The following is a 243,793-nucleotide window of genomic DNA, read 5'->3' on the forward strand; positions in this document are numbered from 1 at the left end:
CAGATCAACCCATCTATCCATCCGTCCGTCTATCGTCTACTGATCTACTTACTGTCTATCATCTATTTATCATCTATCTGTAGTGTGTTATCCGTCTATCTATCATCTGTCTGTCGTTGTCCAGTCGCTAAGTCGTGTCCGAGTCTTTGCAACGACAGGCTTCCCTGTCCTTCACTATCTCCTGGAGCTTACTCAAACTCATGTCCATCGAGTCGGTGATGGGACATCCTCTGTCGCCCCCATCTCCTCCCACCTTCCATCTTCCCCAGCATCAGGGTTTTTTCTAATGAGTCGACTCTGCATCAGGGGGGCAAAGTACTGGAGCTTCAGCTTCAGCATCAGTCGTTCCAGAGAATATTCAAGGTTGATTTTCTTTAGGATGGACTGGTTGGATCTCCTTGCTGTCCAAGGGACTCTCAAGAGTCTTCTCCAACACCGCAGTTCAAAAGCATCCATTCTTTGCCTCACAGCCTTCTTTATGGTCCAACCCTCACATCTGTGCATGACTACTGGAAAAACCAGGGCCTAGACTATATGGACCTTTGTCCACAAAGTGATGTTTCTGCTGTTTAGTACGCTGTCTAGGCTTGTCATCATCCGTCTCTCTACCATCTGTAGTCTGTCTGTCTGCCTGTCTGTCTATCACCTACCATCAGCGGGCAGGCTCACCAGCTCTGGCAGCCCACTACCTCCTCACCTTTGCTGACTGATCGGAATCAGTCCTCCTCACTCTGGAATGCTGAACCTCAGACTCAGTCCTCAGACCTCTCCACCGTTTCCTCCCTCCCTCGGGGATCTCACTCGTTCTCGCGTCTGTATACACCACATGCACGCCGGCGAATGGTCCCCACCCCTGACCTCACCCCAGCTCCAGACTCAAGGACCCCTCTGGGGACTCCACGCCCGGGGACAGGCTGGACTGGCAGGGCCCGGCAGACATCCCGGCGACGTGGGTGATGACGTCCCTGCCCAATGCGGGGGATGGAGCTGCCACCAGCCTGCAAGGGAGGAGCAGGGTGGAAGGCAGGAGAGAGGCAGCTGCCATGTGGGGCCCTTACGGTGCCCTGAGGAGAACTGAGGCTGAAGTCAGGATGTAGCTCTGCAGGAGTGGGACAGGGGCCTCGAGGGCGGGGAGAGGGTTTAGGTGTGTGACAGAGGACATGGATGTTTGTCTAGAGGGCTCAGCGTAAGATTTAAAAAGTGACAGTGATGTAGACAGTGATGTATTTTAAAATACCTTTTTTTTTTTTTTTTCCTTTTTTGGCTGTGCCACCTGGCTCGTGAGATCATAGTTCCCCGACCAGAGATCAAAGCTGCACCGCCTGCAGTGGAAGGGCAGAGTCCTCACCACTGGACTGTCAGGGAACTCCTGACATAGGTTGTTTTTAACAGCCGCAAAGTACAAGCTACCCAAATGCCCATCAGTAAGTTAACAAAACCAGTATGGTGGTGGGACAGGCCTGGTGGGCCAGCGGCTGAGACCCTGCCTTCCAGGGCCAGGGTTTGATCCCTGGTCAGTGAGCTAGGCTCTGGTATGCCTCATGGCCAAAAACACCAAACCATAAAACAGAAACAATGTTGCAACTAATTCAACAAAAGACTTAAAAAAAAAAAAAAAAGGAAGTGCTCCACATCAAAAACAATCTTTAAAAAACAAAAGGCCACACACACACAAAAGCATTATTGTGTATCACAAGATGAAATGGTACAGAGCAGGAACCTATTGGCTGGAGCTACAGCAGTGATCTTGTGACCATGAGGAAAGAGAAACAGAATTTATTAGCCCAAGCATGATTCAGCCACTGAACACTTTGGATTTCTCATTATGTGAAAAGAATAAGTCCCTATCTGCTTACGTTGCTGAGATGTTTTTTGTGTCAGAACACAATCCAGGTTGTACCCCAGGCTGTCATTGGCTTAGCCCCCATCACGGTCTTCCTAAAACAAGCATGACTGTGCCCCTCTTTGGCTGGAGATGCCCACCTGGGAGATGGCATTTTCCTCTATCAGACGAGCAAGGATGAACAAGGAGCAGAAGGTTCCACGTCTGTGGAAGAGGTGCGCGGACAGGGCTGAGTGTCTGCCGCTGGAGGGCCATCCACGGGCGCCACGCCTGGGAGAGACGGGCAGTGGCTTTCACAAGTAAAGATGCTCACCAGCCTCTTGCCAGCCCCTCAGGGTGGACACAGCCCAGCTCCCCACACCTGGCCCCAGTCAGGGCTGCATTCCTGTGACTGGGGAGGCCGGGCCTGCGGGTGGTGGGGCCCGGTCCAGCCACGGCCAGTGCTGCCGTGACCGCTGCCGTGGCTTCCACTCAGCTGGACGGGCTGCCTGACGGTGGTGGAGCTCAGGCCCACCTCGCCCGCCCGCCCGCCCGCCCGCCGCGCCCGGCGGCAGGAAGCATTCCCAGAGCACCTGTTTCCTGAGGACCCCGCCGGGGGCTCCCAGGCACCATCTGGGCGCTGCCCCACATGCTGTTTGCATTAGGAGTTTAGAAAAACAATTCGGCGTGGACTAATCACTCTCTAATTTTTTTAGGCGCATCCCAAAGTCTCACCCCTACCCCCACCCTCTTTCCTTGCCAGCGCTTCTGGGAGTCCCTGGGCTTCCATGCACACCCAGCACACTCACACACACTCACCCCAACTTCATATACACACCCACTCACTACCCACCTCCACATCCGCTCACTCACATGCACACACAACACACTCACACACTGATACCCCAACTTCATATACACACTCACACACCACCCACTCACACATGCGCTCACTCGCATATGCACATGTGCAATGCACTCATAGTTTACACTCACACACACACACATACACAGAAGCCTCCCCCTTGCACACTTCTGGAAAAAGACTTCTTGAGAGCAGACCCTTAGGGGTGGCAGGGGTGGTCAGCAGAGGGCGTTGGTCCTCAGGACCCAGCGTGCAGAGTGGGTTAGGAGCCAGGCCCTGAGGCAGACGCTGGGCTGAACCCCAGTTCTGCAGTCGTCCCCCTCTGGCCAAGCTGCCCGCCTGTCCAGGCCTCGGGCCCGCCTCTGGTAAGCGGAGCAGCGGCCCTGGCACCTCTGTGCAGGCCACGTGTGGAGGGTAGTGCTGGGAGCAAAGCAGCGTGTGCGTTTCGTTTAAAAACATTCCCACAAATCAAAGTAACATCAAAACTCGTGCTGAAATCTGGATTTTCCTGCAGACTTTTCTGATTGCATAATTCTGAATCAGTCCCTGAAGCCGAATGTTTGTCCCCTCGCGGGGCCTGAGGCCTTCCATGCTGCAGAGGACGCTGAAGTACCGCAGAGGACGCCGAAGGACCGCAGAGGGTGCCGAAGCGCACAGGTTAAGTTGCTTTTCTGACGGTGTCGCCTGCCGGGTTTGTTCCGTGCCGTGCCCGGCAGGCTGGCGTGGGGGGCGGTCACGGCCGGGACGGGGTGGGGGGACTTCGTGAGGACAGGGAGCAGGATGCATGGACTTTGTTGCAGGTGCTGGGCGTGCCTGCAGGAAACAGGGGGGCCTTGCAGAGCCCACTGGCGCGGCTACACACCTGTCCAGCTGGACGGGGCCCAGGCTCCAGGCGGCTCCAGGGCAGGGGGCCCAGGAGTGGTGGTGAAGCCTTGGTGTGTGTGGGGGGGAGCGTGCCTGGTAGTGGGCGGGCGGGCACCGAGGGGCAGTGCCCAGCCCCCTGCCCTGGAGGGCTTCCTGGGGCGGAGCTCCTGCTGCCTGGGCCTCAGGGCCCTAAGCAGGGCTGCCGTCTGAGAACAAAGCGTCCTGCAGGAATTCCGGCCGGTTCCTGGAGCCTGGCGCCCTGCCATGCCCTGTCCCCACCCCCCTCGCCCCCACCCCCTCCCCACCTCGCGGGCCGGTTCCCAGTTCGGGGCGTGGAGGTCGCCATCAGCACGTAAGACAGGGCACCTGGGCCGGCCCCAGGCTTCCACAGCTGCTCCAATGCACACTCACCTCTTCCCTTCCGGCCTCAGAAGTGCTGGCCTCGGACCCGGGCGAGGGCGGGGGAGGGGAGCTTCCTGGCCTGGCGGACCGAGACTCCCAGACTGTTGCAGCCAGAAGGTTTCCTTCCTGAAAAGGCACAGCAGCCCCTGCTTTCCGTCCCTCTTGCTTCTCTCCGGAGAGAGCTGCCCCCCGCCCCCCGCTCGGCCCCCAGCTGCAGGCCTAGCCCCCCTGGACGACTGGCCCGAGGCGCGGGGGTTCGCGGGGTTCGCAGTAGCCCACGGGCCAGCATGTGGTCCCGGGGGCAGGCGGCAGGACCTGTCCTCTCGCCAGTAGGCAGCCGCCACCTGCAGTTTCTCTGGGGCAGGTGCCGTGACTGCAAACAGCCGCATGGTGACTCAGAGCCCGGAGCTTCCTAAGACCGCCTGGCCCGGGTTTCTCAGTGGCCTGTGCTGGTCTCTCTCCCTCCCTCCCCCTCATCAGTCCGTCCATCATCAAATCCTGCTGGCTCACCTTCCCCAGAAGTAGCTTTGTTTGGGGAAAGCCTTCCCTCCCCGCCCCTCCCCTCTGACCTCAGCTCCCGCCCAGGCCGCTGTGGCCCCTCCTGCTCCTCACACCCACAGCAGTGGGTTCAGACGTGGACATGACCCAAAGTTGACCAGACAGCCCGGTTTCCTGATGAAAGGGCTGGAACCGCAGCAGCCACCTCTCCACCGGGAGGAAAGTGTTGCCGTCACAGGAGGTGAGGCAAGCAGGGGAGTGGGGAGAAGGCCTCTGAGCGGGACAGCAGGGACGGCATTTGGAGCCACTTCACCTGGGCCTGACCCACCGCTGGGTTTTCCAGGTACTTACACGTCAACGGTGCTCGTTTTAAATAAGCTGGCTCAGGTTCTGTCACTGTCAGTTGCCACAGGGAAGTCCTGCTTCATCTAGAAACTGACCTGGAACCCTCAGAGGTTTCCTCCCTCTCCCCTCTTCTCACCCCTCCCTCCCTGTCATCTGAGAGGCCCTGTCCTGGCTCCCGTCTTTGAGCCAGGTCTCCTCCCCGGTTGTTTGTTTGGCCCTGGTGGCAGGGGTGCATGGCGTCTGCCCTCGTGGGGAACCAGAGCTTAGCGGGCCTGAGTTTTAGCACATTATTCACTCGCTTGTGACATCAGTGGCCCGAGGCTCGTCAGCGAAACTGGCAAGTAGGGGCTACATCTGCATCGTCAGGGGTCCTGGTTGTCAGGGTTTTCAGGCCCTCCCCCGCCCTCCTCGGGACGCCTCTCCCCACTCCTCCTGCCGCGTGCTCCTTGGATGGTCCTTCCTGAACGTCCTCCCAGGGCTGTGTCCTCATCCTTCAGTTCTCAGCTCAGTTGTCAGAAGACCCACGGCCCCCACGGCCTCCCCGACCCCACACTGCCTCTGGCTGGCGGACCTTGGCCTGGTTTCAGGGCCAGCAGCCTGCCCACCACGGCTCTGCTCTCCCAGCATCCTCTTGTCCATCAGGCAGGGGCATCCTCCTGGCTCACCTTTCCCAAATACAGCTTTGTTTGGGGAAAGCCTTCCCTGCCCGCCCCTCCCCTCTGACCTCAGCTCCCGCCCAGGCCACAGTGGCCCCTCCCACTCCTCACACCCACAGCAGTGGGTTCAGACGTGGACATGACCCAAAGTTGACCAGACAGCCCGGTTTCCTGATGAAAGGGCTGGAACCGCAGCAGCCACCTCTCCACCGGGAGGAGAGTGTTGCCGTCACAGGAGGTGAAGCAAGCAGGGAAGTGGGGAGAAGGCCGCTGAGCGGGACAGCAGGGATACAGCGGCACCTGCTGTATCTGATCCGTCCGCCTGGATCGCAGGCAGCAGAGAACAGCATCCCTGGATGTGTCGGCTGGGTAGCCTCGCTCCCGGGGGCTCAGACACCAGCGGAGCCAGGCCCTCCCCTTCCCCGACGGGTCCTCTCTGCGCAGGTCTCGGCAGGGGGACGCACGGCCCTCCCCTCCCTGCAGCCCGGGCCCTGCCCTCCCAGGCCCACAGCCTCGCCCAGCGCTGCCCACCTGGGGCCCCACCTTGCCCGCGTGGACCCCCTGGGCTGACTGCTGTGTGGGGGAGGGGTGGGGCCCCAATCCGACTGCAGGGTGGGGCTCCTGAGGCGCTCACCAACCGCTGGCCGAGTGGACGGGTGGACGCGGGGCTGAGCCCCAGGCGTCCGGAGGAGATGGATGATGGAGGCTGGAGGCCGGTCCCTGTGCCTGGGTGGGTGTGCAGGGCCCCGGGCCAGGAGACCAGGGGCCCGGGTCACACTGGGCTGTGGGCGGGCTGGACTGTCGTGACGAGCCCTGAGCGGTGTCCCTTTGGTGTTTGGAAGAAGACATGGGCTTGTGTGTGGACTCGCATGTTGGGGGCACATGGGGGCCATGGCCAGCTGCCCCCAGGTCTGTTCTGCGATTCCTCAGTCACAGGACCTGCAGAGAAGGTGACCGCGTGCTAAGGGACGTCCCTGCAGGTGGGCATGGCGCCCGGCAGGCTGGGGGCATCTCCTGTCCCCTTCCCAGGTCCTGCTGCGGGATGCTGGCTGTGGGGGTGTCCGGCTCAGGCAGAGAGAGCCGGGTCTCTGATGTGTGGACCTGCCTTGTGGGTCCCGAGGCCCCTGCCCACACGGCAGGGGGTTCTCTGCCCGAGGGTCCCTGCGGCCTGACCCCAGCCCTGACCGTGGGCCCCTCACCACGTCCCCCCGGGCGAGAGGTGCGGCTCCCGGGGCGGGGCGGCCGTGGGGCGTCGGGGGCCCAGGTGCGTCGGGCGCTGCCCTCTCCTCCTGTCTGTCAACCCCCTCAGCCCGAGGCCTGCAGAGGAGCCACCTCCTGCCCGCCTCCCCCACCCCTGCATGTGCCAGGAAGTGCCGCGGATTCCCCGGCTCTGACGGGCAGGGCAGCTGCCCTGCGTGGGGAGGTCCGAGGCTGCTGGCCCGGCCTGTCCAGGCTGCCCTTCCAGAAACTTCCAGCCCCTTCCTGCCTGGCGTCCTGCCCGAGGCCTTCCTGGAAGCCGGGCCCACCCCGCCCCCCAGCCCAGGCCGCCGGTCTTCCCACGTGTGAATCAGCCGAGCTGTCCCAGCATCACTTTCCTCCTGCTGCGAAGTTCTCACTGGTGGGTGCCTAGGCCCAGCCCGGGCGCCGCCCGCATCAGCCTGGGTCCTCTGTGGAAGGACCTCTGTGACGGGGCATGGACAGCAGACCAGGCAGACACGAGGTGACAGAATTAAGAACCATCATCGCTTGCTGTGGGGTTTACAACGTTTACGGATGTAGTGTGTTTAATATAAAAGACCCTGGTGCTGGGGAAGATTGAAGACAAAAGGAGAAGAGGGAGGCAGAGGATAAGATGGCTGGATGGCATCACCGACTCAGTGGACATGAATTTGGAAGCCTGGCGTGCTGCGGCCCATGGGACATGACTTAGCATCTGAACAACAGCAACGAGTTTAATGTAATACTGTAAAAAGGAAGAAAACGGAGCGTTATATGACTAGTGTTTCTATACATCACGAATTAAGTTAGTATAAATATGAAGCTGTTGGTAAGCCTTAGAGCAGCCTACTAGGGAAATACCTCCAAACAATGTAGTGAACAACCATTAAAGAAATTCAAACGCCACCTTCACTTAACGCAGACGAGAGCAGTGAAGGAGGAGCAGAGGAACAAAAGAACAGGTTACACACTGAAAAGACAGAAGTAAGAAAACAAAAGCCACAGAGACAGACAGCGAAGCCAAAAGCGGGGTCTTTAAAAAAAATTCAAGAAACCCGGTAAACTTTCAGCTCGATTGAGACAAAGTGGGAAAAGATTAAAATGACTAGAATCAGGAAGGACAGAGACATTACTACTGACCTTACAGAAATAAGAAGGATTATAAAGGCACCCTGTAAGCAGCAGTGTGATAATAAACTAGGTAACTCAGATGAAATGAACAAATTCCTAGAAAGACACAAAATACCAAAACTGACTCAAGACTGAATAGACAATTTGACTAGGCCTTTGTGATTTGTGAAGAGATTGAATTATAATAGGTCTTTAAAAATTACCCACAAAGAGAGGCAGCCCAGGGCCAGGTGGCTTCACTGGTGATTTCTACCAAACATTTAAAGAATGATCAATATTAACACCAGTTCCTCACAAAATCTTCCAAAAATAGAAGAGAACGGACCACTTCCCAACTCATTCTGTGAGGCCAGCCATCACCCTGAGGCCAAAAGTGGACAAAGACCTCACGTGGAACGGGAACTGCAGACCTGTGTCTCAAACGAATGGGGATGCAGAAATCCTAGGTGAAACGGTGGCAGCCTGAATCCAGCAACGTGTGCGAAAGAATCATACACATGGCCGAGCTGGATTCGCCCAAATCTGGTTTAACATCTGAAAATCAATCAGTGGAATGCGCCGTATCAATAGAGTGAAGGACAGCACACACGTAGTCATCCCAGTAGACGCAGAGAGAGTGATAAAACGTAACACCCTTCCATGGTAAAAAAAAAAAAAAAAAAAGACAGCACTGAAAAAAGCTGGAATGGAAGGGAGCTTCTCGAGCTGATAAAGGGCATCTTTAAAACCACATCACTAACATTATACCTAATAGTGACACATCAGATGCTTTCCCTTCAACTACGGGAACGAGACAAGAATGTTCACCCCTGCCACTTCAATTCAGCGTTTGTTCCAGAGGGTCGATCCAGGGCAGTTGGACAACTGAATGAAATAACGCGCATCCCCATCGGCAAGGAAGAAGTAGAAATTATCTCTATTCACAGAAGAAATGATGCTGCATGTAGAAAATCCTGAGGAGACCACGCAAAGACTATGAGCTCTAACAAACAAATTCGGCAAACTTGCAGGATACAAGATTAATACACAAAAATCAGTTGTACTTTTATACACTTAGAAAGGGTAATCTGAGAATGAAATTGAGCAAACAGTTCAATCAGCAACAGCACTAAAGAATAAAAGACTCAGCAATACATTTAACAATGCGTGGTTTTACTCTGAAAACTGTGATACGTTGATGAAAGAAACTAAAGTCCAAATAAATGGGAAGACACTCCATATTCATGGATCGGAAGACTTAATATTGTTTTCCTGGTGGCTCAGCTGGTAAAGAATCTGCCTGCAATGCAAGAGAACTGGGTTTGATTCCTGGGTTGGGAAGATCCGCTGGAGGACGGCATGGCAACCCACTCCAGTATTCTGCCTGGAGAATCCCACGGACAGAGGAGCCTGGCGGGCTACAGTCCATGGGGTCGCAAAGAGTCAGATGCGCCTGAGCAACTGAGGACCGCACAATAGTTTTGTTTGCGTGATAGTTATTGTTTGCGTGATAGTACTCGCTAAACTGATCTGCAGATTCTACGTAATCCATGTCAGGATCACAGATGGCTGTTCCGTAAAAACCGAAAACCTAATTCTACGTTTCATATGGAATCGCAGGGGACAAAGAATAGCCAACACAATCCTGAAGGAGAATATCAAAGTCGGAGGACTTGCACCTTTTTGCTTTCAAAATGTTGAGTGAAAAAAGTCAGGAGCAGAATAATATGCAAAGTATAGTAACATTTACTTACTCTAGTGAGTGTGCATACATTGAAGTTTCGCACACATCACAATTTAACTCAGGGCTTCGGTCACAGCCGGCCTTTCTAAGAAGAGGGAACGGGCGCGGGAGAATGTCCAGGGCTGTGTTCCCACCTGGACTCAGTTTCAGCGCCTCTAGAAGGTGCTGAGCCTCGGTGTGAGGTCCGTCTGAGGGTGTAAGGTGGTCGGCTGGTGGAGAGCTCTGAACGGACACGCGTTGATGGGGGGCTGAGGTCTGTCTCGCTGTGACGCCCCCGCAGGCCTCAGCTTTGTCACCTGTGCCCCTGAATGCCACCTGCTCTCCCCGAGCCGGACCCTTCTCCAGGCCGACCCCACTTCAGCTTCTTACAGGAGGGGTCCCCAGCCCCCTCCCCATTCCAGCTGTCCCCTCCAGCGCCCCTCTCTTAAGGCCGGACCTCCTCTCTGGGGGTTCTGGGAGACTGGGGGGGTCCATCTCCTGGAGCTTGTGAAGGACAGAGGGACCCTGGAGCTTGTGGAGAAGGACAGAGGGACCCTAGACCCCCCCGGGGAGGAGATGCCAGCGTCGAGGGGTCCTGTGGTCACGTGCTCCCACTTCAGGGCAGACCCGTCACGGGCCCTGCCACCCGCAGTCTGGGCCACTCCGGCCCTAAGCCTGTGGCCAGGGTGGCACCGCCGGGCTCCTCGCCTCCCAGGAGCTCAGCGAGGTGGTTTCCGTAAGTTGGCAGCGATTGCATAACTCCTTCACCAACTGCCGTGCCGGATATATTTTGCAACCCAGCCTGCTGTGCCACACGTGTCGGCTGGCGCTGCCAGGGCCCCGCAGAGCCCGGAGGAAGTCTGAGAGTGAAGTGCGCTGACAGCACCGCCCGGGACCCGCTCCCGGCCATCCTCGGGGACGCTCCCAGGGTCCCACCGTCCTCCGGCCAGAAAGCGGAGCCGTCAAGCCCGCGGAGCAGCCCCAGGAGGCGTGGATCTCCGAAGAGCTGCTGTCATCTGCCAGGAGCCCTTCTTGGTGTTCACGGCAAGATCGGCCCCAAAGGCGCACTGGAGGGAGACCCGCACACATCGGCCTGCGGGCAGACCCCGCAGGTGCTGCTGGGCATCCTTCGGAGGAGGGCGCAGTGGGCGTCCGCTGGTGACGGAGGAGCAGAGCGAAGGCCACCAGCCTGGAGACGCGCCCGTCTGCCCGAGCTCCTGGGGCGTCGATGCTCCAGGGACTGGCGGGTAATCCCGGCCCCGCCGGGGAGCTCCCACTTCCTGAAGAGGTTCTCGGCAGAGTCAGCAGGCCCAGCGGACACGGTGACGGGCCTCGGGGTCCACACTCGCCCCCAGCCTGCCTGCCGGGAGTCCTGCCATTGGCTCCCAGCCACCTCCATCACTGCAGCTCACAGGAGCCTGTGTCTCTCAAGGTTAGGCCCTGTCTTGGGGGCAGCCAGAATCCAATGACTATCTAGTGTGAGTCTAGAGGCGTGTACCCCCCTGCTCCCTCTTGGACCAAGGCCACCCAATCACCAGGGCTCCCCGAGGGTTGGCAGAGCCTCGTGGTGACTGCATTGCAGCCCAGCTTCTCCCTGTCCACTAGGGCAAACAATAAACCAAAATAAAACAAATCTACAAAACCTCATATGCGGAGATGAGAGGTGAATTAGCAAAGTGGAGATTCTCAGCACGGTCATGAACCAGAAGTCCTGCGGTGTTCAGGCCTCAGTCATCCTCAGATTGCCCGACACCTTCAGTACACACCAAGTCAAAGTCTTATGGCCTTGATTAAAAGAAAAATTGACAGCGGATTTTTTAAATTTATGTGGAAAGGCAGAGGACCTAGAAGAGCCAAAATAATTTTGCAAAAAAGAAACAGTAGAGCTGGAAGATTTATGCAGTCTCCTCTTGAGACTTTTTATAAAGGTATAGCAATGAATACAGTGTGATATTGGTATTAGGATAAACCTGTAGATCAATGAAGAAGAAAAAAGAGTCCAAAAATAGATCCCACATATATACGGTCAACTGAGTTTTTTAAACAAATTTTTATTGGAGTATAATTGATTTACAATGTTGTATTAGTTTCAGATGTATGCAAAGTGAATCAGTGACACATATACATATGTCCACTCTTTTTTAGATTCTGTTCCCGTGTAGGCCATTACAGAGAATTAAGTAGAGTTCCCTGTGCTATATAGGAGGTTGTTTTCCGTTATCCACTGTGTATAGTAGTGTGTATATGTCAACCCCAATCCCCCGATTTATCCCTCCCCTGGCCAGTTGATTTTTTACAGAGGCACCAAAGTAATTCGATGGAGGAAAATATTGCTTTTTAAACATGGTGGCTGAACAATTAAATGTCTTTATGGGAAAAAAAGAATTCCAGCTCTTACCTTGCTCCTTACTCAAAAAGAACCCAAAGGGATCACAGCTCTAAACCTAAGACCTTTTTAGGTCACATACTTAGTGCACCTTCTGTGTTAGGTTTTTCAAAGTTCTTACTGGTTTTTGGATTACAAAACAGATATGTCTTTTTATTACAGTTCAAACAATGTCTCTCACAGAGAGCCTTGAGGAGTGCACGTACAATTATCATATAGGGTTTTAAAATAACCTAGCGGGATTATACCTGTTGTTGTATAACTTGGTTTTCCCCCACTTGAAATAAACTGTGGACGGCGTTCCCTATCTGCACATGCATATCTAAACTCATCCATTGAAAAAGCTGCATAACCAGCCGAATAATATTTGTTGTCAAATATTATTGACAACAATATTATATTATATTAATTATATTATCGTTGTTGCTCAGTCGCTCAGTCGTGTCCGACTCTTTGCGACCCCACGGACTGCAGCACGCCAGGCCTCCCTGTCCTTCACCATCTCCTGGAGCTTGCTCAGACTCATGTCCATGTTTATATCAAAATATATCTAACCAGTCCATATTTATGAACGCTAAAGGTGTTTTCAAGATTTTTTTCTTTACAAATGAGGTTGGTCCATTTATCTTCTCATATGCTATTAATAGTATTTCTGTGTGATCTGTTACTAAGAGTGTGTGATCTGTCACTACGTGTATGTACGCTTTACACTTAGGTGGCTTCCGGCTAATTGGTTGTGCATACAGGCTTTATCAATCTATATTCCATCAACAGTGGAGAACAGGATTCCTGTTCCTATGGGTTCAGGCTCGCAGTCAAGGGTGTTATCACTCTTGTTGCTTGTGTGAGTTTTCGTGTGCGTGGCCAGTCGGCTAAATGACCGATGGTATCTCATTGTTCTTTTTAATTTTCGCTTATTTGGTTGCAAAGGAGGGCATGCTTTCTTTTCATATGTTTATTGACCGTGATGTTTCTTCTTAGGTGAATGGCCTATTTCTCTGTTATTTGCCTTTTCCTTATTGATTTTTAGGAGCACTTTGCATGTTGCAGATACAGCTGGTACTTCATTATATGCATTGCAAATACTAATACTCAGTCTGTTGGTGATCTTTTAAGTTTGTTTATAGCACCTTTAGCTATACAGAAGTTGGCACTTTTTACGTAGTCCAATGGATCAATTTTTAAAATTAATTAAATTTGTTTTGGTTACACTGGGTCTTCATTGCTGCACACAGGCTTTCTGTGCTTTAAGGGGGGCAGGGGCCACCGTTGCCGCGTGGGCTCAGCAGTGCGGTGGCTTCTTGCTGCAAAGCACGGGCCCTAGGCACACGGGCTCCCTCGCTGTGGTGCCAGGGCCTAGCTGCCCTGCGGCGTGTGGGCCCTTTGCAGACCAGGCATCGAGCCTGTGTCCTCTGCATGGGCAGGCAGAGTCTTAACCACTGGACCAGCAGGGACGCTCAAGCCTTTTTCTTTCTATTTTCTGCTTTCTGTGTGATGCTTAGAAAACCCCTTGCTACCTCCGAGTTACAAACAAAGTTGTGGTATGTAGTGAACTCCTGTGATTCAACTCTATTGGTGATGTTTGAATGCTTCAGCCAGTTGTGGGTTACGTAGGTATCTTTACACTCTTCAGGCACTTCTGTGTACCTGAAATATTTCACAGTCTGTTTTTATCAAGAAATAAAGGGAGGAGAATGAAGGTAGGAGTAGGGGACGACAGAGGATGAGACGGTTGGATGGCATCACCAATTCAATAAGTTTGGGTAAACTCTGGGAGTTGGTGATGGACAGGGAGGCCTGGCGAGCTGCAGTCCATGGGGTCGTGAAGAGTCGGACACGACTGAGCGACTGAACTGAACTGAGAGGGAGGAGAAAACCAAATACATTTTTGATGGGGTTGCACCACCAGAAAAAACTCCAAGCCTGGCAAAAATAAACTCACAAACACAAACAAAACAAGACTATGTGACATTGTCTGTAAGCCTAAGCAATCTTTAGCGTCTGAAATCAGCACCGTCAGGAATCGGCTACCACTGAGCAGATGAAAAACCCCAGTGTCCACCGCAGACATGGCCATGGAGTGGGGGGTGGGCAGGGAGCCCAGGAGACTCAGAGAAAAGTTTCAAGCATGCTACGACGTGGCTGGACCTCGACGACATCGTGCGAAGTGAAAGAAGAGAACAGAGTGGGGTGTGTGCGTCCACGCACCTCAAACACCCACAGCGGAGACAGAAAGCACACTATTGGTTGCCACGGGCCGCTGGGGACAGAGACAGGAGAGGGACTGCTGATGCAGAAAGGGTTTGGGGGTGATGCAAATTGTCTAAACTTAGACTGTGGTCATGGTTGCACAACTCTGTCAATACACTAAAAACCACTTACCACTACCTTTTCCATGTTTCAGTGCCTATCAGGGCCTCGTTCCTTTTTTACGGCCAAGTAATATTCCACTGTGTGGCTGGACCACTGTTTAGCCGTTCATCAGCTGACGGGCCTGTCTCCACTTTGGGGCCGTCATAACCATGCGTGTACAACAAGCCTGTGTGTGGACACGTTTTTCTATGTCTTGGGCGTATGCCTGGGAGTTGTGTTGCTCTAGTGGCGTGGAGAACACAGTGATCCTGCCTCACGTTTCCCAGTGTTCTTGCTCGCAAGCCTGGAGATGTGCTGTGGGTCGTGCCCCCTGCTATGGCCATGCCCTCTCGTCTCGCCAGGGTTGGAAGGCCCGACCATGAGAAGTTGCAGCCGTGTTCTCCCGTACCCTTGCCTGGGCACGGGAGCTGCGGCTGGCTGCACTGCAGTCAGCGTGCCCAGAGCACAGTCCCATCGGCAGGGCCGCTTCTCACTCCCCTGCCTCTCTCTGCCTCTCAGTCTCTATCTCCCTCGCTCCAGAGAGCCTGCAGCACCCATGTGCTCTCTGGCTATTACCCACAGCTGGCCTGGTCCTCACCAGGAGGTGGTCCAGGAGAGCACTCAGAGACGGTGACCTTCGGGCAGAGGCCCGGAGTATGTGAAGAAGCCATGTGGCTCTCTGAGCAAAGGCAACATCAAGTGCAAATGTCCCGGGGTCGACGTGTGCCAGGTCGGCCTGAGGAACAGCCAGGAATCCCTGCAGGCTGGATGTAAGCAAGCAAACGCATGAGATCAAAGGGTCAGCAAGGGGTTAGGTCAGCTGGCGTGGGCGCCTGGGGGCGAGGAGGAGCAGGCTCACATATTTCCCAGGGTCTCTCTGCCGTGGTGGTCTGACGGGACGGTGGGGAAGCCTTCCGTCCAGAAGCCTAGTGCAGGAATCCAGGAAAGATGTCCGCAGCTTGGACCAGGGCCGTAGCTGTGTTGACGCTGGGGAAAGGTCAGAGTTTGGAATACCCGACTGAAGGCGGGCGCACAAGGAGGAGGGGGGCACCTTGGCTCTAGGGACCACTGCTCCGACCCTCCTCCAGCCCCTCCTCCCCACAGAGAGACATCCAAAATGCAACCTGAGCCCAGCCGCCAAAGTTTTCCGTCTTGATAGTCAATACATTTATTGCCACGTGCATCAGAGAATACTAGCCCACCGAACCCATTACCTTGTCAGTAATATAAAATTATCTCTTAGTAACAACCTCCTGTACAAAGGCACCCACTGATTTAAAGAAAGTGATGAATGAAACAGCACAGGAGGTGAAGCGCTGAGGCAAACATTCCTGCAGAAGGCCGTGGACAAGACCGGGCCTTGGGGAGGCCCCGGACACACCTGGGCCCTGCCGGCCCCGCGGGCGGCTGCCTGCCTGTCCAGGTGCCCCTGAGGTCGCCCAGCCTCCGGCCTTTGCATTTCCTCCGTCCAGGTCTCACGTGTCGCCTCCGAGATTTTTTTGTTTTTTGCAAGATTGCTAGTTATTTATTTTTCACGTTTACATTTTTAATCCATCTGGAATCTGTTTGGCTATATCTAAGCGGGGTCCAGTTTTCTCCTCTGCCAGATGGACGTTCACTTGTGCCAACGCCACTTATTTCACAACCTGCCCTCTTCCCACCGAGCCGAACTACCACCTTGTCGTATATTACGTCCTCATGTACGCGGGAGTCTATTTTTGGATTCTCTGTTGTTTTCCACTGTCTGTTCCTCTGCCAGAGCCATATTGATTTGATTACAGTGACTCTATACTATGTTCTTATTTCCGGGAAGGCAAAAACCCCATGTTACTCTTTTTTCAGTTTTCCTCAGTTACTCCGGGGCATTCATTCTGCCACATAACCTTTGAGGTTGTTTTATCCAGGTTTTTTTTTTTTTTTTTTCCAATCACATGGTATTCCAGTCTGAATTTTGTTAAATTTGTGCCAAAAATATGGGAGAAGTGACATCTTTATGGTATTAAGTTTTCCCATCCAAGAACACGGCCGGGCGTGCTCTCCTCCAGATCTTATGATGATATCTTCCAGAAGATTTAATCCCATTTCTGTCTCTATACTTCTACTTCATATGCTTTATGTCCACAAACAATATACAGTTCTGTTTTGTGTTTAAAATTCTGCCAGTTCCTCCTCTGACCAAAGCTTTGTGCCAGGCACACAAGGTCACCGCTGTGTGGCATTCCAGCCAAGGATGTGACACTCTTGGCTGGTCCAGCTCCCCTGAGATGGGCCTTTAACTCATGTCCAGAGTTTCTGTTGGTTTTTTTTTTTTTTTTTTACAAATAGTGTCCCATGAATATCCTTGCCTACATCTCTTCTATTGATGTGTGAGGGTTTCTGAAATGCCTCGATGAGGAAATGCTAAGTCACATGCATTCCTGTCTTCAACTTTACCAGACACAGCCAAAGGACTCTGCAAACTACTTGGACCAACTCGCCTTTCGGCCAAGAGAGCCAGAGAGTTCTTCTCTCCTGCGCTGTAGCCAGTGATGGGGTTCCCTCCAACTTCTCTTCTTGGCAGACTTCTGTTCCTCTCTATCTTTATTTTTCTAATCAAAATATTTTGTTTTTTAACCTTTATTTTTTTGTATAGGATATGTGTATACCCATGTGTATCTCAATCTCCATCTGTCTGTCATCTGTGTAATTTTAAACAGTGATCAAAGCTTCCACAGTAAGATCCTCCTCTTCTCCCTACCCCCCACCACCCAAACGTATATCAAGGTCCTTCTCTTCTCCCTCCCCCCCGCCACCCAAACGTATATCCTTTCGTAGGTGCAGCCACTGTTAACTGGTTCTTTTGTTTTCCATCCAGAGAAATTCTGTAAATATGTAAGCAAATCTGTATGGATCCTCTCGTCTTATCCCCGTTTGTAATCACACCACAGGTAGGCTTCTGCAGTGTGCTATTCTCTCCTGGGATCACTCGATATCCATATAGAGAGCTGCTTCTTTCTTCTTTCTGCCTCCTTTCTTTCCTCCCTCCCTCCCTCCTTTCTTTCTCAGCGTAACAGTCCACTGTTTGGCTGTGTGACAGTACTTTTAAGAGTCTTTTCCAGGAGAGCATCTTGAGTTTCCAATCGTTTCGTAACATACAAGGCTGCTGTGGATTCCCTTACAGAGTGCACAAGTCTGGGAGCGTATCTCTCAGAAAAGTCCCATAAATGGAACTCTTGGCTCCAAGCATAAACGTATTTGTAAACGTGATAGTGTCACATTTCCCATCCCGCCCTGACGGTGCACCAGTGGACAGTCCTGCCAGCTCGTCCCCCGCCCCCAAGGAACACAATACGCAATCGTGTGTTTTGATACTTGCTAATACTGATAGGTATCAAGTGGTGTCTCAAACTGGTTTTTAACTTTTTTTAAGCATCTTTATCATGCTATGATTTACGCCACATAAAGCTAACTTAGTTGTATGTTTCAGTGAGTTTTTAGTAAGATAATGGAGTTACAGCCATCACACAGTCTAATTTTAGAACATGTCTCTCATCCTGAATCTTTCACATATTTTAAATTTTCTTTTCTCTGACTGAGATTAAGCATGTTTTCATTAAGATCCCTTTCTATTTCATTTTCTTTGAATTTTCTTTTTATACCTTTGCCCATTTTTTAATTGTACTTTTGTTTTTCTTATTGATTTGCAGACACTCTTTACATATAATGCTCCCAGACTAGAACAAGTGCCTTTCCTCAAGCAGACACCAGGGATTCCAATTTCCCTAGACTGGGACGAGTGGAATCTCTTGATGTGCCTGTACCTTCACCACAGAGTGACCATACCTGATCTTATTCCACCCACCCCCCCCCCCAACACCTCAGCACAGGACCTGGCCCAGAGTATGTCTCTGCAAAAAAGCCTAGGTTTGGTATTTGTAAATGTGTGGTCTTTCCCCCTCACGGTTCCTCTCACAATTTGTGACAGTGTGCTCATAGGTGTCAAGTCTGCTCGCTCTCCGAGGCAACCCTAGACAGGTACCATAGCCATTTTGTTCAACACTGTGTACCCAGGATTCAGAACACTGTTGCCTAGCACTTTAAAGTGCCCACTGGATTTGTTAATTAACAAACACTAAGTAGCTTACAGAATCGAGGGAGAAAGACCCTGGAAATACCACCAAAGCGTGCAGAGAAGGAACGCAAAAGCAGCGTGGCCATAGTCCCCCTTATTTCTATGAAGGACATGTCCCCGACCCAGAGGCCTGCAGTGGGGCCCGGGGCTGGTGAGCCCACCTCCGCCATGCCGGATGTGGGCCTGGGAGACAGGTTTTCAAGCGAAGCTGGAAACGGATCCCTTCACGTGAACTCGTCCATTTCCAAATATCGGCATGAGTGGGTTGTTGCATGCGACTTGCTCCGGAGGAATTCTCGTAACAACGCCAGGGCCTGACCTGAGGCTTGGAGCAGGAGAGCAGCTTGCTAAAGGCCACCCAGCCAGGCGGGGTGGCGCAGGCTGGGGACTCCGGCCCCAGAGCCTGAGCTGCTCCAGGAGGAATGGGCACTGCTGAGGAGCCCCTGATGAGGGAGATGGGCAGGCCGAGCTCCACCTGGAAGCCCGCTGGGGCCGTGGCCTCCTGTTGGCCGCTCACAGCAATTCATCATCGCACCTGCTGACAAGGCTGGGGCGATTATCTTGTATTATGAGTGAAGTCTCCCGGGGCCCAGGCGGGGGGACAGGCCGGGCTCCCTGAGGACCGGGCTCCGGCCCCCGCCCTCGCAAACACACTGCGGGGGTCTTCAAGCCCCCACCCCCAGACTTGGAGGCCACAGCAGGGCAGTGGAGCCAAGCAGCCCGGGGACCGTGGGTGGTGGGCAGGGTGTAAGAGTGGAGCAGAGATGCTGGGGCCGGCCCACCTGCCCGCATTCCCTGGACCCCCAAGGATTCCAGGGCTGAGCTGCTGCTGGGAACAAGCCAGCCCTCCACCCCCGGGAGCCAGCAGAGTCACAGACCCGGCGAGTTTACACTGCGCCCAGTCCGCACTGCGAGAGAAACACCCAGTACAGACGGAGAACAGAGGGCCAGGCAGGGCGACACCGGGCAGAGAGCCCGGACGGGAATGTTCCGGCCCCAGAGCGCGCGGAGACGGTCCCTGTGGCCGTAGCAGGAGACGGGGACACCGGGTCTGAGGGTCAGTGAGGCCTGTTAGGTAGGTTCTCGAGGGTCCTTCTGACAAGTGATCTTGCTGCCAAATAGGCTGCGTGGCGTTGACAGGAGCCCGCGTCTGTAATTTCCTGCCGATCCATCCATCCTTTCGACAGACACTTGGGGGACATGTCCCGAGGACCGGCGGGCCTGGGGACGCATTGGTGGCGGACGGGGACCCCGGCCCGCCGCTCCCGCGCGGGGCCGCCAGGGGGCGCGCCGCGCCCGCGCGCCGGGGGTCGCGGGCCCGGCCGGGGGGCGGGGCGGGGGCGGGGCGGCGCCGCAGGTGGGGTGACTTTGGGTTTGACCTGCCTGGCGACGAGCTAATCCCGGCGTGTGACAGGCTCGGGGAGACAGGGAAAATGGCTGCGGCGCTATCTGCGTCGCCATGGGGACCATCGCGTGCGCGTGCGTGTGTCCATGTCGGTGCGCGCACGCCCGGAAAGCACGGCCTTTGTAGGCGGCGCGGGGACCTCTGGCGGCGGGGCTCCGGTCTCTCTCGCCGCAGGTCCCGAGCGATGGGGCTCGGGGGACCCGGGCAGGCGCGCCCCGGGGCGGTCAGGGACCCCTGGGTGTTGCCGAACTCCTCATTTGGGTCACAGGCAGCTCATGGCACCTGGCACACGCCGCCTCTGGCTGGAGGGGGGCCGGCTGGTGTGTGCGGGGGGTGGGGGGCGCACCCACAGGCAGGCCGGGGGACGGCCCCTCCCTGCCCCCTCCCCAGGACACACAGCAGATGCACGAGGCCGCAACCATCCTCGTGCACACCTGGGCACAGTCACGCGTGGAGGCACGCGCCTAGGAGCACGTGGACCCGAGGGCCTGTGGCACACCCACGCCCGGATACACACCTCCTGGCCTGGTGGCAGGCGACACCTCCTCCCGTGTGCACTCCTAGACGGCCTTACGGAGGGCAGGCGCGTGGAGAGCCCCCCAACCACGCCTCTGCACGCGCAGGCTGGTACAACCACTCCTCGCACGTGTCTGCTCACGCTGGGGCACACGCATGCCCGCACGCTCACGCAGCACCCCTTTCTCACGCAGCCTCACCTGGACCACCCCCGCACTTGGCTTGAGCACACACCCCCGCTTCTTCATCTCACACTTGTTCGACGTGCCCGCAGGTACGCCAACACCCCTGCTTGTTCGGTGCCCACCCACTGGCACACCGCCCTGCTCATCTGCACACGCTGGGCACACCCGGGGACACACACTCGGGTGCCCTCGGCAGGCAGGCAGGCAGGCAGGCCGGCGGCCCGCGCACCGGGCGCCCGAATGCCCCCCGCGGACGGCTATCTGCCTGCCCATCAACGCGCGGATCTGCGGTGGTAAATGATGCATTCGATGGCGGGCGCATTTGTTGTGCGCGCTCTGAAAGGGCTCCGATAATCTGGAAGGCAGAGATAAGGAACACCATTTATTCCGCGGCACTTTGGAAACAATTCCCTAACCCTGTACAGCCCCATTCTCGGGCAGCCTCCGGGAGCCGGGCAGATAACGATTGGCTATTCATTATCTTCGCCGGGAACAAAGATTAGCCGGCCGAGATGAAAAATTACCCCCGGACAGCGGCACAGCCCCGCGCGGACCCCCCTGCCCGCGCCTTGGGGCCCCGCCCGCCTACCCGCGGGCTCCCCGCTCACGCCCTCCGGGCCGGCGGGCCTGGGCACTCAAGGGTGCTCGGAAGTGCGGTGGGGGGGTGGGGGGGTGGGTGTGCGGCTGGCGGTCCGTCCTGTCTGCCACCCGCCCAGTCTGTCTTTCAGCGCCCCTCTCTCCCCTCCTTCCCCGGGGGGCCCTTTCTCCGCTCTCACTCCCCGCCGAGGTCTAGGAGCCCCTCGGGTGCCCTCCTCTCTGTATCTCTCGTCTCTCTGACCGCGTCTCTTTCTCGGGTTAACACTTTCACTGCTTTCCTGCCCATCTCTCCAACCCTTTCTGCCACTTTTTTTTTTCTTTCTGCTACTTTTTGGTTCTTTCTGTCCCTGAGGGTCCCCCAACCCTCCACCAGGCCCTCAGTTGCTGCTGCTTTTTACAGCCTGTCCTGGGGTCTGCCTGCTTTGTCCCCTTCACCAGTCTCTCTGGGCCTTTCTAGCACAGACTCTGCGTGTCTCTCCATCCACCCTAGGGAGGCTCCAGCCCTGCCGGGAAGGGAGGTGGTAAAGGGTGGAGACGGGGAATTCCCCCTCCCAGGGAGCAGGGCAGACTAGAAAAGGCCCTGTGGACACCGCGCCTGCTGGGTTTGTGGGGGTGCGCTCCTGTGCCCCCTCCCCGTCCCCCCTCAAGGAGGCCACCTCATTAGAGCGGTTATTCAGCATGGCGCTGGCTTTGGCAGATAAGCCTTATCAGCTCATCTCCCCCTCCCACAGACAGACAGCGAGTGCCCTCGCAAATGGCACCCTGGTTCCGCTGGCGGCCTGCCCTGCTGGTCAGGGAAGGTGCGCCGGCAGGCGATCTGGGAAGACACACGCAGTGTTGCCCAGAGACACACTCCTCCACAGCCCGCGGACACAGAGCAGCACTGGGAGGAGTCACACACGGCTCCCAGACAGACCCACGCACACGGATGCCCACAGCCCAATTCACTGACACGGGGACCCAGAGACCTACCGCCCCACTCCTGTGTGTGTCCACAGGGACAGGCAGCAGCGTGTACACAGACTCTTGGAAACACCCACTCCCTATCACAAGCTCCACGGTCACACTGATCTCACAGATGCACAGGGGCACACGTCCAACCCCAGCGCTGCTCCCGCCCTCCCGAGTGCACGGCGGGTCGCCTCTGGAACAGCCACACGCAACACACAAACTCGCAGGGACCCACAGCACAGAGACTATACACAAAGTATCCAGGACCCACAAGAGGAAGCGGACAGACTCATAGTCTCAGCTCTGCAGACTTCCCTTCCACAGTGCTCACAAATGCCCACAGATACGCACGGGCACTCAGCCCAGAGGACTCACAGCCACCACCAGCTTCCGAGAAAGCCCCCCACGCAGCGATGCCCGCTGCCTCGGCAGCTCGGACACACCTCGCACCTGGGCAAGCACTTCCCAGGCTTTTGGAGGCAAAGCACTTTGTCTCTGGGCCGGAGGTCGCCAAGGGCACTTTCACTCTCCCTGGGCAGCTGGGATGGGGCTCTAGCTACTGTGCTGAATCTCTTGGTAGGAACTTCAGAAGTTCAAGAACTGGCCTTCCTAGCTCCCAACCCCAGGAGTTTCTTGGGGTGAAGACTCCCCACTCCTCCACCCAGCCTCCCAAGAACAGCTCTCTGCCCCCACCGCCCGCTCACTCCAGGGCTCTCCTGGGAAGGGCCAGGCGGTGCCTCAAACTCCACTTCTAAAATCCTCTGGCGTGCTCTGGAGTTGGGGTGGGGTAGAGGTGGGCCGGGGCGTGGGCTTTGTTTACACCCAGCCTCATCATCCTGGGAGTGAATGTCAGGTGTGCGTCAAGCCACATTTGAGTGTGTGCACGTCGGTGTGACCCAAACCTCCTGCCTGAGGATGTCCATCCGCACCGAGTGTGCTAATGCGTGTGCACGACGTACGTGTGGCCGTGTGACCGGAGGTGGGTCGGGGGAAGAGCAGGCATCTGTGTGCGTGCGTGTGTGAGCGCGTGTGCCCATGTCTCTGGCGGTCCCGGGGGAGAGTCTCGGAAGACAGACCGCACGCCTTTCTGAGCACATCCCGGCGTGTGCACCCCTGCCAGGGCGGGAGTGGGCTGGAGTGGAGGCGACTGGGAGAGGCGCCCTGAGTGCCCACCGCCCCCCGGCCGCTGCGGCTGGACCAAGGAGGCTGGGCGCCGAGCCCCGGGCACCCTCCTGCCTGTCCCCCGCGGCGCTCCCGCCTCCCCCCCACCCCCAAAGTGCTGTCGAAATAAAAGCAGACCGCGGCGGCGGGGGGCAGGGAGGGCCAGCGCTGCCGGGCTCACCGCTCACGTCTCCTCCTGGCTGCCGTCGCCCTGTCATCCACCCCGCAAACAAAAGCCGCCCGCCGCACACCATGAGGCCGCTCTCCGCGCCGCCCAGGCCCCGCTGGTGACTCGGCCTGCCCGCGCGGCGCCCTGGGCGCCCTGCTCTGCCCCAGCCCCGGCCGCCCGGGGGCGCCGCCCACCTCATCTCGCTTGGTAAGTCGACCCTCCGCCTGGCCAGGGCCCTGCCAGCCCCAGGCTCGGCCCACCTGGCATCCTAGTCGCGCGGTCCGCCTGGCCCGGTGCCCCCCAACATGTGGCCTTCAGGGCTTGCCCTAGCTATCCGAGCGCCTGGAACCCCAGGTCATAGGGGCCAAAACCGGAGAGAGCGTTTGGGCAGTTGTGGCCAGCAGGCCTTCCCATTTCTCGAACGGAGCCGTAGGCCCCGAGTCGCGGTTACTCAGAGAGACGCAGAGAGCACCGTCCCGCCCCAGCTCCGGGGCTGGGCCCTTTGTGTTGGCCGCCCCCCACCTCCAGGCCGCGGCAGCGATGCGCCTGAGCCGGGCAGCCGATCGTGGGCTGCACCTGCCGGCTGGTCCCGTGCGCCGGCTTTGCGCGGCTTAACCCGGCGCGCTCTTGCGTGTGCCCCCGCGCGCCGCGCCCCGCGGCCCTTTATCTTGTGTGGCTGGGGTGCGGCTGGGGAGAACCTGGGGTCTGGAAGTCTCCCCCCTCACCCCATGCCGGAGTCGGAATCCTTTTAGTGGAATTTCAATAAGAATGGGGCCGCCGCCGGCTCGGGGATCTCCCTCCTGGGAGGCGTGAGGCGTAGAGGCGGGGGTCTGGGTTTGTCTACACCCAGGGCATTTAGAGTCGTTCCGCAGAGGTCAGGCTTGAACTCCAGGTTGCCCCAACCACGAGGGGAGAGGTCTGGCATTCAGGGCCCCCGGATGCTGCGGCCGCTCCTTTCCCGGAAAACACGGAAGGAAATTCGTTGTTTTGGAAAAAGCCAGGTCTCCGGGGGTTGGGGACATCTGGCCGAGAGCTCTGGTCTACGCAGGCTCTTCGCGCTGGGATTCGTTCATGAGTAGTCAGCATCCAAGAAGCAGGAAGGGCCAGCGGCAGCCCGGGCGTCTGGGGCGCGTTTCCCAGCTAGGTTGACAAATTGCAGACAAATTGCATCTAACGAAACGGATTTACCCGTTGTCCTACTGCCGGGCTGCAGGGCCGCCAGGCCTCTGAGCAAACCGTGGCCGTTCGCGGAGGAGGGGGAATCGCGCTTGATTGCCTGCAGGTCTCAGCAGGGCCCCACGCTGTCGGGCTTGGAGGTGCCGGGTAGAACCTCCCAAGATCACCCAGGAGCCTGGGCCCAGGGTGCCGACACACGTAGGACGTTGGGCCCTGGTCTTTATGATTCACAAAGGCCCAGAACATAGAGGGAGTGGGAGAATCAGCAGGGAGGCGGGAGAGAGGGTGAGTTGGAGTTTAGGGCTGGAAGTGAACCTGAAGGAGCAGGGGCAGCTGTTGGTTCCTGGTCCCCTCTCGGGGGTGCCCCTCTGGAGGATGGCTGAGGCCCGATCTCAGGCCTTGCCTTGGAGACTTCTGAACCCCTCTGGCCAGAGCAGTCCCCTCTTCCTCTTCAGGAGCCCTCAAGTCACACTGCCAGAGTGGAGCTGGAGGGTGCTGCTGGGGGGGGGGGGGCAAATTAAATATCCCTATGGAAGGCAGCTGCTAAGCAAATGGATTTCTTTAAAATGCCCTGCACTGCTGGCCAATTAGATGCCCATGGGAAAAGGTGAGAAGAATTCGGTTACAAAGAAAGGGCGAACTTACGGTCCCAGAGGGGAGCAAAGTTGAAACAAAGGGCGGGGAAGAGGGCTGTCCGGGATGGGGGAGCCCTGGGCAGCTGGGCGCGGGGCTGAGGCTCCGGATGTCTGCACCCCCAGCTCCCTGCGAAAGCACCCAGGCGCCTCCGAGCCACGCTCCACCGGAGAGTCTCCAGTCATTTGAAAAAGGTCGTTAGAAAACTCAGTTTTCGCGGGTGCCCTTCCCCGGTCCTTTGGAGAGTCTTGTTCCCAAGTAAGGGAAGGGACAGCTTCAGTAAGAGCAAAGGGCAGCGACCCGCATTCGCAACAATCCTTGCGAGTGAACAAAAAAAAAAAAAAAAAAAAAAGAGAAAGAAGAAAAAAAAAAAAAGGAACACGTGCCTCTAAAGAGGGTGTCTGGAGACCCCCAAAGTCCAAGGCCCTAAGTTGACATAAATCCGCTCTCAGCAGCCCCGGATCCCCACTCCAGCCCAGGCCATCCTAGGAGCTGGGAGCTGCCCTCAGCCTCCCTGGAGGTTTGTTCCCGCAGCAGCCATCCGGTGGTCTCACTGCTCAGTGGGGGACGCCCCTGGTTAGCACCCATTGGTCTGTCCAGCGGACACACTCACGGGGACCCCCCCATTACTGGCCGGCTGGGGGCCGAGCTGCCTGGTGCCCTGTTTCCTCTCCCTGCGGGTTCGTTCCTGCGGGAGAAGGCATTAGTCCCGGGTCCAACGCAGGGGCTCAGTTACCGTGGAGGCCTCGGCCCAGCCGGCCGCCTGCCCGCCTGCCTTCTCCGGGAAGGCGACCCTCCGTTCCCGGGAGACCAGACTGGGTCCCCCTTTCCCTTTTTTCTTCTAGGCCGGGATTGCGGGAAGGGGGGGCTGGGGTGGCTCTCCGGAGGCCCCCGGCTCGAGCATTGCTTAACTGCGCTGCTAAGCTCCTCTTCGCAGCGATTTTCTGAGCCGCCGAGCGGAGTAATTAAATCCCCCCGTTCGGGCCTCGAGCTGCGCTGGGCCGGCGAGCAGCGCGGGCTGCGGCTCGAGCAGCCACCCACCGGGCAGGTCATTCCATCCCTGCGGTGGCCGGGACGCTGCCCCGGAGGGGCTTCAGTCTGCCCCGGAGGAGCTTGCAGCCGAGCTCGCGGTTATGAAACTGCAGACCCACCCAGCCCCGGAGATCATTTGAACCGCGCTTTGAGGGGGAAAAGGCGATTACCTGCTCTCCTGAAGGCTCGGAACGACCGTCTCCCCGCGAGCCGACGCTGGGATCGCGGCTGGCGGTAAGCTTCCGCTCGGCTCCGGCGTTCACCACCTCGCGGCCGGCCTGCGAGTCCCGGGCCTCCCGCGCTCGGTCCCAGAGTTTGAACTCCATGGGGCGGCCTTGCCGGACACCGGGGATTGTCCCCGGTGCCGCGTTGTCTTTGAGAAGCCCCTGCCGGGCTCTGAGGAGGCACGACAGGCTGGACGCTTCGCGGCGATCGCGTTTTACGCGTTGATGAATCGTAAGCTACAGGCAGGGAGGAGAAACAGACGTACAGAGAGACCGCGGGTCCGGGCCAGGCCGCGCGCGTTTCGGGCGCGCGAGCCGGGAGGCGCCGAGGCCACTCACCTGCGCCGGCCGGCAGCCGAGGCTCGGCGCTCAGGGCCTCGAGCTCTCGCTCCCGGCCCCGGTGCGCCATACGCGGCGAGCGCCGGCCTCCTCTCCTGCGGAGCGGAGTTCCGAGAAGCCCGGCCCCGCGCTCCCCGGAGCAGGAGGCGCGGCGGGCGGCCAGGGCAGACGTGTCTCCAAGGGCCAGAGACGCTCGGGTTCCCTCGGCCCAGGGCTCTGCACCCCTGTCCCCCCGCTCCTTTACCTACGCCAGGGCCTCGGGCAGAAGGAGACCGCGGGACGCCGAGGCAGGGGGAGGCCCCCATGGCGCTGCCGAAGCTGGCCTTGGAGGGGGTGACGGGGGCATGCCGGCGGAGCCCGGCCTGGCCTGGTGCCCCCCGAGCCGAGGGGACCGAGGGCTTTCCTCCCTCCTCAGATTATTAAAAAGTTCATTTCCTGGCGAATCGGGTGACGTCAGGGGCCCGGCGTCGCGGTGGCGGGGCTGCCCGGCCGGAGAAGCCGCCTCCAGTTACCCAATTACCGACTGTCAATCCCACCGCCCCTCCCCCCGCCTCCCGGGGGTGGCCGGGACCCCGGCCCTCCCCCCTGCCGCGGGCCCACCTAGCATCCCTCTGGGCTTCTACCCCCGAGGTCCGTGGGCCCAGCGAGGGGAGAGGGGCTGGAGGACGTCGGTGACTCCCCGTTACCCCCGCACCTGTTCCAGGCCCCCTCCCCAATTTCCCTTTCCCGACCCCCTCCCTGGGCGCCTCGGTCTCCTGTCTGTACAATGGGAGCGAGCAGAGACAGCGGCACGCGGGGCCGGGTTCACCCGCGGCTGCATCTCCGGACTGGACGTTTGTGGAAAGCAGTTCCAGGTGGCTGAGGTCTTAGTTCTCAGACCACCGTCTCCTTCTGCCCAGGGGCCGCCTTAGGGACCCCCCCACCCCACCCCCCAGGAAGAAAAATGCCTCCTCCGGCCCCGAGGCGTCTCCTTCGAGCCGGCGCCGGCGCCAGTCCGGGTCTGCACGGCCTCGCCCCAGGCAGTTCGGCCCGTCGGTCTGCGAAGACCACGCCCGGGAAGGGGGCGCCCCCTCCCCCTCCCCGGAGCCCCAGCCAGGCCACCTCCACCGGGTCCAGCGGTCCTAAGAGGCCTCTTGCCCGAGGCCCAGGGGCCCGCCCACGGGGGGCCCTGGAGTTCCTGCCCCTCGCTGCTCCTGACCCGCAGCTGTCCTCCGACCCCCTGGCCCCCGGTCTGGCCAGAGCCCCCGCTGGAGGACGGGACGGCCTGGGGAGGTAGGTGGACCACCGCGGCCACGTTCAGTGGTAAAGGAGGCGGGGTCCGAGAGTGGACGGACTGGGGTCCCCGGGAGAGGACACCCGAACACCCAAAGGGTGCGCCCAGGCTCCCGGGGAGGGAGTCCGGTTGGAGGGTAGTTACTGGGAGCAGGGCCCGGAGGGTAGGGGGACCACGCGGGCCCGGAGAAGGGGGCGCAGCAGCAGCCGGCCGCGGGGCGCGGGTCCTGGGGCGGGGGGGGACGTCGGCAGCAGGGGCCGCCGGGAGGGGGCGGGCGGGCGCGGGGGGCGGCCCGCGGGCGCGTCCGGAGTCCGCGGCCCGGGGGCCGCGGGCCGGCCAATGGGGGGCGGAGGCTGGGCGGCGCGCGGCGCTGATTGGCTGGCGCGCGCTTCTTAGGCGCGCGCGGCCCCCGCTTCATGTCTGTGCCGGAGCTGCGAGCTGGCGCCAGCGCGGCCGGACGATGCGGAGCGGCCGGAGCCGGGCGGGCCCGAGGCCGAGGCGCGCGCTGACCCTCGCTCGCGCCCCGTGAACCCCTCCGGCCCGCCGGACGCGCCGTCCCCGAGCCCGCGCCCCTCCCGCGCCGCTGCGTCTGTAAGTTCGGGCTCCGAGGGCTGGCGGGGCGGGGGTGGGGGGCCTGGGGCGCGCCTGGCTCCGAGAGGTCACGACGGGGGCCGGGCCGCGGGTGACCGCTGTGCGGAGCCTCGGTGAGAAGTTCGGCTTGTGTCGCCGGGGAGCGCGCGGGGGGCTGGCGCTTGGTCCGTGGGGCTGCGTGTCTGTGTGTGTGTCTGGGGGGGCGAGGTCAGCGCCAAGAGTAGTTTTGTGAGTGTCACCAGCATCGTGCGGCCCGCGGGGCCCCCCGGGCGCCGGGCTTTAACTTTTTAGTCTGCGTTTACACGTTTGTGCACAGGGATGGAGCGGGGCGGCATGGTGCGGGGCGGGGCGGGGCGGGGGTGACTGAAGTGCGGCTCTCTACGTGCGGTGGGGTCACTGGTCCCGCGGTTTTGTCCCCGCGCGTGACCCCGTGCGCAGAAGCGTGTGGCTCTGGGTACCCGGGTCACCGCGTGAGCGTGCGTGGCTGAGCCGGCTCCCCCCGCCCCTCCTTTCGTTTTGAGCTCTGGGCTTTCCTCCCACCCGGGACTGCTCCGCGGCCGAGCTCGGCTGGGGCGCAGCGGCGCGCGGGACGCCTCACGGCGGAGCTTGAGGGCTGTCCGGCCGCGGCGGCCCCCCTCACGCCCCCTCCGCCTCCGCGCAGACCCCGCGCCTCCGCCGCCGGCCATGGAGGTGGCTCCCGAGCAGCCGCGCTGGATGGCGCACCCCGCCGTGCTGAACGCGCAGCACCCCGACACGCACCACCCGGGCCTGGCGCACAACTACATGGAGCCGGCGCAGCTGCTGCCGCCCGACGAGGTGGACGTCTTCTTCAACCACCTCGACTCGCAGGGCAACCCCTACTACGCCAACCCGGCCCACGCGCGAGCGCGCGTCTCCTACAGCCCGGCGCACGGTGAGCCCCGGGTCCGAGGGTGACCGGGAGCCCGGACGCCCAGCGGCCGGCGTGGGACGCGGGGAGGCCCGCTGCCTGTTTCCTGGATGTGGGGTCCGATAAAGCGGGGCGGGAAAGGAGGGGGCAGCGGCCTCTTCTGGAGGCTCCGGGCCCCTGGGGCTTCTGCCCGTTTTCAGTTGGCCTAAGGGGGGGAAGGGGCCCTCCAGGCTCATCCAGGGGTCCTTCTGTGCCGCTTGTCCTTCAGCTGGGGACTGACGCTCCTGATGAATTGCCAGTTGGGGTGTTATGTTTCTGGTTGTCTTTGGGGAGGGGTCGCGGTTGTGGGGCATCCAGGCTACCCCCACCGGCTCACCCTGACGCCCCCTCCGCCCGCAGCCCGCCTGACCGGAGGCCAGATGTGCCGCCCGCACTTGCTGCACAGCCCGGGGCTGCCTTGGCTGGACGGGGGCAAGGCAGCGCTCTCCGCGGCTGCCGCACACCACCACAATCCCTGGACCGTGAGCCCATTCTCCAAGACGCCCCTGCACCCCTCGGCCGCCGGAGGACCCGGGGGCCCCCTGTCCGTGTACCCAGGGGCCGGGGCTGGGGGCGGGGGCGGCGGCAGCTCTGTGGCCTCCCTGACCCCCACCGCAGCCCACTCTGGCGCCCACCTCTTCGGCTTCCCGCCCACGCCCCCCAAGGAAGTGTCTCCGGACCCCAGCACCACTGGGGCTGCGTCGCCGGCCTCCTCCTCCGCAGGGGGTAGCGCCGCCCCCCGGGGGGACGACAAGGACGGCGTCAAGTACCAGGTGCCGCTGGGAGAGAGCATGAAGATGGAAGGCGGCAGCCCCCTGCGCCCGGGCCTGGCCGCCATGGGCACCCAGCCTGCCACTCACCACCCCATCCCCACCTACCCCTCCTACGTGCCAGCCGCCGCCCACGACTACAGCAGCGGGCTCTTCCACCCCGGAGGCTTCCTGGGTGGCCCGGCCTCCAGCTTCACCCCGAAGCAACGGAGTAAGGCCCGCACGTGCTCAGGTGAGGGGAGGACCCGGGGCCTCCCGGGAGTGGGGAGGGCTCGCGCTTCGGTGGGAGGGGGCTGAGACGCGGGCGAGGGGCCCCCGAGCAATGGGTGAGTCCCCAGAACGGGGAGAAGGTGCCTGCCGACATTGCCCTTTTCTTAGGTGCTCCCGGTGGCCCTAGAGTTTGCTTTCTGTCCGCATTCCTTACCCTCCCCTCCGAGGTGGGCCACTGCCCACCCGGAGGTCCCCCATCCCTTCCCTGAGCCTAAAGCGAACCTCTCGCGACGGTGTGAGAGGGAACGCCAGGTGCAGGGAGTGTGGCGTGGCGGCTCGGACACGTCCGTGTGTCCGTGAGCGTCGGTGCTGCGCTGGGTGCCCTCCGCCCTCCTCGGGGCTCCAGACCCTTAAGGAATCTAGATCTGCAACTTGATCAGGCCGGTCTTGGGATCTCATGGCTCCCAATCTCCTGGGGAGAGTCCCCCCCTGAGGCCAAATTCCCGGGACCGGCCAGCTCCCTGCCCCCTGGCGTGTCCTTCCCTCTCCCTCCCCAGGGCTGGGGGGGTCGGGGGCTGCCTCTGCCCGGGGCCATGGGGACTGGCTGGAGCCGGCCGGGCAGCAGACGCCGAGGCTGCTGCCGCCCTCACCTCCTTCCAGCCCCTTCAAGACCACTTGTAGATTGTTCGCTCCAGAGTCCAGAAGCCACACATTCCTGCCCGTTTGGGCTGACGATGTAAACGATGTGGGGAGAGACGTGCAGGGTCACCTCGCACTGAGGCCGCCGCCCGTGTCTGCTGGGGTCCTACCCTGGGGGGCCCTGGTCTGCTCTGGCCAGCTCGCTGGCCTTTTAAGTAGTCCTTTCTCTCAAATTGGTTTTATGTTCTATTCGAATTCCAGATGGTCTTTTCACAACAACAAAACAAAATACCACCCCCAGCAGCCGCCCCGCGAGGTCGCTCAGTCCCCTCAGCCCAAAAACGAAAGGGCTGAGTATTTACTTCGTTTGAAAGAGCAGCAACTTCCATCCCAGTCCAGGGCCTCGGTGGAAGGCAAGGGAGGCTGGGGAGAGAGAAGGAAGTGACCGAGAACAGGGCTGGACAGCAGAATCTGAGGGCCCGCGACAGGGACCCGGAGAGGCAGCCGCAGCTGGGGAGAGACGGCGGGTCGGAGGGGAGAGGGCCTCGAGGGGGCCCAGCCTCCGGCCGGCCCGAGCCGACGCCCCGAGCAGAACCCCCGGGGCCCGCTGCCCTCCCCTCTGAACCCCGCCTCCTGGTCCCTCTCCAGCCCGGCTGGAGCTCAGCGTCCGCCGCCCCCGGAGCAGCCTGGCCCGTGTGACCCTGTGTTCCCCGTCCCCTTGCAGAAGGCCGGGAGTGTGTCAACTGCGGGGCCACGGCCACCCCTCTGTGGCGACGAGACGGCACGGGCCACTACCTGTGCAACGCCTGCGGCCTCTACCACAAGATGAACGGGCAGAACCGGCCGCTCATCAAGCCCAAGCGGAGGCTGGTGAGCAGCGTGGGGCCTGGGGTGGGGGCGCACGGGCCAGAGTGCCGCCGGGCGAGCCCAGTTAATTACGCAAAAACAAGCCTGCAAATGCAGGTGCTGGAAATCTTTTATCATGAGAATCACTTGCCTGGCAGTTGGGGCAGTCCGGCTTTTTAGGCTAGATTCTTTTCAGGCCCGATTTCCCTTGGGCAGCCCACCTGGTACCTTCAGGGATTCCCCCCCAACACCACCACCAGAGCTGAGCATCCAGGGGCCCAGGTCCCGTCCCCTGGCCTCTGTTAAACTTTTAAAAATAGGGCCGTGAAGTCATGTTCCCTGTAGCCTGGGGCTGCTCTCCCTGGCTTCCCAACACACAGTCTCCTCGTGCTTATTTAAATAAAACACACACACCAACCACCAAAAAAAAACCTGCCCTTTATTATTTTTCCATGGAGTCACCTATACTGTGTATTTTCATTTGAGTGATTTAAAAAAAATGCCCTTTCGGATCTCCTGCCGGAGTTTCCTATCCGGACATCTGCAGCACAAAGATAAGGAAACTTCGCGTATCTGTTTCCGGACTCCGCGAGTTTTCAGTCTCTCTCCTCGGCTCAGTCCTGCCTCTCGCTGGGCTGTTTTGAAATTTCTAATACCCTCCACTCTGCAAATAATGCGTAAAATGCTAAGAATAATAAATATATTTTTTCAGGGCAAAATGATTTACGAGGGAGGCTTAAATCGCTTGCCGATTTGGGGGCCCCTGTTTTTTTTTTCCTGGAGCGAGGGCGGGGTGAGGGCCGGCCGGGCGGAGGATGCGAGGCCAGCCCCTGAGTCAGAATTCCAGCTCCGGCTGCTTACTCACCCTCACCCCTCCCTGCCCGGGGCTGCAGGCTGGCCCCTCTGGACCAGGCTGGGGCCTGGGGTCACGCCTGCCCCTGCTGGCCTGGGCTCCCCGCCCCCAGCCTGCCTGCCCGCAGTTCCCTGAGACGTGCTGCTGCTGTGGGGCTGGAGAGGGTGTCTGCTTTCTGGGGTGAAGCTCCTCTCAGCCCGCCTCTGGGGTGGGGGGCGCCTGCCGCTGTCCTCTCCCCCAGGAGCCCGAGGCTCCGGGTCAGGCTGCACTCCCCGAGGGGCTGGGGGCAGGCGGGACCCTGGGGGCTGGGGGACAGGGCTCTGGACACGCAGATCGGCGTTGTCCAGTAAGTTGTGACCGAGGGACGTCTTCTGGGTGTGCACCATCCAGTGTGGTCGCCTCCAGCGGTGCTGTGATTAGGGATCCCCTGAAATGTGGCTGAGACTGAAGAAGCTCTATTTGTAACTTGGTTAAACTGTAGTTGAGTTGAATTTAAATGGCCACGTGTCCAGTGGCTACCGCGCTGGGCTGTGTGCAGCTCGACTCCCGAGCGTTTCCCGTCCCTGCCCTGGGCAGCTGCGGGGCCCTGTCCTCTGGCCCTGGGGCTTTGGACGTGTCCAGGACTGTGGATTTTGTGGGAATGCAGCCCCAGCTCAGGGTGCCCAGCGGGACGGGCAGCCGTCTAGAGGGGCTCCCTCTCTGAGCCTCGGTTCCCGTCTGCAGCATTCGTTCGGGAGCTGAGGGAGTGGCTACTTTCCCCTTGCAGCTCTTGCAGCCCCTTTGGTTCCGAGAGCGCTTTATTCTGCAGTTTTGTGACGGTTTAGGTTTCTGATTCTGAGATGCAGAGACTCCTGTGAGATTTGGGCTTCTGGGCTCAGTGGGTTGGGGAAGGGAGCCGGGGTGGCGTGAGGGTCAGGAGGGAGGTCGCGGGGGGCCGTGGGAGCCCCGCTTGCTGACCCCGCCCCGCCCCGCCCCTCCCAGTCGGCCGCCAGGAGAGCGGGCACCTGTTGCGCAAATTGTCAGACGACCACCACCACCTTATGGCGCCGGAACGCCAACGGGGACCCCGTGTGCAACGCCTGCGGCCTCTACTACAAGCTGCACAACGTGAGTCCCCGCCCGCCCCGCCCCTCCCCGGGGACCGCGGGCTTTGTGCGGCCTGGGCCGCCCGCCCCAGCGTGGCTTGGCTTGGGAAGCGAGCGCCAGAAGGGCTTCCCACGAGGGGGGCGAGCTTGCTGGAGGACGCCCCCCGTGGTCGGCCATCTCTGCTCGGAAGCAAAGCCTGCAGTGGGTGGGCGCCTTTCTTGGCAGGGAGGGCGGGAAGACCCTGGAGGGCAGTGGGCCTTGGGCAGGGGCCCCCCTGGGCCAGGCTGGGGGTATGGTCTGGCTGGGAGGGGAGCTCTGGCCTCTGAAAGCTCTGTGTGGCCCCCTAGGTGAACAGGCCGCTGACCATGAAGAAGGAAGGCATTCAGACCCGGAACCGGAAGATGTCCAGCAAGTCCAAGAAGAGCAAGAAGGGGTCTGAGTGCTTCGAGGAGCTGTCCCGGTGCGTGCAGGACAAGGCCTCCCCATTCAGCGCCGCCGCCCTCGCGGGACACATGGCGCCCGTGGGCCACCTGCCGCCCTTCAGCCACTCCGGACACATCCTGCCCACCCCGACGCCCATCCACCCCTCCTCCAGCCTGTCCTTCGGCCACCCCCACCCGTCTAGCATGGTGACCGCCATGGGCTAGGGACCACCCCCATGGACTGACGGATGGACGCCACGGACGCGCTCCCAGGGCGTGGGGGGACCTGGTGCCCAGCCGGCCGGCCCACCCCAAGACCGCAGCCCCGCCCGCCCAGCTGGACACGCACGGCCGTCACTGTGAAGCTGCTCCCGGGCATGGAGGCGCCCAGGCGGGGTTTCTGCCGAGGACGACTGTGAGCGTGAAGGACGACTCTGAAGAGACACGAGCGGCCGAGGGACACTCGGGGGCCGCGGAGAAGCGGGAGTAGGCGGAGGAATTTATCTGGCTCTGGTTTCTCACAAGGATGGCGAGATTTGGTTCTCGGGGCCAAGTGCCACGTGGCCAGCCCGCCTGCCTGGCTCTGGGGGCCAGGTCTCTGGGGGGACCCGGGCCCCCTCCACAAGCGCCGAACCCAGCTGGGCTGAGCCTCTCCCAGGGGGCCGCGCGGGTCTCCGAGGGCAGAGACAATCACGGGCGGCCCTGTGTGGATTCCCAGGCCAGGGCTGGGTCACAGGAAGGAAGCGCTTTCTTGAGAGGGGAAACGTCTCCCACATCGCTCCCTGGTCCTGAGGCTGGAGCCAGCCTGACTCGAGCGCCCTCCACAGCCCTGAGCCTCCGCCGCCGCCTCGGCCGGGGGGACCCTGTACATACGTCCTTTTTTCTGCTAGCCCCTGAACCCCCCCTCTTCTCCAACACCGACGCAAAAGAGAAACATAAAAAAAAGAAAGCCTGCATAAGCTTAACTCGCTGACGAGTTGTTTTATTTTTAAACTCTTCGGGTCCAGTCAATTGTACATGGCCACGAGTGCCCTTGCTGTGGAAAGGAAGAAAACCTACAAACCCAGGCTGTGGCTGGAGAGACGCTCAGAGCGCACCGTCCTCGGACGGGGAGCCGGGGGCCGGGGCTGCTCCAGGCCTCCGGGGGCTGACCCGGCAGGTGGGTCTGTCCCTGCACCCAGGCGAGGCCCGCGGGCTGCCGGGTCCCTCTGCGCCACGCTGTGGGTGTCTGGACCCTTCCCAAGGTACAGCTGTACATAGCCGTGTCCGAGCGGAGAGCCTGCGCGGGTGCGGCGGCTGGCCGGGGCCGGCCCAGGAAGACGACTGTGCTGGTGTAGGCCAAGTGCAATAGGGGGCACCACAGCCGGAAGTAACTTATTTTGTACTAGTATCCGCATAAGAAGAAGAATCGGCAGTATTTTCTGGTTTTATGTTTTATTTGGCTCGTTTTATTTTGGATTAGTGAACTAAGTTATTGTTAATTATGTACAACATTTATATATTGTCTGTAAAAATTGTATGCTATCTTCCTATTCCTTCAAAGTGAATACTGTTAAGAACAATAAAATACTTTTTGTGAATGCCTCTGGCCTGTCTCGTGGGCTCGCGGGGCTCCTGAGTCCCGCCTGGGTGTGGAGGTTGTTAGGAGCGCACTGGTCCTACAGCCCCGGGATTCAGACGGAGGGGCTCCTGGAACACGGGGTCCTGCACCTCCCCTGAACTTCCTCACCACCTAACCCTGGGGTCTCGGCGGGTGCGGGGAGGCTCAGGAAGGCTGTGGGTTCTGCACCCTTTAGCCACGTGCCGGCCCTTTTCCTAAGGGCTCAACGGGGCTCAGGAAAAGCCCGGGGGACGGGTGCCCCGCCATCCTCTCGAGCTCCTGTGTCTGAGCTACCTGCTCACCAGTGTCCGCGTGTTTGTGGTCACCGGTGAACCTGACCACGGTGTCTTTGATCGGTGATGTCACTGAGCGCTGTTCTCTAATCAATGATGCTGGTCACTGGAGATAGTCATCACGACTGACATTCCTGATCAATGACACATCTGATCACCAGAGCCTGTGACCAGAGACATCTGATCACTAACAGCTGATCACCAGTGTTCATCGAGGCTTCTGCTCGGGGACGTGCCTGGTCACTGACGGCTCACCAGTGTCCCCAGGGGCTGGCCCTGCTCGCCGGTCACATCTCTGACCACCTCTCACCAGCCATGCCGCACCCTCCTCAGCAGTATCTCCACGCGGGGTGTCTGGCTGCCGACGCCCCCGCTCCTGACCACTGCTGTGCCCTGCACTGCGGTCCCGGGTCATGCAGGGTGGTCACCCGTGTCACCGGTCAGGGCTGTCCTGCTCAGGGACGGGTCTGATCACTCACACACGGTCAGCGTGTGCAGGCCCATGCCGCCCCAGCACCAGCGTCTCTCAGCAATGGCTGTGGTCACTTGTCTCCAGTGGCCTCGGGACCACTGCCCCTGGTCACGGAGGGGCCTCCCCGCCATCAAATCCTCCAGTGAGGGTCATCGCGTTCACCACGGGTGACTGCCAAGTCTTCTCTTCCAAGTCCCCGATGACCAGTGTCCCTCCTACCCCCATCATCAGTAGCAGCGACCGCCAACTTTGCAGGTCCCCGGGAACACCTCAGTCTCTAACCATCAGGGCCGTGATCCCCGGAAGATCACACGCCTCTGGGTGGTCGCGGTCACTAACTCGAATCCACTCTTGGTCACTGACGAAATGACCCTGACGCCCCATCACCTGCTCACCCCCCACGGCCCTGATCTGTGACTCATGGGATCTGCAGCCAAGGCTCCTTCCCGCCAGCAGGATCTCTGATCTCCCCGAGGTCACGTCCCTCTTTACAAGTCCCTCCGCTCACCGTCCACGACCTGACCCCCACCATCTCTGCTCCCCAGGCCCCCGGCGACACGTCTCTGAAGGCCAGCCGCCTGCTCCCAGGCAGCCCTCACGTCCCCTGCCCAGGAGGCTCCTCTTTCACCCTCCTCAGCCCACACCTCAGGCTGGAGGGCGCGGGCTTGGGTGCCTGCTGGGGCTCTCAGATGACCCCCGAGTCAGGACAGAGGAGGGGAGTGCCTGCCTGGGGCCATGACTCAGGCCGCCCCTGCTGTGCCCTCTGCCCGCACCCTCGGTGGGGCAGGAACAGCCCGCTGTGTCGTCCGGGCTGGCTCTCAGCAGCTCCCCTCCCGGCCGGCCGTGGTGCTCGGCCTCCCCTCCTGGGGTCTTGCTGGCCTGCGCCCCGGCTCCCGACTGCCAGAGAGGGTGTCTCACTTGGACGGGGCATCGAGTGCGCACTCACGCCTGGCCCTGCTGTGGTCTGGGGGCTACGCGGCCCACAAGACCAGCAAGTGTCTCTGCTCCCGAGCAGAGGATGCTCCAGGCTGTAAGCAGCAGGGCGACCCCGCCTGGCCTGTGGCCAACGGGCCCTCTGACCAGAGTCCAGGGCCACCACCTGGAGCCCGGAGACTAACCTGCTCCCGGAAGCCAGAGCCCGAAGCACGGGGCACAGAGCCTGACCCCCGACCCAAAAGTTAGCATGTATCTGCGGGAACTCAGCCTGAGGCCCTGAGCCCAGACCTCAGAATCGGGCGTCAGAGCAGAGCCCAGAACCCCGGGGCCTGCTGTGGGCCCCGAGCCTCAAGCAGAGCTTGCAGCTCAGAACCAGAGCCCAGTCCCAACCCAGACCCAGAATCCACAGCCCAGGATGACCCCTGGAAGAGGCCTCCCTGTCCCCAACGCTTCTCTAGTGCTCCCGCCCCCCCCCCCCTTCTGCCGCCAGAGTCCCTGCAGGGGCCCGGGCCACGGCTGCGAAGGTTCTGCGAGCCGGCTAGACGCTGGGCCGCTGGCGGGTGCTTTTCAGACACCCGTGAACCAGACCCGGTCACTGATCCCGCACACGGGAACCAGCCCCGTTGGTTCTTGGTGTGGGGGTGGGCCCGAGACACGCAAGGCTCCTTGCTGGGGGGACCTGTTGCTGGGATGACGGGCTCGCAGGGCAGGGGGCTCTGACCGAGCTGGGTGGGGGGTGGCGGTGGGGGGGGCGCGGTGCTGAGGGGGACGATGGCCCCCGAAGCGGAGGGGGGGTCCTCATGCTGGACCCGGGAGCCCAGCTTCCAGCCCAGGCCTCGGGCTCCCGCTCCCGCACTGCTGTTCCCGCCCCCAGCGACGTCTCCCACAGCCCAGGGTCACTGTGCTGGAAGCAGTTTCGATTCTGTGGCCGCGGAGCTCCCAGGCAGGGCGGGCGTGCTGGCGGGCGCTCCAGGCGCCGGGGCCTTTATGACTCTGCGGGTGGCGCCGGGCGCCGGGGGTGGGGGGCAGGCAGCCGGGTCCTTCCTCCTGCGGGGCCCCTTCTTCCCATTTGTGGGAGGAAGGACCCAACCCCTCCTTGTAACTCTTACAGTCCAGCTTGGACCCCAAGCGCCCTCCCCGCTCCTGGTGACCCTCCGCCAGGAACAGGGCAGGGAGCCAGCGTCCCAGGCCCCAGGGTCCCAGACGGACCCCACCCTGGGGGAACGAGGCGTGGGCGGGAGGCCTGCGTCCAGCTCACCTGGGAGGAAGGGAAGGTGAGCCACGGGACCGTCCCGGAGGGGGCGGCGCGTCCCGAGCTGCAGCGCCAGCCGGCACATCAGAAGGCAGCCCGGCTTGTTTTGCTTTTAGGCAAAATGATGAAATGATTCCGAACTTTATCTGGAAAAACTAACAAGACCAGCAGAACAAGTCAGAAAATTAGGGAAAAACAGCGCAGTGTGTGTGCGTGGCTTTCCACTATTAAACAGATCCTCTGATCTCGGTCGTTCAAACCTCGTGGCTGGGTGGACAGAATAAGCCGATCAACGGCTCAGACTCGGGTAAGCCCGAAAGACACCCAATTATTGACAAGATAACAGGTGATGAACAAGGTATCCTGCATCGATGCAGGGTGCAGGGCTGTTCGGTCCCAGGGGTCTGAACACCCAGCCAGCAGCACCTCCACGGGTGAAGGCCTGCTCAGGTCTGGGACCAACAGCCTGGGGGCCGGACCAGCCGGCGGACAAGTTTTGTTCAGGCTGCATGATGTTTGACAAAAACATGACTGGGTTGCAAATACTTCTGAGTTAGGAGATTCAGGGAGTTCCCTGGCGGTCCAGTGGTTCGGGTTCCAGGCTTTCACTGCCTTGGCTTGGGTTCAATCCCTGGTCGTGATACTGGGATCCTGGAAGCCATCTGGCACACCCAAGGAAAAAAAAAAATTGGAGATTTACTTAAAAAGAGGCGGAAGAGCTGGCGCTGAGGGGCTGAGGGTGTGCACAGCCGTCTCTGCACTGCTCCCCTCAAGAAGCCTGGTCCGTCCCCACCGGGCCCCTCCCGCCCAGGCCTGTCTGGGTCTCGGGGACATGGGGCTTGAGTCCCAGCGTCCCATGGAGTCTATGCCACGTCCTGACTTCTCAAGGAGTCGTTCTCAAAACCATTCACTGCAACCTACCCAGCTGGGTCACCCAGGTTGGTTCTCCGACAGAAAGATTGGCCAGGGAACCCTGCAAAGCTCTAGGTGAAGTCTGGCCTTGGAAGGAATCAAAGAGAAAGAAGGGCCCATTTTAAGGAAATGTGCTAAGATTGCAAACCTTCTGGGGCTGGGAAGGAGTGGGGATAACGCCTGGGGTCATGCCGAGCGTCTGAAATGAGCCCTGGGATCACATTCCGGCTCCAAGGCTAGAACGCGGAGTAATCTTCCAAATACCTTTAGCAAGAAGCTCGGACACAGGGTATCATTACTTATAAAACTGAGAGGCTGGATGCAACCTACATGCTCAGAAGAGGGCATGGTGAGCATTTCCTCACTGAAGAAGTAAAAGCAGGAACTCAAGCAGGTATTACTGGCACCCACGCTCACAGCAGCTTTATTCACGGCAGCCCAAAGGCAGAGGCAACTCAAGTGTCCGCTGACGGATGAGCGGATAAAGGAAATGTGGTCCATCCACACAGTGGAGTATCACTCAGCCTCAGGGAGGAAGGGAACTGACGCCCGCTACGACACAGATGATGAACCGTGAGGGCTTCGTGCTCAGTGGAACGAGTCAGTGACAAAAAGACACATCCTGGCTGATTCCACGTGTCTGAGGTCCCGAGAGCTCCCAGATGCACACGGACAGAAGGGAGAGGCTGGTTACCAGGCTGGGGCACGGGGGGCGGACGGTGGGTTACCGGGGATAGTTTCGGTTCGGGCAGATGCAGAGGTCCTGGAGATGATGGTGGTCAGAGCTGCACATGAATGGGGAAGCCCTTACGGCCAGTGGCTGGACACGTTACAACAGTAACCTTTATGTTATGCATATTTTACCACAATAAAAAAAAGGAGGCAGGTGAGGGAGCCACAGGACACCACTAGAAAGCCTTGAAAATGCCTCCTGAAGGGGATGCTCCAAAGCCGCATGCTCAGCACGGAGACAACAGTCGCTGCAACATCTGGGGAAGCAATCGTCCCCAAATGCTAACAGATGGTGACGTCTCTGTGATAGACGATTTCTCCTTCTCCCCATTTTCCAAGTATTCTGTAATGAGGTTTAATAGCTTTAATGATAAACAGAATCATTTAAGAATAACCATTGCAAAATGGGAGATAAAAACTTTGCAATTAGGCTGATATGCAAGAACTCAAAACAAAAAAATGCAACACGTAATAAAAAGACAGCTCCCTGTCACACCCCGTCCCTGGCCCCCGAAAAAAAAAAAAACAGGCAAAGGAGAGACCAAAGGGTCCTTCCCAACAGACGTGTAAGTAAACCCCCGGCAATCGTCTGGACGGGAGCTCAACCCCAGAGAGAATCAAGTCCATGCAGATTTTGCATGGAGGCACCACTTTTAACCTCTCCTCTCAGGAAGATGGAAAAGGCTGGCAGACTGTAGGGATGGCTGCTGGCACGTGCCATTTGTGGGAATGTTGACTGGAATTCCACGTGCTCCCTGGCCCAGCAAGCTTGCCTCAGGAGCACTTCACAGAAACACTAGAAATAAAAAGTTCAACTGCAGGGTTTTTGTGGGGGAGAAAAGGAAAATGCAGAACTATATGTAATGCATGACTTTTCTGTTTTAAAAAAGTATTTGTGTGGATATAGAAAGAAATCTGGGAAGACATACCTCGTGAGTAATAGCTGTTACTTCTGGGAAGTGTGAGAGGCCACGGGTGGGGAGATGGTACTTTTCCCTTTATAAATCTGTGTTGTTACTGCAAGCTGCCGCTTGTGTTGTGCAGAAAATGAAGAATCATCAGAGCTTTTCTTTGCTCTGCCTTGCTTCTGGTCAGTCTCTCTCTCAGGGGTTCTCCCCCAAGATCTGCCTGGAGAACTCCTCTTCACCCCTCAAAACCCCAGCCAAAGATCCTAGAGGATCTTACCAGAGGCCTTACCTGACTTCTCCCTCCCCTCAGCCCTTCAGGGTCCCCAGTCCCTGAGCAATGCCTGCTGCCTGGTGGGGCAGACAACACTGCCTCTCCCTTGCTGTGGAGCCTTCAGCAGTGACTGAGCCCCTCTGAATCCTCACCCTCCTCAGTAAAGGCAGACCACACCTTGCAGGGCTGCTGAAAGGGCAATATAAGGAAGGCGAAGGGTCCTCCGCCCTTGGAAAGCCCACCCGAGCAGGAGATGGCCTTCTGGGGCTGTTTCTGCTCAGGGGGCTTCGGATGGAGCCCCACGGCTTGTCTCCACCCCTGGAAGGCCACGTGCTTGGCGACCGCTTTGATTTTGCTTCCTCAGGGCACCCACGGCTGGTGTGGAGGGGAGTGCTAAGGGGTCGGCCCTGGCCGTTCAGCCGGTGCTTTCTGCATGTCCCCCCGGCCTGCCCCCAGCAGGGCGGGCTGCCCCCGGATGATCCTCCTGTGTGGCTGGGGACACTGGGGACTGCTCCCCGGGAGGGGCAGGCAGGGTGGCTCCCACTGGCATGCAGGCTGGAGCTGGGGCTCCTCCCTGGAGAGGGGACTTGGGGGGCCCAGCCCAGCTGCTTCCTTCCAGCCATCTGGCCCCCTAGCCCCTCACCCCAGCCCTGACTGCAGGGCTCCCGGGGGGACCCTGGGGAGATGCCGGCTTCTTCCTTCTCCCCACCCCTCCCTCCAGGTGTGGCTGTGCTGATCTGGGGGAGGCCGTGATCCAGGCACGGGGCGGATGCTGCGGGAGGCCCCCATCCTCAGGAGCAGATGCGGGGAGAGGCCCCCGTCCTCAGGAGCAGGCAGGCAGATGTACAGACGCACATCAGCCCACGCCACCCCCGCGCACTGCCCGGCTCCGCCCACATGCACGTGCAGCACCCTGGCCGCCTCCTTCACCCCCTGCCCCCTGCTCGGGCCCTGCCCCGTCTCTTCTGCCACGGGGATCGCGTGCGACCTTTTCATTTCAATGGTGAATACCCAGAGAGCCAACCACACAACACCTCCAACCCACTCGGGGATCCCTGCCTGGAGAATCCAGTGCACAGAGGAGCCTGGCAGGCTACTGTCCATGGGGTCGCAAACAGGCAGACACGACTGAGGTGACCGAGCACGCACCCCACCCGGCACTGGTTTTCCATCCAGTGTAAGAAATCACCGCCAACTCAGAAGCTCAAAGGCACATGCCTGTCTGTCCCACCGTCTGTGGATCAGGAGCCCGGGGCGGGGCGGCTCAGGGCTTCACGTGGCTGTAGACAGGTGACGCCAGGGCCGGCTCCTCCGCAGAGGCGGGACCGTGGAGACGTCCGATCGGCTGCCAAGCTCCTCGCCTTCCCTGCAGAGGCTCCTTCTAAGTCGGCAACAGACAGGACTCTGACGGACGGACCCTCTGGACGGAGCTTATACGCAGCCCCAGAGTCCCAGAACGACACCCCCTTAAGTCAGAGCCCCTTCTCGGGGGAGTGGGAGCAGCCTAGAACTGCAATTACTGAGCCAAGGGACTCCCCCGCCCCAGACACCCCGCGCCTGTGGGCTAAGGCCAAGGAGTTCCCAAACTTGTCCCAAGTTAACATCCCACCACCGGTTCTGGGAACTTCACGTCCGCGCCACCACATAGTACATTTTGCACACTGCATTTATGCTCTGTTGCTGGGCATGAAACAGTCTCTCGCTGTGGAGAGATCTCTCTGGAACCTGCAACTGATCAAGTCCCTCCCCGACTCCTGATTCAAACCTTCCCCAGGGCTCCCCAGCCCAGGACACACTCACACCCTCAGGCCTGGCACCTGGGCCCTGCGGTCCAGGTCTCTGCAGCCTCTTACCCTCAGGCCTGGCAACTCCTTGAGGTTTTGAGGTTCTGACTTTATTAATTTATTAGGAAGTAAATAGCCAAACAGTTCACCTGTATGCTTTTAAATATCCATATGAATGAAATGGATGCCTCTGGTCCATCAGTTCAGTTCAGTTGCTCAGTCGTGTCCAACTCTTTGTGACTCTGGACTGCAGCACGCCAGGACTCCCTGTCCATCGCTAACTCCCAGAGCTTACTCAAATGCCTGTCCATTGAGTCGGTGATGCCATCCAACCATCTCATCTTCTGGCATCCCCTTCTCCTCCTGCCTTCAATCTTTCCCAGCATCAGAATCTTTTCCACCAAGTCAGTTTTTCGCATCAGGTAGCCAAAGTATTGCAGCTGTAGCTTCAGCATCAGTCCTTCCAGTGAACACTCAGGACTGATCTCCTTTAAGATGGACTGGTTGGATCTCCTTGCAGTCCAAGGGATTCCCAAGAGTCTTCTCCAACACCACAGTTCAAAAGCATCAATTCTTCTGCGCTCAGCTTTCTTTGTACTCCAACTCTCACATCCATACGTGATCACTGGAAAAACCACAGCTTTGACTAGATGGACCTTTGTCAGCAAAGTAACATATCTGCTTTTTAATATGCTGTCTAGGTTGGTCATAACTTTCCTTGCAAGGAGTAAGCGTCTTTTAACTTCATGGCTGCAGTCACCATCTGCAGTGATTTTGGAGCCCAAAAAATAAAGTGTGACACTGTTTCCACTGTTTCCCGATCTATTTCCCATGAGGTGATGGGACCAGATGCCATGATCTTAGTTTTCTGAATGTTGAGTTTCAAGCCAACTTTTTCACTCTCCTCTTTCACTTTCATCAAGAGGCTCTTCAGTTCTTCTTCACTTTCTGCCATAAGGGTGGTGTCATCTGCATATCTGAGGTTATTGATATTTCTCCTGGCAATCTTAATTCCAGCTTGTGCTTCTTCCAGCCCAGCGTTTCTCATGATGTGCTCTGCATATAAGTTAAATAAGCAGGGTGACAATATACAGCCTTGGCATACTCCTTTCCCAATTTGGAACCAGTCCGTCATTTCATGTCCAGTTCTAACTGTTGCTTCCTGACCTGCATACAGATTTCTCAGGAGGCAGGTCAGGTGGTCTGGTATTCCCATCTCTTTCAGAATTTTCCACAGTTTGTTGTGATCCACACAGTCAAAGGGTTGGCCCCTCTTCAAAGCTGGTCGTGTCTTTGTCTTCCCCAGAGCCTCGGGCAGGCTGTGTAGGGTGGGGGAGAGGGAGGTGACTTGGCTGAATCAACACCTTAGGGGATATCGTGCCTGATCCCCAGGCACAGCAGTGCTTCCGGTCTCATGGGGGGGCTTGTGCGTGCTTATGTACGTGTGTGTGTTCCCGTGCACACGTGTGCATGGCACCTGGGGCCTGGCCTGAGCATGCGTGTGCAGGGTGTGCACCCTGTTGACTGCCCCGTCAGGAGGAGAAGCTGTCTTTCTGTTTTTTCTTCATGGCACCTCTCACTACCCGACACATGAAACCTTCACTTGTTACGTTTCTCATATCTTCCACACTAGAGTCACCTCCACAAAGACAAGACTCCATCAAGTGCATTCACTGGCATATACACCTACAGCACCCAGAGACACCTACACCCCACAGGTGTGATGGGAGCTCAAGAAATGTGTGAGATGGATGGTGGATGAGTGGGTGGGTGGATGGATGGATGGGTGGGTGGATGAGTGAATGAGTGGACTGATGGATGGATGGGTGGATGGGTGGGTGAGTAGGTAGATAAATGAATGGGAGGATGGATGGGAAGATGGATGGATAAATGGGTAGATGAGTGAATAGGTAGATGGATAAGTAGATGGATGGGTGGGTGGGTGGATGGATGGGTGGGTGGGTGGATGGATAGGTGGGTAGGTAGGTGGATGGATGGATAGATGGATAAGTGGGCAGGTGGACAGATGGGTGGATGAATGAATGGGAGGATGGAGGAGTAGATGGATGGATGGGTGGATGGATTTGTGGGTGGGAGGATGGATAACTGGGTAAGTGATGGATAGATGGAGGGATGGATTGATTGATGGATGGATGGGTAGGTGGGTGGGCAGGTGAGAGGGTAGATGGATGGATGATGGATGTGAGGATGGATAAGTTGGTGGGTGATGGATAGATGGAGGGACGGGTGGGAGGATGGGTGGATAGCAGGATGGATGGATAAGTGGGTGGGTGGGAGGATGGGTGGATAGGAGGATGGATGGATAAGTGGGTGGGTGGGAGGATGGGTGGATAGCAGGATGGATGGATAAGTGGGTGGGTGGGAGGATGGGTGGATAGCAGGATGGATGGATAAGTGGGTGGGTGCGAGGATGGGTGGATAGGAGGATGGATGGATAAGTGGGTGGGTGCGAGGATGGGTGGATAGGAGGATGGATGGATAAGTGGGTGGGTGGGAGGATGGGTGGATAGCAGGATGGATGGATAAGTGGGTGGGTGGGAGGATGGGTGGATAGCAGGATGGATGGATAAGTGGGTGGGTGCGAGGATGGGTGGATAGGAGGATGGATGGATAAGTGGGTGGGTGCGAGGATGGGTGGATAGGAGGATGGATGGATAAGTGGGTGGCTGGGAGGATGGGTGGATAGGAGGATGGATGGTGGGTAGGTGGGTGGATGCAGAGAAGGATGAGTAGATGAGTGGGTGGGTGGGTGAATAGTATGAATGTGGGCACGTGCATGCAGGCTTCAGGTTTCTTTGTTCTATGCTTTTCCCAAAAAGACCTAGGAAATCGCACAACTTGGAAGCTGCAGAGGCCCGTGGGTACTGGGGGAGCTTCTGGGGGTTGGATTCTCCTAGATGCCTGGAACCAGCTGTGGAAACTGGGATCAGAGCCCTTCCCAGGGCTGCTGCAGGCAGGGATGGGGAGGGGAGGGCAGCTGCCCTGGAGGCTGGCACACGTTGGAACTTGGGGGGTGGTCCCACATGTGACTCCTTCTCTCAGGCTGTAACCGCCCACTGGAGGCTGGAGCTGAGCCTTGGGACCACGCGGCCCACCCCAGGGGTGTAACCTGGGTGGGGATGAGGGTGAGGATGCAGAGACCCGGTGGGCACGTGTCAGTGGCAGGACGCTCCCCTGGAGGTCCAGGGGAAGGCTGGCAGGCCCGAGCCTCATCTGTGCGGAGGCTGTCCTGGGGTGTCTGGGGGGACAGGCCGCCCACCCTCGCCTGCCTGGTGGCCCCGCTCCCAGCCCACCAGCCTGTACGTCCCTCCACCACTTGCCCAGTACTCCTCGGACCGCCCGTCCACCCCCCGCCTTCACCCATCTGTCCTATCCTTCCGTCCATCCACCCTGACCTTACCCACACTTCCGTCGTCAACCTACGGCGGCCGGCTCCTCCGCCGTCCGAAGCCATCCTTGCAGCAACCTGATGGGGAAGATGCTATTTCTGCCCCGTTTGACGGAGGAGACCGAGGCAGAGAGGTGCAGTGACTGCCCTGAGAACGCGCAGTGAGCAGACGGCACCACCGTCTGAGCCGACGGGCCAAGCGCTCAGCTTCCCCGTCCGTCCGTGCGTCCACTCCTGCCGCTGTCCGTCACTCAGTCCCTGCCCTCACCGGTCCGCGCCCACCCAGCGGCCCATCCGGCGCTGTGGCCCATCCATCCTGGAGGTAATGTACTTAGCGCCCCGGGGCCGGAGGGGAGACAAGGCCTGAGCCGCCCATCTGGCCGGGCAGGGGGTGGGGGGGCCGCCCCAGGCCGGGCGGGGCTGCGCGGGGCTGGAGGGAATTAACCGAGTGACTGCCAGGATCATCTAATTAGGGACGCTAGTGATAAGCAGATAGGATCGGGGGTGATTAGAATCCTTTTAAAAAGCCACTCCATTAATTACGGAGACAGAGAGGGGCCTCTGGCTGCTGAGAATACCAACTGGCTGCCTGGTCGCCCCCCCGCAGTGCGCCCTGGGGCCGCTGTGTGACCTTGGGTGCGCCCGGCCCTCTCTGGGTGTCCCGGGCAGGGGTTGGACTCTGCCGACCAGCGGCTGGTCACCCAAGGGCCTCTTTCTCGCCCTGGGCCGGGGCATAGGGTGGGCCTGAGACCAGGGAGGCCAGGGGCTCCCCAGAGCAGGAAGCCCTGCACGGAGAAGCCTCGCCACCCATGGGCGGTCGAGGCAGAGAGCAGGGTGGTGGACAGCTGGCCAGCGTCGGCTCAGCCTGGAGCCTCAGCGGGTCTGTGGAAGGGTCCGGGCCCGCCGCTCCCATGGTCTCTGCAGACTCTTCCGGCTCCTGTGCCTCAGAGGGCGCCAGTCCAAGCCGGCAGAAGGGGAGCCCCCTGCAGAGAAGGAAGGGACCCCTCTGCATGCAGCCTTCCTCACGGGCGCTCCCCCCGGTTCCTGGCCGCCCTCCATCCTTGGGCCTGCGGCAGCAGGGAACCAAGCCTCCCCGGCCCCGTGCCTCCTGCGGTGCGCTCTGCTCCCCATGGCCTCCACCCGTCCCCCGGCTCTGGGGGCCTCAGGCCAGCCCAGAACCAGGGGGAGAGCAGGGCAGGGAGCCCGCTGAGGGGCTCGGGCAGCATCAGCGGTCAGATGAGGTTCCTCCGCGGGAGGCCAGTGGAGGCTGAGGGAGCCCCAGGCAGGGTGGGGAGAGGGGGCCTGGGCCAGGGTCGCGTCTGAGGGATGCCCCGGGGTTTCACCACCCTGGGTCCAACGTCCGACTTCGCTGTGACCGCCCCACACTGTGCTGACCGGGCTGTTACGGGGCCTAGGCTCCCACCAAGCTCACACCCCTGTTATCATCGTCAGGGCGACAGGCCAGCACGCGCGCCTCGACGGACACCACCCTCGCATGGGGGTCGTCACCCCACCCCCCACCGCTGCCTCTGACGTCGCCCCAAGCGTCATCATCGTTACTGCGGGCGGCGGTCACCGCGGCCACCGTTACCGCGCCGTGACCACGCCCTTCTCACCGCCCACCCGCATCGCCCCCGTTTCCACGGCCTGAGCCACTGCCACGGGGCGGACGGCTACTGACCGTGTAACAGGCATGAAGACATGGCACCCGAGCTCACAGCCACCGGCCGACCTGGGGCAGAGAGACCAGAGAAGCAAGTCGCTCATGATCACGGTCTGCGGCTCCAAAGCAGCAGCTCTTGAGGGTCACGGGCAGCTGCTCAAGCCCCGGGACAATCTGGGGAGCGCGCCCTGAGCACCTCAGCCCGCTGCCCTGAAGCACGGCCTCCGGGAGGGTCACCCAAAGCTGCCGCAAACCTCCGGGCTGCCGGCTGCCTGCTCCTGCCTCCTTCTCCTCCACACCTCGGGCCCCTGCAGACTCCAGCCGTAACGGGCTCTCCAGGGTGTGATGGAGGCCATGGAGCAGCGCGGCGGTCCCTGCGTGAGTGCGGCCGGCGGGATTGCGGTCTGCAAGGGCTGTTGCTGTCGCCCTTGGTGCTCCTGCTCAGCGCTGCTCCCCGCCGCGTGCCCCCATCCCCATCAGCACCCCGACTATTCCTGCCACAAGTCGCCACCACCATCACCGCCCCCAGCAGGAGCGAGGCCGGCCTCCCCCGCCAGGACCACGTCGGTCTCATCTACAGCAGCGCACTGCCCTCCGCCCTCTGCCCGACCGCGCCTCTCAGGGTGCTGTTGGAGACGCGCGGCCCCTCCTGAAGGACCGCCACTCCCCACTCCGCTGAAAACGGCCTTGCCTGCGTGCTGTGGGCAAGAGTGACATTCGTGATGTCCCAGACACTGTGGGAGGGTCCCCAGTGTCTGCCAGCTCTCGGAGTCGCCTCCCCCCACCCCGAGACCCCTCGGTCTGGGCTCCAGGACGAGACCGTGTGTCTTGCAGCCCCAGCAGCTATCCCAGGGGTGCTGACGAGTAAAGCGGGCTTCCGCCACCAGGAGCCTCCTGTGGGCACGTCCGCTCAGCGCCCGCAGACAAGCCTGCTGAGAACAGGTTCCCACTGCAGCCACAGAGCCCGGGCGACCCACCTACGGAACGGCCTGCACCCGCGTCCGGGCGTGTGGGTGGGTGGGCTGGGGACGCGGGGTGAGCCGTCCTCTGGGCCAGGGGTGTGAGGAGACAGTGCTTCTCACTCCGGGGTCCCCACGTCTGCTTTCGGCGCCCCCCAGCATTTGGGGTTGGTTAGAACATGCTGACCCCATGAGGTGTTGGAGCCCAGCACCCATGAGCATCAAGGGCAAAGGAGCCATGGGGGGGGGAACAGGAAGGGGTGCCGACCAGAAACGGGCGCGGGGAGACGCTGCCCAATAGGTCTTGGTGGGCCCGCCGACTCCCTGGGGGGGGGGGGGGGGTGCCTCCGTCTTACCTGGAGGGGGCGAGGGGCATGGAAACCTGGGTGTTAACGTGCTTGTTAATGCTGCTTCTGGACACGCCCAGCATCAGAACAAGAACAAAAACCAGAGGAACGGCCCCCGGGCACCGCGGGTTCCTTACTCCCCGCAAAGCGCAGCAGACAGCACTGGGCCGGAGGCCGGCCTCCCTCAGGGTGGGCGGGGGCTGCTGCTAGCCCCGGGGCAGGCCCTGCTGTGTTCTCTGCCCCCCACACCGCGCCCCCCCCCCCCCCCATCCCGCTTTGCTCTCAGTGCGTCTGTCTCTCCCAAGGACTCCTGTCATGGATTTTGGACCTGCCCAGGCAATCCAGGGTGATCTCTAATTGTATACGGAGAGACCCTTTTCCCCAACAGTAACAGGAGCACGTTCACAGGGTCTGCGGTTGGCACAGGGGCCACTGTTCAACCCACCGCGCTCACCGCCCTACACTTCTTACCAGCCCTGCCTTTCCCACTGGCCCTGAGCGGAAAGTCCCTCCAGGGTGCCGCCCACCACAGCTCACCACAGCTCAGCACCTCCCTCTCTCACCCACCTGCTCTGTGACCTTGAGTCTGATGCCACAAATCACTGGGCCTCATTCATTCAAGGAACGTGTACTGTCAGCCAAGTGCGGTCCTAGATGCTGACACACCCCTGCCTCTGCGGGGCTCATCTCAGGATCTGCGGGGACCACGGGGCGCCAGCAGAAGGAACTCCGGCCCTGGACCCCACCCGAGCCAATCCCGCAACTCGGCGCCTCACTTGCCGACCACCCAGCCTCTGGGCTCGGTCCGCGCACCCCAGGGATCCTCACTCCCCTCCCTGACCCCCAGGGCCCACCTCCGGAGGCTGGTCCTGTCTCAGCCCCTGGGGCTCAGCCCCGCGGCTCCAAAAGCCTGAGCTCTGAGTGTGGACCCCCAGGCATGGCCTCCTGAGCAGGGCCGGCCCGTGTCCCAGGCCCCGGACTCCACCGGCTGGGCTCTGCCCCGCCCAGGCCCGGTGTCACAAAGGGCCGGGAGGCTCTGCGGGGGGCCTTGTGGCCGAGGGGGTCCCCCCAGCGGCACTGCCCTCCCCTCCCCCTGCCCCTCTAGCGGAGGCGTCCACCCGTCCCCGGCGCTGGTACTATGAAAGGGTAGTCGGCCGGGCAGAGCCGCCCCGGAGCCCCAGAGTCCAGCCAGGGCCCCGCCGAGCGACCCGCACTGCCCCTGGTGCCCCCACCCACCGGCCACCCGGGCCCCGGGCCCGCGTCTCCCCGCCGCCGCGCCCAGGCCCTCGGCATGGCTAACTACTACGAAGTGCTGGGGGTGCAGGCCAGCGCCTCCCCGGAGGACATCAAGAAGGCCTACCGCAAGCTGGCCCTGCGCTGGCACCCCGACAAGAACCCCGACAACAAGGAGGAGGCCGAGAAGAAGTTCAAGCAGGTGTCCGAGGCCTACGAGGTCCTGTCCGACTCCAAGAAGCGCTCGCTGTATGACCGCGCGGGCTGCGACGGCTGGCGGCCGGGCGGGGCCGGCTCCACGCACGGCGGCCCCTTCGGCGGCGGCTACACCTTCCGCAACCCGGAGGACATCTTCCGCGAGTTCTTCGGCGGCCTGGACCCGTTCTCCTTCGACTTCTGGGATGCGCCCTTCGGCAGCGAGCGCGGGGCCCGGGGTCACGGGCTTCGCGGGGCCTTCTCTGCCGGCTTCGGCGAGTTCCCCGCCTTCATGGAGGCCTTCTCGGCCTTTGACAGCCTGGGCCGCGGGGGCGCCGGCCGGACCACCTTCTCGTCCACGTCCTTCGGCGGCTCCGGCTCGGGCGGCTCCGGCTTCAAATCGGTGATGTCGTCCACCGAGATTGTCAACGGCCACAAGGTCACCACCAAGCGCATCGTGGAGAACGGGCAGGAGCGCGTGGAGGTGGAGGAGGACGGGCAGCTCAAGTCGGTGACCATCAACGGCAAGGAGCAGCTCAAGCGGGTGGATAGCAAGTAGGCGCCGCCCGCGCCCGCCGCTGGCGGTGCTCAATAAACATGCTAAGTGAGCTTGCGGGCGCGGTGGCTCGCTTGGGGCACCGGGGGCTGGCGGGGCGCGGCGGACGACCGGGGCCCACCTGCGAGGCCTGGGGACGTGTCAGGCGTCCGGCGCAGGTTGACCTCGCCAGGGCGCCGCGCTGGCACCTCCTGCGCCTGCGTGCGTGCGGGTCCGTGCGTGCGGGTCCGTGTCCGTGCGCGTCCGTGCCTGTGCGTGCGCGCGGGTCCGTACGCGCCGGTCCGTATGCGCCTGTCCGTGTCCGTGCCCGTGCGTGCCTGTGCGTTAGTGCCTGCGTCCGTGCGCATGTGTTGTCGGGGTCGTGGGGGTCGTGAGGGTCACGACGGCCGCCCGCCTACCCAGTCCACGGCTCGGGGCTGCTAACCACCGAGGGCGTCCGTCGCCGGCCCCGGGGGGTGCTGCCCGGCTTCAGCATGAAGATGTCAGGCCTCGCCCTCCCCACGAGATCCCAGCAGCCCGGCCGCTGTCCCCCCATCCCCGCCACAGGGCAGCACCCCAAGATCCCTAGGGGCCTGTGAGTCCCCTCGGGTGCTACAGGGCCCTGGGCAGGGGCACACAGCAGGTGACCTGCTGTCCCTCCAGGCTCAGGCCTCCTGGGTCCGGCCCCGCGGAGCCCGGGGGACGGTCCGGCAGCTGGAGGCCCCCTAACCGCGTTAGCCGAGGGGCAGCAGAGCCCCGTGGCACACAGAGAGTCGCACCGCGGCTCCCAGCCCTGCAGACGGACTGACTTCATCAAAGCCCCCACGACAGCATTAACCACCCGACCTCTGCCCCCGCCGACCTGCTAACTTCACCAATTACCACCGAGCGCGGTTGCGTCAAGTGGGCCTGCTTAGCCCTGACAGCTGCCCGGCTAATCCAATTACTGGCCAGCAGCCCACCGGCGGGCGCAGGGTCCCAGGGCTGGGTGGTCGCAAGGCACGGGCGTTCACAGACACCCCAAGGACTTCACCTCGGTGTCTTCCCCCGACTCGCAGGCCGGTCGTAGCGGTCCCTTGTTCCAGTCCCTCTGAGTGCATGGAGCCTGGCTACACATCCTCAGCCCCTCTCTGCATCCTTGTCTCTGCCCGTAGCCCCATCTGACAGACGGCGGAGCTGAAGGCCCGTGGAAGTGGGGCAGAGAGGGGCCTGGGAGGAGTGTTATGGGCTCGGCACAGCCCATGCAAAGGTCCTGAGGAAGGAGATGGTGAGGGCCCCGTTCAGAATGCAGCCCCCACACTCAGCGCCTGCACCGGGCCCACGTCCGCTCGTGGCTCACCTGGACAGTGCCCCAGCCTCCTCCCTTCATCCCGCTCTCATCCCCGCAGCCCGAAGGGTCTTGTGAAAACCTGAGAGGTTCGTGAGACACTCAAAGGAAAAGTCAAGCCCTCGGGGTGGCCGCTGAGGCCCCCACGACCTCCCTGGCCCCTGGTACACTCTGTGCTCCAGCCCCAGCGGTCTCCTTCAGCTCCTGCACACTCGTTGGGGGGACTCTTGCCTCAAGATCTCAGCGCGGGCCGTGCCATGCTGGGAACCCTCCTCCCAGGGCCCCATCTCCTCGCTGCCCCGGGGTCCCTGCTCACCCCACCGTCCCCTCCCTGCAGACCCCTTTCCTAAAGTGGGACTTTTGCACAGACCGACCCGGTTCCTGAAACACCCCTCTCTACCCAGGCTTCTCCTGCTACCACACCCTCGGGGAGACCTCACACCCCCTCTTCCACACGCCACTCCTGGGCCCCCCCGTCCCTCCAGGCCCCCGACTGTCCCCTACTGCCCGGTGGACATGACGGCATCCCAGCATTGCCCCTCGGGCACCAGGTTCAGTGATGCTGGAGCCTTTACGAGTGAGGGCAGCAAAGCCCTGGGGAGGCACGCACTGCAGCTCACAGGGCAGGTCTGCGGTCTCCGACCACGTGTAGTCTGAGGCCACCTGGGACCCTGAGGGCCTGGGGTCTCCCCCAGGGCTCTGGCTTCTCCGTAGATGGGAGCAGGCCACGTTCTCAGCCCTAGTGAGCACCCCCAGGGTTCCTCCTGTACCCCCTCCCCAAAGACTCTCACTGACCCCCAAAACAGGGATGGCCACTTGCCCCCATTTTACAGATGGGGAAATTGAGGCTCGGAGGCCAAGAGACGTGGACGAGGTCACCCATCCACACTGGAAGCCTGTCTACCCTCCTCCTGCTCCTCTCGCCCTGCGCCCAGGCCTGGGGTGGGGTGGGTGCGGACCGGGCAGCCTCCTGCCTGCCCCCCTCCCCTGGCCAGTCGATGTTATCGCAGCTGATTTAATTTCAAAGACGGATTGAGCTGTGGCGGGAGGGAGAGCAGCTAATCGCAGCCGCCATCTGCCCCGTTGTCATGGGGATGGGCTCCCAGCAATCGCGCAGGGGCTGGACCCAGATAAGGGCACTGCAGTGGGCGGGAGGGGGCTCCGTGGGCAGGCAGGGGCGGGCAGGACGGTGGGGGCAAGGGGGGACCCAGAGACCCTCGAGGGGCAGGGCCTTGGAGCCGGGGGAGAAGCTCGAGGGTGCCCAGGCGGGAGAGCCTGGGAGAGATGAGGTGGTACGGGGGGCAGCAGCGGGACTGATGCCCGCGTGGCTCGGGGTAGGCCTGGTGGGCAACAGCGGTGACAGAGACCGCCCCGTCCAGGGTCCGGCTGAGCCAAACTCCAGCCCTAGCGTGGCCCCCACTGCAGCCCTCTCTGCCACCCACCCCGGGAAGTGCCGGGGTGTGTTCAGACCTCTCCAGTCTGCCCCCTTTGCTACAAAAGGGCCACAGACCCCAGGGTCCCTCCCTGGCCAGGCAGGGGTCCAAGCTAGGTGCAGAGTAGCGGCCAGCGCCCTTGGTCTGGCCTCTAGGACAGTCGCATCATCATGACTCCTGACGTCAGGGATAGCCTCCTCCTGGGGCTGGGGGTGGGGGGCTCTGAGCACCTACTGGGCGCCCGTCCGCCGCACCGCACCCCCGCCTCCCAACCGCCCTGCGCTCTTACAGCCCAGGAAGGAGCCCCACGGCAGCTTCGTCAACAGATGCCGGCCCGCTTTCCCTGGGTCTGGGCCTTGGGCGGCGCGGGGACAAGCCGCGGGGCTCTGCTGCCTGCCCTCGTGCCGTCCCGGCGGAGACCCGGCCTCGGTCGGACCTGCCCCCACCCGCACAGTCTAGGCCCAGCCCGTCCCCTCCTCGGCCTCTGCCCCTCGGCAGGGACCCCTCCCCGGGAACCTACTGTGTTGGAGGAGCCCTGGCCCCCGCTCCCCGTGCGGACCTCCTGCAGGCCCTCCCGTGCTGTGCGTCTCTGCATCAGGACTCCAGGTCTGGATGCCCCCGGCGGCCACCAGGCAAGTCCCGAAGACCCTGGGGGGCGCCGTGGGGCCTGGGAGCCCGAGCGCCTGCCCCGGGCAGCCCTGCCTGCCAACCACACCACGCTGTCACCCCGCCCCAAAGCAGGAACCTGCACCACCAGCGACTTGGGCCTCCAGGCGCCGTGGTTATGCCTGCGGTCACCCGAGCCGCCGGTCAGGAAACCCCTGGGGTCGTGGGGTTCCGGGGTGGCAGCAGGGGTATGTACCAGCTACTTTCCGCTGCAGACGCTGGGCCGCCCCGGGCCACCCCAGACCTGCAACACGCCTGCCCGCCCCTCCCCGCCGGCATGCTTCTGGCTCAGCCGTGCCCACGCCCAATGCGTCCTTCCAGCCGTCGTCCTGCAGCCCCAGTTTCTCCTTCCTTGGGATCCCGGCAACCAGCCACTCGCAGGTTGCTGGGTCTCTCCCCCTCAACGTTCAAGAGGCCAGCTCCTCGAAGGCAGGGCTGGTTCCTGCTCCGTGTCCCGTGTACCCAGTGCGGCGGTGACCGCGGGGCCGAGCACATTCTCCCTGCGGCTGGAGGAGACAGGGAGGGTGTCCCGGGGCCCCCGCGGCTCCAGGAGGGGAGGGGCGGGCCGCCTGGGCCCCTTCCCCGCGCTGCGGGATCCTCCGTGCCCGCCCTGTCCCTGTGGCCCCAGAGCCCAGATCTCCCGTCCAGCCCCTTTCCGAAAGCAGAGCAAGGGTGTTAATTGCAAGAGACTGATTCCCATGCTTATTTTAAATTGATATTTAATTAAAAAGTTAATTGTTAATTAGGCTTATTGATTGCCTGCCAGTTGCTGGCTGGGCAAGGCTGGCTGGCAACATCACCCGGCCTGTGAGCGTCTGCGTGTCTCTATGAGCCCGGCCAGCATCAGCTCAGCCACAAATCCCGCTGCTGGGTCTCCTCCCGGAGGGCCGGCTGGCTCAGGAGCCTGGGTGCTGCCCGACCCAGGGCTACGGGCTGGCCCTGCCCGCTGTCTAACTCCATCCTGGGCTGCAGCCCGGACCCACGGAAGCTGCTCGTGCCTCGTGCCGGACGGGGATGTGATGTCTCCCCCCACCAGGCCTGCCCCGTGCCGGGCCCCTGCCAAGCGCTGGTCCCTCTGGCCTCCTGGCCGCCCACCCAGACCTCTGAGGGCCACCCAGAGTCCTTGCATCATAGACTCTGCCTCCTGTGGGCTCCACGGCTCTAAGCCCCCTGCCCTGGGCTCAGCCTCGCAAGCCTGCTCTTCCTGGGAGAGGTGAGGGAGGTGTGGGGTGAGTGCTCCCTGCAGGGGGCACGCGCCCAGGCCCAGAGGCGGCGGCTCCTGCTGAAGGGACAGCAGCTGTGGGGAGGCCTGGGTCACCTCCGAGGGCCCTGTCCGCTCTGAGATGGGACGGCGGTGCGGCAGAGGGAGCCAGGGGGTCACTGGGGGCCTGTTGAGGGTGACACACGTGACAGGCGGCCGTGAGCTCGGGTTCAGGAGAAAGGTCAGGAGCGGGGTGAGCAGTCACCCCGGTGCCCTCGCCACCACCAGAGACTCGCCGCACGCACTGAGGGAGGACGGGTTTGCACGCCCGCTACACCACGGGCAGGGCGCCGCGTCATGTCGGCTCTGACGAGCGGAGATCATTCCCGCCTGTGAGTGGACTGCAGTCTACAGGGAGCGAGGCTTTGACCGGTCATCACGGGAACTGAGACGGTGGGGTGTGGGCATGGGGGACAGACAGGACGCGGGAGACCTGGGTTCATTTGCCCCGGACGTGAAAGTGAGAAAAGGCTGCCCCAGGGCAGATGGGGGTGCAGGTGTGTGCATTGGGCAGCGTGCCCGTGTATGCCATGCGCCCGCCAGCTGCAGTGCTGTGGAGACCATCCCGCAGACCCGTCTGATGGCCCAGCTTGCCCTTGCCCAAGAGCTGCTCTGACCCAGCGTGAGGACGCCTGCAGGACCTACTGGGCACCTGTGTGCATGAGCCCTGGAGGCTGACGGACAAGCCTTGCCCGGCGGGGTGAGGGCTGCACCCACGCCCCTCTCGTCCCTGGGGGGACGGTCCTCGGCACACCCCTCAAGGTTTCTCAGCTGGCCTCCCCGGGGTCCGTAGCCCACTGACCATGGAGCAGCAGCACCTCCTCCAGCTCGCTTTCCCCCTTGCCTGGCCTGGTCCCCCACCGCAGGCTCCCCCTGTTCCCCAGGACCACTTCCCAAGGCTCCGTCCTGCACGCAAAACTCATTTCCCAGGCAGATCCGAGGGCCGCCGTGCCCAAGGCCCGTGCTGAGCTGAGGGAAGCCCTGTCCGGGGGACTAAGGGCTCCTCTGTGGCCATCCCCTCAGGGCTCCTCGCCCTGAAGTGTGGGGACCACAGCTGTTCTCCTGGGCTCTGGGGCCCCAGAAGTCTACCGGTCAGGGTCCCGGCAAGAGAGTGGTGACACCAGAACTAGCTGGGAGGATCAAATGAAGGGAATCTCGTGGGCGTGGGGACGTCAGACAGCAGGAGGTTGGCGGCCACTGAGGACAGGCCAGCCCTGGGGCTCCCAGGAGATCTGAGACACAACCAGGCCTGGGCCCGGCTGAAATGTGGGGTCCGGAATAACCTTGCACCCGGGGAACCTCAGTCCGCCTGCCTCTTGGCGCCAGAAGCTTGCCGTGTGCCTGGACAACCCTCACCTGCCGTGGGTCTGGCCTGGGCGATCTTGGGCCAGGAGCCCCTCCCCAGGGCCACTCTTACTGCAGGCAGGGAAAGGGTGCAGACAGGGCGCCTGTGTGGCCCCCCCAAGGCCGGTGCCAGAAGCTGGGACAAGACTGGCTCGGACCCCCAGCCACCCTTGAGTGGGCGGGGTCTGGGCCACCCCCTTCTTAGCCCAGACTATCGGCACCCGCCTTATCTCAGCCATCCATCAGGGCCACCTGGACCAACCGGTCCTGCCAGAAACCAGATCTGGGCACGGAGGCCCCTCCCTGGAGGTGTGTTCAGGTGAGCCCCCCCACCTTCCAGGGTCTCTCCTGCCAGCCTGAGCAGAGGGCGGGGGCCTGGGTGGAGGTGTGGGCCACCCGCCCCGGCCTCCCCCACCCTCTCCTGTGACAGGCAAGAGGGGGTCTGGGCTGGGACTGACGCCCCTCTCCCGGCCACCAGAGCTTGGGTGCAGGAGGGTGGGGCGGGGGCTGGACAGACCCCGAGGCACCTGGGGACGGGGTCTCATCTCCATTTGTCAGTCATATCAGGACCCCCGACGTGCAGGGTCTTCACCCTCCTCAGGTGGCCCTGGAGGGCGGCGTGCCGATGTTCCCGCCTCCAGACAGGACACAGAGGTCAGTGCCCAAGGTCACACGTGGCAGGAACGCCCTTTGAAGATGAAGTCCTAGGAGTAAGATCTCTGGACCAGAGCTTCCTTGGAACTACCCGCGTGATTGGGATTGACAAACTCAGGGCGGTTGGGGTGCCCTCGGGGACGCCCCTGGGAGGGGGCCCTGCCCACTGCCCGGCTGGGCTGCCCGGGAGGACCCACTCCTCTGGTGGAGGGTCCCAGACCCTGAGCATCAGGCCCACACAAGGTGGTCATTTCTGCAGCTTCTGGCGTGAATCCCAGGCCAGCATGGACTGGGGCTACGGGGCGGACGCAGTAACCCCGAGCGCCCAGGCAGCTCAGGGCCTGATCCCACCCAGGAATGTTCGGGCTCCCGGCCTGGCCTGGGGCTTGACTCCTGACACCAGGGAGTAAATAACTTTCCATTTGATCACCTCTCTCCCGGTGCCTCTGGCTCCGGTAAAGTGGGTGGGTCCCCAGGCCAAGTCCCAGCTGCCCGCCCTGGGGGTGGGGGAAGCGCTGGGGGCTGCGGTCGGAGTCATCAGCCTCCGCGGCCCCGAGGCCACGCACTCATCCCGGTCACCTGGTCACCTGCCCTCAAAGCACAGATGGAAAGACCGAGGCGGGGGCGGGGCGGGCCGCAGAGCTCAGCGAAGGCCAAGGACCATCCGCGGGAGGGACGGGGGCTGGTCTCCAAATGTGCTCCCCACCGCGCAGGGGCGACTCGGGGGTCCTCTGACAGGCCCAGAGGCGCCCAGCCCCCGGCCCGGGCTGCCCAGCACCAGGCAGATCCGGTTCCGGCGGTGGACGATCAAGCGGGACTGGGGCCGCCTGGCCGGCCGGTGCGGGGCGCGGGCGCCCGGGTCAGCTGGGGAGCGGGCGCGCGCCGCCAGCGGGCATCTGCATGACAAAGCGCGGCGCCGGTGGGAGCGGCCGGCCGCCCACCCGCCCGCGGCCGCAGCTGCCCGCTAAGCCGCCGCCCCGCGCCCGCCGCCCGCCCGGAGCTGGGGCCCGCCGAGCCGGGGCGGGGCGGCACGCGAGCCCGGCGCTCAGCTGTGTTTGCTCGGGGGGTGCTGCGCGGGGCGGGACAAAGGCCGGTCGGCCCGACCCCGCAGGTGGCGTGGGGGAGGGGAGGCCCGCGGGCCCCAGCCACCGAGGGCCCTCCAGTCCGGCGTCGCCGCCCCCGCCCCTCCACTGCTGTCTACACTCGCGCCCCCCACCCGCGCGTCCACGTCCATGCCGGGCGGGACGCTGGAGGTCATGTCCCCAGTGGGCCCCCGCTGCAGCCCGAAGCCCGGAACCAGCTCTCTCCGCTTCTCCATCCCAGCCTCCAGGGGCCTGGACCAAGCCCAGGCGTCTCTCTTCCCCCTCCCTGTGCTGGGGGGACCTTCACCGTCCTCCCAGCCCCACTGCGGCCGGGTCCGGCCCCTCACCCCCGCCTGGACCGCCTTCCCAGGCCCCCACTTCCAGCCCCAGCGGCAGCCTGGAGCCTCCTGTGGACCCCAGAGGCGACCTCACCCGTGCGCAGCTCCACACCGTCCCCCGGGCTCACCCGACTCAGGGGGAAAAGCTGAAGCCCCCACAGCCCCCAAAGGGCTCATCTCCCTCCCGCCCTGCCCCCACCCCCGACCCAAACCCGCGCTTCAGCCTCCTTCTTCCTGGAGCGGCCAGGCCCCAGGGCCATTGCACTGCCCTTTGCCCTCCTTGGGTCACTCCACCCGATACCTGTTTGCCTCTTGGTCCTATTCTCTCTCCTCGGCCTTCTGGACGCATGGCGGTCCTGCGCGGTGACCACTCACTCATTTCCTGTTCCCCATGGAGGGGCGCCAGGGCGGACCCTGTCTCTCTCGTCCACCGCTACGCCCCCCAGACCGCTGACTCGGGCACACGGAGGCGTCCAGCAGACAGGTGCCGAGTGCATGGATGCCTTCAGCACCAGCCGTCCACGGCAGACCCCTTCCAGCTGGAAGCGCTGAGACCCACAGAGAGTGGGCCGCCTGCACAGGGGGGCACAGCCGGCAAGTCTGGGAGGCAGGACTCGAATCCAGGCCCCAGCTTCCCAGGGAGGGGGCTTCCCTGGCGGCTCAGATGATAAAGAATCTGCCTGCAACAGGTTCGATCCCTGGATCAGGAAGAATCCCCTGGACAGAGGAGCCTGGCGGGCTACAGTCCAAACACTTTGCAGTTTCACTTTTCACTTCTGAGGGAGGTCTTGAACTAGAGGCCCACCGGCTGTTTTTGGCCCTCAGAACAGTTTCAGGAAAAGTACAACTGGTGGCTATATAAAAAAAGATCGAGGTTTTGGGTCAAAACCTAGACCACCAGGTTTTCTTGGCGAATCAGAACCCCTGGCCACACTGGGTGCTCAGGCCTGTGTGCCTGTTCCAGAGGGCTGCTCGCAGGCCGGGCCGGCAGACCCCCGCCCTGCCCGGGCCCCCTTCTGTGAACTTCCGTCCTCTGGGCCGCCGCCCTTGCAGCCCCTCTGCCTGGACTCCTCTCCCAGCATTCATTCCTTGGTGGGTCTCAGTCCAAATGAGCCCTCCTCAGAGAAGCCCGCCCTGATTGCTCCGGCTCACGATCATTATCTGAAATCACTCGCTCCATCTCTTTGATGTGTGCGGTCCCTTTTTCCCAGTGGAATGGCATTCCTGGGAGGGCAGGGCCCGGGTCAGGCTTGCCACGCCTGTCCAGGACAGCGCCTGCCCCGCGGGCACCAGGGACATACCTGGTGACTGACCAAATGAGTGAACGGGGGGCTGGCCTGCAGCGCCCCTGGTTCCGGGCACTTCTCGGAGCTTGGGGCTCACACCCGTGCCCCCACCCTGCCAGCAGACCTCAGCAGGAGCTGTGTGCTGGGCAGTACAAGGTCGCGGGGTCAGGCCTCAGAGTGCCTGCTCTGTGACCACCTTGGAGGCTGAGGGAGCCTCTTCCGCCTCAGCCCCAGCTCCCCGGCTCCCGTCTTCCGGGCCAGCGCCGAGGTCGCCCGCCCGCCTCGCTCCTGTTCCGGCCACGCTGCCTTCAGTACTAGAGGGGATGTGGGGGGCTGACCGGTGTGCAGGCTTGCTCGAGATCCCCCGGGTGACCTTGAGCCGCTCTCCTGGCCTCTCTGAACCAGCTCCGCTGCCCCCTGTGAACCGGGACCCCCGCCTGCCCTGCCTGAGACCCGTGCTGGCCCCTGGGTCACGCAGTGGGAACGCAGGACGAGGGTACCTCCGGCCCGAATGCAGCCTCCCCAGACCGGCGGCTCCAGGAGCCCAGCCCACGGTGGTCACTACTTCCTGTGGGCCGCGGGCTGACTGGGCATCTGTGTGCTCACTCGTGTGTGGTCTGGGGTGACTTGTGACCATGGGTGGGAGTGTGTGAGTGTGAGACGGTGGGGCGAGGTGCCTGGAGCGGCCGGGCCAGTTCTCCCTAGCCAGGGGCAGGTGGGTAGGAGCGGGCTCTCCCGCCTTGCAGGCAGCCCTGGAGGCAGGAGTCTGCTGGGCCCCGCTGACCGGGGCTGGCCGGTCCGCCTCAGCCGGAAGGGACTGGTTGGTGTCGGGGAGGAGAGCTGGACCCCAGGGCAGCCGGTTCCCAGGCCGGGCCCTGCTGGTCATGCTCCAGGTCCCAGGCCCAGCGCCCGGGAGGGAGGCTGGACCCTGGCGCCGGGTACTGCGGCCCCCGGCCCCCCTCTGACCCTTCTGCTGGGCAGGTGCCCACCCACCTCGTCCTCCCCCTCGGCCACGCCTGGCTTCCCGCCCACAGCAGGACCCCGGGCACTACTCAGCTTGCATGCAGCCCTCCACATCTGCTGGCCGGAGAAACCTGCGTGTGCGAAGATGTGACCGCTTGCTCCCTGGTGCCAGCCCCCGACGCTGTGGGCGACCCGCTTTCAGATGGGCCCCGAGGGACAGGCCCTTCACCCACCCACCTCACACCATGCAGGAACCGTTTCTGACCCTCCAGCCCCCGAATCTAAGGGATTTCCGCGGCCCCCGCCCAGGAATCCGGGCTCGGGTTGGGGTGTCCGCCATGTGCCCCCGAAGGTGCCCGCGTGGCCGCTTCCAAAGCATCGAGTCTGGACGCACAAACAGACCGCATGAGGGGGAGACACGCCCACACTCGGGGCGCTGACTGGCGGCAGCTGTGGCCTTGGGCCCAGGCCCCGGGTGCCCACCAGGAGCCCAGCCCTGGCTGGCCTGAGCGTCACCCCGATGGCCTTCGGGTGACCGACGGGCCGTCCCCCTGCGGGGCTGGCGCGGGGAGTGGCCTTGTGGCCTGGGACGCGCGTGGAAAGGTGGAAGCAGCTTGTTGCCTCCGCATGCGTGCCTGTGACTGGGCCCACCCCCCGTGTGTGAGCATGTGTGACGCGCAGCCACACTGCGGCCCCCGAATGGCCCCCGGCGGCTGTGGCCCAGGTTGCTCACCTCGGGGGCTTTTGTCTGTTTCTGAAGTGACAAGAGACGTACAAAAGGGCTTTTAATTAAATCAAAGGAGGAAGCGGGCCGGCTGGGCTGCTATTATGTTACCAAACGCGAAAATGAAAACTTATTTTTAAAGCTCTGGTATTAATTTGAGATTATTCAGATAGTTAATTAAAAGTGCAGCATGTGTTAAATATTATTTCAACAAAGATTATCATCGGGTCTCCATGTAATGCAATCCACGGGCTTGGGGAGCGCTATGCAAATGCTGTGTGGCTGGGAGGAAGGGCCCGCGGGGCTGGGCGAAGGCCACTCTGCCCGCTCCCCGCAGGGGCGGCCTCGCAGACCCACCCGCGGTGGCGGCCAGGCTCCCTGGTCCGGGCCCGGGGTGACTGGGAGACCACGACCCACTCGGGCCTTCAGGGGGCCGGGGCGCACAGCTGCGGGGGTGCAGGGTGTGCGCGAGGGTGCTGGCCGGGGTGTGGGTGTGTCTGGGCGCTGGTCTGTCCGTCTCTTGCACACGTGCCTTGGGCACAGGACGCGCGTGTTTGCACCGGGCGGGGGGCGGCCCCGAGCGTGCCTGTCCCCTCTCGGAGCCCCGGCTGTACATGGGGGTCATGGTGGGGCGTGCCTCGTGGGGAGGATCACAGGGGTCACGGGGCGTGGGGCACACGCCCGTCTGCACAGAGCACTGCCAGCCTGCTTGGAGCTTGAGCCCGAAGCAGCCACGTTTAAAGAAAGTGAAGCTGACTGTCAGGTTTTATTTAACTGGTGTGCCCCAGAGAGTGCCGGTTCAACAGGTGACCCGTGTAAACACTGCTGGCCGTGGCGGTCTGCGTTTGCTTTCCACGCTGAGCCCTGGAGGTCGGGGGTGCGGGGCCTGCAGGCACCCCGGCCAGGCCCTGTATTCAGGTGTCCCTGCCGGGCCCGCCTCCGTGCCGGCCTCGGAGGCGCGGGCCGCTCCTGCCCTCTGTCGGCCGCCGGCGGCAGCGCGGGGCCCGCGGCTCACCCCGCCCGTGGGCCTGTCCCTGCCCGCGGGCGCCTCGGTCCATTTCCCACCAGGGGCTGCAGCGCCCACGGGAGGGCAGGGGCTCAGAGAGGGCCCGCCACCCACCCTGGGTCACACAGCACAATGCCAGGGAGGGCCCAGCTCTGGCTGCCTGGCCGTGACCCCCACTGGCCCTCGGCTGTGAGCAGGGTGTCTCTGAGGTCTGCTGCAGGGCCCGGGCACAGGCGGTGCCCAGTAAATCCATCCCGGGCACGGTACCATGCCAGGACGCGCCTGCCCCAGGGCCCGGGGCCTTGCTCAGTGCCCTGGACCTCAGGCCGACGACTCTTCTGGTTTGCGAGGACCTTGCTAACGTCCCCTCCTCGTCACCCTTGGAGCCCAACAGGAGCCTATGTGTTCACGACTCCTGTCTCTCGTCTCCTCTGTACTGGGCTGGCAGCGCCCCCCGGCCACCCCCAGCCTGGCTCAGTGCCTGGGCCCCCCCGGGGAAGGAGCAAGACAGCCGCGTCGGGAGGGGACACAGAGTGCCGGTCGCTGGGAACATCAGACACCACTAACGCCACAGCCCAGTGTTCTACAACTGGCCCCTTACTCAAGAGACGTCAAACTCAGGTTCACCTGAAATTTCAGTGGCTTATTCACAGTGGCCCCACACTGGAAACCGCCTGACTCTTCCCCAGCTGGAGGACGCACACACAGTGCAGCCTGCTCAGCGGCCAACAGAACCACTGCCCAGGCTATGGACGGTGTGCGGGCCCAGAGGAGGCAGCGCGGCCACTGGCACGGGACCCCCGAGACGACGCACGACCGTAGGGGCAGAAATCTGACCGTGGCATGAGAGGTCACGGGCGCCGGCAGGATCTGGAGGGGCGACTCGACTGCAAAGGACCGAGTGCGTTTCCCCAGGCTAACAAGCTGTGTGTGTGAAAGGCGCGTTTTTCTCTGTACGCAGCCAGCAATGATTTCCAAAAAACACAGCTAGTTGCAGACTTTCAGAGTCTCGGATGCACTCAGGGCCCCCGCCTCTGGTCCCGATGGTGAGCTTTGATCCTGCAGCCTGGGAAAGGGAAGGAGGGGGTGGCCTGCTCCCCACAACGACAGGCAGGCCGGGGGTCTGCAGAGGCTCGACCGCGGAGCCTGGAGGGCCCCAGGCTGGAGACTGCCCCCACGAATCACTTCCCACGTGGCTGTTGGTGGGAGTGCATTGTGTTGTGCTGTGTGCATGTTTCACATGTTTAAACTAGTTCCCTAATAAACACGACAAATGCTGAAGTGATTTAAAACAAGAACAACATGATTCCCCCTGCAGAACCCTGCCGGCCTCTCCTGCAGCCCTGGGAGCCGACAGCCACCGCGGGCTGGCGTAGCGGGCGGCCGGGGCCCGGGCCAGGCCGTGCAGGAGTTTCTGGGTGTCCCCGTCCCCGCCCCCCATCGCCAAGGCTCCGGGCGCATTCTGTCCCGCAGCCCCCGGGGCTGGGCGCTGGCTTCCCATCAGAGAGGACCGAATGGGGTGCGGCCACTGCCGAGGACCGGCTGTGAGGCTGGGAGCACAGTGTTAACCAACTGGAGGCAGAATTTACATGCCGTGAAGCTCCCCAATGAAAGCAGACACATCAGTGGTTTTCGTGTGTTGACAACGTGGTGCAACCATCACCACGTTCTAAGCTGAGGACGTTTTGTCCCCAAAAGGGAGCCTCACCCACGAGCCGTCACTGCCCCCGGCCAGGCCCCCCGGCCCCTGGCGACCACAGCCTGCTGTCTACAACTGTGGGCTTGCCCCCTGGGAACCCTTCTGAAAATGCCACGATCTGATGTGTGACTTTGCTGCTGGCTTCTGTCACTGAGCCTGTTTCCAGGGCTCATCCTTGTGGAGGCTGTATCTATTTAATTCCACGTTTCACTTCTCCACTCATCAGAGAATCGGGTCCTCCCTACTCTTCCGCTCTCCTGACTCATACGCTTTCACGTGGACCGACGTTTTCAGCTCTTTCTGTGGACTGATGTTTTCAGCTCTCTTTGGTGCCGGCCTAGGAGTGGAATTGCTGGGTCATATGGTAACTTTTGAGATGGCTGGATGGCATCACCAACTCGATGGACATGAGTCTGAGTGAACTCCGGGAGTTGGTGATGGACAGGGAGTCCTGGCGTGATGTGATTCATGGGGTTGCAGAGAGTCGGACACGACTGAGCGACTGAACTGAACTGAACTGATGGTAACTTTATTGCTACTTTTTAAAACAGCTTCCCTGTGATGTAACACATACGGCTCAGCTCACTCCGCGCGCGTGTGATTCTGTGCTTCCGTGCAGTCACCGAGCTGGCCCCATCACCACAGTCAGCGTTAGATCCTGCCCAGCACCTGGAAGAGAACCCTGTCCCCCACGATCGCCGCCCTCTCCCTCCCACCCTCTCCTGGCCCGAGGACGCGCCCTGTCTCCACGGAGTCGCCTGCTCTGGGCAGCCCGCACGTGGGGAATCACAGAACACGGCTTCCTGAGTGTCTGGCTTTTTCTCCTCAGTGTCTGCAAGGCCCGTCCTCGTGGCATCAGCATTGTATCCCTTTGTTACCGCTATCATCACCGAGCAACGTTTCAGGTGACCGTATCTCATGGGGCAGCATTCCGGGTGGTGTGTGGGTGCACCCAGCTCGTGCTGCTTACTGATTCATCAGCTGATAAACGTCAGCGCCGCTCCCACTTTGGGGCAGTAACTTTCACTTTCTAGGAGACCCCCTGGCAGTGGCCAGGGAGCGCGTGGTGGGCACCTGCTGTGTGCACCCCCCCATCCTCACCGCTCCCCAGCAGGGCAGGTCCCACCGGACCCTCGTCTTGCTGGGGCCCACATCTGCTTGTGCCGTTGAAAGCAGGGTCTGGTGGCTGTGGGGTCTGGGAACGGGCCACGTGACCCCCGGGGCAGGCGGCCCATGGAACCTGCAGGAAGGACCGGGATGCTGACTCTCCCTGGAGAGAGGCCGGACTGGGACTCCCAGATTTGAGGCCAGGGCAGCAGCTGTCCCCGCCCTCTTGGTGCCCCTCAGAGGGGGCAGGCCATTCCAAGAGGCCCCGAGGCCCCGGGCAGCACGCAGGAGACCTCAGTCCTGTTACTGGTCAAAGGAATCAATGAAGCAAAGAACCTCAGGCAGTGGCCGATGGCAGCCGAGGCGTCTCGGGGGGATGAGGGCAGGGTGGGCTTCTCGGAGGTGCTGGCTGGGGGATGCCGCCCCGCAGGCCAGCCCTGGGGGCAGGGAGCTGCAGGTGCAGACTCGGAGCCCGTGGCGTCCCCCCGTGAGGGGCTGCTTGTCTCGGCTGGGGGCGGATCGCCCCGTGTCTGGAGGTGTGCAAGCAGAGGCTGCGGCAGTGGGCCCCGCCTGGCCCGGGGGGCCCGGGCACGCAGGTCGGGTGACGTGCCCGCTCTGGAGCACGTGGTGTCCACAGGTGGGCTGGGGAGGGGTGCTCGGGGCTCTGGGGGCAGCCGGCCCCTCGGTCCTGTGGTGATGGGGAGATAGGCGAAGGCCGGCGGGCTGCACCCGGGAGGAATGCGCCCGCCTCCCGCTCGTAAAGCTGCTCCTCCCGCTTCTCGTGTGCTGGAGGAGGTCATGCAGAGGTCACCGTCAGGAGAGTCTGGCACAAGGCGCGGAGGCCAGCTCCGGCAGCTCACACCCCGGGGCGCGGGGCCCACGGTGGACCGGCTCCAGGCTGCCCACACCCCGGGGTGCGGGGCCCTCAGCAGGCCGCCAGGCAGCACAGGGTGGGCAGGGAGCGGAGGCGAGCGCAGCAGGACTCAGAGCTGCACTTGGCTGAGAGCCCGAGGTCAGATTCTCGGTGCCCCCAGGGGTACTGCCCAGGGGACCGCAGAGACGCGGACAAGACCGCCAGCCCCTGGCCTGTGCTGGGGCCGCTCACGGGGGCCCTGGGGTCATGGGGCCCAGCTATGGGTGGGCCTCGGCCCAGGCAGACTGGGCTCACTCAGCAGTTGTGCAGGCAGGGAGCGGGCCTGGACAGGCCGGAGGGCGTGGTGTGGCCCCCTGTGCCCTGCTGGTCGGGGACAAGCCTGGGATGCCCAGCTCGGGAACCTGGGTGTGGTGTCCTTGGCGTCGGCGCCCGGGCTACCATTTTCTGCCCCTGGGCCCCAGTGGAGGGTGCAGAGCTGGAGGCCGTGGGGACCCAGCGTTTCTCTCCGGGGGGCCTGGTCTGGGTCCTGGCCTGGGTTTGGCTGGTGTGCCTGGCGCGGCTAGTGGAGGCCGGGAGGTGGGGGTGCCATGAGCAAGGGGCCCAGAGCCGGGAGCCCTCGGGGGACAGGCTGCCCCTCGGGGCCCTGATGGGAGGCTGCTCTCCCCGGGGAGGCCGCCCCCCGCCCGCCCTGCTCCGGCCCACCTGCCCGCTTAAGCCCGCCTCCAGCAGAGCCGCTCTTCTGTGTGCAGTGAGGAAGGAAATTGCAAATTAATCTTTATTTCCATCTTGGAAGAAAATCTTAATTCTCTGCATGGAAATGATCCCCGTCCTCCCAGGGAATCAATTACGGGCTGCCTCTGCAGTCAGCCCCGGCCAATCGGAGCAGGGCCCCAGGCCCCACACCCCCCACCGTCTCTGGGGCCCTCCCCGGGGTGCACTCAGCTCTCAGGGTGCCCTGGCCCTCTGCGTGTCTCTCAGAGTCCGCCCCACTGTCTCCCCTGGGGTCTATCTCTCTTTCTCTCCTGCTATTTTGCTCTGTTCGTTTCTCACTGTCTCTGTAGCTCCCCGTTCCCAGCACCCCGGGGGCCTCTGAGCTGCAGCCTCAAGGGTGGGCCTGGGTCCCGGCTCAGCCCTGCCCCCAGGGTGGCCTCGGGAGCCGCCAACGTCCACACTCGTGCCTGTGGGCACCTCAGGCTGGCCGCCCCTGTCCAGGCCTGGCCCCTGGATTCGCTGTGAGGGTTTCCAGCCGGGGGCGGGTGGGGGGCGCCCTGCCGGCCCGACAGCCTCAGTGTTTCCACCCGAGCTGTGGGCACCCCCGGGGGTTCCCCTCCCAGCGCCTCCGCCCACTGGGAGATGCTTGTCTCTTTATCAGCGGCGCCCTGTGACTCTGACAACTGTCTCTCCTTATCAGCGGCCCACCCGGCGTCCACAGGGTGGGGGTGGCCGCGGCCCGCCCTGTGTCCACCCGCGCACCCAGACCCCACTCTGCGCCGGGACTCGCCCTGAGGGGCAGAGGACCCCCGTCTGCCTCCGTTTCCCTGTGAGGAGGGGGCCCAGGAAGCGGGGTGTCTGTTCCCCAGTTGGTCCCCGGCTGGAGTCCCCCCGCACGGGCAGGTATCGGGGTGGGAGTGCCCATCACCCAAACTCCCCCGAGCCCTGAGAACCAGGAGGCGCCGCTGACCAGAAGCCCACATCTGATTAAGGCCAGTCCCTGCCCCTTGTGCAACAGTCTGCCCACCCTGCCTGCCCCCCGGGGGGGCCCCACCGCCTCCGCCGGACTCACCCTGGCCAAGTATCTCCAGCCACGTCCAGATCCCCTCCACCCGCCCCACCCGCCCTTCAGAGCACGCCCCGATTTCCCTCCTCTCCCGTTTGGCTTCGTCCCCCACCCCCCACCCCTGGGTGCCACATCTGGGAGCCGTGGGGCTGGGCTCAGCACGTCCAGGAGTCCCGCACCCCTTCTGCTGTGGGGCCCCACCTCGGGGCGGACGTCTGCCCCTGGTGCCAAGGGCAGAGGCCCTGCAGAACCCCCTGCCCCGCCTGGCTGCGGCCCCTCCTTCTGGGCTGCCCGCCCGTCCTCCAGACAGGTCCTGCCCGCACAGGCCTGGATGGGACCCTGGGCTGAAGCGGGGGTCGGCGTGCTCGGGGCCCGGCTGGAGGCCTCGGGGAAGCTGGGCCCCCAGGGCTCCGGGGAAGCCCGGGTCCTGTGTCTGGCTGGTCCACCCTCACCTCCCCCGGCCCCCCGAGGCTGCAGGGTGGGCTCAGAGGCTGCAGCGGTGGCTGGGGGGAGGGTGCCCTGCTGGGTGGTGGCTGTGGGAAGCTGGGGGCCGGGCTGAGTCTGTGGCTGCCCCCGGGGGATCAGGTGGGAGGCAGCCCGGGTGGTCGGCTGGGCTCCCGGCCGCCCTTTATCTGCAGCCCAGCTGTGGCCGCAGGAAGCGGCCGTTTCTCTCTGCCGAGCTGTCTCCCCACCAGACCTGGTGATAACGGAGCAGGGGGACGGCGTTGAGCAACACCCCGTGGGCGTACGACCTCTAACCTGCTGGCCTGGGGGGCCGGGGGCACAGGGCAGGTGCTCAGTAAGTGCGCACTGACCAGCCCCAGGCATCTTCCCAACCCTGTCCCCTCTGTCCCCTCTCTCCCCGGGGACTCGGCCTCAACCTGCACGCCCCCCACCCCCTGCCCAGCCCTGCCCCTGCTGGCCCATCACCAGCCCGCCCTGGGGGTCCGCTTCCAACCCGAGAGGCCCCTGCTCCCTGGGAGGGCCTGGGGCTTGGCGAGGGGTGCCCAGAGCTGGTGGGAAGTTGGGGGCTGGGGGCTCCTCTGAACGCTGAGCTGACACTCACTGCCTCGACGGCTGCGCCCGTCTCCCTGCCCTGCCGCAGGCCCAGGTCTGGGGTCAGCTGCCCCGGGGGGCATGGTACCCCACGCCTGGCACCCCGCTGCCTGGCTGCCTCCCAGCCGTCGAGCCCTTACCCTGGCTGGGCTGGCTGAGTGGCCCTGCTCTCTTTAATCAGGACTGCTGTTGTGGAGACTCCCAGGGGCCCAGCCAGGGCTGGGGGACATGACCTCACCCCGCCTCACACAGCCAAGGGGGACAGGCACGGCTGAGGTCGGAGCTGGGAGGCCATGGCCAGGGACAGTCCTGAGCCCCAGAAGGGAGCCTGGAAATTCCAGCCACTGTGAGGAGGCCTGGGCCCCCTTGGGGAAGCTCGGGTGTGTGCAATGGGGTGGCGAGTCCCCGCGCCCACCCCACCAGGCCCCGGGGACAAGTTGGCCTGGAAACGCTGTTGCCCTGTGCACACCAGACTTGACACCCGCCTTGTCACCCCACTCCCACGACATGACTCCCACGGGCAGGGCCCCCGGACGGGGCACCCTCCCCAGACACGGGCCCCTGGGCACGCGCCAGCCGGCAGGGGCCGGCGAGGACAGAAGCTGCCCCCTTGCCTGTCCTGGCCCCCGGGGTTTCCCGTTGAGGAGACTTTATCTGTCAAAACTGTATTAACCCAGAAGCCTGTTTCCATCAGAGTCTCGATTCCAGAGACGCTTCCAGATAAGCCTTATCGCCCGGCTGGTGCATTAGTCCCACCAGCCAGCCGGGGGCCTGCGGATCACGGCTGCCCCTCCCGCCAAGCGAGCCTGTGGCAGGACGCCTGCCCCTGGCCCGTTCCCTGCGGGCAGCTCTTTCTGAGGCCGCGGCGGAGGTGCTGGGGCAGGGTGGGGAACTCTGCGGACATCCAGACCCTGGGTGCAAAGCCCAGCTGCACTGCGCATGGGCGGCCCCCACTTCTAAACTGGACCCCTGCTTCCCAGGGCACCCGGCAGGTGGGGGCGGGTGCAGATGTCACGGGCTGCTGCAGGGCCCTCTCTTCCTGAGACACAAAAGGTCTGAGGGTGCCCGGAGCCACGGGAAGTGGGCACTGCCCGCGAGAGCACAGGGTGCCCGCCCCCAGCTGCCCGCCCACCTGCCGTGCGCCCCTTTTGAAGGCTGTGCCCGGCCGACGCAGCTGGGGCGCTCAGGTTTCGACTGATGCCAGGCCTGATAGCGTCTCCTCCCGGACCGCAGGCCACACGGGCAGGCACACTGCTCTGGAGCTGCACGCCGTGGCCGGGGGCCCCCGCCCTGTGCCTCACCGTCCCCGCCTGAGTCCACCTCCCGCCTGGGGCCGCTGCTCCCCTGGAGTGTACCGGTCTGGGGGCCGCGGGGCCTCTGCCGAAGTCACCCCTGGGGACCCCGTCCTGGGGAGATGCGTGCAGGCAGCAGTGGGGGCTGAATGGGAGCAGGGCCCGGAGTCTGGCCAGCATGGGGGAGTCGGTGACGGTCTGCGGGGGCTTCTTGACTGGGACGTGGGGGCCGGGTCTGGACCCTCCCTGCCTGCCTGGCCCTCCGCTACCATCCTGGACGCTGACCTCCCGCCTGGCACGGCCACGTGCACGGGTCCGGCAGGCCCATGGCACCCTGCCCTCCCAGGGCCCTGGCTCAGGGCTGACCAGGCCCTAGTCACTGATCACAACCTGTCCCTGGTAATACTTTTAATGCCGTGTCTGCAAATTAAAGCATGATGCGCCGATTACCAGGGTAAAAGCGAGGCCTCTGTGTCTACCCGCAGGCCAGACACGGGGTCGCTGCAGCATTTGTCCGTCCTGCAGACGTCTGTAAATGCCTGGATGCCCTGTGAAGTGTCCGCAGGGACGGCAGGGCTGCCGGGGGCAGAGGAGGCCGGGTGGGGCTCTGCGGGGCTCTGGGGGGCTCTGCGGGGGCTCTGAGGGGCTCTGGGGGGCCTCTGGGGGGCTCAGCACCTACCTGAGAGCTCCTAGTCCTGGCATGTGGGGACAGCCCCCAGCCTGCCTCCCGCCCATGGCACTGGCCTGGCCCCTGCGGCTCCCAGATACCCTACGGGTGCTCCTCCAGGACGTGCCCTCCCTGGACGTGGCTGCTCTCTCAAGGTCCAGGACACCCCGGGGCCACCCAGGCTGCCCAAGGACCTGACGCTTCGTGGACACCCTCAGCCCACTGGGTCCCTCCCGCGGCCCCAGGCCCATCAGGAGCCTTGGCAGTTCCTCTGACGTTCGCCCTGGGAGGGAGGGGGCGCCCGTGAAAGCAGAGGGACCAGCACAGCAGGTGGGCACCACGGGCGTTTATTTGCAGCTGCCAGCTGGGCAGCCTGGGACCCCCTGAGCCTTTCGACATGGCTCTTCCGGCGAGAGGCACGGGGGTGCGGGCACAGAGCCCGTCCAGGGCCTCCGGGGGGTGCCCAGAAGCAGAGGCACATCTGGCAATGCGGCCTAGCCGGGTCTGGGGGGCCGGCAGGCATTCAGGGAGACTGGACCATGCGCTTGTGGGTGTCGAAGACGTAGCGCTTAAAGGACAGGCTGAGGCCCACGGGTTGGGCGGGCTCCGGCCGCTCTGCCTCCTCCGGCTTGGCCGCCTCGCCCCGGCTGGCACGGCCCCGCTTCTTGAGGGCGGACGTCAGGATCCTCTTGGACTCGGCGCTCAGGCCACCTGCAAGGCACAGAGGGGGAGCCCGTCACTCCACTGGGTCCCCGACTCTGCAGTGACCCCGCCCCCCGATGGAGCCAGGACCCCAGCACTGGCCGGGCCCGCCCCTCCTGCGACCCCGCACCCCCTCATGCTGCTCAGGCCACCAGCCCCTCTGGCCTGGTGCTCAGCGAGGCTCCCACTGGCTCCCAGCCCACTGCCAGCACCCACCCTGCACCCACGCCCCTGGGGCAGCCCTGCGCTCGCTGGCCGTGTCCTCTCCTGCCATGAATGGCCCGCTGCCCCGGGCGCTCACGCTGACTCTCACCTGAGACCTGAGAGACACTCTCCCACCCAGGGCGCGCCCGCGGTGAGTCTGCGGGCAGCATCAGGGTTCTGCCCCAGGACCCCGATGGATTGGAGGGCGGAAGGAGGGGCCGTGGAGCTCTGGCTGGCGCCCCCTCCCTGGGTGCTGGCCGACGCTGTCCCCCGACTGCAGGCCGAGTGGGGCGGCCCTCATTGCTCCCTGGTTCCTCTAAGCACCCACGCCGGGTGCAGACCCTCTGTCTCCCCTGCTGGCTGAGCGACGGCAGAGCTCGCTTCCTGCTGGTGCCCCGCCGCCCACTGCTCTCTGTCCCCGAGGCCAGCCCTGGACCCTCACCACGCTCACGACGGCCGATGCTGTTCCTCGGCACGGACGCCCTGCCCTCCCCAGCGCCAGGGCCCCTTTCTGCAGGGCTTGTCTTTACGAGGAGCCTGCCTGGGGGCAGCAGGAGGCAGCCTCTTTGTGGGCCACGGGCAGGGGCCACCCTACCGAGAGCCCTGGGGGGGCCGGCTGAGGCTTGGGCCAGCCCCGCACCAGCGGGCACCCCAGGCCGGTCGCTCCCTCCTGAGCTCCGTGACCCTGCTGGGGGCCTGTGGGAGGAGCTGTGCCCGCCCCTCTGGGCAGCGAGGGTCCCAGCAGGCCGCGTGCCCCAGGACGGTGCTCGCTCCTGACACACAACAAGGGCCTCCATCGGCCACAGGCCCCCGGCTGGTTGTCCAGGCGGGGTCCTCCCCGCCCCCCCCGGGCACTGGCTGGCTCCCCGAGGGGCGGAGCCAGCAGGAGCGCCCACCTGCATCACACCAGGAGGACCCCTGTGCCCCATGCCCCCCGCATGCCCGTGGGGAGCGGGGTCTGAGGGGGCTGGGCTGGGGGGGGGGTGTGAACTCTGGGCCACATCTGGGGCTGAATGCAGGCTGCCGCCCCCAGCCCATCACTGGGAGCTGGGGGCGTCCACCCGAGGCCGACTGTGGGAAACGGTGCCGCGGTGGGCCAGCCCCAGGAGCAGCGGTGCCCAGCCCTGCAGCCGCGGGCACCTGGACGGGGACGACCGCAGACTCGGTCGGGGCGGCCCTACCCCTGCACAGGGGCTCCGTCCGCCTCTCCACCGCCCACCTCAGCCTGCACCCCCCGGGGGGCTGGGCGCTCAGCCGACGAGGCTCCGGGATGGGGTGGCCGAGGGGCCCGCTGCCCCGGAGAGCCAGGCTCCCGCTGGGCAGCGGATTGTGGAACCGCAGGCCCTGGGCCAGGGCACGGGGCGTGGGAAGGGCCCCGGGCCAGCCCTCCTGCAGGCGCCAGGCCGGCAGGTGCCCTCTGCCTCTGGGCTCCTCCTGCAAGGTGGGGGCTGGCACAGACCTTGGCAGACGGCACGGGCGCCCCGGCCCTCTGGTGCCACGAGGTCTGATGGCTGCAGGGGCGGGGGCTCCCGGGTCCGCGCCCGACGGGGAGACAGGCGCGGCCCAATCTGCGGGCCATCTCGCCGCGAGGGCTCTCGTTACACACGGCACAGACCTCGTGCCGACCGGAGCGGCGGGGCCGCGAGTTCACCGGACGCGGGCGAGGACGTGCTGTCTATCTGCCGTCCTGAGACACCGGCCTTGCTTCCCTCTGCTCCACTACGGGGCGGCCTGGACCCAAGGCCAGGATGCCAACCAGCAGAGATGGTCCATGGGGGCAGCTGGCTGTTGGGGTCCTGGCAATGCTCCCGGAGCCGCCTTGTTTCGCGGGGGCCTTTCCCACGGCCGAGTGGCCAGTGGCGTGGACTGAAGGCAGGTCATGGTGTCGGTGGTCACCTGGAAGCCTGCACACAGTCCTCTTGGCCTGGGGACACGGGGCGGAGACGGGGGGTGCGTCCTCAGAGCTCAGGTCTGAGAAGGGGCAGGAGCTCCCCAGTGGCCTGTCAGGGGCAAGGGTGGGGACGGGGTCTGGCCTGCGGGTTTAAGCGGGTGTGTCAGATGAAAACAGAGGGTGAGTGGGGTCCCGCCTGGGTGCACAGACCAGGGGACCACCCAGTGGGAAACGCTGCCCACGGGGCAAGGGGCCCTGACCGTGCCCCGGGCCGGCGGGGGGCAGGAGGGGGCGCCGCCAGGTTCCAGGCTCACGCAGCTCCCAAACCCGGGCTCAGGGCGTCCCTGCCCCTTCTTCCTAAGCCTGGGACCCCCCGGGTTCAGGGCGTCCCTGCCCCTTCTTCCTAAACCTGGGGACGCCCCCTGGGCTCAGGGCATCCCTGCCCCTTCTTCCTAAGCCTGGGACCCCCTGGGTTCAGGGCAACACTGCCCCTTCTCCCTCAACCTGGGACCCCCGGGGTTCAGGGCGTCCCTGCCCCTTCTTCCTAAGCCTGGGACCCCCTGGGTTCAGGGCAACCCTGCCCCTTCTCCCTCAACCTGGGACCCCCGGGGTTCAGGGCGTCCCTGCCCCTTCTTCCTAAACCTGGGGACGCCCCCTGGGCTCAGGGCATCCCTGCCCCTTCTTCCTAAGCCTGGGACCCCCCGGGTTCAGGGCAACCCTGCCCCTTCTTCCTAAACCTGGGGACCCCCTGAGTTCAGGGTGACCCTCCCCCTTATCCCTAAACCTGGGGACTCTCAGAGCCTGGCCGGCCTGCCCCACCCCCGACCAGCGGCCCCGGCGGCCTGGGGGCGGCGGGTGTGACCCTGGGGGCGACGCTGCTCCCCGCGGCCTCCCCTGGGGACACTCTCCCAGGGCCAGGCTGGCCTTTCTCACCGAGCGCCAGCCCTACACAAAGGCACAATGGGCTGGAGGCCACTGGCCGGGCTGGGCTCGGTAATCAGGGAAGAATGTGGCCGTGCTGTTTCCCAAGGCCGGGCCGTGGGTGCCGCCCCGACACGGCCATCAAAGCCGCCAAACTGCCTCCAGCTGCTGGCGTGGCTTTCATGTCAGGGGCCAGCCCGGGAGAGGAGCCTCCACGCTGGTGGGCGGCCCGCACCCTCCAGTGGGAACCGAGCCCTGCAAGGGGCTGGGGGTCACCGGCCCCCTCGGTGGCCCCCCTTGGCCAGCCCAAGTCCAGCCATTCCAGCCATTCCTGGGGTAAGCAGCTCTGGGCAGAGCTGAGACGCCGGGGCCGGGGTGGGGGGTTTTGTGGGGGTCACACCGTGGGGTGACGGGAGCTCAGAGGGACACAGGGACCTTGAGCTCAGCCGGAGCCCCACTCTGGACAGGGCGGGTGTGGCTGAGGCCGCTGACTGGGCCGGGGCTGACCTGGGCCAAGGAGTGCGGTGGAGCGTGGGAGGCGAGTGAGCTTGGTGCGGGGCGGGCGGGCAGGGCCGAGCCGCCTGAGGGCTGGCACCCCCGGCTCCCCTCCTGCCGAACCCCGACTCGGGGGGATGGAGACTCTGGACGCCTCCTCCAGGAGGCCGAGCTGCTCACGTGCGCTCCCAGCCTCCAGCGCGGCGGGCTGGGCGGAGGGGGCCTGTTTCCCTCCTTTCCCTTCCTGCTATGGACCCCGTATGTAAACAAAGATGCAATTTGCTTTAAAAAGATAAGGTGATTAAGCTTTTATCAGACGTGTGCTCCGCTGTCCCTGCGACAAAGGGAATCGGGGAGGTGGCGGCGACAGGCCCGCCCGGGAGCGGAGGCTCCCGCACTCGACGGGTCCACGAGGCCCTTTGATGGGCGGAGGCGAGGCAGTGGGCGCCCGCACCCCTATTTTGATGTCTTAATGTTGCCTAATTCCTCCTTTAATTTATATTAAGCTTCTTAGCAGCAATGATGAATTCTTCAAAAACAAAAAAGGACCCTTTGCAGAAATCTTCCCCACACTGTGTAAATTGAAATTACAATGCAGCTAAGGCTTTGGCGACCGGGGGTGTGTGGGGAGGGAAAGCAGGGTGCCGTGTGGAAGGAAGGACTTTGTTTAAAAGTGAAAAAGAAAACCATGCTGAACTAGGAAGTGACTTGGTTGTGAGCATCAGACAGAGAGTGGGTCATGGGGCGGCCTGGGCAGAGGCACCCGAGGTCGCCTGGAATAGGCAGAGCTGGTGCGGGGCTGCGTCACGCCTGGGGACCCCCCGGCACCAGCGACGGCGCCCGCCCCCCTTGGCCAGGGCAGGTGTGGCAGGGCTGTTCCCAGGCTGCAGCCCGGAGCCCCCGGCGGGCCTTGGACCCTGCCAGGGCGGTGGGCACCCCAGCGCGGGGGCGGAGCAGGCCCGGGACCGGCCTCCTGGCACAAGCCTCGAGGCTCTCAGGCCAGCTCCTTCTCTGATCTGCCCTTCGGTCGGCAGCCAGAGATCCTTCCAGAACAAAGACCCGAGCACCCCGCTCAGAAATCCTCAGCCGCTCCTCAGGCCGGCGTCCAAGTTCTCCAGCCCGGCCGTGCCAGCTGTCTCCTGCACACCTGTGCGCCCATGCCCGCGGCTTCGCCCCTGCCAGGCCCCCGCCTTGCGCCCCGTCCCGGCACAGCCCCCATTACCCCTGCCCACACACCCCCACCCCCGACACACACAGCCGTCCTGAGGCGGGCTGGTCTGCAGAGAACACGCACACACACGCACACGCCTCCAGCGGGGGACCCCGGACGCAGGCCCACTGCTGCGGACGCGCTGGTCAGATCCTGGCGGCCGCGCTGGCCTCCCCCGGCTCTGCGATGGGGGCTCCTGGGTCGGGACGAGCCAGCTGGGGGTACACACCCGCCGGCCCTGCCTCCAGGGGCCCACGCTGCTCACAGACCCTCCTGCGGGGGCCTCCTCCACCCACAGCCCCCTGAGGCTGGCGGGTGCGGGCCCGGGACCCGGTGGCCCCACCAACACGGTCCCTACTGGCGAGAAAGCTGAATCTGGACACTCCAGACTCTCACTCCCTAAACGCGTCCACTAACAGCAGTTAATCTTCAATTAAAATACCTAAGGCAGAAACTGTGATAACTGGTTTAAAAGGTAGAGCTTATTGACAATAAAAGGCTTCTTCATATTGCTTTTCTTAAAAAAAAAAAAAATTCCACGTATTAAAACTGTCATTTTTATGAGTTGGTAAAAAGCCTCGTCCGGGGTAACGAAGGCACACAAAGGCTGGCGTGGTCGGCTCCGGGCCCACATGTGGCGGCCTGATCGCGCACCGGCCCCGGCTCCAACGTGGGCGGGCAGGCGCCGCTGCTGCAGTCCCGACTGCCCCGGGGGCTCGGGGGTGACAGCCGGGTCCGTCCACACTCCCGCCCGGACAGCAGGGGCCCCGGGGCCCAGCCTCCCTGGCCGGGGCAGGCAGGTGTTGGGGGGACCAGCCCTCACCCCGGGTGCCCCAGCTTGCCCCCCAAGGCTGGTGGCACGGTCAGCACATCCCCACGGCACGGCTCTGACAGCCGTCTGCCGCATGAGCTGGGCATGGGCGGTGACCCCTGACTCTCAGCACATCCTGGCTCCCCTGCCCGCACGTCACCTGGTCACCGCATCTGGCCTGATCTCTATTCCTCTCTCCACTCCTCCGCCCTGGGTCAGCCCTTCCTCCTGGAGCCAGGACCCCCAGTCACCTCCGATCCTGCCACTCAGAAGGCGCCCGCGCCCCACCCAGCGTCCCCTCGAGCCCCATATTCTGGGCGGCAGAGCCAGAGCTCCTTCGCTGGGAACAGCCCTCCCCAGGCCGTCTCCCCGCCTCCTTCAAGTGAAGCTCAGTGCCGCCTCCGAGAAGGCTCCTACCCTGGCTGGGCGCAGTGGCCCTGTCTGTGCAGAGGCGTCTGGGGCTCCTTCCTGGGGCTCGTGTTCTCATCAGAGACAGGAAAGAAAAACGGCAGCCCGGGAGCAGACCGCCTTCACAGCATCTCTGAACTACCTGGATGACTCAGCCACTTTCAAACCCAGTGCCCTGGACATGCGAGTCTGCATTTCCAGTCGGTCTCAAAGAGCATGAGGGCCGGCCCCCACGGCCGCACTGGGCCTCGGTGCCACCCGTTTCTGTCACCAGCGCGCCCCGGGACGCACTGCGTTGGTGACCGGCAGTGCAAGGCGCTGGGACAGCCTTGGCCTGCATCCGGGCTCAGGGCCGGCCGCGCCCCCCACGCAGGGCTTGATGCAGGCACGGCACCCGGAGGGGCACAGGCTTGCCCGTGGGGCCCCCTCGCAATCAACAGCGGCGGCCAAGGGCCCGGCCGTGCTGGGTCAGCCGTGTGGCCGCAGAGGGGGTCCCCGCCCCTCTGTGCCCCGTCTCCTCACCCCGGCAGGGCAGTCACGAGGTCCACAGGAGCTCACGGGACGCGGAGCACTCAGGAGAGCACCCAACAGCAAGTGTGGTCTACACAGTGCGGAGCACGGACGGGCACACCCCATCAGCCCCACCGGGGCCCGCCGGGCACGCGTGACCGCACACAGAGCCGGGCTCGCCCTCGGCGTGCACACAGCGTGCGTGGACCCCTCTGCAGGGCACATAGCTATCGCTGCCGTGGGGAGGACGGAGCTACAGCAGAGAGCTGGGGGGCCCGTGAGGGGCAGGAAGGAGCCGGGGGCCGTGCAAACCCACCCGCGTCGGCCGGGTGGGCGGCAGGTGCCCAGCGGGACCCTGAGCCCGTCCCACCGTGGGCGCCGTGGGCCGGACCGACCGCCCTCCCACGAGGCTGGGGCGGCGGTGGGGACAGGAGTGAGCTCCTCTCCCCTCTTCTCCGCATCCAGGCTCACCCCAGCACGCTGCGAGGGTGCGCGGGGAGAGGGCAAGAGTTGAGAGGCAGGAATTCATGAGTGCAGAGAGCGGCCGTCTTTGGTGGGGTGGGGGCGGGGGCTCCCTTTGCCAAAACAATAATTAATTTTTTTTTAAAGCAGCTACAAAGCCATGATTAAGCTTAGGGCCCTAAAACAAGCCCATAAAATCGAAAAATATTTATCTGGAAGGGTGGCAAGTCCAATAAAAGTTTTATGAATGTTTTACAACTGCCCTGTCAGGAAGCTGGCCTCTCAGTCACCCCCCTTCTATGAAAAAACAACACACACACGAGTGCACTCACGGACACAGACACACTCACACGGGCACAGACTCACACTCACGGACACAGACACACTCACACGGGCACAGACTCACACTCACGGACACAGACACACACACAGGAGCAGAGACTCACACTCACGGGTACAGACTCACACTCACGGACACAGACTCTCATGGGCACACACACTCGGGCACAGACTCTCACTCACACGGGCACACACTCACACTCACGGGCACAGACTCTCACGGGCACACACACTCACGGGCACAGACTCTCACACGGGCACAGACACACTCATGGGCAGAGACTCACACGGACACACTCACACTCACAGGCACACACTCACACTCACACGCACACACGGGCACACACACTCACACGGGGCACACACTCACACACACACTCACGGGCACACACTCACACTCACACGGGCACACACACTCACACGGGCACACACACACTCACACGGGCACACACTCACACTCACGGGCACACACTCACACTCACGGGCACAGACTCTCACAGGAGCGTGGACTCACATGGGCACACACACTCACACGGGCACACACACACACTCACATGGGCACACACTCACGGGCACACTCATGGGCACACACTCACACTCACACGGGCACACACTCACACGGGCACACACACACACTCACACAGGCACACACTCACACGGGCACACTCTCACACTCACGGGCACACACTCACACTCACAGGCACACACTCACACTCGCACACACACTCACGGGCACACTCACACTCACGGGCACACTCTCACACTCACGGGCACACACACTCACGGGCACACACTCACACTCACACGGGCACACACACTCACACAGGCACACACTCACACGGGCACACACTCACACTCACACAGGCACACACTCACACTCACGGGCACACACTCACGGGCACACACACACACACAGGCACACACTCACACTCACGGGCACACTCTCACACTCACGGGCACACACACTCACGGGCACACACTCACACTCACGGGCACACACACTCACGGGCACACTCTCACACTCACGGGCACACACACGGGCACACTCTCACACTCACGGGCACACACACTCACGGGCACACACACTCACACGGGCACACACTCACACGGGCACACACACACAGGCACACACTCACACTCACGGGCACACACTCACACTCACACGGGCACACACTCACACTCACGGGCACACTCTCACAGGAGCGTGGACTCACACGGGCACACACTGGTGGACGCACAGCTCCTGCCGGCTGGGGGCTGCCAGCTGGGCCTGGGGCTGTGGGGAGAGGACCCTGAGCCTGGGTCCAGGCGGCGGTCAGGCCCGCACCCTCCTCCCGAGCCACGAGCCTGCCGGTGGCTGTAGGCTCTGCCCTTGGCAGGCAAGGCCCCGACCCCCAGTTGGCTGCGGGGAGGACGGTTCCCTCAAGGTCGGCCCAGGGCCACCAGGAGGCCAAAGGCTGCCAGACTTGTCCTTCAGGTCCGGAAAGCAGGGGGAGCCTGGTCAGGGGAAGAGACGGGAGGCCCAGCCTCGGGGCATGCAGCCAGGGTGCCCAAAGCAGCCCTGCTGGCTCTGGCGGCAGCTCCATCCTGAGCTCGTGGACGGAGGCCCGGACGACCCCCCTGCTTGGGGCTGAGCCCTTCATCACAGGCTGGGTCACATGGAGACGGCACTTCCCCCACGAGAGCCCTGCGTTCCTCCGCTCCCAGGACCCAAGGTGCTCTGACCCCCGTTACAGACGGGCAGGGGCTGTGGCAGAGATGGGGTGTAGCAAACAGCAGTCCAGTCTCTGCTTAAACGGTGGGGTGTCCCTTTGCCCCCTGCCCTGGTCTTCCCGTACAGCCTGACACAGGGCCGAGCTGGGCCTCCAAGAGGCCAGGCTGAGGACGCAGCTCCGGAGCCCACCGACCACGTCCTCTGTGAGGCGAACCCAGGAAACACCAACCTGAGCTCAGATGGGTGGTGGGCGGGTGGGTCGGTGGGGACCCCTCGGGGACGCAGCATCACGAGGGTCCCTCCTGCGAGACCCAGGCTGGAGCCACAGAAACTGCAGCAACACGCCTGTGCCAGGGACGTGGCCGCAGGAGGGGGCGCGGGGGTGCGCGGGCGGGGGGCTCCGGTCGGGCTGGGGGCAGGGCTCGAGCATCTCACTGGTTTTGGGGAAGTCTCTTCTGATCTCGCTGGTTTCAGGGGAGTCTCTTCTGATCTCGCTGGTTTCGGGGGTGTCTCTTTTCTTCTTTGTGGCCAAAGATTTTCCAGGGTTAAAAATAAACTCTTTTTTAGCACATCAAACACTGGTTAAAGGCCAAAGGGTGTGGGGATCCACTCTGCTGGGGGCCATCCGTCCGCTGTGGATGAAGAGGGAGTGGGCTGCTGCTACCACACGCTGCCCGAGTGACCCCAGAGGCCACGGACACGTCCCCGACCCCCAGGGACACAGCTCTGCATCTAGCAGCTGGGAGGAAGCATCGGGCGCTGTGGGGACCCGGAGGGGCTGGCCCTGGCCGGGGCAGGACGGGGAGAGGACAGCCCTCGGCCCCGGCTCTCGCACTGCTGGACGGCCTCCCAAGTGGCCCCGGCCTGCTGGGCACAGGAGCCCCGGCACGGCCCGCGGGGTGACCAGGGACCCGGCCGGGCGCGGGGCCAGCAGATGGTTTCTGTCCATGGGGCCATGTTTATGTTAATTGCAGATATTTTTACCGTATTGTGTTACTCCATCCATCTTTGTGAACGGTCCGTCTTGTAAAATTCTTTTAATGATGTTATTTTTTCTTGCCTATCTTCATCATCTACAATTATTTATAATATCATTGTCTTTGTTTCAAATACTGGGTATAAACATTGTTGTAACAGTTCTTCGATGGGGTTCATATAATTTTTACAATTGCTTAGAAGTGCTTCATCGGCCAAAGAGGTAGGAGGCGGGCCATTCTTCTGGGAGAAGAGGCACCCCAAGGGCTCTGTGCTCTGTGACACGTCCCCCCGGTCAGGATGCTCCGGAGAGGGGGGTGTGGGGCTGGCTCGGGACGGGCCCCTGAGCTGCCGTCCCCACAGACGGAGCCAGAGCCCCACAGGCCTGCGGGCGAGGCGCCAGGGAGGGATGGTTTGTTTCCCTTCTCGGGGTTTTTCTGGAGCCTCAGTGCTCCCTCCTCGCCTGCCTGCAGCCCTCTTTTCTCCCTGCCAGGCCGCTTTCTGGAGTCTCCTCGGCCGGCCGGGGACAGGGCCTGGTGGGAGGCTGCTGACCGCCCGGGGACCCTCCACCGCGGGGCCGCTGCCCTGATGCAGCCGGGTTTGGCCGGGTGGGGCTTGCCTGGGCCTTGGGCACAGGCTCTCCAGCCCGCCAGGACGTCGCGGGGGCTCCCCGGGGGGTGTGCAGCCTCCCTGAGCACCACCCCACACACCGCAAACCCTGGCCACCTCTGCTCAGACGCGCAGGGGCGCCCTTCTGGAGTGCGCCCACTTCCCTCCCAAGGTTCTCACCGAGCCCCTGGCCCCTGCACTGCCCAGCAGCCAGGGCCGCCTGCCCACCGTCCCTGACGACGCTGCCCTAGAGGTGGGGCTCGGGGCCCGTGGGCCCTGCACTCGGTCCAGCAAAGGGTTACTCATCCTTCCAGGCGGGAGGAGCCCGCGACCCTCACTGCCTCCCCAGCCTCTCGATGGTGGGGCCCAGGGGCGGCAGGGGCTGCCTCCCCCCTGGGAACCCTGGGAACATGCTGAGGGTGGCCCAGGTCCGGGCTCGGTGCAGGCGTCTGAGCTGGGTGGGTGGTCTCCGTGTCTTTGGCCCAGAGTCGAAGATGCACCCACCAGGCTCGTTCAGTGAACGCCGCGTGCCAGAGGAAAGCAGAGAGGACCAGAGCCTCCCATAGTCTCCCACCGCAACGTCCTCACTCGGCTCCTCCTCTCTTCTCTGCAGGACTTCCCTTTCACGCGGTCGGGCGATGCTGCTGCGTGCAACTTCGTGTTCCGAGTCCTTTCAAAGGTGACATCAGACATCAGCCACACTGTCCCCGCCTGCTCTGGCCACGGCCCCCCGCGGGGGGACCGGCTCCCCCGGGAGCCCCGGGCTCCTCCGGGGACGTGACGCTCCAGGCCGGGCACCGTCCTGCTGGCTCCTGCTCCCGGGAGGGGCCCTTCCAGGGGCCCTGGGTGCACGGGGGTGGGGGGTGGTGGCGGGGGCGGACGGGGCGACTCAGCTCACGCCACAGGCGTGAGATCTCAGGAGCGTGAGTGTTCAGGACGCTTTTCTTTCCACTTTCCCCTGAGGATCAAGTTATTTTAAAAAGTAGGAAAAAAAAAAAATAAAAAAATAAAAAGTAGGAAAGAAGAAAAAAAGTTGGGAAGAAAAAAACCCTCACAAAAGACCCATTTCACAGATGAGGAAACCGAGGCTCAGGAAGGCTAAAATCCCAGCAGGATTTCAGGGCGGGTCTGACACCGCGGGCCCTTGCTCTCTGCGGGAGCCCTGCTTCCTGCCTCCCGGGCTAGCCGGGCTGGGAACCGGCTCACACGCAGCCGGCAGTGCTTCATAAAGGCTGGCCTGGCCCCGGGGGGCGGGTGCCCCAAGGGGCTGTCCCAAGCACAGGCTCCTGAGGGTGCCCGAGGATCCACTCCAGGCAGTGTGTGCAGGTGGGACGCGGTGTCTGGGGTGGTGTGCGTGGGGAGGGCACATCTTACAGGAAAGAAAACAGTTTCATTTCAAACCCAGAGGGCCGGCGCAGCCCAGAGGCCCGTTGTGTGAAGCCTCGGGGACACGGCCACACCCGTGACCAGGACGCCAGGCCCCCCACCCCCTGGCACCAGCGTGAGTTTCCACTTTCCGCACACGGTCACCTGTGCCGCGGCGGCCTCCGCCTTCCCCCGTCCCTCTGCCTGCTTAGACCATCGTCCAGGGGGTGCTTAGAATGTGAATCCAGTCGACACCTGCCTCTGGTGCCCCCAGGCCCCCACCCCGGGCCGACCCCACGGCCAGGCTCCAGGTCCCTCGGAGGTACCACCTGGAATCCGGGGAGGGTCACCGGGTGCCGGCGATGCAGAGCTGGATGGGGGGCCCTCGTCACCGCCGGCAACGTCCCCCACCCTCACCACCTGCGCAGGGAGGGCCTCGGCCTTCCGGACGGATGCGGACCTTTGGAAGGCGCAGTTTTGTCAACGGGGGCCCTTCAACTGTGAGCACCCGGACTTTGGGGGAAGCTCCTCGGGTGTCACGGGGAGGGGCCGCCCCGCAAGCCTGTCCCGCTTCAAGGTCTCGGGGGGCAGTGTCCACGGCCCCACAGGGTGCGGCTCCCGCACTACAGCTCACCGCGGACAGGCGGCCCTGATGCCCCCGCGTCGGTCCTGAGGTTCAAGCAGGAGTCACGCGTCGCAATGGCCAAACCCAGCCCAGAGACAGGTTTCCTGCAGTTCAGACCGTTCCAGGCTTTCATCAGTAAATTCTACATAACTACATCACATGAAGTCTGACTCCCGGGCCTGATTCCCGTCGAGTAGGAGCATCTCCCTCGCACCTGCAGCCCAGCCTCTGATACCCGGCCTGGCCCTGTGGGCCGCACAGTCCCAGCTGAGGCCCAGCACGCCTGGGCCTGGGGTGGAACGGGACACCCAGAGGGCTCCCCGGCCTCCTTCCCAGCCTGCGGAGCCAGCGGGAGGCCCATCCGCCACTGCAGGCCACCATCCCGGTGCAGTGGGACACCAGGCAGCAGACACGCGCCATGACCCCACGGGGACCAGGCCCGCATAAGACCGAGCGGGAGGCAGGGATGGGGCGGCAACCCCAACCCCAGGGAGCCACGCGCCCCCCGAGCTGCCGGTCACCCCCGAACTGCTGGTCAGAGCCGCTCCATGTCCCGCGCAGGCCGGGAGACGTGCCCTGGGCACTCAGACCAGAGGCGGTGCCCACAGCCGCCGTCTCCAGGACCCGCTGGCTCTCGGGCACAGGGCGGTGGGAGCAGAGGCCACGCGGCCCCGCGGGCTGAGCCTGGCAGGGTGGCCGCTCCTGTGAGTGTCAGGAAAGAGCCACACTCACCAGGGACGTGGACCTTGAACTTGCCGCTCTGTCCGAAGGCGCTATCGATGACCCCCAGCTCGCCGGTGGACAGGTGCACCCTGAGTCCCACGAAGAGCTGGATGTTGGTCTCCTTCTTGAACAGGGAGCGGCCGATCACGCTGTGGTCGTCCAGCACCTGCACCACCCGCCCGGGGAGAGCGTCAGTGCCGGGGGAGGGCTGGCCGCCACGCACACGTGCGCTCAGCCCGCGTCACCGCTGACGATCGGCCCCCCTGCCCCACCACCCGCAGGGACACGCAGAGCTGACGGGCGCCCATAGCCATCCTGCCCGCCCGTCCTGGAGCCGACAGCTCCTCAGGAAGGCCAAGGGAGTGCAATTCACTCCCGAGCCCACCCCGCCGGCGCTCCGGCGACCTCCCAGCCCCAGGCCCCCTGCCGGCTCCATGCCACAGCCTCTGCAGAGAAGGGGGAAGGGGTGTGTGTGTGTGTGTAAGCACCAGCTCTACCGGGCCTTGGAGTGCCAGGGAGGCCCCCTCCCACCCGCTGGGCCCCGGGCACGGCCTGGACAGCACACGGAAGCGGGCCGTGCGGTCAGCGGGGACCTCCTGGGGCCCCGCGAGCCAGGCTCAGGAACATCGCACTTCTGCCCACGATGCCAAGATTTGGCCAAGGACCCGGGTGGGTTGCTCCGAAAAGCAGAAACTGCCCCATTTACCCTAAAAACCTTTCAGAAAAACACACCCTACCCTGCTAGATTCACCAGCCAGATACCAGGCATGTGCGCCCTGCCTCCCCCGGTGACGGGTGGACGGGCCACGGGCCACGCGGAGAGCCGTCAGCCTCACCCCCACGGGAACTGCTCCGTGGCCTCGCGCTCGCAGACCTGGCCCTGCCCTCCGCGTGGCAGCCGGCAAGGCTGTGTGAGGGTGTCCTGGGCCCGCGGCGCATGGACTGCACAGAGCGGCTGCTCCGACCCCAGAACCGGGGAGTCCGGGTGAGCAAGTGTCACCAGCCTCGGAAGGCGAGGGTGCCTGTTGCCTCCGCAGGCCCCCAGCTGCAGCCCGCATGGAAGGGCCTGCGTGAAGCCCTGTCCCAGCCTCACAGGGGGCCCGGTCAGCCAGCAGGGCCAGGACAACAGCCAAATGGACCCGTGGGTCTGGACCAGCCGTGCGCGTCCCCCTCCCAGGGGCCGGTCCCAAGCTCGGCCTTGCTGCTAAGGCTGCTGGCCAGAGGGGGGCCCCCAGAGCCCTGCGGGCCCACGGGCACTCGTCTGCAAGGGCTTTCCAGAGCCCAGGGACAGAGTCCGAGCGGCTTGCGGATGCGGAGCGGGGCAACAGCGGGGACAGGCGCCCGCCGGGAGCCCCGAGGGGCCAGGGCAGCCCCTGGCACCTGGAACACAGCCTCCAGCAGCCACGGGGTGTGGCCGTGGGTCCCAGCAAACCTCTGTGGCAGGAATGGCGTTCACTGACCCCTGGGGCCAGACGGTGAGGCCTCCTGCAGGTGGCGGGCAAGATCAGACACCAGCCTGTCCCACGGGGAGGCCGGCTTCCCTGTCAGTCTGCCCCGGGATGTTGGGCGGGGACCGCGCTGAGCCTCGGCACTGAGATGGCTCCGGGGAGCCGCAGCGTCCACCAAGGACCCGCCTGGCTGGTCAGCCCCGTGGCCATGGGCTGCTCCCCGAGTGCAGTGAGCCTCACACGGGGTCTACCCAGGCGCGTGCCCTCTGCCCCAGCCCCCGAGCGGGACTTGGCTGGCGGCACAAGTAATCACATCGTCACGCATGTGTGTGTCTCCGGGCCAGCTCTGCAGCGCGGCCTGGGACTTGCCCAAGTCCTGAGGCGACTGTTCTCACTCCAACCGGAGGACGGGCGCCGGGACAGGGGGCGGCCGCGGGAATGGGGCCTGGTCCGCCTCCCCAGGCCCTGCAGCCTGTGCCTGGGGTTTTGCTGAGCCTCGGGGGCTTCTTCCGGAAGGGCTACTATCAGGAGGGGGTGCTGGTGTCGGCCAGAACGGGGGAGACCTGGTAGCCAGACAACCACCCAGGGGCCAGAACCTCGGCTGGCAGAAGCTGAAGCTGGGGGCTGCAGTGGGCACAGGGGCGGGCGCTCCTCTGATGGCCCGGGGCTAGAAGGGTGAAGTGCCCGGCCCAAAGAGGACGCGCACTGGGAGGGCCCCTGGGGAGACCCCTGCCACCAGTGGGCCCTCAGAGCCACCAGGATCGGCAGCGCTCAGGTCCCCGGACGAAGGTGTCCGGGCTCGTCCATCCTTTCCAGCCTAAGGAACACGCTGCCACGACTGAGCCTTTCCCCAGGGCAGGCGGGGCAGCCAGGCCCTTCCCCGGGCTCGGCACCCCTCCTGGGGGCACAGGACATGCGTGTCCCCGGCGAGGGGGTTGTAAGGAAGACACAGGGTCTCTGGGGGCGACTGGCCCCACGTAAGCCCCCCTGGGCAAACCCAGGGCTGGAGACTGGCCCTCAGGTCACCTCACTGTCGGGCGGCTTCCAGGGGCCTCGGGGGCTCGGGTCCAGCCCGAACGCCCACTAATTGTATGCCCAGGCCCACTCCTCAAGACCAAGGCCTGCCGAGCACCCAGGGCGCTGACCAGCAGGGACAGGCCTGGTGTCCACGGCCCCAGCTCACAGGCCCTGCCTCCCTGACTGTCCCCGTCCCTGGGCGCCGGGTGGGTGAAGGGGCACCAGAGCGCCGCGCCCCAGGACGAAAAGCGGGTGGACACTTGCTGGGCGCCACGCATGGGCCGGGCTCACCTCTCAGGCCAGGCCCTCCCACGCGGGGCCTCACCAGCTTTCCACCAGCTCTGTTAGAGAGGCCACGGCTTCTGGGCTGGGGGCGGGGGCGACTGGCCCACAGCCGGGTCAGGCCAGCGCCTGCTGGGGACATCGGATCCAGAGCCAGCCATCGGATCCACTTTCCCCCGTGGCCAGCCGCCCTGACCCTCTGTCTACACAGAAAAAACCATTTTCAAAAGGGAGCCAAGAGGCGCAGGCTGTTAGACGCCACGGGGAAGGCAGGAGAGACCCAGGCGCTGGGCGGGGCTGGCACTCGCTGGCGGCCATCAGATCTCCCCGAGGGGGGCTCAGCTCAGCTGTGGCTCCACGAAGAGTCTCCATTTCCACGAGCGGCCTGGGAGCCAGGTGGGGCCAGGGGGCCGCGGGCAGCAAAGAGCCCGCGCTGGCCAGAGGCAGTCTCAGGGTGCCCGCGCCCAGGCCGGCATGCTCCCTGGGGCCCCGGCACAATTAGCAAGCCATCAGCAGCGGAGCGGGGCGAGCCGGGAGCCGCGGCAGAGCCGCCCAGACTTCAAAGCTGGCCAGCGTGCCCAGTGGCGTCTGCGCGTCCACACTTGGTTGGGCCAATGCCGCAGGCTCCTCTGCCCAGCCCGCAGGCCCTGCCCGTCCGGCGCCAGCAGGGGCCAGGCCCAGGGGGCCGGCACACCCAGGCTGACCCCGGCAGGGTGGAGAGAGAGGTGCCAGCTGGGGACCCGGGCAGCTTCACCAGGAGGGAAGTCCAAGACGGCAGACAGGGCCTGGCGCTCAGGCCGGCCCTGCCCACACGGCGGCCCCCTGCCCGCGGCCCTGAGGGCTGGGGTGCACAGCCCCCGTTTCTCCAGCAAGGAACCTGAGGGAGAGAGACTCGCCAACACCCTGCCGTGCCAACTCTCACTGAAACTGGTCTGCAGGCAGCCAGGGTGAAGACAACACCACGCCTTCCAGTGTGGGGCACTCAGGGAGGTGTGGGGGCACACAGGCGGTGGTGCGCCAAGGCCCCTGGGGGTCAGGGCTGGGGGCAAGCAGGGGACGAGGCACAGGGGTCGGAGACGAGGCCACAGGGCCTGCAGTCACGGGCTCCAGCGCCCTGCACACCCCGCCCATCGCCCGTGTCTGCACACACTCAGGGCTGCACCAGGACGGCCAAGCCTCCTCTGCCACTCGGGGGTCAGGACCACGGGGCCTGCGGAGGCCTCGGGCAGACTCCACGGGAGCCGAGTTCCCTGGTGCCGGGTCTCAGCATGCGGCTCTGAGCCTGTGGACACTGGTCGGGTCCCAGGCCACTCCTTACCCCCATCCCTGATCCCCGGAGCCGACGCCAGGGAGCCACAGGGACAGGGAGGCCCGCACGCGCATCTGCTCACGGCCCAGCGGGCGGGGGCTCCCAGGTGGGGCTGCGGGGACAGCTGATGGTGGGGGGCCGCCCAAGGAGCCGCCCGCCGGCGCTGAGCAGCTGCACCGGCCGAGCCGGAGGATGTGGCCCCAGCTCCCCGGCTGAGGGCCACAGGCGCGGGCAGGAAGGTGTGCTCACCCGCTCCACGACGCCGTGCCTCTGCTTCAGCTTGTACACCCGCAGCGCGGGCAGGGCGCTCTCCGCGTAGCTCCTGTCCTCCAGCCCGTGCAGCAGGACGCCGTGGAAGGCCAGCCGGCACGTGTTGGCATGGATGTCGGCGTCCAGCCTGGAGCCGATCACCAGGCAGAGCCGCGGGCAGGTGACGGGCTTCTCGAACTCCACCAGGGCCCACTGCTGCCGGGGGCCGTGGCCCGCCGAGGCCTGGCCCGCCTTCTCCTCGGCATCAGCTGTGGCCGGGCCCGGGCACAGGTACTGCTCCTGGAAGAGGTACTCGCGGGAGAAGTCGAAGGAGTCCAGCACGGGCTCACGGTCGAGGCTGTCGGGCGCGGGGCTGAAGAACATCACCCGGCCCATGACTGTCTCGTGGCCCACGGTGATGTGGAACTTGGCCTTGGTCTGCAGGGGCCCCCGGAAGTAGGGGATCTTCTCCACAGAGATGAGGGCCGCGTGGACCGTGTGCAGGGACTCGGGGGCGCACACCAGGCCACGCTCCAGCAGCTTGGGGTCGAACTGGGTGACGCAGATGCCGAGCCGGTCCCCCTGCATGGCCGAGCTGACGGGCGTGTGGAACATCTGCATGGACTTCACTTTCCTCACCACCTGGGCGGAGCAAGAGAGGGGGTGCTGAGTCTGCGCCTCGGGGCGGGGGGCCCAGGAGAGCGGTCCGTGTCCCAGGGCTGCCAGCAGCCACGGGCTCCCGATCATGGAGCAGGTCATGGGGTGCCCGGGCCTGGCTGTGGGCGGTGGTCACTGCAGCCTGGCTGCACCCCGGGGCCCCCCGCCACCCGCCCAGCCCGTCCTGCGCTTCCTTCCCCAGCCCTCGGTCTAGCCTTGCCCCCCTCGCCTGCCTGGCCTTGCCCGGCTGCCTCGAAAGTGCAGGACAAACACGGCTGCCCAGACCCCCATGGGCAGAGCGCTGCCCCAGCGCCTCCCGGCTACACGGCCCGCTGTGCCGCCCCGCCCACTCGGACCCGCCGCCGCCAGCCTGCGGGCTGCGCTGCTCCTGGCTCACCAGACACGGGCCCGGGGCTGCCACGTGCTGGGCGCTGTCCCAGGTGTGGGGACAGGGCCAGCTGTGTTCGCAAAGAACGCAGCATCCAGAAACAGCACTGGGGGTGCGTTCACAGCAACGCCGCCTGTGAGCATCAACAGAATAGGCACACGGCGTCCTGTGCGTCGGTACGTGTGACTGACGCCCACAGTCTGCGCGTCGCTCAGGCCCTGCTTGGAGGAAACGACGCAGCATGATGCTGGGGCCTCGGGCTGGGGGCTGGGGGCTGGTCCGGTTGCGTGGGGGCAGCAGTCAGGGAAGACCTCTGCGGAGGCCGTGTCTGAGCTGACACCCTGATCACAAGAGACAGCTGTGTGGGGGCCACAGAAAGTCCACTCAAAACCAGGGCGCCTGGAGGTGTAGAGGTGGTCGGGGGCTGCAGCCGGGGTGAGGAGTGTGGCGCAGCTGGAAGCCACCAGGGGCAATGGGTCTCACCTGTTCACAAACCGTCATACACCCACCCCAGCAGCACACTTCTGTGCCCAAGGCGGCTAAATCAGGAGCAGGCACAGAAAAGGCCCCACAGACGTGCACAGCGCCAGCAGCGTCTCCGCAGAGACCCACGTCGGGGTGACGAGACAGTCACAGGGCCTCCGCTCAGACCAGCAGGGGAACAGGAACCCAGCACCAGCACCCTCACATGGGGCAACACCGACCGCTAGGCTGCGGGCGCCCGGTCTCCGAGGTCGGGGTGTGGAACCCCCGTTTCCTCCCCGTTGTGGGGTGCTGGGCTGGCGTGAGCCACAGGAGCCCGGTCCTTCCCTGCGGAGCCTGAAACGTCAGTGTTTGTTTAAAGAGCATTAACCACCTAACCAGGAGGTCAGGGGGCAGAGAAAGTGAGAGGCACGGTGTCAAAAGCCACCGTCAAGATCAATCAGACAGAGACACGAGGCACCCGGAATGGTCCGCGCGGGCGCCGGGACGCGGCCTTCCAGGAATGCGGCGCGGGGTGACCGCGTGACCGCAGGGTGTCACCTTACACCAGCCCTGCCCGGCCGCCCCGCGGGCCCTCTCCAGCCCCGCGATGCGCTCACCGCCCTCCGCAGGGTCCCGTCCCTGCAGCATGACTGCCACACCGTGTGCGTGGGGGGACCTGAGCCTCCACGGGGGACACGCCCACAACACGCAGAAGGACCCGTGACAGCCGCAGAGACGGGAGAAGGGGGCGGCGGGGGGTGGGGTGCCATCTCCTGGGGCAGGAAGGCCCCCGGTGCGGCTCCCGGGAGGGCCAGCAAGTCTCCCTGGCAGCTGAAGCTTCCGTGGGGAGGGGAGGAGGAATACCATCAAGCCAGCCAACACTTTTTCAAACTCAAGTTCATGCCGGCTAAGCAGTTTGGCCCTTTCTGATTAATACACAAGTCTTACCATCCTCTGGGTCAGTTATTCTTCATAAAACCCTACGAGGCAGGTCAATATTTTTCCATTCAGTTTTATGGATGAGGAAACAGAGGTTTTTGATGTCTCCAAGGTCACAAGGCAAACAGGCTGAGACTTGGGCTGATCAGCTCCAGGACCTCGAGGCAGGCCTGGCGCCCAGCCTGACCCCAGACCACCCATGGGGTGGACACCTCCCCATGAACCCAGGAAGAAGGCTCTGGAGCTGGAGGCAGGGCCCAGCCCCCTCCCCTGCCCCGGCTGAGGTCAGCAGCGCCTCCTGATGGCCAGCCTGGCTGACTTCAGACCTGACCCCTCAGCTACCTCGGCGTCCCTCTCTGGCCAGCAGGGCCCCAGTGGCATGGGTCCTCCCTCCGTGGGGTCTGGGACGGACTAGTGGGACAGCAAACAGACACCCTGTCTGCCCGGCCCCACACACTCAGGGGCTCTCTCCGGCTTCTGAGCCTCTGCACCGTGGTTTCCGGCGTCTGTGGCCCTCGGCGGGAGGCTGGGCTCACAGTGACCGGGGTGCTTTCTAAGGCCACTGAACACCGGCAGAGAAGTGGCCCAAGGTGGGGTCCCAAGGCGTGCGTCTCTGCCCTGCACGGCACCAGCTTGCAGGATCGGACACCCAGCCAGCGGCGGCGAGGGCAGAGGGGAGACACGGCGTCTGCGGGACGCCTGTCGAGTGTCGAGCTGGTCCTCACCGTTCGCCCAACCACCCCCAGGTGGCTACGGCGACCACACTTCACAGAACCGGGATCGAGGCCCGGGGGAAAGGCATGTGCCGGGGCACCCGATCGACCCATCTGGAAGCCCCCTCTCCCATCACACCACACACATGAACCCCAAGAGAGTGCACGAGCACCGCGGCCCTTGACCCAGCTCTCTGGCGGTGCTGTTTCTGCAGTGGCGGACAGAGGAGCCAGACCCACCACAGCTGCAGAGGACCAGCGCGCGGGGCCCTGACACCCTCCAGAGCCAGCAGATGCCAGAGGGAAGGGGCTGAGCCGTGCCTCTGATGGGCAGAGGCTGCTGTAATGATGGCACCGGCCGTAATGAGATTGGACCCCTGTTATCCGTTTTCGCCCACTAATGAGTCTGGAAGCTCCTGGCTGTGCCCAAGGCGAGGGTCAGGGCCCTGCGACTGCATCACCACTTAATGAAATGTAAGTCGGGAGAGAAGAGACACACAAGGTCGGCACTAATAAGCTTACACCAGGATCAGTTACTGCAATTCAAAGAGGCTCAGACCGGAGGGAAAAATGAAATAAGCTTTTAAAGATCCGTCTAGGTTTGGCTCCATCAGACCTAACCAATTTGGTTTAATAAGGTTTCAATTTGGCTGCTCTTATTTCTCCCTCTCCTGTGAGCCGGGCCGGGCACAGATAAGACGTCCCCGGCCGAGTGCATTAGATGCCTCTTGCACAAAAAGCCACACTCGGGACACCGCTGGGGAGGGGGCGGCCTGGGCTGTGGGGGCAGTGGATGGGCCCCGGGGGTCGGTTCCCACCCATGTGTATTCTAGAAGAACGAACCATTCAGAAAGGCGCAGGGGCCAAGCAAGTTGCCCACCGCCTGCGCTCCCTCTCAGGACTGACCCGTCTGAGCCGCCGCCCATCCTGGGTCTCAGCATGGGGTGGAAGGCCCCGAGGCCTGTGCCCGGCCCGGCCGCCCTGGAGCAACCTCCACCAAGCCTTCCCGTGCCCCACCAGGGGCGTTCACAGCCTCGAGCACCCTGCGAGGCACACATGTGTGTGAGTGTACAGGGCTGGGCCTGCCGCTGGCCCACTCGACGACTCGTCCCCTTGCCCTGGGTGGACGTCTGTCCACGTTGGGAGATGCCTCTGCGTGCACATGCCTCCAGATTCGCCTACCAGCTCACACTGCGGCCAGCGGGCCGCATGCCCTGTCCAGTCACTCCTCCTGACTGCCGCGGTCCTTCCTCCTCTTACCCACGCCCGCACTCGTGGGCACGCTGCCGCGGGGGTCCTTCCTGCACGTCCCCGCCCCCCGTGCTCCCCAGCACCGCCTTGCACGAGACCCGTGGTGGGGCGCACGCCTGCCTCAGTCTCCCTGATTGCCCACCACTGTGGCCACTCGCCCCCAGCAGCGCCGGCAAGAGCCTCCACTCGGCACTGCGGGCTGTTTGCGCCTGCCCACCAGGATGGGCCTCCTCGGGGGTCCCTGCTGGGGAGGTGAAGCTCCTCCCCATAGCGGATGGCCAGGCCCAGCGGCCTGTCAGGCGTGCTCCCGGGGAGCTGACATCGAGGAGGTCAGGCCGGCCTCTCCCTGTCCTGGCTCGGGGCCTGGGCCCCAGCCCCGGGTGATGGCACCACCAGGAACCAGGCCTGGCAGCGCTGGCCTGGCCCCTCCCACCTGGCCTCGTCCCAGGAGGCTGGGCTGATTGCCCAGCAGTGGGCTCTGCTCCATGCAGACGTCCCCGGGGCCCTCAGCCAAAGCCAGCTGCCCCCGGGGAGGAGAAAGAGGAGACCTTCCTCTCAGGGGCCCCTGCTCAGGAACAAGACATGGCCCTTAAGAGGAGGAGGCCGTCTTCAGAAGCCTGGGGACCCACCTGCACCCCCGGACCCGAGTGCAGGCTCCGACGGAGGCTCTGCCTGCAGGCGCGTCTGTCTACTCCAGCCACGGCCCCGCCCGAGTGCCCGGCCAGGCTGCGTGCCCGGAGCTCGGTGCCCCCCGGGCCTGTGCGCACCGCCCCAGCTCAGGGCCTGCCCAGAGTCCTGGGCCCCTGAGGGCGCTGATGAGCACCGTCAGGCCCCACGGCCGTCGCTGCGCCTGCACGTCTGGCTTCGCTCTCTGGGCGCCTGCGCTGGGCAGGGGCTGTCCATGGCAGGCCGTGCCATCCTGCTGCCTGCTGGCCCTTCCCGCTGCTGTCTGTGGTGGGCACCCGGCAGTGGGGGAGGGGGTTATTGGGTTTCCTACCGCGGGGCCCAGCAGAGGCCCTGCCCCTCCACTGCGACCTCACAAACTCACCCAGGTTCTTAGCCACCCAGTCCGGCAACAATGGAAAACCGTAAAAGTGACAAGGGGCCTGCCAGGAAGCTCCATGCTCCTCCTCCCAGCCACCCTCCACGCATTTGTCATCCCATAAAAGTTTAAATTGAATTACCCCGATGTCTGATTCTCCTGTTTTCCATGCAACTGGGGCTTTAATTGTTTTTAACGACATCCTCGGGCTTTTTGGGGGGTAAGGAATCCTTGGGAGGTGAGCCAAGGGGGCCAGCTCTGACGGGGGCTCGGCCTGGAGAAGCATCCCAAGCAGGGACACGGCCACACTTGGGCCGTGGAGAACCAACCGGGAGGCCTGGGTCCCAGGCAGACGATGAGATTTCAAAGGATGAGCCCACTCGGACGAGACCAGGGGAGTCTCAGAAATGAAAGTGCAACCTCTCCCTCCTGGGCCCCTCAGGGCAAGCTGCGGGGCTCACCGTGCCCGGGAGCCTGCCAGCCCATGGGCCCCAGAGCCCAGCGGTCCCGGGGGACGGCAGAGGCGGGCACGTGCAGGACACCAGCTGCTGGGGGCACAGAATTGCTTCCAATGTCCAAGGTTCATGGAAAATTTTGTGTTCGATGCCATGATAGGTACATGTTTGTTTTAAAATAAAAATAAGGGTTGGGTTTAAATGCCCTCTTGGAAACTGCCACTGCGGGAAGCTGACCCGCTAGCCGTGCGCTGCCAGTCCCCGGCCCGGGGGGGGCAGCCACCCCGCACGCCCGGGCACGGAGAACGACATCCGGCTGCTGCGCAGGCTTCAGGGCCGCAGGTGACAAAGGTCAGGCGCACTCACCTGCTCCTGACACCAGGCCGGGCTCGGAACCCCAGCCAGAGCTGGCCAATCGGCCGCCGCGCGTGAAGGCACCTTCCCCCGCCAAGCCTGGCCTGTGAGAAGCCCTCCGTGGGGAGGACGCCGAGGACCCAGGGAGCCGCGGGGCCAAGAGGCTCAGCTTCGGGCGGCAGAGTCTCTTCCACGCCTGGGCGATCTCGCAAGGCACCGGTGAAGCCTAGGCTAAGGTCTGCCTGGAAATCTGGAGAGGGTTCTCAGACACGAAAGGTTCCCCAGTGCAGACGTCTGGCCAACACGTCCGCCTGCTGGTGGGGCTGAGACGAGCTCTGTCACGTTATCTGAGAAGCTCATGAGCTGCGGGTGAGATGGATGAAGATTAAACCTGGAAAGCAAAAACTCGGAAGGGAGAAAGCCAAGCAAGCGAGCGCCCTGGGTGGGGTGGCAAGTCGGGCGGCATGTCCCATCAAGGGGCCAGCTGGGCATCGGGGAGCACGGGCCCACGAGCAGCACAGTGCAGGTGAGGCGTGATCGCGGCGAGGCAGGTGGACCCCAGTCCCCCCACGCCCGCGGCCTCGGGGGCCCAGAACCGCTTGCCGCGGCTCCAAACCAACGGCCAGGGCCCACTCCGGCCTCCAGCCTGCAGCTTGTGGTCTGCAGATCCTCTGCTGACGCACTAGCCAACGGCCGCTCAGATGCCTGGGGACTTCGTCACCTCCCCATGCCACGGCTGACATTCAGGGAGCACCGACTGTACCCCCTGGGCAGTGTTCCAACAAGCTGGCGGACAGCAGCCCACTCAGCTCTCACACAGACCCCCATGGAGAGGGGGCAGATGGGGCCCAAGGCTTCCCGACGGCAGTGGTGGGGCCAGGACGCAGACCCTGCCGGGGAAGCTCTGGGCCGGGCCTCCCGGAAGACACGGGATCCTGTGTGTCCTGCCCACAGAAGGGGGCTGGCACAGCGCTGGGGGCAAAGCTGCTTCATGAACTTGCACTTGAGGCAAGGGCCCCAGCAGTGCAGGCTCTGCGGTCAGACCTCCCGGGTTGGCTCCCTCGAGCCAGCCCGTGACACTGGGCACCCAGGGCTTGCCGTCTCCTCTTCCTCAGGTAGAAATCGCGCCTGCCTCCCCGGGCAGTTGGGGGGATTACCCAGGGCAAGCCGTGCAGAGCCATTCATGTGGCATCAAAAGCTAGGAACCCTTTAGTAAAGATGAGCCATGAACACAATTACTGTTAATACTGTGTCATCAGCAGAAAGGAGATGTGCACCCCGGCTTCACCGGGGTTGCCGTGACGGTGAAATCGCGAGAGGACGTGAGGGCCGGGGCTCAGCCTGACGCGGGGCTCCAGGGCCAGCATCTCCTGAAGCTCAAGGACCGCGGGCTGCAAATGTCTCCGCAGAAGGCCGGACGGCCACCGGCTCGGGCTCCCAAGCCCTGCAGGCTGCATCACAGCCGCTCAGCTCTGCCGGCGTAGCGTAAAAAGCTTTCCGTCTGAGGGCAGGCGGTGGGCAGCAGCCAGATTACCCTGCCCGGCTCTGAGCTGCCTGGGAGAGGCCTGTGGCAGCCAGACACCTTGCCAAGCCCTGGCTCCACCCAATCCCCCGCGGGCGCTCCCACGCGGCTGCACCGACAGAGCTGGGAGCCCCGCGGGACAGGCCGCTTGGGAGCCCCGAGGGACAGGCCGCCATCGACCAGCCTCGCTGGGTGCTGACCTGGGAGCATTTCCCCAGCTCCAGGCACACGGCACAGGCCAGGCCCGGTCCTGCAGCCCGGGGCGGGGGGTGGGGAGATGGCTGTGGGAACAGAACGGGAGAATCGCACCACGCCCCGCGGAGCGGACAGGACGCGTGGCCGCCCCCGGCTGAGTGCGGGGCCATCACTATTCCCGCCCGTCTCCTAGGAAGCGGGGAGAGGAGAGGACTTCTAGGAGCTTAAGAGCGGGAGCTTTGCGCAAAGTCTGTTTGGGGTGGACCGGGTAACACACAGGCCAAGGCGAGTCATGTTATATCGCAAATAAAAATCGGCCCATGAATATACATAATCCCCAAGGTAATTCTCCCAGTCTCTCGACGGTAATGGAGCCACCCTCGCTCACCGAGGCATGAATATTTACCGTCTTCTGGCTTTACTGCTCTCGATCTGGGTTCAATTTTGCAAATTAAAATGAGGGCCGTGTGGATAGAGAGATTACAGGAGAGCCTCCTGAAGCCTGCTGTCCCCGGCGATGCAGCCAGCACGGGGAGTGGCCCCTTCCTGCTGGCGGACGCCATGGCCTTGAGGGTCAGGGGCCGGAGCCACGGGGCAGGGGTCGCGGACGGGTGGGGACCGGGCAGCCGGGCGGTGGGCTGACGGGACCTGAGGGCGGACACGTGTCCCCGAGGCGGGAGAGGTGTGTGGTCAGCCCAGGGGCCTCCCCGTGAGCAGCGGAGTGAGCAGGGGCTTTGAGGCAGGCAGGCCGAGGCCCAGGGCCTGGCCAGGACACGGGGCTGGGGCGTGTCACAACCCCCCAGGCCAGGCAAGAGTGAGGGGCTGTGCAGGCTCTGGCAGGGCGGGCCCTGGGGGTCTGCGGCCCACAGGCAGGCGCCAGACCTCTAGCCGGGGAGGCAAGGGTGGCCCTGGCGCTCCCATCGGGCCCTGCTGAGAGCAGGTGCGTCCTTCTGTGTCCTGGGTGAGAGGGCCGGGGGGCACGGCTGGAGCAGCAAGGGGTGAAGGGCGCGTGACAGGCGCGCAGGGAGCCGGCGGTCTGCCTGTCCCAGACCTGGTTCCCTGGAAACCGAAAGCCAGCGAGAGAGCCACTTAATGCCCCCGCGGCTCCGAAAGCCAGCTGGGACCGAAGCTGCATGGATTTGGTCCAAAACTCCTCTGCAAGGACGGCACCACCACTGCCAGGGCGCCCACTGTAAACGCGAGCCCGCGAGGCTCCTGGCCGCCCCGGCTCACGTGGTCCTGGGCAGCAGGGGTCCCCACGCACCCGGAAGGCTGGGCCAGGCGGCACACAGGCCGGACCCCCGTGTGCGGAGCCCGTGGTGTGCCCGGCCCTCTGAGGGGTACGAGGAGGCCAGACGCCAGGACATAAGCCCCCGGCCCCGCGCTTCCAGCACCGACGGTCACTCCCTCCCAGCATTGCGTGCCAGGGGCTCTCCCGGGGCGGCAAGGACGCAGGGCTTGAGGGCGGAGCCGCGGTGCCCAGCTGGCAGGGACTTGTTTGCGGGGGGCCTTGAGGAAGAGGGGCACAGGTGGGGCAGGGGGTGGGGCGTCCGTGAGCGCAGAGTCCTGCAGGGCCCAGGGGGTCGGGCAAGGCTGCAGCCTTACCCGCTGGCCAGAGGAGCTGGGGGGGAGAGGTCGGAAGACCCCCCGGGCAGTCCGCGGGGACAGAACCCGAGGGCAGGATAGACAGGGCCAGGGCCTTCCTCACCCGCAGCCCCCGGAGCACTCGAGGGGCACCGCACACCCTGGGCCCCGCCATGGTGCTCGCGGAGTGAGGGAAGGAATGGAAGGAGGCTCTGGATGCGGGAGGTGGGGCTGGAGGCAAGGCCAGGCCGCCGGGCGGGGAGCGCGGGACCTGTTGGTCTGCCGGGCTCATGCGGGCCGCCGGGGCCCGGGACCAAAGGGTTACTGGCTGTGCTCGGGAAAGCCGGAGCCCCAGCCTGACTAGACGTCGTCTATTTTCCTTTCTGCGCTCTTTGAGACCCCAGATGTGCTCTGCACATCAAAAGAGAGCAACTTATAAAGTCAAACTAAATCAAGGGCTTTTGTTCTGAGGCATCGTTGCCGAACTAATTATTCCTGTATGTTGTTTAATGAAACAGCAGTGCCATACATCAATCCAGGGAGCAGAGGATGAGCACGAGTTACAAGGAAGGTCGGGGCTGGTTATAAATTTAACGTTTCCTTAAGAAGAGATGAAACAAGCTGGCCAACTCCCTGCTGTCGAGGGTCATGCAGGGAGAATGATGGCACCGCACGCTGAGGGAGGCCGGCTGGCCGCGGAGGCTGGGGCACTGGCCGGCCCCCGTTCCTCTGCACCCAGCTCCGGGCGGCCCGGGCGCGCCTCGTCCCCCGCGCGGGGCCTCCGACCCCCGGGACCACGTGACTCTGCACACGGGCCAACGGGTCCAGAAAGCCGGGACCAGCCCTGAGGAGGCGCTCACGGAGGGCCGTGGGCGGCCAGGGCCCTGGGGCAGCCAGGGAGCCCGTCCTGGGGGACATGGCGGGGCCGTGCCTGCCTCCTCTGGACCAGACCCAGTGCGTCACAGGAACACGGCCACAGCCAGGGGCCACGGGGACCACAGGGCCTTTACTCCCGAGGGCGTGTGTGGGTGCGTGCATGCGTGGGTGTCTGCATGTGAGTGCGCGCGCGTGTGTGCGCATGCGTGTGTGTCTGTGTATGTGTATTCTTGCATGTACATGTGTCTGCATGTGTGCATGCACACATGTGCCTATGTGTACCTGTGTGCGCTCACCTATGTGCGTATGTCCTGTGTATGCCTGTGCGTGTGTACACGGGTGCACATGTGTGTGGGTGTGTGGGTACCTGTGTGTGCGTGCCTATGTGCGTGTGTCCTGTGTATGCCTGTGCGTGTGTGCTTGTGTGTATGTACACGGGTGCACAAGTGTGTGGGTGTGTGTGTACCTGTGTGTGCGTGCCTATGTGCGTGTGTCCTGTGTATGCCTGTGTGTGTGTGCTTGTGTGTATGTACACGGGTGCACATGTGTGTGGGTGTGTGTGTGCACACATACATCAAACAGATGTGCACATGCTCTTAGCACTGGTTCGTTCTGGGGAGCAGAATCTTAGGGAACTTGACTCTCAGCTTTAGGGGACAGTGTGTAAAGCTTTCACAAGCATGCACTTCCACTGCAGTTGAAAGAGGCGACACATAACGCCGCTCTCCAAAGCGGGGTCCACAGACGAGCGGCCTTGGGGCCTCCCTGGTGGTCGGTGGCTCAGAACCCGCCTTTCGATGCAGGGGTGCGAGTTTGATCCCTGGTCGGGGACTCAGACCCCACGTGCTGCAGGGCAGCAAAGTCCATGCGTGATAATAAAGACCCCACGCACCACAACTGAGACCCAGCGCAGCCACATCAACAGTCAAAAAAGAAAGAACACGACCGGCCAGACCTTGGGCCAGACTGGCGCGCCGAGGGTGCTCAGAGAGGGCTGTGCCCTTCCTGGCAGTGTGAGGCGCTGCGGAGACGGCGTGCCTCAGGCCTCACGGAAAGCGCTTCGGGAAAATTTAAGAAAGAAAACAACATAATGATAATAGTAAGAAACAGTGAAATGGCAACAAGCTAAGTGCTTTCAAAGATACAGGATAAGATCACCAGCCCAGGTGGGATGCATGAGACAAGTGCTCCGGCCTGGTGCACTGGGAAGACCCAGAGGAATCGGGTGGAGAGGGAGGTGGGAGGGGGGATTGGGATAGGGAATACGTGTAAATCTATGGCTGATTCATATCAATGTATGACAAAACCCACTGAAATGTTGTGAAGTAATTAGCCTCCAACTAATAAAAAAAAAAAAAAAAAGATACAGGATATATTGGTGAAACTGGTGCTCCATGCATCAGAAATACTGACTTATTAAGTAAAATTAAATAGAGTGATGTCCACCATATACAAATATATAGCTTATAACACAGGAAAGTGAATTAAAGGGAGTTCATATAAAAGTGATCGATAGAATTATGGTCAATTTCTCCCTATACTCTTTTCTGTATTTTTCCCACTAGGTATATACACTGCTTTTATAATCAGGAAAAATCATGTGTTCAACAGAGAAGAAGAAAAGATGTGAAGAAGTGCATCCAAGTCACAGCCCCAGTCCCGCGGCCTGGGCAGGGCAGGAGACGCCTGGGCGGGCCAGAGGCGCTGGCTGCTGGGTGACCCACAGCCTGGGCACTGGTTCTTTATGTGGCTGCGCTGGGTCTCAGATGCGAAATGTGGAATCTCTGTCACGGTGCACAGCCTTAGTTGCCCCGCAGCATGTGGGATTTTAGTTCCCCGACCCGGGATCAAACCCGCATCCCCTGCACTGGAAGGGGGGGGCCTCCAGAGGCGGATCCTCAGCCTCCCACGCCAATGCTGCGGGGGCCGCGGGCCTCTGCCCAGAGGGGAGCAGCTGCAGCGTGGCCGCCCCCGGGTCCTCCATCCTCCCGGGTCCTCCATCCTCCCGGGTCCTCCATCCTCCCGGGTCCTCCATCCATCCTCCCGGGTCCTCCATCCTCCCGGGCCCTCCATCCTCCCGGGCCCTCCATCCCCCCGGGCCCTCCATCCCCCCGGGCCCTCCATCCTCCCGGGCCCTCCATCCCCCCGGGTCCTCCATCCTCCCGGGTCCTCCATCCTCCCGGGTCCTCCATCCCCCCGGGTCCTCCATCCCCCCGGGCCCTCCATCCTCCCGGGTCCTCCATCCTCCCGGGTCCTCCATCCCCCCGGGTCCTCCATCCCCCCGGGCCCTCCATCCTCCCGGGCCCTCCATCCTCCCGGGTCCTCCATCCTCCCGGGTCCTCCATCCTCCCGGGCCCTCCATCCATCCCCCCGGGTCCTCCATCCTCCCGGGTCCTCCATCCATCCCCCCGGGCCCTCCATCCCCCCGGGTCCTCCATCCCCCCGGGTCCTCCATCCCCCCGGGTCCTCCATCCTCCCGGGTCCTCCATCCATCCTCCCGGGTCCTCCATCCTCCCGGGTCCTCCATCCTCCCGGGCCCTCCATCCTCCCAGGCCCTCCATCCTCCCGGGTCCTCCATCCTCCCAGGCACGTCCTGCCTTCTGAACCCATGAGGCACAGGCTGCGGCAGCCCGAGCTCGACTGGTGGCTGGGCCTGCCCCCAACAACCTGCCTGCCCTGAGACCTGCACGCGGCTGTCTCCTGAATGTGTCGGGACGTGGACCCCCAGGCCTGCAGCCGGTGTGAGCGCGGCCCTGCCGGGAAGGCCCAGCACAGGGGGGGGCGGGGATGCACCCACGGTCTGCTCGAGCGCCCCAGAGGCACCCGCGTGGCCGTCGTCAACCCAGCCCACAAGGGGAGGCGGCAGCGGCTCACCCGGACCCTGTGTGGCGCCTGGCCCCAAGGCCTTAGTGGGTCGCCTGCAGTGGTGCCGAGATGGGCACAGGCAGGAGCCGGGCCCCACAAGGCCACGCGATAGGACCGAACCCGAGTCCAACCAGGAGCCGCTGAGTCCCCAGGCCAGCCCGCCTTCCTGGGGAGCTGACTCTGCAGGCGTCCCCAGGAGACACGGTGAGCTGAACACCACCTCTGACTGCCCTTCACAAGAAGACACAGCTAAATGGTGAGGAGGGAAGGGAAAACACGACCGCCCAGGGCCCGGCATCCGGCCACGTCCTGTGAGCAGGAGGCTGGGAGCCGTGGTCTCTGCCCGGCTGCCACTGCACCTCGGGGAGATGAGAGGCCCACTGTGGTGAGCTCTGCCCGGGATGGGCGCCCCCTGTCTCTCAACGGCTCCTCATTAGCCGACGTTCCAGTTTTCAACAAGCAAGGACGGCCCTGTGCTTCCTGGAGGGCGCGGGCCAGCCCTTGGGAATGCTGGCATGGTCCCGGCGGGCGCTCAGCCGAACAAAGGCTCCCCTGTCCCAGCCGCAGGACACACGCGGGCAGCAGGGTCCGTCCCCCGCCTCCACGCATGGCCGTGGCGGCAGAGGGACTGGGCATCACGGCGGTGCCCAGGGCTGCGGGGGCTAAGCCAGAAGGGAGGACGCGTAGACTGCCGAGAAGCGGCCTCCCTCCCACTGTAGCAAGGCCCCTCGCAGAACCTTCCCGACACAGGCCCCCTGGCCTCCACGCTGGACGCTCTGTGCATCCGCCACGCGGCCCCTGCAGGCCGATGGCCACACACAAACCTGACGGTGGCCTGGGCACCATCTGGGGGCTGGGACCCCAAGACGGAGCAGCCGGGGTGCTTCGCACGAGAAGCGGAACCAAGCAGTTGAACTGACTCCCACATGGACCTTGCCAGGCTCCGGGCCGGTCAGAGTTTGAAGGATTTCCAAGAGCGTCTCCAACAGCTGGGGGAGGGTGGGGTAGCCGACGCAGGGGAGTGGCCGCAGCGGGGGGTGGGTCAGCGCCTCCTCAGAACCTTCTCCAGGGGCAGGGGCGGGAGGGGGCCCAGCCAAGCTCTTCAGGCCTGGGTGCTGCAGGGGCTCCATCCGCACCCCGGAGGCCTTGTGTCCTGAAGGCGGTGGGCCGTGGCTCTGAGCTAACGGCTGCCACCCGCCTCAAGAAGGCCTGGGTCCCCGCCTTTCCCAGGCTTTCTCCTCGCCAACCACCCCCAGACTTTTGCTTTGCAGGGAAGTGGCTGCACCAAGGCCGGGGAGGGGCGGGGGTGACCAGAGGGGAGCCGTGGGCATCGCGGAGGCACAACCCGCCAGAAGCCCCGCGTGCCAAACGCTGCCTGCTTCTGCAAATGGCAGGGACCAAACCCTGTAAAGACAACTACATTCCAGCAAAGGAAGGCGCATCAGTGATAGGAACTGCACGGTCAATCCTTCTCCACCACACATCACTGTTCTTTCGTGTGACTTTGGTCTGAATCCAATGTTTCATTTTTAAAATTTTTTCGAGGGCTGTCTCCTGTGCTGTAAATAATCTTTGTTTACTTATTTTCCAGTTAGTTCACGTTGCCGTGTAGCTTGTTTCCTTACCAGACATCTCGAGAAAATCAAAGCTTTTCTGAGCGGGCTTTTCCCCACAGAGAGTGCTTTCCCACGGCCGTCCCCAGGCCAGCCGCGCACAGGCCAGGGGGAGAAGGGCAAATACAGCCAACCCTGCCACCCTCTCTTGCCGCACCCGGTACACGGCTCGGGGGTCCGGGATTGCGGCCTGTGCCGAGAGGCTCGTCGGCCCATCTGAAGATGGCACGGCCCAGGGGCATCGGAGGGTGAGGGTGAGGAGGGGGGTGAGGAGGAGGGTGAGGAGGAGGAGGAGGAGGAGGGTGAGGAGGACGGTGAGGAGGAGGAGGGTGAGGAGGAGGGTGAGGAGGAGGAGGAGGGTGAGGAGGACGGTGAGGAGGACCGTGAGGGTGAGGAGGAGGGTGAGGGTGAGGAGGAGGGTGAGGGTGAGGAGGAGGGTGAGGAGGGGGGTGAGGGTGAGGAGGGGGGTGAGGAGGAGGGTGAGGAGGAGGAGGAGGAGGAGGAGGAGGGTGAGGAGGACGGTGAGGAGGAGGAGGACGGTGAGGAGGAGGGTGAGGAGGAGGAGGAGGGTGAGGAGGAGGGTGAGGAGGAAGGTGAGGAGGAGGAGGGTGAGGAGGAGGAGGGTAAGGGTGAGGAGGAGGGTGAGGGTGAGGAGGAAGGTGAGGAGGAGGACGGTGAGGAGGACGGTGAGGGTGAGGAGGAGGGTGAGGGTGAGGAGGAGGGTGAGGAGGAGGAGGGTGAGGAGGTGGAGGGTGAGGAGGATGGTGAGGAGGACGGTGAGGGTGAGGAGGAGGGTGAAGAGGAGGGTGAGGGTGAGGAGGAGGGTGAGAAGGAGGGTGAGGAGGAGGGTGAGGAGGAGGGTGGGGGTGTGGGTGCGGGTGGGGGTGTGGGTGAGGGTCGTGTGCTCCTGCAGGTGCAGATGCGCGTGCTGTCAGGCCTGCTGCGGCCACATCGAGCTGCTGCTCTGTGCTGCTTTTGTTTCCTCCGTAAACGTCTCTCTCCCTGGTCCCGGGCATCTTAAAGTCAGATGAGAGGGCTGGGAGCCAGAGCGCAGAGTGTGGCACCCAGCCTCCCAGTAGAGCTGCGTGCTCCCCTTGGGGCAAGCCTCCAGGAGTGGCAGCCCCACAGGGGGGCACTGGGCGGGCAGGACCCCTGCGCCCCGCGCCCCGGCCTCTGGTCTGCTCTGCCTGCTTGGACCTTCGCAGCCCAGTCACTGCCTGAGGGCAGGACCCACGGTCTGTTGCAGCTAAAACTCCATGTGTGAATGAATCCCCGCGGTGCTTCCTTGCACCTGATCCCCGTCTGAAAACTGGGGAAGGGGCCTCACCTACCAGGCCCCAGCGAGCTCTCAGAAGCAGCAGTCCCCTGCCCACCCCACGCCAGGAGGGTCTTGACCCTCAACTTCCTGCCCAGCCTTCCTGCCTGAATCACCTTGGGGCCACCCTGGCTCTTACCCGCAAGGACTCGCCTGCAGGCCCCGCGCTGGGAGGGGGCCTGAGATCTGGGTCTCTGGCAGGTTCTCACCCTTTCCCTACCCACGACTCACGACCACCTGCCCTGGATGGACGCGGAGCCCTGGGAAACTCACCCAGACCTTATCTTCCCCGCGAGGCCCTCACCCCCTCCATCACGGGGACGCTCACTCTCACTGAGACCTTCGGCAGCACGCGGCCAGCCGCCCCAGGTCTTCCCATGACCCCAGTCCACGGTCCAGGTGGTGAGCAGGCGCATGGGAGGCCTCAACGCCGCCCCTTCCAGCTCAAGAGGACAAAGCTGCCACCGGGGCACAGCGGGCGCTGGGAGGAGCCGCCCCACGGGCTCTGATGCCAGCGCTGTGAGACGCAGGGACATCGGCCTCCGTCTGCACGGTGGGGCTCAGAGCACCGGCCCCGGACGGCCCTTCAGAGGGTCAGTGGGTGGAGAGTCCGGCTGAGCACACGGCAGGAGCTCGGTGGGTGTGTCTGCCCCTGCTCACGCCTCCCTGTACCCCGGATGCCCAGATGGGGGCTCACACCATACCAGGGTGAACCTGGCCCCAGAAGGGCTGAGCTTCCAGCCTGAGTGGGCCGGCCGGGCCCCTGCAGCCTGAGTGGGCCGGGCCCTGGCCCTCAGGCGCCCAGAGGCAGAGCTGGGCTGGAGGCTGGCTTGCAGCCCCTTCTCCTGAGGCCAGCTCCGGGCCGAACACAAAGGCCTGAGCTCAAGGCTGAGGGCTCGGCTCCTCCAGCTGCGCTTCTCTGCCCGCAGAGACCCCCTGCTCGCTGCTGGAAGGTCCGCTCCCTGGCCCGCTCTCCTCACGCACAGCTCAACTGCCAAGAGGGACCGAGGGGTGCTCAGGGTGGTCCTGGGACCACGCCAAGCAGGCCCACGGCTGAGGGACTGAAGCGGGGCGCTCCCCCAACACGGGGTGCACCTGCAACTGTCTTCAGCATCCCCCAAACGGGGCCAGGCCTGGCCCTGCAGACAGAGGAGGCCGAGCTCAGCCATGGTGTGCCTGCAGCGGCAGGGGGTGAGGCTGGGCCGCTCCCACGCGGGTCGAGCTTGGGCCGCAGGCTCGTCGCGGAGCCCAGGGCTGGTTTGCCCTGACTGTCCCCAAGCAGACAAAGCAGCCGGTCGTCCAGCCGACCGGATGCAGGCCCTGGAGGAACAGAGCCGGGAGCGCGGACACAGTCGTCCCCCAGGACCACACTGGGTCTGCGGGGGGGCTCTGGCCCTAAGTCCTTGGACCTCCTCCCTCCAGCAGGCCCCGGAGGAGTCCCTCCTCCTCACGGCAGCCTGAGACAATCCACCACCGGGAGGGTCTGTGGCAGACCCCTCACCTCCGAGACCCTCATCGAGGAGCCAAGGCCTCCCCACACTCAGTACCAAGGTTGCGGCCCCAGGAGATGAAGGCTCGGAACTGGGTGGCCTTTTTCCCCAAGTCTCTGGCTCCATCTGCTGTTTCTGACGGTCACGAGGAGCCGGAAGCAGTGTCCAGAGGGCGGCCCTTGGGCGAGCAGCCCCCGCCCCGGCAGGGCAGCCCTCGCGCTCAGAGGACGGGCGGGGTAGGGGGGCGCTGCTGAGGAGACTGTTTGCTTGACCCCTGAGCCCGCCACGGTCTGCTTCCAATTAAGTATAAAAGTGAACCTGGTTACTAGGTTACCCTACTTGCCACAGCTTGTCCAGAAAGCCAGAAATCATTTCACACAGGCTGACCTGGGCTTCCATCGACGGTGCGATGGCAGCTACAAGCGATGAGCAGAAAGAACATGGGATGTGGAAGTGGGGAGCCCTGGGCAGGGGATAGTCACAGCCCACACACGGTCAGTCGGGCAGCTCTGGAAAACCCACCTCCCTGGACCTGCTTGGCTCGTCTGTCAAAGTCAGAGGAAGAAATGTCCTGAAAAGGATGGCGTCATGCCAGTTAGTGACATAACATGTACAGTAAATGGACCACAACGTTTTGGTTGAAGAAAGCTACCCACTTCACAGACAGGGAAACTGAGTCCAAGGAGCTCCCTGGGACTTAAATATGCATTTTCATTTTTTAAGGCCACGGTGTGTTGTGCTGCAAATAAAAATCACCTCTAAGACAAAATGACTCAGAGATGCTAGAAGTAAAAAAAAGATCAAGATTACTGCCCTAACAAAAAAGAAGCCTGAATTGGCAAATTAAAATCCAACAAGCCTGAATTCTGGGCAGAAAAAGCTGAAATGAGCCCAAGGGCCATTGGTGATTCGGGAAAGTCTTAATCCACAGGAAGAGGTGAATTGTGAAGGGTCAGGGACCACAGCGGAGCGCAAAGTGTCGGGAGCAGAGGAGAAAGGAGGAGGCCACAACGCCACCCGTCCCGGCGAGCCTCCAGCAGAGCACGCAGGGCGAGCAAGTCAGAGCGGACTGGGGCAGAAGGAGCCGTCAGCGCGCACCGACACCCACACGCGCGACACATGGTGGGCGTTTATCTCAAGCTTGGTAATAGATACGTCTTCTCTTTAAGAGCCCCTGGAACATGTACAAAATCATGTATTAGGACGTGAAGGAAAACTCAATAAACTCCAAACAGTCAGCATGACAAGGCCACATTCTCCCCCAACGATGCAACAAAAACTAAATGCACAACCAAACCAACAGGAAAAAAACCCCAACTGGGAAACAAAGATTTTCTCATTGAACAACTCTCGGGTCAAAGGAAGGCTGAAAACAGCAGTGGCAGAATATCTAGACAGTAACCCAAAACACAAAGAGGGATGCAGTGGAAACGGGGCTCAGAGGGCAGACCCGGCCCCACACTCGGCGACTACCTGGACCGAGGCCTTTGGCTTCGAAGTCAGGAAGCCAGAGCAGAAGCGCCAACTCAGGCAGGGAGGCACAGAGCAAGGACAAAAGCCCAGGTCATGCATTCAGAAAAGGGAACAACAGAGTTGGCAGACAAATGTAAAAGCTATTTCTTGAAAAATGGTAAAGCACAAACACAAAATATTAGAAAGAAATAACAGGGAGTGACAACATATAAAAAATTAAGAGGTTTTACTTGCAAGACTCAATGCAAATAAATTTAAAGATATAACTGAAATAGAAAATTTTCTAGTAAAATCTTTTACCAAAATTGTCCTTGGAAGAGATGGAAATAAAAAAAAACCAACAAAAAAGAAAAAAGTTTACAGTTATCAAAGTGCTAACCCCCCAAAAGCACAAAGTTCAGATGGTTTCAGAGACCCTCAGCTTCTAAGGAACATACAACCTATTTAAACTGCTTAAGAAGAATAAAGAATGAAAGCTTCCAAATTCTTCCCGTGAAGCTGGTATTCTGATGCTCAAACCTGAAGTGACAAAAACTGACAACTGAACTGTGCGATCACAACTATTAACACACAAGCACTGCGACGACTGTAGTGGGAAATACAGCTCGGTGGAATATTAAAATAATAAAATAATACACCTGGGGCTGTAACACTAGAGAAACTGCTGATATAACAGAGCTCACGAGCAGGTCAAAAGAGAAATCACGAATCACTCCAGAAGATGCCAAAGAGGGTTCCGACAACATTTGACATTAAAACTTGACTTAAAAAAATTAGAGGAAATGAATATCTGCTTCTTAGAGAAGGAAGAAACATGATACTAAAAGCTAGGTCTCCTCTGGATAAAACATTAGGCACATTCTGATTATAGCTATAAACAAAGGACGCCTGCCACTCGGCACGGTTCTGGGACCACTGAGCAGTGTAATAAGACAAAAGGAAGAAAGGGGAGGTCTAAGTGCTGAAAACAAAGAATGGAATTGTCCCTGTTTGCAAAGGACGTAGTTATATACCTAGAAAACTCAAGAGAATCCGTGGGAAAAAATAAAAACTACAGAGAAGTCTGTTTCAGTGAAGTGGTGCATTACTCATTAATGTTAAAAAGTCCACAGTCTTTCTGTACAAAGACAAATTAAAAATTACAACGAAAGGAAACATCCAACTGATAAGAGCAACCAAAAAGATGGAATGCTTAGGTAAGAACGGAAGAAACGTGCAGGATCTACTCGAGGAAAAGTCAGAATCACCAGGTAAATGGAAAGACACAGTGTTGTCAGACAGGAAGCCTAGAGATTATAAAGGTGTAAACTCTCTTTGAATTAGTCTACATTCAGCTCTATTTCAATTACAATATCAAAATTGCTTTTCGGCAATTGAAAAAATGATATTAAAGTTCATCTGAAAAAAAAACATGCAGTAACAGCTACAAAGATGCTGAGAAAAAAACAGACGGAAACATGGGATTGGGAAGAGGCAGAAACCAGCCTCGGCTGCTAACGCCTGTTAACACGAGGCTAAGCGAGAACCAGGAGCAGAGAGAAGAGAAACAGTCTGACTGGAGCACAGAGGATCCATCGGTGAAAACACCGCAGCACGGCAGAGCTCAGAGAAGCCTTTAAACCGACACCCGAGGCGATGTTTCACGTGGCGCTGGTACCCTGTTCCACTGCATGAAAATAAAGTCAAAGAGCGACTGCAAACGAGTGAAAGAATAAAAAAAAAAACACCTTCACGAGAAAGCGTGATTTGGCATTTTGGAGGCCGCTCTGAGAAGGCAGAGTGCGCAGCAGCATCCTGAGGGGCTGACACGTCAGACCACGTACACACGTGGAAAGGACCAGAGATGCGAGAGAGGGAGGGGGGACCAGTAATTCACGACGCAGCCGACACGGCCGATTTGCTCATGGCGGAGGGTTTACAGTCAGTAATGTGGAAGAGACAGCCCAGTGCAGAGACAGCAGAGACTACCCACAGGTAATTTACCGACAGCGAAACGCTAATGGCCAACAAACACGCAGGGATAAGCTCGTTTGTAAACTAGCGGAGCGGCACGTTGCGGGATCCTGTAAGGAAAGCGTGACTGGTGGGGACAGAGGTCTCATGAGAGACTGCAGGGATGCCACTCCACACCCCTCTGCTGAAGGCAGGTGAGGCGGTAAGCATCAAAACTAAATGAAGGATCACACCGCGGAGGACTGACCCGTGGGTATTCTCACGCAAGTCCATCGGGACATCCCAAACAGGCCGTAGTCGCAGCATCGGCTGTAACTTTTAGGAGGACAACTGTCCGTCACCAGGGGTGAGCGGCAGGTGAATAAGACGCAGGACACGCACAGACACTCTATAGCAAGCAGCTAAAAGGAGACGGGCGTGAACACCCAGGCCAACAAACACCTCCAAGGTCACAGTGATGAGCAAAAAGCAAGCATGCTTCTGAGCGTAATTATTAGCAGGATTTTACATGTATATCTGTATTTGTGTGCGGATACACACACACAGAGCTGTATGTATACCAACACTGCCTACAATTTTTTGAGAAAATTAGAAAAATCAGCAAGCCTGGGGCGGGGCTGGGGCGGGGCTGGGGCAGGCCTGGCCTGGGGTGGGTCTGGGGCAGGCCTGGCCTGGGGCGGTCCTGGGGTGGCGTGGGTGGGCCTGGAGTGGGCCTGGCCTGGGGTGGGTCTGGGGCAGGCCTGGCCTGGGGTGGGCCTGGGGTGGGCCTGAGGTGGGCCTGGAGTGGGCCTGGCCTGGGGTGGGTCTGGGGTGGCCTGGGTGGGCCTGGGGTGGGCCAGGGGTGGGTCTGGCCTGGGGTGGGGCTGGGGGCGGGTCTGGCCTGGGGTGGGTCTGGGGCAGGCCTGGCCTGGGGCGGGCCTGGGGCGGGTCTGGGGTGGGTCTGGGGCAGGCCTGGCCTGGGGCAGGCCTGGGGTGGCCTCAGTGGGCCTGGGGCGGGCCTAGCCTGGGGTGGGCCTGGGGTGGGTCTGCGGCAGGCCTGGCCTGGGTGGGCCTGACCTAGGGTGGGTCTGGGGCGGGGGTGGGCCTGCGGTGGGTCTGGGGTGGCCTGGGGTGGGTCTGGAGCAGGCCTGGGGTGGGGGGACATCCCCTCTCCAGCTGTAACCTCTGTGCTGTTTGAGGGCTGTGAGCAGGGATGTGACTGACCTTACAGAAATGCCAAGGAACATCTGAGAAATGAGACACTAGACCGTTTTCTCTTTTTCTTTTCTGTGCAAGCAGCTTTTTTTTCTCATAAGCCAAATTTTTTTTCACATAACTATTTTAGGGTGGTAATTTTTTTAACTGCATGGCTGAAATCAGAACACTGCATCGTGGGGCCACCCTCTCCTGCCGTCTGCGTCGCTGGCGTGGGGGGTTGACAAGCCATCGGTTCCTTCCCCTGCTTCGTGAACTGGCACCGCCCTGTTTTAGTACCGGCCCGCGGTTAGTGAGCGATAACAGGAGCTAAGTACTATTAAAATAGCATCTTTCTGCCACAGGAGGACCGGGGAGTCGTATCGCTCTGGGGACACCTTCCCGCCTGCCCCCGAGCCCATCCCCCATTTGGACCAGGATGATAAATGCTGCGCCAAGAAAGTTATCATTATGACCAATCCGCCAGGAAATGGAGGGAAATGATTTAATTTTGACAACTAAATGAGCTTTGACAAATGACTTAACTAACACTCTAGCCAACTTGCCCTGATAAAAATCGGGCAGTTTTTCCCCTTCGATGAGAAAATTCGTCTTCTTCACGTAGAAGCCAGCAGCCACCCAGGCTTGGGGTCAGCGGCCACTCCGCACAGTCCACCTGCCCGGGGCCCTGCTGGCCCTGAGACGACCCATCCCTGTACGTCACCCGGGGCCCCGGTTCCCCCCCAGCTTCTGTCCCTGCGGCCTCAGGAGGCTCGAGGTCGGGACGCAGGGGTGGCCTGGACCCTGGGCTCAGGCGACGGGGGGCGGGAGTGGGGAGCGCGGGGGCTGGCATCTGGCCCCGCCCCCCGCAGATGCCCGTCCCAGGCCCGGGCACACGGCCCCTGGGTCCTCGGCTGCTCCGGCTGGGCACAGCGCTGGTCACGGCATGGCCCTGATGGGGCACACCCCAGCCCAGGTCGAGCCTTCTTGGACGCTCCTGCAGCGCCCGACACCGAATAACATGATCACACAGTTCATCTCAGGGCCTTTGTATCATTACTGAAGCCCCTCAAGACTCAGAGCGCTCGACACACACAGGGAGCGTGCGGCCTCTGTGCAGGGCTGGCTCCCTGGGGCCACACGCTCACCGCTCGGGACCCTGCACCCGCTCCTGCCCCCGGGCCCCCACCCGCCCAGCTCTTGGACTCCCGCGGCCAGGGAGCACTCGGAAATCAGCAGGGCAGCCGGGAGCTCCCGCACCAGCGTTTCCAGTGGAACGGGGACAGCCACCAGCTTTGAGCCCAGCATCTGGGAGAGGCCAGGAGACCCGGGTCGGTAGCTTCACAGGCCGCGTGTCTGCTGCGCTGGTGTTTTCAACTCTTAGAGGACGCACTCTTTCCAACCACAGGAGAGTCCCCAGGACTGAGGCTTGTGGCCTGAGCACGAAGCCCCTTGAAGCCCCGCCCCCACGCTCGACTGGGCCCTTGGGAAGTGGGGGGCAGGGAGGCAGGAAGCCCTGGGATCTGCGAGGAAAGGTCGCAAAGGCTCTACATCACCCGGGGTCTCAAGCTCTCTGCGCCCACGGCTGCCCCTCCACTGCAAGCCTGGAAGGCGCTCTGCCTCTTCACACAAGGGAAGCCCTAGAAACAGGTGGAGGCCCTGTAGACGCCAAGTCCTCAGGAAGTTGTCCAATCTAACCGTAACCAAGGGACAGGAGGGCCGGAGCGGAGACCCCCACCTCCAAGTCTCAGCGAGCCTCATGGGCCAGCCCAGGTCTCCCTGACCTCCCCGCACCCCTGCCCATGACGGTGAGCGGGGGCCGCTCCGGCAGACCACGCACTCTGGTCTCCCAGCTCTGCCCAGCCTCGGGGGCCCTGGGCGAGGCCCCCGCCCTGGTGACATACAGCACGGGGGGCAGCTGGGCGGCGGCGGAGGCCACAGGTCCCCGCCCGGGGCCTGTAGGAAACACCCTACTGCAGGGTAACCGCACGAGGCTGCCGTCGGGCAGACGTGGGGGGCGCAGGGGAGGTGCGGGAAGGAGGGGGCGGCCCCACGAGCACCGGGGCTCGGCTGCACACTGGGGCCAGAGCGGGCCTCGGGGGCCAGGCCGCGAGAGGAGACGAGGTTGGCTCCGGGGGGGCCCCGTGGGGGCGGCCCCAGGCGGTCAGCTCAGACTGCCCCCTCGCCCTCTGCCCGCCGCCTCCCCACCAGGGAGGACCGGGAGGCCGGACCCTGCGGGTTATGTCCCCAGGTCCTGGGTACAGGTCAGCACATCCCAAGGTGCCCACGGCGGCCTCAGCAGAGTGATGAGGGAAGCGCTGGCCTGGGAGGGGACAGCCCCTCTGGCTCTGCCAGGACGCTGCCCCCAAAGGCCCTGGGCTAGGTCAGCCCTAGGGACCGGGGCCAGCCTACCCCCACTTTCCGCCGTCCCCACTGAGAGGCACGTGCGGGCGCTGGGGACCAGGCTGGATGCAGTGCTGGGGGCCTGCTCTGCCCCCGCCGGGTCCCACACATCCCGCAGGCTCTGTGGGCAGCAGGACTGCTGGGCTGAGGAGGGTGGAGGACTTCCTGGTGTCCACCACCCCCCGGGACCCCCACGTTGACGGGGGTGGCTCTGCTGCGTCGTGGGGCGTCTGGTCAGCGCTGTGACCTGAGAGGAATCAGCCTGGAGCCACACAACCCCTTCAAGTGTGGGTCCTTCCTGACTCCCACCCCAACCCCAGCCCCAAGGAAGAGCCAAGAAAGTCTGAAAAGAGCAGTGACTGTAGGAAGGCCATGTTGTGCAGTTGGGGATTGTTGACTTTGTAAACAAACCAATGGCAATAAATTATGCTGAACTTTTAATAAGATGCACATCATATTAGGTCTGTATTTTTGCCAAAAGAGAAAAAAACGATGGGGGAAGTAGAGAGAGAGGGAGAAAAATGCCTTGAAGTAAAGATCACAAAAGGGTTTCCTGTTATGAGATGCGGATGCATTTCCTTGACCAGAAACAGACTGATCAAAATGCCAAATCAGAAATTATGAAAACTACAAACAGGTGACAGGCTTGAACTTGCTTCCTCTGCTGCCCAGCCCCGAGGGTGGCCTGGGGGTCAGCGCAGCTCAGAGAGTGCCTGCATCCAGCGGCATCAAGGGCCAGTGCTGGGCAGGACACATCTCGGGGCGCCTGGACCCCCGAGTAGCAGCTCCTGGAACTGGCCCCCTCTGCTTCACTCGAGTCTGGACGCCCGAATGAAACACCCCCCGACCAGGCACATGCCCGCACGGGGCCACGGGCGCATACTCGGCGGCCCCACGATGCCCCCGCCCGCCCGGCCCACGGGACGTGCCCGCTGGGGGCACAGCGCAGGCCTGAAGCGCTCACAGAGGCACTCGGCCAACATGCAACAGCATGGAACGGAGGGGCCGTCTGAGTCTCTGCTCCCAACGGTGACCGCGCAGACGGAAGGCCCCGTGTCGGCCGCAGCCTCGGCTGCTCCCTGCTCCGGCGTGTCCACACATGCTGCTCTCCGGGAAGCCCTTCCCTCCTCCGCCAGGTGACACCGGAGTGGCTGCTGGTCTTTAAGGGAATGTCCTCAAGGCCCCGGGGTCCCTCCCCCGACAGACCTGCGCTTCAGAGCAGGGGCAGGTCACACTCCGGGCCGGGTGCTGCTAACGCCTCACCCACTACGTGTGGAGAAGAGAGCTGAGCCACCATCAGCTTGTTTCCAGGGCGCACGCGTGACAGAGCTGACTCGCTTTTCCCTCTAAGCTCCCCTGATGAGGGCAAACTTTCAGGAAGATGTGACTCTCCCCGCCAGCCCTCTGGATGCCAGGTCCTGTGGGTCAGCCCCGGGGGCACAGCACGGGTTCCGGGGGAGGATGCTCAGCGGGCACCTGGCCAAGGCCCCCAGCCCGGCCCCGGGGGGCCCTCCACCCGAGCACGGCCAGGGTCACTGGCACAGCCCGCCCACAGGGCCTGGGTCTGGGCAGGGAGCAGCGTGGGCATGCAGCAGCTTTCTCATGTTTCTTGCTGCTTTGAGGCAGGAAAGAAAATAAGGCAAAAAGGTAGTGTCAGGTGAGTGCATGCTCCTCGGTTCTTTGTCTCGTCACAACAAAAATTTGGAGTGACGGACATTAAAGCCCCCTGGCGGGTCACAGCTCTCGGAGGACAGACCGTGTTAATAGCTCTCAGGTCTCTAAAGGACCATGTTATAGCTCTTAAATAAATCACTGTTACAGCTCAGCGTTACAGCTCTATTTATTTAGATAATAGCAGGAAAATCCATCTTCGAGGCGTGAGGGCACGTCGACCCAAAGACGTGAAGAGAAGAGCGCCCCATCGTGCGGGAGAGAGAGAGGGAGAAGAGGGCTTTGGCTCCTCTTTTTATATGTTTCTCTGTTCCTGGGCCTGTCCTATGTAAATTGGGCCGGCCAGGAGTGTTGTTTGTTTTACCTGAGGTTCTCACTCCGGCCCTCAGACCTTCCTTTGTTCTATTTCCGCGGGCTTTTCCCTTCCAGGTCTTTTAGCCACCACCATTCTGGACTCCTTTTCCCTATTCTAACCACCTAAGAGCAGGAAAGGGTCATATGTGTTTCCGGGAAACACGACTGTTTACAAAGAAAGTCGTAAGGATTCCACAAAACAAGCACTAGATTCAGTGAGCTGACTTTAGCAAGACTGCAGGATATGGGATCAACACATAGAAACCGATCTCATTTCTTTACTCTGACAGCAAACAGCAAATTTTAAAGCACTATTTAAACAGTGTCAGATAAAATACTTGGTGATAGATTTACTAAAACACTGCAAAACTTTGCACTGAACACAAGAAAACATTGCTGAGAGAAAATAAAGACCTAAAGCAATGGAAGGGCATACCATGTTCATGGATTGGAATATTCGGTATTTATAAAATGTCAATTGTCCCCAAAGTGTTCTATGAATTCCATACAAATGACAATCAGAATTCTAGCACGTATTTTTTTTAATATAAATTAAGTTGATTTGAAATTTTATATGGATGCAAAGAACCTAGAAAGGCCAAAAAAAAAAAAAAAAATCTAAAAAGAACAAAAGAGAACAACAAGACTCACTGATTTCAAAATTCACTACCTGACTTCAGAATTCACTGTAAAGCTACAGTAATCAAGGCGGCCTAGGATTAGAATAGGAGGAGACAGAAACGGTTCAGAACGGGGTCTACACACAGACCTGCACATATGAACTGATTTTTTCCTACAATGATCCCACTGCAATGCAATGGGAAAGGAAAATCTTTTCAATAAGTGGTAATGAAAGGAACATACAAAAAAATCATAAACTTCAATCCCTTCTTCATCTCATACAAGGAAATTAATCTGGGATGGAACATAGAACAGAACATGGAGTATACAGCTAAAACTATAAAGCTTCCAGAAGGAAAATATATTGCTAACTGTGGGTGGGCACACACAAAGATTTCTTAGAGACAAAAAAAGAAGAAAGACAGGCCATGTACTTGAAAATCGATGAACGGAAGTTCTCAAAATTAAAAACCTTCGAAAGACATCAAGAAAATGAAAAGGCAAGCTACTGCCTGAGAGGAATCACCTCAATACATGTTATCTGACAAAGGACACATGTCTCAATAAACAAGAACTACAGACCCACAGAAAGATAAACAACCTATGCAGAGACGTGTGAAGGGCTGAGCAGTCATTTCAGAAGATGACCGACCAGCCGACACGCACGCAAGAGGCCAGCGTCCTGCTGGTTCTATCTCGGGGGCTCCGTGGCCACGGGCGGGGCGGCGCTGGGTGGACACAGGCCGCGGGCGCGGGCGCTCTGCGCTGTCGCTGTGCGCTGGTGAGAAAGGAAGGCAGAGCTCGGGCCTCAGTATGTCTCAGGAGACAGGGCTTCCATGGCAAAAAACCGAGGCACAGACAGTGCGCTTTCCCAGGTATCAATAATCTAAGGAAAGAACAGGGGAAGGGCTAGAGGGCACACACACTCCTGGAAAGAAGCTGGAAACGGTGCGAGGGAGGGACACACGCTTTTCATCTTAGTGGAGCTTAGATTTCTCCACCAGGAGAAAGCCATCACCTACTTTTGTAACAATTAGAAACTCAGGTTAACGGCAGACTGGAAGGAGCGTTCGCCATCTGCTCTGCCAAGCTAGCTCTCAGAGTCCACACGTCTGCGAGAACGGCGACCTTCCTGCAGCCAGGGACTGGGGTTCAGGGCCAGTGGGTGCCCATAGACACACACAGGCCCGGGGCCTGGGCTCACAGTCCGGCAAACTAGCTCAGCAGACAGGGAGGCGGACGAGGCGAGGGCGGTGGGAGCTGGGGGCGGGGCTGGTCCCTGTGGGAAGGGGCTCCACTGGGCGCACGTCGGTCTTCACCCACGTGCACGGCCAGGTGGAGACAGAGACGGACGGGCACGTGTGTGTCTGTAATTACAGACGTGTGTGCACACTCGGTCTCCCAGCTCAGGTGGGCCAGAGGCCCAGGCGCACGGACAGTCCAGACCCTGCCCCGGCCTCTTCGCCCGGTGCTCCCCGGGGAAGCAGTGGGCTCCCTGCGGAAAGGGCTGACCCCGGGGCCGGGCAGGGGGCCTGCGGCCCCAGGAATGAAGGAAGGGCTGAGAAAACACGGCATGGGGCTCGTCCGGGGGACACAGCCGGGCCGGCTGACAAGGGGGGCCGGCCGAACATCAGGGTAAGGAGGTAGGCGCTTCAGCCCAGCGTACGAGACGCGAACACACACTGAACTAGCAAGCAGTGAGAAGCGACAGAGCTCCCGTAAGAAAGAAGCCAGACAGCGCATGCACACACCTCCCCAGGAGGAGCCCCGTCCCAGCCCCTGCAGCCCCCACCTCCCTCAGGGGGCTTCCAGCGTGTGGGGGGCAGAGACAAGCCCCAGACACACCCCTCTGGGTGGGCAAGAGCCCCCGGAGCGCCACGCAAGCTGCGGGAACTCCAGGGAGAACAGCAAGAGTGCTGTCGGGCCCGCACGCGACGGGCGGGTCCAGGACCAACGCCACCCCCGCCCGCCGAGGCCCACGCACACGGGACGCAGGCGGGGGCAGGGGCACAGGCGTGTGACAGCTACCAGGGGCCTGAGGCAGAGCAGCAGACGCACTGCGGCCGAGGGCACGCCTCTGCGGGGGAGGCGGCTGCGTCAGTCCCGACGCGACACGTGCAGCTGGCTGAGCACACTCGTGGGCTCACGGGTGTGATCCAGCTCGCTCTTCAACTTAACGAACGTAAAGGTGTTTGTGAAGCTACGGGGAAGCACACAGAGGCACAGGTAAGGCCCCGAAGCCCAGCACAGACCTGGGGGCGGCGTGAAAGGGGCTGGGGAGCCTGGGTGGTGTCCACAGTGAGGGGGCGAGCGTGGAGAGGCACCTCTCTCACACACACACACACACACACACACACACACACACACACACAGCACGCCCCAAGGTTCTGCAGAAAGCAAGGCCTCCTCTTTAAACTTGTCAAATGATCTCACTCTGCCCACGGCTCCAGGGACCTGCCGTCCAGGAGGACTCCGGACACCGCTCCTGCGCTGGACGTTGGGGCACCGTGCTGTCTGCCCGGATGTCTCGAGCACCACGGCCCCCACACCACGGGCACCTTCTCCCAGCCCCACCCGCCCGCATCCAGGGTATCGCCTGCTGGGCACGGCCATCCTCTCTCCCAGCACCACCCTGGACCGAACCTCCACCATCCCTCGCTGGGACCAGACAGCTCGCCACACCCACTCTGGCCCCCCGAGTCTGACTTCTCCCCCCTCCTCCTCTGATAACACCCCTCAGGGCCCCCTGGCTCTTGGGGTTAAGGCAAATGGGAGGGTTGCCCCCTCATGAGGCGAACCCTGGAGTGCCCAGAAGGCCACCTGGACCCTCTCTCACACCTGGCCTCTGCAAGCAGCCCCGTGGCCTGCATGGTGAATCCCCTCCTGCTGGACAGGCTACCAGGGCCCCCATGGACAGTGCACCGTGGACTGTCCCCTCTCCCGGCTGGACAGGCTACCAGGGCCCCCTTCCGAGAAGCAAACAGACCACACATGTCAACGCCAACCCACCAGTGTCCCTGGTTCATCCAAACGAGCTGAGTCATCACGCACAGATGAAATTATATGCAGTATTCTAGGAAGAACTGAGATGTTCAAGGAACGAGAGGAGTATAAAGTACATTCTAGAAAGATTCCCAAACTCAGATAAAGACATAACTACTTCTGTGCTGTACAGTCAGCTTCATAACTGCACAATCTCTATCGGCATATTAAAAAGGAACAGCGCACAGGTTGTGTGTGTGGGAGAACACGCAGCCACACACCTATCAGGGCCCCATGCGTCACGCTGTCCCACGTCTGCACGCCCTTTGAGCTGGCTGAGGGTGCCGACAAAGGGGTCCAGGTGGGACTGGAGGTCACCTTCACATCCTTTTCAGAAACTTCAAATTTTTACTGATGAACATTTTTTTTTTAATCTGAAGAAAACTTTAAGACGTGAGTCTCCCTGCTCCCATCTGGGGAGGAAGGAAGCTGTCTCCAAACCCCCTGGCTGGACCTCCCTCCGCTGGTCCCAGGCTGGGGGAGGAAGCGGGTTCCTGCAGGCTGGGGGTGGGGGGTGGCCACATCACACAGCCATCATGTCGGGGACCCCAGCCCCGTCACTGGGAGACAGCAGCCGTGCCCAGGTCCAGCCTCAGACGGCACCCCGGGCCTGGGGACCACAGAACCACGCAGCGTCCCTGGAAATGAGGGCTGAGCACAGCTCGAGAGGCTCCTGGCAGCCGGAGGTGGCCTAAGGCCACGCCACGTGGAGCAGAGCGAAGTCCAGACACGGAGGGACCCTGACAGCCTGGGGTGTGCAGACCCGCTCCTCTGCTCGGGCCCGTCTCAGGCAAGCCAACCCCAGACAGCCGACCCCCCACCCCTCTGGCACAGCGCCCCTCCGAGCAGGAAGGGCTTTCTGCGCAGCCCCCCATGCACATAGTGGGCCCCGACGGCGGGAGACACATCTGCAATAGAAATTCGCGCAGGCACTGGGGCAGGAAGCAGCTCACCTAGCCAGGAGCCCTGCTCGGGCCCAGAGCTCCACCACGCTCCCCTGGCTGGGTCGCCCGAGGTCAGCGCCCAGCTTCTCCCACCTACAGCCCTGCGACTGCTAGCTCCTGGACGACGGCACTCTCCCGCCGCAGCCCCCAGGCCGGCCGTGTGCTGTGTACGTTCTAGGGCCCTGAGGGGCATGCACAGAGCCTGTGTGCGTGTGTGTGCGTGCGTGTGTACGCATGTGTGCAAGTGTGCACGCGCGTGTGCAAGCGGCCGAGCGTGGCTCAGGCGCGTGTCTGCTTCCAATTGTGCTGGAACAATTCACCTGATAAACAAAAACAGATCCAAAATAACCTTTGGCAAGCGGCATGTTTTTAAAAGAAAGAGGAGGTCCGAATGAACTGGCAAGGGTGATGCTTAAGCAAACAGACATGGTCAAGCCAAACATCCAGGCTGTACTTCAAAAATGCTCGCGGCTCCCGTGACCCGCGGCCGGCCAGGAAGGGATTGGATCGCTGGCACGCCGGGCCTGACGCAGGCACGTCGGACCTGACGCGGGCACGCCGGGCCTGGCCCGCAGAGGAGACAGGGCAGGATGCCCGGCACGGCCCCAGCATGCGCGGCCGCCTCCCTCCCCTCAGCACGGTCAGGGGTCGGGCTGCCCGCCTGTCCGCAGGCGAGGGCCGGGGGCTGAGGGAGGAGAGGAGACGGATGCGCAGGACAGACGCTGCCTCTCCGCTGAGTCTGGTTTTCCTTCCCTAAAAGCCACACAAGAAGCGCGAGTGCCAGCTTGTTATCTGAACGCCGACCACCGGGGTGAGAACATGGACGCCGCTCTGCGCCCTGATTCCGCCCTCCCCCCGAGAGGGACCCACGACGCGCAGTGCATGAACCACGTCTCAGGTCTCTTCCGACCAGTTTACGCACAAACACTTGTACGCGCACACGCTTTCCCACACGGCTGGAAGCACGCGTACATGTGTGCGACCCCTTCACCCCGTCGCTGGGCTGAGGGCCCAGCGCAGCCCGGCGGGCACCCATGCCCTCGCAGGCCTGGCAGTCCCAGCGTGGCCTCTCCACCCACACTTTCGTCACCCTGTCGGGGATGCTCACGCGTGGACACCCTGCGCCCCGTGGCTGCTGCCCTGGGAGAGGCAGGGGAACGGATGTGGTGGCCGGTCCTCCCGGAAGCAAGGTATAACAGCCCCCATGGCAACCGGGGACGCTGCCCGGGCGGAGGGTCCCAGGCCCGCGCGGAGCTGTACCTGGGGACCAGGTCCCACCCCCGCTCCGCTTCCTACCAGCCCCGAGATCCTGGGCAAGTCACCGCTCCCTGTAGACCGTGTGGCCATCTTGTTCCTGAGCAAACGTCTCCCATACGCTCGGCCCTGGTCAGTGCCCTGAAGGGTGCGTCCGGCAGTCGAGTGACCAGAGGCGCCCCAGCCACCCTGACGGGGGCGGGGGCTCCCGTGACGGGTGGGTGGGGCCCAGGGCTGAGCGTGGTCCGACCACAGCACCCGAAGGGTTAAGCGGCCCTGCTGAGCCCTTCCTGCCGCAAGGACTGTATTAGGCGGGAGATGGGCCGCGTCTGGATCGCATTAGCGGAGCTCTGCTTGGCAGCGTTCCCTGGCGGGCGGCCTCCCTCCCTGCCCGACCACTCACCGCGGCTCAAAGCAAATACCAGGGTCCACATATAAACCGGCGCGCTCCCTCCTGTCTCTTAGTCCCGTCTCGAATAAAACAAGCTCTTAAACTCCTGACCTTCCGCCCAGTCACCCTGCTTGTTTCTGGCGGCGGCGGCATCGCGGGGGCTGGGGGCACGGCAGCCCTCCCCGAGGCCGGACGCTTCGCCAACCGGCACGGGCACCAAGCAGGCCGGGGCAGCTCCGCCCGAGGCCGGCCCAGGGGCCCGTCACCCTGGAGAGAGTAAACAGCCCCGGGAGGACCCTCCCTCCTTCCCGAGGCGCCAGCGCGGGGCCTCAGACCGCACCTTGCAGAGCTGGACGGCCCCCACGCCAGGGCCAAGAGGAGGCCTGGGGGCCTCCAGGCATCAGGAAGAAAACCTCAAGAACACAGCTGTCTTTCCTCGCCAGAGGCCCCCAGGCTGCGCTGGACACGCCAACAGTGAACGAATTCGTGCATCCAAGCTTCAGCCCTGAGGCCACCCCTCCAACTGGATGCCCCCAAAGACCCCAAACTTACTGAAATCCAGCCCATGCTCCCCTCCGCTTCTGCCCCCACCCCAGACTTTCCTGGCTCCCCCTCCACAACGGCTGCACCAGTCCACCTGCTCCTCAAGTCAGAGGCCTGGGAGCCGTGTGGACGCGCCCGCCCCTGCACTTGGCCCCATCAGTCCAGCCCCGGGCTTGGGAATGCCGCCTCCCAAAGCACTCTGAGGCCCACTGCGCTGCCGCCTGCTGGACTCAGGTACCCCAACCTGCTGGGCCACACAGCAGCCCCCCCGGCCCCCTGCGGCCTGTCCCTCTGCACGCACACACCCACGCTCTCCTGCACGTTACAGGGACCACCGTCTTCAAGGCTGAATCTGCCGCACCCCCGAGGCCTGCTCCCACTACCTCCCTGCCCGTCTGACCCGTCCCATCTTTGAGCATCAGCTAAAGTGCCCCTCCCCCACTCAGGTCGTCACCTTCTCTAAGCGGCCTCTCAGCAGGGCCACTGCAGGCGTGTTCCCCGCTCAGCACCCAGCCCCACCCCCTGCCAGCCTCACACGGGAACCTGTCACCTGCTCTCTGGGAATCTGCCCTGTCACGAGCACCATAGTTCCACCCGGGTGCATGGGCAGAAGAGGGGAGGGCGCCCGGGCAGGAGAGGAGAGGGGAGGGCACACGGGCAGGAGAGGGTGCACGGGCAGGAGGAGATGGTGTGTGGGCAGGAGGGGAAGGCGTGCGGGCAGGAGGGGAGGGCGCGCGGGCAGGAGGCGAGGGTGCACGGGCAGGAGGGGAGGGCGTGCGGGCAGGAGAGGGCATGTGGGCAGGAGGGGAGGGCGCGCGGGCAGGAGGGGAAGGCGCGCAGGCAGGAGGGGAGGGCGCGCAGGCAGGAGGGGAGGGCGCGTGGGCAGGAGGGGAGGGCGCGCGGGCAGGAGGGGAGGGCGCGCGGGCAGGAGGGGAGGGCGCGCGGGCAGGCAGATGCCATCACCCACTGGACATGTCCTAACCTACACACCCCCACGCGTGTCCTCACACACAAGGGTCACTAACAGCAAGCAAAGACGTGACTGTGGCTGCTTAGTCCCCCAAGGCCGGCTTGACTCTCATTTACCACTGCCCAGAAGCATTTAAGTACTTTTGGAAAAAAAACATAATGGCCGGCATTTTTTTTTTAAACAAGAACAGGTTATACAATAAAGCATTTGAGCAAAACTTCAAACAAAAGCAGGCAAGTGCCTTTACTTTAGGGAGACATCTCACTTGCCATTTCCCTGGGATTATTACAAGTTGAAGCCTGTGCACAATTAAAGTGATGTTTATGGTGTTTTTATTATTGTTTTATTTCTTAAAAGAAAGAATGATAAATATTCAGTGTAAGTGGTACACTGGCTCTACGCACACTCAGGAAACACTCAACTTTCCTTTAATGAGGAAAATAAAACCAAGAGGGTCACGGCAGCAGCTGAGAGGACGGCAGGCAGGAGGGACCATGGCCAGGGGGGCCGCACGTCCCTGCGAGGCCGGCCCGGGTCGGGGGGCTGGGCGAGGGGCTGGCCGGCCTGGACTGCTCCCTCCCAGACAAGCCTTCCGTACCAGGCAACGGCTGGGAGGAGGCGGGCACCAAGGCAGAGGGCTTGGCTGGGGCCGCAGCCCTGGGCGCCTGGCTTACTGTCCGCACCGGGCCTCCTAGCTGGAGGGCACCGGGACGCGGCCCCGCACCGGAGAGGCCGCCGCCTGCTCCAGTCCTGCCCCCAGGCCCGGGGAGCAGCGTCTGCACAGCCCTCTGAGGTCGTCAACTGCATCAAAAGCCTCCTAGGAAACAAGCTGCTTATTTGCTCTCTGGTTTTCTCCTACTGCTCTGTTCACTGAACAGTTTCTGGAGCCTGCTCTGGGCTGGGCTCCGGGTCAGTTGCTGAGAGCATGGAGCCGGGCGGACGCGGTCTCTGCCCTGGAGGAGGTCCTCGCGGGGGGAGACACACGTGGGGGCGTGTGGCCACCCAGGGCACCGCCAGGAGCTTCCAGGAGAGACCCCTGCGGGCAGGGAGGGTGCAGGTGAGGCTTGGCCAGAGGCAGGGGTGGCGGAGGTTGGGGTGCGAGGACCGAGTCCTCCCGGAGTCCCGGTATCCCTCACCCCGGGGATCGGCTGCCCAGCGGAGGCAAGGGGAGGGGAGACGCCGCTGGGTCCTGTTTCAGACAGTGTCTCCTCTGTGGGGTCTGAGTGAGGTGAGTCCACCTGCATGCAGGCTCCATCTGGAGGAGTACGCTATCAAGATCTGAACTGCCTCTAAAAGCCTCATCACTAAACAGGTGTCCACACCCCCTGGTGACATCCATTCCTCAACACAGCGACGTGGCTCTCAGTGGACCCTCGGGCTCTGACGTGCACCCCACTTCAGGGGCCCACTAGACGTCCTGTCCCCGCACAACCAGGAGAGGACCCACATGCCCTGCGCGTGGACCCACACGGATCCATGTGACGGCAGTGCTGAACGGCAAGGCGGCCTCCCGGCGCGAGGCGCTCTCCGCCATCCCCCCGGTCGTGGACGGGGGCCCTCGGGGTCTGGGCTGTGACGGCCGGTGCAGCAGAGGGCGGAGGCCGCTGCCTGTGGCCTGACCCGGGTCCCCCTTCACTTCCTCACAGTCTGCACCTCCGACGGATCCTATGACACAGCCCTGACAGCGGTCGCCAGTGGACACGTCGCCAGCTGAGCACCCCGAGGCCGTGCCTCACTGGATGGCCCCAGCCCAGCGTGGAGAGGTCCCGGGAGCCCAGGGGGCGCGGGGGCTGGGGTTTAAGCCCCGTGGTCTTGGTTCTCCTTCATTCCCCCTCAGCCAACGGGCCCCAGCTGGGGGCGGACATGGCGGCAGGGCCGGGCCGGGGTCTGGTGGGCTGCAGGCGGTCGGGAGGCGACGGGGCTGTTTATCTGGAGGGGCCGGGCCGTGCCGCCCGGGGAGTTCAGGCGGTCAGAAGCGTCCAAGGCGATTAGTGGAGTCTGACAGGGATGTCGTGGCCTCGAGGCAGAGCCGTCTGGTTAGAAGCTGGCCCTGCAGGGCCCCAGCGCCCCGGGGACGTGATGCTGAGCGGGGGCTCCCAGGGTGGCGGGCACAGTGCCCAGAGCCGGCCTTTGGCGCTGGCCAAACGGCTTCAACTACTGGCTCCTCGGTTAAGGCCTTCCTCCAGGTCAGATGGGGTCATGCGGAGGGGCGGGAGAGTGGGGCTGGCTGTCAGTGAGCGCTGACCCACCCGCAGAGCCCCGAGGCCTGGTCACCTGACAGCAGCCCAGAGGGTGGGCCGTCTACGATGCCACGGAAGGGCCAGCCCGAGGCCCCAGCGGGCGGGAAGAGCTTCCTGACTTCAGGTCTGTCGTCTGAAATCCCCACTCACTCCTGGGGCCACGGCGGGTCACCCCGGGCTCGGCCGCAGGGACAGCGGGCGGGAAGAGCTTCCCGACTTCAGGTCTGTCGTCTGAAACCCCCACTCACTCCCGGGGCCATGGCGGGTCATCCTGGGCTCGGCCGCAGGGACAGCGGGCGGGAAGAGCTTCCCGACTTCAGGTCTGTCGTCTGAAACCCCCACTCACTCCCGGGGCCATGGCGGGTCATCCTGGGCTCGGCTGCAGGGACAGCGGGCGGGAAGAGCTTCCCGACTTCAGGTCTGTCGTCTGAAACCCCCACTCACTCCCGGGGCCATGGCGGGTCATCCTGGGCTCGGCCGCAGGGACAGTGGGCGGGAAGAGCTTCCCGACTTCAGGTCTGTCGTCTGAAACCCCCACTCACTCCCGGGGCCATGGCGGGTCACCCCGGGCTCGGCCGCAGGGACAGCGGGCGGGAAGAGCTTCCCGACTTCAGGTCTGTCGTCTGAAACCCCCACTCACTCCCGGGGCCATGGCGGGTCATCCTGGGCTCGGCCGCAGGGACAGCGGGCGGGAAGAGCTTCCCGACTTCAGGTCTGTCGTCTGAAACCCCCACTCACTCCCGGGGCCATGGCGGGTCATCCTGGGCTCGGCCGCAGGGACAGCGTGCGCGTCCTCCTGTGCCTCTGGAGGCACGCGGCCACGGCCGGGTGTCGGCCGGGCTGAGGCCCCGGGGCCCCCGATGGGACACCCCCCACCCCTCCTGGCTGCGGGCGGCCGGGTGACCAGGCGCGCCCCTGGGCTCGGGCTGCAGTGCCCCAGCCTCAGCCCCCAGCGTCACACGCCCCTCCCTGAGGCTCCCCGCGTCACCCGATGCTTGTCATCGCGTGGAGAGCCCTCCCTGCCCGGGCTGAGAGCCTCGGCTCTCTCTCCTGGAGGTCCTGGGGGCACAAGCCACACATGACCGCCCGCCCTCTGGTCCCCCAAACACCACACCAGCTCGTGTGCAAAATGCTGTCAGCCCTCCCAGTGTCCAGATCTTCACCCCGTTACAGACTTAACTCTAACGAGCCCCAAACTCCCTCTCAACATCACCAGCGCACGTCTCGCCAGCTAAGCCCCCAGCTCAGGCCTGAGTGGTCCGGGGTGCTCTGTGACAAGTTATCAGCTCTCACACGGAGAACGTGGAAGGAGCTCAGGGCTCATGGTCCCGGGCAAGTCTGAAACCCAGCAAAACAAATCCCAGTGGGCGCCCAGGCCTGCCCTGCAGATGACCCTCTGGGCCCATGGAAGCCCCATGGGCTGCATCCCTGGCCTTGGACCCAGCCGAGATGCGTCCTCGGACACGCCACTGCCCTACCCTCGCTTCCTCTGAGGACCAGAGACCTTCCCTGGGCCCGGAGCGCCTGGCGGTCTCCCAGGTTCCCACTGGCCTGTGTTCCCCACCCTGTATTCCCCACGGACGAGAGGACAGTCAGTCTATCACTGTTTCCCCCCGAGGGTAGGGATCAGGGCCGCTGGACACCGGGCCAGAAGGGAGCAGGAGCAGGGTGGTGAGGACCCCCCGCCGCCACCCTTCTCTCAGGCCTCCGCGGAGGACGCGGCGCCTGCGCTGACACCAGGAACGCGCCGTCATCCGGGTGTCCCTGGGCTGTCCTGCCCGGGGCAGCCACGGTCCTGATGGCGTGTAACGTGAAATCCCCGCGGTGAGCGCGAGGGACTCGGGGATGAGCGCCCACACACCCTTGCCGCCCTGACTCGGGGGCGTGCAGAAAGCAGAGGGGCCCTGCCTGGCGCCTCACTCAGGGCCCGCACCCCTGGGCCCAGACGCCCCCCGGGGGCCTCCTTCCCCCAGAACACCGCCAGCGAGGCTCCGGCCGCCGGGTGCTGCTCCGAGCACTGAGGCGAGCCCTGGATCCAGGACGCGGGCAGGACGGACGGAGGGAAGATGGGGCAGCGCCGGCCTGGCAGCGGGGGGCGCTCGGGGCCGGCCCCCTCCCTGCCTGCTCGAGAGTGGCCCAGGGGAAGCGGGAGCGAGGCCAGACTGACCTTGAGGGCCGGGATCTCCACGCTGTCGCCGAGGCTGACGGAGCCCGAGAGGATGGTTCCCGTCATCACGGTGCCCTGGCCTTTGATGGAGAAGCAGTGGTCCACGGACATGAGGAACGGCCCCGAGGGGTCCCTCTTTGGGATGGAGATCTGGGACGTCAGGAGCTGGAAAGACAGGCTTGTGCCACACCCCGGCAGGTGGGGAGCTGGCGGGGAGGGTGGAGACCTCCTGACTCTCTACTTTGCTCCTTTCTGACTTCGTTAGAGAGGACACTGTCAAGAACTGTCTGGTACCGAATGGTCCAGAGTCCTGGTCTTGTGGTAACGACTCCTTTGGAAAAAGACCAGAGTATGTGAGCAGGCCCAGCCCTGAGGCTTCCGACACGGACATACAGACGTCCCCCAGCAGAAACCACCGCCTCAGCGTCCCAGACCAGTGCAACCTGGAGCTGACGAAAAACTCAGCAAAGCTTCACCCAGAAACGGGTTTGCTAAGTCCGTAAAGTCGGCCCTGTACAATCACAGAAACGGAGGCCACGCACGTGGTCACGCCTGACCCAGGTCTGCAGACCTAGGAGCCATCCCCGCCGGCCGACCTAGGTCTGCATCGCAGCTCCACCTCCTGCTCACCGTGTGAGCCTGGGCCAGTCACTTAACCCCTCTGAGCCCCAGGCTCCTTCCTGCCAGAATGCGGGTCACTACTGAAGCCTCCCGAGGTTCGTTAATGATCACGTGACCGTGAATGTTCACGATCACATATGAGCAGAGCTCAGTGAGGCTCTGGGAACCTGACGACCAACCTCCCCGCCGGAAACGCTCTGACGGCACGCCGTCCCGGCCCTGGGGGTGGGGGTGTGGGCTGCGGGTTTAACCCCGTGAGGAAGGGCAGGGAGGTGCAGCCCCGCGTGGGTGCAGCTGACGTACCTCGATGAGCTCCTGGATGCCCTGCGGGGCTTCCATTTCAGGGGCGTCTGGTCCCCCAGGCTTGGCCGCGACAGGTATGACAGGTGCGCCCCGGAACCTGGAAGAGAGACAGGCCCGCCGAGGTCACGGAGCGCGTCCGGGGCCGCCTGGAGGACGGAGTGTGATGGAGGCCTCCGCGCCCTCCCGGCCAGAGGGACTGCGGGGCGACCGTCACGCTCCCCCCGGCAGACCCCGTGCGGAGGCCCGTGCTGAGCCACAAACGCCAGAGGGGGGCCCTGGGTCTAACCTCCTCGCTGAGCTCTCCTGAGGAGGCACAGTGAGGCCCAGGCCCTGTCCCTGAGGAAAGACCCCCAGGGAAGACCCCCGGGCCCCGCCCAGCCTCTGCAGGGACTCAGGGTGCGCCAGGCGCCTGCAGGCCGCCCCCAGCCTCCGGCCTCCCGAGCCCGCCTCTTTAAGCAAAGACTCCCACTGAGTAGACGCTGAGCTTTTCCACTGGAAAACAGACAAAACCCACAAACGCAGAGAAGAGAAAACACCCAGCTTGCAGTCCCACCACGGGGCTGCGCTTCTTCCAGCCTCAGCCTCCCAGCGCACTGCCAGGGAACCACTTCATGGTTTGGTTACGTCAGTCACACACTTTCATGTCCTTCTAGCTTATTTGCCATTATATTAGAAAGACTTTTCTGTTGAAAAATAACAACAATAATAACGACTCATTTGACTAAGCCAAGAATACGACAAGGATGCTCTCATTGAAACCCCAGAAACGAGGACGGAAGTGTCACCGTCTTACAGACGGAAAAGAACGGCTCAGAAGGCGAGTCAGTCTGCTCCGAATCCCGCCATCAGTGGAAGGGCCAGGCTGCAGCCGCCGCCTCCAGAGCTCAGGCTCGCGACCCAGGCCACCTCCGCCCTCAACAGCTGCACCACCATGGGGCCCGGAATGCACATGCTGTCCCCACGAATGGGACTCATCCAGAACATTTCAGATTCTTCACTGTTACAAATAAGACTGAGATACACATGCTGGTGTATATGCCTTGATTTGGGCTACATTCATGAGGTGTATGTCAAAGACTCAACAAACTGAAAACCAGTGAAATGTGGAGTAAACACACTCAGAGAGGCTCTTCATAAAATCGCTGGAAACATGATCAAAACCAGCCTTCTCAGAACCCTGCAGATCAACAGAGGCCTGCAGCTGTCTGCAGAAGGTTCAGTCAGGAGAAACGGCCGATCTCAGCGGTCCCCTGGGCGAGGGGACCGCCGCAGCTCTGTAACTGCCTTGTTCCACGCGCCCTCCTCGCCCCTGTAGGAGACTCGAACCCCCGAGTCTCGGTCAGAGTGGAAACCAGCAGCCCGGCGGCCGCTGCGAGCGGTGGCGTGTCTGCGCCCTCGGAGCCCCTCCCTGGGAAACGGCGTCATTTCTCCTATTTGGCGGCTCCTTGGGAAGCCAGCTCTCAGCCCGAAGCGGGGCGCGGGCCCAGCTCTCAGCCTGAAGCGGGGCGCAGGCCTCGGAGACCGTCCCACGAGCACACCTCGGCCCATGCTCCACCAGCCCCGGGGCCCAGGGCCGCAGAGGTGGGGAAGGCAGGCGCTGAGAATTCCAGCGATTAACCATAAAGCTTTCGGAAATTCAATTATTGTTTATCCAAACCCTTTTGGGCCGTGCACTGTAACAGAATGCATCAGTGTGTTGGGCTGGCGTCTGGCCTTGTCCCAGGCTCCCAAGGACCTGGCCTGCTGGTCTGCTGAGCACGCCGTGCATCCTGGCTGCTGGCTCCTGGGGGACAGGTGGCCCCTGCCCAGTTCAGACCTAGGCTGCTGTCTGGGCTCTAGGGGCCCAGGGGTGCTGGCCAGATACGGCAGGAAGAGCCCGGAGCACTGCCCCTCCTCCCAGCAGTGCGGGAGGCGGGAGAGGGTGCCTCCTCTTCCCAGGCACCCCCCCCCACACACACACTGCTGCGACTCCTCACGGTGTGAGCGGGGCCCAGACCGGCTGACTGCACACAGACTGACCTTCATCAGCACACAAGACCCACCTCAGATCAGCTAAAGCCACACACACGGGTGTGTGTGTGTGTGTGTGTGTGATGCACGTAAAAGGTGTACACAAAGGGAGTCTGAGCTTTAGGTTTGGAATAGCAAAAGGCAAAGTAATGGTATTAAAAAATACAAGCGATACTTATGATTCCTTACTTTGCTCACAAGTCAAGCCAGACACAAAGCCGGGGTAGCTGAAGAGTGGCGGCGAGGGAAGGCCCCAGCCCAGGGCCGAGCGCGCAGTAGGTGCTCCACATGTGAGAGCTCGTGACGCAGCCCCTGGACGTCCAGGCCCCACAGCCAAGGCTCCCTGACGGTAAACACGCCGAGGCCAGACCTAGCAGCTCGCACTCCACAGAGGAAGAAACACGGAGGCCGGGAGAGGACGCCAGGGCCGGAGACCACGCCGGCTGCGAGCGGTTGCAGCATGCACCACGTGGGGGCCGCCAGGCCCAGGGGAGGGGTGCTGTGAGCAGACAGCTTGGTTAGAACAGAAACAGGAGGGAACCAGAGTGGGTCTGGGAGAAAGAGTCCCCAGGACGCTCTCAGGCGACAGCCTCAGTGGAGAAATGAACAGAACAGCCTAGAACACAGCAGCGCCAGTGTGTGATAACAGCTACATCAGATCACGTGCGTGTGGGGGAGACGGGCAGGGGCCCGCGGGAAAAGCACGGTGATTTGATGCATTGGGAAGATACGGGTACACTGTTACCGTCTATTTTTATTTCTGTTAACACTGATAAATACTTACGCAAGAGTAAATTTGAATGCCTTCAGAGATAAAGAAATCACAAAGAAAAATAATCAAAGAGCTTGACTACATAAAAATTAGAAACTTCTGCATGTTAAAAAAAAACAGAAAGACAACAAGTGCTAAAGACTTAACTTATAGGAAATGTGACAGGCAAAGGGTTAATTAATGACATCCTTATTGATATTAAACACTCCTGAAAATCAAAAAGCAAGCATTAAAATTCCAAGAGGCAAACAGACAAAACATATAGGCACAAGTTAAATATGCAAAAATACAACAATATAGATACATAAGAAAAAATTTTCAGCCTTACCAGTAATTAAAGAATCGCATATTATTATAGCAAGAGTGAAACAACAAGAATCGCATATTAAAGAATTAAATTAAATTAAATTAAAGAATCGCATATTATTATAGCAAGAGTGAAAGTTTTCAAATCTATTTTTAAATTAGACGCTAGCGTCCACCTGTGAGAAACGTCAGAGCACCCAGAGACTCACAAAAGGTCCGGAAGGGCTCCTGCCCTTTGACCCGGGACTCTCTCAAGAGAGAAAACTCAGAGGACGGACACAGCTGAATGCTGGTCAAAGATGTTCATCAAGGATTATTTACAAGAAAGAAAACTTAAGCCATTCCCAAGTGTCAGCAACAGAGTCATGGTCACATGAAGAACTGCTCCATAAAATGTTAAGTAACAGAAGCCCAAGTCAGGAAGGTAAATACCTTAGGACCACAGCTATATGCTTAAAGGGGGAGAACTGAATTCAGCAAAGTTGCATGGTACGAGGTCAACACAGAAAAATCACTTGTGTTTCTATATACTAGCCAGAACAATCTGAAATGGAAATTAAGACAGCAATTCTGTTTATAATAGCATCTAAAAGAATGAAATACTTAGGAATAAAGCTAACCAAGGACATGAAAGGCTTGTATACCAAAACCAACAAAACTTGGATACAAGACATTTGTAAAGATCTAAACAAAGAGAAAGACATTCGTGTCAATGAACTGGAAGACTTACTCCTGTTAAGGTGTCCATTCTACCTAAAACCATCTGCAGATTCAATTCAGTCCCTATTACAATTCCAACCACCATTCTGTACTGAAATGGAAAAGGAGATCCTCAAATTCAGATGGGAATTGCAAGGAGACCCCAAAGTCAAAACAATCTTGAAAAAGAAGCAGAAAGTTGGAGGGCTTAGCTTCCTAACGCAAGCTTGCCACAGAGGGGCAGGGACGAGGCTGGGCAGCGCCGGCGAGGACAGACAGGGACCTCTGCAGCCCACACGTAAAAGGACGAAAGGGGGAGGGAACGTCGAGTGACCGCGTCCGCGGCTGGGTTCCAGCCCCGCGTTGCTCCACGAGAAATCAGGCTGAGCCCGGGAGGGTGCGATGGCCACTGTGGTGGCCAAGCGGGAAGGGCCGCCGCTCATCAGCGAGGCCGCTGTGCGGGGCAACGCGGCTGTCCTGGATTACTGCCGGACCTCGGTGTCGGCTCTGTCGGGGGCCACGGCCGGCATCCTCGGCCTCACCGGCCTCTACGGCTTCATCTTCTACCTGCTCGCCTCCATCTTGCTCTCCCTGCTTTTAATTCTCAAGGCGGAAAGGAGGTGGAACAAATATTTTAAGTCGCGAAGACCTCTCTTTATAGGGGGCCTCATCGGAGGCCTCTTCACCTACGTCCTGTTCTGGACATTTCTCTACGGCATGGTGCACGTCTACTGAAACGGGGGCAGGGATGACATTTTTTAAAAAAAACAGATCGGGAGGACTGTTGGCAGAAATTAACACCGGGTAGATTTACCTAGTTTTTAAATTGTTGGAATCGCTGCTTGTTCTGTAACGTTATAAATAATTTATATCTGAAGACGAAGAGCCTGTACAGTTCTTCAGATTAAATGAAAAAAAAAAAAAAGGACGAAAGGGAAACAGATGGTGCTGGGAGCACGGGGCTTCTGCAAAGGAATGGAGGTGCGCCTCTAATGCAGACCACAGGCAAAAGATAACCAGCGACAGGGGGAAGGCCTATACTTGAGAACTAACACAATAAAATTCTCAGACAAAAGAAAATTGGGGAAAATCTTCGTGACGTTGAATGTGGCAACAATTTCATGGATATGACACCAGAAGCACAGGCAAAAAAGAAAAAGAAAGAAAGAAACTGGATTTCATCAAAATTAAAAACTTTTGTGCATCAAGGAATCCTATCAAGAGAGTCAGAGACAGCCTACAGAGCAAAGAAAACATTTACAAGGCTGACGTGGGCTAGCCTTCAGGGTGTGTAAGGAACACCTTCAGGTCAAGGACAAACCACCTGACTGAAAAATGGGCAAAGGATCTGATGGCCATTTCTCCAAAGAAGACAGACAACAGCCAACACGCACATAGGAGTCTCCACAGCAGTCAGCAGGGAAAGGCAAATGAAGCCCACAGCGAGGCTCCGCCTCATACCTCCTAGGAGGGCTGCAAAGAAAGGATGCAGAGAGACTGGGACCCTCGCGCACCACGTGGGCAACGGCGCGGGGTCCCCCAGAAAATCCCCGAGAGAACGAGTCACCACGTGAGCCGGGCCCACTCCCAGGTTCACACCCAGAGGGACAGGGGCAGGGACCGCAAGGGAGCTTTACTCCCCGCGTTCCTAGCAGCGTCACTGCCCACAGCCAAGAGAAAACAGCCCGTGTCCATCAAGAGATGAACGGACAAGCCAAATACGGCCGAAACCCAGTAGAAGGACTGCGAGTCTGACACACGCCCCAGCGCGGATGGACCTGGAGCCCCGCGCTCAGCGAAGCAGGGCAGACAGAAGGCCACGTGCGGCCTGATTCCACTCCCGTGAGGCCCCAGGGCAGTCAGACTCCCACAGACAGAGGCAGAGCCGAGGCCAGCAGGGCCCGGGGGGCCGCAGGGAGCAGTGACCGGTCATGGGGACCACAAACAAGGGCTGCAGGCAGCGGTGACGGGCACACAGCTCTGTGAAGGCGTTCAGCGCCTCAGCAGTGCGTTTACAGATGGATAAAAGCATAAACATCGTGCTATGTATGTCTTACTACACTTTCTGAATGTGGAAGACAGGGTGGGGTGATGGGGTGTGCGGTTAGAAGACAGGAATGGGATAACCACGTCAGCAGCTGCTGCTCTGAGAAACCTTTTGGGGGCTTCACTTTCTTTTAACAACTTTCCTCTATTTTCCAAAGTTTCTTTCAGTTACTCTTTGGATAGGAAAAATAAAGCACCATGTTTTTACCACTTTCTAGGTTTTGATACATACAGAGGTTGGCTGTCCAGATTTCTCATTTCTAGACAGAAAGTTGCTTCGCGTTTGAAAAGGCTGTTACAAAGGATTTACCTGACAAGGGACCCTAAGGAAAGGAAAAGTGAAAGTGAAAGTCGCTCAGTCGTGTCTGACTCTTTGCGATCCTGTAGACTGTACAGTCCATGGAACTCTCCAGGCCAGAACACTGGAGCGGGTGGCCTTTCCCTTCTCCAGGGGATCTTCCCAACCCAGGGATCAAATCCAGGTCTGCCGCATTGCAGGCGGATTCTTTACCAGCTGAGCTGCCAGGGAAGCCCTACGGCCACTGAAGAGGACTGAAGGGAGCTCTCAGCTGCGGGGAGGTAACAGCTCAGCTCTTCCCATGAGACGGTTGCCCTGGCGGGCACACTCAACCGTCTCCACCCCCAGGCGCTGCGTGAGGAGAGCTGAGCGTCAGTGGCCCTGCAGAGGCCAGTCTCCTCTGCATGCGAGATAAAGGCTGTGACTGACCTTCACCCAATAAATTAAAATAGGAAGGGTAATTTAAAGGTGTGCATGAGACTTTTCCTTAAATTTACCTGATCTAAATGGTTGGTATTAATTGACCCTTAGTAGCATCCTAAGCACTTCCCAGAAGGTCTCATTTACAGAAAACGATGCGGACACCGTGCAGGAGTCCCCAGGACCTGGTCTCCCCTTTCTGACAAGTAAATAAAACGGCAGGGAGATCAAATAACTCACTAGAAAAAAGATATAACTTTTTATCTTCCTTTTTACAGTCTCACATCCACTTCCGCTGGGAATAACAAAGTCTGAATTCTTATGCAACACTTATCTAAATGTGTCGATTTTATCGGATTGATGAATTTTGCTAACAAAAGGCAGCGCTGGGAAATCTTTTATGACACATTTGGCCCATTCTCAGGGCTGAAGCTTTAATTTAACCAACTGGAGAATTCTGAGCGAGAGCTGCAGGTGTTAGAGCCGAAAAAAGCATCATAGAGGGGAAAGCATATCCATCTTTGTGACGGGGAGACAAAACCACCTCCACTGTGTGCGCCCCCCAGGGGGGAGGAGCAGGGGCCGGGGCTCGATGGAGTCGGGGGCCGTGGGTTCATCCTGATCAGAGGGCGCTGGCCACGAGGGGGGCCCAAGGACGCAGCAGGTGCGTGGACACCCGTGCTCCGTGGGCGTCTTCTGCTTTTGCCTCCGTGGCCGCCGAGCACCCAGGGGGCTTTCTGCCCCCCGAACCCTGAAGACCAGCAGCTGGTGCAGGACAAGGCCACCCGGTCGCCCTTTCCCGGGGCTTGCCACTGTCTCCGGGACCCTCCCGACCACAGCCTGCCTCTCCCGGTCACGCCCCTGCACAAAATTCAACGACTCCCCACTTCCCACAGGACAGAATCGTAAACCCCTTGGCATGAAATACTCCAGAGGGCCCTGTGATCCAGCCTTTGTCCATCACCCCTCCATCCACCTGTCCGTCTGTCCCTCCAACTCCGTAAACCTCTGTGACAGTCACGTCCAGCCATCACCCCAACCCACCCCCGTTCCGATAACCAGGTCTCGGCTGAGCAGGCAGTGAGCAGGGAGGACTGAGGCGTCACCCACTCGGTTGGGGGCAGCTTGGGGCCCGTTCAGGCCACATGATCCCTGGACCCTCATGGGCCAGTGCCCGGCTCTGACTGCTCCCCCAGGACACACCCAGAGCGGCGAGCCAGCAAGACACAGGCGGCCTGGGTCCCTGAACAAGACGCCGACGGAGCCACCCGGCGCTCACGTCAGGAAGCCGCCCCTCCCGGCTCCTCATCCTCCGGCACGAGCACTGCGGCCTCTACCCCGTCGGCAAACCCACTTGGTGTTCTCCAGGGTCTTCTGCATCTTCCTCGTCATCCTGTCGATCGCGGCCTGTCTCTTCCCTTCGGGCAGGAGGTCGGTCTTGTTCAGCACCACGACCAGCTTCTGGCAGGCGATCTGCCCAATCACGAGGCACTCGGCCGACTGGGTCTGCATCCCCTTGGTCACGTCGATGACCAGCATCATCAGGTCAATGATCTGGGCCCCTGGGGGAAGAGAGGACCAGGTCAGAGGTGAGCGGGGGTATGCGTGGCAACCACAGCCCCTAGCGCCGGGTGCGGGGTCACCTGGCCGGGAACGCTGGCCGCTCCTGGTTCTATAACCGGATTTCCCCGTCTCTAAATGGGCAGCACGGCAGGCTCGCTGGGGGCTCCAGGAGCCTGTGCGCACGGCGGCCTGGCGGCTGGAGGACTCGCTCCCCGGCCGCCCTTTCGCTGTGGTGTTATTCTGTCAGCCCACTGGGGGAAAACCAGAACCTCCATGCAGTCTCAAGTTGCTTCCTCCTGATGCTAGCGCGGAGGGCCTCCACCTCTAACCCGAGCGGCTTGCCTGCCGTGGCTCTGCCCTGCCTGCTGTCTGACGGCCCCCCAGCCACCAGCCTCTGTGCCGGGCCGCGGACCCCCGCCGCCCTGTGGGGTCTCTGCCCCGGCCCCTGCCCAGCCTCTCCGAGTCCTGGCAGATCCCCTGCCTCCCACACCGTCCCAGCCTTCTTTCTGCCCTGTTTTCCCAGGACACTTAGTACCTCTGCCTCTGCCTGCAGTGGGCGCTGCCTGGGGCTGGCCTGGCCTCCCCGCCCGCTGCCACCTGCGGGGGTGGGACACTGATGGATACTGTTTCCCCTTCGGATTGGATTGTTATTCTCTGTTGCCATTAAAGACACTTTAACACTGCTGAGCCAAGAGGAGGGGCTGGGGGCGCCTGCAAGGGCCCTGTTGACACTTTTCTCTTTGTGGCTGATTTAAAGAGACGCTAAGACGCTATCCTGGGCGGGGAAAGCGCACTGCAGGCCTCTCTCCTGAGTCACCTTTGGCTTTTAGGAATCTTTCCTTCCCATGCAGAAATGTTTCCTTTTTATGTGGAAATGGCCAGTCTTTCCTCTTTTCCCTTTTGTTTCTGGGCTTTGTGTGTTACCTAGCTATTTTTTACTTTTAAGATTATATGCATTTTCTCACGTGCTTTCTTCCAGTCCTTTTACAGCTTTAAATGTCTATGTTTCAGAGACTTTGCTGGCAGCCCAGCGGTTAAGAATGCACCCTGCAATGCAGGCAACATGGGTTCGGCCCCGAGTCAGGGGACTAAGATCCCACATGCTGCAGAGCCACTGAGTCTGAGCGCCAGAACCAGAGAGCCGCACGCCGCAACGGAAGATCCGCCAAGACCTCAAGGGCAACCGAGACTCGATGCGGCCAAACGTGTCTAAACATACAAGTCTCTGCTTCAAACTGACCCATCTGGAATTTATTCTGGCCTAACATGCAAGGTGGAGACCTAACTTGAGTGTTCTCTGGACGGTGACCCGTTGCCCCCGAGTCACGGTAACCCTCTCTCCTCTGCAGATCCCGACAGTGAGACTCGGGAGGAGAGGCACACTCGGGGGGCCCTGCAGCTGGGACCCTCGCCCCCGGCGGCCTGCGCCCAGCCCCGCGGGGGCCGTGTCGCGGGCCTCCGGCATTCGCTGGCTCCCAGCTCGTCCTCCTCTTGGCAGGGGTCCAGCACCTCTCTTTGTCTGCTGTCTTGTCCTCGGCTGTTTATTTTTTTCTTGTCTCCGACACGGCTGGCTTTGTTGTTCCTCCTGTTCCTCCTCTGCTGACATGGCCCTGTCGTCCTCCTGGGCTCTTCAGGGGGTGGTGAGTGAGCGGCCCCGCGCCCCCAGGGACGGTGCTCGGCCCAGGTCGTCCCGAGGACGCTGGCAGCTTGCCGCCGCGCCCTGTCCTCTCCCCGTCCTCTTGGCTTCCTCGGAGGAGCCTGGCCCACCTGCTCCTCAGGATGTTGCAGGGGCCCAGAGACCCAGGAATGCAGGCCCTGGCCAGCAGGCAGCTGGCGATGGAGGAGCGGGCGTGTGAGCGCAGACAGCTGTAGGCTTGAGCCCTAGCTCTGCTGCTCAGTGTCCTGGGCCCGGGCCTCCGCCTCCCGACTGTGAGACGGGGTCTCCTCGCGGGGATGAGCCGAGGGCCAGGGCTGGCGCGCAGCAGGCAGGCCTCACAGGCGCACGTGCGGTCAGGAGCTGGGCCACTAGCACAGACTCCAGGGCGGGGCGACCGGAAGCCGTGGGCCTGGCAGGACGGCTGCTTGGCCACGTCAGAGGCAGGCCTGGGGTGGCCACAACCGCGGACTCCCAAAGATTCTACCCGACCCATCTCGGGCCAAGTGTGGGCAGTCCGTGCGGGCTGAGCTGCGTCCTTCCCCGGGCCGCCATCCACAGCCGGCCCCGCGCAGGCCCGCTCCCAGCCCGGGCCCTGTCCCTGGGGCTGGCAGCCGCTCCGGGGCTCCTGCGGGCCTGGCGGCACGCTGGGTCTGCTGGACGCAGGGTCAGCGCGTCACTGACGGGAGCTGGTCAGGCTGCTGTGGCCCCTCGCTGGGCAGGGTGTGTGTGTGTGTGTGTGTGTGTGTGTGCGCGCGCGCGCGTGCGCAGGGGTGGCCCCCTTTGCAGGCCGGGTTCAAACCGCCCAAATCTCCTGCCCACTGGGGTACACAGTACTCCAGGCCACCGGCTGGCACTCGCCAAGGGCCCCGCGGAGGGCCTCCCGGACGCTGCTCGGAACCGTTCCACGCGGCCACAGCTCCTCTCCCCCGCCCGCTGTGGAAGGACCATCCCAGCAGCCCACATCCTAGGGTTCTGGCGCCGAGGCGCTTCCCATGGCCCCTCACGTCCCCACGCACGGAGGCGCTCGCTATGCTGGGAAACGCTCCCGATGACGCAGGACGCCGGCGTCCACTGCAGCTCTACGCTGGGTTGTAGGCACCTACCCCACTTCTTGAATATTTAACGTCACCAGTTAAAGTTTTTCCTTTGTTTTAAATTCAATATTACTTCTTATTTAGGGTGCCCATAGCTTTTTATTAAAACTCAAACTTGGGTTAACGATCTGGTTTTGCTAAAATGGTTAACATTTTATATTCAGTTTCTCCCGCTGAAAACTTTTTTTCTCCCCAAACACATTTTTCCCCCTTTTAGTCCCAGAAGGAAAATTTCATCTCACAGATAACGTGTTAAATGCTGATCTTTGTAGGTTTTTCTTTACTTTTATTTCTGAAACGATTAAGATATATAATCTATGGAATTGGAAATTGTAATTTTTAAAAGTACTGAGAAACTTCAGCCGTGTTCTAATTGCTCTGCAAACCTTTAAAGGGCTCTGCAGTCCTCACAAGCAGATGGAAAGCGCTGATAGACAGAGAAATATAGAGGGGCACTTGTGAGCGGAGAGTTTGCGACTTGTGTTTCCCACCCACTCGCTCCTTCTGGCCCTGCAGCCTCAGAGTGATTTCCTACCCTGGGTTCATGGGAATCGGAAAAGACACTGCCTGATTCATTCTGTGGAAATACTGGGGATTTAGAGAAAGACAAGACAGGCCAGTTATGTCACTTCCTGTCCCCGGATCAAAGAGTGGTGAAGAAACAGTGATCGGGGGCTGGTGCTCAGCGCGGGTGGCTCCTGGCTCTGACCCGGCTTCCAGCGGGGCCCCTCGAGCCGCTGTGACCTTGGGACCCCTCAGAAGGCCCTGGTGTCGGCCGTGCCGAGCGCCTACTGAGGAGGTGGTGTGCGGCGCCGGAGGGAGGCTGCGGACGAAGCCGAGGGTCCAGGTCCCGTCTGCACCAGCCCTTCTGGGCCTGACAGTTCCCTCTCCCATCCCGAGGGTCCCAGGAGGCACCAGAGGCGGGGGGGGCGGGCAGGGGGGTGGGCAATTCAAGCCTCCCCTCCCAGCCCCCTGCCACGCAAGGCACTCAGGCCGCTCTGCACGCCAGCAGGGAGCGGACGCTCAGCCTCAGGACCACATTCCTGGTCAACCGAGGGGAGGCTGGGGAGGCCGCCGTCTGCCTGCTCAGGCCCACAGACTGATTAAGCCCTGCCCCAGCTCAAGCCTGTGCTGAAGGCTGTGAACACAGATGAAAACGCAGGCCCTGGTCTGTGAGCCGCAGGGCGGGAGGAAGGGGCTGGGCAGAGGAGCCGGACTCACAGCAGGGACAGGAGAGACGCCATGGGGCCGGCCCGATTCTGGGGTCCAGTGGGGGCGGGTGGGGGACCATGGGGCGGCTCTGATTCTGGGGTCCAGTGGAGGTGGGGGAGAAACGCCATGGGGCTGCCCTGATTCTGGGGTCCAGGCAGGGGAGGACTGTGGGGGAGGCAGCTGGACTGGGGCTGGGTCCCCGTTCAGAAGGACAGGTCGTGTGGCTGACGGGATCTTAAGTGGAAGCATGAAAGCCTCTTTAAGAGAGTCTTTAAGGGTAGACCTTTAAGAGAATTTCTTGAGAGGCGGGGCTGGTAAAGATGGGGCGTGGAGGGAGGACCTGGGGCTGGAGGTCTGGAGAGCAGGCGACCCTGCGTCAGGGAGGGCATCCCAGTCACCCGGTGCCCCACCCACGGACACTGCTGCTAGTACTGGGGACTTCAGTGTGTTTAAAGTGAGTCTTCTTTTTGGAACTCAAATGCACTTATACTAAATACAACGTTACATGACTTCCCTGGTGGCTCAGAGGGTAAAGCATCTGCCCGCAACGCGGGAGACCAGGGTTCAATCCCTGGGTTGGGAAGACACCCTGGAGAAGGAAATGGCAACCCACTCCAGCATTCTTGCCTGGAAAATCTCAGGGATGTAGGAGCCTAGCGGGCTACAGTCCATGGGGTCGCAAAGAGTTGGACATGACTGAGCAACTTCGCTTTCACTTTAGATGGCAGTAAATGCATTAAACTTCCTGTAGGTAGAAGTTACCTGGACTTCCCTGGTAGTCCAGCGGTTAAGAGTCTGCCCTGCAACGCAGAGGATACATGTTTGATCTCTGGTCTGGGGCACCCCTGGTGGCTCAGAGGTTAAAGCGTCTGCCTGCAATGCAGGAGATCCGGGTTCAATCCCTGGGTCGGGACGATCCCCTGGAAAAAGAAATGGCAACCCACTCCAGTATTCTTGCCTGGAGAATCCCATGGATGGAGGAGCCTGGTGGGCTACGGTCCATGGGTCGCAGAGAGTCAGATGCGGCTGAGCAACTCCACTTTCTTTCTTTCCGGGAAGATCCCACGTGCAGCAGAGCAACTAAGCGCAGACGCCCAAGTACTGAAGCCCGTGTGCCTGGAGCCTGCACTTCACAGCTAGAGAGCGGCCCCTGCTCGCCGCAGCTAGAGAAAGCCCGAGCGTGCTGACAAAGACCCAGAGCCGCCACAAGGAAAAACAGCTAAAAGGGAAGATAAACGACAAAGCAAAACTCAAGGCGACGCTCTGAGCCCCAGGCCCGCTGTGCACGAGGGGGTCGGCAAGAGCGCGTGAAGGACACGCCAGACCTAGCTGCCTCTCTCCCTGCAACAGAACAAGGGCTGGATGACAGTCGGGAAAGGCGTGACCTTCAAGCTCTCTGGGCAGGGGTGTTAAGCGGGCGCCAGGCTCACACCTCCCCGCCTCCGTCTCCCCAGCCACCCTGGACGCCTGGGACAGAGCAACACATGGCTTGCGGCACCCTCCTTGGAGGGCAGCACAGCAATAGCCAGCGGTCTCCGCTTCCTCGGGGCAGAGGGATGCAGCGGGTCGGCCGGCACGCCTTCCCAGATGGAGGGGACAGAGGGAACGCAGGGGATGCAGGGGATGGAGAGGACACGGGGGACGGAGGGGACGCGGGGGACATGGGGGACAGAGGGGACACGGGGGACGCAGGGGACAGAGGCACGCCGGGGACGCGGGGGACGTAGGGGACGGAGGCACGCTGGGCTCCAGGCCCACCTCGAGCCAGCAGTCCTGGCCGCGCTCGCTTCCCTAAGCTACTGTGTTGTCGTCTACCTGGGGTAATCTTTTTAGCTGACTTTGCACAACAGTACGACTCCTGTTCAAGAGCAGCGAGAAGGAGCAGAAAATGGAATTTGAAATGTAGAAATAAAGTAATTGTGGGCCATGAGCTATAATTTGATTTCATGCTTTACAAGGAAATGAAAGAAGGCTTCCTTAAAATGTGGGGTTTCTGCTGCCCCTCCCTGCCCCCCGTAACCATTTTAGGACTTCCTCTCGCACCGAAGAGAAAATAGGATTGTGGGGCACGCTCGGCTCTCAAGTGTCACTGCCACTCAGGGGCCGGCTCGGTCTAATGTGAACTTCCCATTCTGGGTAAGAGGAAATTCTTCAATTAATAAACCGGGTGTGCGGAGGCCAGTCTTTAAGGTTTAATCAATTTCATCTGTACTTAGGATAAAAAGACTGACTATTCTACTTTTTTTTTTTCCTCGTTTTTCCTTCTTTAAAAAAAATAATAAAATGAATGTTTTATTTTAAATTCTTTGAGGTTCGTATCTCCTGTTTCAGGAAATATTGTCTATTTCATGCAGTGAGTATGAAAACTCCCCCCTCCTTTTTGACTTTTGCTAAGACTCTTTTTTAAAAAATAACTAAATTATCCCCTGCCCTCATATACTGTAACAGCTCGGGAGATGACACGAATTATACAGGATTTTGGCAGACACCTCGGAGAGGCGGGGGAGAGAGACAAATCGCCAAATATGGACGGGAGAGCTTTGTGTGGACAGACACCGGGGGTGGACGTGGGAACGTGAGCCGGCAGCGCCCTCCCCACCGGGACCTCGGGGCCGGACGGCCGCAGCCAGCAGGCTGGGCCACGTGGTCCGCGGGCACCAGACTTCAGGGTGAGCCAGGCCGGCTCCCCGCAGGACCTGCTGAGCAGCCAGCAATGAAAGGATCCCCAGGACAGACAACCCCAGGACAGACAACTCCTGAGCCTTCACTGCCTGGACCCTGGATGCACAGGGTCCGCTGGGATTCGGGGATAGGGTTGTGGCCAGGCCCCAGGTGACGAGTGTGCACCTCCGCTCCGCTCACCGGCCAAGCAGCAGGCCAGTGTCTCCATCTCCATGGTGGGGAGCAGGCCACTGGGAGCTGTGAGAGCATCGTGCGGTGTGCGCCTCACGTGGCCCTCGGCGCGCGGGGCCCCCAGACTGGGTCCTGCCTGCACTCCCACATGCCTGGGGAAATGCTACATTTAAGTCTATGATTTTCACTAAAATTTTGCAAATCCAGCACCCATCATGGGGACGAGCCTGAAAGCCTCATCACTGCAGCGTGGCTGCACGGACCACAGGTCTGCACGCGGCTCATCAGGCGCACTGACAGCCCGTCTTAGCGAGCGAAGCCGGGGGCTCAGTGTGTGGTGGGGGCTCATGCAGGGGGGCGGGGGCACCTAGGCAGACGGCCCAGGGCGGAGCTGGCCCCGCCTGGCCCAGGGCCACTCAGCCTGCCTCCTCCTCAGGGGCACCGGGGACAGTTTCTCCTGAAGACGCAGCCTGTGAGCCCAAAGCAGAAACATCCCCGGGTTTCAGGCTGTGCCTTCCCTCCCCACGGACAGGGCAAGGCCTGCGGACAAAGGTCCCTGCACGTGGGGGCACATGGGCTGGCCCTCAGCGCCACCCCCGCCGCCCGGGGAGGCCTGCTCACGGAGCCTCGCTCTCCCACGGGCTCGCCGTCACCTCGGGGCCGCGTGCAGACCTCAGAGCCCTGGGCCTGGCACAGCAGGCGCTGAACCCGAGATCCCGGCCTCGCCGACCCCAGCCCTGGACGAACGCCTGTCCCGAGATGGGGGCCGTGGGCAAATTCGAAGGCCTGCAGGGCTGGTGGGGGCCTCGACCTGGGGCGAGAGGACACCACGGTCACTCTGGGGGATGCCCCCCCCCCGACTCCGCTCCAGCCCACGTGGCCAGAGAGGAATGTGGGCCTGGAGTTGCCAGATCTTCCGATTTTTCAAAAGAAGCCAAAAATCTGGACCACTGTGCGAACTGTGCCAACTTTTAAATGTTGACAACCAATTCCGAAAACATGTTTAAACTGCATGGCCCAAACAAAACATGTTTATTGGCCAAAGTCGGCCTGCAGCTCCCAGCGGAGGGTCTCCGGAGGGGGCTGGAGGACGTGGAGCAAACGCCCACTTCTTTGGCCAGTGAATCCTGCTGAGCCCTGGGCCCTCCTGCCCCAGGACTCGGGAGGAGGGCAGGTGCCGGTGGGGGGGTTCCTCCTGGAGAAGCTGGGCAGGGCCCCCACAGTCTCCAGGTGGGCTCCCCAGGGGGTAGAGTGGGGCTTGAGGCCGTGGGCCTGTCGCCAGAGAAACCTCAGCTGAGATCTGAACTCTCGTGGGGCCCCGGGGCGGGCTCTGAAGGCCTCATCCGGGGTTACCCAGGCGCCCCCCAGCCCGAGGACCCCCCCTGCAGCCTCACGGCCGGCCGCTCTCTGGCAGGCATCCCCCCAGCGTCAGGCAAGGTTCTCCCACAGGCTCAGCGCCCTGGGACAAGGGCAGCCCAAGGGGGACTCGAGACGATGGTTCTCCCAGGAGAGCGAGGTGGAAACCTCGGTGGCCCCGGGTGGAATGTCCCTGAGGATAGATGCCGTCCTTGCCGCTGGCGTCCAGAGGGGCTGGAGGCCCTGTCCAGCCTGCGTCCTGCAGGCGGAGGCCCAGAACGGTCGTGTCCCAGCTAGGGCAGAGAGCGGTGGCAGGGGTGGGCACCCAGCCCACAGCCCTGGGTCCACAGCACGGGGCCCCCCTAGAAAGCGAGAGAGTGGGACAGTGAGAGCCCCCCGAGGGCCAGAGGGCAGGGCACTGGGGCTGGCCCCCCCCCAGCCTCCCCCACGAGCCCCAGCCCGGCCGTCAGCCCTGCATCCCGGGACCCGGGCACCCGCGCTCGCCCGGCGCCCCTCCCACCTCGGCCCTTCCCCTGGCACTGCGCGCGGGGGTTGCAGCTCAGACGCCACCACCCCGTCTGGACCAGGCGGCCCTCCCCCGGGCTCCCACGAGGCCCAGCACAGCCGCGTCCTGTGACCCCCGGTGCCCCCGCAGCCCCCCGCCACTCAGAGCCGGAGGTCAGCAAGCCCCTCTGCAGGGAACGCAGAAAACCGGGGGCGGTGAGGGCCCTGAGCAGCCTGCCGTGAGCCACGGGCAGACTCCTCCCTGGCCTGGGGCGTGATGCCCCCGGCCCGCCAGAGAGGCCCATGTGCAAAAAATGGCAAGGAGGAGGGTGCGGGCGGCCGCGTCCTGGGCAGGAAGGCATGCAGTGAGCACCAGGGCCCGGGCCTGCAGAGGCTGCGTTCCTTGGGAGAAGACCCCCGAGACCCCAGTGACGGGGAGAAGGAGCCTCGTGGGGCCACGTGGGAGATGCGCTGAGGCTCCGGGTGTGGCAGCAAGCAGCCCAGGCCGTCCCCCTCCCCCAGGGAAGGGGCCCCGGGACAGCAGGACCGCGCTCTGGGGGTTCTGAGTGGCGGTGCTCGGTGCTGTGGCCTCAGACACAGGCAGGCCCTTCCAGAGATGGGGCCCAGCCACGGAGAGCCCCAAGGCAGGGAAGGCACCACGGGCGCAGGGGCGGGGGAGGCCGGCCAGGCTGCCCCGGGCGACAAGGTCGGAGCGTGCAGGGTCGCAGAGCCTGAGAGCGTGGTCTCAGGAATCTGTTTACTGGGGAAGCAGAAGAAAAAAAGAAGGAAAGGGGGAGAAATCTACCATAAAAAGTCAGTAAAATCAGCAGAATTCCTTCATGAAAAGGGTGGAATTAGCATATGGCCTCAGCTGCCAAGTGAGGCCACTGAAGCAAGCAATGAAAATGAGTTCAAGACACAAGCAGACGTTTTTCTGGACGGAGTCAGAGGGACCGAGCGGCGGCCGCCCCCGCGCCTCTCCCCCCGCGCCTCCCTCCCAAGCTGCCTCCGGCCACACTGGGCCTCTGCGCTCTGTACGCGGCCCCCAGCGGGGCCCACCCCTGCCCTCAAGGAGCTCCCAGTGCAGTGGGGAGACACTCAGACCCACAAGGTCAATGCAGTGGAGGACATCAGAGCAAGACGCGAAGTCTGCGATGAGGGGATTCAGCGGCTGGGGGTGGGGGGGGCAGTCCTGCGAGGACGCGGCAGGGCTGCAGGGATGCGTCCCGTGTCCCCCGGACCCTGGGGACGGGGCAGACCCCTCGGAAGGACTGGAGGTGTGGACTGCTGGTTCGGGGACCAGACCCCGCTCTGCCACAACAACTCGGGACGGCTGTTCCCCTCCCCGCAGAGTGCAGTACACCCGGCCGCCCGGGACGGACACATGGGTCCTCGTGGGGACAGTCCGTCAGCCTCTCCAGCCCAAGGGCTCCCGTGCCCTCCTTCAGGGACTCCTGACGGCAGTGAGCAGCACAGGATCCCTGGGCGCCTCTTCCTCAAGGAGCAGCAACCTTCCCTCTGTGATCACGGCACACGGGCTGGCCCCTGGGCCCCGGTCCCGAGCGTCTCCCTGCCCCTGGCCCCTACACCCGCGAGTCAGAGCCCACTCTGCTGCCTCTCGCACCCAGGAGGTGAGCCTCTCAGACTCAAGCCGGGAGTGACGGGGCCGCGTGGCACCCTGGCACAGACTGGGGCGGGGAGACAGACCCCACCAGCGTCCACCAGGGCTCCGCGCAGCCAGGCCGTGTCGGGGTCGGGGCCCTGCCACCCCCGCCCCAGGGCGCAGTCTCTGAGAACAGACACAGAGAAGGCGCCACAGCCACAGAACCCAGGACGGGGCCGCCGATTACATTACTCTGCAGGACACGGACCCAGACCGGCTGAAGGAAGAGGCACGGGCCACACACACCCCCACCTCCCCATGGGCTCAGGGCACCTCGCCCGCCATCAACCTCTGTACCAGCCAGAGAGCCCTGTGGAGCCCTGGGCCCAGACTTCCACTGGGGTCTCACCACTTGGGCGTGAGTGATTCAGACCCTGGCCACAGGACTGAACTCAGTCCGCTTGCCCTTGACCTCAGAGGTCAGGCAGTCAGGCTGCTGTTTCGGCCCAAAGCTGGTCCCCAGTCACACTGCTGGTCTCTGTCTCCCCCAGTGGAGCTCAGATGCGGTCTAGGGGCCCAGCAGACCACTGAGGGATCCCAATTTCAGGGGCTCTGTCCCGGGACCCCAGGACAAGACCGGATCCCTTGCTGGACTGCAGTAAGGCTGAGTAGTGCACGCCTGCTGGTGGAGCCGTCCCCTCTGACGACAGCTCTCACGAGCAGCCGGGAACACGAGCAGGAGCCCCGCGTGCTCTGCGCCTGACGCTGTGCTCCTCAGGGGGTGGGCAGGGGTCCCCGCGTGCTCTGCGCCTGACGTTGTGCTCCTCAGGGGGTGGGCAGGGGTCCCCGCGTGCTCTGCGCCTGACGCTGTGCTCCTCAGGGGGTGGGCAGGGGTTCCCGCGTGCTCCGCGCCTGATGCTGTGCTCCTCAGGGGGTGGGCAGGGGTTCCCGCGTGCTCCGCGCCTGATGCTGTGCTCCTCAGGGGGTGGGCAGGGGTCCCCGCGTGCTCCGCGCCTGACGCTGTGCTCCTCGGGGGGTGGGCAGGGGTCCCCGCGTGCTCCGCGCCTGACGCTGTGCTCCTCAAGGGGTTAGGCAGGGTGGCCGGCAGGACCAGGGGCTGCCGAGTGAGCCGTCAGAGCCCACGTGGTTCAGAGAAAAGACTCCCAGCCCTGAACCCTGAAAGCAGGCCCTGAAAATCCAGATTCAGGGTCCTCAGCAGGGAGACACCATGTCAGATGCTCGCAGGTGGGGGCCGCCCGGGTGGCCCAGCGGTGGAGACTGAGCTCCCTGTGCGGGGGCCGGGGCTGAACCCCTGCTCAGGGAGGGGGTCCTGAGTTCGCACCTGAAGCGTTCGCCTGCCGCGACCGAGAACTGCACGGCCACATAAAACTGAGGACAGACACTCACGGGCGTCGTCCTCAGTGACAAGACTCTCAGCGGCCCCTCATCGTCTCCTCTGTTTTGAGGAACTGAGAATTTCCTCTATATGGAGAATCAGATTCTCAATACACATAAATGACTGGGGTGGGAAAAAACTTAAAAAAAAATAACCTGTGAGGAATAAAATCACATACACTATCTCCCAGGAAGCATTACCAAGCTTCGTTGGCGACAGTCTGTGGGAGGTGGAGAGGACGGGGTCTCAGGCCGGGGCGGCGGGCAGAGGCCCCGGAGGACGGTTTGTGCAGCAGACGCCACAGGCCTGGGGGGCCCGGACCCCCCACGCGGGTACCAAGGCCCGAGGTGGCGGGTCAGGCGGCTCCTGGAGGCCCGGGGCGCGGCGCTGAGTCCAGGGAGTGGCCGGCAGGGGCTGCTGCTCTGCCCAGCACGTGCTCCTTGACAGCGGCCTCCTGGCATCCTTCTGCGAGCATCTCGGCCCCCTCGGCTGACGGGAGGGAGAGGGTCCCAGCCTCCTTAGGAAGGCGGCTGCAGGGAAGGCCCCAAACCAGAAAGCACAGCGTCCTGACGCGGAGAGCCACCGGCTGGGAGCCGGGGGGAGCGGGCTCTGCCCCCTCACATGCGCTCCTGGACCCCCGAGGCCAGCCCAGCACCACGCCCAGCAGAGCGTGGGAGACGGGAAGGATGGACGGAACAGAACAGACGTGCTGAGCCTGGACGCGGGCCCTGCGCTCGGCCTGGGAGCCCGCCCATGTCCTGTCTGAAAGCAACGAGAGCAGAAATTGCTCCGAGCTACAGCTGGTGCCTGGGCCGCTTTATCAAGTGCGTGAGACACGGAGCTGATTATTTTTCTGGTAACAAGGAAAACAGAAAGGCTGACAGCACGGAACCTGTCACCAGCTGTTTCCGGAGCGGTTCTCACAGGCCCGTCTGGGCTGGGGCCAGGCGGTACACAGGTCCGCTCGGGCAGCCCGCTGCGGTGGGGCTTCGTCTTCCACTTGCCTCTGGATTTCAGGGCCCTGAGTCACGCAAAGCACAGCGTGCAGGGTGTCCTCCTGGGCCCTCAAGGCCATGGGCAGAGAGCCCCGTGAGAGGGACGTGGGCTAAGAGAAAGCGCGCGAGCACTGCGCCCCTGCCGCGGCTCTCTGCCTCTCCCGGGACGGGGCCCCGCCCCTCTCGCCCCACTGGCCAAGCTCTGCAGCCACCCCGAGCACCAGCGCCTCAGGTGAATTTTATTTTCCTCTTCCTGTGCTGTTTCCCAAAATTGGGACAAGAAAATGTACTTCACGACAACTACAAATACTTTATAACTTAAGTGACTACCTACTAAGACGTTAGTGTGAAGATACTTGGCTACGTTTTACCCGCTCTGAGTCCGTTGCAGAAGGCGCCCTCAGCCACGCCAGGGACCTGAGGGCGACGCTCAGGACGCTGCCAGCGGGAAGGTCTGCCCCCGCCCCAGGAAAAGCGTCCAGCCGCAGTGCCCAGCCCTGCAGCACAGCAGCAGCCACGGCCAGCGGGGGCCCCGGGCCTGCTCTGAGCGCGGCCCCGCCAGCAGCGGCCCCGGGACCCTGGCTCTGCAAGCGGCACACAGGGCCCCTGGTGAGCGCTCCCGCGAGGTGGGGTGAACAGGCGGGTGCCAGGGAGGAGAGGCCTGAGGGGGCAGCCTGGGGTGGGGGGGTGGGCTCCCCTGGACTGCGGCAGGTGGAAGGCCTGCGTGGACCACCCGCTGCTCCAGCGGGGGCTCAGGACACCCACCCCGAGTGCAGCCCGGGATTTGGAGCTGGTTCCCAGCCCCCGGCCTGCGGTGGCCACGACACACCCCGGTGCAAGCGGGGCCTGGTGATCGGCCAACCTTTGATGTCCCTCCAGGCCACAACTGGCCAGGTCCTCAGATTTGTTTATTTTTCCTGTATAACTTTTGCAATGTTTCAACTAAACAGACAGTTTTTATCAACAATTCCCAGAGCAAGAAAAATAGCCGAATGCTTGGTTTGTAACGGAAGCCAGTAGGTCTGCGGGGCTGCCGGCCGTGAGAACAGCTCCCGCTCTGAGGGGCTGGAGACCCACGCGGGCCCCACCTGCGGCCTACATGGCGCCCCACACCCCGGCCACCAGCCGCCCAGGGCGCCGCTCTCCTCCGGGACCCTAGTCCCGGCTCCGTCCCCCATACGTGGCAGAAACCCCGGGCCCAGCACCAGGCACAGGCTGGGCCCGGCTGGCCGTTCGGTCTGTCCTGCATCTTTGGCCAGGGGCACCGACCGGCAGGAAGCAGCTGTGCTGAGCGCCCGGGGCGGCTCCCCAACTGCAGAGAGGCAAGCCTGGATCCAGCCGTGCCTGAACCTGGCACACAAACCGTGCTGGTTCCAAGCAGCAGTTTGGGGGGAATTTCTGCCCGTTGCAAATGAAGACTACACACCAGGAGGCTTCAAGGATTCTCCTCCCCTCAGCACCCTGCCTTTGACCTTTCAGGGCATTTTCCAAGCAACCCCAGTGCCCGTTTGCACACTCGCCTCACCCGACCGGCACGGGCCGTGCAGAGCGCATCCCCCGGCCGCCACCGCCATCACGCCCTCAGGCCTGCTCCCAACGTCACACAGAGGGGAGGTCCACCTCCTCGGAGCCTGAGCCTCCCGGGAAGTCCCGTCCTAAATGCAGCAGGCCTCCCCCCTCACCCCCAGGGCCGAGTCAGCTGGACGTCAGTCCGGGAGCCCGCTGGGCGTGCGGATGCCCAGCTGCAGGGAGCGTCCGCTGCCGTCCAGGCTGCAGGGAAGGGCACGGCACAGCGGCCGCAGCTCAGGGCTGGCATGTGTGCGGACCCTCGCCACCACTGGGGCCTCGTGACCCAACACCCCGCCTCCCGCCTCAGCTCTCCACCTGCCCGGACCCCACCCCGCCGCCCCCAGGCCTCCACAACGGCGTCACCGCACAGCTGCCTCCTCCTCTGAGACCGGGGAGCCGCTCCCCACTGACCACACGCCTTCTCAATGGCACCTGACTTACAGCCCTCAGGTGACACGGAGCCCGGCAGCCCCCAGCCTCCCCCTGGAAACAGAGGGGCCTCAGGGAGCCCCGCCGCCCGATACCACCCCGCGGGCACTCTGCGGCCCCCGACGGCCGCAGGTCTCTGCTCGGTCGCGGTCCGCAGAGAAAGCAGGCTCGAAGGAGCCGTCACAGACTGGAGCAGAACTTTGCTTAGATGCCTCATTTGATGTAACTGAGGAAGCTGAAACTTTTAAATCTCATATCGTATTTCTAACCAACTTATATTAGTGATCTGTCATCGAATGATTTTTTTTAGGTCGAAATTTTTTCTTATGAAATTGTAGTATAATATTAAGGGTGGTCCAGAAATGCCAACTCAGCAGGGACCGTGAGGGGCGTGCAGGCGTGCTCCGATGCACGGCACCTCCCCTAAGCCGCGCCCTCCAGGACAGCACACACGTGTTGCACGCACACACCTCCCACCTCGCCCGCGGCTCCAGCGAGAGCAGAGAGAGTGCGGCGTGTCCACAAGCTCAGCGGTCGCGTAAGATGTGGACAGGCCGGGAAGACTCTCTTCTGCTGTTGTGACAAGTTCTGACACTACACTGCCGTGGGGTCTGGCGATGAGTTCAGCCCCTGGCAGAGGCCGCCTCCCCGTCAGCCCTTCCTCTGGGGCCTGATGAGGACGCAGACGGCGTTCGAGGCTGGTGGCTGGTCACCCACACGAGGACCTTTTGCCTGCCCTGGAGCCCAAGGGGGCCACTAACATGGGGCTGCAGATACTGCCCAGAGGAAGGACCCAGCGCCGCCGGGGTCCCCGGGCAGCCCTGCTGGGGGTGCCCAGAACGCCTCGCACGGCGTGGGCCACGACTCTGAGCCCCAGAGCGACTCCCACTCTGCATGCTCCCGAGGACGCACGGTGAGATGCGCGGGGTCATCATGTCACCCTGAAGAGGCGGACGCAGGTGCGGTCCAGGTGGTGCCCTCGGACCCCTGCCCCCAAGTGCCGCACGGCTAGGAGGCTCACGAGCAGAGCCGTGCTTAGGAGCTCTGGGCCCTGGAGTCATCAGCGCGCCTCCCACTCCAGGGAGGTCCTCCCTACAGACGGTTGTCCCAGCCATGCAGGTGGGGCCAGATCCGCGGGGCGAGACTCAGAGAAAATCAGGTCAAAGTGTAACAAAGCCTCCGGAAGAGCAAGAGTTTCAGAAAAGTGGATGCGTGTGCGTGGCCCTTTCTGGCATTAGTGAGTGTGGGAGAGCTGCAGGCCACTTAACGGTCTAATAAAACGTTCACAGGCCAAGCCTCTCGCAGACCAAGGCCGCCTGAGACCAGAGCACCATGCGCTGGGGTCTGGGGCCTTTCATCAGGCAGACTTCACTGCAGTGGCAGGAATGCGCCCCCAACAACAGTAAAAATCAACAGCAAAGGAGTGTGCAGAGGAGACGAAGCTCGCTAGGGCGCACTGTCAGCAGCTCGAGTCTGGGGTCAGCAGCGGTGAGTGCACGATCAACAGCAAACTGCCCCATGCCGGGACAGCCTCGGGCTCCTCGCCTGCGCACCTCCCCTCCACCCCGAGGGCCACGTCACGGCCCACGTCAGGGGCCGCAGACGTCCTGAGGGGCCACCCGAGCGCACAGGACAGAGAGTCCTGCCCCGCAGCGCTGCCGCGGCGGCTGAGCGAGCCCGCGTCCGGGTCATTTTCGCACAGTCAGTGTTGTGTGCTTCCCGCCCACACTCTCCCCCGGCCTCCCCGAGGCGTGGCTGGAGAGCTGTAAACACTCGGCCACCACGGAGGGCTCACTTCGGCACTCAGAGAGGGGATGTCTTCCTGTGTCCCCCGCCACGGGATCGGAGGCTGGCTCACAGTGGGCATGCAGTAAAGCCAGGATGAACAGGGGAGAGGCGACTAAGCTTTTCAATCCCAAGTCTGCAGACCCCGGTGTGTGAGCTGGTGTGCCAGGGCAGAGAAGGGAGATACGTGTGGTCCTGAGAGTTTAGACGTAGCCTTCATTTCCTTGATGGTTCAGTTCAGCTCAGTTCAGGCACCCAGTCGTGCCCGACTCTGCAACCCCATGGACTGCAGCACGCCAGGCCTCCCTGTCCATCACCAACTCCAGGAGTTTACTCAAACTCATGTCCGTCGAGTCGGTGATGCCATCCAACCATCCCATCCTCTGTCGTCCCCTTCTCCTCCTGCCCTCAATTTTGCCCAGCATCAGGGTCTTTTCAAATGAGTCAGTTCTTCACATCAGGTGGCCAAAGTATTGGAGTTTCAGCTTCAGCATCAGTCCTTCCAATGAATATTCAGCAGTGATTTCCTTTAGGATGGACTGGTTGGATTTCCTTGCAGTCCAAGGTACTCAAGAGTCTTCTCCAACACCGCAGTTCAAAAGCATCCATTCTTTGGAGCCCTGATGGTAATGCACTTAATACATTAGTTTGATAAAACCAAGACCCAGACTACTACTGCCAGGTCGGTGGCCTATCTGTGAAAACGCACTTGCTCCTTCAGTCTCTGCTTCTAAGACAGAACCTTTCTGAGAGTCCACGAGGTGCTGACAGGTGTGTTCTAGCAGAGCCAGGAGACAGTGCGGACGCCGAGCGCTGACAGCCTGGTGTGGGGTGCCCACGGGCCCTGAGAACGGCAGACGGCTTGGATGACGGGGCGCTGCACGGGAGGGCCGTCCTCTGCTAGAGCCCCGCGGCCCAGGGGCCCCACATGTGCAGCCGGGCCCAGCCGTGTCCGCATCCACCCTGCTGCCCAGGGAGCTCCTTCCTGAAGCGGAGGGCACGGCTGCCCAGTCCCGCGCCTCTGGCTGTTTCGGGAGGCCTAAGGTTATCACTGAAGATCCTTTCTTGGGACTTGCTTTTATCAGATACAATTCAAGCACAAGAACTATTCCCAGGAGGAAATGCTGAGAGGCCGTAGGAAGATGTAAACTTTATAAAGACTAAGCGAGCCCGAGGCAGATGGGGCTCCACCGACTCTGAACCCAGAGCCGCCTGGAAGCAAGTGTGCGTGAGGCCCTGGGGATGTGCGGACAAGGACGGCCACTGCCCTCCCGGCCGCAGCCCCCAGCCCAGCCCTGCTCAGGGCCGCGGGCATCGGCACTGCTGGGGAGCCACCACAGGTCCAGAAGGCCTGCACGCAGGGGCGCCGGGGCTGGACTCACACAGATACCAGGCGCTGGGAAGGGTGGGGTGGGGGGGGGAGAATAAAGGCTTAGAGATTAAAGTCACAGGCCGAGACAGGCGGCTCCGCTTTTTAATAACTGAAAACACGAGTTGGGCCTGAATGTGCTCATTGTTCGACAGAGGGGCGTCTATGCAGGCAGGACTGCCTGGCGGCAGCAAGGCCTTCCCACCAGATGAAGGTTCCCCAGGAGGGGAGGGGCCCGGGCCGCTCAGGGACAGTGGCATGGCCACGGAGGCCCGCGGGCCACGGGGAGGGGCGGGGGCACGTGGACTCAGGGGCCGATGACCAGGGCTTGCCACAAGTCCTGCTTAGGGTTGGGGAGCGCAGGCGAGTTCTGCCTTCTGAGGGAAGCCGGTGGTGAGCATCAGAGGCGTGCACACACACGTGCCCGCGGCCCTGCGGTGCCACGTCCGTGCACGAGCCCCGGGGAGTGACCAGGCCAGGACGGCCTGGGGCTCAGGCTCGTCCTGGGCACCACTGTTCAGAGCAGCAGAGCGGAACCGGGGTCCAGGGCCGCAGGGGGCGGCTGAGTGTGTGCACACCTCTGCCGTGGTGCAAAGGGGAGGCACAGCGGCTCCCACAAGCACGCAGGATGCAAGCGCGGGTGCGAGAGAGGAAGCACCCAGCACAGAGAGAGGGCCGCGTTTCAGCGGTGAGGCCGGAGCTGGGCGGCCGGTTCTTGACGCTCCGCGGGGCCTGCTGGGACTGACCGTGCCCCCAGGTCACGGGTGGGGAGCCCAGGCCGGGAGCAAGCAGGACCAGGGAGTCACTGCCGGCTTCTGAGCACACGTCTCTGAGCCAAGGCGCGTCCCTGTCCCCACGAGTTCACACAATGGGACGCCTGCGGGTGTGAAACCATGATGCTTACACAACGTGATTAATGGTGTGGGGAAAACTGCCTAGAATACAATGGCAAAGTTTTAAAAGCTGCAGAAAAAACGTACATAAAATTTATAATTTCAACCATGTCAACTGGATGATGACTTTCTTCCTCATAATTTTGCCTATTATCCAAATTTTCTAAAACAGGTCTGTATTAGTTTCACAGTCAGAAAACAATGGCTTTGTACTTGAGACTGTATAAAGGGCCTCTGTGTTCCCGGGTCAGAGCGCGCATCCCACCCGCAAGCCCAGCAACTCCCTCCTGCTTTCCATGAAAGCCCGACACGCAGCGGGGCCAGGACACCAGCACAGGGGCCTCTGTGCGCGTCCAGCGTGCAGGTCATCAGGAGGGGTCGGTCGTTTCGTCTCGCTCCGAACTTTCTCTTCACGAGCCATCTGGGCTTATGGAGCTCAGAAGACAGTCACTGTAAATGGGCTGCCTCCTTATCTTTCTCCCTGGGCACCGACCCTCACACTAGCTGGCCGAGAGGCTCAGGCATGCTTTCTGAGGCCTCCCTGCCGGCTCCAGCACAGAGCCACATGCGGGGAGGGCTGCCTACTCTCCAGTCCCCCGCAGGCAGCACGTGACCCGGGCCCAGCCAGGCCAGAGCTGCCTCCACAGGCCTGGCGTCCCTGGCCCTGCCGGGACAGTCCTGCGCCGTTCGCTGGGGAGACAGGCCGGAGCTCCCCCCCACCTGAGCCCAGTTTGGCTGTCTGGCCACCGTGGGGACGTGCTGGCCCTCACCTCACAGCAAGTCCTTGCGGCAGACCCCCAGCTCTGCCGTCTGCCCAGCCCCCAGCCCAGCCTCCAGGGCCAGAGCGAAGGTTCGGTCATCTTTGAGAACTGACGGCTTCCTGCACCGGCAGCTCCGCCGGAGAGGCACCTTCTGCCGCTGCGGAGGGAGCGCCCCCTGCCCCCCCAGACGGCAGAGCTAGCAGAGACAGTGGCTCCGGGACACTCCTTCTGCTGTCACCAAACACGGCGCTCAGCAAGACCCAGGCTCGGCTCTCTTTTCTGAGACAGCAGATGAGCAAGCCCCCGAGCGCGTGGCAGCTACTTCTGTGAAACCTGCCCCCTCCATCGCGCAGAGCTAACCATGGGCGAGCTTCCAGCCCCGCATGGTGACGGCGAGTCAGCTGTGCTTTGGTTATTTCAGAGAAGGAGAAATAATATTTTAAATGCTTTAGTAGTTAACAAATACGAGGAAGGCAGGTTTTCTTCATGTTTCCTCAATAGAAGCCACAGAATAGCCTGGCCCCGAAACCTTAAAACGCGTTTGGATTAAAGGAAGAGCCCCAGACCGCCAACAGACGCAGAGCAGAGGCCGTGCCAGGCGCCGCCCTGCCCGAGCGGCCCCGCGCGGGGCTGAGTTCAGGCACCTGTGTGGGGAGGACGGGCAGACCCATGGGGCTCATTACAGACACTCCGGGAAATAACACAGGGAAAGGAAAAACCGGGAGAAGCCCCTCCATCATGGAAACCAAGAGACCGACAGCCGCCCCGGAAGTCGGCCGCTGGACCGACATCTGACGTCTCTCTCCACGTCTGCCTGCGTCTCGGGAGCCAGGCATTCCTGAGCTGGGCAGGAGTGGCAATCCCGGCCCCACGGCTTCACGTAACGTTACATTTAACGGGAGTTTTCCTGTTTTAAATCCCTCCGTAAACACCGTTTCCAAGAAGGGCGGCGCAGAGCGCTTCGGTCACCCACTGGGCGGCTACTGTGAGAGGCGAGACCGTCTCTGAGCATACAGCTCTGGCTCATGTCGATGTTTCCTAGAAGGTGAATTACGAAATCACAAGTAGAATTTATTTAAGGCTCTAGAGAGATTTTCCACAATCAGTCCCCAGAAAGGCTGGGCCAAGCCAACTTTCTAGTAACTGCTGCCGAATGGGCCGCGGCCCTGGTGTCAGGCTCAGCCCTGAGCGGCCGTGTCCACCCTGCAGAGACAGGCGGTGAGGCTGCCGGCAGGCACAGGGGCCACCGGGGGAGGATGGGGGGGCACGGGCTGGGGGCCCCGCGGGGCTGGGGGCGGCTGCCACCCCAGCCTGCCCCGCCTGGACGGCGCCCGCCCCTGCCCACCCCCGGCCCCGCCAGTCCCGAGGAGAAACCCGCCTTGAGAGAAAGGGCCGTGCAGCAGACAAGCTCCGTTCAGACCCCAGGCAGCCCTTTAGCATGAGCTCGGCAGGGGAGTGGCGGGCGGTGGGCAGGGGGTTGGTGCCACGTGGGAACAGTTTCAGTCTGAAGTGATGAGTTCTGGAAACAGGATGGTGATGGTGGCACATGGGGACACAATGAACGCGACTGAACTTGCGCTTAAGATGGTCGTGATGGTGAAGTCCACACTGCGCGCATTTTACCGCAATTTCAAAAAAGGCCAGTTTCTGTGGCCGCCGCACATGGAAGACAAGGACACACTCAGGGGAATGCAGTCACTGAAGACGCCCGGCCCTTGCCCTCGTGATGGGGAGCCGAGAGGACTGGGCAGGGCACGGCGGGTCACCCAGCTCTGGGGTGCGGGACCCTCCCCTGGGAGCACCACGCCCCCACCCCCGTCCAGCTCCCGAAGACCCTCCCGGGGAGGCCGTCCTCCCACGGGACCGCCCCTCCTCTACACCCAGGAGAGGGGCCGACAACAGGTGGGTGAGGCTGGAGGGGCGGCTCCTGGGCGGCCCCAGCAGGGAGGGGCTGTGGGCAACCCACCCCGCTCTGCTCTGCGGGCGAAATGTACAAGGATGCTTGGAAATTGTCAATTAGATGTGATTCTGTGGAATAATAATACCAAAGGTCGGGGTGGAACGCATTAGCTATGCATTCCAAATACCTGATCTCCGGCCTGGTCTGCAAGGCAGATACTCTCCCATCCAGTACAAAGGGTCAACAACAGCACCGCGCCAAGCTTCCGCCCGGGGCCACGCAGCAGCTCGCCAGGAACCCAAGGGCCGCACCTGACCAGCATACAGCATAGCAGGTCGGGGCCCCTTTCATCTGCCCCACGACTCGGGGCCCCGCGGCGGCCGCGGCCTCGCCTCACCACACCCCAAGCTGCCCTGCTGGGGCACCCCCGGTCCTGCTGCCCGTCCCCACGCGGAAGCCGGTCACCAGCGCCCAGCGTCTGCTTCTGGCCCCAGGACCAGACAGCACATCACACACTCGAACGGGTGCAGCCAGAGAGCCAGGCGACTGCAAGTGCTGGCGAGGCTGTGGGGACTCCAGACCCCCCATGCCACTGGGAGAGAGGGGCAGCCGCTGTGGGGAACACGGGGGTCCTCAGGGAGCAGGGGCAGAGTCTGACGGCTGGGGGGGCCTCAGAGAGCAGGGGCAGAGTCTGACGGCTGGGGGGACCCTTAGAAAACAGGGGCAGAGTCTGACGGCTGGGGGGACCCTTAGAAAACAGGGGCAGAGTCTGACAGCTGGGGGGACCCTTAGAAAACAGGGGCAGAGTCTGACGGCTGGGGGGACCCTTAGAAAACAGGGGCAGAGTCTGACACAGCTGTGCCTGTCCTAGGTATAAACCCAAGAGAGCGAAAACATACGTCCACACAAACACCTGAACACAAATGCCCATGATGACTCATAACCGCGGAAAACTGAAAACCAGATGTCCCTCAGATGACGAACACACAGAACATCTCCTATTCAAACTATGGGACGTTCTCTGGCCACAGAAAGAGACGAAGCAAGACTCCTGCTGCAGGGGGACAAGCCCCAGAGCACTCTGCTCAGCGGGACAAGCGGACACAGAGGGCCACACAGACACGGGACCCCGTTTACACAGACCGGCCGGCAGGGGCGCCTCCAGAGACACAGCGTACTGGGTGAGCAGCCGCCGGAGGCAGAGGGCGGGGACGGGCCTGACGGGGACGGGCCTGATGGCGCCGGGCCGGGGCTCCTTCTGGGGGATGCACTATGCTGACGGAGGTGGTGCTGACGCTCACATGATTCTGTGAAGACCAAACGCCCCTGAATCGACACTTTACATGGCTGAACTGTACGGTACATGAATTAAATCTCAATAAAGCTGTTATAAAAACAGTTTTCAAAAATATATAGTTACCATACAAAGGAAGGCTCTACTACAAATTAAAGATGTCCACCTTGTATCATTAAGTAAAAAGAAGTTACTTATGAAGTACTTCAATTACCAGATTATGAAAACATTTTAAAAAATTACCCATAGAAAGGTAATTCTACACAAATAAAAATACACCATTCATCATGTAGTGACACAGCAGGGATGGGGCATTACTTATATCCATACTAAATGAGAAAAAATAAACAGTTGATAAGTAAAGGTTCATAAATAACTTTTATGAAAACTTATTCATAGCTTCAGTCAGCTCAGATCAGCTGACATCCAAACTCCCAAAAACACACTGAGGATTTTAGAGGCTGCGGAGTTTTAGCATCACGTGTCAGAAATGGCGGCTGCGCCTCGCACAGCTCCCAGCCGCAGTGGCTCGGCCGTCCTTCAGACCTCACGGTGCAACCAGGCATCTCGGGGGCAGCGAGACAGAGCAGACCACACACTCCTCCACGTCCCCGAGAAGCGCGGCCAGCTCCACACGGCGAATTCTGTGAGAGAGGAGGAAAGCAAGCAGCCTGCTCTCGGCACAGCCCAACACGCCGTCGCCGCCATCAACAACACGGACAAAGACCACAATTACACGGGAAGGAGCGCGCTTTAAGTCAGAGCAAAGCACAAAGGTGTGAATACACATGCACTGGCACGCGCGGGAGTGTGCTCATGTACTTCATCCAGCTGTGGAAACCTGGAAGAACACACAGGCAGCAGAGCATTACTCAGCATCAAAAAGGAAGGTGATTCTGCCAGACACTGCGGCGTGCATGAGGCCTGAGGACACAGCGCTGAGTGGGACGAGCCCGTCAGGAAGGCTGTGTCTACAGCTCCTGGAGGACTCTGCTTCCGTGAGGTCCCGAGAGGGGTCAGGGCACAAAGACGCCCAACACAGACGGCGCGGCCCGAGCAGCGACGGTGTGCACCCCCCGCCCTGTCCCTGCCCAGCCTCCAGCCCGTCCCTGCCGCGGGCAACGGGGCAGGAGGCGACTTCAGGTGGGGTCAGGAGCTCAGATTCCTCTCCAGGAGTTTTACGAACTGGCCAGGTAAGGATACAGCCAACAACCGAGGGTGGACCTGCTCGGGGCTGTGCCCCTGGGGGTGCTGACGACACATGAGGGGTGAAGTGCGGCCTCCCCGGTTTGCAGACATGGAAACAGGCGGCGGGAGATGGGGCGTCTGTCCCAGGTCACGTTCCTAGGAAGCCAAACTCCAGGAGCTCTCCTCGGTCCTCGGGGAGACACGACCGTCTCCGGGACGAACGTGCCTGCACAGAGCCCCAGCTACACCAGCAGCAGGATGCGGGGCGGACGTCAGACCTGTGGGCAGGCGGCAGGCCGGCACCGCCCAGCGGCCAAGCCCGTGGGCTCTGGGACCACGGTGTGACATCCCATGTCCACGCCACCACGATCAGAGGCCGGCCCTCCGTAGGGACCTCACTGAAGTCACTCAGAAGGATGGGGCCTGGGCTTTGTCAGGACCAGATGAGACAGGAGAGGTCAGCCCGGAGGAGTTACGGCACTGCCGACCGACAGCGGGGGGTGCGGGCTAGAGCGTCTCCCCTGTTTTCTTACAGCAGCCTCCCGGGGAGAGGCTGTGAGCCCCATTTTCACTTGTGACCCAGCTGAAGCTCAGAAAGGTTAAGCAGTAGCCTGAGGTCCCTCAGCGAGTCATAAAGCAGAGGACCCCAGAACTCAAGCCTGGGTTGGCGGGATTCCAAAGATGGTGGAGATGACAGACCACACACAGGGTAAGTAGAAAGAGAGGCCTTTTGCTGCTCCTTCCATCAGCCACTCATCCGAGACATGGCCCAGGAGGCTGGCTGGGGCAGCAGGAGGACAGGAGGGTGTGGGGGGGGTGCCACCAGGCAGGACTGCCTCAGGACTGCACCCCGGGACCCATGCGCACAGAGGCAGAGGACACCCCGATTCCACACCCTGGGACCCACGAGCTCAGAGGCAGAGGACACCCCGATTCCACACCCTGGGACCCACGTGCACAGAGGACACCCCGATTCCACACCCCAGGACCCGTGCACAGAGGACACCCCAATTCCACACCCCGGGACCCATGTGCACAGAGGACACCCTGATTCCACACCCCGAGACCCACATGCACAGAGGCAGAGGACACCCCGATTCCACACCCCGGGACCCACATGCACAGAGAACACCCCGATTCCACACCCCAGGACCCACAAGCTCAGAGGACACCCCAATTCCACACCCCGGGACCCACGAGCTCAGAGGACACCCCGATTCCAAACCCTGGGACCCATGTGCGTAGAGGCAGAGGACACCCCGATTCCACACCCCAGGACCCACATGCACAGAGGACACCCCGATTCCACACCCCAGGACCCACGAGCTCAGAGGACACCCCGATTCCATACCCCGGGACCCACGAGCTCAGAGGCAGCGGTCACCCTGATTCCGCACCCCGGGACCCACGAGCTCAGAGGCAGTGGACACCCCGATTCCACACCCCGGGACCCACGAACTCAGAGGCTGCGGTCACCCCGATTCCACACCCTGGGACCCACGAGCTCAGAGGCAGCGGTCACCCCGATTCCACACCCCGGGACCCACGAGCTCAGAGGCAGAGAACACCCCGATTCCGCACCCCAGCACCCACGAGCTCAGAGGCAGAGGACACCCCGATTCCACACCCCGGGACCCACAAGCTCAGAGGCAGCGGTCACTCCAATTCCACCCCCTGGGACCCACGAACTCACAGGCAGCAGACACCCCGATTCCACACCCCGGGACCCACGAGCTCAGAGGCAGCGGTCACCCCGATTCCACACCCCGGGACCCATGAGCTCAGAGGCAGAGAACACCCCGATTCCGCACCCCAGCACCCACGAGCTCAGAGGCAGCGGTCACTCCAATTCCACCCCCTGGGACCCACGAGCTCACAGGCAGCAGACACCCCGATTCCACACCCCGGGACCCACGAGCTCAGAGGCAGCGGTCACCCTGATTTCACACCCCGGGACCCACATGCACAGAGGACACCCCGAGACCAAACCCTGGGACCCATGTGCACAGAGGCAGAGGACACCCCGAGTCCACACCCCGGGACCCACGAGCTCAGAGGACACCCCGATTCCACACCCCGGGACCCACATGCACAGAGGACACCCCAATTCCAAACCCGGGGACCCACGTGCACAGAGGACACCCCGATTCCACACCCCGGGACCCACGCGCATAGAGGAAGAGGACACCCCGATTCCACGCGGGACAGTGAGCAGCGTCACCCCAGGGCAGTTCCCAGACACGAGGCCGGAGGACATCCTGCCCCTGAGTCTTCCAGTCCCCGTGTGCTTCCCACCGCAGATGTGAGGTGCCTAAAGGAAAACAGAACACTTTCATCAAACCTCTGGATCAGTCACTTTCCCACTACATAGTGTGGGGCACCCTCTGATTCATCTTTCCTTCATTTATTAAAAAGCAACAGCAAACACAAACTTTCCTCCCAGAAATCTTGCAGGGATCAGCGGGGACCGCATAGCGGAGCAGGGACTCAGCCGCAGCTTTGGGACCGTCAGCTGCCCTCTGCAAACTCAACCTGGGGACTGTCTTCACCGGAAAGATGAAGAAACCACAAAGGACTTGACCACGCTAGCCCTGAAGTACTCACGGTCATGTCTCACCCCTCGGACCTTCCCGAGGGTAGGGAGCCCCACACCACGAGCCGGGTCAGGCCGTGCAGGGCCAGCACACTCCTCCAAGACAGACCTGTCAGAGGTCTGTCCCACCCTTATGGCAATCCCACTAGCTGCCGCCAAGCTCCACTTCCATTTACACCACAGCTTTTGTTTGCTCACTGCGTGTTTTCCCCCTTAAATCTGAAATCAGGTGGGAGGTTTGCAGGAGGACCCCTTGGGAACCAAGGACCACGGCCGAAAGCACAGCAGAGCGCTCAGAAAGCGCCCCGTCTGCAGGCGTGTGACCGGCTGGGCGGGATGTGCCTGGGACGCGAGTCCTGGTGGAGGGCGGCAGACACACAGCGGGCTCAGAGCGCTCCGCAGGGCAAGGACGTGGGACTGCACCGACGCGCCGTATCCTTCATCCGCAGGACAAAGGGCCCAGCGCCAGGGACGGCCGCCACCCACGTGCGCCTGGAATGCGGCTTGCCTCTGCCGCGCCAAGGACACGCTGGGCCGGCCGTGAGTTCCGGGCCGTGTCCTCAAGTGCCCCGCGTGGCCGGGGCTGCACGCTGAGGGGGGCTCAGGCCCTGGGAAGGGGAGAATGACCTTCGATCGGGTCCCGATGAGGCAGACGGGCAGGCCGGGGCTTCCAGGAGAGGGGCTCCACGGAAAACACAGAACTGAAGGCCGCTGCCACCCTGGGAGCCCGTCTTCTCTTCGTTTTGCTTTAAAGCCACGGATGACTTTGAAAGACTGGAAGTACCAGTCTTTCAAAAAGAAAAGGAAGGAAGCGTCTGGCTGTACCAGGCCTCCCGCCTCCGAGAGTCAGGCTGCGACGTGGAGCGGTGACCCGCCAGCTCCCCGAGCCGCAGAGGCTGTGCCCGCAGCTCCGGCCCCGTCACAGGCCCCCCGGCCCAAACCCTCCCCGGCCGCCTGGTTCAGAGCATCTCCTGCTTGTGGGGCCAGGGGCAGGGCTGCCAGGCCATCCGCCGTGTCAGCTCCCCGGGCACATGCGCCTCCTCACCCCTCTGCAAGGCCTAACCTTCCCGCTTAAAGACAGGGGACTAGGAGGGACGCCTGAGCCCGGACGGCACAGCCTCACGTCCAGGGCTCAGTGTCCATGAGAAACGCATGTCATGCCGGCCGGGAGGGGGCTGTGAGGGGCTGCCTTGGACAGGGGACGGGGTTGATCCGGGAAGGAGCCGGGCCATTAGGCTTGAGAAACCACGGCTGAGGGCGCCGGGGCCAGGCGAGAGGATGCAGGGGCGGAATCACACTCGGCCTTACGGGACAAAGCAAGTTCACGTGCTCGGGTCACCTCAGTCTTTTTTATAACAAAGAAAATGACGTTTTCTCCCGACCTATATGAACAAAACCACAACAACAACCACCCCCCCCACTTCAGGCTTCCTCTATGCTACATATCATGCAGATAAGAGAGCAATTTTTTCCCCATTTAATGCAATTATTCCATCGTGTGCGTTTTACTGGTTAAAATCTGCAATTTGAAATCATCACTCAGATGGGAACCTCAAACAACAGGTTTTATTTGCCTCCTGAAAAGTATGGATCACGGGGAAGGAATTTTTTGCCCTGATGAGACAATAAGCTCCTGCCTTGCTGACTCAGATCGCTTGCATATTAATTTGCTTCAGACACCCCCAGTCCCTGCTGAACTCGCTAAACTGCGGGCCAAATTCAATAATCCAGCAACCTCCCACTCAATGCCTCACCAAGATAACTCTGCATGTTTAATTTAGAAGTACCGATCGCTTTTCAGTGAAGTGCTAACGCAGCCAGCCCCGCTGCTGTGGCCCAGGGCTCTGAGAGGCACCCTGCAGACCCCGGTCTGAACCCGGGATGATGAGGTGCACAGCCCACGTCTCTCCCGAGCGGCGTCTGTTCATCCAAATCACCGAACTGAGAAACACGCCCCGCTAGGTTAACCTCCCTGACGTACAGGCGAGGAGATCGAGCTTCAGATACGCAAATATTATCTGGGCCGATTGTATCTGATTAGCAAGAAATACTCAGTCCTCCGGCCAATGTGAATGCCCAGCTACTCAGCTGAACTGACCTAAGGCGTTTTTTCCTTTCTCTTCGGCAACCGTGTTCCATGTTTGACCCCTCAAATTTATTTTAAGTAGTTTTGCAAACAGCTTCCTCTGCCCCTCCTCCCCCGTGCCGCCGGCATCTCACGTTTCTCGTGCACAGAACATGTTTTGTTCACCTTGGGAAGCGGCACTTGGGGAAAGGGAGAGACCGCCTCGGTCAAGTCGGAATCAGAAATAGGCCCCATTCATCCCAGAGGCTCAAACAGGACTGAGGGCTTCCTTTCCTTTCCCTGGAACAAGTCGGTATGAACACTGGCGTCCCCCAGAACTGGGATGCACGGCTGCCTTTCCAGGCTGTGAAAGCAAGTCTCCCTCCGGCTGTGAGGTGCAGACGCCCGCAAACACAGGCACACTCCCCGCGCGGCTTCACATGCACTGGGCCCAAGGCACAGCTGCGTCTTCTCTGCGGAGACCCGTGCTGGTCCCGCAGGAGTTTTCACAGTAAAATGACAATGCCAGTAACAACAGCAAGGGTTGGGAGATTCAGTACAAGAAGGCAGAGCTATCAGTGAGAAGCAGTTTCTGGGTCTGGTAAAGAAAGGAGGTCTGGGAGCCGCATGGGAGAGGAGCGGGCGGCCAGGCTGACCTGGCTCGGGGCCTGGGCTTCTTCAATCACGGATGCTCCTCGGGAGGTTCTGGAAAGCTGCACGGTGAGTGAGCTCCACGGGAAAGCAAGGTGTGTCTCTGAACCTGAAGCCTGTGTGCCACCTCTACCAACATGCCGGCCCCCGAATGCACTGACCTCCAGACAGTCACACTTAGAGACATCGCCGTTAAGCCAGCTGAGTCTGCATACAGCCGCGGTACCACGGTTACGGCTTGGAGAACGTCCGCCCCACGGCGGGTCTGGCTGCTGCTGACTTCCTGTGACGAGTCGTCTTCAGAAGCTGAATTTTTCATGCTTCTCAGCCCCCAGAATATAAGTGACTTATGGAGACTGCTTCCAGTTTCACTTCATATGCTGAAAACATCACGGGGAAAAACTGTTTAAGAGTTTCACTTGTGGGAAAAGGAGACAGCTTTGATAATTCTCATTTGCCCGAGAGACTCTCCTTTGTAACAACCCCAGAGTCCGAGAGACTCTCCTTTGTAACAACCCCAGAGTCCAGCCCCTCGGTAACAGAGCCATCAAGGCCTGAGTCGTGCCAGGTCCCTGGGGACCCCGGCTCAGCACTGTGGGCTGGGCGCACCCTGCCTGGCCCGGGGTGTCCGGGCACACACCGACCCCTCCCGAGCCTGAAGTCTGCCCTCAAGGGCCAAGCGTCTGTGGACAGCATCTCTGGAGGCCCGGATGCTGACCACTTACACCAAGAACGTCTGTGCACGGCTCACGGGTGTGACAGCCACGAACAAGCCCTGGAGGGGCCACGTGCCCTCTCTCTCCTGGACGCTTCACCCAGCTCCTTGCAGGTCAACCTTCCTGTTTATAAACACAAACTGGAGCCTCCTTCTCGAAGACGCAGGCCTCTACACCGGAGCAGCCCCTGGGCCTCAGGCACCTGCCCCACAGAAGAGCGAACGCGCGCAGGTCTCCGAGTTCGCTGCAGCGACACTGGCTGCCCATGGGTCTCCCCACTGTCTCTAAACGGACGTGTTGTCCGCTCGGCCAGACAGACAAAGCTTCCAGAAATTTCACTCATGCAGATCTGGGGGAAATGGAAAATCAGCAAGGCCACTTAAAAACCCTCATAAAGGGTTAATGTTTGTTAGCTTGAAAACTTCAAAACACATCAATGTTATGTATTATATTTGACATAGTGGGAACCAAACATGCCCTCCAAATAAACAGTTAACTCGGGGGGAACTTGTTTTCCCAACTGAAAGAAGGGCACCCCATCCAGTCTTTGGAAAAACCGGAATTTTCTGAATTTTTCCCCAGGTTTCAAGCACATCAGGCTCTGAAGAGCCTTCTTCTGTCCTGGTACTAAAATCAGGAGTTAACGAAAAGAGCTTTCCCAGGCGCAGTCCCGTGAACTCACCCACGAGCCCCCCACGACACTGAACCGGCGTCCAGGTGCTCATTTACAGAGGAACCAGAGCGTCTCAGGGAAGCCCACGTCCACGGCCACGGAGACGGGGCCTGCTGCCGGGGGCGCAACGCTCACAGGCAGCACCGTTTCCTGAAAGCTCGTCCCGCACCAGGCTCGCTTCTTCTCGTCCTCAGGACGACTCTTTCCTATTTTGCCGACCGGACGTCCAGGCCCCAGGAAGTTGGGGAATCTGTCCAAGGTCACACAGCTAACGGCTCAAATTCAGCTTCTCAGACTCGAAACCTGAAGCTTTTTAAGCTGTTCTGCATTTCCACTTACGCTGTTGTGTGTCGTTCTGAGTTTTCCTGTCGTGTGGATGCCCAGATCCCTTTAAGGAAAGCGTGCTCCCCATCACACACTTTGGGAGTGTGTGATTCAGCAGGGACAGGCACCTCTCAGTGCACACGCAGAGAACAAGCTGGGGCCTCCGGCAGCCGGGCCTCTCCCGGCTGACAAAACCCGCTACTTCCTAACAAGCGCCCCCGCCTCTCCCTGCTCTCTGGCCCTCTTTCCGCTGGGGCCCTGCCTCCCCACAGTGCCAAGTGCCTTGCAGTTTTCCAGCCAGATTCACGTAACAAAGCGCTTGTGCTTCAAGTGTGGCAATTCAGTTTCTCCCCAATGACATCACGGCCGAAGACAAAGTAGACCTGGCCATCTTACGTTCCCACCATGTCAGACGCCATCCATCCGGCCTCTCTCTCCCACCAGACACAAGGAGACTTCTGACGAATGGTTTATTTTTACGGGAACTATCTTTTAAAAATTAAAACATCACATCACACTTGGCTGCGCTCCTAATAGCTAACGCCGCTTACTGAGCCCGCGTAGGCTGCAGCGAACTCTGTGGGTCTCAGAGCCGCGCACTGGGGTAAGGCAACAGCTTACGGGGGGAGCCTCACAGAGCCCACACGGTGACTCCTGTTTGAAGACGGGGAGACTGAGGCTCCGAGCAGCCACTGCCCCTGAGGGGTTCCCACTTGGGCCCTTGTCCCACCCGCCCGGGTTGTGCGAAGGTGTGAATGGGAGGCGGCGCTGGACTTTACGGCCCCCCGAGACAACCTCCCCCGGCGCCTACCAGCCTCCTCCTGGCCTGCGACCCCAGGCTCCCGGGACCCAGCAGTCAGCCCACAGCTTTCTGTCCACATTCATTCCCCCCCCAGCCCTGGCCGCAGGCAAGGGACGGCACCCTCCCAGGACGGGGAGCCTCCTCACGAGACCCAAGTTCAGCCCTGGGGCCAGCACCGGCCACCCCTCTGCAAACACACACAGGTGCTGACCAGAGACCGCCAAAGAGGACACAGCCCAGCATCAGCGCATCTCCAGTACAGGACGCCGTCCCAGGCCAGAACCTGAGCCCGACTCGGGGAGAAGAGGGTTCTGTTGCAGTTTGAGTAGGAAGCGGGGGAGAGGGAGAAAGAGAAAGAGAAAGAAAGTCAGCCGGTGATGCCATTGGGGGTGGGGGGCAGCTCGGCCCTGCATCCTGTGGAACGGCCAAGCAAAACAATGAATCTATTTTCCCTCCCCTTCTCTGCCTGAAAAAAATGCAAGAATTTCGCTTCCTTCTTTGAAACACAGCTCTTGCATAATTTCAGAGCTCACTCCCGCTGTCTGAAGCGCTGAGGGAAGGGGGTGCTCAACTCTCTCAAGCCCTCAGAGGGGGGCGTCCCGTGCGGACCCTCAGAGCTGGTCTGCATGCCCCCAGCGGAGAGGGCACCAGGCTGGAGCCGACCGTACCCTGGCTGCCACAGCATGCCCCATGAAAGAGCCATCATTCCTTTCCGCAGCACGCGAAGTCAGAAAAGTCAGACAGCCAGTCACACAACAAGCTAGCGCCAGAGCCAAAACCCCCTCTCAGTCCTGGTGGCCACAGGGCCCAGCCCGGCAGCCTCTGCCCTCGGGGAGGTCAGCCGCGGACCGCCCGGAGGACACGCACAGGACCCGCAGTGACCGGGCCTGCAAACCTGGACGGCCTGGGGCTGAGCCGACTGCACGAGGGGAGGAGAGGAGGCCCCCGAGCACACTCGGATGCACGAGGAGGCGGCGCTAGAAACCTGGTCCGGGACATCCGCTCTGTCCTCGGCCCTCCAGGCCCGTGAGGTCTCAGAGCAGTCACCCCCAGGGCAGCCCCCAGGCATGGGGGCAGGTCCCAGGAAATGGGGGGGGCTCGGGGGGCAGAGGCCAGAGCGGGCATCTCCTCCAGGCCGCAGGGAGACTTTCCCAGCCTGCACGCAGCCCCTCACCCACCCGAGAGGCAGCGGCAGGCCCCGCGCCCTCTCACATGCAGGCACACAGCCCTGCCCTCTGTGCCCGGGGCCACGCTTCAGCACGTCCCCTCCACCCGCGGCTGCCTCCCGGTACTGCGGGGTGTTGGCAATCAGCTCCAGAGGCAGAGGTGCGGAAGCTGCCTGTGTTTTGAAGGGCGGATCATAATTCAGGTTGGAAGCTGACACTAATCAGTTGATGTTCACCTGAAAAGACCAGATAGGCCGTGCAGGAGCATTTCAGCAGGGGCACCGATAAGGAGAGGGAAATAAAAATTACTGGTATTTACTCGGGCTGCAGCGCTCGCGGAAGGACTTCTTTTAAAAGGGAGCACTTCAGAATGGCTATTCAATCTGAATTTTCCAGATAGCCGGGGAATCTGCGCGCACAGAAAGCTCCCTATCTGTGCCATCGCATGTCTGCGGGGCGCCGCGCACGTCTCCACTGTAGGAATTCTCACTCCGTGTTGCTCCGTTATGAGCTGACGGTGACCCGAAGCACACACGGCATTCAAGAATCTGCCTGGAAATTACTGCCAAGCAACGTCCGTTCCATTCCCTGCTCGCCACCCCCGCCTCGGGCACCAAAGATGGTAACCAGCTCAGGACCCAAGGTGGAAGCAGCATTCTGTCCCCTTACAAACCAGGCTCCCTCGGGGGTTCTGGCGTTTCACAAATTGCGTTCCTGGAGAAGCATGGCATGAGGCTCTTTTGAAAGCCTCAGCTCAGGCTCCCTGCTAAGAAAAGCCGGAAGAGGGACTTCCAAGGAATACAAGCGAGAAGGCCACCCCAGGCTCCGGCAGGGCGGGCACGGTCAGATTCTGTGTCAGACGCTGCTGACCTACGGACGAGCCCGAGGGGACAGCTGTGCTCACACGTCTGCCTTGCACGCTGCATCTGCCCTGTGGACGCAGTCACCTGGGCAGACGGACGCTGTGACTAGAAAAGGTGGAAAGAGGGAACTCAAACAGGCCAAGCCTGGGAACCCCTCTCCTCCCGATGGCTCTCGGAGGCTCCATCTGGATCCCCACGTGCGGCTGCGGGCATGCAGAGGGGCTGGCGACGGAGAACGGGCAGCCACCCCTGGCTGTGCCTCTGGCCTCACGTCCCGCACCCCCAGCCCTCGGCTTCCTGTAGCGGGGCAGAGGGGCGACGTCACCACGGCCTGTCCAACCACGTGCCGGCGGTCCTGCAGCCCATGCTCTGGTGCACCCGCCGAGTGAGCAGGGTGACCGCCCGCGGCCCAGGCGTGCAGCCGGCAGGAGGGAAATGGCCGTGCCCTGGGCCGCCTGGAGCCGTGGCAGGCCACACCTGGGCTCCACCCACTTCCTCGGGGGCTTGGTTGTCCCCTCCCAGAGGCACCTGAAACCTGCACTTCCAGGCTGAGGGGAACAAGGAGGCCGTGAGACCCCGAATCTGGGGGACGGGGGTGTCAGGAGGACTGGGCACCAAGACGTGTCTTCCAGCCTTGAAAGACTCTCCAGGAAAACGCCATGGAGGAGCTGAAAATAGGCAAATCCTCGGACAAGAGCAGACGCGGTCGAGTCAGCCAGAACTGTGACCTTGGGGAGGCAGGCAGAGCACCTCTTTTTACTCCTGGAAAGTCCCTGCTTTGGCTAATACCACAAACTTGCAGAAAAAAAAGAAAACCAAGTGAAGAGGGCTGACAACTGAGCCCACATCTTCAAATGCTTTAAAAGTTAAGCCCGATAATCTTTACACTGACGCGAAAGGGGCGGCATATGCATTTGACCCCTGGCTTCAAACAGAAACCCTCCCATATGGCTTTTAATTGGAAGGCGGTTGTTTTGCTTTCTCAACACTCTTTAACCTCTGCCATTGTACGTACAAGGCTGCAAACCATATTTCCATTGATTAAAAAAAAATGAAAAATAAACGTTCAAAGAAACAATATTTTTCTTTTTAAGGAAAAATAAAAAAGACAGCAAGCAGCTCTTTTCTGGAGGGTCAGCGCTTAAAGGCGCACACGGAGGCCACCCCGGCTGCAGCTTACGGTTCATTCTGTCTCGGAAAGCCCGAGGTCGTTCTCACTCTGCTGACCTGTCACCCCACACGGATGTCTCCACCCAGGACCGCGAGCAAACACTGCCCTCTTGTGCACCGAACAGGCCCAAGTCGGCAGGGAGATGGGGACGCCTCCGCCCAGCGCCGCCTCTGCACGGCCGGGACGCGGTCGGGAAAGGGTGAGACACATGTGTTACCAGGGAGCTGGCTCCAGTGTCCCCTTCCGGGACAGACAGTGAGGTAAGAGGAAGACGGAGAGGTTCAGCTGACGAAATCAGACCCAAAATAACTGCCTCTTATCTTTCCTAGAAAAGAGTCATTCCTCGAAGAGAAACTTCACTGGTTTCCATGGCGGGTTTTCTTACCTACTTTTACAAACTTTTAGAAACGACTAACGAATCTGCAAAGCAAGTCCACAGTACTTCTTTCTACCTAGGAAATATTTGCCAGGAAAATATTCCACTTGACTCCAGGGGGAGAAATAAACATGTGGGAGGACCCCAGTTGCTGCTTTTCAGAGGAACCCCCAGAGCTCAGTCAGGGTTCTTCCTTCCGACGGGCCCCGACCTGCAGGGTGACCTGCACCCTGGAGTCCGGGCTCCGTGCCCAGAAGACCGCCCTGGCATCTCGAGAGAGCCTCATGGGATGTAAACCACCAACCCTCAGGACAGGACCCGACGGGAGTCCACAAGGAAAGCCCTGGGCTTCTCGGGCCGTCCCCAGGTCTGCTCTGAACCACAAGCCACCTGGACACCACACCCACACGCACCCTTCCGGACACAGTCAAGATGGGCCAGACCTCATGCCAAACTCATCTTGGGGGAAGGTGAGAAAGAAGGTGAAAGTCGCTCAGTCGTGTCCGTTTCGTTGCGACCCCATAGACTATACAGTCCATGGGACTCTCCAGGCCAGAATACTGGAGTGGGTAGCCTTTCCCCTCTCCAGCGGATCTTCCCAACCCAGGGATTGAAGGTAGGTCTCCTGCATTAGGACTCTTTATCAGCTGAGCCGCCAGGGACGCCCACTGGGGGAAGAAAGTGCAAAGTCTGCCCCCAGGGGACTGGGGGCACCCAGAGGAAAAGACAGGGGCACCAGCACTTTCAGCTCCTCCAGGCCCTGCCCGCAACGCACAGCGCTTGGCTCGGCAGTCCAGCCTCAACGGCCGGCCACAGTCCCGGCGTCCTGGCTGCTGTCCAGCTCACGTGAGCCAGGAGTACCCGCCGCTTCCCGTTCCCCTGGGGCCCTGCGCTCCCCTCTGGGAAGAGAAAGGGTTCCAGGGCCAGACAGAGGACTCGCGTGTGAGGCTGGTGGAGCCCTCCCTCCTGGCCTCTGTGCTCCCATCAGGACCGCAGGGCACGCGCGGCCTTGTCCTCCGACAAACCGCCACATCTGTCCAGCAGGCCAGCCCACAGCAGGCTCCTGTCGTGGACACCGGCTCTGGCAGCCGGCTAGACGCACAGGGCGGCCTCGGGACCCGCCTGCCTGCCGCTCTGCCCCCACGTGTCCTGCTTGCTCCGCCCTGCACGCTCACACGCACAGCCCTGCCCCCACGGCGGACACTGAGCTCCACTCTGTCCCATCGCCCGCGTAAACCCCGCTCCAAGCGCGGGTGTGTGGCTCAGGGTTTGCAGAAAGAATGAAGAAGTGAATGCATCAGTACGCCTTTCCTTCCTCAATGTCTGATCATAAGGAATCAGGTCCCCTGGCCAGATCTTCAGGGTGCTATGAATCCTGGGAGGAGAGAAAGAAAGCCCTGGGGGTGGGCCGGGGGCTCCAACAGCCCCCAGCCTCCTGTGAAGAGCAGCTGCCATCAGGACGGAGGTGGGCAGAGTCCATGTCAAACACCAGCGCCCCCGATGCCATGACCGAGGCTCCACACACTCCTGGGGTCTCGGAGCCCTCCTGTGGGGAGCACGGGGAGAACTCGATGGAGACCCTGGCAGGCCCTGCATCCAGCCCACGCCCTCTGGCCTGGGAAGCCCGGCCCCTCTCCCCAGGAGGGTGCAGTCACAGGCGCGCCCTGTCAGGGTGTGGGGCCCAGGCTCACGTTCAGCCTCCTGGGTTCCTGGGGACCTGGTGCACCAGGAAGGTCACCATCAGGGGGAACTCGGGCCCCAGGCTGGACCACCAGAGGCAGGAACTGCTTTTGGTCCTGCTGCCGACAAGAGCTGGCTGAGGTGGGTCACCGCGGGAAGCCACCACGCCGGCCCGCCCCAGAGGCCCCCCACCTCCACAGCTACTGAAGGACCCCACGGGGCCCACAGGCTCGCATTATGTTCATTTCCCCATCCCCGAGCTCGGGGGCAAGTTCAGAAGTCCTCGTCCTGTTGCAGATCAGGTCTGAATTAATACCCTTCCTCCAGAGAACTCCAGTAGCAAAGTGGAAACAGACGTGCCAGACAATGGCCTTTGAGAGCCCCAGCAGGGCCGGCTGGTGACAATGTGGCCCCAGGCTCTCCAAGAAACCTTAAGGTTAAAGGTTCACGGAGGCAGAAGAATTACCAAAGTACAAGTTTGTTCAAATTTCCTCCGGCAGATTTAAACAACCAGGGTCAAGCTGAAGATCGCTGGCGAAAAACCTATGAGACAACCCAGCCCCTTTGAACTGCGTGGAGAAAGGAAAATATACGGTGTGGGAGGAATCTGTGCTGTAGCTTTTAAAAATGTTCTTGAAAAGGTCACCCTGTTAACTCCGGAGCGCCGCGCTGAAGGATGCCCGAGACGGGCTCCCTAAGACAACAGGCTGCGGGCGTCGCCGTGTGCGGCAAGCTGCACAGGGTCACTGCGGCCCTGGCCCCGCGTGCCGACCCTCTGCGGGCCATGAAATTAACCGTCAGCGCGGCAGCAATCTGCTCCGAGTTAAACTACTTTGCTACGCAAAGTGGCCTGAAAATGAAATATGAGGATTGAATTTCCACTGGAAGATTAACTCGTCTGACCTCCAGGCAGGTCTGCTCCGCAGTGAACCCTGTGTGGCGGAGGGCTCCCAGCCCCGCCGGAGGCAGGGTGCGGGCCGCGGCGCAGGGGCCGGCCTGCTCGCCCGCGCGCCCGCTGGGCTGCTCTGCGCCTGCGCGGAGGCCCTGCCCGTGGTCCTGGAGTCGGATGGCGGCAGGACCCCCGCCTCCTGGCATCGGGCGCAGCGAACGCACTGACCACGGCGGGCAGAACACCGGGTCTGGGGGGTGGGCCAGCGTGGGCACGGGGAGGCTCCCAGAGACAGGGTAGAGCCAGAGAGACCCGCAAGCAGCTCGTTAAGCCTGGGGTCCTGAGAGACACAGACACAGCGGCCCCTCGGGAAGGGCCCTGTCGGCCTCTTGCCGAGTTTGGCCTTTACACCAACGGAGAGAAAATGAAAACCTTTTAGGCAGCGAAATAAAATAACCGTGTTAGCCGTTCAGAGAGGGTTCTCTGCTCGGGCGGGAAGGACAGCTTGCAGAGGGGCTGGAACCCGAGACGCTGCCGGTGGTGCTCACCTGGCGTGGGGTGGACGGAGGCCTGTCCGGGGAGCGGCCGCGCTGGGCAGAGGGGCAGGCGGGTGCGCTGCTGAGGACGCCGGTGGAGGAGCAGGAGGGGGCGGGGGTCGCGGGAGCGCGCCCCCGCCCCGCTGTGGCCAGCCGGGGCGCTGGTCACTGTGAAGGGGCCACTGGAGTCTGGCGGACAGGGAGTCTGGGGGCCTGCAGCCAGCTCCACAGGCGCCTGGAGAGCAGGTGGAGAACCGCCTGCCGTGACGTGACTTCAGCACCCTGAGTCAAACTGCAGTGTCCGTGCGGTGCGGCGACTGCACCAGCCCGGGGCAAGGACTCCGCAGTTGCCCGCAGCTCCTCACTATCCCTGCGCTGTGCTGCGAGGGGACACCCCGGCAGCCCTGAGCGTCCTGCTGGCGGTGCTGGGCATGCCCTGCACGGGCTCTCCAAACACGCCCCGTGCAGCCAGTGGGGGCCAGCCCTCCCCGCCTGGCCGATGCCGCTGGGGACCCCAGCGTCCTCCCGGCCTCCTGTGCTCTGCCCACTCGTGGACCCCAGAGGTGCTTAGGGAAAGCAGCTCCACTTACGGAAAGTCTTTTTTCTCTGGGGCAGAAGCTCTGAGGACCGCCTCCGAATGGATCGCATTTTAGAGAGCAGGGAACACCGGAGTCACACACATAGGAGGGTCTCGGGTGCCCAGGGCAGGGGGCCCTGAAATTCACCTGGACGTGACCCCAGCAGAGTAAGCGCCGCCCTGCCGCACAGCCAGGAGGCAGACAGCCTTCATCCCGACATCAGGTGACAGAGGCTGAGCCCTCCACTCAGGGAGCTTTACGCCACCGAGTGACCCCAAGTGGCAAAGGCGGGGCCCCGCGTCCAGGGGGCCCAGCAGGTCAGCGCTGGCATTTCCCAGTACTAACTCTAAAAGGGAATAGTCAGGTTTATCTGCAGGTAGCACCTGTGCGTGCCAGCAAACAGACATCCTCGGGAAGTAGGTTAGAGACAAAGGAAGCGATCGCAGTCTCCTTGAAGCCCCGAGACACAGAGGCATCGTCCTAGCCTGAGAGATACGGCAGAGGGAAACTCAGCTCCTCTCTCAACAGCAAAACTTGTTTCTTCTCCTGCCAAGAGAGGATCACCAGTCAACTAAGTCCTCCTCCCCACCAGCCTCAGCCACTTCAAAGCAGCAGGAGCCTAATCACAAGAAAATAAAGACCCAATTAACAACACACAAAACTCCAATAATCCAGGGAGAATGGAGGCACAAGCCTGCACTTTCGACAAACTGACTTACGTACAAACTGCTACTCAGGAGCCGGGCTCCCCCCAAAGCAGTGCGGGCTGAGGCCATACACACGGCCTGCAGCCGCTCCGACCGGGCCCCAGCAGCCTCGTTTCTGGGGGCGACCCCGAGTGTGGAGGGAAACCCCCGCCTTGGGGCCAGTTGGCAGGACGTGGCAAGACAATCGAGGGCCCAGAGGAGCACCCGCCTGGACGGGAGACGCTCCCGGGCGCCGTGCCCACTCCAACGCACCTCCCCGGGCCCTTTGAAAGCACCCCAGGGCCTCCCCTGACAGGAGGCGCCCCAGGCTCCGGAGATCCGGCCCCGTGGACTCTGCGCTCGGTGTACACTCGCGCGCAGCGAAGTGGTGGACTTCTGGGCTGTTACATAAAAGCTCCTGATTGTGACATGCTGGCAATGAATTTTTATAAAAAAGGAGTTTAACACAGGGGCCATCAAAACATACCTGCACAAGACCCCAGTGTGGGGTGAGACCCTCCACGGGGCGGGCAGACGGGAAGAGCCTCCTCCTGCCGGCACTAAGGACGGGGGTGGGCGGGTCCAGGAGGAGGACCCAAGGGGCCCTAAGAGCCTTTAAACTGCACTTCCAGACACCCCTGACAGCCTGAATAGTGTCGGGCACACATGGTCCTCTCAAACCATGTCCATTTAATTCAACTCACTTATTTGTTTACCTCAAATATTACTGAGAAAAGACAGCCCAGAGAAGGGGAGAAAATATTTGCCAATCAGATACCTAACAAAGGATTGGTACTCACAATACATAAAGACTCTTACAACTCAATAACGAAAGCCAGATGAGCCATCTGAAAAAAAGGGCTCAGGATCCGGATACACCGCTCTCCAGAAAAGACGAACAAACAGAACAAGAAAACATCAGGGAAATGCAGGCTTAGGTGTCAGTGAGCTATCACCTCACACCCACCAGGATGACTATGGTCCAAAAGCCAGGCAATCCCAGTGCTGGCGAGGCCGCGGAGAAACCCGATGTGCGGACGCTGCCACTGCTGAAGACCGGCAGCAGCTCGAGAAGCAGAGTTACCCTCTGACCCAGCAACTCCACTCCTACGTACAAACCCAGGAGAGTGAAAACATACGTCCACACAAACTTCTGAACACAAATGTCCACAGTGGAGTTTCTCATCATCGTCAAAAAGTGAAAACAGCCCAGACGTCCTTCAACTGATGACTGGATTTTTAGGGTTAGGGTTATAAAGGGTACTATTCAGCCATAAAAAGGAGGAAGGTGGAAGGGGAATTTAACAGGCATGGTTTTGCTTTTGTAAGAAGAAAAGAGCTCTGGAGATGGAGATTACTGAACTGCAGACTTAAAAATGGTTACGATGGTACATTTTATGTAAAATGTATCTTACCACAATTAAAAACAAAAATGGATTTTTAAAATAGGAATGAAGCATTGTGCACACTATACCATGGATGAACCCTGGAAGCAACACGTTTGGTGGAAGAAGCCAGACACAAAAGGCCACATCACGTGTCAGTCTGTTTGTACGAAACTCCAGGTCGGGCACACGGACAGACGGGAGCAGGCGAGAGGCTTCCAGGCCTGGGTCAGGGACGGGGTGGGGACCGCGGAGGCTCCGCCTGGGGCAGGGAGGGCGTGGGGACCGCGGAGGCTCCGCCTGGGGCAGGGAGCAGGTGGGGACTCGTATGGCCGTGTGGACCTTCTCACACTGACGCAGCTCAGGCTGCGGCACTGACGACACAGCTCTGGGAACAGGCTGAAGACGCTTAAATGTGCACCAGAAATGGGCAGAATTTATGGTATGTGAATTACATCTCAGAACAAATGTTTAACAAAACAGCCTTGACAGTCCACTCTGCCTGGCCCAAGAGCCACCCAGAGGCCTCCAGGCTTGCGGGAACAGCAGGTGGAAGACCTCCAGGTCCCCTTGGGTCCCCAGAGCTCCAGAGACTGTTCTCCACATCACCTCCCACAGCATGGCCTCAAAGGCCTGCTGGTCAGAGGGAGCCTCAGGCCCAGCCTGGGCCAGGACCAGCCAATGCAAGGACAAGCATGCAGGGAATAGGTCTCAGGGTTTAAATGACTGGTTGGTTCCTGGGATGCCTGCCCAAATCTTATTCCAACCTGGATGGAGTGAATCTGAGGCTAAGTGAGAAATTTAAAGCAATTAATTTTAAGTGGTCACAGCTTTACCAAAAGCTGTGGCTATGGTTTCCTCTTGACTTTGATTATAACCTTCCAGCAAAACATTTGCCTTGCCAAAGCAAGTCTGCATTATTTTCTATTCCTAGCATGACTAGAAAATATTCTTTGATTTAACATTTGATATGTTTTGTTCTCAAGGGCAAGCCCCATGAGAAGAAAAATGTACCCCAGCAGAATGAGATATGACTACCTGCTTCCATTTTTCTTCCTGGTTGGTTCCTGCTCAAATATTCTGCATTCATTTAAACTCGAGGCCACGTCTCTGACGTTACACAGCTCCCACACTGTCACCCAACCCCCAGCAAAGTCACCTGCTGGCCAGCGGCCGCTGCTGCAGGCAGAGATTGACTTGGGTCTCCCAGAGACACCGAGGGATCCAGGCTTGGAAGAAGGGGTCCTACCCGGCACACACCGAGGAGCAGGGGACGAAAGCCAATGGATTCTAGGAGGCAAAGGAGTTAGAGCTGAGGAAGTGCCTCCACTTGTATCATCGCCCTTAAACATGCCTCAGCGTTTGAGGACAAGAGTAACATGCCATAACTCAACACAACGAATTTCTAGACAGATCCATGAAAGACTAGGGGTGGAGAAAACAAGAAGTGTCTTTTTGCTTGGTTGGTTTTGCATGAGAACAACACTTGAATTCCTGGGGTGGCCGGTCCCCCTTGTGGCCCCTCTGCTTGGGCCACGCGGTCTGCTCGGTGCTAAATGCAGACGGCCAACGAGCAGAGTCAAAACCTGGGGGAAACTCATGGTCATTAGCACACGGGCCTTCTTGGGGCTCCAAAGAGAGCATCGCACACAGGCTGAAGGCATACTCCCGGAGAGAGCGGCTGACAGCATGGTGCTGCTCCATGCTGTCCCGTGAGCTCGAAGACATGGAAGAACAGAGAATGGAAGAAGCTTAAGCGTCATAAAGAATGCTCCCCGCCGGCCGGCAGAGACAGGCTCCCAGGGGCTGCCCACTGCCCTCCAAGGCTAGGAACCCCAGCCACATGCGTAAGGCTGTGACAGCTCAGTAGCTCTGGCCATGCAGGCCCAGAGCGGGGCAAGCCCGGCGGAAGCACCGCTGAAGCGGGGCACAGGGGGCCGGTGATCAGGGCGACGGTCTGGCACAGAGCGGCTGTTCATTACCCACAGGCAGAAGAGACCGGTGACACTGCGCTGTTAATCCTAGCAGCCACAGACGACTACAAATGGCCAAGCCCAGCCGCCAGCATTTGTCAGACCTCCTCCTTCCTACCAGGGCAAGAGCGAGGATGGGTCCAAGTCCCTCACCCCCACTCAAGCCCCATCACTGAATCTTGCCGAAGTTCTCACTCTGAAAGATTTATACTCTAAAACGGATCAGAGGAAAATACTGCCCAGAAACACCATCACAGGGCTAGGACGGACGGGCCCATGTCCGCTCACACTGGGAGAGCCATCGCTCCGTGGGCTGGTCAGCATGGCTCAGAATGAGCTTTGACCCTCTGCTCTCTGCCCTGCTGTCAGCCGGCAGGGGGCAGGCACCCTGCTGGTGACCTGTCACTGCCCCCGACAGCCTCGGGCTGGCACACGGCTTCATTCATTTGGAACTCACCGAGTGCCTCCCACAGGCCTGGCTCTTGTCACAGCACTGCGGACACCCTGGTGAGACCCGCACTGTTCCTGCTGGCTCCCACGGAAGACGGAGAACCTCAACAAGCGAGACCACCAAGCACATCAGACAGCACAGAGGGCTCGCGGGAAACAACGGGACGAGAACGCAGGAGGGCAGAGAGCCAGGGACACTGGGTCAGTAGGTCCGAGGGGGCCTATCTGAGGAGGTGACGCTCAAGCTGAGACTTAGGTGAGGACGAGTCAGATGGTCCAAGAGGGGGGAGCAGCAGACGCAAGACTGGCCCGTCCAACAAGGAGAAGGCCAGCGCGGCCGGAGGGCAGGAGACAGAGACGGGCGCAGGCCAGACCGTGCTCCCACGGGGGCGACGAGCAGCCCCAGGACACTCTTGAGGCTGAGAGCCGACCTGATCTGACGATCACCCATCCACTGCGTGACGGCCGAGCCGAGGGAGGAGGAGAGGGCCCGTGGTCCAGGGAGGAAGGACAAGGTCCAGGACGCAGGAGTCCGGGCACAGAAGCCAGGACTCAGCCTCCGGAGCCGTCTCGAGAAGACCAGGACGTGTGAAGCCTCTGCGTCATGAGGATAACGCGGGGATTCACAGACCCAGGTCACGGGCAGCAGAGCGGCTTCCAGCCCCTGTCCAGGGAACTCCAGTTTCCTCAGCGGAAAGATGGGCCGCACTCCCCCCACACGCCCCTCCACTCAGCATTGCTGCATAGACACAGGTTTGTAGCCACAGGCTGGCAGACACTCGAACGCATTCCCTTCTATTCAGAAGGAAAAGCCACTTTTTTCTCACTTCCCCAAGGGGAAGGCGGGCATCTGATCTACTGAAGGAAGAAGAGCAGCAGCCTGGGGCCCATCGCCTCCATGTGCTCAGGTCTTGCGTTAACACCCGTAAGAAAGTGCCTCCATTTCCTCTCCTGAAAACAGGAAACGGTCTCAGACTGCCCGCAGCATGGACCAGTCGGGAGGCGACAAGGTGGAAGTGTTTGACATTGTACAGTCGGGGACCCCTGTGCTCAATGATGCCGTCCACCAGCCAGCCAATGAGACCATCTGAACAATCTGTGCTCCTACCTGTGCCCGTGGGCCCAGGGAGTGCCGTCAGAAGGAATAGGAGGAGAAGACAGGTGGGAGATACCAGGGTCCTGGGTCCACAGTGAGAAGGAAGAGTCTCTGAGCTATACACCCTTTGTGCCACGTGCTTGCGTCAAAGCACCATTCTTCTATATGAAAGGAACATGTTTTAAAGCCCTGTCCGTGGAGTCCAGTGTACTGCAATGGGTGTGAAAAGGTAATTCCCCAGAGGTACACTAGCACCTTCCTCTGGAGGGACGGAAGGGGTAAGCATCGGCCTTCTACCTGGGCTGTGATGTTCTATTTCTAAAGGAGTAGAATGTACTCATGCACTACGTGTACTGTTAAAATTAATGAAACGGCACATCACAGGAGGGCATCTGAGAAGTACCACCAAGACCCTCTGCCCAGGCATGTCCGTTCTAGAGGCTCTCCTTACAGACACACAAGCCCACTCACCAAAGATGTCTGTTCTAGAAAACTCACTGAAGAAGCATCGTGAGCAAAAATGGCAAAGGACATAAATGTCCATCATTAAGACATTAAGAAAATGGTGGTGCCAATGCACAACGGATTTTCACGTGACGTTGAAAAACAAGGATGTATTGTGGTGTCTGTGTGCACTCGGTTCCTCAGTCGTGTCCGACCCTTTGAGACCCCATGGACTGTAGCCCACCAGGCTCCTCTGTCCGCGGGCTTCTCCAGGCAAGAACACTGGGGTGAGTGCTGCTTTACATATAGAGGCCGCAGCTTGGAGTATCCAGTGAAATAGCGCATGCGGTGTTACCACTTTGTTTAAGAAAAAAAGAAAAGAAAAGGAAGAACAAGAAGAGGAGGGGGTCGACGTATACACAGGCGCCCTGTCTGCAAGTGGAGCTCCCGGAAACGGAAACGGCGCGGGAGGGGGCGGCGGCCGACTCCGGGGACGGGCAACGGGGCACCAGCGGACAGCGAGTGGACGCCTTCCGGGCACCGTGCGGGTCTCTGAGCTTCCCCGACTTGGGCTGCGAACGAGTGGGCAAGTGTGTCACGCGCACACGTGGTAAAAAGACCTAAAACGCTCGGCGTCGCCGGGGCGGCCCCCCCCCCCCCCGCCCCCCGGGCTCCGCCGCGCTCACCGCCGATGATGGTCCGGATGAGGGACGCGTGCCCCGGGCAGTCGACCAGCGTGACCTGCAGCTGCGGCTCGGGCTCGGGCTCGGGCTCGGGTCCCGCCTCCGGCGCCGGCCGCAGGTGCGCGGGCAGCGGCACCGAGAAACACGAGAAGCCCAGGTCGAGCGTGATGCCGCGCTCGCGGCTCTGCGGCTGCTTGTCGAAGGCGGCGGTGGAGGCCGTGGTGCTGAGCGCGCGCGCCAGCGCCGTCTTGCCGCTGTCGATGTGGCCCAGGACGCCCACGTTCACGTTCACCCGCCGGCCCGCCATGCCGCCGCCGGTCCGCCCGCGAAGCCGGCCCCGCCGCCGCCCGCGCCCGGCTCGCGCGTTCCGCCGCCGAAGCTTCCGGTCCCGGTCCGCTCGCCGGGGCGCCGGGGCCGCCGAAGCGCCAGACTGGAAGCAAAAGCTGTGTGTCCGCGGACGTCCCGGGCTGGGCCCTCACGCTCTGGAAGTGCCGCCCACAGGAAAGGGGTGGCCCACGGCCAGCGGCACGGACCACACTCCCAAATGCCTGCCTGGGCCCGGCAGGTGGCTCTCAGGAGAGAGATCGGCAGAGTTTAAAGTGCCCAGAGGGGTCTTGCATGGACGGGGTGCCACCGCTCATCTTCAGCCAAGCGACACCGGTTGGGACTACCAGCCCCGCCTGTCAAGAGTGTTTCTGTATGAAATCTCAGGAACATTTGTCTGGTGAACCCGAGTCTTGGGGCTGTGGGCTGCAGCCATGACCTGGCCGGACTTACACCCAAACGCTCACTGGCGGCCGGGCTGCGGCTTTAGGCCAGGTCTTCCTATCTCCAGTCCCATCAGCAGCCGACTCACATGCAGCTCCTTCCCCAGCAGTGGGCCTCGGGGTGGGGCCTGAGTCCCTTTGGGGAGTCCAGCCCCATCTCCACAAGCGCCAAGGAGATGGCAGCTCTGGGTTGTCTGAAAGTCGGCCAGATTGACTGTATCCTGGGGGCGCGGTGAACACCCAGCAGGGAAGCAGCGAGCTCTGCCTTGGCAGGTGTGCCAGGAGGAGTGTGAGGGACACCCCGCAGGAACTGGAGAGCTGTTGTCGGCAAGAGGCAGGTCCCATCACGCCTGCCTCTCTGTCCTTTGTCTCTGTGCTGGCTTCTACCCCAGGGAAGCCACTTTGCTTCAGACCAGATGCTCTGCTGATCACCCCTGTCCCAGTGGGCTGAGGACCCTTGCACATCTTTGCTTGCCCCGAGGCGGGTACATGCAAACTGTTTCTTGAGTGGAGCCACCCCCAAACCTCTAGCCCACAAAGACACCCTCCTCTGCTGCAAACTCCTGAGTCCCAGCCTGGGTTCCAAGGCTGGGCCCAGTCCCTGGGAAATGATTGACAGGGAGCAGCCTGCAGAACTGCGATTATTTGGGATTTCTTCTCAATGTTAATGCAATGCTGGTTCCTTTCTGTTCTTTTAATGCTATTTTGTATTAAGGTAGTTCAAAGTTCTTTACAAACAGCTAGTAATTAATTCAGCTTCATTAAGGCAAATTAATCCAGGATTAATTATAAATTTGCCCAGAGGAAGTTATTATACTTTGCTCTTTGATTTGAGTTTTGGCTTTAAAGATTCTTTCAGGAGTGAAATGGAAATTTCTGTCTTCTCTGAGGCCATCCACCTTGCTGGTGACTCTGTTAACCATGTACCTTCCTCGGCATGTCCCATACTAACCTCCGATCAGGTTGTCACCAGGCCACCACTGTGCTCCATGGCACTGCCAGCGCTGAGCAGCTCTGCTAATGCCCCCTTAGCTGCAGGGCGGGAGCTTTGTCCTGGCAAGAACTGGTCCCCACAAGCTGGAATCATGCCCCGTGTGTCCCCCCGCACCCCCCACCCAGTTTCTTCCACCTGAATATGGATACAAGCTCTTTAAGGTCTACAGGGGTCAGGGTCCTCTCCCTCTTCTCCTGTAAGCCTCCTCAACTGTCCTCGGAGGCATCACACTCTTCTCCTCTGGGTTACCATGGGGGCTGACCCCACTCTAGCTCCAGGGATGGACCTGAGACTCAGGTTCCTTTCACTAGCCATGGCCACTGGTTCGGCAGTGAGCGTGTGACCCAAGTTAGCACAATCGGAGAAAAACCTGAAATCTTTTTCCAGGACAAGCAGTACAAACATATGCTCTCTGATACGGACTAAAACCTGTGGAAATCAGTCTGGGCTGTGACAGGACCCCTGCGGGGGAGGCTGGCTGTGCAGAACAGTGACCTCCAAAGATGTCCACGTCTTAGAACCTGTGACAGTGTTGGCCTGCATGGTAACAAAACCTGGCGGGTGTGACTCAGTTAAAGATCTTGAGATGAGGTTGAGGTGGGAGGCTTACTCCAGATTATCCCGTGGGCCCTGGGAGGGAGGAGGGAGAGAAGGAACCAGAGACGGTGAAATGAGAAGACGTCACTGGCCATTACTGTCTTTAAAGGTGGAAGCGGGACATGAGTCCAGGAGGTGGGCAGGCAGTGGAAGCTGGAAAACCCAGTCTGGGGGAGCTCCCCAGAGCCTTCAGAAAGGAACCTAGCCTGCCCACACCTGGATTTTAGCCCAGTGAGGCCTGTTTTGGACACTGATAGGCAGAACTGTAACAGGATCCATGTGAGTTGTCTTATGACACTGTTTGTAGGAATTGGTTACTGCAGACATAGTAAACGAACACAGACATCTAACTAGACTGTGGAGTCTATTTTCACATTTATTAAATTAGTGAATGGCTCATAATTCCCTCCCACCTGGTCAGAGGATCACAGTCTGACAGCTAAGACTTTACACCGGAAACAGCCTGACAGCCTGTCCTCTGGTCTGACCACATTCCCCTGACCTCTGACCCTGCTGCCACAAGACACCAGTGGGATGGGGGGTGCAGCCGGAGCCCTGGGGACCTACAGGCTTCAGCTGCTTCCCCAGCATTTACTGCCAGGTTCCACTGCTGCAGTGGGGCAAGTCTGCTGGCATGAAGACAGGTCCCAGCAGAGGCGGCTGGCTGACCTGACCCCAGCCTCAGGCTCCACAGCAGTTCCCAGGAGAGTCCTCAGGGGAAAGCAGAGTAAGATGACTGGAAGGCAGCACACACACAGGAGGCAGATGGCAAAGGGGCAAAGGGCCCACGCCTTTGCGGTGCAGAGCTATGATACCACTTTCTGTGCCGCTCCCAGTGCTCAAGCCCGACGCAGAGATCCCAGAGACTTCTCTTAATAACCCTCGGAGGTGCTGTGAGGGCTGTTTCACGGCAGAGGGAGCAGGGCCGCGAGAGCTGACTTGTTCAGGCCCTCTGTTCCCTGCCATCTGATCCCTGTTTCATGTCAGGTTTCTTCAACCCCAATGATATGAGCCATCTTCATCATTTAAGCAAGATCCAGGTATACATCGTTTTCTTTAAGTCTGACTTCAATAAAAATATTTCCCTATACATGGAAAAACATTATCAATTGCCACAAATAGCTGGGAAAAACAAAAATCTCAATAAAAACTGAGACTAGTAATATTAAAAAGGGAGAGTCATACTCCACCCCCTAAGATTCACTGAATCAGAATTAAAAAGGCACAGGAATTCCCTGGCCAGCCAATGGTTAGGACGTGGGCTTCTACTGCCGGAACCGGGATTTAATCCCTGGTTAGAGATCAAGGTTCAATACAACAAGCTGTGCGGCCAGAAAAATAAAAGTGTTAAAAAAAAAAAAAAAGGATTAAAAAGGCAGTAATGTTCTCACCATGTGGATCAATCTTATTTGGCTGTGTGTCTTTGCACCACCTCCAAGGTGCCAGCAAAATGATCTGTCCCTTCTGTCCCCAGAAATCAACCTGGAGATGAAATAACAAGCATACCAGTGCACTCGGCAACAATCAGAAAGGGAGGTCATTCCAAATGCTGGTAAGAATGTGGGCATATAAGACCAGAGACGAAGCCAATTAGCTTACAAGGGGGCCTCCTTCAACAGGGACTTTCTTTGGCTTTGATTGTGATTGGTTTGGATCTTGGGGGTCATGGCTCTGAAGTGCACCCCAGGCCCCGGGAATTATCTTGCTTATAATCATCGCCATAATCTTCATAGTGCATTGTATTCTGTCAAACACTTTAAATGCGTGTTCGCAGCCACTAACCACCAAGCAAACGATCTGAGACTGAAACGTCAGGAAAAGAATGAATCTCTGAGTTAAAGAATGTGAACCTGACCTCATGAGCTGTGAGCACCGCACAGAGGTTCAGCAGAAACTGCAAGGGCTCCAGAGCGGTAGCTGAGAGTAGCGCTAACGCCTTAAATTTTTATCGCATCTCTCAGGCTGAGACACTGATCAGAAGGAGGAAATTGTTAAAAAACAAGACAACAGGCCCCAAATACAGTCACTTATGCTAAGCCCAAAGTCACCAAAACTTAATTACAGTTTTAGCTCTTTCCCCTGTGAATGGTCTTGACTCCCCTGCTCATATACTGAGGGTTATTTATGGATTCTCTATTCTGTTCCATAGTCTGTGTCTGTCCTTATGCCAGTACTGCACTGTTTGATTACTGGAGGCCATTATCAAATGTCCTGTTAGTTAGGATATGCTCTGAGCACTCAGCTGAGGCTGGAGAACATGATGGGTGCGTGGCTCCACAGATTCCCTGAGTGACTGCCTCCCTCCATACTCAGCAGTCCTCTCAAGGTGTGGAGAAGGCAGCGGCAGGCTTGACCTGGACTTGTGGGTTCAAAGGTCAGATGTGAAAGAATTCAAAGCAAGGAGGGAGCAGAAGCATTGGAAACCAAGAGGCTGAGATGATCAGGCCTGGATGAAGAAGTGATGGGGTCAAGGGACTGGTGGTGAAAGAGCAAGGGTCAGGGGTTAGAGTGAGAGAGCGGGCAGGCTGGCAAGCAAGCCAAGGCCCACACAGCACAAGCTGGGATGCAGCGTCCACCCCGCACCTTGTACGTGTCACTCACAGGCCCACGGATGGAGACCTAATTCAAGCTATGTGAAGCCCCGAGGTGCGCGCTGTTCACCCTGCAAGTGCGCAAAGCTGGATCTGGGATGTGAAGGACTGCCCCAGGAGCCTCTGCCAGCGGACCTTCCCTCTGTGCGGGCTTCACTCTCAGACAGAGCCTTCCCATGAAGTGGCAAAGACGACCTGGAGATGCAGGACCGAGGCTCTTTCCTGTTATTTCCCATAAAGGTGCAGGACTGCGTGTCACTGGACTGTCCGCTCACATTTCTGAACCAATCACTATTCTGGGGACGAGGGGACACTTTGATTGGCCAGGCCAGGGTCCCGTGTCCATCCCCGAAACAAAGCTGAGGGAGGGCCAGCCCATCTAAGCCATGTGGTGCCCAGAGTGGGAAGGGTGGTTCTCTGCAGAAAATGAGAGTGAGGGGTCAGGGGGTAAGGATGCTGGGCAGGCATAATAGTCAAGTCTACTGCTATGGCCTCACCTACCTTCACGCACTTGGAGACTGGCCTGCTGCATCATCTTCTGCTGAAACAGAAGGAACTGCCTGACTCTGCGGCCAGGTCCAGTTTCTTTGCACCCTGGACCTGGGGTCTAGGCCTGGAAAGGCATTTGCTCAATTTATGATTTTGGACAAACTCCATCCTCCTTTAGGGCCTCAGTTTCCGCACCTGTAAAAAGAGAATGCTGGGTCAGATCAGATTTCTGAACCCTTCTTTAGCAGGAAAAAAATGCAACAGCTCTGGTGGAAGAGGAGGTGGGGAACAAAAGTTTCCATTCACTGACAGAAACCATTACCAAGTCTGGTAAGATCTAGTGTGTAAAGTACATGCAGCAAAACTGCATGACCCTATGTGTACCTGGGGGCCCAGAACCGGGAAGAAGACTTAGCTGTGAGCCAGACTATGTGCCAGACACTGACATTAAAATGACAAACAGCACCGACGTGGTCTACACTTTCACAATGCCTGCAGTTTAGTGGGAGAGAGTAACACTGACCCGATAGTCATGCAAATAACTGGAAACCTAGACTCAAAAGTTATGAAGGAGAAGTACAAGGAGACACGAGAGTCAGCAACTACTGCAGCAGGATTTGACTTCAGGTCTGTCTCAACCCTGATGCAAAGCTCCCCTGAGCTCTGGGCAAGTCCTTCATTTCTCTGGACCTGAGTCCAATTATCTGTGACATGGCAAAGTACCATCTGCTCCTAAGGACGTTAGCCTACCATCACGGTTCCGTGCGGGCATTACCATGCCACCTCATGGGCCTTCCTCAGCTCTCCAGCTGTTCCAGGTGGCCTGCTCTGGGCTTGCACACCACACCGGTGTACCTGCTCTGGCACCTCACCGTCGCAAGCTTCCCAGCTAAGGACTGAGCTTGTTAAGGCTGGAGACTTTGTATTTAAGTCTGCATCCCAGTGAGCTGGAGTGTCCGGCTCAGAGCAGGTGCAAACAAGTGTTTGTTGAACGGGTGGGTGTATGGTAAGCGTACACTGTTCCAGGCAGCGCTGACATTATCATGGAAACTGGACAGGACGCAGCGGCGGGATGACCGTCTAATCTGAGGGATGGGGTGAGGGTTCCACAGGCTGCCACGCCTTAAGTCCTCAGCAGGAATTCCAACTGCCGATTACTTGCTGCGCGTTTTTGAGTGAGTTGAGGGGCCTCTTTTCGCCCGCATCTTCATCCGGACTAGGAATTACACTAAATGTCACCCACAGCCAACTTAATCTAAGTAAACGGAGAGATGGAGGCGAGGGAAAGCAGAGGAGGACAGGTACCCTGAGGAAGCTGAGCACGGCCTCCCCGAAGACGCCGAGAGAAGTGGCCGTCAGAAAACTGCCCAGCGGGCGCAGGTCGAAGCTTAAGTTCTAAACCTGTCTCTTCATCTCCAATACCGAGGTCGAACTTGAGTTCCACAGAGCGGTATCGGTTCGAACGCGCTCATGGACCGGAAGGCGCGGTGAAGTGCCGGACGCGCGCCCCTAATGAGCTACAGCGCCGCCCCTCTAGTCCCTACCCAGGAAGGAAGCGCCGGCCGCGGGGGAAGCCAACCCCAGGACACCGCCGGAAGCTGGTGGGCGGGCCCTCCCCGGCAGCAGCGACGGGCGCAGCCAGGAGCCAATGGAGCGCGGAGGCGTTCCTGCCGCGGCCAATGGGACGCCGACCAAGGCGGGACCAACCGCTTGGTAACGGCCTCGTGGTAACAGGGTGCTCGCTGCTTGGGCTTTGCGGGCTCCCCGGCTCCGGTTGTCAGGATGAAGATCGAGGAGGTGAAGAGCACCACTAAGACTCAGAGAATCGCCTCCCACAGCCATGTGAAGGGGCTGGGGCTGGACGACAGCGGCCTGGCCAAGCAAGCGGCCTCGGGACTCGTGGGCCAGGAGAACGCGCGTGAGGTGTGGCGGCGGGCGGCGGGCGGCGGGGCCGGGGGCTGAGGGGCGGGGCTGAGGTGAGGAGACTGAGGCGGGGGCGCTGACGCGGGGCGTGGGGCTGAGGTGGGGATTGAGGTGGGCGTGGGGCTGAAATGGGTACTGAGGTCGGGATTGAGGCGGGGCGTGGGGCTGAGGTGAGGCCGCTGAGGTGGGGGTGGGGCTGAGGTGGGGGCGCTGAAGTGGGCCTGGGCGGGGCGGACCTGGGCCCAGACGGTGGGCGTGGCGCGGGGGTCGGCGGGGAGAAAACGGGCGAAATCCCGGCTCTCCCGGACCTTGCGTTTCGGACACAAACGTTTAAACCGCTAAACAGAAGGAGTGTTAGACTTTGGGGATGGGTTCTGGGAGGGGGGAGCTCTGCGGGCCCCAAATTGTGGTTTCTGAGAGCGCGTTGGGAGACTCTGGGATTTTAAAGTCGGAAAGTGACCAGCTTTGGCAGGTGACAGGTACCGAGTCCTTTTTGGCCATTCCAGTTAAAGCCCACATCTACTAAGTGATGATGGTGCCCGGTCCTTTCACCTACATTATTATCACAGAACTATTCAGACTTTTTTTAACTTGTTTTTTGTAGATGAAAAAATTCAGGGTGAGAGACCTGGCCACTCAGTCCACTGGCTGAGTTTATCCACTGGCCACTCAGTTTAGTAATAGTAACACTGGAATTTGTGCCTGTGTGTTTCTGACTCCTGAGACAGCGCTCTCTGTGTAGTCCCCCTCAGCCCATTGCTCGTGGGGACCTCTGCTGTGGCTCAGCAGCTACATAAGTCCAGGTTAAGACTCTTGCCCTCTAGCCTAATTGTGCTAGGAAAGGGCCAAAGAGAAGCCTTCATTTTGAACACCATCCTTCCAGAGGGGAAAATGTGACAGGATTAAGGTGACTGAAGTTTCTCTCTATCCAGCTTCTGCTGTCTGAGAGGCTGTCACTGCAGATAGTTGTTGAATGATCTCCATGTGCTAAGCAGCTCCATTTCCACTGTCTTATTGTTCCCCTCCATCCTTATACTGTCCCTCCTCTACTTTTTTATGACACTTTTCTTACATACGACAAAATTGAAAGACTTATGTACCCATGTGCCCTTTTTCTACAAGTAATATTTTACACAGTTGCTTTATCCTCTCTCTGCTCATTTATCCATGCAGCAATCTGCCTTTCATTTCAAACTCAGTTGTAGACATTAGTATACTTTACTGTAAATCCGTTAGCATTTGTGCCTCTCTGTTATGAATTCTGTTTTCAGATTAGGAAATTCTGTTTCACAGAGATTAGATTATGGGCCTGAGATTACTCAGCTGGTGATTGGTAGAGCTAGGATTTAAAGCCAAGGCAACCTGACTCCAGAATCCATGCTCTTAACTCGGATGCTGTATGCCTCCATGTGAATATGAGCTTCTCAAGGATAGAGACTGGGTGGTGTTAAATATCCAGAACCTGGCTTATTATAGGGACTCAGAATTTATGTACTGATTTATTAGTCATCCTGGCTCTGCTACCAGGTCCTGGTTTGAGTCTGGTCACTCACCAGCCTCCTTGATGTTTAATAGCCTCATCTGAAAAATGAGAGTTACAGTTTTTTAAAGGCCCTTCCAGTTTATACTTTTTAAATTTTGGAATTCACTGGAAGTATTTCACTGGAGAGAAGGAGCCTAAGTGGAAGAATATTAAAGGGAAGAGGAAGTGTGTGAATAAGAGTACATAGACAAGGCTTGAAAAGTCTTCTACCTCTTTTGAATTGCCCAAAGAGTTCCAATGCTGAGGATTATGATATCAGAGGTTACTATGGAAAGACCACAATGGCTCTTTTATGTTTTTAAAAATGTGACCTCTGAAGAATACCTTCTAGGCTGTGAAGTGTACTGTGCTTTTCCAGCTGAGCCAGAAATGGAATAGAGCACATCCATATGCTTTCCTTGAACCCGTGTGTTTGAGGGGCTGTCTTAAGTGTGAAAGCAAGGTATATTTCCGTAGTCCATGGGGGAAAGTGAGAGAAGAGATAAATGTGTTCACAGGACCTTGTCAGCAAGGTACTGCCCAGGGAGAAAAGCTGTGACCTGCCTTGAGACAAATAGAATGCACCTTGTAGAGAGTCATGCTTTAAATCAGTGTAAGAAATCTTGTGTTACGTAGTCTCAAGATACAGGTGTTCAAGGAGTATGACTTTCTCAGCCTTGCTCCAACATATTTAAATACTCTAAAATGCATTAAATCAGGGACCCATTTATAGAATTTCTGTATATGTACATACATATATGTGTCAGTATACAGTGGGCTCTTGAACAACATGGGTTTGAACTGCATGAGTCTATCACATGCAGATTTCTTTCAATATGTAAGTATTAGGACACTGGCTGCTGTCACAGATACGGAGGGCTGACTGTATAGTTATGTGCTGATTTTCGACTGTGTAGAGATTGCGCACCCCAGCTTCAAGGGTTCATGGGTCAACTATGTATACATATAGATGTATGTGGTTATATATATATATATATATATATATATACACACACACACACACACACACACACACACACACACAATGTATATACTGTACAAAATGGCTTAATACTCAGAATATTTAAAATATGCTAACAAATAATTTAATCTTGAGGATTTAAAAGGCATTTCTTGAATCTTATGATGCCGTAGATTAAACATCACATGCAGCATTTGCTTGCAGCATTCTGGGATAGTTAACTGATAGCCAACTAGTAGAATATGTCATTGATTCTTAGTACTTAGTGGGTTAATTTGAGAATCTAATGAAGACTGTGAATCCTCTCCCTGGAAGAATGCACATGTGAACATTAAACACAGTTTTATGTCCAATTTCTAGAGGGCCCCTGGAGTATATGCCACAGCTCCCATTTCCATTCTCCATATAGCAGCCATCAAGAATCTTTAAAAACAAATCTTCAGAACATGACATGTAGCCTAAGACTTTTTCACTGATTTCCCATTACAGGCAGAATAAAATCCAACTTGTCCATGGACTGGAAGGTCCTATTCTCAGTCCTGCCCCTCCTGCCTCCACAGCCTCTCTTCCTTGTCTGCTTGTTTGCTGAGCTCTGGTTCATACAGCCTTTTTGTCCCTTGGGTGTGCCACGCTCATTCCTGTATTTTGAATTGCCGGGAACACTGACTTCTGCCCTGCCTGGAGTTTCATGTATCAGATAAAATGTCGAAGAGGTCTTCCCAGATCACCCTATAGAGTGACCTCTGCCCCCAGCCACTTGCCGTTTCATTGCCCTTTTTTCTTCATGGTGATTTTGCGTTTGTCTCCCCCACTAGAACTGGAGCTCTATGGGCCTCATGGCCCCCAGCCCCTAGCGCAGCCCCTGTGGCGTCCTGGCCTCAATGAATGAGTCTGTGAACTGTGTGCGCCAGAGACTGGGCTTTTTCCTCCTGTGAAGCATTGTAATATTGATTTACTATTTCTTTCCATTGTGGTGTCTAGGCATGTGGTGTGATAGTAGAATTAATCAAAAGCAAGAAAATGGCTGGAAGAGCTGTCTTGTTGGCAGGACCTCCTGGAACTGGCAAGGTACTCATTTTCTCTCATTTAAAAAATCTGCCCAAGAGGTTGATCTTAATGTCTAAACCAAATTGAATTTGTGTCTTAACTAGTCTTTGTTTAGCTGAATTGGTTATATGTATGTTTTTAAAACTGATGTGCAATAATACAATTGAGTATCTAAAATCCATGCTTCTAAAATTCAAATTATCCTGGCTGACCTCCAGAGAAAACAGAATGAAGTCCTCAGAGGGGTCTCATTGTCTGTAATTTGTCTTTTATCTCTTTAAAGTCTCCTTTGCTTTGGAAATACATTTCTGTTGGCCTAGGGCGTCATAAAATCTTGGGAGTGACATCTTGGGAGGGAAAGAAGATCGGTCAGCAGGCAATTTTCCAAATGCTGACTTGACGCAACACTGTTCTGACTGTGAGAGATGGCAGGAGAAGGGAAAAAGATTTTTATCTTCAAGGATTTTTTATCTCCAGGGGCCTCATAGGCTCTCCAGGGCAGAAAGGAAACCATGGCAGCAGGGAAGTCTTCAGCTGAGCACTGAGCTGCAGGGCATCGCCTGCCCATAAATGCAACTGGCATTGCAGCAGAAGGTGGCGCTTGGGCTGGTATGGCTGGAGGAGTTGAGGCTTGACATTTGCTCTTGAAGCTGGGAGAGGGTTTGACTTTGCAGGAAAGAAAAGGGCCTTCTAGGCTGAGATGCCTAACAGCTTGTGGGATCTGTGAGGGGCTTGGCCGGGTGCTTGAAACACACCATCTGGGCCTGCTTGTTCTTTAAGAGCGCTGCTTGATGCTTCCCTCATAGCTTGGTTGGTAAAGAATCCACCTGCAATGCAGGAGACCCGGTTTGATTCCTGGGTTGGGAAGATCTGCTGGAGAAGGGATAGGCTACTCACTCCAGTATTCTTGGGCTTCTCTTAGGGTTCAGCTGGTAAAGAATCCGCCTGCAATGCGGGAGATCTGGATTCATTCCCTGGGTTGGGAAGATCCGCTGGAGAAGGGAAAGGCTACCCATTCCAGTATTCTGGCCTGGAGAATCCCATGGACTGTATAGTCCATGAGGTCGCAAAGAGTCGGACACAACTGAGCCACTCACTCACTCACTTGATGCAGGAGAGGAGAAGCTTGGGAGTGAGTTTGTAAAGAAAGGGGTTCCACCCTGGTGCTGAGACCCCAGGCAGGTCCCTTAGGCTTTCTGAAGCAGTAGCACCGCCCTCCCTGTTGAAGAGTTATTAAACTGGTAGTTGTAAGATGATGACTTTATCATTTTGAAGTCATATGATTGAATTGACAGTATATCTTATATTGGTGTCTTAAAGTTGAGGAAAAAGTGCTGTATTTGTGAACAGGTAAACTTTAAAGGGCTGTACACGTGAACTTCAGTTCCCTCTCTGCTCGTCACTGTGTGTATGTTAGCTGCCCACTCGTGTCCGACTCCATGTAGCACCATGGACTATAGCCCACCAGGCTCCTCTGTCCATGAGCCCAGGCAAGAATACTGGAGTGGTTGCCATTCCTTCTCCAGGTTCATCACTATATTTACCGTTTATTTGCTTACTGTCCTTTTCGTATCTTAGACCTTTGCTCTCCTTCCATTTTCTTCTTCCTAAACCACATCGTTAAGAAGTTCCTTCTAGAAGTTTATTGGTGGCAAAGTCAGGTTTGTGTTAATTGTGTTGCCCTTGTTTTGAAAGATAGTTTTGTTGGATATATCATTCAGCTGACAGATGCTTTCTCTCAGTGCTGTTTCTCTCAATGGTATTTCCTACCTTTTGGCTACTAGTGTTGCTTTTGAGAAGATTAATTTTGAGGATTTTGTCTTTTTTCTCTGGGTGTTTTTGGGATATTTTGGTTTTGGTGTTTTACTGTGGTATGTCAAAGAGTGGATTTATTTTCGTTTATCCTGCTTGATATGGATCTGAGTATGTAATATGTCTAATCAGTTCTGGGAACTAACTAGCCTTGTTTTCCTCAGATGCTGCCTTTCTCTGGTCTCTTTCCTCTCCTGAAGTCCAGTGAGGTGATGCTCCACTGCAGAGGTCCTCTGTCTGGACCACCTTTGCCCTCTGGGACCCTTTGGCCCTGTCCTGACACTTTTGATTGTTGCGCTTGGTGGGACAGAGAGTGCTCCTGGCATCTTGTGGGTGGAGGCCATGGGGCCTGCAGGGCAGAGAGCGGTCCCTACAGCGAGTTCTCCAGCCTGAAGTGCCCTGGGCCAGAGCCTCTCAGTTTGTCTTCAGAGTCTTTAACCTCTTTTATGTTTTTTGTTGCTTTGCCTCTGCTGCATTCTGGGTAGCTTCTTTAGATCTCTCTTCTAGTCTGCCTTGTAACCTGTGAGAAAGCTACTCTTCAGTACAGTCCATTGAATATTTTTCATTTTGAAAAATTTGAAATCTACAAAAGAGTAGAAAAGTTTGGTGAACCCCTCTGTACCCTACTCATAGGTAACTAATGGTAAATATTTTGTGACATTTGTGTTTTCTGTATTTTACTTCTAAACCATTTGAAGGTAAGTGCCAGGACCTTCTTTGCCATGATACTGTTATCCACCCAAGAAATGTAATGTTGCTAATAGTATTAGCTAATATTTAGTTCATATTAAAATATCTATAAGTTGTTTCAGTTTTTGGCTCTTTCATTTTTTGTGCTTCTTTTTTGTTTGTTTGTTTCATTTTGTTTTCATTTTTTATACTTCTTATTTGAATTATAATCACATATTTCACGTTGGATTCACAGTAGTTTATTTAGTCTCTTTATTAAGAACATTTACCCTTCCCTGCATTTTTTTGATTCCTTTTACAATGTTGACAGTTTTGAAAAGTCTAGGACAGTTGTTTTGTAGAATATCCTACAGCAGTTGTCTGATTGTGTCTGAAACATTCAGCACTTTGGCAGAACGCTGCATAGGTGGTATTGTGTCTGGAACCTGCATCAGAGCGGAAGGCTGACACCACGCCGTGTTCTCCTTTGAGGGGACTGGCTCCCTCTGAAACTCACAATCTTCTGGGAAGTGACACTGAGATGTTGGGAACATCCTTTTACCCGATGGCTGTAGCATTCTTCAGTGGTCTTTGCCTTATCAGCTATCACATTGGTGGTTGCAAAGTGGTGACTTTCTAAATCTCTTGTATCCTCTGTTAACACACATGTGCTGTGTTGTGTTTAGTTGCTCAGTTGTGTCCAACTGTTTGCAACCCCATGGACTCTAGCCCGCCAGACTCCTCTGTCTGTGGGGATTCTCCAGGCAAGAATACTGGAATGGGTTGCCATGCCCGCCTCATTAATACGTATATTAGCTTGCTTTTTTTTTCTCTTTTTACTTTTTTTTGTAATGAAGAAGCCTTTCCCTCCTCCTCTTATTTTAAAATTTTTCATTTCTTCAAAATCTGGCTATTTTTGATAGCCTCTTGTTTCTTGTTCATGAAACAATTTCTTATTCATTTTATATCCTGTGTCTGCTTGTGGACTTGTGTTTGATCAAATCTGAGGCTCCCCTGATCTCCTGATTAGGGCCGAGTACTTCCTGAGGGGACTTGTGAGGAGCCCTGCTTGCTCCCAGCCCAGAGCATGTGATGGGAATCTTGTGGCTTGGGTTTTCTGGCCATCAGGCCGTGTAGAGTCCAGTCCTGAAGCTGTCTGAGAGCCTACTAGGGGGACTTCCTCAGCCGGAGCTGCTCTGAGACTGACGAGCTCATCTTTGGCCTTTGGAGAGTTTCTTTGTGGTCAGCTTGTCTACTGACATGTGTTCTTTAAGGCTTCTTTGTATCCATGGTTTCTGGCGTCTATCAAACACACGCCCAGCTCTCCAGGCATGGTAGTTTTTCTCTCTGGATCTGTCTTGACTCTTTACTCACTCTGGATGTCTTGTAGCATGAAGGAGTGGCTGTGGCTCTCTCGACCAGTTTGCTGGAACCGTGGGTCCTTGGTGCTTTGGTAACATCATACCGTTTTCCTTCTAGGAGATACGAGAGGCTCTCGGCACCTATGGGTTGTCCAGTCCCTCTCCACATGTTCAAGGCATGTGGTAACTCTCCTGCGTTACTGTGAGCCCATGGGCCCCAAGGTTTAGGCGACCTAGCTGAGTGGCTGGCAGGAGTGTGGTGCTTGTTCAGAATGTGGCCATTCCCCTCTTAAGGCTGCACACTCATAATAATGGGGCTTTGTGTTTGGGTTTTAGAAAAAGGTGTTCATATGAGACTGAAAATAAAGTTGATTTTTTAATCTTTTGGCAACAATATCTTTGTGCCACTTGCTTGGGGGTGGTCATGCAGAAATAGGTCCTGGAGATTGGGGTTTGCATTCTGACCCTGATGCTTGCTGACTGACTTTGAGTGAGCTGGAAATTTCTGAGTTTCAGTTTCTAAATCCACAAAATGTGAAGTAGATGATCAAGTTCATAGGCTGGTTGGGAGGGTTCAGCGGGATCTCTTGTGCTAGCCAGTCAGTCAGTTCAGTCACTCAGTCTGCCGTAAGGGTGATGTCATCAGTATCCGACTCTTTTGACCCCATGGACTGCAGCTTGCCAGGCTTCCCTGCCCATCACCAACTCCTGGACTCAATGGACTCGCCATCCATTGAGTTGGTGATGCCATACAACCACCTCATCCTCTATTGTCCCCTTCTCCTCCTGCCTTCAATCTTTCCCAGCATCAGGGTCTTTTCCAGTGAGCCAGTTCTTCGCATCAGGTGGCCAGAGTATTGGAGCTTCAGCTTCAGAATCAGTTCTTCCAGTGAATAATCAGGACTGTTTTCCTTTAGGATTGACTGTTTTGATCTCCTCTCAGTCCAAAGGACTCTCAAGAGTCTTCTCCAGTACCACAGTTCAAAAGCATCAATTCTTCTGCGCTCAGCTTTTTTTATAGTCCAACTCTCATATCCATACATGACTACTGGAAAAACCATAGCTTTGACTATAGGGACCTTTGTTGGCAAAGTAATGTCTCTGCTTTTTAATATGCTGATGATGCTTGTCACAGCTTTTCTTCCAGGGAGCAAGTGTCTTTTAATTTCATGGCTGCAGTCACCATCTACAGTGATTTTGGAGCCCAAGAAAATAAAGTTTCTCACTGTTTCCATCGTTTCCCCATCTATTTGCCGTGAAGTGATGGGACCAGATGCCATGATCTTTGTTTTTTGAATGTTGAGTTTTAAGCCAGCTTTTTCACTCTCCTCTTTTACTTTCATCAAGAGTCACTTTAGTTCCTCTTCAGTTTCTGCCATAAGGGTGGTGTCATCTGCATATCAGAAGTTAATGATATTTCTTGCAGCAATCTTGATTCCAGCTTGGGCTTCATCCAGCCCAGCATTTCGCATGATGTACCCTTCATATATATTAAATAAGTGGGGTGACAATATACAAGCTTGACGTACTCCTTTCCCAATTTGGAACCAGTCCATTGTTCCATGTTTGGTTCTAACTGTTGCTTCTTGACCTGCATACAAATTTCTCAGGAAGCAGGTAAGGTGGTCTGGTATTCCCGTCTCTTGGAGAATTTTCCAGTTTGTTGTGATCCACACAGTCAAAGGCTTTAGCGTAGTCAGTGAAGCAGAAGTAGATGTTTTCCTGCAGCTCTCTTGCTTTTCTGTGATCCAGCGGATGTTGGCGATCTGATCTCTGGTCCCTCTGCTTTTTCTGAATCCAGCGTGAACATCTGGAGGTTCCCAGCTCCCGTCACGCAGTCTTCGTGCAAGTCACCCTGTCCTGTATGGCGGGTGCGGGTACAGTCCATGCAGTAGCCATGTCTTGTGCCATCCTCTGAGAGCCTTTAAGTGGAAGGCACTGGACCCCCTCGAGGCATTTCTTAACCACGCAGTTCTCGTGTGTCACAGGAATAGACAGGTCGTTTCTTCTGTATTTGGCTGTGGCGGGGGTCTGCACTGCATCAGGTGCGGCACTGTCTTTGAGTTCACAGCTGAGGGAGGGGGGTTGGGGCCTGTAGTGTTGGGGGACGAGAAAGAAGAGTGACTGGGAAGGTGAGCAGTTTGGATGGAAGGTGGGCCTGGCTGGCCTGCGGCTCCTCCCACAGGAGTCCTGTTTGAGCGTGCTGCTACCTTGCCGTCGTGCTCTAGAGATTTCCCCTTCATTCTCAGAACACAGGAGAGCACAGCTCTAGAAATACCAGCCTCGAGGGCACAGACTCAGACGCCTGCTCGCATGGGCGGTGGGGCTGAGGGAGCGCCCGGGAGCCGGCACGAGCCCTCGCTGGGGCGGCAGCAGCCCGGGTGTCTGCTCGGTGCGGCCGTGTGGTCACTGGGGCCCGCTGTGGCCAGAGCTGCCTGCTTCTCAGAAGAAGCTAAAACCTGTATTTTTCTGTGAAATTCCCCTACATTCAAGCTTGGGCAACAGCTAAGTTGAAAAATACACCTGAGAGTCTGCAGGCCAAAACAGGAGCGTCTGTGGGCAACCAGCCTGCTGCCAGTCACTAACCCAGGGCTCGGATTTGACAGACGAGAAAGTCAGGCGCCAGGTTGCCCGTGCGCTCAGGGCCTCGCCGAAGATTAAACCATCAGCAGTGAACAGAAGAGGAATGTTTTTCTAGAAGAGGAATTTTTACTGGGCCGGTTTTAAAACTCAGAGGTCCTTGTCATTCTTCAGCAGCAAGCTTCTTGTCTTCCTTAGCCTGTGCCCTTGGGAGCTGACCTTACCTGGGCTTTTGTGTCAGACTTGAGGAAAGCTGAAAGCAGCATTTAAGGTTCTGGCTCTTCATACTTGATGTTTGATCATATATCTGTTAAGTCTTCATCTGTTCAGCAGCTGTAGTTTTTAGCAAAAGTCTTTTTGTAGTTTATATGGGCATGTTCAAGTGTGACTTTACCAACTCATAGCCTTAGAATCCCAGGCTGGGTGTCATTCTTCACGGTTTGTGGGGCCACTCAGCATAAAGTGAGCATCCAGTCATTTGTTCCTTGATTACTGATTTCTGATGGGCTGTAGTTGATGGCTTCCTGAGTCTGTAAAGATAGAAAGCAGTATCTCAGAGACCCAGCAGAGCTGTTCTACTGCGACGTGGTCAGAACCGTGTTTTAACACTGAGGGAACAGATTTGGAAGGCTCTGCTGATTCTCATGGGAACATGATCTCTGGAACCCTGCTGCCAGACTTTGAGGCTCCACTCTGCCATTTTCTAGATTACGGTACCAAGGACGAGTTATTTAATCTGTGTCTCAGCTTCCTCATTTGTGAAATGGGGAGAGTAGTGGTGTCCAGCTCATAGGGTTAGTGGGAGGGGCCTGTGCAGCATCGGGAGCTGGACCTGTACTGGCCGAGTCTCAGTCGTGACAGCCATTGTGATGACAGGGACCATTGGAGATGCCACTCACACTAGAAATTGACTGTCCACAAGAGTCATCACATGTTTATTGTGAAACATGCAAACAGTATTAAAACTAAAAGGACTAGAATTTCAGTCCCTAGTTAATAATTTCTGTTTCTAGCATATGTTCCTGAATTATTATATTTCAAGAATGTGAAACAAGTGCGTTTCCTTTGTTTTCTTGTGTAGACAGCTCTAGCTCTGGCTATTGCTCAGGAGCTGGGGAGTAAGGTCCCTTTCTGCCCGATGGTGGGGAGTGAAGTATACTCCACGGAGATCAAGAAGACCGAAGTGCTGATGGAGAACTTCCGCAGGGCCATTGGTGAGTACCCGCCCGCGCCTGCCAAGGCTTGTCCTCACCTGCATCCTCCTGGTGAAAACGCCTCTAGGACTTGTATTTGTGGTGCTGATCTTTTTTTTTTGGCACCATTAGCGTTATCTTTGCAAACGAAACAAAACCCCAGTTTTTCTAGAAAAGTGCTTTAGCAACCAGCAAACGTGGGCCCCAGCTATGGCTTGGGGTTTCATCTGACAGAGTAGGTTCTCCTGGCAGCCTCATTGTGCTCTCAGAGCTGACAGTCCACTGAGAAGGCTCTGGACGTGAGCCAGCAGCGCTGCGTGTTGTGCTGTCAGAGCGCCCGGCCCGCACGCACGCCGTCAGTGAGCCAGGAGCTGTGTGGGGCTGCAGAACTTTGAGGCGGTGACGCTGACCTCGCAGGGCCTGGAGCTCCCATGCTGAAGGCTTGTGACGTGTCAGGCCCTTTACTGACCGTGACCTTTTACTGCCCAAGAGGAAGTTCTCTGCATTTTGCATCTGACAAAACAGAGTTTCATAAAGTTAAATAACTTGCCTGTGGTGATCTACCTAGTAAGTAGCAGCAGAACCATAGTCTGAGCCTACACCTGTCAGACCCTGGGGCCCATGCTGTGACTCCATACTTCGAGCATAAAGTGACTGCTCTTCCGAAATGTCCCTTATTCCAGCCAGCACTCCTGGGGCACTCTCCTGGCCCCATGCCTGCAGGCCTGGGTCTGGGGAAATCTTAGTCTCCCTCAGACCTGCATTTATCTCTAGGATGTACTTGTTGCATAATAGGTTATGAACACTTGTCAGAGCACCTGTCTCATTGTGTAGTACCTTTCAAGAGGGACATTTACTAGAAAGCTTAAGTTTTCTTCAGAGTTTAAGAAAGAATGAATTTGTCTAAGCCCAGAATTCTTTCCTCAAGAATCTAGCGTCTAGTTTAAGGGTATGTTGTATAGGGCTTTTGCAAATTATGCTGAGTGAAAAGAGATGCAGTTGAAGAATGGTTTTGGGTTCACGAGAATCCCTCTGGCTGGGATGGAGAGTGAAGGCAGAAGCAAGGAGCTGATGAGGGGTCTGAGCGAGAGGTGGTGGGGTGTGGACCAGCCTGGTGGAGGTAGAAAGAAATGGTTGGATTCTGGGTCCAGTTGGATGGTGGAGCGATGAAATTTCCTGAAAGATTAAACGTGGGGCTGGAAGAGAGAGGAAGTGAGGGTGATTGCCGGGTGCTGCCGTTTTCAGTGGAGGGGAAGCGTGGGAAGGAGGGTCTGTTGAATGTCCCTGTGGGTGCAGTGGACCACGTCCCTGTGTCGCCCTAGTTCCTGGCCCCCGGTGGGGGGTGGTCAGTGCTGTTTTTCTGAATGAGAGGAGGGCTGCACTTTGAAGCAGGTAGAAGGAAACAGAGGCTTCTGCATCTCAGTTCTGTGTCTGATCGATAGATGTTGTTTGGTTTACACAGTGCTTTTTAATAACTCTCGAATGAGTTGCTGGTGTTTGGAAATTGGGATATGTCCTGTAAAACGAGAAACACTTCCATTCCTGCAGAGTCACGGGGGTCCCAGCAAAGCAGGCTATGTTCTGGATTTTTTTCTAAACTGCAAAATATTCTGACTGAAAATATTTTCTTACCCTGAAACACTGGATTTTTTGTATACCTATTTTAAATTGAAATGTAACATACACATAGCAAAGTGTACAAACACCTGCATTTTAACAGGAATGAAGTAGACGCTCACGCAGCGACCGTTCAGCTCAGAGCACAGAGCGTCAGACGTGACGCGCGCTCCCAGGGCGCGGCCCCCGCCTCCGCGCGCGTCCCCGCACCTCCGGGCGCGCCCCCGCCTCCGCGCGCGTCCCCGCACCTCCGCGCGCGTCCCCGCAGAGCGTGAGGGCGTTTGGCTTCTGAGCACTCCCGGCCCCGTGCGCCGTGTGCGTGCCGGGCAGGGCGCCTTAGCTTGGCCCCATTTATAGACTTTCTCTGCACAGAACTCACTTCAGGTGCTGTGTCTTGCTTCCTTACAGCTTTCGTCTTTGTAAGGCTCAGCTCCTGTTATGACATGCTGTGTTCTCTCTGGAATAACAGTGGAAATGGCTCACAGGACCCTCTTCCTGGTTTAACTTCTGAGTACTTTTCAAGAATTTGAGGAACATGTGCCAGAGATTTTATTTAACTCAGTAGCTGATGAGATAAAAAAGTAAGATGTTACAATTGGTTCCAGTTATCTGAGTGCTTTTAAAATATATTTTTATTTATTTAGAAAATTATTTTCTGAAACTGGTAAAAGATGACAAAGCTCACCTTTACATGAATGCATATGTCTGAGTTGCTTTAAGTTAATTTAAATGCCTTAAAATTTGAAAAAAATAAAGATAAATTTTCTGAGCATCTGTCTAGTGATTTGCCCTTTTTTAAGGGGAGAGGGCAACATGATTCTTTTGATGGCAGCTAGGTGAAGAGGAATTTCTTGGTCCTGTCACAGAATAAAAAGGCAGGCCATTGACTGCCTTCAAAAAGGAACCCTATGCATCTTCCTCTGCCTTGAGTTCCTGTGAAGTGGCAGAGGGGGTGGGGAGGAAGCAGTAAGCTGACCAGAAATAAAAAGCAAGGAGTCTGTGCTGTTTCCTTGACGTGATGAAGATCCCTGTCAGGGATTTAGAAACCTGAGCCAGCAGATGAAACCTGCGTCGTTCACGATGTCGTTGCCAGAGAGCGCGCCAGCCCAGCCCCTTTCCTGGCTAACAGCCGGTCTCATTGTCCGTCCACACATCCCCTGCCTGCTTGTCAGCACAGAGCAACTTCTAAACAAATGCAGAGCTAGTGAGAGACGGGAATGCCTTTCTTCCCCACTCAGGAATCTCATGTCACCGTCGTCTGCCAGGAAATAGAAGGAAGCCTTCCATTTGAAGGAGCTTGTCTCTGTGGGATATAAGTTTTGATTTAAAAAAAAAATCAAAGTTCATTTTAAAGGTACAGAAATTTCCATGTTGTCACAATCTTCTGGTGCATTCATGTCATTTGGAAAACTTTTGTCTTCATTCTCAGGAACTAAGCATTAGGTGCAGTAGAAATGAAGTTCAGCGTCTCCTTTGGGGCTATTCTAAGACTTCTGTTTGTAGTCGGTCAGGTCGAATGAAGGAGAGTAAAACTGTTCCTTAACTCTATTATCTGAGTCTTTGTCCTGATTGGGTTTCTGGGCAAAGAAGGAAAACAGCCCAGTGATAATGGCTGGGTTTGAAAGTGGGAAGTGACTGAGAAGGTGTGACACCACAGGCCAGTGGGATCTTTCTCTGTCAGGACAGAGAAGTCTGATGCTGAGGCACCGAAGCCATCGCAGGGCTCCCCACCCTCACCAGCTGATGTCTCCACGTCATGAGCAGAGCAGAGTTCTTGGTTCATTCTGCAGATGAGTGTCTCACCTGGGGTTGTATGTTGTGACCATCTGGGGAGCTTTAAACTCATAGTGATGACAGGGCCCCGACCCCTGAAATCCGGAATGCAGTCAGGGTGGGATCAGGTGAGTCTGCAGGGTGAGCATTTCACTGGACACAGTAGAGATTTGGAGCTGTACTCTCTCAGCTTCAGCCGGCAGTGTTCTTCCTTTGCCTGGTCCTGCTGCTATTATTGACTTGAAGTGAAGTGAAAGTTGCTCAGTCATGTCCAACTCTTTGTGACCCCATGGACTATACAGTCCATGGAATTCTCCAGGTCAGAATACTGTAAGTGGGAAGCCTTTCCCTTCTCCAGGGTGACTTCCCAACCCAGGGATCGAACCCAGGTCTCCCACATTGCAGGCAGATTCTTTACCAACTGAGTCACAAGGGAAGCCCCATTATTTACTTAGACATTGCTTTTTATTTCTTTTTGATGTGACTTGGTAGTTTGGTGCATACATACAGAAGAGGGCATGGAACATCAGTGTGTATCTCAGTGGATTGTTGTAAGTTGAAAAGCCAGCTGGTGAAACCAGCACCCAACCAAGAGAGAGATGGTCGCCAGTACCCCAAAGCATCCGTATAGTGGCAGCTCTCCTTCCGTTTCTGAGATTTATCCCTGTGGTTGCGAGTAGCCACGATCGTTTCTCATTGCTCCATGATGTTCTTTTGTATGAATATGTCACAGTGCAGGTGTCTCTTCACTGTGGGCAAACGTGGGGAAACAGTGTTTGGCAAGTAAGACTGGCGTTGCATGACCATTGCTGGCTGTGTCCCTGAGTGCACACGTGCACCGCAGCCTTGAGAGTAAAAACCTTGGAGTTGAATTGGAGGGTCACAGATATTCATGTGTTCAACTTTAGGAGATAATAAACACCACATTGCTTCTACACCAGCTCACACTCCCACCGGCAGTGTCCTGCATCCTTAGCAACCCTTGATGTTGCCCGTCTTTTTAATTTTAGTGATTCTGGAGGTTGTAAAGTAGTATTTTATTTTTTTTGCTTTTATTAAAATTTTTATTTTGGAAGTGTCCAAGAAAAGTAGTCAAGTGGTATGAAGGCTCTCCATGGCCCCATCTGATTGCAGACCTGCTTTCTGACCTGTAAATACTTGTGTGTATCTCTGGAAAATAAGAACTTAAAAATGCCATTTTCACCCCTAGAAGAAATTAACAATAAATTCTTAAATATCAGCACATATTTAGCTAATGTTTAAATTTCAAGTTGTCCTGTAAGTGTCATAATGTGTTTATTTTATAGTATTATTGTGCAATTAGGATACAAATAAAGGTCTATGTGATAGGTTAGTTGGGATCGATCTTACATCTTTTAAGTCTGTGTTTCCCTTAGGTTTCCATTTTTACCTTTGGGCAAAGTATAAACTAGATAGAGATGGGGAGGTCATACTCAAGGGCTGGCAGGACGGGAGTGATGGGGCCTATAGGCCCCACATTGACTGGAAGGGGAAGGACAGGGCAAGTTTCATGGGAAACGCTGTCAGTGAGATGGCCCTGTAGTGTGGTCAGACGAAAGGGGCCCTGGAGACTCGGATCCAGTCCTCGGTTCCCTGGAGAGGGATGGCCCCTTCACCTCGCCCCTGGGGCTGCGTCTGTGCAGTGCTTCCCTCCCCAGGACTATGTGTGAGGGAGGCTGGCTCGTTGATTCTTGTAACGTGGAGGTTTTATGGCTAAAAAGACTGTTGAAAAAGTGAGGGGCGTCGAGTTTCTCACCAGGGTTTGTTCTATCATCTCTCCCAGGGCTTCGGATAAAGGAGACCAAGGAGGTATACGAAGGTGAGGTCACGGAGCTCGCCCCGTGTGAGACGGAGAACCCCATGGGGGGCTATGGCAAGACCATCAGCCACGTGATCATAGGGCTCAAGACGGCCAAGGGGACCAAGCAGCTGAAGGTGAGCGCGGGCCTGGGTGCCACTCTGCTGCGGCGCCCCCGTGTGGGCAGGGCGGGCACATGGGCGACTCGGAGAGGGCGGCTCCTCCTCGCCGCGCCGAGGAGGCTGTGTGTGAGCACCTGAGCTGTGTGCTGCCGTCCTGTGTCCCGCCGGGTGCCCGCACGCCTGGGCCCGGCCGCTGACTGCGTCCCAGTGCTGTGCTCCCAGGAGAAGCAGCGCCGAGTCGCCCAGTGAGAGCTGCAGGGCCGTGGCAGCGCCGTCTCGCGGGGCCCGGGGCGGAGTCCCGGCTGCAGTCCCTTTTGTGTGCTGGGCCCTTGAGACCGTGACGGCTTCACTGGTCGGTTCTGCATAGGCCAGGGCTCTGTCGGGAGTGTGGTGGTGGTGGTGGAGGAGGTCCTGGGTGAGCCTCCCACCCCTCGTGTAAGAGCGTGACTGAGAGTGTGACACACGGGCCAGTGGGAAGGAGTAGCTGTCGATGTTGTGAAGCGGAGCAATCTGATTGTGGCTTTGCCTTATTAATAATAAGGAATAAGCTTTTCTTCACAGCACTTCTTTATTGTATGTGTCAAGCCCTGGGCTGAGTGCATCAACAGATCTGTGTGTGTGTGTGTGTGTGTGTGTAATTTCCCTTATTTTACAGATAAAAGAGCTCTGAGGCACACGGGGAGGTTAAGCATTTCTCCTAGGATCACACAGCTAGCCAGTGGCGGGGCAGATTCTCTGAGTCCTGCCGACAATGCTGTCTGTGCTGTAACTTGCTGTGGGACCTTTAGGAGTCAGTTGAGCTCTCTGGGGCTCCATTTCCCTATCTGTAGACTGCAGTAGGTTGGCCGTGTAACGTCTCCATCTTTGCTTTCCTCTGAGATTTTATTGTTCTTTGATTCTGTAAGGTGGTTTCTTGGTCACTGCTTTATGGAGATCATAAAAATGTCACTTCTGCAAAGCGCCATTTTTCTTTGTCCTAACAGGGTTTCCATCTCAGGAGCTTGCCTCTGCAAATATCTCTCTTAAACCTCCCCCCTCATCGCTCCCATTCTGTATTAATTACATTTCCTAGCAGGATCTGCCACTTTTCCAGTAATTACATCTTCAGTCAATTCATTTGGGAAATTAACTGATACAAAAATGCTTGACGCCAAAAAAAGAAAAAAAGAACGTGTACTATCCAATGTAGGATAGATAACATAAGGTATACAGTTTAAATTTCAGTTATCCATAAAGCTGTTTTGCATAGTTTCTTTAAGAAAATAACAAGAGGATGAGTGTTTTGCTTTCAAAATGAGTACTGCCTGCCACATTGAGCATCTGTGCAAGCTGTTTGGAGAGCCGGCTCTTTCAGTGTGAAGGCTAAGCCTCTTCCTTTGTGGAGTGCCGCCCTTGTCCCAGCCCCACCCTGGGGCCTGCCACACCCCAGCCTCACTCAGGGCCGTGGTCCAGGAGGTTAGAGCCCTGGGCCCCTGTGGTTACTGTCTGTAACAACTTCATTGAGGTCTCATTTTAAGTAAAATTCACCCATTTTAAGTGCACAACTCAAGGAATTTTAGTCGGTGTACAAAGTGGTATAGCTATCATCACAGTCCAATTTTAGAACATTTTCATTACCCCAGAAAGGAACCTCATGCCTATTTGCAGTAACTTCCCATTCCCACCCCCAGGCCCTGACAACCACTAATCTACTTTGTTTCTGTATATTTGCCTTTTCTGAATACTTCATAAAAATAAAATCATACAACATGTGTTCTTTTATGTATGGCTTTTCCTACTGAGTCCTGGTAAGTTTTTATTCTAATTTTGTTTGAGAGTTGAGAGTAGCAGCTCCCCTTGAAGTTTAACAGAGAGAAACATTTCTAAATAAAGACTCCTTACAAAAGATGCTCTCCCAGAATATTGATCACCTAGGTGGCCCGAGTCTGGACGATCTGGAGAAAGGCAGCTCTCCCCAGACGTGCTGCTTTTCCTTTCTGGATGTAGAAGCGACCCAAGGAGCAGACACTGGGGTTTGAATCCACTGGCTTCAGAGAGATCCTGGTTTTATGTTTCCTTTGAATGAATCGCATCTGTAATGTGATTACGCCTGGGTGCTGTCATGTGGGTGAAGAAAGTGAAGCTCAGAGAGCCTTGTCTAAAACCACAGGCCTGCTGAAGGGCAATCGTGGAGAATAAACAGGTTCTGTCACTACCTCTGGTGCAGAAACTGCCAGCCCCGCCCGAGGTGGGGAGGGCCAGGGATTGCAGCTGGGAGAGCAGTCTCAAAAGGGGGTGTTAGGGTCTTTGGTCCCACGGACAGCATGGGCCCCACCTGGAAGTGGTTAGAGCCGTGTTTGCCAGTTTGCAGCCTCTGGAGTCAAAGGAAGGAGGAGCTTAGTGCTCTGTGCCCTTCTCCTGCCTGCTCTCTGGGACACTTGGGCTCTAAAGCCCACCTCACACGTCCTTACACACACATTCTTTCTCCGTGTGGTCACTGACTATGTCAATTCTCATATGGGAAGCTACCTTACAGTATGTCAGAATATAATGTGAATTACAGTTCTCTGGTTCACTTTTTTTTCTTTTTTTAAGCTGGACCCCAGCATTTTTGAAAGTTTGCAGAAAGAGCGAGTGGAAGCTGGAGATGTGATTTACATTGAAGCCAACAGCGGGGCCGTGAAGGTAACACCGCAGAGACCCGGGGGTGGGAAGTGGCCTTCTCTCTCCACAGAGTCCGGGGTGTGTGGGGAGGGCTGCTGGATCTGCTGCCCCTTTATGTTTACTCAAGTTTGCTTTCCCTTTATCTGCATTCTTTAACCTTCTCGTGATGAAAACAGACAGTCTGTTAGAAAAATACTAAAACCTGTTTGGAAGGGGAGAAAAGTGAGGAGGTGAAATAGTGGTAGTCATTTCCAAATTGAAATATGCGGGGTGTTTAATCTTCCTTTTATCTCTTTGGTATTTTCTTCCCAAGATATATGCATGTGGAAAGGAATGCTGCATTAGTATCTGATTTCAAGGGTCCTGTATGGAGTTCCTCACTGTTTAATGGATGAGCATAATACTTCATATCGTGCACTAAATCACCCACCTACAAAAGAGTCTGAGCAGCCCCTCCGTCTCCAGTTAGTCTACTGGATTTGCCCTTTATCGGGAATTGCATGCAGTTAAAACAAGGGGGAGATTCTGGGAGAAAGTGTCGGGTGTTCTCAGCTGGGTTTTTGGAGCCCAACGATGAGCAGATAGCGCTTTCTCTTGGCAGCAGGGGACCAGGCCACGTTTGGGGTTTGTCAGGGCAGCTGTTGGCCGCAGTTGGGACCGGGAGACGTTTATCCTGCGCTGAGTGCGTGGAGACTTGGCAGGGGGCCACACCAGGCACTCAGGTTTCTCTCTGTCTCTGTAGAGGCAGGGCAGGTGTGACACCTACGCCACAGAATTTGACCTTGAAGCTGAAGAGTACGTCCCCCTGCCCAAGGGGGACGTGCATAAGAAGAAGGAGATCATCCAGGACGTCACCTTGCATGACTTGGACGTGGCCAACGCACGACCCCAGGTACCGGCCCCTCGGGTCATGCTGGGCAGCTGGCCGCTGGAGCCTTTCATGTGGGCTGGGGGCTCCTGGATGAGCTGTCAGTCTTGCCGCTTCTTAGGGCAGACAGTCCTTTTCTGTCTGTAATGTTCAGCAATTAACATCGACAAGAGCGACGAGGGGCTCCTTTGTTCCAATTCAAATGCTCCAGTCACAGATGGCTTCCTGCGCATTGTTCCTTCTCCCAGCCCAGCCTCTGGCCTGAGCTGGCCAGCTTCTCCCTGGCTTCCCTCCAGCACTGGCTCGGGCCTGGGATGCTCTGGGTGTGAATGGCGGAGGGCAGGAGTGTTCTTTGAGCCCTTTGCAGGATTTCAGAGAGCCTCACAAAGAGGTCTTCCCCCTGCCTTGCAGAACCCCCAGTTTTATAGCTTTGAGCTGGAGCTGTTCCTGCTCCTCATGTGAGTAGAAGATGGATGCTTGTGTCCTAACTAATAAAACGTGGGGAAGCGCGGGATGACTTTCTGCCGGCTCTGGGGAATGTGCGCTTCAGGGAACTGACTCTTTCCCCGCTGGTGGTCTTTGGGTCTGGTTTCCTCTTCATCCTAAAAGAGGCTATCCCCTCTAGCAAGGGGACAGGCTTTCTAACCTGAAATCTGATCCGTGGGTGTTCTGTCCCTTGGAGCCTTGGCCAAGAAACTGCTGAAGAACCTCCGCTCTGTCTGTGCAGCGGCTGTCCCAGACCAGCCTGTGGGAGCCACTCTCGAGTCAGCTCAGGGACTGTGTTGCTCCGACACTGATTGGCTCAGCTAATGGTCACTTTGGGTCTTCGGGTTTTCTATGATTTAGGGCTCTCTGGTTTTCTCTTTGCTCCTCTGAGAAGAGGGCATAATATTTCCTACCTGGCAGGGCTGCTCTGGGGATCAGATGTCCTCAGTGGTCAGGAAACATTTGCCACCTTTGACTGCTGTGTGTTCAGGGACCACCCGTGTGCCTGGTAGGGCCTGGCAGCCCCGGCTGGCCGTGGAGAGCTGGCTTCTGCTGCCTGCACGGGGCGCTGGCAGCGGGGGAGCCTGCTGTGGGGCCACCGCCGCACCGTCAGGCTCCAGGCCCTGAGGGCTCTGGTGGCTTGGCCTGGAGAGAGGACGCGGGGCCAGAGTCGCTGCCGCCCCCCAGGGCTGGGGCAGCGGGACGGGGTCGGAGCTTCCTAGGAAGCAGGATGTGATTCCTGGCAGGTGGGCTCGAAGTGAGTCCTGGAGAGTCAGATGCCCAGGGAAGGGTTGGCAGTTCTGTGGAGTCAGGCAGGCATTCGGGACCAGGAAGAGACATGGCTGGGGCGGGGGTTTTGCTAGATTCTGGCAGGATCGGGGAGCCTCTTACAGGCCCTGTGTTGAGACGCTCCTCAAGCTTCCAGTGCAGGTGCCGGGGGTCTCTGCTTCTCAGGACCCCTGTTGAGTTGACCAGTTGATGAGGGGCCCTGGGGGTGGTGGTGCTGAGGCGTTTGCAACTGCCTTAGGAAGCGAGACTGACTCCTGAACCTTCTCTTGTGCAGGGGGGACAAGACATCCTGTCTATGATGGGCCAGCTCATGAAGCCCAAGAAGACGGAGATCACAGGTGAGACGAGGCGCGGTGCTGGGGGCCCGAGCCTGGCGGTGCGTGGGGTCCTGCCCCACCTGACGGCTGCGCTGGATCCTCACGCGCATCCCGAGAGGGAGACAGGCGGTCACGGGCGCGTCCCGCCTGCAGCACACAGCCCGCTCACCCCAGCAGCCCCTGCCTGCCTCCCCGGGTGAGGCCGTAGGCTGGCTGCCCTTTTGGTCCTGTGATTTACCTGCTCCTCTTGCTAACTGTATGCTCCTTTTTTTCTAATACCACAGATAGCTTTGTCACTTGAAAATTGTCAATGTTAAAGCTGTTTTCTTTCAAATTTCAGCCAGTGGCACAATGTGAACCCGCAGAGCAGTGTCCTTATCATAACATGGCCTTTACAGCTCCGCCTCATAGGTGTGGTGGAAGGTGCTGGGTGTGTGGGCTGCTCCCTCCTGCCAATGGTACAGGCGCTGGTTTGGAGAATGAGAACCATGACCTTGGACACTTATTCAGCTTTTGAGATTGCTCGTCCCTCTTCGAGCTCTGAGATGGGACCTCTCCTTAGACCTTGTCATTCCTCACAGGTTTTCCTCCAGAGAGGATTCTGAACGCACCCTATTCCTTCTAGGCGCTTGATTGAAAGTTAATTAACTGAAGCTTTGTCACACAGGCCACGAAAAAGGGTCATTTACTCAGTATAGCACAGGGAAATTTGCATATGAAAACTGCCATCTTCCAGGCGCTGGTGTGAGATAATAAGGCCTGGTGGGGAGTGTGACAGACCAGACCAGAGATGTGCGCCCTGGTGAAGACAAGTGTTTACAAACTTAACACAACTTCAGGGTAGCGTGCCAGTGTTCTGGGTTTTAGGTAACAGCGCTATTTTCAGATGAAACTGAAGCCTGGACTGGGGTCGTGGCCTGATGGTGGGTTCACACAGCTCACACTCAAGCCCAGCTCTAACTCGGGCTTGGATGGGATTTGGGGGGAACGAAGAGAAAGGCGATCGCCTCCCCACAGCACTGACCCTGCCTGTCACCCTCGCCTACTCCTAGACAAACTGCGGGGAGAGATCAACAAGGTGGTGAACAAGTACATTGACCAGGGCGTGGCAGAGCTGGTCCCGGGCGTGCTGTTCGTGGACGAGGTCCACATGCTGGACATCGAGTGCTTCACCTACCTGCACCGGGCGCTCGAGTCCTCCATTGCCCCCATTGTCATCTTTGCGTCCAACCGAGGCAACTGCGTCATCAGGTACCAACACTTCCCCCCAGGCTCTTTGGTGTCTGCAGGGTCACTTCACCCTGTCACGTCACCCATTGAGGTGGGGAGGAGGGCGCCGTGTTCATTCTGAGGGAGACACTCGGAGTGGCTTGATTTCACTCCAGCAGAGTCACCCTGTTCCTATGTGTGAGGGCGTGCACGTGGTAACTGGGGTTCCCGTGGGTGTGACCTGGTTATCTGGTTGGAAAGGTCAGGTGGGCCAGCCCTCAGTGACACGGCCTGTGTTGACTTCGTCCCCCGTGAGCTCCCCAAGGTGTGTGTTGTGACTTCACTTTTCAGATGAGGAAACAGGGACAGCATGGTGTGCCCCTGGCTACAGAGTGGACAAGAACCCAGGCCTCGGACAGCGAAGCCTGTCGTTTCCTTCTGGCCCAGACCTTTTCTTGGAGCCACACTGGCACCTCCCCCCAACCCCCGAGGCCCACCTTCAAGAGGGGAGCCCAGGGGCGTTCCTGGTGGTCCAGTGGTTAAAATCTACCTTGCAGTGCAAAGGACATGGGCTCTTTCCGTGGTCCAGCAAGATCCCACATGCTGCAGGACAGCTAAGCCCGTGCAGCTTGACTCCTGAGCCCTCACGCTGAAGCCCGAGTGCCCAAGGGCACATACTCTTCAAAAAGGGAAGCTGCTGCAGTGAGGATGGAGGGTAGCCCCGACTCAGCACACCTAGAGAAAGCCCACACGCAGCAACAAACACCCAACTCAGCCAGAAACCAGTGACCGTTAGAAAAGGAAGGGGGACTCGCCCCCCTCCAGTGCCTAAGTAAGCACCAGTGTGTCCACTAGTTGGCTTCTGGTCTTCTGCACCCCGTGGGTGTTGGGCCTGCTCCCAGCAGTGCTAGGGCATGACAGGGTGGTGCAGGGCCCTCTGCAAGCCTGCCGCACAGTGGTGAGGGCGGCAGGGCCCGGAGAATGCATGCTCCTGGCCCAGGGGGAGCGGGAATCTGAAGAGAGACCCCAAGACCATGAATGTCTCAGCACAGCTGCAGCCAAAGCGAGTGAGGAGCCCAGACCAACCTGAACCCTAGACCTGCCTCTGTAGAGGAGCTTTGTCTCTGCTGAGCTTATGCGGAAGCCATGCTGTTGGCTCTGGGCAGGCCCCCTACTCAAGTGACCATTCTCGCTCAGATGAGGCTTTGTGTGCACGGTGTAAGTGCGGGCGGCAGCATCTTGCAGCCTCTCTTTGAATCCCTGTAATGCTGTCTTGTTAAGAACACCGCTCGTCACCCTCACAGGTGTTTTCTGGTCTTGAAGGGAAGGCAGCTTGGACCAGGCCCAGGCCAATGAGGGCCTGGCTGCCTGGGCAGCATCTGGAAACGACACGTGGCCTGGTGAACCTGGTGTCCGGCCACACAGACCCCGTGTGTGTTTTCTGGACTTCGCTTTGGTGGGGCCTGGCTTCAGTGTGACAGCGGGCAGATGGGCCCAGCCTGGACAGATGGCGCCCCCTGCCGAGGGAGCCCCGTGGCCAGAGCCGATTCCGGCCGAGAGCTCTCAGGATCAGAGTCCTCTTCGTCTCATTCCATCTAGGGAAAAAACAGGCACGGGAGGGTGGCCCTGACCTCAGAACCCACCCAGTGGGACCTGGGGAACTTGGCCCCAGCCCCATCCACAAGGATGTGTGTTCCAGAAGCCATCTTCTCTAACACGTTGTCTGAAAGAAACTTTGTACCTAAGAGTCAGAGCTTGAACACATTTCCACAGTCTTTGGTCTTTAATTCCTCAGAAGTGCTTAGTATTTTTTAAGCAGAGGTTTTTTTTTCCTGTTTAAATTTTTAGTTTTATGAACTCAAAACTATAAGAAAAATTTTTAACACATATTGATATATTCTGCTGTGTTTTTTTCCCTAATCTTTTGTTCTTCAGACTTTTTATATTTACTGTCTCTGAAATGAAGATAATTTATTATGAGTGTTGTAGAATTGGGGATATTTTAAGATGGCAAATTGAGATCTCTTAAACTTTTCTCAGGAGAATATCTAAATAGGATTTAAAAAGAGAAACATATGACCTAAACAGAATTAAATAACTGAAAATTAAATGTAGTTTTTAAAGGTTATTTTGTTTAATGTGACAATTACAGGTATACCAAATAATAAGATTTTAATCATGATAGAATTTTATCTTAGTTCTTTATTATTATTTTTAGAAACCTTTGTTGGTGAAAAAGATTTGTTTTTTCTAATGGTATCTTAATATTTTGTGTTTGCTACTAGTCTGTTTCCTTTTTTGTTTGAAAAGGTCTTAATTATTTTTAAGTATTAGATGTAACAATTATTAATGTAGTATTTTATTCTTTTTTTTTTTTGTGGTAAAATGCATATAACATAGTTTGTTGTCTTAGTTATTTTTAAGTGCACAGCTCAGTGCTGTTAATAACATTCACAGTATTGTATATCCGTCACCACCATCTATCCGCAGAGCTGTCCGTCGCACTGACAGAAACTCTCCCCACAGCAGGAAGTCCCATTCCCGTCCCTCCGACCCGGTAACCTCTGATCTACCCTGCTTCTGTGCGTTTGCCTCTTCTGCATATTTCCTGAGGTGGAATCATACGGTGTTTGCCCTTCTGTGGCTGCCTTCTTTCACTTACCATTACATTTTCAAGGTTCATCCTGTTATAGCATGTGTCCACGACAACATTTTATACTTGCAATAATCAATATACATTTACACTTCAACTGACTGGATAGAATGTCCACAGATATTCTTTCCCTGAAGTTACATTTCTAGAATGTTTGCTTATATAGGAAACCGAGTATTCTGATACTGAAAGTTAAAGCTAGATGACCTGCCCTTTTCCTTGGTTGTGTTGATGAGTGATGACCATAGACTGCAGTTGGTCAAGTTGGGGAGGCCAGAACTGGGGACCTGCTGTGGTGGATTCCCAAAGTGGAGGCAGGAGCCCCCGGCTCAGCTCACTGGGCTTCCAGATGCAGGACCTGCTGCGGTGGCTTCCTAAAGTGGAGGCAGGAGCCCCCGGCTCGGCTCACTGGGCTTCCAGATGCGGCTGAAGCCTGGCAGGTGTCCACAGGGTCTGCCCAGCACACAGCCCATTGGGAGCTGGTGCTGTCCAACCTGGTGGGGTGGCCGTTCACTGGCTTGGCTAAGGATTTGAGAGAGACAGGCAAGGGATGTGATTGGACAGTTCCCAAAAGGAAATAAAATAACTAATGGACATAAGGGAAGGCATTCAAATGATTCATTAATAATCAAGAAAATGCAAATTCAGATGAGGTGTTAGACCTTCCTTTTCCTAGACCTTTAAGGAGCAAACTTCTAGACTGCTCAGTGCTGGCTACAGTACAGTGGGGCCAGATCGCTTTTGTGGCTTCAAAAATTAACACATTCCTTCATCCATCCGTTCATGTGTTTAGGGAGATATTCAGGGTTGTGTCAGGCTCTGTGAGAGATGCTGAGGAAATGTTCATGGCAGTATGCCTAAAATACCATTAATTATAACAGCAACAACTAGGAACTAGTTGAATGCCCAGTCGTTTGGGTCACAGGCTATTAATACTGAAACAACATGGACAAAAGCAAAACAAAAAAATTTACATACTTAGTATAGCTTAAGAAAATTTGGCAGATACCTATATGAACATTTTTAATGTGATTTCAGTTGGCTTTTTCCTCCTCCCTCAATTTCCTGTGGTGTTGATGTTTGCAAAAATAATGACGTGGTTTCTGATGCCACCTGACTCAGTTTGTGTCCTCTGCGGTCCTGCTTCTGACTCTCAGGACGAGAACTAGCTGCTTTGTTATCACCGGGGCCTCAGCCATGTTTCCACTGTCCAGAGAGGCCTGAGTGATGTGGAACTTGTCGGCCTTGCAGGGGCACGGAGGACATCACCTCTCCTCACGGCATCCCTCTCGACCTTCTGGACCGAGTCATGATCATCCGGACCATGCTGTACACCCCGCAGGAGATGAAACAGGTGGACAGCCCCGCCCCCACCCCTGCCCCCGCCCTCTTCTCCCTCCAGGTCCCTGATGCTGAGCAGGTCGGCACACGTGAGTGGCCCTGGTCCCCCACCGCCCATCACGGAGCTGCCGGCCACAGGCATGTCTCGTCCCCAGGGCGCAGCCCCAGCTCTCTATACAGAGCCGGAGCCGCAGCCGTGTGCCCGCAGACTTGGCAGCTCCGTCCCTTCTGGGCCTTCCAAGCCATCCTTTCCCCCTGTGCTGGCTGAGCCCTGAGTGGCGATTCCAGGACACAAAGCTGGCCATGCGCCACGGGGCCCAGCCATCTGCTCTGCCCACCCTGACCCCAGACGGTCTCGCTGGGGCATAGGTCTCTCACTGTGGGGTCAGCGTGTGGCCATGTCTGGGGACCTGGGGTGGCCCAGGGCTGCGCTGACATCCTGGGGACTCTGCTGGACCCTCTCCTCCCAGAGCACTCTCTTGGATGCTGTACTGAGTTGTTCAATCCCCAAGTCGTTTGTCACTTGAGGTAGGAGAGACAGTTATTACTGATGTTCTTAAAGAGCAGGGTGCTGAGACGTAGACTGGTTAGCTTGCCCAGGTTCACACGGCTCATCTGTGGCAGGACTGGGACTGGGACCCAGGCTGTCTCATCCTGAAGCCCCTTTCCTGGTGTCTCTGCCACCAGCTTCCTCCCCGTGAGAAATGTCTTATCTGAAAGGGAGTCTCTGTGGCAGTTGGTCAGCAGGCCGCTCCTTTCGGAGCTCAGAGGGCCTCTCCTGGACCCTCCCCAGCAGCCCCCCGCCTGCCTGTGGCCTGTCTGGCCTGGCCCTGCGTGTCTTGTCAGCCAGCGCCCAGGAGTGCCCATGACGTGTAGAGCCAGAGCTTTCCCTGCGTGACTGGCACGGATCAGACACCCAGGTGGTTGTAGTTGACAGCAGCAGCTGGGTGGGAGATGGGGTCCATGGCTGGAGGCCTTGTCCCCACATGATAATCTCTTGCTCTTGGATGAATGCTAGGTTGAAGCCAAGGCTTTGACTAGGAGCAGAAGCAAAAGCAGAGGAGAAATTGGTCCCTTCCTCACCCCCACTGTTGTGGCTGGGGTGGCGCCCTGCACCCCACAGCACTTCGTGGCTGAGTGGTGTCCTCCGTGGGCCTCCACCTCTGCTCACAGGACAAGTGCTCCCTCCTCTCGGGGCCATTGGGAGGCCCCAGGGTTGAGCGTGGGAACTCAGGGAGGCGTGACTGTGCTCACAGGCTCCTCACAGCAGCTTTCAGTGACCAGGGTTCCAGGCTGGCATCGCAAGATCAGCCAGCCAGCCTCTGTGGCTTCCTTTCCACCCGGAGCATGCTGCCCTACCCCCGGCACGTGCGTGCTGCCCCAGGGCCCGTGGGCTCAGCGGGGGCCGCCTCTTGCCTTCCTCTTGGGCGGGGAGTGGACGGAGCAGCCCCAGGACAAGCCTGACTGCTCCTGCTGCTCAGGGGACAGTCTCAGCGTTTCCACTGGAGCTTGGAGGGGTTTCTAAAAACAGAGTGATGTAACTTGTGTACTCTGCCACCAGTGCCGACACCCTCCTAAACCATCCCCTGCGGGTTATTAAATGATTAAAGATCTAATTTATGAACTGTCGCTGGTGAGCGGTCTGCAGCAGGAGCTCCTGGCATTGCTGTGACCTGCCCCCGGGAGAGGGAGAGCGCGGCGTCCCTGACACCCTGCAGGGCCCGCCGTCAGGCTGGGCTCTCCCCACCCGGCTCCAGGGCCCCGTGTCCACGTCTCCCCAGAGCTTCCTGAGGCCCGGGGACTCCTCGGGGCACGCCCAGCTGCTGCCGAGAAGCTCTTTTTACTTGAAAGCGCAGAGCTGGGCGGGCGTGACCGGAGGCCGTCGTTTGGCGGGAGCCATCCGCGCCTCCTTTCCCCGCCGTCCGCGTGTGCCCGTCTGGTGACTTCTCGGCTCAGCTGCACTTCCCTGCAGCGCCCAGATGGGCCCCTCATGCACACAGATGCTTTTGACTGAGATCACACCTGGCAGCCCCCTGGCTGAACCGATAACTTTGATGTGGTCAGCGCAGTGTTTGTGAAATGTTTAAATAAGTGGACGGCATTTTAGCGCTCAGGGCATTTAGTACAAAGGTCTGAATTGAGACCTTCCTGCCGGCACCTGGCCCTTGGCCCTGGCGGCGCCGCTTACTGCAGAGGGGCTGCGCTCCCGGGCACCTTGCCCCTCCCACTCCCTGCTCACATCTGCGGGACCTGCTTCCGAGCAGGGTCTTCCCTGGTGACACCTCCTAACCCTCTGGTCCCTCTGCCCTTGTGACGCTTTAGCCTGGGGCTCAGTCTTTCCCACTTTCATGGCTGTATCCCGGGTACGTTTTTATGGCTTTAATTTAAACAAGGGCTTCTCGATATCTTGTTTACGAAGCTGCCAGAGTGAAAAATTCCTGTATTATACGAGGCTCGACGTCCCCGAGTTATCTCAGCTACACAACACGCAGCATCATTACCCCGCTGCCCCTTATCACTCAGCGCTGCCGCGCGGCCAGGGTCCCAGCGCCACGCGTGCTGCCGTCCCCACCCAGCCTGCCTCCCGCCAGCCCCCGGGATCTTCAGTGCTCGTGTGTCAGCCTCTTCTTGACGGACGTGATATCGCCCAGTGAGGTTATGAGGGCTGCTGAATCTTTAAAAGTAACTTTTAAAATTTATTGAACCATCATTTGTCAGGCAGAGAAAAAGCGCCTCTCCTTGCCGACACACTTAGAGGTGGAGGAGCCCGCCCTGGGGAGGGAGGCTGAGGCTGGCTGCCCTGAGGGAGCCCCCGAGGGGCAGGGCAAGGAGGTTCTGGCTGCCTCCTCGGGGGCGTGTGGCTCTGCCCCACCCGCCCGGGTGGGCCTCTACGCTCTCAGGAGGTGACACTGTTGATCACAGTTTCTCTCCCAAAGATCATTAAGATCCGAGCCCAGACAGAAGGGATCAACATCAGTGAGGAGGCGCTGAACCACCTGGGGGAGATCGGTACCAAGACCACTCTGAGGTGAGCTGGCTGCCGGGCCCCGTCGGGATGGGGGTCCCGACCCTGCCCAGGGCCAGAACGGCCTGCTGGTGGTGTTGGGAAAGCTGAGTGGCGGGCAAGTCCTCCGTCCCTGAGATGGTCCCCCTGCCCGGCGGCCCCTGGGGTGCAGGAGGGGGACAGGACTGGACACAGGGGCGGGGCAGGCGGCCCCCTCCAGCCCGGCACCTCCATCTGGTGGGCGGCGAGGCGCGCCCACAGAGGCGGCTGTGCTGACTTCCCAGCGGCCAGGAGCCGGTTGGTGGAGGGCGCCCCTTTGTCCGGATTCCTTCCTGTGAGTCATGGCTTCCCCGTGCTCAGCCCGGCCTATTCCCCTCAGCGTCTGCTCCTCACTTCTGAGGGGCTTGCAGAGCTGCAAGCTGGCCGGGTGGCACGGTGTTTGCAGAAGCACTGGGACGTCCTCGCCTTTGGACGGCGCGTGTGCTCTCAGGGGCACGTGTTCCTTTCCCCGCCACGTGCCCTGCCCCGGCTGGACCCTGGCGTTGGCTCCCCACCGCTGTGTGCACCCCAGTTTGCAGGCCCTTTCCAGTAGCGCGGGTGCCTCCTGCTGGAGCACTTGAGGCGGTGACAGATTCAGGCAGCGGGGCTTACGGCGCGTTGGTGACTTCTGGCTCCTCTGGTGGGGCGGCGGGTCCAGACCTCTGGGAAGTGAGCACGGTCCTCGCCTGCTGCGTCTGCAGCAGCTGGGCGAGCTCCCGGGGCTCAGCAGTGCTGCCGCTGGCATGGGGAGGGCTCCTGCCCGTGGCCCCGCCTCACCCCTGCCCTGGCCACTCCAGGTACGCGGTGCAGCTGCTGACCCCGGCCAACCTGCTGGCCAAGATCAATGGGAAGGACGGCATCGAGAAGGAGCACGTGGAGGAGATCAGCGAGCTCTTCTACGACGCCAAGTCCTCGGCCAAGGTCCTGGCTGACCAGCAGGACAAGTACATGAAGTGAGGAGACCGAGGGCTTCTGCCAGGGGACTGCGGTCAGCCAGGCCCAGGCCAGCCGTGGACAGGAGGCCCAGCCACGCTGGGTTCTGTCCCCCCCGGGCGGAGAGCGGTGCTGTGAGGGCGGCGTGGAGATGTCTCCTTTAAATTATTGTGACTCCTCTCCTGAAGGAGCTCTGTCGCTGGTGTGCTTTCTAATACATCCTGACAGGTTATTTCCATGATATCTGACTCCCTTGATTTTTAAAAAGGAACCTTTGTGCTTTGGAGCAGTGGAGAGGTAGAGGACTGTGAAGACGGCCCAGGGGTCCCTGGCCGTCAGCATCTTGTCGTGTGGCGTGTGGCGTGTGCGCTGAGCCCGTGGCGCACGTCGTGGGATGTGTGCACGTGTCCTCAGCGGTCCACTGTCCTCTGTCCACCCCAGGAGCCATCCAGCGCCCACGTCACATCCCATCGTCACACCTGTGGTTTCGTCTCTGATGACCCAGACAGTTTGAGGAGTGCTGGTCAGGTCCTCTGTCACATCACCCTTAGTGGGGCTGGTTTGGTGTTTTTCTCATAATTAAACTGGGATTGAGGGTCACTAGGAGAAAGAGCAGTGGGCCGTTTCCAACACGTCTCGTCAGGCGTGCCCGCTGGCGGGGCTCCTCGCTGCCCTGCTGACCTGGGTCACTGGCCAGGCTTGTGTCGTCGCGTTTCTCCGTCTGCCTTCCTCACCGTCCCCCTTGGAAGGCGTCCTTAAGCACAGCCCTCCCAGGGGGTGGCACCTTTACTTCACCTCCTGGAGGCTGAGTGTCTTTGCCCTGGAGATCATCTGTTGCCTTTTGTGTCAGGATGGACTTCTGGATTTTTTACTTTTATTATTTAACTTATTTGGCTGCATTGGGTCTTGGTTGCGGCATGGAGTTCCCCAACCAGGGCTTGAACGTGGCCTCCCAGTATTGGAGCATTGAGACTCAGCCACTGGACCACCAGGAAGGGCCCTGGATTTTTTTATATTCTTGGGTCTTATAACCCAGCACGACGTTCTTTTGTGGCTCAAGTTGTTCAGCTTTGACCACTGGGATCCCTCTCAGTTGGACCCTGTGTCCCCGAGCCGTGCCCCCGTCACGGGGACGACGTCTTTTGTCAGGCGCTGGGAGGGAGGGCCTGCGGAGCCTGGGCAGACACCGCCTGGGTGTCGGTGCCCGGAAGGAGAAACACGGCGCTCTCTGCGCGGCCAGCCCTTGTCCCCGCGCCCACTGCTCCGCGGAGGCAGCGCTCAGCACAGGAGCAGCGCCCTCGGGCAGGCTCTCTGGGTGGTTTCGTGTGCGCGAGAGGGGACCCGCCGAGATGTGAGTCCTGAGCACCACGGTCAGCCTGCACGCACCCTGTCCCCAGAGCCTGAGCGGGAATCCAGGCAGGAGGGCGGAGTGCCGGGGTCCGCGCACGCCCGCTGCCAGCATGGGTCTTGTGTGGGCCCTGCTGCTCCCCAGCATGGGGGTCCTGAGGTGGGGGTGTGAGGGCAGTGGGCAGGGAGGGGTGGTGGGGTGCTTCCTGAGGCCAGGGCCGTGCGCGCTGGCCTGACCTGGCTGCCCCTCCCCCCTGCGTCTGCGCCCGTGTCCCTGGTCTCCCAGCTGCAGCTGCGCTGGACCCACAGAAGCGTGAACTGAAGAGGAAGACGCAGCGAGAGCTCGCCCTGCTGGGCCGCGGGGCTGGGCGCCTCTCCCGCGTGCTCGCAGCAGCCCCCCGGGGTTGGACTGGGGGGTCCCTTGCCCAGCTAGTGACGATTCGTCAGGTGGTCAGAGGCGTGCCCCTCAGCGTGCCGGGCTGTTGGGGGTGGGCCCTCGAGCCCTGGGGAGGACGGGCGTGTGTGTTCACAGCCCCCTGTTCTCACTCCCCAGGTCTCCTGGGCTTGGTGGTGCCCAGAGAGATGGCCTGCTCGTCCATCGGCACTCACAGTGAGGGAGATGGGTCTGGACAGGTCGGAAGGCTGGGTTATTTTAATTTCCCTCCTATTTTCCCTGCAAAGCTTGTGATTATTACATTAATCTTCCAGGCGAAGTTTTTACGACCAATCCCTCCCCGACTATGAGAAGTTTCTCCATCCATTACCAAGAGGGAAACAGACCCTGGTGGGGAGGGAAATATTTGTTACATCTTATCTGGCTGACACCCAATCTACCAACAATTACAGCGGCCCCATTTTTTGCACTATTTCAGCTCCGACGTGAAGAATTGTTGTGATATTAACGTGAGGCAGGGAGGGGGCTGTTGGTAGGAAGTGGCTAATCTTCCACGCTCTGGTCCCAGGCTGTCCTGGGTGCCTCCCAGCAAGCCAGTTGGCTGAGCTGCCAGTGTTAATGGCCAGAAATGCATGTGAGGGCCCGGGGCCTAAGGGCTCTTGGAAGGGGGGGGTCCTTGCTTCCATTTTCTCAGCCCATGTCTTTTCACCACCACACCTCTTAGGTTACACCCCCAAGGTTGGTTCTTACAGGCTATTGGTTTTTAGAACTAAACAGACGGTGGTGACTTCTTGGCTAGCAGACCTTTCTCAACCGTCTTTCTAATAACATGGAGCTCCGCAGTGGTGGGCGTACGTTCCCTGTTGTTCCCAGCTTGGGTTGTCTTTGACCCTTGCCCTTGATCCCTCTGGTTCTTGAGCTTTGGTTTCCTCCTGTGAAGATGGATTGGTGTGTGGACTTGGGGGGTCTGGTGTGGCTGCATCAGGCACTCCATTTATTGAGATGCAGTGAAGAGTCCCGACCCCTGTCCCTCTTGGAGGAGGAGGAGGCCACACTTCATCCAACAGGAACCAGAAGCGGCCGGGCGCCGCGCCCTGCCCCTCCCGGTCCTGACAGCCCGTCCTGGGAAAGCTGGAGGTCCCCTGCAGCTGGACCCTTCAGTTAGGCCCACAGGCTGGAGAGGGGAGAGAGCCGGCAGGGGTCTGGGCCTTTTCTCAATGTCCACTGCTTCCAGGAAGGGTGTGCTGGCCCTCGCTGCCCCCTGGCCCCCTCCTCAGCGAGGTGCAGGCAGGGCTGGGCAACGGGGATGGGGGCGCTGGTTTGCCGCTTTGTCCCAGCCTAGCCCCGCCCTTTGGCGTCTGGGGACAGGCCGGCTGAGAGTAGAACGGGGGTCCAGTCATCCAGTCCTGTCCTGCCTCCGCTTCCTGGGGACAGCAGGCCCCGGGGAAGGGGTGCTGGGGCGGCCGCAGGGCTGGCTGTCGCTGGCTGGCCCCGTCACCCTGGCCGTCACTCGCGGCAGGCGCGGTGATTAATGGCCAGGCCGTGCCGCCCGGGCCGCCGTCAGCGCGCGTCTCCGGCGATGGATGCGCTGTCAGGCGCCCGGCCCGCACTGACCCCGGCCCGGCCGGCGCGATCAATGGGCGGCGCGCGCGGCGGCTGGGCCGGCGCGATAAGATGCGCCGATGGGCGCCCGCCGGCCGCCCGCTCGACACCGCCGTCGCCGTGTGATTAATGGGGACGCGGCGGTGCGGGGGACGCACGCGTGCGCGCACGGGGCCGTCGGTCCCAGGACACTCGTGCGCCGCCCTGCGCGAGGGCTGGGCGCGGGCACCGCCGTTCGACCTCCGCCCGCGGGCCGCCAGCCTCTCCCCACGGCCCAGCGTCTGAAAACCTGGGGTCTGGGCCGATCGCCCTCATTCTCCCCTGGCCCCGTGCGCGAGGGCGTACAGGCTGGAGACAGACGACAGCATGCGGCCGGGGAGAAGCGCGAGCCGGTGCTGCGGGGGCGGCTGGGAGGGCTTCCCCGAGGAGGTGACGGGGGCGAGCAGCAGCCGGGCTCGCACCACGCCCTCCTACCCCTTTCCGGGGTCTCTGCAGCCGGCCGGCCGCGCGCCCCCCGCCTCTGCGAAGCCACAGCGCCCCCGCGCGGCGCCCGCGCACAGCGCCGCCGCCCGGCCCCGCCTCAGCCCGGGGTGGCCAAGCCGGCTGCCGGGCCGGGCCCTCCTGCCCCGCGATGGAGAGGAAGCCCGTGCAGGGGCAGGGAAGGAGCATGCGTCCAAATGCCCACGGGGCAAAGAGGATCAGGGAACCTTACTGAACCCGGCTTTCAATTTTAAGAATCTCCCTTGCCCCCTGCCGTCAGCCACCCTCTGCTTTCTAGCATTTTTATCAGGGAGATTTTTCACCTCCACTCCTTCGCACTTTTTTCCTTTTTATGCATGTTCACATATATACCACTCAGGGTAGTGTGATGCCCCCCTCCCTCCCTCCCCGAGGGTCTGTTTTGGGGCAGGGAAGTTGGGGGGCAAAGCCCAAGGGGGCCCATGGGACTGTCTGGAACCAGGCACTAAGAGGTGTTGACATCCCTGCAGAGCCTTCTGCTGACCCTTGGACAGGAACACACGCCCACCCATTTCCCCTGCAGTGAGCTTCCTGAGGACTTAGTTGGGTGGGGAACTGGGCCCAGTAAAGGCCTTCAGCAGGAGCAGGCCGGGGAGGGTGTGGGGCAGGCAGGGGTGGAGGGTGGCCGTGGGCCTGGAGCAGGGTGGCAGGGTGCGCCCCAGGAGGCTCCTGCGTGCAGTGGGGTGGGCGGCCCTCCCCAGGCCCCCTCTCCTTGCCCCGCAGAGGCCTCCGGCAGAGGCCCCCGCGGGAGCTTCCCGGGGCCTGTTTCTTCTCTGGTGGGGTAAGAGGAGCCCGCCCTCCAGGAAAGGCCCCGAGTGGGCAGCGCGGGCAGGGGCTCCAGGGCTCTGTTCTGCCACAGGCAGAGCCGAACTGCCAGGCGGGGAGGGCTGCCGCGCTTCACGGGGGAGCTCCTCTGACCGGAGTTTCTGGGGGTCGTGACGGGGCACCTCGTCTGTCTCACGCTTCAGTGCCAGCTTCTGCAGGCCAGGCCCTAGCCTCTGTCCCTCTAAGGGCCCCAGGGTCCACCCTGCCTTGCCAGCACACCCCCTCAGAGACATTTCCTGGATGAGAGGAGGGCCAGGGCTCCATGTGGACGGCTCAGGAGGAAGGCCCTGTCCACGTGTTGTCGTGGGCCCTGGAGGAGGCGGGGTGGACAGCTTGGGGTGCAGCCTCATCTGGACGAGAGCAACAGCTCACAGCACGGGCTCACGTCACTGTGGAAACAGGGCGTGCCATCCAGCTCGATGGAAACTGCTGGAAATTTCTGCACGGCACATCCCAGGGAGCGGCCATCGCGCCTGCCCCCGCTGCGCCCAGCGCTGGGGGTCCAGGGCAGAGCGGAGGCCCTCCGAGGCGGCCGTCGGTCAGCGGCCAGGTGTGGGAGGACACGTGCCGCAGCCAAGGGCGGCAGCCTCCCGACCTGGACGTGGGGTGCTGGCAGCCGTCATGCTCGCAGCTAAGGCCGCCGCCCGTGCCGTGCCCGGAGGGGCTGCAGGGGCCCACCCGCGCGCAGCGGCAGACGCCCGGACAACGAAGCTCCCCAGGCTCCCACCGAGGGGGAGCCCTGGGCACCTGTGCAGAACTGGGACTCAAGTCTCACACCTCCCCTGGGCCCCCAAGGGCAGCCAAGGCCATGCCCTCCTCTCACTGGCCTCGCAAACAGAACTGAAAACCAAGAGGCCACCAGCAGGCAGCTTGTAAAAAGTTGGCTTTATTTGTCTCTTATTCACCTTATCTCAGTTATGCCGCTTGGGCGTCCACAGTGACAGTCCCCTGGAAGTTGGGGTCAGCCTGCCTCCGTGACCAGTGACGGCGGGTCAGCCGCCCGAGCCGGGCCGTGGTCCGAGGCTGCAGCGGGGCTGCGGGGCGTCAGGTCTCCGCGTAGGACTGGGTCAGACAAGGCCACGTGTGGTGTGGTGGGTGCCCCGGCCTGGGGGGACCGGCTGGGGCCCATCCTGGCTCTGTTGCCGACTCGCCAGGTGGTGCTGGGCAAGTCTCGTCCCTCGGTTGGTCTGCTTCCTGGGCAGCACGGCCAGTGAGGTCTCGGAGCCCCTGGACTCAGATGGGTGCCAAGCTCGCCACCTCTACTGGCTCTGTGCTTCGAAGGCCGCCGTGTGCCCACTGCTGGTGGGTTTGGTCTCCGAGGGGCTGCACGCGCCCAGGGGGACCCTCTCCAGGGAGCACCCCTCAGGCTGCGGCACCTAACTCTGCTGGTCCCCAAGAGAGGCTTCCCTAAAGGCCTTTGAGAAGGTTTTAATTCCTAAGATCTAGGTCACCTATTATTGCAAACAGAATTTGTCTCAGACATAATTGTCTTTTTGTATCAAACATGGGCGAAACTTGGCAAAAAAGCAATGTCTCTGAGCCTGACGTCACCGTGGGTCTACAGCCTATCTCCTCTCTGCTGGGCAGTTCTGGCGACGCTGCAGATCAGAGGCATCCCGGCACTGACTTCACTTGTGTTTGGTCCTAAGCACAGTAAAAACGTTCTAAAAAAGTACAAATGGGAAGTCTTCAGCCTAGAAGGTAGTGTGTGGGGCCGGCCACAGCTCCTCCCCTCCCGAGGGGCGGGTGCGGGGGACGCAGCAGAGAGCAAGCAGTGATGGCCAGGGCGACTGGACCGCTAGCAGCCCAGGGTCCTCCGCACCACGGACCGTGCTCAGCCCGGCGCGGCTGCGAGGCTGTGGCTCCCAGCTCAGCTCCATCAGCGAGGACACCTGGTCAGCCAACAGGAGGACGCACAGATGGGCCAGGAGGGTCTTCTGGAAAGTCATCCCTCCATTTTGGAAGAAACTGTCCTAAACAACTAACTTCAAAAGGGAAAATGATTGTCTTCCAGAGAAACCGTTTTAAACCAGATGTTCTGGCCGGACTGTGACGGGGACACGCCAGCGAGCCACCCTCAGGCACCAGAAAACAGCCTGCTGCCGGGGGCCCGCCTCCTGCCACCTGAGACAGAGACGTTTCAACAACGTTTGTGCTTCTAACCAACGAGACGCTCCCTCCGAGGGGCAGCCGAGACTGCTGCGGTCGCCGGCGATACTGAGAAGGTGCAAAGGCTAACACAGACGCGGTGTGGGCGCCGGGGACGCCGACGGCCCAGCCCCGCCTCCGGCCGGCAGCCGAGGGAGGCCCCACTCCCGCAGTGCCAGTGCCGGGACGAGAAGCAAAATTCTAACCTGGAAAATCTCTAACACTTTACAAAGTGGAATGAAAAGAACATGAAACTCAAACGTGACTGAACCGAAGTCCCTGAGCCTCAGCAGCTCCCGAGACCAGCTCCTGCAGCGCGGCTCCCTCGTCCCCTCGGCCGCAGTGGGGCACGCCGCCTCTGCCGGGTCCGGGGGCCGCGGCTCAGAACAGCAGGGCCCCCATGCTGCCGACCTCGCTCTGCTCCTTCACGAAGATCTCAAAGTACTGGTAGATGATGGTGACCGCCAGCAGGATCCCGGTTCCAGACCCGATGGCGCCCAGGAAGTCAGCCAGGACGGAGAGGGCCCCGATGCACAGCCCGCCGAAGGCCGCGGCCGTGGGGATGTACCTGGGGAGGGGCGCGCATCAGCCACAGGCTGCCCAGAGTCCTCGGGCCTGACCCAGGCCACGGGGGCCACTGTGCAGTAACCCGCGTACCCCGACTCCCTCAGGGGCCACTCCACGACCCCGTGAGGTTTCATCTGCTCAGGCAGCCTCGCAGTCTAGACTAGGCCTTGCTGTCTCATAAGCTGCCACGCAAGCCACTGGCGGCTACTGAAACAGGACCAGTCCAAATCGAGACGTTGAAAACATCACAAAAGGTTTTGAAGACAGGTAACGTAAAATGTCCCTTTATGACTTTTCGTTATATTTCTCCTCAACAGCACTATGAATCTAGAGACGTCAGAGAATTCTTAAAGGAATGAACGAAACTGCCCGCCCCCCGTTAGGCACCAGAAAATGACCTGGCGTTTGCCACACTGCCTGCCTGTCGTTGAGGCAGGCGAGCTGTGGTCCCCAGGACAGACCTGGCCCTGACTACAGAACCCGATCCTGGACACAGCTCTAGAGGAAACCACCACGTTCACTCATTCACTCACGGACAGAGGCAGAGTGAGCTAAGGTGGCTTAAGAGTCTAAGGCGCTCACTGGGGCCCACCCTGCTGCCCACGGGGCAGCCCCACCGCGGGGGGAGAGGCCTGCAGACCACCGCAGCCTCCTCACCCCTCCCACCTGAGTCCAGCCCCCTCGCCCGGCCCGGCGGTCTCAGCCTCTGGCACGGACCTTCCACACACCGACCCCCCAGCAGCCTCCACCAGCCTCTCTGACCTCACCTGCACTTGGACGCTCCTGAGACGCCTGACCCTCCACCCTCCTCCTGGACTGCCCCCAGAGAACCCTGCAGAGAACCTCCCGCGGGAGCAGGGCGAGGAGCCGCTCCGTCAGCACCCTACCACACCGCCCGCCACAAGCTTCTGGTCTCCCCGCTCTGGCTGCCCCTCTGCAGGCAGGGACCGGGCACCGAGCGGATCTCGCCAGCATCGGCACTAGCAGGCTCGCGGATGCCTGAAGACCCCGGGACCCCCGTCAGCCTCAGGGCCAGCACTCACCGGTTGAGCTCGTGGACCATGGACGTCTCTCGGTGGCCCCTCATCACCATCTGCTGCTCCTTCAGCTGCTTTGCAACCTGTGTGACGCCCACCCGGGAAGACAAGGTTCAAGTTCAGACGTGGAGTCCGAGGCCAGGCAGACTCTCATGTCACCAGACGCAGGTGCCCCCCAGCACCTTCACAGCACGGTGAAGCCGCCGCCAAGAAGGCGAAGGGAAAGTCAAGTTTACTCTGCCCGCTGCTGCCCAGACGAGCACGGGTTCATTTATCCCGGGCTCCGGCCACGGTCGCTAACGCTCTGGGACTGGCTCTAGCAAGGACTAACTGCCACGTGTGTGCACAGGCCCATCCCAGGAGGAGGGCCAAGCCGAGCTCCGTCACACCAGCCGCAGGCGAGGACGCTGGGGCTGCGTGAACCCCCTCCCAGAGGCTGTCACTCCTACTCACATCCTTGGCGGAGGAGCCCGAGACCTCAATCCACGTCTTGGAGAAGAAGGCGCAGGAGCCCAGCATGAACACGATGTACACCACGGCGTGGACAGGGTCTTCCAAGACAGAGCCGAATGACTCGGGCGGGGACAGGTAATAGCAGAGACCGCCCACGGGGTAGGCCCGCGCCGGCCCGCCGGAGGAAGTGTCCTGGGGGGATTTCGAGAGCGTGAGCGCCGCTCCTCACCTCACCTCAGCAGACGCAGCTCTGAGCAGGCGCCCGGAGCGCCGCTGTCCCCCCCACAGAAACGTCACCGAGTCTGCGACAGGCACAGCCGGAAAGCATCAGGGGGAAACCAAACGCTGGTCGTGAGCAAGGCACACGGTGCCAGCCCTGCCTGGCCAGCCCTCACACACCGGCGTGCGGCCCGCCACGGCTCCTGGAGCCGCTGTACTTACAGACCAGGTGCCCAGCAGGCTGACCAGCAGGTTGCCACTGAAGCGGGCGGACAGCATCTGGGAGATGACGTACAGGTTGGAGACCAGGGCGGACTGCAGGATGATGGGGATGTTGGACGTGTAGAAGAGCTTGATGGGGTAGGTGTTGTACTGGCCCCGGTACCGGGCCGACTTGATGGGCAGGTCGACGCGGAAGCCCTGAGGAGCCGAGCAGAAGCGAGGTTCTCACTGCCGCGCTCGAGCCTTGCGCAGGGCTCAGACCCGGGGTCTCAACGTCCCCCCCGACCCACCACCGCACTCGGGGGCAAAGGGACAGAAGGGTCCAGAAAAGCTGCTTAAAATGCACCCAAGCACAGCAGTGTTTTTTTCAAAATACAAAGTCCACCGCATTACAGGAACACCAACGTGGAAAACAGGAAGTGCTATCGGTGGCTCGCCAGAGTCCTGCCCCGCTCCCACGGCAGCCCCGGACAAGCCCCATGCCCAGCAGGGCCCTTCGCGGACGCTCTCCCTCACTGCAGAGAAGCTAGGCTTCTCTACTTTTCTATGAATACAAGCTTTCCCGCTGAAACCCTTGGAAAATAAAAAGAGCTTCCTTTATGTACTTTTTTAAAAAAACAATCTCCCAGTGCCTAGAACAGGGTTCAGAATATTTAAAATAAAACCTCGACAATCAAATCCCAAGACCCCAAGGGGCTAACGTGTCATTAACCAGCATCAACCAAAGGAACGGATGTGCTCAGCCCTCAGTGCCTGGAGGCATAAACACCCGTATGTCAGGATACAGGCGGCTGATGGAAGACAAACACGAGTCCAACTAGAGAAAAGCAGTGGGCAGCTGAGGTCTCCTGTGCGGAAGCAAGTTAGGCAGACTCACAACGTAAGAGCTGACAGTTCTCGCGAGGACACGGGAACTGCCTAGAGGCACCTACAGACCTCAGCTCAGCAGCAGCGAGGTCTCAGGCCTTGATTCACTTCTCTTGAATTAAGACCGTGAAATGTTAGAGCTGCCTCAGCTTGTTAGCTCAGGCAAGTTCCCATAAGTCCATGGAACCCACTCTGTCAAATGCCACCTGCTCATTTCACTGCCATACGATAGCTCACACCACCCCTGGGGTGTGGGCATGGGAAACGCAGACCCTCCTAATCCCCAGGGCTGGATCTGAACGCACCTGGAAATAGATGACCACCGCAAAGACGAAGATGGTGGCAATGAGATTCATGAGGTTGGGGAGGTTCTGGCGGTAGAATGCCTCTCGCAGGGCTCGGACCTTGTCGGTACGGGTGGCCAGCAGGTGAAAGAGCGCGATGATGGCGCCTTCAAACTCCATTCCTGTTACGGGCGAAGATAGACGGAGGAGCTCGGGGTGGCCCTAAGCACCCTGGCGGCCGGAACCCAGGAGAACGGGATCAGCTCCGGGAACCACGGAGATGTTCTGCAGACTTCAACCTGCAGAGGGGGCTATTCTTCCTTTTTGAATGAACTGATCTTACTTCTGTGGCTTGTGAGTCAATGGCCATCAGGCATGTGGAATGATTGTCTAAACACCAGGTTTCCCTGGTGGCTCAGCCAGTCAAGTGTTAGCCTGCCACGTGGGAGACACGGGTTCAATCCCTGGGTTGAGAAAATGCCATCCAGAAATGGCAACCCACTCCAGTACTCTTGCCTGGAGAATCCCATGGACAGAGGAGCCTGGCGGGCTACAGTCCATGGGGCTGCAAAGAGGCAGACACGACTGATCGACTAAGACTTTCAACGTCTGAAGAGCTGTGTCTGTGGAGCTCCAGCTTAAGGGGTCCCGCCTGAGGGGCTCAGAGGCGCTCCAGCTTAAGGGGTCCCGCCTGAGGGGCTCAGAGGCGCCCACCCCACGTCCCTGGGGGCCCCCTGGCAGCACAGCACCCAGCCCTGCGGCCAAGCTGTCCAGACAAGGCAGGCTCGGGCTCCCTGCTCCTCACCCCAACAGCCAGGCTGAGAGGACAACGCATGTGCCCACACACGGCTGACTGTTGTCGGAGCTCACGCCTCCCCACAAGAGCGCTGCGGAGGCAGGCCAGCAGCAGACCAGGAAGAGGGCCAGGGGGCGGAGCGCGCCCGCCAGCGGCTCACAGGAAAGAGCAGGAGCGGCCTTCACCGGTGTGGGGGCCTGTTTCAGTCTAGTGACAAGATTACGTGGGTTTCTGGAGGTCAGGGACTGTTTTTGGCCCTTACTTCAAAGAAAACAGTCAAATGTGTGCAAACATTTGCTTCTCCTAGGCCTCTTCTGAGTGAATAATGCATTTAGTGATGAAAAAACCTTTCCTAGTCAGCCATACTTCCCTGAATGTTCGGAACTTTTCCTTGAACATGCCCTCTGTAAGCTGGCGCTGTTACTCACATTCACCGTGCACCTGCTGTGAGCCTGGAGTCCCGTGAGTTCATGTTATTTGTCATTTAATCCCGGCAGCCAAGGGTGCGGCCAGGATCGGAGGTCAGCTTGCGAGCGCCCACGTCCCTGCCTCTTTTACAAGGCTGCCCCTTGCAGAGGGTAGAAGCAACTGGGTGTCCACCAGGGAAGCCCTGCTCCGCCCGCGCAGTGACGGCCAGGCTGCGCCGGGTGAGGCGGGGCCAGGCCCATGTTTGTAACCCTAACCCTAAGTGACACATCGGTGTCAGCAGAAACCTGTATCTTCAAAACCTTTACTGATACACACACAGAACAATCAGAAGCGCTGTACCTAAAACTGATCCTTCTTCCCTTAAACGGGGGAGCGCAAGGGCTTTTTACCGAACCCCATCCACGGGCACCTCTTCCCTGAAACGAGGGACGCGGGTGCTTTATACCGAACCCCGTCCACAGGGCACTTCTTCACTGAAACGGGGGGACGCTGGTGCTTTTTACCAAACCCTGTCCATGGGGTGTTTCTTCCCTGAAATGGAGGGATGCGGGTGCTTTTAACCAAACCCCGTCCACAGGGCGCCTCTTCCCTGAAACAGGGGACACGGGTGCTTTTTACCGAACCCTGTCCACGGGACGCTTCTTCCCTGAAATTGGGGGACGCTGGCATTTTTCACCGAACCCCGTCCATGGGCACTGGGGCCTCACCTCGGCCAGTGTTGACGGTGGTGGGGCTGAACGCCTTCCACACGATGGTCTCGCAGATGTTCGTGGCGATGAACAGGGAGATCCCAGAGCCCAGGCCGTACCCCTTTTGCAGAAGTTCATCCAGAAGCAGAACAATCAGGCCAGCCACAAAGAGCTGTCAGTATTAAAAAAACAAAAAAAGTACAGAAACCTAAAAAGATGGCATGACTGCTCCCCATAGCACAATTCTGTCCTTCCTCGGGAACTAGCTTCTCCGATGTGAACCTGTGAAGGCAGAGGGCCCGCCAGCCGCTGGGGTCTCCTCTGAACTCAGAAGGCAACCCAGGGCCTAGACCTCTTCTCAGGAAGCTTCTCTTAGCCTGACTCAGGTCTGCTGTTGGGCAGGGGTGGGTGTGAGGGCCTCAGAGGGGTGCGGCCTGGTGTTACCTGTATGGTGATGAGCAGGCAGACGCCGGCGCCCATCTCGGACGGGTCCCCGTACATCCCCGTCATCACGTACACGATGGATTGCCCGATGGTGATGGTCATGCCGAACACTAGAGGCAGGAGGAGAGCGGTGCTCAGGGGTCTGCTGTGCATCCTGAGGATACAGCGACCAGACGCCGACTGCGTGCCAGCAGGACCAAGGTGAGGACAACAGACCCTGCCCCCAGGGAGCTCGGCCAGGAACGCTCCACACCCACGTCGACAGAGTGACAATAACCCACGATAAGGCAAACTCTGAACAAAAGCTCGTGAGCTCTCTCATTCCACCTCGTCCTAGACGCATCTTTCAGTGACGGACGGAGGGAAAGACTGGAAGCATCACCACCCAGCTTCTCACGACAGATGTGAACACAACTCGGGGACGTCCGCAACCTGCACACCACACTGAGGTCATCATCGGGGGCCCGGGTTCCAGGAGCGCTCGTCCAGGGCGCCCAACAGGCTCGCGCTTCAGGGCACAGCACACAAACTCGGTAAGGCGAGCCCTTCCCAGTTTGTACTTATGTATTATTTAAGGAAAAACCTATCACGCCACCAATTCACTCAGCCCACTCCCCCACCATACAGCTCTCCCGGAGCTCTCCTGAAGGAGGCTTTCCTTTCTATGGGCAGTCTTGTATCCTGTGTCATTCACTCCATTCCACCGGGATGTACAATGGAATCTACACGTTTTTTGTTGGATCCCACGATATCATGTGGATCTTACAGCATCGGACTGGGATTCAGCTCCAGCCTCTCTGCGTAGTTTGCCACCCCCCGCCCCAATATATACATTCTACTCCAAAGCGCCTGTCATAGAGTCCCTTTTTGACTTCTTAAAAGTGCTCAATGATACCGCATTCTTAAGGCAGAAAAAAGAGCAGAAAAAAATTTTTTTATAAAGTCCAAGACCAAAGAGAAAACAGCTGATCTATACTTCTGAAAAATAACTCACATATATATTTTAAAATCCTGATTTGTGTCTGAAACTGACAAGTTTAAACTAGATTAGTCTTTTGTGCTCAACTCTAACCTACTAACTTAAGATCTTAAAACATGCTGGTGTGGAAGGAAAAATGGCCAGGTAGGAAAGTGTAATTATTATTTCCTGATTAATACCTGTCAATCCACAGTCAGGCTTAACTTGGTTAATTCTGATGACTTAACCAGTGCTGCTTATATACGGGGAAAATACCATTACCCCCCATTTCTACAGGTGAAGAAACTGGGACACGAGCTGCATCTGACTGTCCAGAGTCACAGAGCTGGTACCCGGCAGAGCTAAGCGGAGAGAACCATCACTCCTCTAAAGTGACTCCTTTAAAACTCCCACAGGAGGAAAATCACTCTGCCAGGTACCACCACTGGCGAGGCACTCACTGATGTTTTACACACAATATTCAAATGAACTCTTACCACAGCCCTGCTGCTAAGTGGGAAGGACAAGGGCGATGGTGGAGGGCGGGCTCTCCAGCCCGGCTCCCTCCCTGGACCTGCAGCCCTGGGCACCAGCACCCTTCCTCTGCCTGCTCCAGCCCCTCCCAAGTGCCCTCTTGCTAACAGGCCACACGGGGCTGGAGGGAATAGGGGATTACAGCAACGACGCCCCCACTTCTGCCGAAGACAACCAACCCCCCCGCCCTGAAAACCCCAAGCCAATTTTTGATGACCCAAACTTCGTAGCAAATTCAAATTCTCAACTACAGACATCTGAACATCATTTAAAACCCCACTTACACTTCTGGGCTCCGTTGAAGAGGGCTCGGTCTTTCGGGGTGTCACCAACCTCAATTATTTTGGCGCCAGCCAAGAGCTGCATGATGAGGCCAGAGGTGACGATGGGCGAGATGCCCAGCTCCATCAGCGTGCCTTAGGAAGGGGGGCAAAACACAGCTGACGTCAGTGTGGAGGAATAAGACGCTGCTAAGAAAACGGTCGCACACAGCTGGACTATGTGCCCCAGCACGAACCTGACGTGCTTCAGTCCGCCAGCAACGTTTAACTCAGAGAGTCACCCCCAAGTATCAGCAGTGAGAGGGTGATTCAATTCATTCTGTTCAGTTTGCCAGCTAACATTCTGTTTAGGAGTCACATGGCATTTAAACTGACTGCTACATTTAAATTCATGAAAACAGATTCAGGCTGGTTGTACAGAGATAAGATAGGTTTGTCTCTTCATCAGTTAACAAAAAAGGATAATATTAGAATAATTTCCAGAGTCTGGAGATGAGGGCCATACAATTGTATCTAGTTTCGAGTAAACCTCTATTTCCATTATACTGAAACAAGCTATACTTCCAACTGATTTAGAACTTAATTTGAACCATATTTTTAAAACGAGTTAATCAAAAGCAGTATCAGCATAAACATTCAAAATCCCCCCTCACCCCAAACACGTTAACTGGTTAGAGTATACAATACACTGTTCATGCATTTATTTCTTTGGACATGTATATGTAACCTGTAGATATGGACAAGACACAGCTGAGAAACAAATTACATATTCTAAAGAATGTTATCAAAGCAGGAAAAAGATAGAAATGTCACCAATTCAGCTGTTTAAGAAGCATTCTAGTGTTCCCACATGTTTTAAAAACCTCTGCCATGTAGACTCATCTTCTGGCTCCAGGTTTTGTCCTGCATGCAGAGCAGTTCTAACAGGATGACGTACGTGGTGCTGAACCCAGCACTCACTAGGCTGTTTTAGCACGGCATGCTAACGCTCTCTCCAAACACTCTGGACTCCATCTAACGACAAGCCTGTAATGTAACTGCAGGCGGCCAGTCAAGCCCGCGCAGCACGGGGGTGCAGAGGGCCAGCCCTACCTCTGTTGGAGGCGAGGATCACCCTCATCCAGTAGAAAGGGTCGGCAGAGTCTGAGGACATGATTCCAAACAGGGGGATCTGCAAACAAGCAGAGAGGAGCCAGGCATGTGCTTCCGGCCCCCTCACACCACCCGGACCCTGGACCTAGACCCAGACCCAGGCTCACCTGGCAGCACACCAAGAAGATGAAGAGGGTGATGGCGGTCCATAGCACCTTCTCCTTAAACTGAATCTACGGCAGAATGGAGCAAATCAAGACAAGAAGTTATCCCCATACGCAAATTAGCAGAAACGGACTCTGCTCAGACGCCTCTCTCTGCTCACAGAAAAGCAAACCGTGGACAGTCCACACCAGGCACCGAACGCAAGTGTGTGTACTGCATGCTTTCTGTGTACACGTGTGTGTGCACGAGTGTGCTCAGTCACAGCCAACTCTGTGATCCCACGGAATGTAGCCCGCTAGGCTCCTCTGGCCATGGAATTTCCCAGGCAAGAATACTGGAGTGGGTTGCCATTTCCTCCTCCAGGGGATCTTCTCGACCCAGGGATCAAACCCACGTCTCCTGCGCTGCAGGCAGATTCCTTACCTCGGAGCCACCTGGGAAGCCTTTCTGTGTATAAGGCACAGATGCAAAGACCTGCATATACATCATCTCGTTTAATCTTCACACAACGTAATGTTATCCTTACTGTTTTACAAGAAAACTGAATCTTAGAAAAATGGACTTCCCTGGTGGCTCAGACGGTGAAGTGTCTGCCTATAATGTTGTAGACCCAGGTTCAATCCCTGGGTCAGGAAGGTCTCCTGGAGAAGGAAATGGCAACCTACTCCAGTGTTCTTGCCTGGAGAGTCCCGTGGATGGAGAAGCCTGGTGGGCTGCAGTCCATGGGTTCGCAGAGACTTGAACACTACTGAGCGACTTCACTTTCACGTTTGTCTCAGATCCCACAGCTGTAATGGATTTGAGTACAAAGCCTGCGCTCTTAACCGTCAGTTTGAACAGTTTAGGATCCGACCCAAGATCAAAGAATAGAAATAGAAAGTGATTCTGAAATAGAAAGTGATTCCTAAACCAGACTCGGCCTTACAGCACAGGAGCATCACTTCTCACTTGCAAGGATTTTGTAATAGACAAAATCTTGCTATGCTGGAATCAACTAATCTGAAACCTGTGTTTCTTTGTGTATTCTCCAGTATTCTCCGAATTAAGGGTAAAACGATGTTACATACACTGGAGGAGCAGGGAGAGCTGCATACTCAGCCGACTCACTAACTACTGGTAGCATCTGTTTAACAAGAGTTTTCATAGCTCCTCAGGTATGTCAGTAGGATAGGTGACTTTTCAGAATCATTTTACAGATGACCGAGAAGCATCTTTGGGGAAGCTGAGACACCCTGCCCAAGCCCCCTCTACTCTGAAAGCTAAGTGTCTTCATAGCACCTGCGGCCTGCACAGCAAGAATGAATGGCTTTCAAGGCTTAGAAAACACAGGAGTTATTCTGTGGACTAAGAATCTTAACACGGAAACACCTTGTGAGTGAAGGTAGTAAGTGAACAAAATCGTGTTCTTCAAAAACACTTTTTAAGCTTTGTTCTAAGTGAGCACAGAGCCGGAGCCACGGCTCTCTGGTCAGACAGGGCGACAGCGCCTCTGCGCTGCCCACTGGACAACCGCACCACGGCGCGGGGATCGGACACTGAGACACCCCACGAGCCGCTGGGGGGAGTCCGCAGAACTCTTCCTCTTGAGAATGCTCCCGCACCCCTTCCCACCGGGAAATCAGGAGGCAGCCAAGGAAAGCAACGCCTTGTCAGGCTGACCGGTAACCTAACAAGCTAGAAATGATTATGCGGAAGGATAGTGGACAGGTCTTACAGGACTCCTCATTCCTAAATAACCAAGTCTCCTCTCCTGGAAGCAGCCAAATTCAACAGCAAAACATCAGAAACTGTTTATCCCAGCTTTGCCTCCCTTTCCGCTGGAGTTCACTCTCTTGGCAGAATCCCCTCAACCTCTACCCTACCCCAAAGCAATTTTCTCATCTGTCTGGCTCCCTGCCCACCAGTTCTGTTCTATCAATACTGAACACCCTCCCACCCACTGGTCTTCTGCCTCAGCAGACTCCATCCTCCTTATGCCATTAGAATTCCTGTCCTTTCCTTCAAGGACACTGCTATTCTTCCTTCAAGGCTGCCACCAGACACAATGCCTTCCAGAGCCAGTCCCTTCTGGAGCCACTGCCGTACCCTGCACAGATTTCTACTGCTCACCCCCCACACTCAGTTACACACAAGGCCAAGGTCACACATTAAGAGGCTGTGTGAGGGTGGATCCCAGGCGAGCCTGCCTCCAGAGCCAGGCCCTTTCTACTGTGCTGGGGACACACACACAACTTTGCCTATCAGCGCATCAAAGCCAGCACAGACGTGGAGGAGATGCAAAGAATGTGAGGACAAAAACACCTTCCTGTTAATTATCCTAAGAACCCAATGAAGCTTTTCTCCCTTGTTTAACAGCTTCGCTTACACTGGTAACTGGGCCTGAAGCTGTGCACGTGCAAAAATCCTTTGATAAAGAGTCAACAGAGCTCTACACTCCTATCTTCCCATGTTTTAATGAACCTGCTGTAGACAGGGGTCACAACATGCCCTCATTCTCGATACTGTGAGGGCACACGGAAAAGGGACAAACTCAGTTACACATAGTAAAGTGGCTGCTCTCAACTCCCTTCAGCATCTGGACAAAAAGAGCATCTCCGGGAAAGAGGACAGCCGGCGATCCGCTCCCACTGGAGCGGGAGGAGAGAGAGGAGCTCAAACCGGAGCGTCTGAGGCTCTCGAGGCCTTCCTCACTCAGGCCAGGGTCCTCTTCGGGGCAGCGCAACCCCCGGGTTCGGGCCACCCGAGGAACGTCCACAGAGAACGCTCCAACCGAAGCCCGGCGAGGCTCGGGGGAAAGAACGCCGCCCGGACCAGACTCGGGGGAAGGGGCGTCCACTCAGCGCGTCGGGGCCGCTTCACCGGGGTGCAGCAGTCTCCCCGAGCCTTGCTCCAACTCACCTTCCGCTCCGGCTTCTGAATTTCGGGCAGGATGACACAGAAGGGCTTGATGACTTCCAGAAACTTGACTTAGGGGGGAGAGACAAGAGGAGAGTTAGGGCTGGGGGGCCCCGCGCCGCCCCGGGGAGCAGGGGCGCGGGGCCGGGTGGGCTTCCCTGCCGGGGGAGCGGGGTTCCGACCGCGCCCGTGCTGCCCCGAGGGACTCACTTCCCATGACGGCGGCTGCTCGGCTCCGGGTCCCGCTTCGGCTCCGGGTCCCGCTTCGGCTCCGCCGCGCTCCGACTGCCGCTCCACTGCCGCCGGGCCTGCTCTGGAGCGCCGCGCCTCGCCGAGAGACACGTCAGTGCTAGCGCCGCGGCGGCCGCTTCCGCTTCCGCTTCCGCTTCCTGCCACGCGCCACGCCCGCGCGTATCGCCCGCGCCGAAACCACAACTCCCGGCGTGCAGCGGGGCCGCGCGGCCTGTCGGGAAGGAGGCCGGAGGGGCGGGGCGAGGCGCGGAGCCCGCCGAGAAGGGGGCGTGCGCCTGCGCAGTTGGACCCGCGTGTTGGGGCCCGGAAGACGTTCCCCACGCCGGCTAGTCCCCCCGCGCTTCAGGGCAGCGGTGGTTCGATTCTCGGGGGTAGACCATGAGCTCCTTAGTGCAGGCCTGTCCTGGGGCCGTCTGAGTGCCTGGCGCCCGGCAGGCGCGCGGCGGCGGGACGACAGGCATCCTTTTGTGGGCTCGTCGAGCAAACCCGCGGCTGCGCGGGGCGCGGGCCCCGCTGTCTGTGGGAAGCGGGCGGGGCCGTCCACGGGGCCCTCCCGGAGGAGGCGCTCCGGGAAAGGCGCCGTTGCGAGCGCGCAGACGCTGCGCCTGCCCGAGGTCTCCGGGGATGGGAGGCCTGCTTGACGGAGGGCTGTGCGAGGGGAGCGATAAGGTTTAAGGCTCTTGGGGCCGTTGGGCGGGGCGAGGGGTGCTGGACGCGGAGTTTGGGGTTTATGTCCGAGCAGCTGTGGTCGCCGGTGGCACGCGAGAGGTGATCTGAGGAAGGAGACTCCGTGACGTCAGCGTCTGGAGCAGGCTGGCGCTGCAGCCTGGGTTTAGGGGAGGTTCCCGGAGCGCAGCCTGGAGCTGGGCCGGATGGAGGAGGAGAGGCTGGGGTGGAGAGGCGCTTTCTGCAGTATTAGACTGCTGCTGCTGCCAAGTCACTAAAGTCGTGTCCGACTCTGTGCGACCCCATAAACGGCAGCCCACCAGGCTCCGCCGTCCCTGGGATTCTCCAGGCAAGGACACTGGAGTGGGTTGCCATTGCCCTCTCCGCCAGTATTAGTTTAGGGATTGCTATTTCTCTTTTCGCTTCCCTCCCATTTCTAGCAGGTCTTTCCCTCAAGGTTTTTTCTAAGTTGGGAAGGCCTTTTTTGGAAACCTAACCCTTGGGTGGAAAATGCAAATGCCAGCAGGAGGTGGGCAGGAATTTCAGTGAAGTGACCAGATGTGGTAGCACTTGCTATGCATCCCCCACAGAAAAACGTTAAGTCCGACCCTCCTCGGGCTGCTTCTGAGAGCAGCCCCATCTTCCCGTGCAGGACCCCTTTGTAATAACTGCTGCAGTTTTGTGTTAGCCCCTGGACACAATTCAGCAGGTAGCTCAGAGCTGGTATTTTAGCACATGTGACCCTGCACCATCCTGATGGTGAAACTATTGAAACGCTTTATGGTAAAAATGATCATAGTGATTGTACTGTTGTTGTTCAGTTGCTTCTTCAGTGCTTTGTGACCACGTGGACTGCAGCACACCAGGCTTCCCTGTCCTTCACCATTTCCCAGAGTTTATGCAAACTCCCATCCATTGAGTCGGTGATGCCCTCCAGACATCTCATCCTCTGTCATGCCTTTCTCCTCTTCCTTCAATGTTTCCCAGCATCAGGGTCTTTTCAGATGAGTCGGCTCGTTGCATCCAGTGGCTAAAGTACTGGAGCTAGAGCATCAGTCCTTCCAATGAATATTTAGGGTTGATTTCCTTTAGGATTGACTGGTTGGATCTCCTTGCTGTCCAAGGGACTCTCAAGAGTCTTCTCCAACACCACAACTCAAAAGCATCAGGTTTTCGGTGCTCAGCCTTCTTTATGGTCCAACTCTCACATCCATACATGACGACTGGAAAAACCATATGTGTGGCTATGCAGACCTTTGTCAGCAAAGTAATGTCTTTGCTTTTTAATACTTTGTCTACTTTTGTCATAGCTTTTCTTCTAAGGAACAAGCGTCTTAATTTCATGGCTGCAGTAACTGTCCACAGTGATTTTGGAGCCCAAGAAAACAAAAGTCTGTCACTGTTTCCATTGTTTCTCTGTCTATTTGCCGTGAAATGATGTGACTGGATGCCATGATCTTAGTTTTTTGAATGTTGAGTTTTAAGCCAGCTTTTGCATTCTCTTTTTTCAATTTCATCAAGAAGCTCTTTAATTCCTCTCCACTTTTTGCCGTTAGGGCGATATCATCTGGATATCTGAGGTTATTGCTATTTCTTCTGGCATCTTGATTCCAGCTTGTGCTTTGTCCAGCCTGGCATTTCACATGATGTACTCTGCATATAAGT

General features: G+C 59.8%; 7 protein-coding genes and 1 long non-coding RNA gene across 13 annotated transcripts; 4 read left to right on the forward strand and 4 right to left on the reverse strand.

Annotated features, from left to right (window-relative positions):
• Positions 1–26,299: 26,299 nt before the first annotated feature.
• GATA2 (GATA binding protein 2) lies at positions 26,300–35,912 on the forward strand. 3 transcript variants are annotated; one of them, XM_061129018.1, is made up of 6 exons: positions 26,300–26,411; positions 29,266–29,517; positions 29,893–30,534; positions 31,876–32,021; positions 33,832–33,957; positions 34,284–35,912. In XM_061129018.1, the coding sequence occupies exons 2-6, from the start codon at positions 29,289–29,291 to the stop codon at positions 34,581–34,583; spliced, it is 1,443 nt and encodes a 480-aa protein (XP_060985001.1). In that variant the 5' UTR covers positions 26,300–26,411; positions 29,266–29,288; the 3' UTR covers positions 34,584–35,912. The 3 variants fall into 3 exon arrangements, with proteins under 3 accessions (XP_060985001.1, XP_060985002.1, XP_060985000.1); XM_061129019.1 differs by lacking the exon at positions 26,300–26,411 and adding an exon at positions 27,963–28,012; XM_061129017.1 differs by lacking the exon at positions 26,300–26,411 and adding an exon at positions 28,531–28,604.
• A 15,275-nt stretch (positions 35,913–51,187) lies between these two features.
• DNAJB8 (DnaJ heat shock protein family (Hsp40) member B8) lies at positions 51,188–51,883 on the forward strand. Its single transcript, XM_061127604.1, has one exon. The coding sequence runs from the start codon at positions 51,188–51,190 to the stop codon at positions 51,881–51,883; it is 696 nt and encodes a 231-aa protein (XP_060983587.1).
• A 15,102-nt stretch (positions 51,884–66,985) lies between these two features.
• LOC133045607 (collagen alpha-1(I) chain-like) lies at positions 66,986–72,814 on the reverse strand. The gene is made up of 11 exons (XM_061127789.1): positions 72,754–72,814; positions 72,428–72,698; positions 72,199–72,324; positions 71,589–72,040; positions 71,442–71,495; positions 71,213–71,330; positions 69,602–70,097; positions 68,674–69,161; positions 67,580–67,788; positions 67,479–67,535; positions 66,986–67,437 (listed from the first exon to the last, which is right to left on the reverse strand). The coding sequence occupies exons 1-11, from the start codon at positions 72,812–72,814 to the stop codon at positions 66,986–66,988; spliced, it is 2,784 nt and encodes a 927-aa protein (XP_060983772.1).
• On the reverse strand, positions 72,747–184,639 carry EEFSEC (eukaryotic elongation factor, selenocysteine-tRNA specific). Of its 3 annotated transcripts, none has more exons than XM_061129024.1 (7): positions 184,307–184,639; positions 138,437–138,644; positions 130,532–130,628; positions 129,608–129,772; positions 90,685–91,326; positions 86,389–86,545; positions 72,747–73,126 (listed from the first exon to the last, which is right to left on the reverse strand). In XM_061129024.1, the coding sequence occupies exons 1-7, from the start codon at positions 184,608–184,610 to the stop codon at positions 72,939–72,941; spliced, it is 1,761 nt and encodes a 586-aa protein (XP_060985007.1). In that variant the 5' UTR covers positions 184,611–184,639; the 3' UTR covers positions 72,747–72,938. The 3 variants fall into 3 exon arrangements, with proteins under 3 accessions (XP_060985007.1, XP_060985004.1, XP_060985005.1); XM_061129021.1 differs by lacking the exon at positions 184,307–184,639 and adding an exon at positions 180,817–181,015; XM_061129022.1 differs by lacking the exon at positions 184,307–184,639 and adding an exon at positions 169,211–169,455.
• LOC133045508 (ER membrane protein complex subunit 6-like) lies at positions 134,670–135,086 on the forward strand. Its single transcript, XM_061127605.1, has one exon. The coding sequence runs from the start codon at positions 134,721–134,723 to the stop codon at positions 135,051–135,053; it is 333 nt and encodes a 110-aa protein (XP_060983588.1). The 5' UTR covers positions 134,670–134,720; the 3' UTR covers positions 135,054–135,086.
• A 2,383-nt stretch (positions 184,640–187,022) lies between the features above and the next one.
• Positions 187,023–191,291, reverse strand: LOC133046109 (uncharacterized). 2 transcript variants are annotated; one of them, XR_009690419.1, is made up of 4 exons: positions 191,047–191,291; positions 189,754–189,936; positions 188,053–188,143; positions 187,023–187,746 (listed from the first exon to the last, which is right to left on the reverse strand). It is a non-coding gene; the product is annotated as an uncharacterized LOC133046109 (long non-coding RNA). The 2 variants fall into 2 exon arrangements; XR_009690420.1 differs by having other exon boundaries at positions 190,492–191,291.
• Positions 191,292–191,439: 148 nt separating this feature from the next.
• Positions 191,440–222,684, forward strand: RUVBL1 (RuvB like AAA ATPase 1). The gene is made up of 11 exons (XM_061129025.1): positions 191,440–191,664; positions 195,150–195,236; positions 202,719–202,851; positions 208,025–208,176; positions 210,736–210,825; positions 211,547–211,696; positions 213,222–213,285; positions 214,317–214,515; positions 218,378–218,480; positions 221,404–221,495; positions 222,308–222,684. Exons 1-11 carry the CDS (start codon positions 191,524–191,526, stop codon positions 222,465–222,467), a joined length of 1,371 nt encoding a protein of 456 aa, XP_060985008.1. The 5' UTR covers positions 191,440–191,523; the 3' UTR covers positions 222,468–222,684.
• A 5,312-nt stretch (positions 222,685–227,996) lies between these two features.
• Positions 227,997–241,578, reverse strand: SEC61A1 (SEC61 translocon subunit alpha 1). The gene is made up of 12 exons (XM_061129026.1): positions 241,421–241,578; positions 241,214–241,281; positions 238,318–238,383; positions 238,151–238,229; positions 237,062–237,193; positions 235,286–235,395; positions 234,860–235,013; positions 232,949–233,109; positions 231,777–231,974; positions 231,336–231,527; positions 230,889–230,965; positions 227,997–229,846 (listed from the first exon to the last, which is right to left on the reverse strand). The coding sequence occupies exons 1-12, from the start codon at positions 241,425–241,427 to the stop codon at positions 229,660–229,662; spliced, it is 1,431 nt and encodes a 476-aa protein (XP_060985009.1). The 5' UTR covers positions 241,428–241,578; the 3' UTR covers positions 227,997–229,659.
• Positions 241,579–243,793: the final 2,215 nt, after the last annotated feature.

The sequence above is a fragment of the Dama dama genome, chromosome 24 (assembly GCF_033118175.1).
Source record: "Dama dama isolate Ldn47 chromosome 24, ASM3311817v1, whole genome shotgun sequence".
NCBI lineage: Eukaryota > Metazoa > Chordata > Mammalia > Artiodactyla > Cervidae > Dama > Dama dama.

Bases quoted from the DNA above. Each gene is read 5' to 3' on its own strand.
- GATA2 (XM_061129018.1), top strand. From the start codon at position 29,289: ATGGAGGTGGCTCCCGAGCAGCCGCGCTGGATGGCGCACCCCGCCGTG. The intron at 29,518-29,892 runs GTGAGCCCCGGG...CTCCGCCCGCAG, and splicing joins CTCCTACAGCCCGGCGCACG to CCCGCCTGACCGGAGGCCAG. The intron at 32,022-33,831 runs GTGAGCAGCGTG...CGCCCCTCCCAG, and splicing joins TCAAGCCCAAGCGGAGGCTG to TCGGCCGCCAGGAGAGCGGG.
- DNAJB8 (XM_061127604.1), top strand. From the start codon at position 51,188: ATGGCTAACTACTACGAAGTGCTGGGGGTGCAGGCCAGCGCCTCCCCG.
- LOC133045607 (XM_061127789.1), bottom strand. From the start codon at position 72,814: ATGTCGAAAGGCTCAGGGGGTCCCAGGCTGCCCAGCTGGCAGCTGCAA. The intron at 72,699-72,753 runs GTGCCCACCTGC...CCTCCCTCCCAG, and splicing joins GCTGCAAATAAACGCCCGTG to GGCGAACGTCAGAGGAACTG. The intron at 67,438-67,478 runs GTGCAGCCCGCC...CCATCACCACAG, and splicing joins GGCGGGCGCATTCCTCCCGG to GACCGAGGGGCCGGCTGCCC.
- LOC133045508 (XM_061127605.1), top strand. From the start codon at position 134,721: ATGGCCACTGTGGTGGCCAAGCGGGAAGGGCCGCCGCTCATCAGCGAG.
- EEFSEC (XM_061129024.1), bottom strand. From the start codon at position 184,610: ATGGCGGGCCGGCGGGTGAACGTGAACGTGGGCGTCCTGGGCCACATC. The intron at 138,645-184,306 runs GTGAGCGCGGCG...CTCTTCCCCCAG, and splicing joins CATCCGGACCATCATCGGCG to GGGCCCAGATCATTGACCTG. The intron at 130,629-138,436 runs GTGGGTTTGCCG...TCTCTCTTCCAG, and splicing joins AAGACCCTGGAGAACACCAA to GTTCCGGGGCGCACCTGTCA.
- RUVBL1 (XM_061129025.1), top strand. From the start codon at position 191,524: ATGAAGATCGAGGAGGTGAAGAGCACCACTAAGACTCAGAGAATCGCC. The intron at 202,852-208,024 runs GTGAGTACCCGC...CATCTCTCCCAG, and splicing joins GAACTTCCGCAGGGCCATTG to GGCTTCGGATAAAGGAGACC. The intron at 214,516-218,377 runs GTACCAACACTT...TCGGCCTTGCAG, and splicing joins CGAGGCAACTGCGTCATCAG to GGGCACGGAGGACATCACCT.
- SEC61A1 (XM_061129026.1), bottom strand. The intron at 237,194-238,150 runs GTAGGGCTGGCC...CCCCTTCCTAAG, and splicing joins GATCCTCGCCTCCAACAGAG to GCACGCTGATGGAGCTGGGC. The intron at 235,396-237,061 runs GTAAGTGGGGTT...TCCTGCCTCTAG, and splicing joins CTTCAACGGAGCCCAGAAGT to TGTTCGGCATGACCATCACC.